We start from the raw sequence: 236,800 nt of genomic DNA, 5'->3' as shown, positions 1-236,800 counted from the left end.
AAAATCTTTTCATTTACTTTCTATCATTAGAATTGGGGGGGGGGGGTTAATTATTATTTTCTCTGAAGGCTGGACCTTGAATATAGCTTTGACCAAGAAATTTGGACCTTGACAAAAAAATAATTGACTACCCCTGCTTTAATGTGTTTATCCTCACAACACTCCTGTGGGGCAGGACCATGCTTTTCTCCCCATGTTACCGATGGGAAACTGAGGCACAGAGAAGCTAAGTGACTTGTGCAAGTGTAACGCTGACAGACCCCGGTCCTCGGTGGGCTGGATTGAACCTGGGGCTTCTGGAGCTTAGTGCATGAGCCTTTACCGCAAAAGCTAAAACTCAGCTGGCTGTTAGCTAAGGCTGTAGAGCAGACTCATTTTATCTCTCTCTCTAAGTGGTCTTGGTGCCACTAGATGGGACAGAACACTACACCCAGAAGGTGTGTGGGTTATACAAGGTCACACAGGGAGTCTGACATTCATAGAATCATAGAATATCAGGGTTGGAAGGGACCCCAGAAGGTCATCTAGTCCAACCCCCTGCTCAAAGCAGGACCAATTCCCAGTTAAATCCATTGCAGGGAATTGTCTTACCCAAGTCCTAGGTTAGTGTTCTAAGCACTGGACCATCCTTCCTCTTCCTTAAACTCCCTCAGGAGACCCAGTCCTGATAAATCTGAATGAGAAACAATACTGAACACAAGTAACAACTCCCTGCTCTGCCACACAAGGCCTCAGCCAGTCACTTTGCCTCTCTGTGCCTTGGTTCCCCATCTGTGCAATAGCAATAGTAGCCGTGCCCTGCCCTCTAGAGGCGTGAGCTGTTATCCAATAGACATCTCTGCACTCTGAGATCATTGCTGAGACCAAGCAATGCGGGAGGGAAGATTTGAAGATAGGGACAGACCTCTTAAGCCCACTTCGTTTTTGTCACCCAGTTACCTCTGTTCCGCACAGAGCCATTGTTCTCTCACCTTTAACACTGAATGTTATTTACACCAGTTCTTGGTTTTCGAGGATTGAGTGTAGCTGGACTCAATCCAGTTCTGGAAGGGCACAAGGCGCTTGATGTTCATGAAATTTGGGAGCTTTTCAAATCATATTATGTTTTCTGCAAGAACAGCTTCTGTGTCCCTCATTTTGGGTCTTTGTCACACATTAAACTCTGCATCTGGGCCTTCGCGGGTCGAGAGAGAGATGGACACATACTGTTTCTTTAAATCTGGAGCAGGGACCCAGGCAGAGGTGGGGCTGGGGAGTCCACATGAGAGAGAAGTGCCATCAGTGCACATACTGTAGGAAAAGTAAACTGGAACTTAGTCCTCATTGGATCACTTGATGATTACCAGTTCTGTTCATTCCCTCTGGGGCACCTGGCATTAGCCAGTCAGAAGACAAAAAGAAAAGGAGTACTTGTGGCACCTTAGAGACTAACCAATTTATTTGAGCATGAGCTTTCGTGAGCTACAGCTCACTTCATCGGATGCATACTGTGGAAACTGCAGAAGACATTATATACACAGAGACCATGAAACAATACCTCCTCCCACCCCACTCTCCTGCTGGTAATAGCTTATCTAAAGTGATCATCAAGTTGGAAATGGCCATTTATGATGATGATCACTTTAGATAAGCTATTACCAGCAGGAGAGTGGGGTGGGAGGAGGTATTGTTTCATGGTCTCTGTGTATATAATGTCTTCTGCAGTTTCCACAGTATGCATCCGATGAAGTGAGCTGTAGCTCACGAAAGCTCATGCTCAAATAAATTGGTTAGTCTCTAAGGTGCCACAAGTACTCCTTTTCTTTTTGCAAATACAGACTAACACGGCTGTTACTCTGAAACCTGTCAGAAGACAGGATACTGGGCTAGATGGACCTTTGGTCTGACCCAGTATGGCTGTTCTTATGCCCATGAGGGAATCCTACCTGGAGAGAAACCCTGTCAAACTGCTGCCATGGGGAAAAGCAACTCAACACTTAGGAAGAATCAGAGGCCACATGGAGGAGAAAGTGGAGATGCATTCCCATTTGGGGTCTAGTCCACACACAATAATAAAATGGGACGGAACAATGGTGGGGAATGGAGTTGGGTGCTGCGGGTAGTTATTGTTGAAGGACCAGGAAAAGATGAAAGTGAGGAGGAGGAGAGAGAGCAGGTTCATGGGGATCCCCAAGGGAATGGGTGTTGGGAACCAGAAAGGGAGGGAGGTAGGGAGTGGGGAATGACCAAGGGGATTATGACAGAATGTTACACTTGTGTTCACATCCTACACACTATTGTGATAATTTTTGTACAAAGTGTGCCTTGTGAGGTATCATTTGAAAACCCATAATCCGCTGATTATTATTGTCCTGGTGAAATGCATGGCAAGATTGTATGTAGAGTTATAAAATACCGCTGTATGGTGTTGTTAACACATTTTCCAAACCCCACAACGCTGCCCAAAATGAGGTTGGCAAACAAGTCTATCCTAAACAAAGGAACGAGTGCTCTGCTTAATTTGCATTTAAGCAGTAGACAGAATCATCAAGCAGGAAGGGAATCAAAGAAAGCTCAAACAGGTGAGAAAAAAGCAGCAGGGAAGATCCTTCCACACAGACTCTTTGTCCCCTAGTGCCTAGCTGGAAATGTTTTTCAAGAGAGGGACTGAAATTATAAAAAGGAGGAACAAACACATGACAGGACCCCCACTCCTGCCCATTGTATTCACTGCACCTGAAGTGACAAAAGAAGCATTCGCTGGACTCTGGGAAAGGGGTCCTGATCTATAGTTTGGCCAGTAAAACTGCTGAAACCATGTGATGAGAAATTTTGCTTGAATCTGATAGTTTGTTAAGTTAGATGTTAGTAAACCTCTTATCTTTATTTTTCGTAACCATTTCTGACTTTGATTCCTCATTGCTTGTACTCACTTAAAAGCTCTCTCTTTGTAGCTAAGCGGTTTGTTTTATTGTTTGATCTAATCCAGTGTGTTTAAATTGAAGTGTCTGGGAAAGTCCATTTGGGGTGGCAAGTTATATGCATTTTTTCTATTAAAGCAATAACTGACTTTATATAAACTTGTATTGTCTGGGAGAGGGCTGGGCAGTACAGGACGTATATTTCTGGGGGGAAATCTAAGACTGGGAGTGAGTTGGGGTCACTCTGCAGTATAACCAAGACTGGTAAGAGCACCCAGACATAGCTGGGAGAGACTTGCATGCTGGAGGCTGTTTGTGAGCAGTCCCGCCTGCAGGTTAAGCAGCAAAGCAGTGTAAAGGGCACCCCAGGCTGACACAGCTATTCATTGGTCTGGATTGTATTCCGGGTATGACACACCTCCACAGGAATAGGGGGAGGCATAGGGGGCATGCACAGCACTGACAGACACTGCAATTTGAAAGAACCTGATTTTGCATGCATGAGGCATGTGCACATGTACGGCGGGATCCACAGTGACAGTAACTGGAAGAAGCAGAGGCACTGTCAGGGGCCAGGGAGGAGGGGCAGTGGGAAGGAGCTGAGGACTCTGTGGAGACCAAGGATGCCAGGTGGTAGGAACCAGAGTGGGGAGCTGCGTCGTAGGTGGAACTGAAAGCATTGGAGCCTGGTCATGGGAGGGCACCAGGGATAGTTGTGGGGGAGCCAGAGTAGAAGGGACCTGCAGGCCAATAGCTTAGGGAGTCTGTGCAGATAAGCAGGGTGTAGGAGGCAGTGTGGCCTAGTGAACAGAGCACTGGACTGGTTCTATTCCCAGCTCTGCTACTGGCCTACTGGGTGACCTTAAGCAAGTCATTCCCCTGCTCTGTGCCTCAGCTTCCCTGTCTGTAAAACATGCAGTCTAAAGGCCAGAGAGCCATGCCAGCGTGGGCTGCACTTGTTCTCCCTCTGCTGTGAGCTCAGCTAAGCAGAGACAGACCTTCAGTGCAGCACTAGGGGGTGCTGTGTATGGGAGTTTCCATTTTGCAGCTATGGGACAATGCCTGAGATTCGTCTGTGCCATAAATAGAAAATTAGAAATGTGGATATGGAATCAAAAAGCAGGTGATTTCATTCCTCCTGATAAAGCAGTTTCCGCCCATTTCTTATGCAAAAAATATCAGCTGCCCATAGTAGGTGGCAGTCACTTCCACCCCAGCAATTAGACCATACATAGACACATGACCAAACGGTACCACTAGAAGATCTGGTTAAGAGGGTTGGTAGCAGCAGACACCTTGCAGGCAATAGATACAAATGGCTTAATTCTGTAATGTCTCGTAGTGACAGTGGCAGTGGGTAAGCCAAGATTGGGCAGGACATGAGCAATGTATCGAGTGCCGTAGCTCGATGAATTTATTGAGAACAAAATCTTTAACAGCTTTTGCAGAGCTTCGAAGGCTCCAGCTAAAGCAGGTTTCACTCAGCAGCCAAAATGCTGGGAAGGCCATCAGCTGGCAGAATTGTTTTCTGCCCCCTACTGGTGTGTTCTCTGCAAAGAGCTCTCCACTGTTCTGCTGCCCAGGTGCGCTCCTCCCCAGAAGTCTACTAGTGTTAGCATATGAATTAAACCTTTCACTGAAGCATACTAGTGTTAGCAGATGAATTAAACCTTTCACTGAACAGACGTGTCTGTGAGTAACCAGACATGGAATGCTCAGGGGGTGGAATTCTAACACTGCCCCCGAGAGATCCTGGATATGAAGCTTCCCAAATGGGCTGGGAGGCTCCCAGTTGTGGGCACCCACTCCCCCTGTTGCTTTCATTGACAGAGCAAGGGAATTATGCGGGGGAGGCAATCTAGGCTACAGCTCTAGGGTTAACTGATCCTTGGGAATAGGCCAAGACTTTAGCCACAGAGACCCTGCGTGCAGCATGGTCACTGTCAGAGAGGGGACGCTGGAGCAGATGAATAGGACCTAGGGACCCCTTGCTGCTGACTGGAAGAGGAGTGCATAGGGTTTTACAAGGATCGCCAGCCAAATATCAGATATCTGCCAATATCAGGTGGCACATGAGGTCTCTACAAGAGCCAGTGATCACCATAATAATTGTGATTAAGTTCTGATACTGTTTAAGGAGTTATGAATCTGTGCAGAAAATTGTGTTCTTAAGGGCTTGGAGTCCACAAGGGTACGTATCTTGGAAATGTTCCTATCTGGTAGGACATAGCTGACACTTATCTCCCTGTCTGGCCATGGGACTGTGTTGTCCGCCTATTGGCACACTGAGCCAGATACCAATTGAGAGACTGTGAAATCTACAAGAGAAACAAGCAGGGGGTGGGACGGTCCCGTTTATGAATAAAGACAAAGGCTTGGTCTGGTCTGTCTCGGCATGCAAAAGGATGAACTGAATCCTTCCCCGAGGAGGCAGACTGACAGCATGCATATCTCTTGGAGGGAGGGTCACAGGTGGAAAACACTGCAAGGATTTTGGGTGAGCAATATTTTATTAGGTATGAGATTTGCATGAGCAAGACTTCATTAGACATGATGCTATCTTATTAATCTAGGATCTAAAATGTGTGATGATTTAATGTCATATGCAGCCGTTTGTTTCCAATCTCTCTACTTGCTATGACCGGAGTCTCTGTGCTCTGTTTAATAAACTTAGACTTGTTTAGAGTGACATCAAAGTCTAAGTGCTGTGTGTTAAGCAGAGCGGTGATGTGGGGTGGAGTTGGTACACTGGAGAGTATAGTTTCTTTGGAAGCAGCTGATCAGTGAATACTGCGAGTGGCCAGTGGAGCAGGGGCTGGATGCTCCAGGGAGACAATGGGAGCTCTCGGGGGTTGGTCTATGGCTACTGCTAAGCAGAAGAGGGACAGTGGGGCCTGTGTAGGCCTAGAGGGGAGGGCTAATGGAGTTGGGGAACAGAGCTGACCCTGGCAGGCACAGACAAGGCTACTTTGTGTTAAGGGCAGGTGGTAGCGAGGTGCCCACAGCCCTGGATACCCCCAGGCAGCATCACAATGGGGCCTGGATCTGATTCTGCGTGGCTCCTCCCATCCCCAATTCTGAACCCAGCTGCATTTCCCTGGGGCTTTCCTGGTCACGAGGAAAAGTGGGAGCAGGCATCCCCCAGAAATTCATGCCCTCCCACCTGGAGTCACTCCCCAGCCCACGCCCCACAGCAGCAGGGCACGGGTCAGGGAGTCATGTTGGGCTCAGAGTCCTCAGCCCTGTGTAGGCAGCTGCTGCTCCTCTGCCCGCTCAGGACGTATTAACCCTTTGGGAGCCACAGCCAACCCCACTGCCGCATCCCCCTGTCTGGCAGTGTGGGAAGTGTCAGGATGGATTCAGCGCCACAGTGGAAGCTCCTTTCCTCTCAGTGCTGTCTCTGCTCCCACGCGGCAAGGACGTTCACTGTGAGGATCCCAGCCAGCAGGGTTCCCAGCACCCCCAGCACAAGGATCCCCTTGGCATGGCAGTAGGGCAGTGACATGGCCTGGGGCAGGGTGGGACCTGAAGGAATAAATCAGTGGTTAGCAGATTTCCTCAGTCTGGAAAACCCATATCCGCACCAGATGCTGGGAGCTCCAACTCCGAAGATCCTGGATGGGGATGGGATGGAGATGCCCAGCTGTTCCCGTTGGGCCGGATGCAGCACAATGCTCAGTACCCCCAGCCATAGATCTTCCTGCCTAGCACCAGGATGGGGTGTAGGAATTGGGGAGTAGCCCTTTAAAAAGCCTGCGAGCCCTCCAGTGGTGCTCACTGGGCCCTAGAACCCAGCCAGAGCAGCAGTGTGTATATATAAGAGCCAGCCCTGCACAGGCCGTTCCGTGCGGCATGCGCTCAAGAGGGAGGGATGGAGCGAGCGTCACCTTCACAGGCCGCCTTGGGGGAGGCGCTGGCTGAGCTGTTGCTAACGGGATTCATGGCTGTGCAGGTGACAGGCAAGTCCTCGTCTCCCAGTCTGTGCTGGACCAGCAGAGATTCCTCAATGGAGAAAACAGGGGCCCCTGCTGAGCGTGTCCAGATGTATTTGATGGTCTTGTTCCCCTCCCTGGCGCTGCAGGTGAAGGTCACATTGCAGGTGCTGTTCCCAGCCATCATAGACTAGATCCTGATCTCCGGCTCCGACAGTCGCTCTGGGGCCCAGGTTGGGGGTGGGAAATACAAAATAACATTGTACAGAGGCTGCTGTGGATAGAACTGACTGCAGGTCCCTCCCTGCGACAGCCAGAGGCTACAGTGGTGGGGAGTGCTGAAACCCGAGGGTTAATGGCCTCCCACTTAGAGACTGATTCCCACAGGTGAGAACAATGCCAGCCTCCCAGAGGTTACCTGAGCCCCCCTCCAGTGGCAGACCCTGATTCTGTAGGACTTTCAGTGTTAAAAAGTAAAAAAAAAAATCATTATCCGCCTGCGTTTTGAGGTGAGATTTTCATAATGCTCTGAAAGGTGCAAATAGCTGCCATGGGGGGCGTGTTTGATCTACAATCACAGATCCCCTTAAAACCAGTGGAGGCCAAACATCCTATTTCAGGCTCCACAGAAGGAGCCACCCAGTCCCTTTATATCAAAAACCTCTGCTACAAACAATAGAGGGAATGCCCAAGGAAGGTCAGAGCTAAGCTGTGTGGGCTGAGGGGTTTCTCTGCTTGTAGATGCAGGGACTAGGAGACTGGCAGCAGGTGGAGTGTGTTTTACGCACTATCTACTCAAGAAAGACTTTGCCACGAAGGCTATATCGGAAGAGGCACGCCAGCCAACTCTCCTAGCAGAGAAGTGGCTTATATCAGCAAGAGTTCCTTAGCTTATACTAGCTCACCCGATGACATAAACTATTCCAGCAACAGGACCTATTTGCTGGCATAAAAGCGTCAACACAAAACCTTTTGCCGGCAATGCTATGGCAGTTAGGAGAAGGATTTTTCACACTCATGACTGACACAAGTATGTCAGCAAATCTTTTAAGTGTAGCAGCCTGAGCTGCCCAAAGTGAGGAGGAGGAGTGAATGTGACAACTCTGAGAGGGAACAGAGATATGGGGCTTCTTGGGCACGGAGCCCACTGGAGGGGCAGATGTGGGGGTTCTGAGCTACCTGCTTTTCTGTATTTCTACTACAGCCAGGGAGATATGACTCTATGGACGTTCTTTGTAAATAAGCAAGATGGCACCAGAGTACCCCTCCCTTGGAGCGTTGATTTCTCCTCCTAGCAGAAAGAAAAGGAGTACTTGTGGCACCTTAGAGACTAACCAATTTATTTGAGCATAAGCTTTCGTGAAGTGAGCTGTAGCTCACGAAAGCTTATGCTCAAATAAATTGGTTAGTCTCTAAGGTGCCACAAGTACTCCTTTTCTTTTTGCGAATACAGACTAACACGGCTGTTACTCTGAAACCTCCTAGCAGAAACAGCCCTGGATGTTGGCAACCCGCTCAGGCCCAAGAGGCAACGCTCCATATGGCACCCAGTCATAATAACTCTCTGCTCTGTGAGGGCATTACAGAGCCTGGATTTGTAAGGATTTGTGGGACTAGAACCCAGCTCTGCAGAGCCCAGGACAGCTACATTGCCACTGGGAGACGGTAGAGAGTCATTTCCAAGGTGCACTAGGGACATCAAGCGCTGCAGGAAGTACCACCCGAAGGGACTAGAGTGACAGCACCCTGCAGCCTTCTGATTGGTGCAGGCTCACTATTTAAACTGAGGGTGGACTAGGAAGTTATCTGGGCACCTACATAAATTTCTGGCTTGCTGTGATGTCACACCTCGCCTTGCTTTCTGATCTCTGACCCTGGCCTGACCCGACTCGACCCTCACCTCCTGATTCAAGTTTGGTAACTGTCTCTGATCTCTACTCTCTGACCCTAGCCTGACTCTGACTCTTGCCTACCAAGCCCAGCTTCAGCATTTACTCTGATCCCTGCTTGCTGATTACCACTTCATGGATATCCTTGAACCTGTGGGCACTAGCCCAGCTGTGACCACTAGGTCAGACCACCTACACCCTGGTCCTTTGCACTGGGCCACTTTCTATAAGAGCTGACCTTGCTCTGCTGTACCCAAACTAAGTTTCTGGGGCCCAGTTGCCAACTCTTGTGACGTTATAGCAAGCCTTATGATTTTTAGTGTTTTTTTTTCATCCTCCTAGTGCAGGAGGATCTCAGCTTTCATTTAAAAAAGAAATAAGTCTGTAGCTTTCATAGCTGCAGGGCAAAGCTTGGTAGCCTGAAGCAAGTGAGACCCTAAAGGCCCCAAAGCCAGAAGGCAACTAACCCTCCACTCCAACATTTATTATTTTTAACATAATCTCATGATCTTGGGGTCCTGACTTTGATTTTTGAATATTTGGGCCTGGTGATACTGTCAGAAAATCACTGGCAATTTTTAAATCAAGATTGGATGTTTTCCTAAAAGATCTCCTCTGGTTAAAATGCAAATCCCTTTGGGGCAGGTTATCCAGGAGGTCAGACTAAAGGATCACAATGGCCCCTTCTGGTCTTGGAATCTATACAAATTTTATGCCACCTGCAAGCCCAGCCCAGCCCAGCCATCACTTTGATGCTGACCAGTGCTGAAACAGCATTACAAGGTTTCTGCAGAGCTGGGGTCTATTTTAAGCGCAAATCCCCCCTCCCCCTCCACACACTCACTGTGGATGTGCAGGTCATAGCTACAGAAGATATTGCTATCTGCACTTGCTGTCTCCCAGCTGTACATGACAACGTCTGCCAGCATCAGGTTGCTGATCTCCAGCGAATAGCTCTGGTTGTGGAGTCTTGCTCTCCCTCGATATCTCTCGTCCTCCATTGAAATGTGGGGCAGCACTCCAGGGGCCCCTGGGGTGATAACTGCTAAAGGCCTACGTGACGCATAGGCTTCAGCATTGGCAGGGGAGGGGCCGTGCCAGGTGATGCTTTTGAAGGCTCCAGGATTGAGGAAAGGGAAAACGACAGATTCTCCCAGAATTCCGTTCATTGACACTGGGAGACAAGATACTGTGAACGGACTCGCATCTAACACAGAAGACAAAGGAGACTTGAGGAAACTGATCAAGTTCTGTCCCCCCACTCCCTTCCAGCCCTGGTTTCCCAGCCCTGTCACTTGAAGGGGGCTTTCTGTACAATGGTAATAACCCCCAGCCCTTCTCTAGCGTGGCCCAGGCTGGAGTTTTTCACTCACAGGAGTGATTTGAGTCTCACAGCCCCACTGCGCAGCAGAGAATTACAATCCCAGCCCTTTACAATTCCCCCTCCTGTGCCCCCTGCACAGGGATTCATGGTATTCAGTGGCATTGAGTCACCACACTGGACAGCAGAAGCTCCAAAGAGCCAACCCCAAGCTTGTATCTCTGTTTAGCAGAGAAGGAAATGGAAGCCAGCGGGGAGGGGCACAATGAGTCACTGGCAAAGCCAGCAATAGGAGCAGCTGGATTCAGTGGCCATGAGTCCAGGCTGCAGGTTTCATGCTGCTTCGCACCTGCCCCATACTCCCTGCTGCCCGTGCAGGGGTGTCAGGGCTTCAGAGAGGCAGCACATCTCGCAGCACAGCCCTCCTGGCTGGCTCCCAGACCTGCGTTCTCTCCTTCTTCCCCTAGGCTTCATGAAATACGCTAACTGTGACCAGAGTCTTGTGTACCCAGCCATCTGAGCTGCAGCCTGTTCCTCTCTATGCCCAGCCATAGGAGACACACCCCATTTTCCCTCCAGCGCAGGCTGGATCTCAGGGATGGATCACTCGATGATTGCCTGTTCTGCTCATACCCTCTGAAGCCCCTGGCCGTTGCCACTGTCGGAAGACAGGATACTGGGCTAGATGGACCATTGGTCTGACTCAGTATGGCCATTCTTATGACCTCAGACCAGCTAACAATGGGAGCTTCTGTGCTTCTCTTTCTTGCTATTAACCAGAATTGACTTTGGAAATAATGTCCCCATCCCCTTGATGTAACTCCCCCAAGACTGATAGGCCCGGCAGGGTGGATATAGCCCTGCGCCACTTACCTCTGGGCTGGGAAACCATAAGCAAGAAGAGAAGGAAGGCACAGGAAGCTCCCGCCATTGGTGCAGGGTGGGCTGCAGAGCAGTGAGCAGTTGAAGGGCAGGTGCCCCAGCCAATCAGTCAGAGACTGAGGTGATCTGAGCGTCTGAGTTTGGATGACAGGGATTATGGGATCGCCCCGCTGAACAGTGAGGGCTGTGTGAGAATAAATCGAATGTCAGCAGCTTCAAAGCTTCCTTCCCGTCATATCTTGATTTAAGTAAGGCTCTTGACAGTCCAACATAACATTTGCATAAGCAAACTAGGGAAATATGGTCTAGATTAGATTACTAGAATGTGGGTGCACAACTGGTTGAAAAACCGTATTCAAAGAGTAGTTATCAATAGTTTGCCATCAAACAGGGAGGCAGTATTTAGTGCCTCACAGGGGTCAGTCCGTGGTCCAGGTACTATTCAATATTTTCATTAATTACTTGGGTAATGGAATGGAGAATATGCTTATAAAATTTGCAGATGACACCAAGCTGGGAACAGTTGCAAGCATTTTGTAGGACAGAATTAGAATTCAGAATGACCTTGACAAATTGGAGAACGGGTCTGAATTCAACAAGATGAAATTCAATAAAGACAAGTGCAAAGTACTTAATTTAGGAAGGAAAAATCAAATACACAACTACAAAAATGGGGAACAACTGGCTAGGTGGGATTACTGGTGAAAAGGCTCTAGCGATGATAGTGGATCAAAAATTGAATATAGAACAATAATGTGATGCAGTTGTGAAAAAGGCTAATATCACTCTGGGGTGTATGAAGAGTGCCATATGTAAGACACAGAAGGTAATTGTCCCACGCTACTTGGCACTGACGAGGCCTCAGCAGGAGTAGTGTGTCCTATTCTTGGCACCGCACTTTAGGAAAGAGCTGGACAAATTGCAGAGAGTCCAGAGGTGAGCAGCAAAAGCGATAAAGGTTTTGAAAACCTGACCTGTGAGGAAAGGTTAAAGAAACTGGGCATGTTCAGTCTTGAGAAAGGAAGACTGAGGGAGGACCTAGTAACAGTCTTCAAGTACATTAAGGGCTGTTATAAAGAGGATGGGGATCAATTGTCCTGCATGTCCACTAGAGGTAGGACAAGAAGTAATGCACTTCATCTGCACCAAGGGAGATTTAGGTTAGATATTAGGACTAACTCTAAGGGTAGTTAAGCTCTGGAAGAGCCTTCCAAGGGAGGCTGTGAAATCCCTGCCATTGGAGGTTTTTAAAAACAGGTTGGACAACCCCCTGGCAGGGGTGATTTAGGTTTACATGGTCCTGCCTCGCATAGGCAGCTGGACTAGGTTCCTTCCAGCCCAACATTACTGTGATTCTCTGTTCTCCCCTGCAGCAGGACACAGGTTATATGCCCGATCTCCCCATCCCTTCCTGCCTGCCACTCCCTGCAGCAGGTCTCCATGTGGCAATAAAGTCCTTTGGGATGGGGCTCTGACACCGCCCCTTGGGAGATGGTTTCCCCAGATGGTACATCAACCTACCAGGCCAGCTCCCCTGAGACTCAGCCTGGACATGCCCTTCCTTGGCACATTCCCATTGTTCCAGGGACTCTCAGTTGGTCATGCTAATAACGCCTTTCCCTCCATGGCGCTCAGGGCCTGTCAGATCTTTGCAGGCTCCCACGGTGTCCCTGTCTCAGTTGTCACATGAGCATTCCCTCCAGATTTAGCTCTTTTAATCTTTCCTCCCTCCAGCCCACTGACCCTCCCCATTGCTCTCCCCTGAATCAGCTCCAGATTGTCCATCTGCCTCCGGCCAGGGCACAGGGCCAAAGATTGAGGGGCAGACCCCAAGCGCACGCACTGGGCGTTGTAAACCAGGACAGATCTATTTACATGGGGATGGGATCTGCTGCTCCTGAGGAGCCTGCAACAGCCAGGGGTTTGGCTGAAAGCACTGGGGCTCCAGGCTGGGAGGCAAGGCTGAATGGACAGAACCCTGGATCAGCTAGTCTCTTGCCTGGAGTAATTATAAAGGAGAGGAGGTCAGCGGTAAAGGCATTAGATCAGTTTCACAGCCAGGGCTTCCCCCCCGAAGGAGTTTTCGGGCTCTACTCAAAGCAGAGCATCCGGGGATTGTCGTTTGCCAGCCCCTGAGGCCTTTAGTTTTCTGCCTTGAAGGGAGAGAATCCAGAAACCAGGTTTGTGCAAAGCTGCTGAAAGCTCAGCTGTGCTCCAGGGTCATCCCGTGGGAGCAGGGGCCGTAGGGAAGAGGAAGTGACCTCGGGAGTGCAGGAGAGGTTGGGGGTTGTCTCAGATTCACAGGGTCCGGGCTACGCCCCAGCCTTGAAGCAGTCTCCTAGAAGTCACCCCTTTCGTGGGCTGGACCCTATGGGCCCACGCTGCTCCACAAGGGTAGCCCTGCAGCCTCAACAGCTCCAGCGAGCCCTGGTTCTCTCTGGGGCTCCCTGCAGTGAGTCCTGCCAAAGTCAGACTCCTGAGACAGACTTTACATCTTTAAGGAGTGATGCAACTTCAGCGAGTATTTGCAGGGACGCCAGGCAGCCATGTCACAGCAAGGGGACATTTATTAGTCACCTGGAGTACAACATCTGGAAGTCTTTAGGTTAGCGGCAGAGAGGTAATTTTGAGAGAGAGCTCATATCAGAGAGAGCCACGTGGCCTGAAATCGATGTTCTGCTGAATACAAGTAGTCTCTTCTTGTCCCTTGTGTGTGTTCCCAATCCCAGCAGTAACCTTAACACTCCGCCACCTCTTAACTTTGTTCTGCAGCACAGGGCTTTTCGCTGTACTTCCCCGCAGAGAAGTGGGTAGGTGGGGGAAGTAGCTTACTCTAGGAGTTAACGTTCACTCAATGTGGCTCCCATTCAAAGGTGTTGATTTTAGCACAGACAGCCCTTGTGCCTTGGTATCTCAACCTTCTAGTCCTGATCTCCCGTGTCCCAGAGAGAACATGAATTCTTTCCCCACAAGGAGTAGCGATGCCGAGGGAGGTGGGTACAGGGCCACAAGAAAGTTCACAAAAATATTACCAATGATTCCTACATTTGTCACAGGAGGCCAACTGTCTTACAAGGCTGAACCTTAGACTTCCAAAGTACACTGTGGGTTGGAATTCCTTCCCACCCTTCCCCAGCACCGAGGGGGCACAGGAGGACGATCCCACGATAACCAGTAAGAAACATTATCACAGGAAGAGAGTCAACCTGTGCCGAGCACAGGAAACAAGATAACCAACTCCAGCTACACGGTGCCTGGGAACTTATCTTCCTCACCGGCAATGAAACCAGGGTGGATAAAAATCAATGATTTTTTTAATTTAAATCGGATTTTTGATAGGTTTTTTTCCTTAAAAAACATTTTATCTAAACATAGTTTTAATTAAGATACATTATAGCTTAAACATATCTCATCATGGAATAGTGATTATAAATTCTAATTCTATAGTATGAGACAATATATTCACGTAATGTTCAAGAAAAGTTTTGTAAATGAGTTCCAATAGTTCATGGATTAGGGACCCAATTTTATGGAGTTCCACAGGCTTCTGTACAGATTATTTAGGTTAATCTTTCTATCTACCCAATGGGACTCAGTGCTCAGTCTAGAAGATACCATCAGAGATGCTTAGTTTTGCAGTTCTCAAACTGTGGATTTGTGTCTCCAGAGGTAACATGCTTAACAGCAAAAAATGTTTTAAAATAAATAAATAATAGAGAGAGGTAAGAAATAACAAATCTCAACTCTATTGTCCCTCTGCAAATCTGTGTACATAGAGTCAATCCCTTACTTCTCTCTAAAAGTGCAAAGTTTCAAAAAGTTCAATAAATAGAAGATTTTTGGGGGTGGAATAGATCTGGACAAGGAGAAAAATTCTGGAGATAAATGTGAGAAGCAAAGGACATATGCTTGTTTTGTTAAAATATTATATGTTTGCTGTTGAAGAAAAGAATCCAGAATACTCAACGTTGTTGTTTTAGTTAAATAAAACAATTTAAGTGTCTGTCTGATGATGTTCTCCTCCTAATACAGCATGGCAAGAAAATCCTCCAAATATTAATCATTAACTTGTTGAACTGGAGATAGTTCACCTCCCAATGACTTCAAAAATATCTGCTTCAATTACCTTTGGTAAATGAAATAACCAAACAATCATTCATTTTCTGATATAGCTGTAAAACTAATCTGAAAAGTTTTCAAAATAAATCACTGTTTAAAAATGTATAGTGTGTACCTTCTAAAAATGAAACACATCTATCTCTGAGTTGTGAAGAATATGTATTAAGGTTATAACCAACAAGAATGCACTTTTATGTAGAAAACCATGATTAAATCGAGTCTTCCTGACTAGTGATTTAAATCACAAATCCACCCTGAATGAAACCATCACTGAATGCTGAGTTCAGCTCTGGTGTCCACACTTTAAAAAGGATGTTGACAGATTGGGAAGGGTTCAGCAAAGAGCTACAAGAATGACTTAAAGTCTAAAGAATCTCAATCTATTTAGTTTATCCAAGAAAAAGTTAAGGGGTGACTTAATCATGGTCTCTCGGTACCTAGATTTCAGACACTGGAGGGCTCATGGGTGGCACGTAATGGAGCCTGGGGAAGGCTAAGCCTCCCTAAACCTTGCAGGGTGGGAGGGGGCAATAGCAGATTACCTCACTGGCCCATGGGGACCATGCCCTGGGGTCCCAGCCAATTTGGGGCCCCTGGAAAAATCTCCCCCTGCCATGGTCCCAGACGGCAGGGGCACAGAGCTTTTCCAGTCTCAGGGCCACAGCGGGGCAGTGGTGGCCAGAGAGGAGCCAGTGGGGGTGGGTCTCATGGAGAAGAGGTGTAGTGGGAGCAGAATGGGGACAGGGCTGCAGTGGAAGGGATGGAATGAAGTAGGGCCATGGACTGGGTGGCAGCTATGGGGTGGCACTGTGGTCCCAGCTGGGCCAAGCTCTCAGCCTTGCCTCCCCCTCCCCCCCAGGCTCTCAGCCCTCCCCTCCAGCCAGGTCCACAGGGGAGGGGGCGCTGAGAGCAGCAATCGGAGGTGTGGCCTCGGCTGGGAGAGGCAGGGCCTCAGCCGGATGGGGTGGAGCAGGGGGCTAGCCTCCCAAGGGGAAGCTTCATCTGCCACCCATGAGAGGGCTCTTTAATCTAGCACGGGATTCTCAAACTTCATTGCACCATGACCCCCTTCTGACAACAAAAATTACTACATGACCCCAGGAGTGGGGATTGAAGGCTGAACCTGCCAGAGCCCCGCTGCCCTGGGGGGCCGGGGGGGCAAAGCCCGAGCTCTATCACACCGGGGCCGGGGGGGACGAGGAGGAGGGCAAAGCTGAATCCCAAGCGCTGCAGCATCCCCCATGCGATCTGCTCGGATATTTCTATGGCTGGCACGTAGTTGCACTTGCACAGACTGTTCTCTCCACAGGCACAGGAGATCCAATGCTTTTTGCCTGCTCTAGTACCTCTCTGTGTGCCTGGAGCCAGCATGGTTAGCTGCACGCAAACAAAGGTGAGCTGCTAGGTGTGCTCACCAAGGGGAGCAACCAGGAAAAGACATTTCAGAACCACGCAGGGTTTTTAAAGTGGAGGAGGCAGGCTTCCAGTCTCTGTGACCCCTGCGCAGAGGAGTTTAAAATTGTGAGCAGAGCAGTGACTGTCATGAGGACTGGGGCATTGTGGGGCAGCGACTGAAGGACCGTTAGGGTCAACACAGATCATGTAATGTCTACACTCGCATTGTGTTGACTAAAGTAGTTTGACCATGGCATGGCACCTTTCGGAAAGGTGGTTTTACTGCATTGCCAGTATGGGCCACTTACGTAGGCCAGAGACAAATTTAAGCATAAACACATGCACAAATAGGTCCATGCATGGCGTCGAACATCAACCTAACTGTAACGTACACCAAGCTGGAGTTAACTAACATGAGATACAATCCTAGTGAAGACAAGGCAGTTTTATGATTTTTGGACACGTAAGCCGTTTGGGTTAAAGCTATGGGGGAGCCTAGTATTCACCTTGACCTGCTAACTCATGGGAAATTAAGAACATCCATACTGGGTCAGACCACTAGTCCATCTAGCTCAGAAGCCTGTCTTCCAACAGTGGCCAGCGCCAGATGCTTCAGAGGGAATGAACAGAACAGGCAATTGTCGAGTGATCCATCCTGTTGTCCACTCTCAGCTTCTGGCAATCAGTGGCTATGGACTCCCAGAGCATGGGGTTGCATCCCCGTCCATCTTGGCTAATAGCTATTGATGGACCTATGCTCCATGAAGTTATCTAGTTCTTTTTTGAACGCAGTTATACTTTTGGCCTTCACAACATCCCCGGTAAGAAGTTGCACAGGTTGATTGTGTGTTGTGTGAAGTACTTTCTTATGTTTGTTTTAAACCTGCTGCCTATTAATTTCATTGAGCAACCCTTGGTTCTTGTGTTATGTGAAGGAGTAAATAAAACTTCTTTATTCACTTTCTCCACATCATTCACAATTTTATAGATCTCTACCACATCCCTCTTCACTCATCTCTTTTCCTAGCTGAAAAGTCCATGTCTTTTTAATCTCTACTCATGCAGAAGCTGTTCCATACTCCTAATGATTTTTGTCGCACTTCTCTATACCTTTTCCAATTTTAAAATATCTTTCTTGAGATGGGACGACCAGAACTCCATGTAATATTCAAAATATGGGTGTACCATGGATTTATAAAGTGGCATTATGATATTTTCTGTCTTATTATCTATCCCTTCCCTAATGGTTCCCAACATTCTGTTGGGATTTTTGCCTGCCACTTCACACTGAGCAGATGTTTTCAAAAAGCTATCCACAATGACTCCAAGATCTCTTTCTTGAGTGGTAACAGTTATTTTAGAGCCCATCATTTTGTATGCATAGTTGGGATTATGTTTTCCAATGTGCATTACTTTGCATTTATCAATATTGAATTTCATCTGCCATTTTCTTGCCCAGTCACACAGTTTTTCCTTTTGTAACTCTTTGTAGTCAGCTTTGGACTTAACTATCTTGAGTAATTTACTATTAATTGCAAACCTTGACATCTCATTATTTACTCCTTTTCTAGTTCATTTATGAATATATTAAGATGGTCCCAGTACAGATCCCTGGGGGACTTGCTATTTACCTCTCTTCATTGTGAAAACTGACCATTTATTCCTACCCTTTATTTCCTATCTTTTAACCAGTTACTGATCCATGAGAGGACCTTCCCTCTTATCTCATGACTGCTTACTTTTCTTAAGAGCCTTTAGTGTAGGACCTTGTCAAAGGCTTTCTGAAAGTCCAAGTACACTATATCCACTGGATCACCCTTGATCACGTTTGTTGACCCCCCCTCAAAGAATTCTCATAGATTGGTGAGGCATAATTTTTATTTTAAAAAGTCATGCTGACTCTTCTCTAACAAATCGTGTTCATCTATGTGTCTGATAATTCTGTTCTTTACTATAGTTTCTACCAATTTTTCTGGCACTGAAGTTAGGTTTACCAGCCTGTAATTGCCAGGATTGCCTCTGGAGCCTTTTTTAAAAATTGCGGTCACATTAGCTATCCTCCAGCCATGTGGTACAGATGCTGATTTAAACGATAGGTACATAACACAGTTAGTAGTTCTGCAATTTCATATTTGAGTTCCTTCCAAACTCTTGGGTGAATACCATCTGGTCCTGGTAACTCCTCACTGTTTTTCAATTTGTTCCAAAAAACACCTCTACTGACACCTCAATTTGGGACAGTTCCTCAGATTTATCATCTAAAAAAGAATGGCTCAGGTGTGGGAATCTCCCTCACATCCTCTGCAGTGAAGACCAATGCAAAGAATTAATTTAGCTTCTCTACAATGGCCTTATCTTCCTTGAGTGCTCCTTTAGCACTTGGATTATCCAGGAGCCCTACTGATTGTTTGGAGGGCTTCCTGCTTTTGAGATACTTACAAGTTTTTTTGCTGTTAGTTTTTGAGTCTTTGGCTAGTTGCTCTTCAAATTCTTTTTTGGCCTGCACTTTTGCACTTGATTTGCCAGAGTTTATGCTCCTTTCTATTTTCCTCAGTAGGATTTAACTTCCAATTTTTAAAGGATTTTTTTTGCTTCAAACTGCCTATTTTTACTTTATTATGCGTTTTTTTTTATTTTGAGTATACATTTAATTTGAAACTCTATTATGGTGTTTCTAAAAAGTTTCCATGCAGTGTGCAGGCATTTCACTTTTGGGGCTGTGCCTTTTAATTTCCATTTAACTAGCTTCCTCATTTTTGTGTTGTTCCCCTTTCTGAAGTTAAATGCTACTGTGGTGGGCTTCTTTGGTGTTTTTCGCCCCATAAGAATATGAAATGTAATTATATTATGGTCACTATTACCAAGTGGTTCAGCAATATTCACCTCTTGAACCAGATCCTATGCTCCATTTAGGACTAAAACAAGAATTGCCTCTTCCCTTGTGGGTTCCAGAACTAGCTGCTCCAAGAAGCAGTCATTTATCTGTGCATTCATCTCTGCATCCCCTCCTGAAGTGACATGTACCCAGTCAATACGCACATAGTTGTGAAATCCCCCATTATTATTGAGTGTTCTATTTCTATAGCCTCTCTAATCTCCCGAAGCATTTCACAATCACCATCACCATCCTCGTCAGGTCATCAGTGGAATATTCCTACTGCTATACTCTTATTATTCAAGCATGGAATTTCAATCCAGAGAGAGTCTATGGTACAATTTGATTCATTTACGATTTTTACTCTGTGCTTTGGCTTCACTAGGACTTCACCTCGAGTTCGCTAAAGTGAGTAAACACTATTTTCCCTACTGAAGACAAGACCTTTCTGTTTTCTTACACTTGCCTTAGGATGGGCTGTTTCTGGCTCCAACCCATGCAAAGTCCCCTAGCTCCAAGCCTAGTCCATGTGATCGCTAATAGCCCCACATCACTTCAGGGCCCACAACATAGTTCCTCCAGCTGGTTCCCTAGGCAGGTGTAATCATGGCTGTCCTCCAAGAACCTGTTTCCCGGGCCAAGAACTGTCTTCTTCGGTATCTGTCTGCACGGCACTTAGCACAGTGGGTTCCTGATCCTTAACTGGGGTCTCTTGGCACCACTAAAATAGATGAGTAAGAGCAACAAGAATCATTTCGGTCTTTTCTGGTTTCAGGCTGAAGGATTTTTCTGCGTGCCTCTACGTATGATTGTTCACTGTTGGTTTTTTTCAGGGAGTTGGGAGTCAAATCCATTTGGGGAGCGGCAGCCCCGATTATTGTGTGGGGCAACGGTAGGCATGCCACTCACCCCCTTTTACAAGTCACACCCTGGGATGAGGAAGGGCTGAACCGGGTCAGGTTGTTTCTGAGCTTGTGGCTTCTATAGGGTGGGTACTAAGATGGGAGGGGCACTTGTAAGGGACCTGCCAGGTGTGGGCACCTCAGAACTGAGGGCACCTGGGAAGGTACTTGTGGGGCTAGGCTGAGGGCACCTCTGGGGGTGTGGAAGGGGGGGCGAGCTGGGGACACTGACAGGGTGGATATGGGAGAGGGGGGCGCCCAACAGGGGACGCCCCAAACCCGTCGCCCCACACGCACCACCCGCCTCACATTCGTCCTTGGCGCCTAAAGCGTCCACCGAGCGCCCGGCCGGGACTACAACGAGGGCAGCCCCACCGCTCGCTCCTCTGCCTGGTATTAACTCCGTCATATCCCTCCGCCGGAAAAAAATAATCCTGGCGGGCGGGGGGTGGGGTTGCCCCCTCCCCAAGCCAGTGGATCGTTAATGATCGCTCGAGTTACCCCGCGCTGCAATTGCCGCCGCACTGGGCGGACCCGTGGAGGGGGGGGGCTAATTTTAGGGCCCGGGAGCTGGGGGCCCGTGGCGGAGGGATACAGCCGTGAATCGATAGTGCGATTTCCCCCCACACATTGTTACTGCCCCGTCTCCCTATAACGGTTTTTGCCCCCCCCCGCGGGGCCGTGTGACGGGAGCAGCTCCAGGCTTTGAGTGGCCTCTTCCCCCACTCAGTGTATCCCTCCGCCGCGGCACTGGGGGGAGGGGGGGCTCCTTCCACTTCCGGGTCCGCCATTTTGTCTCCCTCCCTCCCAAGCAGAGGGGGGGCCGTTAAAAGCAGCTAACCCCAGCGACCCCCCCCCTCGCCCGGGACGCCCACGCTGGCGCCGCCGGGGGCCGCCTCCGCCTCTCAAGGGTGAGTGGGGGGGGTCACTGTGGGGGAGGAGGCCCCTTGGGGTGGGGGTGCCCTGCCTGGAGGGGAGGCTGGGGGTTGAGGTCTTTGCTCCCCGAGGTTGGGGCTAAGGGAGGGAGCCTGAGGTGAGCCGCCGCTGGGGGGCTCCTCGCTCTGGGTTGAGAAGGGGGAATCCCCGTGGGGGTTGAGGGGCTGGCGGGGAGCGGGTGTTGCAGAGCCGTGGAGGTGGGGGCGGCTCCTCCCGGACCCGGGATCCGTGGAAACCCGCGCGGGGACTGAGTCGCGTCGCGTCGCCTCCCGGCTCGGAAGGTGAAAGCGACGCTTCTAGCCGGAGCGCTTCTCCAGACACCTGTGGCTGCTGGAGAGGAGGGGCGCCTCCGGCGTCACATGCGAGGGAGACCCCGACTAGGGTGGGGGGCTTGTGGGCACTGGCGGGACGCCGGGCTCCTGATGGGTGATGTTTGTCGTGACTCCGGAGTGAGGTTGAAGCGCGATGCGAGAAACGGCGAGTTTGGGAGTTTTTAAAATAAACTTAACCCCCCCCTCCCCCCAGCGTTAAGCCCCAGTCCCGCAAATGCTTCCACCCGTGATTAACGTTATGACTCAACCGAGCTGTTCGTAAGTGTAAAAGTGTTTTGCGGGATTGGGGCTTAGAAGACTGTTAAAGGAGCATTGGAAATAAAGGCTGTCCTACCAAGTATCAAGGTAAGTAAAGCTAAGGCCGAGATGATCCTGCTAACTCTTGCCTGTGTTTACACACGTGCATAATCTTCTCAGAGTCCATGCTTATGTACAGAAAGGCCCTGATCCTGTAGTGAGCTCTGCACGTGGGTGCCTGTGCTCACTGTAGGATTGGGCTAAAGTTAGACATATGGAAGCGTTTGTGGGTATGGGGTCGTACCTGCAAGGTTTAGTAACGAATACAGGATGCTTTAGCATGGTGCAGAGCTTATTTAAAGTGGCCCTTCTAAAATGTCATCATGCAAGCTGAATGAAGGACTAGATATAGAGCAGGGATTTTTTTTCTTCTTTCAAGTTTGTTTCTCTGAACATCAGGTCTTTATGACAGAGCTAAAAATTGTCACACTCCTGCCTTTTATGTTTAATACTTTGCCTATAATAATTGTCATTTAGGTTTAAAATAAAAAGAAAAGGAGTACTTGTGGCACCTTAGAGACTAACCAATTTATTAGAGCATAAGCTTTCGTGAGCTACAGCTCACTTCCTCAGATGGAAGTGAGCTGTAGCTCACGAAAGCTTATGCTCTAATAAATTGGTTAGTCTCTAAGGTGCCACAAGTACTCCTTTTCTTTTTGCGAATACAGACTAACACGGCTGTTACTCTGAAACCTAGGTTTAAAATACTGTCTTGTAAAATGGGACATTTTACATGGGGAAATTCTATATTGGCTATGTTACTTGAGGAGAATTAGGTTTTTTTAAAAAAATATTATTTTACTGACATTTACTTACTTGGGGTTATTTATGGTATATTTGGACACTTCTGTTGAATTGTTCAATGAAGTGGTATAACTTTTTTCATAAAGCTTTTCTCTCAATTAAAGACCTGATGGATTCACTGATTGACTATGCAGTTCAGTAGTGGTATGCATAGACATTCACTTGTAGCCATTTGAAGAGTCTGACACCTAAATTAATACTTAGGCTTGAAGTCAGTTCTTCATAGGAATGAAATGCCACTGTATCTGTGTCAGACAAGAACTTCAGATCCCCTGATTACCGTATTTATTATACCTTTAAAGTATAGCTTGAAAAACAGAGGCAGCGTTGCTTAGTAGACTTAGCACAGGACTAGAACCCAGGAGTTCCTATTTCCAGCTCTAAAATGGACTACCTTTATGAACGTGGACAAGTCACTTTATTTTTCAGTGACTGCCAGCTGTAAAACGAGGACAAGGATACCAGCCCCTTAGCTCATGGAGGTGGGGTGGTTGTGAAGATGAAGTAATTAATCTTTGTAAAATGCTGTATATACTAAGTGTTGTTGTTGCTATGGTAGACTTCAACTCAGGTCCATATTGAGCCTCTGAAGTAAACAGGGGTACATGTGAGCCATTGGTCTGTATCTGCTGATGCAGTTGCAGGATCAGGGTTGCATTTTGCATTCTTATCATGTTGCAAGTATTGAAGATTAAAAATATGTATATTTTCATAAACACTTAACTCATTAAGTAATTTAGTGGCCATATCCAGCATAGATTGATTTCCAGTGTGCATCTATGTCCTAGTCTAGCTGATGATATTTTAGTCACATTGCACATTTAAAGTGTGTTTTTTTTCCTGTTTTAAAATGCAGCTTTCTGAAAATATTTGTTCCCATGTATAAAGATGTCGTTAGTGGACCTCGGAAAGAGGTTGCTAGAAGCAGCTCGGAAAGGGCAAGATGATGAAGTTAGAACATTAATGGCAAATGGTGCCCCTTTCACCACTGACTGGGTATGTTTTTAATAGAAAAGGCTACTTTTTCCAAAAAGGTATTTACTCCAACTAAAATATAGAACAGATCCTTTGAGGGCAGCCTGAGCGGGGTAGGTGATAATCTTAGAATCCTAATTGAGCTCCTGGGCACCCTCTCTCTGTAACTGTGTGATGATGACCAGACTGATTAACTGTGATGTTTCATTGCTGGGAAATTCAAGCAACAGGCATTTCTAGTCATGCACTTTGGAAGTGTTTATGCAGACTTAGGCCTTGATCCTGAAAGCTGGTCAACGTTGGCTGACCCCTGTTATTCACAGGAGGCCTCCTGCAAGAACTTTACTATCATGGAGTAGCCCCATCGGAGTAAATGGGGCTAGTCATGGGTAGTAAGGTTAAGTATGGGTCTAAATAGTTACAGGATGGGGCCAACGCATGACATTCATGCTCCTGATAAGTTCCCAGTGTAGCCAGTTTGGGTGCTGCTGTTATAGAATGTTGAGCAATATTTTACCTGTTCTTGTGTATGCAGGTGTTTGATCACTCCTTTTGAGTCTTCTTTAAAGTGATCCTTAAATGTCAATGTTTTTCAAACTATATTAACTTGCTAAGTACATTTAAATACTGAATTTAAAGCTTCGAAGAGGGAATTAGAGCACTAAGACACCCCTACTGATTGGCAACTAACGCCTTTTTTGATTTTTGTGGATATGTTTTCAATGTTCCATTTAAAGTAATTGTATATCAGATCTCATTTGACAGAACTATAGTTCAGTGATCAGTTTATTTGTTAACATAACATTTGCCTCAGTGCATGTGATCACAATCTAATTTTGTTTGCTTTCTACACACAGACTGTAATCCCAACTATTCATTTATATAATTTGTGCTTGTTGCAGGGTCAGTTGCTGATTGGTTTGCCCCCTTCTGGCACCACAGCCATCCCTCTGCATTGGGTTCCCCCTGCCAGCAGTTGCTCTCAAGGCCCCATTGTGATCTATCCATTACACTCAGCCCTCTACCACTTCCTGACATTCAGCCCTCTGGCCAGGTTGCTCTTGGTTTTTCCCCTTGCCCCTGTGCATTTAGGGGTTTGTACCTCCCCTACTGTGGGGGATGTGATGGGGATGTAATTATAGTTCTTTAAAATTGTTGAACGCATTAATGGAGATAAATATGTGCTTCCACACCTACGCTGAACAGATAACTTCTTTAAAAACATTTTTTTAATATACAGCTTGGGACATCACCTCTTCACCTTGCGGCCCAGTATGGCCATTATTCAACAGCGGAAGTGCTGCTTCGAGCAGGTGTTAGCAGAGATGCTCGAACCAAAGTGGACAGGACACCACTGCATATGGCTGCAGCTGATGGACATACACATATTGTAGAATTGCTAATTAGGGTAAGTGAGATGTTGTGTATCAGTCTGCAGAATATAAATTACATTGTAATGTCCCTTATGGGGCATTTCTCTCTATGTGAAGAAGTTATTGGTAGATTAATGCCAATTAAATATTTTTATTGGTAGGATGAAATACAAAACTTCTTCCCCCTCTTAAGTATCATTTAAAAAACTTTTCTAAGGAAACCTCAGAATTGTTCAATGAAATCACTCCTTAATTTAGGACTTATCTACACTGGCAGTTAACAGCGCTGCAACTTGCTTGCTCAGGGATGTGAAAAAGCACCCCCCCACCCCAAGCGTGGCAAATGGCAACACTGTAAAGCACTAGTGTAAACAGTGCCCCAGTGGCGGGAGCTACACTGCTCATTGAGGTGGCTCTCTCCCAGCTCTGCGCCGCAGCCACCCAAGGCATGTTAAAGCGCTGCTGCAGCGGAGCTTTAAAGTTGCAAGTGAATCATAGAATTATAGACTGTCAGGGTGGGAAGGGACCTCAGGAGGTCACCTAGTCCAACCCCCTGCTCAAGCAGGACCAATCCCCAACTAAATTATCCCAGCCAGGGCTTTGTGAAGCCTGACCTTAAAAACCTCTAAGGAAGGAGATTCCACCACCTCCCTAGGTAACCCATTCCAGTGCTTCATAGAATATCAGGGTTGGAAGGGACCCCAGAAGGTCATCTAGTCCAACCCCCTGCTCAAAGCAGGACCAATTCCCAGTTAAATCATCCCAGCCAGGGCTTTGTCAAGCCTGACCTTAAAAACCTCTAAGGAAGGAGATTCTACCACCTCCCTAGGTAATGCATTCCAGTGTTTCACGACCCTCTTAGTGAAAAAGTTTTTCCTAATATCCAACCTAAACCTCTCCCACTGCAACTTGAGACCATTACTCCTTGTTCTGTCATCTGCTACCGCTGAGAACAGTCTAGAGCCATCCTCTTTGGAACCCCCTTTCAGGTAGTTGAAAGCAGCTATCAAATCCCCCCTCACTCTTCTCTTCTGCAGACTAAATAATCCCAGTTCATAGAATTCTAGAATATCAGGGTTGGAAAGGACCTCAGGAGGTCATCTAGTCCAACCCCCTGCTCAAAGCAGGACCAATCCCCAATTTTTGCCCCAGGTCCCAAATGGCCCCCTCAAGGATTGAACTCACAACCCTGGGTTTAGCAGGCCAATGCTCAAACCACTGAGCTATCTTTTCCCCCCCCCCCCTCAGTTCTCTCAGCCTCTCCTCATAAGTCATGCTCCAGCCCCCAATTTTTGTTGCCCTCTGCTGGACGCTTTCCAATTTTTCCACATTCTTCCTGTAGTGTGGGGCCCAAAACAGGACACAGTTCTCCAGATGAGGCCTCACCAATGCCGAATTGGTGGGATAGTTCAGTGGTTTGAGCATTGGAATGCTAAACCCAGGGTTTTGAGTTCAATCCTTGAGAGAGCCATTTAAGGATCTGGGGCAAAAATTGGGGATTGGTCCTGCTTTGAGCAGGGGGTTGGACTAGATGACCTCCTGAGGTCCCTTCCAACCCTAATATTCTATGATTCTATTCTATGAATAGAAGGGAATGATCACGTCCCTCGATCTATTGGCAATGCTCCTACTTATACAGCCCAAAATGCCGTTAGCCTTCTTGGCAACGAGTGCACACTGTTGACTCATATCCAGCTTCTCGTCCACTGTAACCCCTAGGTCCTTTTCTGCAGAACTGCTGCCTAGCCACTCGGTCCCTAGTCTGTAGCAGTGTATGGGATTCTTTTTTCCTAAATGCAGGACTCTGCACTTGTCCTTGTTGAACCGCATCAGATTTCTTTTGGCCCAATCCTCCAATTTATCTAGGTCCCTCTGTATCCTATCCCTACCCTCCAGCGTATCTACCTCTCCTCCCAGTTTAATGTCATCTGCAAACTTGCTGAGGGTGCAATCCACACCATCCTCCAGATCATTAATGAAGATATTGAACAAAACCGGCCTCAGGACCGACCCTTGGGGCACTCCGCTTGATACCGGCTGCCAACTAGACATGGAGCCATTGATCACTACCCGTTGAGCCCGACAATCTAGCCAGCTTTCTATCCACCTTATAGTCCATTCATCCAGCCCATACTACTTTAACTTGCTGGCAAGAATACTGTGGGAGACAGTCTCAAAAGCTTTGCTAAAGTCAAGGAATAACATGTCCACTACTCTCCCCTCATCCACAGAGCCAGTTATCTCATCAGAGAAGGCAATTAGGTTAGTCAGGCATAACTTGCCTTTGGTGAATCCATACTGACTGTTTCTGATCACTTTCCTCTCCTCAAAGTGCTTCAAAATTGATTCCTTGAGGACCTGCTCCATGATTTTTCCAGGGACTGAGGTGAGGCTGACTGGCCTGTAGTACCCTGGATCCTCCTCCTTCCCTTTTTGAAAGATGGGCACTACATTAGCCTTTTTCCAGTCATCCGGGACCTCGCCTGACCACCATGAGTTTTCAAAGATATTAGCCAATGGTTCTGCAATCACATCCACCAACTCCTTTAGCACCCTCGGATCCAGCGCATCCAGCCCCATGGACTTGTGCTCGTCCAGCTTTTCTAAATAGTCCCGAACTACTTCTTTCTCCACAGAGGGCTGGTCACCTCCTCCCGATGCTGTGCTGCCCAGTGCAGGAGTCTGGGAGCTGACCTTGTTCATGAAGACAGAGGCAAAAAGAGCAATGAGTACATTAGCTTTTTCTACATCCTCTGTCATTAGGTTGCCTCCCCCATTCAGTAAAGGGCCCACACTTTCCCTAACCACCTTCTTGTTGTTAACATGCCTGTAGAAACGCTTTTTTACTCTTAACATCCCTTGCCAGCTGCAACTCCAAGTGTGATTTGGCCTTCCTGATTTCACTCCTGCATGGCTGAGCAATATTTTTATACTCCTCCCTTGTCATTTGTCCAATCTTCCGCTTCTTGTAAGCTTCTTTTTTGTGTTGAAGATCAGCAAGGATTTCACTGTTAAGCCAAGCTGGTCGCCTGCCATATTTACTATTCTTTCTACACATTGGGATGGTTTGTTCCTGCGCCCTCAATAAGGATTCTTTAAAATACAGCCAGCTCTCCTGGACTCCTTTCCCCCTCCTGTTATTCTCCCAGGGGATCCTGCCCATCAGTTCCCTGAGGGAGTCAGTCTGCTCTCCTTTCTTCCTTGTGTGAGGATCCTGAACTCAACCATCTCATGGTCACTGCCTCCCAGGTTCCCATCCACTTTTGCTTCTCCTACTAATTCTTCCCGGTTTGTGAGCAGCAGGTCAAGAAGAGCTCTGCCCCTAGTTGGTTCCTCCAGAACTTGCACCAGGAAATTGTCCCCTACACTTTCCAAAAACTTCCTGGATTGTCTGTGCACTGCTGTATTGCTCTCCCAGCAGATACCGGGGTGATTGAAGTCTCACATGAGAACCAGGGCCTGTGATTTAGTTAATTCTGTTAGTTGTCTGAAGAGAGCCTCATCCCCCTGGTCTGGTGGTCTATAGCAGATTCCCACCATGACATCACCCTTGTTGCTCACACTTCTAAACTTAATCCAGAGACTCTTGGGTTTTTCTGCAGTTTCATACTGGAGCTCTGAGCAGTCATACTGCTCTTACATACAATGCAACTCCCCCACCTTTTCTGTCCTGCCTGTCCTTCCTGAACAGTTTATATCCATCCACGACAGTACTCCAGTAATGTGAGTTATCCCACCAAGTCTCTGTTATTCCAATCACGTCATAATTCCTTGACTGTGTCAGCACTTCCAGTTCTCCCTGCTTGTTTCCCAGGCTTCTTGCATTTGTGTATAGGCACTTAAGATAACTTGCTGATTGTCCTGCTTTCTCAGTATGAGGCAGGAGTCCTCCCCTCTTGCTCTCTCCTGCTCATGCTTCCTCCTGGTATCCCACTTCCCCACTTACCTCAGGGCTTTGGTCTCCTTCCTCCGGTGAACTTTTTTTAAAGCCCTCCTCACTAGGTTAGCCAGTCTGCTTGCGAAGATGCTCTTCCCTCTCTTTGTTTAGGTGGAGCCCATCTCTGCCTAGCAATCCTTCTTGGAATACCATCCCATCTCTAGTGTAGACTAGCCCTTAGTGATAAATATAGGAGATTTAAAACAGGGGTTCGTTTTTGTTGGTGCCCCGCCCCCCCTTGGAAATATTTCACGCTGTGACAACACCCCCAACCCCATATCATGCCACCTTTCCTTCTGTGGTGCTACTGATGGTGACGCTGCTTTCAAAGCTGGGCAGTCGGCCAGCAGCCAGCTCTCCAGCAGCTCAGCTCTGAAGGCAGCGCCGCTGCCAGCAGCAGCACAGAAGGAAGGGTGGCAATACCATGACCCGCTGACAATAGCCTTGCAACCCCCTCTTGGGTCGGGACCCCCACTTTGAGAAATGCTGATTTAAAACAGTGTGATGCCTGTGCAGGAGAACGTCAGGATGACGTTAAAGCAACACTGTTTGCTTAAAGAATCCTATTGTCTGAATTGTTTTACCCGTTGTAACAAATAATACCTAGGATGAGTATAATTGTAAGAGATTTGACAGCATGTTGGGTGGGATCCATGAAGGGACTTAAACATTGCAATGCTGAGCGTGATGGTGGCACTTAACTTTTAGGTGCCTAGACATTCACAGGAACAACACTGTGATCCACAAAGCTGGGCTAGGCGTTTATATTCCATACAATGAATGAGGGGAGATAGATGTGTTAGAATGCAATCCACAAAAGCCAGCATGGTAGGTAGCTCCACCCTAAGGTACCAGTGGGAGACGCTAATGAGGGGGGTGCACTATGCTCCGCTCTTCTATTGCCTGTTGATCACTTTAGATAAGCTATTACCAGCAGGACAGTGGGGTGGGAGGAGGTATTGTTTCATGATTTCTGTGTGTATATAAAGTCTGCTGCAGTTTCCACGGTAAACATCTGATGAAGTGAGCTGTAGCTCACGAAAGCTCATGCTCAAATAAATTGGTTAGTCTCTAAGGTGCCACAAGTACTCCTTTTCTATTGGAGATAGGTGCCTGACTCTGGGCTGCAGGGAGGCATCTGTCTATGAATGGGAACCTGCCACTTGGAGTCGTACCTCAAGCACTTCTGAGCATGCCTGCTGGATCAAGCCCTGCATGTGTCTTAGGCAGCTGAATGTCTGTCTTCTCCTTTGTTCGAACCATGTTCTTGCTGGGGCTTTGGTGGGAGGTAGGCATCCAGCTGCTCAGAGGGCTGTGCACATGCCCAGAGGCAGGAACGTAGGTGCCAAGGGAACTCTTACTCTGACAAAAGGAGGCACTGACTGAGTTTAGGCACCTGTAGGGTTTGGCAGGAGTTTTGTGGATTCCAGTGGAGCCAGAACTGGGACTTAGCTGCCTAAGTATGGGATTTAAGTGCCGAAGTACCTTTGTGTATCCCACTCTTTGTTTAGCCTGTTTCTCTTGAATCAGGGAGAGGCCATGCACTGAAAAAAACACGGTAGATGAAAGCAATTCTTTTTTTCTCTCAGAATGGTGCTGATGTAAATGCCAAGGACATGTTGAAGATGACTGCCTTGCACTGGGCAACAGAACACAACCATCACGATGTTGTAGAGTTGCTTATAAAGTATGGAGCTGATGTTCACGCTTTCAGCAAGTTTGATAAATCAGCCTTTGATATAGCCCTGGACAAGAACAATGCAGAGACTCTGGTAATGCTGCAGGTGGGTTAAGGAGGAAAAATGTTAGCTGATAATTACAGGGAAAGTACGTTATCTGCCTACAGAGTTTGCCAGTGCGATGAGAATGAACATTTCCTACAGAAACTTTCTATTTTACATGCCTGAATCAGAATTGTGGTAACTTGTATAAAATATTGAAATGTCAATTGATATTAGTTTCTTCATCACTGAGATAGTAGATTTGGAGAATAATGTCCCAAATTTCTGAGCTGCATTAGTTTTCTTTGCATGCACACAATTCGTCAGAAACTCTGCTTCTGAACTCATGGAATTGGCTTTTTTGTTGTTGGAATGTTTGTGGAAACATGCCTCTGGGAAATGGGAATGGAAGAAGCAGATTATTTTAATTTTATTACAAGGTTGATTAGTTAATGTTTGGAAAAGGCTATTTAGATAGTGGGCTTGATTCTCTGTTGCCCTGCAACTTGTGTATTGATTTACACTAGTGTAAAACTGATAGGTTTCAGAGTAACAGCCATGTTAGTCTCTACGTAAAAGAATAAATGGACACAAATCAGATGTCAAGAATTATTCATAAACCAGTCAGAGAACACTTCAATCTCTCTGGTCACGCGAGTACAGAGAAGAAAGTTGCGATATTAAAACAAAAAAACTTCAAATCCAGACTCCAGGGAGAGACTGAATTGGAATTCATTTGCAAATTGGATACAATTAACTTAGGCTTGAATAGAGACTGGGAGTGGCTAAGTCATTATGCAAGGTAACCTATTTCCCCTTGTCGTCCGTCCCCCCCCCCCCCCCCCCCCCCCCGACGTTCTTGTTATACCCTGGATTTGTGCTGGAAATGGCCCACCTTGATTATCATACACATTGTAAGGAGAGTGATCACTTTAGATAAGCTATTACTAGCAGGAGAGTGGGGTGGGGGGAGGTATTTTTCGTGCTTTGTGTGTATAAAAAGATCTTCTACACTTTCCACAGTATGCATCCGATGAAGTGAGCTGTAGCTCATGAAAGCTTATGCTCAAATAAATTGGTTAGTCTCTAAGGTGCCACAAGTACTCCTTTTCCTTTTACTAGTGTAAAATGCTGCCATTTCTGATTTGGTAGTATTTTATACCTACTTTTGCACCAGTGCAAAGCAAATACAATTATTTGACTACACAAGGTGCAGAGCAGCAGAGAATCAGGTATGGGTGCCAAGTATTAGTTCTCTTATTGGAGATGAGATAAAAATGTGTGCCTAATTGCATTTTCTTCTTAAGGAGGCAATGCAGAATCAGGTGAACATGAATCCAGAGAGATCAAATCCTGTCACAAATACAGTGACTGTTGCCTCACCATTTATCCTTGCATCAGGGGACGTTCTCAATCTTGCTAGTTTTGTTTCTTCAGCAAACACCAAAACAACCTCAGGTAAGATTCTGTGAACATGTAGGCGAAAAATATTTCTCCAAAATATTTCTTGTGTAAAGGTTTTTAGAAAGCTGCATCTCTCAATTCAGTCTTCTGAATTGTAGAAGGCAGATGTTCCAAGTTAGTAGAGAAAGATCTTTAAAACATATTGGAATGCACCAAAATACACACTTTATCTGTAAAAGATAATGGGCTAGAACTTCAGCTGGCATAAAAAGCCTTGTTCCATTGAGTCAGCAGAGAGCTTTGCTATTTTCACCAGTTGAGGATCTGGCTCAGTATGTATTATAAGCAATAAAATAGAACCTTCATAACTTGGAAAATGTTAAGGACTCAAACTACAACGCACTGAGAGTTTACATAAGAACAGTCCATACTGGGTCAGACCAAAAGTCCATCTAGCCCAGTAAGTATTCTGTCTTCCGACAGTGGCCAATGCCAGTTCCACTGGTAAAATTTGAGTAGGTAAGATATTCACCATTTAGTCCCTAATCCCTAAATTTGTCAAGGTTTCATTCAATACTCTGTTTTATTACTTATTAACTGGAAGAGCAGAGTGAGTCATCTTGTGTATTTGATTGTTAAATAAGGAAACAAATGAAAAATTATTGCAGAGAATGTATTTTGGGTGTACAGATTACTCAACTTATTTTTTCCTAGCCAATAGGTTAGAGATAATATACAAAAATGGGGAAGCTAGTTATTTCCGTAAATTTGTCTGAAAAATTCATTTAAGGCCGAATATAAATTCTTTTCCTTACGTGAGACTTTATAACGTGTTGTTTTTTGTTATTTGGGAAATCCAAACTACTGTTTCTTTTCAGTCTTAAGGAGGCTTCTAAATACAAGGTTTATGAAGCAAGTTGAGGGCCTGACCCTGCAAACACTTCTGCATGTGAGTAACTTTTGAAGCTAATGGGACTGTTCACATGCATGAGTGTTTGCCAGAGTTGATTGGAGCAATATTACAAATGTGGATGTTTCCTGTTTTCAGTTCTAAGGGCACAGAGCTGCAACTGGATTGGTACAAGTGGCACCCTAATCCTGTGTGGCCCCATTGACTTCAGTGAGACTCTGAACTTACTTTGAGTAGAAACTTCCCATGTGGTTTACTCCTTTAATAAATAGACAAATCCCATAATTAACACACCCCCCCAAAAAAAAAACAAAAAAAACCCCTGAGGATTAACAGTGCTTCACATGGATAATGTCACACCTTTCCCTAAAACAAGGACATTCCTGCAATATATGTACCCGGTTAATGTTAAAAATATGAAAAGGCCAATATATTTTTTTTCCCCATTTTGTTCTTTTTGAGTGCCACACTCTAAAACTTTACTCCTGTCAATAATAACTCCTGGTCTGTTGTGGGGATAAGGGTTTGCTGGCCCCATGTCCTTAGCTTTTCTCTTATTTGCCCACAGAGGGCACTAGAGACTGTACTTCAATCACAGCACGTAATAGTTTAACTTTTTTCACCAGTTAAGACACTTTTTGTACCACTTCTTGCTCGTAGGTGACTAAAAAGTTTATTTAAAACTATAAATTCCTTAATGAGGACAAATGTCTTTTACTTGCCTGAAGAAATTTTGTTCAGAAATAACAAAGTTAAACTTTCTGAAAATAGCTTATTGGATATACTAATTTTGGTCCCACTTAGATGTCTTTCTTCTGTTCAGTCAGTACTGTATCCAAGTGTAATGGGTTACTGTGCTCAGTTGAGGGAAGAAGCTTCTCGCACTGGAATTGGGATGATTTTTATTCCTTGCACAAAGCCAAATCTGCAGTCCAAGAACTTGATATGCTGACTGATAGTTCCTTTGTTGCATTTCAACTGACTGGCTTATTTTTTGAAGCTGGTTTTCAAACTGTATGTTGAAATTGTGAAGTGGTTATAATTGACTGATTTAGCTTTCAAGAAAAAACTCAGTTGATTTGTAACAAACAAAATGTGTGTTTTCTAAAAAGCAATGCTGAATGGAGCCAATACTTTATAGATTGGCAGAATCTCTCAGTAAAAGAATTTGGGTTGTATAATTAGCTTATGTCGACAGGTTTTTTAAAAAAAGTTTGGCATTTGCAATTCTGTAATTGAAATTAATGTGAGACTGCAAAGTCAGGTAAAATTAATTAAATGTATAGCAACCGCTTTTGCATAATGCTAATGTGTTCAGCCTGTGTAGTCAGACTGCGTCTAGTCTGTGCTGATGAGGCCCTGTATTTTGATCATGTGTGGCTTTTGAAAACATTGTTCACATCTGTTCAGAATGAAAGCTAAGTGTGGTGCCAAAATCTAGATTTTGATAGCCCAGTGGATTACCATCTGGCCACTTGTAGGTGATCTTTGTGACAATGCTGGAGTAAGTCACGTTAGCTTGCATCGATTTACTCAATTTAATTCCTTTGCATTGTTTCAAATGCATTTATTTTTAAATCCAGTGAAATGAATATTAAATATAAGGTAATTATTTCAACCATGTTCTAAGAACAGTATGTGGGACTGTTTCAGATCTTGAAGTTATGTATGCTAGGTATGAATTGTAGGCTGGAAAAACTGCCCCAGTAGAGCAGTAGGTTTTTTAGTAAAGTTTAATATTACAGTAGAATACTCAGACTGCAAATCTCCTTCACTTGCCTTCATTTCCTCAAAACAGGTGATTCCCGTGTCTCTACAGTACAGTTTTCAAACTCAACAACCTCTGTGCTTGCCACGCTTGCAGCCCTCGCTGAAGCATCTGCTCCCCTTTCCAATTCAAACAGATCTTCAAGTAAGTGGAATGAATCTGGTGTTGACATCAATATATTTAATCCCTAGTGCATCATTTGCAAGAAATCGTAAAGAAATTGGGTTACTTAAGTATAGCTTGTAAAAAGGATTTGAATTCATTCAGCATAACTTGAGAGTTGCAAAGTGATATAATATTTGGCAGCAGTTGCAAGGCTAATAGATTTATCTGTTATCATAGCTCATAGATATTTCTACAGACTATAGTTGCTCCTTTGAATGAAGCACCAAAGTTGTTTTTACTAACCATTCTTTCATTCTATCCTGTTTTGACCTGGATCCTGTTAGAATTGTTCTGTCCAGCTAAGTGTTATAAAAATAAATAGAACACAGCTTGTATCTCTGTCAGGTGCTCCTTACTACACAAATATGGACAGTGATATTTTTTCAAACTCCAGTTTTACAAAACAGATAGTTTGGAATGATTTTATCGCCACATCGATATTTTGTGTGTTCCCCCTATTTTACAGTGCCTCGATTTTATTTAGTTAGTTTATTTTTAAACAAGTGTTAGGATTTCTTGAGGACTTGGTAACATTTGGGTTCTTTTTATGCATACCATAGAGCCTCAATTTTATGAACATCACGAACAACCATTTACAGGAACCATTTTTCCTGACAGTGGGGGGGTGGGAAATAATAATGGTAAAAGTGATTTCGAGCGAGTTGTCACCCCTTTATGTTCCAATGCTATCAATGTATTGGAAATTGCTTTGCAGTGGTTTTGAAGGACAAGAAGAAAATAATTCATGGCATCAAATTGCAATTTATGCACTGTGCCTGCTGTAATTTTGAGATGTTCATAGAATTGAACTTTCTGATTTTATGAACTCCTTAGTCCCCAATTAGTTTGTAAAATGGGGTTCTACAGTACTTTATTCTAAAAATAATTTTGTGATGCTTAATGGCAGTGATTCTCAGCCTATTTACCATTGTGGGCCACATATGCAGCTCTCTGTTATGTGGGCTTTATCCACACAATATATATAGTACCTACATGGCCCTGAGGATGTCACGTGCCACAGCTGTGTACTGATTGGGTCGTGGGTTGAGAACCACTGGTTTATGATTATTTACAATGTGCAGTGTGTGAAAACCACCAGTTGACTTTAGAATTATCAAGTTGGCCATCTTTTTTAAAAACAAACCTTATGTAATAATCTTTAACATTTGAACCCATTTTTTTTTTCAGCGACTGAGTACTTTTTACTGTATTCATTGTATTTGTGAATCCTGGTGCTTTAAATTCATCTAGGTATCTGAAGAGAATTATTTTACCATTGAAAAGTTGCTGGGGTTGTATTGGTATTTTATTTTGTCCACTTTAGATTTTTAACATTTGCCGATTACTCCATACCAGATGCTTCAGTGTTTGGGGTTTTTGTGCAGTAAACATTGACTCATTTACTCTACGCTTTTTTTTAAAAAGAAAAAGCTAACTCGAGAGTTTTGCTCTGCTTTCTCCAGCTAACACAGAGGAAATAGTGGAAGCAAATTCTGTAGATTCTGCAATACAGCAGGTGGTTGGTAGTGGAGGTCAACGAGTCATTACGATAGTAACAGATGGCGTTCCACTGGGCAGTCTCCAAACCGCCATTCCTACTAGTGGTATCAGCCAGCCGTTTATAGTGACCATGCAAGATGGACAGCAAGGTAAGAGGCTGCTGAGTTTAGAAAACTGTAAGCCCGTTTTAGACTTTCCTGATGTTAAGGGGGGGGAAAAATAGCTATGGTAGATGCATAGACCTAGACTTAGGAAACTAGGGATGGCGCGGGAAAGGGAAGGAAAAATGATGAGGCCATTACATAGTTCAGCTTGCTCATAGTGTGCTGCTACAATTCATACCTTCCAAGTGAGTTCTCTAAAAGAATGGAGAGAAGAATTAAGGTTTATGACTGAGGCTAGTTACATAATCATTCTACTTTAACACAGATAAGCACAGTGCTACATTTTTATATGAATATTAATAGTTGAATTAAAATGAGTAAAACATGTATAATAGAATTTATTTATGGTAAATATTTATTAGGTTATCTGGTGCATTCCCACCAGCTAGGCTAGGATTGTTTCCTACTACATGATTGTATGTGTCCTCTCCAATCTGGATTTAAATAACTCAACCTATTGTGCTTCTACCAAGATCCATTGGGTGATTATTCCAGACTCTAAGTAGAACTTGGTTTAAAACATTTTTCTTGATTGTCAGGTTAAGAATACCTTTTCATCCCATTACTCTAATTGTATTGCCTTAGACCATCCTAATCTGTCAGTTTCACAAACCAACACACCTGTGTAAAGTTATAGGTAGTTTAGAGATGTGCAGACCAGTCATTAATGAATTACTTATTTTCATTTCACCTCTGTTTGCAAAATGTCCATGAATGGAAAGCAATTTTCTCAAATTTATTCAGAATTACTTGCCAAATGTCTACACGTAATTATTGATCTGTAGCTTGTCTGTCAATGTTCCTGATTGAACTCTTTTGATAAAACACAGTAGTTCATATCTGGAAAATTCACAAGTTTTATGTACCCTCTTAATTCAATTGGTATACTATTGAGAAGAACAGGATGATGAAAGAACTACAGTATTCCCTAAAATAGGGAGTGTTTTTAACAAAAACATTCACCTTTGCTGATTTAAGATTCTCCCAACTAGTTTCAGAGCCCATTCACCACCTTTCAATAAAAGAAATGATCCTGCAAGATGCAGAGTGCTTTGAGAATGCCCTCAGCACCTCTTAGAATTGGACCCACACTTTTTCCAGAGAGTGCTCCAGTTGTCATTTTCCACTTAATTGAAATGTAGAAGTAACAAGCTTTGTGAATCCTCTGCTGATGGACGTAGAGCTTCTGATCAAGTCATGGGTTCGGTTTCCTTGTTCAGATCTTGCATTAAGACATCCTATTTCCTACAGCAAGAAGAAAGGTGGTGAATGGGCTCTGAAACTAGCTGGGAGAATCTTAGGAATTGCTGATTAAGTTTCCCACCACTTCTATGCGGAGCAGCACCTCTCTCCTACATTAATTTCAAAGTAGTCTGTCTCTGGATTTATGTATAAAAGCATCTATAATCCGTTGTATATTCATTTCCTGCATTTAATATTCCTTGACTTGTAGTTCTAACTGTACCTGCTGGTCAGGTTGCAGAAGAGACGGTTATTGAAGAAGAAGATGATGATGATGTAGAAGAGGAAGAACATCCACCAGCAAAGAAGCAAAAAGTTGACCCAAATGTAAATGATTTGGAGGAAAACAAGGTAAAAGTTCCTGTTTATAACTTTCATAGAAAGTGGGTGCAGTCTAAAGTATCAGGAAAGGAAACTCCACTGAACTGAGAATGTGGAGTTTCAAGTATAGTTACAAAATAACACTCAATATAAATGATGTGGCCCAAGTTGATTTTAAATTTAGTCAATGATCATGCCTTTGCCATTTCTGAAAACTCTCACTATAATGTTTCCCATTCTTTTTGCTCCGTCTGTATGATCAGTTATTAATATGCAATACATGAATACCACCTAACTCTTATGTAGTGCTGTTCATTAGTAGATATCAGATGCTTTACAGAGAAGGTGAGTATCATTGTCCCCATTTAAGGGGAGGGAAACTGAGGCACAGAGAGGGGGAAGTGACTTGTATACTGTCACCCAGTGGCAGAGCAGGGAATAAGAACCCAAGTCTCCTGCATGGCAGTGAAGTGCTCTGTCCACTAGGCCATGGGGCAAGTAGTGTTAGCAATTGAGTCACTGGTGGTGGAAGGAAGATTCTCTTCCAAGTCGCTCTTTGTGTAATCTTGTCAGTTAGTTTTTGAGCCCAGGCTATTGAGTTGAAGCATTGTACTCTGCTGTATTATTTTGAACTCCCTCTAAAACTGCAGTGATAAGACCCAATGTGAGACTGACCTCTCTTCACATTCCAGTTGCAGTTTTAAAGAAAGTCAGATAACTTATCCAGCACCCTCCATTTGGAAGGATATGTACTTTTGCTGGCAGAACTTAACTTTTGATTTTGGGGGCCACTAGGTGTTCTTTTTTTGTTTAGTCTATTTTTCTATCCCTCTCCCCAGTTGCCAACACTGTTGCTTTTGCATGTGAATTATAATGAAATATGGAAACCCCACGAATCCATCCTTATGGGGTTACTTATACTAGAGAACTGTCCCTATCCTACCTTGCTGAAAAGACCAGCAGACAGATTCTGCCTTAACATATACCATGTGCAACTTGATTTCACTTTAACATAGGCCAGTAATCAGCCCTTAGGTGATAAATCGCAAACAGGGCTGGGTTGTACCAATGAGTAGAGGCAAAAGGCTTTGTATCCCTATGCCCTGAGACATCCATTATCTCTCTATGCACTTGGTCTGTCCTTTCTTACCTGTATCTAGGTATTGTGTATTAGTGCTTGCATCCCAGATACAGGCTCAAGCTGCTGACTCATCTGGGCACTAGTCAGAGGCTGTCTTGTTTTGTAGGACGATAACGAAAGGGAAATGTTACAGCAGCAGTTGCAAGAGGCAAACCGAAAGGCGCAAGAATATCGAAGCCAGCTAATGAAGAAAGAACAAGAAGCAGAGCAATACCGGCTAAAGCTTGAAGCCATGGCAAGACAGCAGCCCAATGGTGCTGAGCTTACAGTGGTTGAAGAGGTTGCTGAGGTGGATGCAGTTGTGGTATCATCGGAGGAAATGGAAGGGTCTGCAGCCACTGTGGTGGAAACAGAGCAGCCTACTGACATTGCTGTGGAAACTGTAACGGCGTAACCTGTGGGTTACCAACTCCGTTTTAAAAGGAAAAAAACATTATTTTAAAGGAGATGCTGTTGACAAGCAACATCATGAGCTAAGGGATCTATTGAAAACCCTCCATGCAACTGGAATATTGAAGAACTCAACTGCTTGTGTGGTCCCATTCAGAGGGATAAAATCTCTCCTGCAGCTCATAACATTAATTTGCTTTGAACACAAAGCCAAAGGTGCTTTTATAGTTTGATGTTGAGAGAGAGGTATTTTTAAAAGTACCCTAAAATTTAGCCAGCAAGTGACCAACAAGCCTATTTTGTGACATAGGTCTATAATGTGGGAGGGAAGGGGATGGGGGTGGGGGAGAAGAGAAGTACCTCATTGCCAAAGTAGCTGGTAATAGCGCTCAGCTGCCCTGAATTTACTGCACTGAAAACAAATGTTATGCAATGACATATTTGCACCCTTGTGTGTAGTTCTTATCCGATTGGAAACCACAATTTGGAGTCTCACAAAAACAGTCTGTTTGGGGGTATAAACTTTTCATTAAAAAGCTGGCTTTTATTGGAAAGCAAACGTCGTTGCTGAAATGAAAACACTATTGACATCTTTCAAAGCCCTTTGAGAGAAGGTGGAAAATGGATTGGTCTCTGTAGATGATAACGTTTGTTTCAAAAATGAATCCAAAATACAGTACTCCTACAAGAACAAAGCACAGGCTAAGTTTGCATGAGCTCTTTAGCATTTAAGCAATTTGAGATATCAGGGAATATTAAAACTGCCTTTTTTTGGTCTGTCTTTGAAAGAGCTATCTACATCTGAACCCTTGACTACCTAAAGGGATACCAGGTAAAAATTAGACCCTTCAGTTTTATGAAACTTGGTCAAGTTTTCTTTTTTAGCATTTTTGTGCTATACAATGGCACCAACTCTGTTTATGTATGCAAAATAAAATGTCTCTGAAGTTGTGTTCTAAGACAGTCTGGGAGGTTAATATGCTTCTGTTTGGAAGTGGGTAGGCATCTCACATCTTTACTAATCAAAATTGTCCATTTTAAATTTACTAAAATGTTTGGTTTTTTTAAACAAGTGACTGATCTTACTATTAAATGTTTATGGGTGTTTTTTCTTTACTATTTGCTTGCAGACCCATAGAGTAAAGAAGTTACCTATATCTGTTGCCAGTTGCAGGCATGGAGATTGTATTTTAAAGTGAGAGACGTGTATCAAATGCAGAACGGTCTGTCTTTTCTGGTACAGGACTGAAGCAAAATTATTGGAAGTGCTATGATTAACTATGGGAACTATTGTTTACGGTATGGTAGTCTTAATAAATGATCATGAGTAAAGCAATTTAAATTGAGGGAAAACTTCACAAGAATGTAGCCTGACCAGTTTGCTGCAGAGTTTAGAAAGTATTAAATCACTTCTATCTTGAAAAACTGACATGCCACAGAAACTGATACTGCTTTCTTGACAAGTTTTGAAAAATTGGTCTTCCCTTTCCATGGCAAGTATTGTTAAATTCATGGCTTCAGTTTGCATAATGCAGTCTCTCCTGCTTAAGTTCTGCTGTTTGTGAGGATTGGCAGTATTCATGGTGGTAATTCAATTTCATGGTTGCAAAGGTCTGTCTTGTATTGTTTTTTCCCTTATTTCCAGCAGTGTGTGTCCAGATAATGTGGCTTTGTGTTGATACAGATACCTCTTTCATTACATTTTTTTTGTAGCAGACATGCCCAAGTTAGGACATTTGAGATGAATGGTGCAGACTTTTTTTAGTCTACAAAGATACTAACTTCTGGAGTCCTGAACTGTAATCCTGGGCATGGTCATAAGTGAAAATGAATTGGCCTCTGTGTAGCAGAGACTGGTTCACATCAGAAAAGTATGGCTCAAGTTCATAGGATAGTGATTGCTCAAGAGTGCTTTCGACTTGATCGCAGTGACATTGCAGGTCATGTCTTGGGACGAGCTGTGGAGGCCTATTTGAATCAGGTTTTGCTCTGTGTAGTACTGTTAGTCTCTCGCATTAATGAGCATGAGATTGGCATATATTTAAAAAAATGTAACTTCAGCCTGTCTTTGCAGCTTGAATCCTATAACTATCTATTCTAAAGCAGTAGCATCCAAATATTTGATCCATTTCCTGTTCAAAATGAATTGCCTCTGCTCACTCGGGAAATGTGAGGTGCTTCAATCTTTCACATAAATTATTTTTGACCATGCATTTTGGCCTAAAAGTTCTCCATCTATATATATTATACCAAATTCTACCATTACACCCATGCACCCTCATTGTCTCCGCTTGGATTGAATGGTTGAAATAGAGCAGAATTTGGTGTATACGTCCACACTGCAGAGTAAATGTGTAAGTTGTATTTATTCTGTACATACGCTTACAGTGCAAAGCTTCTTTTAGATAGTGCAGATAGTACATTGTGCCTTTAGAAATGAAGGAAGAACTATCCATTGTAATGATGGATTAATATAAATCAAATAGTTTTAATTTGGTAGTCTTATTAGAAAAAGAATGACTACTTCTGAACAGAGATGTTTCCTGATTAGGAGATAAGCATTGTTTAGTTTTCATTTGAAAGAAAGAATTGTAGAAGCTAGGTCTCTTCCAACCCTGTTTGGTTACCAGTCCATATCCCTGTCAATACAGGGCTACTGTATTTTCTGAGGTTTTGCTCGGTCTCGTGTTAAATGGCACAAAACTGGGGTATCTGCCAGTTAGGCTTTGGAATAATTTCCTTGTTGATTTCACTGTTGGGAGTTTTTCTTATTGTCTGGATGGACTTCTTAGGAATGGTTTATTTTGTCGAGCTCCCCATCTTCCCCCAAAGTGATTGTTGGTTGCTGGAGTTATAAATCAGTAACTAAGGGATCTTACATAGTCACTCTGATCAAATCTTTGCCTCTGTGCAGTTTCAGTGGAAGCCATGAGAGGGACTTTGACTCCTTGTTGGTAGAAAATAGGAGAGTCAAACTCTTCTATTTAAATTTTTCCTCTATTTAGTTCTTGTGGATAGAAGGTAACAGTGAAGAGGCCCAGACTTTTAGAAACAAGCATACGGCTTTGGACAGCAACTTCAGAATGAGAAACAAAAAGAGCCAAATTTCTTTGCTAAAGCCAGTCACGGCTAAAATATCATTCTATGAATCTTGGTAGTGCCCAGATTCCTCAACTGGGATTGAGGACGTGTTGCAATAGGTGCTGTACAAACGCACAGAATGCAATACCTACCCCTAACTTTTAATCTAAGAAAGGACAAGCCAAGCAAAGGCTGGTCAGCGATATAAACCCAGTTAAAATAACCATTAAAAAGAATTTAAATGAAACAAGGTCCTTTTTGGAAAGTTGCATTTCACCAAATTCTGAAGTGTCTCCTTGGAGATGTGGTGGATGTAACAAGAATCAAAAAGCAAGATTCAGCAAAACATGCTGTCAGCCCTCTCACAGCTTGATTGGGGATAGGAAAGAAACTGGTTTATAAGATGGAGAGGGGGAAGGGGGGGAAATGTGAGCCAAAGTTATGAATAGTTTGTTGGAAACTTATGGACACTTGCTATTTGCAGAACATACAGGTAAGAGTGTAATCTGCCATCCTGCAGAAAGACATTATAGCAGCAGTGTCAATATTGTAACACAGCACACTGAGTTCAGTGCCATCTTGACTCACATTTTATATATCCATTCTAAGGCCATAACCTATAAGGAGGGTGGTTGCACCATTTATGCATATACCCAAAGTAGGAAGTGTGTCCAATATTCATCTTTCTTTTAACATAGTGGCCCAGAGTCACCCCTGCTATAAGCCCCCTAAAATCAATGGAGTTACCAAGATGAATTTGGCTGTTTTCTCCTCACTTATTGTAGTGCAATTAAAACTTTACAGTCCATAAATTTCAGAAACATTTCCTGGGTTTTTTTCTCTGAAATATTGTGCAATTTAAAGATATGCCCTGGCAGTCCAGTCCAAGCAGAAATTGTGTATGTGGTGTGGTTTTTCTTGTTTAAAACAGTTGGCTAAGTTTTAACAGTATTTTAGCGGTTGTTTTCACTAACCGCTTTAGGAAAGACTTATGAAACTACTTTCTTTGTATTGTAAAAACTACCATGGGACTTACTGGTTTTATGTATCAAAGTGCATTTATTTATAAGCAGTGTAACTATTTATAAAAGACTTTATATCTTTTTCCAAAAGATGTTTTGAGGAAGGCTTTAATAATGGATTTTTTAAATTAATGAAAGTTTAAAGAAACAGGACTCCTAATTATTTTACATTGTCACTATATATGTCAATACTATAAAACAGAACCAGTGTTTCCTCTGAATTGAAAAATACATTAATTTCCTTTGGTTTGTTTTCTGTACATGTTACAATTGTCTGAGCTGAAATTTTTTATTGTACACTGTGAAATTGAATCACAATGGTAATCCAGAGAGAATTTGGTTCAACAAAATGTTTACAGATTTAAAGGGACACTGTCAAGTTTAAAATTATATTTGCCTGAAAATTGTGCCTACTGTAGTTACTTGTAAGACCTAAGATTACAGTACCTGAAAAGCTGGCAAAAAAAAGTCTGCATTTGACAGCACTTTGTGTATAGTCATTTTAACTGTTTCCCCTGTGTTTCAATTTTGCTTAAAAGACCCTTCTACTGGGAAACAGAGCGCCTCCTCTCTCTCTCACACATGCACGCACTCTCGCTCTTTTTTTATTTTAAAAAAAAAATTCTGAATATACTGTTTGAGGGGGCTGGGATTTAAAAATGAGTCAATTTTTTTTAAAGAAAAAATCACAGTATTCTTTTAATGTTGTACGGTGTAAAAAATTCACCATTTTGTGTTTATATTTTAGAAGTTTTCACACACCATGTCTGAATTAAGACTGCAGCACATGATAGATGCCCAGCATTCAAAAACACAATTTCCAGCTTTTGTATGCCCTTATCCATGGCAATTATATGATGAACGCTGGCTTTTGAACAGAGAGGCAGTGCTATATTCTGGTTAACGCAAGCCTAGGTGAGGCTACATAGATATTTTATGGGTTGTTCTTAAATAAGGGACGGGGGAAAATGTAGAGATTTGTCTTACGTCCAGATCCTGCCAGCCCTTGTGCATATGAGTGATGTTATGCAGGTGAATAGTCCCACTGAAATTATGCCTGGGTGTTTGCAGGATCAAGGCCTGCATTAGCTCATCTCCTCCAAACCTCACAGATTTTTAATAGAGCGATAAAGGATTACAAAAAGTTTAAAAGCCTAAAATAAGCCCTTCATCTTAGCCTGTGTGCAGAAAGGGAGCTATCTGTACATAGCACTTAATTAAAAAAAAACATAATCCTCCCACACAACCTGCCTGAATTTCCAACTGAAGAGACCAATGTACAGGTTCTGTCTTATTTTTGGATTTGCATTTCTGAGTGGGAGAGGCAGGAGAAATTTGACTGGTTTCAAATGAACATGATTCAAAACTGCTATTTTTAACTTAATTGGTTTCTCCTTTTTTTATATTAAGATATTTTTAGGTGACTAAACGTTACCCTAAAGTAAAAGAATCCCAGAATGGAAACCCAACATTTAGCAATTCAATGGGTCTGCACACACAGTCCTTGCTCAGGTAAAACTCTTCGAAATCCATGAAATTTGCCTGAGTTCTGACAGTAGGGATTAGGTTTTCACCTGCAATCTAGTTTAATTCACATCCATTTAACATTCCTCATATGAGATGAACATGATCTGGTTGTAATTGGGATAGAAGTTGAGTTGTGCCCCGTGTCTGTTTCTACATCAGTGGTTCCATTATTCTAAACAGTGACTTAAACTTTGCAAAACTTCTCCAACGGAGAGGAAAAGAACATTAAGCAGGTTGTGTAAACTTTAACCAAGCTCTTAGATTCCTTTAGATTTTAAATAATAAATGCCCACCCAAAAAGCTCTTGTGTACTCAGATGGGAAATTTCCTATCGGGGAGTAACTAAAGCCGTTCTGGTATAACTTCCCTGTGTGGACACATTTTTATTGTAGAATAGCGTCCTCACAGGGAGTTACACCAGACCAGTTATTCCACTGCAGTTATGCTGGGAAACTTCCCCATGTAGACAAGGCCTTAGGTTACGTCTACACTGCAATAAAAGACCTGGTGCATGGCTGTGGCTGGCCCAGATCAGCTCTCTTGGGCTCAGGCTGCAGGGCTAAAAATTGCTGAGTATGTGGCATAGCTCCAGCCTGAACCTAAACATCTGTTGCAGTTTTTAGCCTTGCAGCAAATCCTGTTAGCCTGAGTCAGGTGACCTGGGCTCTGAGACTTTGGTGCTGTGGGGTTTTTACTGCAGTATAGACGTACCCTCAGATACTTAACAAAGACCTCTTGGAGTTTTCTTTTACTCTGCCACCTGCACAGCCTGACCAGTGTTCCCTGGCTTATCTTGAGGCTTGCAGTTCTCTAGAGAGAAATGCTCAGATTCTGCAACCTTACCTGTATCAGATCAGAATTTTTAACATCCTAGGGGTTGTGTGTATATTTATTATCAGTATGGCAGAATGCTATTTGCCACTTCATTGCAAAAACTCCATTACAAATCCAATTAGCACTGTGATTAAGCATTTAAGTGCCCAGAATTGTAAAATTCTTAATAGCTTTATGTACAGGATGCCTTTAGAAAGCTTAAGTATTCTTTTTATATTTAGAATGTTTTCAAATGTTAAATTTAAACGTGTGTGTATATATACATTTTTGTACCATGTTTCCTAATAAAATGCCAGTCATGTATATGCTTGCCTTTTTTCTTACATTCAGTATGGGTTACTATAACATTTGTATCTGCATTTGAGATTTTATTCAGCATTTTGGTACTGTGATTAAAAATCCCATAGGACTTTTTTCCCCTATGAGTGTATTTCTGAACTTTCAGTAGCAAACTGTTTAGTGTTGCTGTGAGCTGTTAAACGCTTTTCTGTTCCACCCCAGAGGTGGCTGTATTTTAGTAATGGGTAAAGCGATCCCAGATCTCCACATTCCTCTTGGACTCTTGAAGAGGAACAAAGTGATCAAAAATCTCTGCAGTATCTCTGCCATGCTGCCAGATTACCTCCCCAGTAGACAAAGGGGTCAGAACTAGTGCCCATATCTGATGCACAAAAGGGTTGTACTTTCACACTCCACTCAGCACTGGGAGAAGAGATTTATTCCATCTACCCTACCACAAAATACTCAGGCTACTACAGTCCTTTGAGAGTAGGAGTCAAGTTTTGATCCCTATTCCCTTCTCCCCCATGGATTTGATCAGTAAGTTTCGATGAGGTTTTTAGCTTTGTATAGAACTGGTATCTCTCACAGCTGTACCATGAGGCTTAATAATCTAATGTATTTATTTCTTCAAATGTTTAAAATCCTTAGCCCACGCTCTCCTCTACAGTCTTGACAAAGAACGGGGAAATGTGGCTTTTGCAGCAGGTCAACAAATCTGGGCTCTGGGAGACCAAAGCAGGAGAGGGGAATGAATTACAAAATCAAGGCTGCTTCGTGGAGAACGCCCTCTTGTTTATACCAAGAGTCTCTGCAGAGCTGAACTGTAGCAGTGTACCATGTGGAGAGAGGGAGTCTCTCGAGACAGTTTCTGTAGCACTTTTAGGCTGCAAATCAAAGTATATTAATATGTTTATTACATGTGGATTTCTGCATGATTATGGGTGATTTGATCTCCGTATTAGACTGAGGGCTGAATTCTGTTCTGTTACATAGGTGTCAAGCCACTGACTTTAGAGGAGATACTCCAGATTTACACCTGTGTAGCAATAGAGCAGGCTTGAGCCCTGGGCTTTTCTGCAACTGATAACTGCAGCAGCCACACAGCCTCCTTGCAAGGAAAGACTTCACAGAAAGACTATGTGGCAGCTAGTGTGTTTTGTTAAGAAATAGATTTCTGTGCCTCTCATTTTTCATACACTTCTAAATGTCTGTTGATTCCTAACAAATGGATCCAGGTTGCAGAAAATAAATCCTGTCCCTGATGTTTTAAATGATGGTTTTGATCTGATGGAGATGATTTGTTTTGCTCAGACGAGATTAAACCCTGGGGAGCCACCTGTAGTTAGAATGCCCCTAGTATTGGATTTGTCTGGTTTCAGAGAGGCTGTCTGCTCAATGAGAGAACAAGGAATAATCTTTAAAATTCCAGGTGTATTGCCTCTTTTGCAGTGAAGTATTGACTAACAACTCACATTTTATGGGTAGTTATGACCCATTTCGCTTCTGCTGCCACATTGATTTATAATAGCTTAGATGTTCAACTGAAAATAATTATTTTTCCTGAGAAACCACTGAAGAGTAGCAGCTTGCTGCCAGAAGATGAAAAGCGCAGGGTGGCTGATCTAGGCATTTCCTGTCCCTCCATCAGTACGTTAACAGGTTAGATTTCAGGGAAACCAGTGCTCGCTCAGAACACTAAAATAGCCAGGATTGGCCTCCAGCATAGGCAGCGTCAAGCAAAAAGGCTTTTGGCTTCCTGCTACGGTATGTCTGTAGACCTCTGCTGCCCAGCTGATTCATGCTGGAAAGGGAGGATAGGTAGGTCAGAGCCTCACCATTGTTTCATACCTTTTGTCAATAGGTGATAGAGAAACTCAAGAGAAGAAGCGCTACTGTAAAGCACCTGCCTTTGTCCCAGCGTGGTGCTGCGGCAGCCTGCATGACTCTTTATCTTGGCATTGAACCTCACCCCAGAAGTCCCAAATGGTAAGAGGTCCTACCCCAAATGCATGTGAAATGGTTCCTAATAGTTTGGTCTTAACCAGTCTTTCCTCTGCAGTCCAAACATCCATTCAACCAGAATCCAGGAGACCAGGCTGTAGGATCCAGCAGTGGAGGGGAACCAAGGTTAAGGGGCAGATCAGCTAGAACCTCAGGGCTGCTCCCCTGCAGTGGGAGCAGCGGGGTGGGTGGCAGAACTGAAGATGTAAGTCCTTTCCCACCTCACCATTGGAGTCAGGGCAGCTGCAGGAGGGGAAAGGGTTAAGAAGTCAACTTGCCCACCCGCCCAAGACCACCCCAACAGTGCACTGGCAGTTCGGTTTAAGGGGCAGGGAGTACTGCTGCAACTAGATCCACTCATATGCTCCTTGGCATGTATCTTGGAAAGGAGGGGTACCTATTTGCCCCAAAATTCTTGTGGGGTGTCCACACTGCCCCAAATCCCTCACCCCTTACAAGCCCCAATCATGGACTAAACATCTATGAATCAGGCTCTGCTGGAGCCACCCTTTGTCCCAGGGGACAAGAGAAACAATTATCCACTCTTCAAAAGAAGACCAGGTTCCACTGGACAGAGACATGGTGCCAGCATTTAATGCAGTCGACTATGCTTTTCCAAGAAGATTGATCTTGGCTAGCTCAGGCGACTGGTAATTTGATGGGGAACCTTTCGCCTCTAAGGCGTGGGTTTGTATCTAAACGGTGCAGCAGCATTTCCAACCCAAGCTTTCAAGAACCAGGAGTCAGGCCCTCCCAAGTAATCTGTCTGGCTTTAAAATAACGAGATTTTAAAATACACAGGGTGGGGGCTTTTTATTTGCCTTGTGGTTTTTGAGTAGTTATGGCTCATTTTTTTTTTTAGCATTTCTCTTGAATAAGGAGAGCTAGAAACTTCCCTTTTAAAATATATATGTAAAAAATTAAAGCTGATTTCCCACATAATCACCTGACTCCAGAAGCTGCGACTTTTAAGAAAAACCTCAACAATCATGAACGTTTAGCACCACAAAGAAATCCAGGTTGGACTGTGCTATTTTCTGTAGCTAAAGAGATGTTTGTTTTCCAGGGCCTACTAAGATTCACACTGTAAAAGGATTTCAAATGTTGCCCACCAATGTGCTAAAAAGCAGTTGGGGAAAATGATTGACTCAAGGGGAAGAAATCACACACAAATATTCAGACACTACTTCTCAGAGCTGAGTGGTTTCTGGAAATGCAATGCAAGCAAAAATATATTGCTACCAACCAATGATTCAGCTAGCCAGCAGAAGGCCCCAGCCCTGCAATTGGACCCCTGTACTCACACATGGATGTTAGCTGCTCCTGTATAACTGGGGGCACAAGTTATGAAAAACATATTTCCTTCTTTTACCCTCCAAGGTATATAATGTGTAAACCCAGAATTGGGATGTAGGAAATCTAGGTTCAAAGACCAGGGTGCTCTCTCAGCGCATGACCTTGGGCACATCACTTTCAATCTGTGTCTGTGCTTCCCCATCTGTGAAATAACACAACACTGTGGTAAAGCCCTTTGGAAAGCCTTGGCAGAAGGGAGCTGAAATGTGGTGTTTAGAAACCAAGAACTTGGGGCAGCTTTAGAACAACCAGGACTTTATTGATAAACCACTCCTTTCAGGGGGGTTTTAAGCATCTAGATTTGACTTTTGGTTTCAGATTTAAAAAAAAAGAAAAGAAAAACCATCAAAACAAAGAACAGCCATGTCAGATTTGTAACTGTAGTCAATAAACATAAAAAACTTGCCCCGACATTTCACCATGAATAGTTGGAAGAGCAAAGGTGACCACCCAAGAGTTTAACACGTGGCTGGGGAGGAAAACCAAGCCACAGCTACTCCTATCTGTGCAGCATACGTCCAACCTGTGGACAGAACAGAAGTTATCGCCTTTGATAGTACTTTGTGGACCACCTGGGAGTTAATTGTCAAGTTACAATGTGAAGACAAGTGTTGCTCATTAGTGAAGGGAGCTATTATCAGAGTTGCTCAGAGACTTGTGAGGAGATGTAAGTCCCTAGATCTCTAGACCTTGGTGACCTCAATAGGTACCAGGGTAATCAAATCTGGAAACTCCTGCCTGGTTTGACTTGTTGATTCTTATCCCATTTCATTGTCCCCATCCCTGTGATTCTTGCACAAAGACAGAGGTTGTAGGATAGAATGTGCCTTAATTGGATTAGGTTCAACACCACCAGCTGACTCCTCATGTGGGATGACTATGTGACTTCTTGCTAACTGGCCAACTCCCCCATCCAGATTTTCTCCCTTTCTAGATGCAGGAGTGTTGGCCAGTCTCAGGTCCCTCCCTAACCTTGCATGGGCCAGCGAGACTCTACAGGTGTACAGACTGCATCCCTCGGTCCACCTCAGAGCTGCGAGAACAAGTGCCGTCACAGCCGGCAATGGGAAGGAGAAGCCAAGGAGAGCATCGTGCCCGGTGTAACCCAGATGGGGGCTAGAGTTCAGGCACCATCTGTTGTCCTCACAGAAGGACAAAGCTTCCCTTTTTCCCTAGTGGGATTTGACTGGGGGTTGCATGAGCAGTCAGAGGGCTGATGGTCAGTGCCTGTGGTCACATCCTTCCAGCCAGTAGCACATGCCTAAGGGCTTGCTTTGACCTCAGGGCAACCGCCACCAGGGTATGTTCCTATGTGCAGGTAGCATGTTGCCTTGAAAGCGAGAGTCCTGGCAAGCTATGCAGGTCGGGCCTCCTGGGTCATGGGAATCCATCCTCTCCATTTGTTAAAAGAGCCCCCCTGCAGCCCCAGGCTCGTGCTCAGGGGAGCCAGTAATCGGAAGTGTCTTTCTCCATGTAGTCTGTCCAGATGGAGGAGGGCATGCTCCGGTATGGGTCCAGCAGGATCCGGAAGCAGCGGACAATCAAAAGACCCAGGAAGATGAAGAGAAAGAAGACAAAGATAAAGGCTGCCTTCTGCTCTAAGGTCAGGGACGGGGTCAGAATGGGCAGGACAGCTCCCGGCACGGACAGGGTGCTCCTGAGGACGTCCTCTGCCATGGTGAGGAGCGACGGGCCTGGGGGGTCGTCACTGGCTACTTACTGGGCCTGCAATCAGAAAGCACCTTCTCACTGATAGATCCCCAGGGCACTAAAAGCCCTATCCTCAGCCAGGGCAGTTTAGTCCCCCAGGGCTTTGCTCAGCGTGGTTTCAAGCATCCCAGGCAATGGGGCTCCCACCTTTTCCTCTGCCCTGTATAGGTGGGGAGTGGCCCTGTACCCAGCTCTAAGGATCGCTGCAGTGTAGGGAGCCATCATGGCCCTTCTGCTACCTCCAAGCCCAGCAGCTGGGGCAGAGGTGCAGCTGGTGGGAGGAAATGGGGCAGCGGTGGGGTTTCCTGGCTTCTTCCACCCCACTGGGGGTAACAGCTCATCATGGCCACTGCTGCTGGGTAACTTAGAGTTGCCTCCATACTCCCTCAATTATAATCCCCAGCTCTTATCTGGCACCTTTCAGCAGCAAAATGTTTTGCGTGGAGGGCCAGTATCATTAGCCCTATTTTGCAGATGGGGAAACTGGGGCACGGCACAGGGAAAGTGGCTTGCCCAAGATCACCCCCCACGACAGAGCTGGGAATAGAAACCAGGTCTCCTGATTCCTTGTTCTATCCACTAGGCCATGCAACCTCCTTTGTGGCAGCAGGAGACACTAAGGTCTCAGAGGAGTTCTTTGGCCCGCTGCTGTTAATTTTTAATCCATTTTGGAACAGCGGGGAAATTCCAGAAGACTGGGAGAGTGCTACTTGAAATGAGCTGGGTAGGCCAGTTGGTTAGCTTCGCTTCAGTCCTGGGCAAAATAATGGAAAAGTTGATACAGGATTCAGCTGATCCCCTGTTAGAGGATAGCAGCACAATTAATACTCTTCAGCATGGTTTTATGGAGAATAGGTCATGCCAAACAGACCTGATTTCATCTTTTGAGGAGCATACCTGTTTGGCTGCTACAGCTAACTGCATAGATGTAACAGACAGACTTTTGTAAGGTGTTTGACTTAGTACAGCACCGCATTCTGATTATGAAATGAGCCCCATGCAATCTAAATCAGGCAAAAGTTCAATGGATTAAGAACTGGGTAACTGACAGGTCTCCAAGTAGTTGTCAATGGGCAATCTTCATCGCCTGGAGGGGGTTCAGCAGGAATCTGCACTAGGCTATTCATCAATGATCTGGAAGTAAATATAAAATCACTGCTGTTAAAATTTGCACATGACACAAAGATTGATGGAGCGGTGGATACTAGTGCATCCAGAGCAGTCACACGGCGCAATCTGGATCGCTTGGTAAGCTGGGCTCTTTCCACCAAACTGTTTTAATACAGCCACATGCAAAGGTATCCACTGAGGATCAAGGAAGGCTGGCCATGCCTACAGAGTGGGAGGCAGTGTGCTGGAAAGCAGAGACTGTGAACAGGATCTAGGGGGCGCAGTGGACAAGCTCTGGCCACGTGCTCTTGGTGTCATGCTGGGGTAAAAGGCTGATGCGATCCTTGGGTGTATAAATGGGAGGAATGAGCGGAGGTAAGGAAAAAGAATGAGGAGTCCTTGTGGCACCTTAGAGACTAGCAAATTTATTTGGGCATAAGCTTTCATGGGTTACAGCCCACTTCATCAGATGTATGCAGTGGCAAATACAGTGGGGAGGTGATTTTACTTCGGTACATGGCCTTAAACTGTATATAAAAAAAAAAACACCCTGATATCTTCCAGGCATAAGCCATTATCCCCTGATATAGAACAATGCCCGTCTCCCACACCCAGACGCGCTCTCTGCACAGCTGTTGCACACAGGCGATACGTTAGCACACTCCTCCGAGACTGAGAGTAAAAGAGCTAAGGTAGTTAGGCACCCAACTTGAAGGGCAATTCAGGGGGTTTGAGGCACCTGTCTCCCTCAGCTTCCTTTGACAATAGTCTGTAGCTACATATTACAGACACCCACCCACACACCCCCTGGAGACAAGGGCTACATAGAAATGTAAGGTCCGTGGACATTTCCGAGTAACCGATTTCTAAAGGGGACTGAAAATTAGTAAGTAAAATGAGATCCAAAAGCGTCATGACCGAGCAGGCAATGGGGTTCTATCGTTCTTTGGTGCTATTTTGTTGGCGGGTGTAAAGCACTGTGGGGAGGCGGACGGGGGAGACAAGCAATTTAATACAGAGCCCTTGCTTGTGCTCTGCTGTTTATCTCAGCCTTTAGCATCAACTCGTCTTTCCACGTCGACAGCCTGGGCCGTGGGCTTGGTTTGGGCGTAGAAGGGTTGGGGAAAGGTTGTTTGGGGTGTGTTTAGAGCCAATCTCACCTAACCCCAGCGGGGATCCGTGGGGAAATGTCATTAGCTCTGTGCTCCATCCCGCCTGCCAGGGGAGTCTGTCAAGTGTTCTGAGGGTAAGAAGCTCCAGCAAAGTAGGAATGAAGCTAATAGGAGAGAAGCCAGTTATTGGGGGGTTAGGTGGCGGGAACAGGTGACTACTGGTGAGTGGAGTGGAAGAGGCGTTGACCGTCAGGATTCCTGGGTTCTGTTCCCACACCTCCACGCCTGTCCCAGAGATGGGAATAAGATCCTGACTCCCTCCCCTGCTGCTCTAACCACTAGGCATCCTCTCAGAGCTAGTAGTTTGTCGGGGGGCTTGGGAGGCAGGGCTCCTGGGTGCTCCCCACAGCTCGGGGAGGGGAGTCTAAGGGTTAGGAGTCAGGACTCTGGGGTTCCACCCTTGGCTCTGACATTATGTGCGCCCTATGGCCAAAGTCCCTACCCCACTTTTCCATGCCTCCCCAGCAGGCTGGTTACAGGATAGCACAAGCAAGTATCTGCCAGGCCCTGGACAGCCAGGCTGTCATGTGCTCTCCCGATAATGTCACAGCAAACCTGGTGGCTGAACTTTGTGACTTTGTCCTCACCCATAACTATTTCACATTTGGGGACAATGTATACCTTCAAATCAGCGGCACTGCTATGGGCACCTGCATGGCCCCACAATATGCCAGCATTTTTATGGCTGACTTAGAACAACGCTTCCTCAGCTCTCGTCCCCAGATGCCCCTACTCTACTTGCGCTACACTGATGACATCTTCATCATCTGGACCCATGGAAAAGAAGCCGTTGAGGAATTCCAGCATGATTTCAACAATTTCCATCCCACCATCAACCTCAGCCTGGACCAGTCCACACAAGAGATCCACTTCCTGGACACTACGGTGCTAATAAGCGATGGTCACATAAACACCACCCTATACCGGAAACCTACTGACCGCTATACTTACCTACATGCCTCCAGCTTTCATCCAGACCAAACCACACGATCCATTGTCTACAGCCACGCTCTACGATACAACCGCATTTGCTCCAACCCCTCAGACAGAGACAAACACCTACAAGATCTCTATCAAGCATTCTTACAACTACAGTACCCACCTGCTGAAGTGAAGAAACAGATTGACAGAGCCAAAAGAGTACCCAGAAGTCACCTACTACAGGACAGGCCCAACAAAGAAAATAACAGAACGCCACTAGCCATCACCTTCAGCCCCCAACTAAAACCTCTCCAACGCATCATCAAGGATCTACAACCTATCCTGAAGGACAACCCATCATTCTCACAGATCTTGGGAGACAGGCCAGTCCTCGCTTACAGACAGCTCCCCAACCTGAAGCAAATATTCACCAGCAACCACACACCACACAACAGAACCACTAATCCAGGAACCTATCCTTGGAACAAAGCCCGTTGCCAACTGTGTCCACATATCTATTCAGGGGACACCATCATAGGGCCTAATCACATCAGCCACACTATCAGAGGCTCATTCACCTGCACATCCACCAATGTGATATATGCCAGCAATGCCCCTCTGCCATGTCCATTGGCCAAACTGGACAGTGTCTACGTAAAAGAATAAATGGACACAAACCAGATGTCAAGAATTATAACATTCAAAAACCCGTCGGAGAACACTTCAACCTCCCTGGACACTCAGTTACGGACCTAAAAGTCACAATTCTTCAACAAAAAAACTTCAAAATCAGACTCCAAGGAGAGACTGCTGAACTGGAATTAATTTGCAAACTGGATACAATTAACTTAGGCTTGAATAAAGACTGGGAGTGGATGAGTTATTACACAAAGTAAAACTATTTCCCCATGTTTATTCCACCCCCACCATTCCTCAGACATTCTTGTCAACTGCTGGAAGCTCACCTTAAGTGATCAGTCTCGTTACAGTGTGTGGTAACACCCATTGTTTCATGTTCTCTGTGTATATAAATCTCTCCATTGTATTTTCCACTGAATGCATCCGATGAAGTGAGCTGTAGCTCACAAAAGCTTATGCTGAAATAAATTTGTTAGTCTCTAAGGTGCCACAAGTCCTCCTTTACTTTTTGCGGATACAGACTAACACGACTGCTACTCTGAAACCTGTTCCATCTCTGACTCTCTTGGTTAGAGAGGGCTGGTGTCAGTACCTATCCATAGCCCTGGCTGTGCTGACTACTGACCGATGCGCCTCCTGGGTTTAATCGTTACTCCCCTGCCCTGGGGAGGTGGAATTTGGCCCAGCATAGGTGGTATGTAGAGCAGGAAAAACATCTTTCAGCTATAACTTTTTCAGCAAAAGATGCAGGTTTGGTGACATCAGATTGTTTCGTGAGTTCATGGAGCTTTCATCAAATTGTTCATTAAAAACAAAACAAAATTACACCCCTCCCCCTGCAAAATGTTTCGATTTTTTTGGTTCAAAACACCTTTCTATTTGTCAATTTCTTTTAATTTTATTTTAAATTAAGAACATAAAAGTGCTTGAAACTGGGAGTTGAGCAATTTGTTTTGGGTCAAATTAAACATTGTGCTTGACCCAAAATAAGTTTTTGTGTGTGTGTGTTTTTTTTAACTTTATGATTTGCCAAAAATTTCAAAACATTTCCGTTTTCAGTCTGATCCGAAATGAAATGTTCCCCCAACTTTTCAAAACTGCCAAAAATTCAGGCATGTGTCCAGCTCTGATTGGAAGCTGTTTGGGACAGAGATTTTCCTTTTGTTAAGTTACAGAGCTAGTGCAAGGGGGCCCTGTTTCTTGACTGGGGTCTCCAGTTGGTACTGTCATACCCCCTAATAAAGAAATGACGACATCTGTGCAGCCCAGAACACCGCAAACAACTGCCTTCAGTGTAACAATGCACTGGTTGGGCCCCTCCCAAAGAGTTGTGTGGGCTTTACAAGGGTCTGATCCTTGCTAGAAGTCCACTGATGGTACCAAATATTGGCTCAAATCCTGCAGATTGCAAGATGCCTGAGGAAAGACTGCAGGATCAGGCCCTTAATTACAACCCCTACAAATGATTTTGTGTACAGTTAACAAACGCGAGCCAATGAGTCAATCCATCCTCAGCCAGAGATTAATGAGTCATGGATGCCTGCACAGAATGGTGCAGATTCCAGAGCAGCTCATCCCATCACCCTGAAAGCAAGGTTCTTAAAGATTTGATTGGTAATTTTCCCTATAGTTGCTAACTCTCCTAAAGCGCCTTAGCGAAAAGTGGGAGTTGAGTGGGCTTGGATCTAAAGTATGGCTGTAATCTCCAAGGCCTGTCTCTGCATGGGAGGCAGTGTAGGGTGCTAGCCCAGAACCATAGTTCCGAAACATTATTGAGAAGCCCCAGCCAGGATCAGGACCCCGTTGCGTCATGTGCAGAAAATGAGAGAGCCCCAAAGAGTTTGCAATGTAAGTTTCATTGGGTGTTTGTGCAACGCCTCGCTCCAGTGGGGTCTTGATCCAAGACTGGGAGTCCTAGGAGTGCTAAATGAACAAATGAGGGAGAGATGGCAAAGTAACTTAGAAAAAGTCACGCAGCAGCTCAGTGCTGGAGTCACAACTAGAGCCCGAATCTCTTGAGTCCCAGACTAGTGCCTTCCCCACTAGGCCATGCTGCCTCTCCATCAAGATTCTCTTCACAGCCCAGCTGCTAGCTGCTGCGAGCTCCGCTTGCTGGAAGGGATTAGAGACGAGCAAAGCGTTGCTGTGTCAGAGGAGAGGTCTCTGCCAGGCCAGAGCTTCTCCTGTTCCCAGCTGTCAGTGCAGGATGGTTTCCATGCAGTGTAACCATCTCTAGTGATGGAGTGCCTACTGCTTACCTAGGAAGTGTGCTCTAGTGAGTTGACCCCATGACTCGGGTCACCTGGCTCCGGTCATCTCTCTGTGCCTCGGTTTCCCCTCCCATCCCGTGTCTATTCGGGCTGTAAGCTCTTTGGGGCAGAGACTGTCTCTCACTGTGTCTCTGCAGCACCCACCCCAATGGGGCTCTGATCCCACTGGGGGGTCTCTAGTTGCTATAATATTGCATCTTAATACCTGTCCCTGTCAGGGAGTCTGGCCTGATTTTCAGTGTTCAGGTGTGATGTGATGAGCACCCTAGAGTTGGCCATAACAGTTGATAATCACCTTTTCCTTTCGCTAATTTCACGCCATTGATCTTGGTCTATCTTGGGGTTTAGCACCTTCAAATACATGTACCCCCCCTCCCCACTTCCCCTACCCCCCCCATTGCTTAGCAGTCAAACACCTCCTAGGTGGGCATGCCTAGATCTCCACCAGGTCTAAGTACGGCTGAGCCAACTCTTTTTAGCCTTTGGCTCCTAAGTCAGCCTGCTGGCTAGTCGCCCTGAGTACGATCCCATCCGAGACATTAGGTATATACTCAGACTGACAGCCGCCCCGCTGTTTGCACCACCTGGGCCTACACGGCTGTTTCAGCATGCTAGCTCAACCAGAGCTGGTGCACATACGTCTATCCAGCTGCTGTGTTGATGTACTGTAGGTCTCTTTGCCGCTGCCTTTGCTCTATCTTTGTAACATAAGAACGGCCATACTGGGTCAGCCAATGGTCCATCTAGCCCAGTCTCCTGTCTCTTGACTGTGCTTGGTGCCAGGGCTTCAGCAGGAATGAACAGAACAGGGCGATTATCGAGTGATCCATCGTCCAGTCCTAGCTTCTGGCACTCAAGAGTTTTAGGGACACCCAGAGCATAGGGTTGCGTCCCTGACCATCTTGGCTAGTAGCTATTAATTGATCTCTTCTCCATGAACTTACCTAATTCTTTTTAGAGCCCAGTTATACTTTTGACCTTCACACCAGCCTCTGGCAACAAATTCCCCAGGTTATGGCTGTGCACGGTGTGAAGAAGTATTTTCTTACATTTCTTTTAAACCTGCTGCCTATTAATTTCATAGGGTGAGCCCTTGTTCTTGTGTTATGAGAAGGAGTAAATAACACTGCCCTATTCACTTTCTCCACACCAGTCATGATTTTATAGACCGGTATCATATCCCTTCTTAGTTGTCTCTTTTCCCAGTCTTATTAATCTCTCCTCATGTGGAAGCCGTTCCATACCCCTCATCATTTTGGTTGCCCTTTTCTGAACCTGTTCCAATTCCAATATATCTTTTTTTGAGGTGGGGCGATCACATCTGCAGGCCGAATTCAAGATGTGGGCGAACCATGGATTTAAAAAGCAGTGCTTGAGAGTAGAACTGGTGGAAAATGTTTTGTCCAAACTTGTTTTAAGACCAAAAAATGCCTTGAAATGAGAAAGTGAATAGGGCAGTGTTATTTACTCCTTTTCATAACACAAGAACCAGGGCTCAGGATTGAGGGTCATCAGGAGAGCTGTGGGGGGAGCCCAGGGCTGGGATAGCAGGGGGCTGTGGGTCAGGATTGAGGGTCATTGGCATAGCTGTGGGGGGTGCCCAGGCCTGGGATAGCAGGCACTAGGGAAAGGGCATCAGGTTGGGAACTGAGGGTGATTGGCTGAGCCGTGGGGCAGGATGGGCAGGACTAGGCTAGCAGGGGGCACTGCAAGCCCGGACTGAGGAGCAGAGATTCCCCCCATTCACACCCCATAACCCCTCCCCCTCTGTTCTTTGAAAGCACATTTGAATGTGTGTCTCTCCCCACAAAGGGTTGGGGCTGCGTTTTCACTCATTTCATCATGGGCCAACCTCCCCAAGGCCCCTGCATCCATCCCACATAGGGTTAAATCCTGCACCCGGGGGCAGGAGGACCAGTCCTTATTCTAAGCACCAGCCTTATACAGGGCAATCCCTTGGTACCAGCCCACCGCAGGTCTGCTGCAGCGTGGTGTCATTAACAGGGCAGGCACCCTCGGGGAGTGGGGGAGCAGGTGTCACTGGGGGGAGTCAGCCGAGCAGAGTGTGTGTGTTTGTGTGTGTGTTCTGAATGTGTTTCCGTCTGCGTGTATTTGTGTGCACATAGCGTGTGTCTCCCTCTGTCCATGCCTCCATCTGCTTGGGTATGTGTGTTCTGCATGGGTCTCCGCCTCTGTGCGCGTCTGCATCTCTGTGGGTGTCTGCATGTGCCAGGCTGCCACCTCGGAAGTACGAAAAACATGGGACAGCCAGGATGACCCTGGCCAGCTGGGCTGTGTGCACCAAGCACCTGGCAGATTTCCCGGGTCAGTTATCTCATGAAAGGGATGATCCTGGGAAAACCTGAACAGAGGCCAAACCGGTCTCCTGCTGTGCGTACATATATATGTGTTAGCCAAGCCAGTGCCTCCCGCAGCAACCCCCGGGGCCCCCCGCTCTCACTCTCTCCCGCTGCACCCCCTCCATTTAAATGAGGACCAGGGCAATCTACAAGTACCCTCAAACTCCTAGACAGCAATGCTGCTGACATTGCCCAGTTGGGATGCTGCATCCAGACTCCAACCTGCACCCAGTTCCTGCAAATGATCAACCCCCGTGCCCCAAAAGGGCTGGCAATACCCACCCCCATTCAGGGCCAGACTGCGCTCTGTTTGCTGGGGCAAATCTGGGGCAGTACCAGTGACCCTTTTGGGGTCCCTGTGCGTTTATGCTGAGGGAAACAGAGCAGAATCTGTCCCCCTAAGCCCATTGGCTAGTGAGGAACCATCCGAGACCCAGCCGGACCCTGTGCCGCACAGAAACAGCTGCAGTGGAAGGACCTTACCAGGAGGGCAGGGAGGCAAGGGCAGCAGATCAGAAAGTACTGTAAATTCCTTGTGGGCCCGGCAGGGGGGCCAGCATGTAAGATAGAGCCAGCTGATAGCTGAGGGCTCGGTGTGTGACAAGGCGCCGTGAGGTGTGTGGGGAAGCTAAGGAGGGGCTCTGCATTCATCTGTGCTAGGGACCCAGGTCTCCCTGCCTCTCCCCATCAGTTCAGGATATAGACACACACACACACACACACACACACACACACAGCCTGGCCTGCCCCTGCAGACTTGTGTGTGTGTATACACACACAGAGAGCATGGCCCATCCTGCCCCGACAATTTGTGCATGCCTGTACACACACACACAACCCCCTCTCCCCATCAGTACTGGATATAGACACACACATAGCCTACACAAACACATACTTCTCCCCATTAATACAAGGTATGGACAAATAGCCTCTCTCTATATACAGTATATACCAGGGGTCTCAAACTCAAATGACAACAAGGGCCACATGAGGACTAGTACATTGGCCCGAGGGCCGCAACACTGACCCCCAACCCGCTGCCCTGGCCCTGCCCCCACTCCACCCCTTCCGTGAGGCCCCACCCCTGCTCCGCTTCTTCCCACCCCTTCCCTGAAATCCCCACCCTAACTCCGCACCCTCCCTGCCCCCAGGGGGTGCAGGAGGAGTGCAGGGTGTGGCAGGGGGCTCAGGGCAGGGGGTTCGGCTGCAGGAGGGTTTCGGAGGGTGGGTCCAGCCCAGCAAGCACGGGGGCAGGGCAGGCTCCCTGCCTGCCTGCCCTGCCCCCACGCCACTCCAGAAAGCGGCAGGGACCTGGGTGAGGGGGGGGACAGGGGTCTGTGTGTTGCCATGGCCGCGCCTCCAGGTACCCTGTGCCCCCACCCCCAGGTCCAGGCTGCTTTCTGGAGCGGCGCGGGGGCAGGGCAGGGAGGGAGCCTGCCCTGTCCCTGGTGCGCACCGGGCCGGAGCTGCTCTAGGTAAATGCTGGGGGGGAGCGGGGGGGCCGTGGGGAGCTGGCAGGCCGCAGAAAATAACCCCACGGGCCGCATGTTTGAGACCCCTGGTATATACACACGCACACACCCCTTCTCTATCATTACGCTATCTATATATGTATAGAGTGTGTGTGTGTATACATACATATACAGACAGACAAACACATTATACACAAAAAGCACCAGCAGGAGAGTGAATTTGTGTGGGGGGGTGGAGGGTGAGAAAACCTGGATTTGTGCTGGAAATGGCCCACCTGATGATCACTTTAGATAAGCTATTACCAGCTGGACAGTGGGGTGGGAGGAGGTATTTTTTCATATTCTCTGTGTATATATAAAGTCTGCTGCAGTTTCCACGGCATACATCTGATGAAGTGAGCTGTAGCTCACGAAAGCTCATGCTCAAATAAATTGGTTAGTCTCTAAGGTGCCACAAGTCCTCCTTTTCTTTTTGCGAATACAGACTAACACGGCTGTTACTCTGAAACCTGACATTATACACACTCATGTTACATGCAGACATGCACCTTTTCCCACCAGAACATTATATCTGAATCACACACCCCTCCCTCTATTCTAGAGCCACACGCACACGCTGTATGAGGGACACACAGCACACACAAGCTGTCCCCTGTACACACAGCACACCCTGGAAGCTGGGAGGATCGGTGGCTGTGTCCCACTCCAGAGCATCTCTCCGCATGAGCGTCTCCGAGATTAAGCATCCTGCCCCTCTCCATCCCGCCCCCTGCACACAAACCGAGTGGGGCCGGGGCGCAGGAGGGAGCCACACACCCCAGGAAGAACCAGTCGCGGGCACTGCTGGTACGTACCGCTGGTGCGCAGAACTCCATGTGTGGCGCAGTCCCTCGCCACCCCGGCCCGCGGCTCTGCATTGGCAGCAAGGCCCACGGGGATGCTGAGCAGCAGGGATGGCCTGCCAGGCAGTTCCCTCTCCAACTTGTTGGTGCCCGAGCCGCAGGGTGCTATACGGAGACGCCGCTGGCTGCCCAGCGTGGGACAGGTTCGGTTCATAGGGTCACGGATTCCAAGGCCAGAAGGAACCGCTGTGATCATCCAGTCCGATCTCCTGGATAACACAGGCCAGAGAAGGTCCCCAAAGTTTAACCCTACGCTTGGCCCACGTTGGACCCCGCGCCCCCTTGATCTCCCAGCCATGCCCCTCTGCCCATTTCTCAGAGACGGCAGCTTGATCACCTTCGATCTCACGTGCACAGCGATGCCTGGGATGCTTTGAAGCAGTTGCCCATGCCAACCAGTATCTATAGCGACGCCCGAGGTAACTCATTTGCTACTAATCCGGTGATGCCCGAGCCAGCGTCCCTGCCCACGCTCTGTGCCCAGGGGCCGGTGCTGCCCCTGGCGGTGCCCAGACCTGCCAACCCCCGGGCGGGTGGGTGCCAAGCGGCTGAACGTGCAGGGGGCTCCAGCAGGGAATGCCTTAGCTCTGCGCGGGGCTCAGGGCATCCCCGGCTCTGCCAGCTGCCGCGTAGGGTGACACGGAGTCCCCAGCAGCATCGTCTGGGCTGGGAATGCACGGAGAGGGGATTGGGGGAGTGGGCCTGTGGGCACAGGGGAGAACATCTGGGGTGGGGTATTTGCACAACAAACACAGAACCACAACCCCCGCACCCACTGACTGGCTAGCATGGACCCCATCGCAACCTCCCTTCGCCCCACACACACTGACCAACCCCCACACACACGCTGACACCCCCCTCACATACAGACCCCCCACCTCACACACACACTGACCAGCCCACCCACAGAACCCCCCCACCTCACACACACACTGACAACCCCCCCACAGACCCCCCCACCACACACACTGATCAATCCCCACACACATGGACCCCCCCACCTCACACACACAGTAAGCAACTCCCCCCCACAGGCCCCCTCACCTCACACACACACACACTGACATCCCACATATGCTCAGACCCCCATGCCTCACACCAACAAACCACACACACACACTGACCATCCCCCCGCACAGACCCTCCACCTCACACATACACTGACAAACCCCCACACCACCTCTCTCTCACGCTCTCTCTCTCTCTCACACACACACACACACACTGACCATCCTGCCCCCCACTGACAGACACACTGACCCCCCCATTTCACACACACACACACTGAACCCCCCCTCACTTTACACACACAAACAGACCTCTCACCATGCACACGGATCACGACACATACACAGACAGACCTACCCTCCCACCCCCCACAAAGAACACATGCATGGCTGCCCATACAGCCCCACGCCCCTCACGTATACCCGCCCCACATACACACAGAGAACACATATACAGACCCACACAACCACTGACCTCGCCTCTCACACCCACACAAGCCAGACATCTGCACACAAACACATACACCAGACACCCCATCACCCCTAAGCTCACATGCTACATGCTGACCAACACAAACGCACCTGCCAGACACACACACAGGCCAACACAAACATGCCCAGTCCCAGGCCCCGCAACACAAACACAGGCCCCTTCTCACACACTCCCACCCAGACCTCCGGCCTCTGGCACCACCACCCAGGTCCACTCACTGTGCGTCTACCTCTCGTACACACCCGGTGCCAGCCCTTGTGTTACCAGCACACGCAGCCGGTCGACGCTGAGCCAGTCTCCCACTGAATTCCCTACAGAGACAGTCTAAACAGATGAGGCAGGTAAAAAGTGGGAGGGGAAACTGAGGCACGGGACGTGACTTGCCCACGGTCACCCAGCAGGCTGGAACTGGCACCCTTTTGAGGTCCAGTCCAGTGCGCTGTCCACTACATGACACCAGCTGGCAATTCCACTGTCCCTCCCACACCGTGCTGGAGACTTTGGAGATGCAGGTGGCCTAGCCAGGCCTCATGGGGCTTTGATAACACTCTGCAGCGTGTGGTGCTGCTAACTGGCAGTGCTGAGCAACCCCTCAGGAATTCCCCAGCCTTTACTGCGTTCCTTCCCATGCCATCCCCAAGCACGACATTCAGCCATGTGGGCACCCGCTCCTGGAGCGAGCCACAGCACCGTGGCCCTGGCGGGGGCGGGAGGGGGGTGGATCAAACCCCTTGCGCCCAGGGGAAAGGGATTCTTGCAGGAGTGTAGACAGGGGAGGCTCTAGGTGCCTAGAGAAAGGGAGATGCAGCCTCTTCCCCTAGGAACTCCTGATCACGCACAAGGGCCCAATTCTTAGCCCTCCCGCAGGGACACATACGCGCCAGCTACTGCGATGCTCATCTGCAAAAGCCTCCTCTCCCAGGAGGCCCTTCCAGCAGCTGAGCAAAGCTGGAGTGCCTCTGCCCGGGCCATGCCCTCACCTCTGGGCCACTTGGGGAGCTCCCTGCACTGGGGGCTGGTTTAACAGGGCTTTGCAGCCAAGCGCTGTGGAGGGGGGTGGGGTGTGCTCTGAGCCCTCAGACCCCCTTGAGAGCTGCAGGATTCTGGGACCAGGCCCACCATGCTGGGGAAAGCAGCGGGTGACCGTAGTGCAGCCATCATCCATTCCAAGAGCGCAGGAGCCAGCCCCGGATTGGAGGGAGCCTGCAAGAGCCAGAGGGAACCACGGGGCCTGTCTGTATCCAGCAGCCTCTTCACTAAAGAAGCCCCCTTTGTGCTCATTGCAGCCCAGCCTGGTCCCTTCTCTCCCAAGGGAGCAGGGCTGGGGGCACCGGTGACTCTCCACCCACCCAGCTCACGGCCCATGTGGAATCACAGATTGCGCCGTAGCCCAGCGAGGGGGGAATCCAGAGACAGTGACGCCAGACACGGGAGTTTAGCCTGACATGGCCTGAAGTGGCTCCATGCCAGAAGAGTTTTATTCAATATCTTCATAAATGATCTGGAGGATGGTGTGGATTGCACTCTCAGCAAATTTGCGGATGATACTAAACTGGGAGGAGTGGTAGATACGCTGGAGGGGAGGGATAGGATACAGAAGGACCTAGACCAATTGGAAGATTGGGCCAAAAGGAATCTGATGAGGTTCAATAAGGATAAGTGCAGGGTCCTGCACTTAGGACGGAAGAACCCAATGCACAGCTACAGACTAGGGACCGAATGGCTAGGCAGCAGTTCTGCGGAAAAGGACCTAGGGGTGACAGTGGACGAGAAGCTGGATATGAGTCAGCAGTGTGCCCTTGTTGCCAAGAAGGCCAATGGCATTTTGGGATGTATAAGTAGGGGCATAGCGAGCAGATCGAGGGACGTGATCGTTCCCCTCTATTCGACATTGGTGAGGCCTCATCTGGAGTACTGTGTCCAGTTTTGGGCCCCACACTTCAAGAAGGATGTGGATAAATTGGAGAGAGTCCAGCGAAGGGCAACAAAAATGATTAGGGGACTGGAACACATGAGTTATGAGGAGAGGCTGAGGGAGCTGGGATTGTTTAGCCTGCAGAAGAGAAGAATGAGGGGGGATTTGATAGCTGCTTTCAACTACCTGAAAGGGGGTTCCAAAGAGGATGGCTCTAGACTGTTCTCAATGGTAGCAGATGACAGAACGAGGAGTAATGGTCTCAAGTTGCAGTGGGGGAGGTTTAGATTGGATATTAGGAAAAACTTTTTCACTAAGAGGGTCGTGAAACACTGGAATGCGTTACCTAGGGAGGTGGTAGAATCTCCTTCCTTAGAGGTTTTTAAGGTCAGGCTTGACAAAGCCCTGGCTGGGATGATTTAACTGGGAATTGGTCCTGCTTTGAGCAGGGGGTTGGACTAGATGACCTTCTGGGGTCCCTTCCAACCCTGATATTCTATGATTCTATGATTCTAAGAGACCAGTCCTGGAGCCAGGGACCTGCACTCCCACCAGCGGCTCTGGAGTTTATCACAGCAAATAAACTTTGGGGAGTAGGCAGTGGGATCTGAATGGTTCTGGTTCATTCCCCCCTCCGAGCATATTTAATCAGAATGAAACTGAATGAAGACCAGCTCCTTGCTGCCATGCTTGGCTGGGAACCTGCCAGCAGCCGGGAGCATGAGCTGGGTGGGTGTGTTGGGGGGTGTCCCAGCAACAGCAGCCTGCATGGGGTGGGGGTGGGGGTGGGGGGCAGTGCCTGGTGGTTCTCCTCCCGCTCACCCTGCATCCCTGTGTTGGCCCCGGTGCGAGCGAGAGTGGGAACCAGAGCCTCGGGATTCGAATCTACCCAGCCCTTTCTAGTGACACCTCCCCACCCATCACCCTGGCATCTGGGGACAAACCCCAGAGCCGTTAGTCACCTGGGCCGCACCAAATCCCCAGTGCATCATGGGAATAAAAATTGGAGCTGAGCAAGGATGGGAGGAGGGGGGAGTATCATTAATTAGCTCCTGGCTGCTGATCACACTTCCCCATCCCATGAGAGCGCAACTGTCCCACTTGGCTTCTCAACCCCGTCACCACCCCCAGCTGCCGTTCCCTCTCCCCCTTTCTGTGGGAGCCTCACTCCTCTCTTTTTCTTGTGTGGGGGGGATGGACTTTTTTCTGATGCGTATTGATTTCAAATGTTTCCCCTTTCTGCGCCCATTTCTCACGCGTTCACTGCGCTGGTGATGGCTGTTTAGATCCCAGCTGTGTTTGTTGTACCCTGGGGGCTCCTGATTTCCTTACCTTGCATGCCTGAAGCACTGTGACCTCATCTGTAAGTGCACCAGGTTCACACCAGGAGACTTTTCATCCCTAGAGCTCAAAGTTCTTGCTAAAGGATGGAGAAACTGAGGCACAGAGTGGGGAGAGCAACTTACCCAAGTTCACCCAGCAGCTCAGAGAAGTGGGAACTGAAGCCAGGTCTTTACCATCCTAGCACGCTGCCCTAACCACTAGGCCAGATGGGGTTAGCGCTCTTGATTGGCCCCAAGAGTGAATACAAGCCGCAAACGGCCAGGTACCCTGGTCCACAGAGGACCCCAATCCTTAGAGACGGGCTGGAATGAGTGGGCCTATCAGACTAGGTGCTAGCTGGGATGAACCTGTGACCACACCAGAGACACCTTATGGGGGCCGCGCCTGGCAAGCCCCGGTGGGAGACACTTGCGGGATCTCTGGTGAGCTGATTAGCTGTAAGTGTAAGTCCTTTTACGGGTTGTATTGTTTTCTCTGTAGTGCGTCTACCCTACGAATACCTGGGCTTGTACCGGAAGGGCTGGGTGGCACCTGCTCGCTGCAGCAATTACCCTGTCACTGTCTCTGAGCAGAAAGGCAAAGCAGGTTCGCTGAGACAGTCGGATTTGGCTGGTGAATCCACAGTATCATCAGGGAGCTGGGAAGCCCCGTCAGGAGGGAGAGAGACGTGGGTCTCTGCTAGGACAGGTGCCAGCCAGGGGAGCTGGAAGCTGCCTGGTGGCTGCCCGTGTTGGACTTTGGAAGGGGAACACAGGGGCAGTTGCCCTGAATTGTGATAATATTGGTCTATTGATGTGTGTTTATATTGTGAGCTTGTCAGGTCAAGGGGCTGGTCACCCATCTTCCTGGGAAGCAATTAGCATGCAGCTGGAACTAATCAGCATTAAAGACCAGGAGGATTTTCCATGGCACTCAGGGTTCATTACAGCATCCCACCCAAATGCCAGCCCCGCTCATCCATTCCATCCCCCAGCACCTCCCACGCCAGTCAGCTCCTTTTCACGTCCTGTCCCAAAAGGTCACTGTGCCCTGTGAAACGCCGGCCACATCCCACCACAGAGGTGGCCGCATTGCAGCAGAGACGGCCCAACGGCCCTGTAGTTAGCCTGTCAGCTCAGCAAGGCTGGATTTTCCAAGGGGCAATGGGATTTAGGCCCTTTTGGCAATCCCATCTTAAGGGCTTTGGGATCCTTTGATGACAAGCTACCCTCAAGAGCGCAGACATTCATCCCATCTCTTCCTTGCTTCCAGTGTGGAGCAGAGCCCTGAGCGCTGCACTCGTTTCGAATTTAGTAGCCTGTGGTGCCCTGCCCAGTACAGATTTCAGCTTCCTAATGGGGTTTCGCATCCGCCATTTATCCCAATTACTGTGAATGCTGCATCTATCACAATATGTGTGCCTAGGTGCGGAAGAGAACATTGATTTGCCCCTGGGTGAGAGGGGCGGTGTGCGGGGTGGGAAGAGCTTCAAATAATTCTTCCCTTTTAAACAACAAAATGACCCACTTTGGGGCATTTGAAAAAAAACGCACAGGCTGGCTACAATGGCTGGTCTGTGCTAAGTGAAACAAATGAAGGTTAGAGAGATCGGGGCAGGGGAGGGAAATTCACTAGGGCTGGGGCTGCAAAAATGGTTTCTGAACAGCCGCAGAGACCATGCGTTGAGCTCTTTGGGATGGGCAGTGTCTTTTGGTGCTGTGTTTGTACAGCGCCTGGCACACTGGGGTCTTGGGCCATGACTGGGGAAGGTGCTGCCCAAATACGGATGGTAAAAAATAGCAACAACACTCGTGCCAATGTATTCAAACTCAGGGTCTTCAGAGCTGAGTAAATGAACCTCTACTGCTTGAGCTAGAAGACTAGCGTTTGTAAGCCCTGGAAGCCCTGTCATTTGAGAATGGCCAGACTGGACTGGCCAGAACCCTAGGATATAAGTTGGGTGGAGCATCCCAATACATCCTGACTGGGGCTACCGGTTAAGTGGGACCTACAGGAATAGGCAGCATGGGCCACAGAGAGTCCACAGGCTGGAAGTCTATTCCTGGCTTTGCTGGTGACAAACCGGTTTCTCCTCACACCCTTTGTCCATTGAGCCTGGGAGCTTGTCAGGGCAGGGTCCGTCTCTCACTCTGTGTCTTCACAGCACAATGGGGTCCTGAATTGGCTTCGGGGCTATAGGGGCTACCTGGCTAGAATGAACAGACAACAGTGAGTCCAAGCACTGATGAGCATGTGCTGAGCTTGTCTGGCCACGAGGGGGGCCTGTTGGCCCATCAAATTCTCCCTAAACTGTAAATGGTGAATGTTGCGGGTCGTAGGCTGGGTTTGAAGGTTCCACCAATGTCATGAGAGCAGAGAATCCACCAGAGTCCTCCAGGGCTATGGAGAGCCCACACAGAACTACCAGGGAAGGACCAAGGCAACTACCAGGGAACAGGTTAGTGTTAATCAGACCCCAACAGCCTCCAGAGGCCCCAAAGTGCTAGGTGCTGTACATACATATGCACATTCCACACTAACAGATCATGCCTGCTCTAAAGGGCTCACAGCATAAAGAGACAAAGGACACGAGGGGAAACTAAGGCACAGAGAGGGGTAGTGACTCAGTAGCAGAGCCAGGATAAGAATCCAGGTGTCCTGGCTCCCAGTCTGCTGCCCTTTGGGCTAAAGCATGTTGACTGATTGTTTCCCTCACTCCTGTCTGAACCCCCAGTTCTGGTTTCTCTAAGACAATAATTAATCACTTATAATTGACACAGGGCTCACAGAACCCAACGTAGCACTGCAGGTCACAGTGATCTGCTGGTTTCCCTAATGGGATTAGACGATGGTTCGTATTTTAATCCTTCGGCAGCCTAAGACTTGGTTTGGTTGGTTGGACGGGACGGGGCAGAGGTTTACACTGGGCTGCCTGTAGTAGCACCCAGTCCTCCGACCTCCACAGCGCATTGAGAACCCATCACGGCACGTGCCTCACTCAGATGGTTCCTTCCGACCTCTATCACGGGCCGAAGCACTGTTTTGTTTGCCGTTGTGCTGCCTGGCTTGGTCAGGTCCCTCTGAAATGCCTCTAGCCGGGAGGAAGCCGAATTATTTGGCAGAATCTGCATGATTTGCCGCGTTGCTGCTCCCCCTCTGAGCTAGATCATCAAGGAACAGATGAGAGGCCAGCCCTGAGCCCACAGGGAGTCCCTGGGCTATTCCCACGCGTGGCCGCAAGGGGATGGACATGTCTGGTACTTCTGTGACAGGGTCTACAACATCCTATTTCGATCCGGGCCCTCCTCCCCGCACGCGCCGATCCTCTAGCAGAGTTGGGAGCCACCTTAATGCGTCCTCATGAAGTGTATTAAAGTAGCACCCAGGACCAGGCGCTACCATAACGCATCCCGTTGTTAGGATTAATTGTGTATTATGGTAGCACAGTCATGGAGCAGCACCCCATTGGGCTCGGCACTGTACAGACAGAGAACAGAGACAGTCACAGCCCCGGAGAGCTTGCAATAATTGTTACCAGATTTATGTGTGCACACAAACACACACATATAAATGCACACGCACAGGGACACACAAATGTGCACACACTCACAGGAATGTAATTGCACACACACGGAGAAATGGACCCATGCTCAAATGCATGTGCACACACAAATGCCAGTGCACACACCCATGCTCACATAAATGTGTGCACACACAAATGCACGCACGCACACACACACAAATGTAAATGCACCCCCCCACACACGTAATATGCACACACAGAAATGCACGCACACACGCGTGCACACACATACACGTGCCTCCCTCTCCTGGGATTCCCCCAAGCAACAGGCCACCAGCTCTGCCCTCCTTCCCAGGGTCGAGCCACCTGCCCCAGCTGGCGGTGGAATGGTTGAGGCGACACAGAAAGCAGACAGGAAACACGGGCAGAGAAACATTCCCAGTCGATGCAGAGAGAGGAACACGGTGCCTGATGGATAGATCAATAACTAAACCAGCGGGGGGTGACTGCAGAGCAAACTGCTCCATTCCCCCCAGGGATATTCCGCACGCAGAAAAAATCCATCCATCGGTGCTACGGTGCAATGAATCCACCGAGTTAGATGGGCGCGCATGTCCTAAGCCAGCTTTAGCCACTAGGGGAGGCTGTTGGAACAAGGACGTTGCTCCTTTCACGGCAAAACTACTTCCAAGGGCCCTGGCAGGCTCCCATTCAGAAGCTCCTGGCTGACTCCGGTTTAGCCCCAGTACCTGGTGCTGCCCCTGCTCGACCCAGAGCAGCGGCCTGGCTGTGCCCCGGGACGTGTGAAGCACGCATGTGCGACACGAAGGGTTTTGTGTGTTGTGGGGGGGGGGGGGCAGGTGTATATTTATGCGTGTGGGCGTGTGCATTTGTGTACAGGTATGGATCTGCCATTGTGCCCCAGGCCCTGCCCACGACACACGCCAGGGTCTCACGCATGTGGCACGGAAGGGATGGCTGGATCTCCCCGCAGGGAGCAGCGGATCCGGGGAGCAGACTCCTGCCTCGGGCCCAGTCTTCGTTTGGGGGTTGTGCAGGGCGCGGGGTGACGGAGAAGCACTGGCTGCCCGAGCTAAGCTCCGGCTGCCAGGTCAGGCGAGTCAGCCTCCAGCGGCCTGTCTCCCAGCACAGCCCGGCACGAGGCCGCCGGGGAAGCCACGTCGGCCAGGACGCGAGCCATCGTGTGATGTGGCTAAGGGCTGGCGTGGAGCCAATTGGAGCATGTAATACACAGGATTCACCAGCAGGGTGTGCTAGCAGGACACAAAGGTTTGGCCCAAAATCATTTACAAAATACGAGGGGGATTCGTTCTAGGAGTGGGACAAATAAAAGTTCCCAGAACCCAGGCCAGGCTGAAACCCGGGCTAGCCCCCACCCCCCCATACACACTGTGGCGTTAGTTCCCTACATCATCATTATGGTAGGAAGGCGCCAGACAAGACACAGTTAATTGGTGTGGTCTAGCCCAGGGGTAGGCAACCTACGGCCCGTGGGCCAAAGGTGGCATGCTAGCTTATTTTCAGTGGCAGTCACGCTGCCCGGGTCCTGGCCACTGGTCTGGGGGGCTCTGCTGCCGACCTGGGGTCCTGGCCACCGGTCCAGGGGGCTCTGCTGCCGCCCCCAGCTGTGGCCCACTGGCCCCAGCCTGGGACAGTGAGGGGGGCAGACAGGGACAGGTGGGGGAGCAGCTCAGCACCCCCACCTTAAAAACTGTTCCAGCACCACTGTACTGGGATATTTTTAAGTCCTGATTTGCTGCTTACCTCACTATCACGCCACGTGGAACAGCGCACTGCATTTGACGGTGAGATTGGAATGTACATGCAAGAACTGGAATCGAAATTCTCTGAGAGCTTTCAAGATTTCCAGCGGTTTGGCCCAATGCTTTCTTTTCTAATTAAACCTGAAAAGTTCAACGAAAGCGACTTGGATTTGTCTGTATTTCAGTGGATGGGTGTTGGAGATTTCGAAATGCAGCTCACTCAGTTAAAAAGCTCAGAATTGTGGACATCAAAGTTTGGAGATCTGTGGAGTGCACTTGAAGCTACCGAGAGAGATCCTGGGGCCTCTATTCTGACCTGCTGGATGTCCCTGCCAGTGAAATGTAACTGTTTGGAGAAAATTGCGTTTGCAATGCTTTCAGCATTTGGATCCACATACCTGTGTGAACAGGTATTTTCACACATTGAATCTGTCCTCTGTCCCTCTCGGAGCCGGTTAACAACTGATCACTCAGAAGCATCCGATGAAGTGAGCTGTAGCTCACGAAAGCTTATGGTCAAATAAATTGGTTAGTCTCTAAGGTGCCACAAGTCCTCCTTTTCTTTTTTCAGACGCCTGTGTGCAGCTTAAAGTATCCAAATACACGCCAGACATTGGAAAACTCAGCAAGGAAAAGCAAGCGCAAGGATCACACTAAACTGATAAGATCTGCCTTTTAATTTAATTTTAAATGAAGCTTCTTAAACATTTTAAAAACCTTATTTACTTTACATACAACAATAGCTTAGTGATATATTATAGACTTATAGAAAGAGACCTTCTAAAAACATTGAAATGTATTAGGTTTCAGAGGAGCAGCCGTGTTAGGCTGTATTCGCAAAAAGAAAAGGAGGACTTGTGGCACCTTAGAGACTAACCAATTTATTTGAGCATAAGCTTTCGTGAGCTACAGCTCACTTCACGAAAGCTTCTGCTCAAATACATTGGTTAGTCTCTAAGGTGCCACAAGTCCTCCTTTTCTTTTTTTGAAATGTATCACTGGTACACGAAACCTTAAATTAAAGTGAATAAAAACAGTTACAGAGAAGGGCTACTCGGATGATCTGAGGAATGGAAAACTTGTCTTATGAGACTCAAGGAGCTTGGCTTGTTTAGCCTAACCAAAAGAAGGTTGAGGGGAGATATGATTGCTCTCTATAAATATATCAGAGGGATAAATACTGGGGAGGGAGAGGAATTATTTAAGCTCAGTACCAATGTGGACACAAGAACAAATGGATATAAACTGGCCACCGGGAAGTTTAGACTTGAAATTAGACGAAGGTTTCTAACCATCAGGGGAGTGAAGTTTTGGAATAGCCTTCCAAGGGAAGCAGTGGAGGCAAAAGATCTATCTGGCTTTAAGATTAAACTCGATAAGTTTATGGAGGAGATGGTATGATGGGATAACATGGTTTTGGTAATTAAATATTCGTGGTAAATAGGCCCAATGGCCTGTGATGGGATATTAGATGGGGTGGGATCTGAGTTACCCAGGAAAGAATTTTCTGTAGTTTCTGGCTGGTGAATCTTGCCCATATGCTCAGGGTTTAGCTGATGGCCATATTTGGGGTCGGGAAGGAATTTTCCTCCAGGGCAGATTGGAAGAGGCCCTGGAGGTTTTTCGCCTTCCTCTGTAGCATGGGGCACGGGTCACTTGCTGGAGGATTCTCTGCTCCTTGAAGTCTTTAAACCATGATTTGAGGACTCCAATAGCTCAGACATAGGTGAGAGGTCTTTCTCAGGAGTGGTGGGTGAAATTCTGTGGCCTGCGTTGTGCAGGAGGTCAGACTAGATGATCATAATGGTCCCTTCTGACCTAAATATCTAATAATATCTATAAGACTCGGCACACCACTTCTGAAAGGTTGCCGACCCCTGGTCTAGGCAATAGGGCCCTAGGACCTGTGGGGGGCTGGGCTCTAATTCCTGGCTCTGGCCTGTTGGGTGTGTGACGGGTTGGATCACAGAAACCCCCTGAGAGCTGCCCCCTGATGTGCCAAGACTACTTCTGCCCCTGTTTTCCTGCCCTGTCAGCTTAGGACTTCAGCTCCCTGCCTGTTTTGAGCCAGGCCCGCTGGCCTGCTGCAAACCCAGACCCAGGTCCGAACCACGTCCCCTAACAGCTGTGGGCTTAACTGGAAGCAGCTTACAGAAGTTTGCCTGTCTTTAACACTCAGATGCCCAGCTCCCAATGGAGTCCAAACCCTAAATAAATCTGTTTTACCCTGTATAAAGCTTATACAGGGTAAACTCATAAATTGTTCGCCCTCTATAACACTGATAGAGAGATATGCTCAGCTGTTTGCCCCTCCTCAAGTATTAATACATACTCTGGATTAATTATTAAGTAAAAAGTGATTTTATTAAATACTGAAAGTAGGATTTAAGTGGCTCCAAGTAGTAACGGACAGAACAAAGTAAATTACCAAACAAAATAAAATAAAACACGCAACTCTAAACCTAATACAGTAATAAAACTGAATACAGATAAAATCTCACCCTTAGAGATGTTTCAATAAATTTCTTTCACAGACTGGATGCCTTTCTAGTCTGCGCACAATCCTTTCCCCTGGTACAGCCCTTGTTCCAGCTCAGGTGGTAGCTTGGGGATTTCTCATGATGGCTACCCCCCTTGTTCTGTTCCACCCACTTATATATCTTTTGCATAAGGCGGGAATCCTTTGTCCCTCTGGGTTCCCACCCCTCCTTCTCAGTGGAAAAGCACCAGGTTAAAGATGGATTCCAGTACCAGGTGACATGATCACATGTCCTGTGAGACCCCAAGCCTTCATTCCTGCCAGCTGACTCACAGGAAGGCCTGCCTGCAACCAGAGCCATCCACAGTCAATTGTCCTGGCTGATGGGAGCCACCTAGATTCCAAGCCACCGTTAATGGCCCACCCTTTGCATAACTACAACAGGCCCTCAGAGTTATATTTCATATTTGTAGTTTCAGATACAAGAGTGATACATTTATACAAATAGGATGACCACACTCAGTGGATTATAAGCTTTGTAATGATACTTTACAAGAGACCTTTTGCATGAAGCGTATTTTAGTGACATTATATTCACTCATCAGCATACCTTTATAAAATCATATCGAGTGCATTCCACGGTGACCTTGGGCAGGTCACGGCCCCGCTCTGTACCTCAGTTTGCCCATTTGTATGAGGATCCCCAGCTCCGTGGCCAAGCACTTTGAACTCTGTGGTGGTGCATAATCCTCCTTGTCCCTACCCAGGTAAGGGGTAGAAACAAGGAGGATTATGCTGCCTACAGCTAGGGTGACCAGATAGCAAGTGTGAAAAATCGGGACAGGGGATGGGGGGTAATAGGCGTCTATAGAAGAAAAAAGCCCCAAATATCGGGACTGTCCCAATAAAATCGGGACATCTTGTCACCCTACCTACATTCAAATGTGCCAGGCCTAGTCACACCGCTGCTCTGGCTGCTATTTGGCAGCTTCTAAAACACAGAACACAGCGAGTGCGGCTAGAAGGCTCACAGGCTATTTAAAGGGATACTACCCTATTCCTCTGCATGACAACCCTGCCCCTGGGCACAGTATTTGCCACTCCCTGGTATCGCTGGGGCAGCTATCGAACAGCTGTCAGGTTCTGCCCTAGAAGTGCAAAGTCCTGGTGCACCAGGCCCGACAGCGCTCTCCGTAGATCCACACCCAACACCACGCACCTGTCCATCCCGGCTCCACACACGCTCACACCCTTCCCGCCCCCGACACTTCCGCATCCACATCCCCTTCCTTTCAGAGCCACAAAACACCCAGCTCCGCACACACAAACCCCTCTGCTCCCGATGCCCACCCAACAGACACCCATAGCGACACACAGACAAACCCACCCACCCACACACAACAACAGGCTGGTCTCCACCCCAACGCATGGCTGAGCGAGCCCTCGGGTGCATTCAGTGCATGGGGCCAGGAGAGCTGCAGACGTGTGTAGCTGGGCACAGGCTCATGGGGAGCCCAGCAGGGCTGTACCGGGCTCCCCCCACTCCCCTGTTTCTCCCAGATCAGCTCTGACAATGGCTCCTAGCCTGGCTGCCCAGTGCCCGGGGCCCAGGCATTGTTCCCCGTGTGGATGCATTGTTTGGAGCAGTTCCTTCCCCTGCTGGGCGATGAATGGGCCGCAATAGCTGCATTCACAGCAGAGCTTCCTGCAGGCAGGTGGTGGCGGGGCAAGGGGTGTCACAGGATGCTGGGGAGGGGAGGTTGCACAATGGGGACTCAACGACACCCCATCCAGGCCAGGGAGTTAATTTGGCCTGGTCAAATTTCCCTGCAGCTGCATCTCCAGAGAGGGCTCTGCCGGCCCCAGGAAGTGTCTGCCCCACCCCCTGCCCTGCTGGACCCCCTTAATGAGGCCTGAGGGCAGCCAGCCTCTGCGTCCCATTGGATCCTTGGCCTCTCTGCTGGGGCTGTCCATGAGGGAGCCAGCTGGAGTGACGGCTGTGTGCCATTGGCCTGTGTGCACGAGGAACTGGGCTGAGACCCTGCAAACTCATGTCAGCAGCAGGCTGGTGAAGGGCCTGGTTCTCCCCTGCCCTGTGCAGTGCAGCATAGGCAGCCAGCCACTGGCTCGGGTGGCTTTCCCACCCACTGGGCTCTGGTGTAAATGAGTGCACAAGGGGCAGGGCGCAGGGAAATTGGGCCCTGCAGCAGAGACTCGGGTCTGATGACTTTGAATCAAATCCAAACCGGATTGGAAAACCAGTGGCAGAAAGCTCCACACCTCCTTCCCTGGGATCCCCAGGCCCTAGGAAACACTTGCGGTTTCTCCAGAGAAGTATTTCACTGCTGTCCATTCTTAAAAATACAAAGGAAATGTGTGTCACCAGCCCTCCGGAGAGAACAATTAGGTGTATTATGGTAACACTAACTGAGCTCAGACTTCCACCGTGCAGGGCTCTGCCCAGACACAGAGTGAGAGACAAAGCGCTTAGGCCCAGAGCCTCAAGGATGCATGGGAGTTAGGCGCCAAAATACCTTTGAGGATCTGGGCCTCACAGTGTAAATAAAAGGTGGCAGGGGAAACTGAGGCACAGAGCGGGTAAGTGCCCATGGTCACCCCGCAGGCCAGTGTCAGAGCCAGCTGGGACACTGGAAAAAATCCCCCAGCAAGATTTTCCCACTGGAAAACCCCAGTTTATCGTGGGACATCGGGAAAAGGAACATTTCACAATGGCAGTCCGCTAGGAAGGGACAAATTTTTGGTTTTGTTTTGGCTTTAAAATGTTTTATTTTGGGAAATCAAAAACGTCCACTTCCATTTTGGTTTGGGGCTTTGGGGTTTATACGCCCTTGTCTATTATTGCCACTGCAGAATGGTTGGGAGAAGTTATGAAAAGGAGAGAAAGTAGCTCCCAGTGGCCGTTTTACACTCTAGAATTATTTGGGGGCAGGTCTCTGGCTTGGGTTACATAGGAGGTCAGACGAGATGAGCACAGTGGTCCCTTCCGGCCTTGGCATCTTCTTCTTCTCGCTTTTTTCAGTTCAAAAAAAGTGTAAAAAATTGTTTCCTGTCCCGATTCTAACCTCCCTGCTCTTCCACTGGAAAAGGTGGATGAAAAGAATCTAAAACTCCCGCAAGTGCAATGGTTAAACCAATGGTTTGCCACGGCCAAAGAGCCAAATGAACGGCAGACGAAACCGTGCTGGGGCTGGCAATGTGGATTCAGCACGATGCTGTTCGGTTGAATTTGCCCTTCTCAGCAAATTGAAAATTTGAATGAAAATGGACAGTTGCGTGGGGCAGATCTAGTGGGAAACTGTAGCTCAGAACCCAGGTGTCCTGACTCCCAGTCCAGTGGCCTAGTCACCAGACTGGGTCACATTTGCCAAAGTGCCTAAGTCCCACTTTCAAAAGTACTAAGGCCAAGTTCCTCCAAGGTATTTAGGTGTCTAACTCCTGTGTATTTAGGAGCTTAACACCCAGCGAAATCAGTGGGAATAGGGAAACTACACACCTTGGAGTATCTTGGCCTTAGTTATTTTTGAAAATGGGGCTTGGGCACATTGGGACAATTTTTACCCTGCAATAAAGCCAGACTGAGCAGGAGACCCTACAATAACAAACCAGCATTTACCTAGGCCTAGCTACACTGATGGGGTGGTTTCTTGGTTTGAGGCTGTTCCTTTGCCAGTCCCTCTGAATCCCACACCAGGATTTGAATCCGTTTCGTTTATCTGAAGTGCCATTAAATACAGAATTATGCAAGGAGCACTTAAACTGCCTTTGGAAAAACTCTGCTTCAAATATTTAAGAAGGAGCAGTGAGTCCCGGATTATTTATGAACTCGGGACGCTCCCAGGCCAATCCTCCAGAGCCCACTCGTTCCACTTGCAGTCCTCAGCTGTGACAGCTGGGCCTCCCGCCGCAGAATATTAATCAGCCACGCTGTAAGAGGCGAAGGTGACGCATGGCGAGCCACCGCTCTCCTTTGAAACAGGACTCCGGCAAGGGAGCAGCAAAAATACCCCTGCTGGCCCTAGAGCGCATCCTCCCATAACGAGCCCCTGCAACACGGATGACCCTACAGTAACAAACCAGCATGCACGGCCCCTGCGCCGACTGACCCTACAGTAACAAACCAGCCCCATCACTGCTGCACAGCCCTATGAAAACAAACCGGCGTTCGTGGCCCCAGCACTCGCGAGTAGTCTGACGATAACAAGCCAGCGTGCACAGCCCTCGCACCGATGGCTGAGCCTACGAAAACAGACAGGCTCAGCCCCCGTGCTGAGGCGCAACCCTACAATAACAACCCACCCTGCGCAGTGTAGCTGTCCGTTTTGCCCTCGAAGGGCAGACGAGCCCCATTAGCCTGGACAGCTAAAGAACAACCAGCGCAAACACGTGCAAGAGGTTTTGGGCCAGATCTCAGCTGGTGTAAATCAGCAGGGCTCCTCAGCAGGGCTGCATTGATTTCCACCAGCTGAGGATCTAGCCCTCCGCTCTGGCCCTGGCCACAGGAAAGGAGAGGGGAAATTGGCGAGGCTCGCTCAGTTCCTGGCCTTATTTGGCTGCGATCCGTCCAGCGAGGGACACCTGCTTTCGATTGTCGTCGCCTGGCCACTAGCCAGCGAGTCGCACTGCTGTGTATATACATTCCTCTTATTATTTTAAACTAAGCCATTTAAAATCTAAGAGCATTCGGGCATAGTGGGAAGGGGGGGGGAGACTTTATAAATAGCACTTGTTAGCGGAGCTGCTAGGAAAATAACCCAAAGCAGATTGGAGCAGGGGGAGGCGGGGAGCTGCAGGGGGGGCTGGGAAGGAAAATACAACTTGCAGTCGTGTTTCACCCTCTGCTCCCCGGGCTGTCGATTCTTTGGGGCAGCACAAGGGGGCGATGTCAGTGAGGGGCTCTGGGTGCTCCCTCGAAATATGAGGCACGCAGGAAAAAGCCTGGATGATCAGCGGAGAAAAGTGTTTCACTTCCTTGCAACGTGGGACCCTTGTGCGTTTGTCTAGTTGGTTGCACCTGCATGATCAATTGTTTCCCCCAGTTCTCTGTGGATCTGTGCACGGAGAGGCTGCTTTTGTGGGCAAGGTGTGCACCTTTGTGTTGGGAGGTGTGACTATGGGGAGGTGGGATTGGGGTGTGATTAAGTGTCTGAATGTGTGTTTTGGGGGCGTGACTGTGGGTGAGAGTGATGATGTTTTGGGAGGTGTGTGATTGTGTATCCATTGTGATTATGTGGCGGGGTGTGTGGATTTTGTGTGTGTGTGTGTCTGTGATTGTATATCAGTTGTGACTATGGGTTGGGGTGTGTGGATTGTGTCTGTGTGTGTCTGTGATTGTATATCAGTTGTGACTATGTGTCGGGGTGTGTGGATTGTGTGTGTCTGTGTGTGTCTGTGATTGTATATCAGTTGTGACTATGGGTCGGGGTGTGTGGATTGTGTGTGTGTGTGTCTGTGATTGTATATCAGTTGTGACTATGGGTCGGGGTGTGTGGATTGTGTGTGTGTGTGTCTGTGATTGTGTATCAGTTGTGACTATGTGTCGGGGTGTGTGGATTGTGTGTGTGTGTGTCTGTGATTGTATATCAGTTGTGACTATGGGGCGGGGTGTGTGGATTGCGTGTGTAATTGTGTAGTGAGGAAGTTGAGTCACCCCTCACCTTTGACCATGTGGGGATGTGCAGTTCTATTGGCACTGGGTCAGGCACTGCTACTGTTATGCCCACCTGTCTGAGGCCATGGGAGGGGTGGGGGCCTGCAGATCAGAGCAGGAGACTGGAAGCAGGACCCCTGGGTTCTATTCCTGGCTCTGACTTGTCAGGTGAATTATTTACCCATGTTGTGCCTCAGTTTCCCCTTTCCAAAAACAGGGAGACTTCCCACTCCCAGCTTTGTATGGGTGGCCTGTATTATGCAGGGAGTCAGATTCCTGGCCTTAAAATCCATGAAACTATTTCCCAGAGCAGACTGGACTGATCAGATGAGTTCCACACCCAGTGGGGAGAAGAAAACAGGTTAGGAACATTTCTTCCTGACCTCCTGCTGGGGATCAGTTTATGCCCTGAAGCTTGAGGATGGATGACGAGAGGTTTGCATGTAATGCATTATTCAGCCACTAGAGGACTCTGTCTGCTGTAGAGGGTGTGAGCCCTGGTAAACAAAGGAGACAGTGTTGGAACTTGAGCTGCACAGAAGCCACTTTGTTTCTATAGTGTGTATAATAGACACAGCCTGTTCAGGGCAGCTGCAAATTCCCTAGCTCATGATTATGTGTCTCAGCCGAGCCAGCGTCACCGCTGTTTCTTTGGACCTGCCTCTCACTCCTTTCTTTTTAAATCTTGCTCAGTTCTTTGTTTATCATGTAACAGTGGGTTCCGCAGGTTATTTATGTGCTTCCCATAAGTAGAGCTAGCTGCCTTTCCAGGTGGTGGCTTGGGAAGCCCAAGTGCTTAGCCACATGTCTGGTATTTATGTTCATATTAACATAGCATCTAGTGGTCCCAGCTGAGATCAGGGACTCATTGCACAGACGCAGCATGAGAGACAGTCACTGCCCTTATGAGCTCACAGTCTAAGTAGACAAGGGTGGGAAGGGAAACTGAGGCACAGAGACTTGCCCAAGCTCACCAGCAGGGCTAGGAATAGACACCTTAGTGCCAAGCCCGGGCACTATCCATTATACCGCACTGCCTGTTTGCAGACCTGGGGCAATGTTCCCTGAGCTGACGTCCCAGACTCTGGGTGAGGGAGGGCTGCAGGCAGCTGCTGCATGGCCTGGGGTCTGGGGGGGGGGGCAGAGGGGGTGTGGTCTGACTGCATTATGTTCAGGCACAGCCGGGTTCAACAATGGGTCTGCCCTCCCCCACCAGCCCTCCTGCGACTGTCAGAGCAGGGCGGGCGGCTCCTCCCCTTCCCAAAGCAGCATGCACCCCTGCCCTGCTGCTCTGCCTCCAGCGAGGTCACCCTGCGAGCAGGGCCAGCTGCCCTCCACGCCATCGTCGCTCAGCTGACGGTTTGTTTGCCGTCGATTCCCACTGGTGGGCATGGACTGTGCCACATGGAGCGGCGGGATGGCCCACGAGCGGGGCACGAGCCCTGGGAGACCCGGGTGCAATTCGCTGCTCAGCTCTGGGCCCCCTGCGTGACCTGGGCATGTTGCTGTGGGTCTGTCTACACTTCCCTGTGGCTCCAGGTCTGTCAGACCCCGGCTGCGCGCTAGGGGCCTATTGCTGCACCCGGGTCTCCCAGCCTGAGCTAACGCGTCCACACCTGCACTACGCAGCCCTTCTGCGTCCGCACTGCGAAATGACAGGGCTCGGACCTGAGTCACAGCAGGACTGGGGCTCTGACCTGCTCCCAGCAGGATCCCGGGACCTGGGTGCGTGCTGACAACGGTCAGACTGAGCAGCGGGGCCAGGGCTCAGACCTGAGTGAGACCAGTGCCCAGTGCGGACGTAGCCTTAGCCTCTCTGTGCCTTAGTGTCCCCACCTGTCCCCTGGGGACAATAGCCCTGCCTCGGGGGTGGGGCTGGGGGCTGGGAGGCTGAATCCATTAAAGACTGCGAGGAGCTGGAATGGTTTTCTCGCTCCACAGCACAGAGCTGGGATTAGCTGCCTGCTCCGCAGCAGAGCAGGGCCTGTACCAGGCCTGTCAGCGCTGGCTGCAGAAGGGATCTCCCAGAATAATGCTGGCCAGACCGGAAAGCCAGAGGGGCCCTGCTCCTATGTCCTCCCCGGTGCACAGCTGCTGTTGGCTTCACCAGATGACTGTGGCCATCACAGGATCAGGCCCTGGAAGGAGGCTGCCCTGGGGCACGGAGAGACCCTGGGACAGCTCCTCAGCCGGGGTTAATTGCCGCGGTGGCTCTGCCAAAGTCAGTTGTGTTGAGGTTGTCTGGACAGGGCCGGCCTCTCCCCACGTGCCGTGATCTCAGCTGAGGCCTGTAGCCTCTGCTTTAACACAAAGAGTAAAGAGAAGGGACCTATGTGTAATGAGGCCCAGATGGGACTGGGGTGCAGGGCAGCACTCAGGCCTCCGCAGGGCCAGCTTGTGAACCTGGTCCCACTGATCTGGGAGCCAGCCGGAGCTGGGTTGAGGCCCGGAGTGTCCGCGCCTGGACTGCTGTGATGAGAGCAGAATTGCAACGTTTTTGGGTTTTTTAAATAGGTTTCCAGCCCTTGGGGATGCCAAGAAAATATGCCCGGAGTGTAACCGACGCCTGCCTGAGTCTGCAGCCAGCCTGAGCCGACAGCTCCAAAAGGTGTGAACCGCCCCATTTGTTATCTCTGAAACCTGCTGCTGTACTGCGCCCCCCTGGACCGGTGGGGCCATAGCCCGTGGGCATGGCTACAGAGGGGCACGCTGTGTGGGTGTATGGGACTGTGTTGCCTCCATTGGGCCTTCTCTATGGAAATCATCCCCATTAAATCGCTGGGGCAAATGTGGCTTGGTACGTCTGGCTGGCTGCCGCTGCAGTGTCTAATTCGCTGCCCGGACAAATCGCTCCCGCTCGGGCTCAGTAATTTTTGGCTAACTCGTAGAGCCAAGGCCAGCCAATCAGATACGCTGTGTCTCGCTCTCACACACATGCTTATTTTTAAAAAAACCTCTCTGCTCTTGGAAGGAATTTCAGGTAGGATCTCCGGAGTGCCAGCCTCCTTGGGCTAAGTGCCCTAATGGAGCTCATAATGGGACCGGCAAATCACCCAGAACCCACCGCTGGGGAGAGGATTTTCTGAAAACAGGGTGACAAAAGGATCCCAGCCAGACCTTGGGCTGGGAAGGTGTGATCACCGCTCTTTTCCTTCCCACACCCCATCCTGGGCAAAACCCATCGCTAAGGCAGGCTGGGGTCACATTGAGCAGCACTCACAGAGCTCTGCTCCGTGGGGCTTGAGCTACCACGGTCCCCACTCTTCAGAGCGGGAAACTGAGGCACAGAGTGCCTATGGTCACGTGCAGCCCACTCCCTACTGGCTGGGTTGGCAGATCTGGAGGTGCCTGTACCCCAAATACTTTGCTTGAGGGTGTATGGCTCGGATAGAAGCTGATTAGAATGGGGGGGATGATGGGGTATTACCCTAGGCATCCGTCTTCACACCCTATGCGCTCAGGGCCATCCTTAGGCATATGCAGTATACGTGGCTGCACAGGGCAACCGAAAATTTGGGGCACCACGGAGACGATAGGTTCCAACTTCTTGCCGGGGGGTGCTCGACCCCCCTGCTCTGCTCCAGGCCCTGGCCCCACTCCACCTCTTCCCCCAAGCTCCTGCCCCAACTCTTCCTGCCCCTCCTCCACCCCCACCCCGCCTCTTCCCTGCCTCCTTTCCCGAGTGCACCCCGACCCTGCTCCTCCCCTCCTTCCCGGAGCTCAAACACCGCGAATCAGCTGTTTGCTGCAAGCGCTGGGAGGGAGGGGGAGGAGTTAGTAAGGGTGGGGCCACCGATGCGCGAGAGGCACCTGGGGAAGGGGCAGACGTGGGGAGCTTGGTGCTGGTGGGTGCTCTGCACCCACTAAATTTTCCCTGTGGGTGCTCCAGCCCTGGAGCACCTACCCACGGAGTCCGCACCTACGACCAGGACAGCAGCTAAGAGCGGGTCAGCTCCCGCACATCCAGTGCACGCGGCAGTCTCCTTACTAGGCAGAAGGCAGGGGCCGTATTCCCAGAGCCGAATGCACCGGCATAGGGGCACCAGTATTCCCAGAGCCGAATGCACCAGTTGCGCGGGCGTAAGGGGAACCAGTTTAATGATGCTGCGTAGGGCCCCAGAAATCCTAAGGACGGCCCTGTACACGCTACTGCAAGGCTATTTGTACCAAATCTGCCTTGTGAGCTACCATGTGAAAACCGCTCACACACCGGTCAATGCTGTCATTGTAAAAATCTCTGTGACCGCGTTAGATAAAATTCTCTCCCTGTGATGTCATTGGAACGTGTTTAAAACCAGACGGCCGAGCCCTGGTCAAGGCAAAGAACAGGCTTGTCCTCGACAAAGGACTGTGGATTTGCTTGGCTGAGCAGCCTGGTGCTCAGGCTGACACAAGGATGGGGCACTGGTATAAAAGATAAACAAAGCCATCAAGCTAACGAGGGGAGGAGGTAACGATGCACCCACCACCAGCGGGGGTGGAGAGCATGAAATCTTCCCTGCCCAGGAGGAGAGAAGGGACTTCATCTGAGAACGCATGGCAGTGGTTAACTGGATGATAAAGACAGGGAGGCAGAATTGCAAATGACATGCAGGTCAATGAACTGATTGCAGTAGCTAGTCAGCTCTCTTATGAGTGCTAATGGTGATGAATATTGTAACATGTCTGTGTTAACACTAGGGGAGGAATTATGGCTCCTCACTGGTGTTACGCTGTAAGGTCTGGACCCAAAGGATTTCTCCCAGACAGGAGGGAAGGCAGCTGCTACCTGTCTCCAATGAAATTAACAAAAGTGAGACCAACCCCAATGCAAACCCCATTTATATACGAATCGGCAGGAGGCGGGAAGTCCCCAGGCAGGGGAGAACAGCAGGGGATCTGGGGACAAAACCGTGAGTGAAGCCATCCGGGCACCTGGACAGATGCAAGGGGTCAGAGCTCTTGCAAGCCCAGACAGATGGATCCTTCAAGCAAAGGGGGGTTGAAGTCCCCAGGCACTGACGAGAGGTGAGAAACCTGCTTAGGCAAAGACGGTTCACCTAGGAAGACAAGAGAAACCAGCCCATTCCACTTCTGTGCACGGGCCTGACGGAGAGGTCGGCCATGGCTGGGAGGAAAAGGATTAGGCTGGAAATCTGCCTCGACCCAAGGCTGTAGCTTATGACGTCTCAGCCACTTCGTCACTTTTATTTGCTTGTCACTGGTTTATCTTTATCCCTTGGACTGGGGCTCACTTCAAACCTCTAGCTTTTGTCACGAAATGTGTTGTAAATTTAATCCGACCCCTGCCAGTGCTGTGTGTGCGTTGACGGGCTCGTTACCTCCAGGGCCAGGAATAAGCTGTGCTTTTATCTTTATAAAGGAGGCACACGGACCTTAATGCTCAGTGTGCTCCAGGAGAGGGCTGGGCGCTTTGGGGCAGACAGTGGCGGGGGGGGGGGATTATGCAGGACGGGGGGGGGGCAGTGTTTTGGGGTCACCTAGGGTTGCCAGCTTTCTAATCGCACAAAACCGAACATCCCTGCCCCACCCCTTCCCCAAGGCCCAGCCTCTTCTGAGAGGCCCTGCCCCCACTCGCTCCATCCCCCCTCCCTCCGTCGCTCACCCTTCCCCACCCTCACTCACTTTCACTGGGCTGGGGTAGGGAATTGGGGTACTGGGGGGGTGAGGGCTCTGGCTGGGGGTGCGGGCTCTGGGGTGAGGCCGGGGATGAGGGGCTTGGGGTGCAGGAGGGGCTCAGGGCCGGGGCAGAGGGTACAGGGTGCAGGCTCCAGGAGAGAGTTTGGGTGCGGGAGAGGACTCCAGGCTGGGGCAGGGTGTGGGGGTGTGGGAGGGGCTGTGGTCCTGGCGGTGCTTACTGTGGCTCCCAGAAAGTGGCTGCTAGGTCCCTGCGGCTCCTAGGTGCAGGGGCAGCCAGGGAGACGCCACTCGCTGCCCTCGCGCCCATAGTCACCGCCCCGGCAGCTCCCGTTGGTCACGGTTCCCAGCCAATGGGAGCTGCAGAGCCAGCAATGGGGGCCGTGGCAGTGTGTGGAGCCTCCCTGTGGGACCTGAGCATGGAGCAGCATGGAGCCAGGGCAGGTAGGGAGCCTGCCTTAGCCCCGGGCCCCCCCCCGCGCCGCCAACCAGACTTTTAACGGCCCAGTTGTCAGTGCCGACCGGAGCCGCCAGGGTCCCTTTTCGACCGGGCGTTGTGGTCGGAAACGGGTCGCCTGGCAACCCTAGGGTCACGGTGCATTCATAACCCAGGCTGGTGGAAACCAGGGCGGGGCGGCCGTGTTGCAGGCAGGCTGGTCAGAGGGCTGACCCAGGGCTGCACAGGGGCACTGGCGGCTGGACTCCAGGCTGTGAGCCGCGGCAGCAGAGCGTCTAAGGCACCGAGGGTTGCACACACCCTCGCGCTGGGCTGGATCGCACCGCGGCACGTGACACGGGGCATGACACGCACTCAGAGCTGCTGAACTCGGAGCAGGCCAATCGACCCTCTAGCTTGGCGGCCTGGCCCCACCAGAGGCCAAGGCAGGTGCGCGTGTAATTTCTTTCTCACCTGGCCACCACTGCATGCCCTGCAGGTGAGGTCGATGGGCCCTGTACTGACCAGCTGACCAACCGCAGAGACTAGCCCTGAGGGGTGAGCCGGTACAGGGGGCTGGCAAAGCGTCCCGGGACTTGTAGTCCAGGAGGACTGGTGGGTGTTGTAGACTCAGCAGCAGTGCATGCTGGGAAGGAATGCCAAGGGAATATAAGCAGCAGCCTTCCCGGGGAACAGGGGCTTTCCCCCTCAGCATACCCCTTGGCAATCCCTGCCCCATTCTTTGCAGGCACCTGGCCATTAAAAACCAATGGCGCATTGCATCACCCTGCAATGAGTTATGTGGCACAAAACTGTAGTGAGACTGGGTCTTACCGGGTCCCCTAACGCAGGCAGGCTAAGCATTTAGCCCAGGTAGAGGGACCAGATGAGCTCCTGTCTGCCTTTGTACCTGGTTCCCCTGACTTAGTTATGGTGTAGACGGGACTGCCCCACATTCCCTTAACAGGGACAGACCCTTTGGGTCTCCTGCAGGTTCAGTTCTCTTTACACTCCAGCGGTGCACTGGGTTGGCATCGGGCGCCCTGTCCGGAAGACATGGCCTTTGCTTCACATCTGAGCATTCCAGCACGGCCCACTGGGAGTCACTCACCGGCATGGTTCCCCCTCCGCCCCCACGCGCTCTGCTTTAAAATCACTGGCTGGCTTCTGCGCTCCGCGTGAATCTGCCGTGACTCCACTGGGCTGAGACTCATTCGCGCTGGTTAACGCTCTCGAATTCAGTGGCGCTCCCCTGGGCCTGAAGAGCAGGCTAAACACCAGGAGCCTGCACCGGGCCAGTCAAGCTGGTTTCACTCTGATTCTGGGAAGAGGGGGGTTCATTTCTGTGTAAATTAACCCTGCTCCCAACTGACTTCAGCCAAAATCGGAGCGCGCCCATGGTTCAGGTTTCAGTTCCTACCTGTGATTGAAGCTGGGCCAAGCCGAGTGCTCCCATGGCCTGGTTCTTGCCAGCCCAGTACCTTGTGCAGGGCCAGATTTCCAAGAGTGCTCCGCTCCCATTGTTCTCGGTGCGGGCGTGGGGAGGATTCGCCATTGTTTTCTATGCCGAGTTAGCCGTTGTTCTCTACAGGCAGGGGGGAAGGATAAGCCATTGTTCTCAATAGTAGTGTGTGTGTGTGATACTCCATTGTTCTCAGTGCGGGTGGCTGGGTGCTGACACATCTGAAATTCTAGCTTTTGGGGCTGGATCCAAAGCAGGCTGGAGGTGATGGGAAGCGACCTGGGCTTTGGACCAGAGCCACATCCCTGTGCAGCTGGTGGTCAGATAGATCAGACCATATCGCAGGGTGGGTGTGTGTGTGAGATGGATCAGACCCGTACTCCAGTGTGGGGAGTGAGATGGATCAGACCTGTACCCCGGTGCAGTGGGGGGAGCAGGGAGTGAGATGAATCAGACCCATACCCCAGTGGGGGGAGTGAGATGGATCAGACCCACACCCCAGTGGGGGAAATGAGATGGATCAGACCCAGACCCGTGTGGGGGGAGTGAGATGGATTAGACCTGGACCCCAGTGGGGGCGGGAGTGAGATGGATCTGACCCAGAACCCTGTGGGCGGAGTGAGATGGACCAGACCCGGACCCCAATAGGGGGAGTGAGATGGATCAGACCCGGACTCCCGTGGGGGGAGTGAGATGGATCAGACCCGGACCCCCATTGAGACTCCCCACCACACATCCCCCCTGCACTTATCCGGCGGGTCAGACGCCAGCCTGAACCCTGGCGCTCTCTGGCGGGGCCAACTCCTGTTTTGGACGCTCTGGTACAAAGCACACTGGAGGGTAACTGACCCTGTCCACCCGCACCCAAAAAACCACCCAAGACTCAGGGCATGACGAGATGCTATAATTCAGGCATCAGCATGGGCTGTGTCTGTCCCGACACCGCATGTACATGGCTGCAGCACCATTGGCTTGTGCACAGTTCGCTCTCCTACACGGTAGGATAAATTTGACTTCTCTTATGTGAAGTTACCTTGAAAGATAGATATATATATTTATAGCTATGTACAGTGTTTATATATATATTCCACAAGGCTCGTAGGGCCATCTGGCTGAGGCTTCCCAGCCCCCTGCAACCCTGTCAAGTCGCTGTCCGGGTTGGGAGCTCTCTGAGCTCTCCCCCAATTGATTTTTGCCCCATGACGGGCTGAGGGCTCTGAAATCTGCCCGGCCGCAGTGATGGGACGCAGTCGGCCTCGCTGCAACGTTAACGCCGCCGGGTGTCAAACCACTGGCTCCAGCATGGGCTGATGCTACAACGGGGCCTGGGCGTTTAAATGAGTTTTGTCTAATAAATAAAACCAGCGAGCGGCAGGTTACCGGGGGCTTCATGGAGATGGGGCGCGGCAGGCTGGCCTGGCTTCCGTTCCCTCGGGCCCTGGCAAGCCGCAGGCGACGGCAAGGAGGCGCTCGTGTCTCTTGGGGCGCCACCAGCCCTGCCTCCCCGCAAATCGTAACAGGCCGAGCGGGAGAAGAGGCAGCTGGTTGACAGCGTCGCGCCCCCGGCAGCTTTTCATATGGGGTGGATGTGGTGGCAGGGGGCCCGGGGGACGTGTTCTCCGCCCGCCCCATGGTCTTGAAGCCCCTTTGCTCGGGCGTTAGGAGGGGACGTGTGCTGAATGCATGTTAAAAAAACATGCTCTTTTAGAGGCAAAACTACAAATCCAGGGGGCCGAAGGCAGGGCCATTTGCCCGGCCGCTGCTGATTGTTCTCCCGTCCCCCACCCTGGAGCGGACGGGGGCTCAGGGGGAGCCGGCAAGCAGTCCCCCCCCCCCCCCGGCTCATGCTGGCGGGGTCAGTAGTTGAACTGGGCGGCCGGCTTGATGGGGGACGAGGGCATGAAGAGCAGCTTGGGGGGCACGTCGGGCTTCATGGAGGCCGATCTCTTGATGCCGCCGGGCCTGGGCAGTGAGCTCTGGAAGAGGCCGGGCCCTTCGAGGGGCACCTGGGTGCCCGTGGAGTGCATGCGGGTCAGGAGTGCGGGGGGCGGGTGCTGCCGGACTGCCCGGCTCAGGCTTGGCTGCCGGGAGATCAGCCCCCCGCCCACCGCTAGGTTCATCAGCTTCTGCGCCGAGCACAGCGAGGGCCTCTGCTTCTCCAGGCAGGACTGCGGCGTGACGCCGGGGGGGACGTCCAACCTCCGGGGCAAGCTGTCCCTGGGGAGGGTGGAGGAGCTGTAATAGGGGGCGCTCTCGGTGTCCGGGATCTTGGGCTGCACCCTGTTGGCGAAGGACACGGCCGCGTGGGGGCTGATGGCCGGCTGGTGGCTCAGCAGCTTCTTCGGGGAGCCGCTCGCCTCGTGGAGGTGTGTCAGCAGGTCCTCCAACGTCGTCACCTCCACCCCTTTGGGCAGGTAGCACTGGGAGTGGCGCACCAGCACCCGGTCCGCGTTGGGGATCTTCTTTTCCTCTGGGGAGCCGGCCAGCGACGGGTTGTAGCCCTGGAGGTTGCTAGGCAGCACCATGGCGCCAGGGAACTGGAAGACCTGGGCACCAGAGACGGGGCCGGGGAACAGCTGGCCCTTGCCCTGCGACTCCTTGGCGTTGTTGCAGTTCTGGTTCTTCTCCCATTGGTTCCTGATGGCCTTCATGGGCAGCTCCGGGGTGGACTCGGGTGTGGGCAAACCAGACAGCTCTGGGTGCTCCTTCACGCCGGCCTTGCCTGTCCCGTTGTGCAGCTCCTTCTCACTGGGCAGCAGCGTGGTGTACAGTTTCGGAGAGGAGGCTTCCGTCAGCCCATCCTTGGACGGGTTGTCCAGCAGCCCGTTCATCTTAGCCAAGCTCCGCAGGGACAGGGGGCGCTGGATCGTGTTCTCGGGGTCCTTGCTGACGTGCTTGCTCTTCTGCAACACGTGGCTGCAGTAGCAGGAGACGAGCAAGCCGGAAAAGAAGGCCCCGAGGACGAATGCCACAAAGACGCAGCCGATGAGGAAGGTGAAATGGACGCTCTTGGAGCTATCTTTGTCTTCGGAGTCCTGCCGCACGCCTAGAAACACAACACACGCACACAAAGAGAGAGTTAGATGGGAGGTTAACCCATCGATCCAGCAACATCCTCAAGAGTCTCAGAAGAATTGGCTGGGGTGGGAATGTCCTTTTTGTGGGCTGGAGCTGAGTGAAATACCCTTCCCAGGTCGGGGCCCATTTTGGAGAGGATGGAGACTTTAGCTCACAGCGCCTTTCCTCTTTTGTTTTCTGTTCACAATGAAATAGGGACAAGCCAAGGAAATCGCCAAATTTGTGCTCCTGCTGAATAATCTCTGGGACTGCAGAAAGGGGCAATGACATGGGATGGGGAATGGAATCGGATGGCCAGCATGGAGTCAATGAAGGTGCAACATGGAAGATTCCCGCGGGAACTAACTCCTTTGATTTTGCCCAGGGATGAAATCTGGCCCAGTGGCTCCTGTCCCGCATGGAAAGCTATGCCAGCGCAGAGCCAGTGCGAAACTCCAAGGGTGCCCAGGGTGGGAGAGGGAGGGGGTTATTATTTCTAGTGATGGGCATGCCAAGAAGGCCACCTGAAGGCCTCATTTGGGAGCAACTTCTTTAAAGTCAATAGAGTCACAGTGATATAATGAAGAGGAGATTCAGGCGGTGGGTTCAGATGAGCATCTGAAGGTCATAGATTCAGAGGGGTTAAGAGCAGAAGGGAACATTCAATCATGCAGCTGGGCCTCCCGTATGGCCACAGGCCAGATACTATCACCCAGTTCCCCCTGGCTTCACCAAAACCTTGCACTCGACTCAAGTTTTGGATGTTGCTCCACATCTTGAATGTTGTTGCTTTGAACTTTGGGCTCACAAACAATATGGATGGAAATCTTGTGGGAACATGGGGGATGTAGGACAGTCCCTGCCTCTGGCGGGGGCAGAAATACTGCCAAGAGAAGATGAAAAACAGCAGCCGGGGGAGGCCTGAAGAACCCGAGTGGGTTCTGGTGGAGTCTGAGGTGATGGGCCCTCACCAGCTTCCCCAGTTGCTCCAGTTAGGGACGACAACGTGTCGGCTTCCTGTGGGAAAATCCCTTGAAATTCAATCATCCCGTTAGCTGGGCCGCTGCAGCTGTTTCTGCTCCTTTATTCTTTTCCTCCCCTTTGCAAGCCGCTGAGGATTTATTCTAATGGCACCGTACGGAGGGAGCTGATTAATTTCAAAGCTGCGTGCTCCAAACAGGGAATGGAGCCGCCGAGCCCAAGACAGCCAGGAGGCAGGCGGCTGTGGAGAGCAATGAGTGGCCTAAAGCACAGAGTGGCAGGGAAAGCAATCAGGCTGCCGGATGGCTAATTGTGAAAGCTGGCAGCAGAGAAAGAGAGAGAGAGAGAGACAAAGACCAGACAGAGGAATGGAAAACTAGCGAAAAGTGAGAGAAGGAAACATAGACACGGAGAGAGAGGGAAAGGACCCTCCCCCACCCTTCTCCCTCTGGCTATCAGGCCAACAAGGGGGACTGAGGAGGGGGCACCATTGGGCCCCAAGAAAGACATGGAGATAAGAGAAAAGAGATTAGCTAGAGGGGGTGTATGGGGTAGATAGATAGATAGATAGATAGATAGATAGATAGATAGATAGATAGATAGATAGATAGATAGATAGAGGGGGGTATGGGGATAGTTTGTCCATAATTTGTCCACTGGCTTCCAAGGCCTTTGGGTTGGGCCGCTTTGTGTAAACTGCCCAGAGCCCCAGGCTGGCTGTGTGGCCCCTGTGGGTCTTTGCTGGTTTAGCTCTTTCTGGGGGTGCCAGGTAGCAAAGGGAGAAGGCGAGTGGGGCAGCAGGGAGGGTCCTGCGGGCTTTGACTGGTGGAGCAGCCACGGGGCCCGTCCCATCCCTGCAGCCTGTGGAGAGACCCAAGTGGGTCCTGCTGGGAAGATGGGTTTAGGGAAGGGAGGGTTCAGGACTCAGAGGCAGGAGAAACCCTCAAGCTGGAGAGCATAATCCAGCCACCACTCGTGGGGTCAGGAGGGAGCATTCCCTGTGGGCAGGTTCTCCCATCGCTGCAGGATCCTGGCCGCTTCCTCTGATGCAGCTGGTACCAGCCACTGGGCAAGAGGAGACTGCGGCTAGACAGAGCCCTGTCCTGAGCCACTCTGGAGATTCCCCTGGGAAGGCAGTAGGGGAATAGAGCCCGGGGACCCAGCTGGGGCCATGGGGGTCAGCGGCAGGGCTGTGCTGTTTTGCAGTTATCCCAAAGAGCACGTGATGAGCATAGGTCTGTCCTGAAACGGCGCAAGACACCAAGGGCTCTGCGCAGGCCAGGCTGACGCCACGGGAGCAGCATGCTGCCCAGACACACGCACCCTCCCCAGCCCTCCCCAGCCCCGAGGGACTCATCACACTCCGTGCAGTTAGTAATTAAATGAGAAGCATTTGTGCCACTGGGGAATTGGAGCTGCAGGGGGAGCTGGTCAGCCGGCCGTGGCAGGAAAGCGTGTGCGGGTGACAGCGGCAAGTAACGCGTTCCATGCAGCAATGACGACTGTCCTGGGGGATGTTGCCCATGTGGAGGGGCTGGTGCATGACACAGGATCGGGGGGCCCTACCCCAAGTACTCACACTCACCCAACAGCTGGTCAGTCGACCAAGAGAACAAAGAGCCATGATCCATGTTTCTGTCTCCTAAAAATATCCTCTTTCCCTCCCTGGCTCTAATTGCCAGGCAACATACCCTCCAGAGCCACCAGTGGAACCCAGGAGTCCTGGATTCCAGACCCCCACACTAACGTCGAGGCCCCCTGCCCTCCCAAAGCCAGGCAAGGAACCCAGGCGTCCTGGCTTTTATTCCCTTGCTCTTACAACTAGAAAAACACTTCCTCTCAGTGCCATGAACAGAACTCCAGGGTCCCGACTGCCAGGCCCCTACTCCTTGAAGCCTGGAATAGAACCCAGGTGTCCTGACTCCTCCTCCCAAGCTCCGGCAGGGTTCAGATGAACTGTGGGGGGATCGCGATGCTAAGTCATGTGGTCGTGCGTGGTCTCCCACAGCTCGGCCAGACTAGAGGCATTTTATGTTACCACAGGAGTCAGGAAGAAAGGCACCGTCTTCCCAGTCATGCCTTGAATTTTTCACATATGGCGTGAGAAATGAAAGAGACGGGAGGGGGCTGATTATTGTGACCAGGTACAAAACGCTTTGAGTCAAGGGAAAAAATGATTTTTTCCATTAAAAAAAAAAGGGGGGGTAATAAAGTATCCATGGAAACGGACCATTTCTTTCTACTCGGGCCAGGAGAGTTGGACATCTGTCGTTCTTTTATCCAAGCAGCCGGGAGGGAAGGAGGACCGGAACTGGGTCCAGCCAGCATCTTCCAAAGGCAAACGTCTCCCCAGAGCAAAGCTATCAAAAGAGCTCCTTTGCACCCGAGCTTTTGGGAGTTAACACCCCCAACCCAGCCTCTGCTGAAATCAGCCTTTCCACTGGGCTGAGGCTGTAAATCTTAAAAATCCCTGAAGAGGGGGAAGGGGAGAAGGCTGGAAGAGAACTGGGTTTCTTTTCCTTTCTTCTTCATTTCTTTTTTTTTTTAGCTCCATCGAGCAGGAATTTGCTCCCTGGCTGGGAAAACACCAAAGCGCCACATCACAGGCTGGAACTGGTCCACAATCCATCCCACAGCCCCTTCGCCACGGACTTTTAACCCACTGGTACCTAGGAGCTCTGCAGCTCCAATGCCTTTCATTTGAGGGGATTGTACTTTATTGTTTGCTCTGTGCTCAAAGGGGGAGACACAAGGGGCACAGTTGTTAATTGAGCTGGGTCCCTGTGGGGCACACGCTAAGTGCTCTTACCACAGATGCAGCTCCCAGCTTATGATAGCCCCCCTCCACTGCCCTCCCTTCCCTCCCGCCCGCGTGCTGCTCACTTTACAAACGCCAGGCCACGCAAGGCCTTTAAAGAGAAGACAGTGTATCCCTTTAATCCGCTGCATTTCGTTGTGGGGAGCAAGGGGCAGGACTGCTGGACACAGGGACCCTCTTGACTTTGTTAAAAATGGGAGCTTGACTAACGACACAGGAAATCTGCATCTATGCAGAATCAATCTGTTACTCAGCCAAAGTTCAAGGGAATCTGTGCTTTCAAATTCCCTGGGGGTCTGAACCCCCTCCTTTGGCTGTTCAGGACTTCAGCCCCCCCAGCGGGGAGAGCACAATTTACGTGCGAAAGATGCTTTTTTATGAGTGTGGCAAGCGTCTCCCCAGCCTGCCAGCGACGAGCTGTAGGGGGCCGAGCTCGTCTCCCCGTGCCACAAGGGGCCAGTTCCTCAGCTGGTGTACATGGGCGTCACTCCATTGGAGCCAACCGTGCTACAGAAGCTGAGGATCTGGCCCACTGACTCCGATGGAGCAATGCCCATTCACACCAGCTGAGAATCTGACCCCAATGACATGGCCAGCCTCAGGGAGAGGTATAGGGATGGGCGCAGGGGGAATACTGTGGTTGCCTTAGGCACACTTGGCTATCCGAGGCTGCGGTATGGGGGGGCGGGGGGGGTGATACTGTGGTTGCCTTAGGCACACTTGGCTATCCGAGGCTGCGGTATGGGGCACCCTGGTCTGCCCTGGGACCTGCCATTTCCATCTCTGATTTATTTCCCAGGGCAGGCCCCTTTGCTCACGCGCAGGGGAGCGGGTGCCGTCCATCTGCGCCGCGGAGCCTGTCCCAGCACGGCTAACCGGGGAAGCCACGGGGGCTGCGTGGCTGGGCAGGGAAACGTAGCAAGCCGGTGGAACTGGTGCCTCAGACTGGACGTTACAGTCTGGGCATCAGGCTCATGTCTAAGCTCCCCCTTCCTTGACACCCCTCCCGATAAACTCCATGGGGCAGGCGAAGGGCTCTGGGGCGCCCGCGTTTAGCAGAAGGGTGATGGGGGAGCTCGGCTCCCGTCTCATTCCCTCATCCATTACGGCTCAAGGCAGAGCAATGAGTAACCCTGGAAGCAAGGCGGCAGAAGTGCTGCTGATGGAAAGTGGCTGGCTCATCTGGAGGGCAGGGGCTGGCATTGAGCTGCCTTGCGCTGTGGTCCTGGCTCCGCAGGGCTGGGGAGGTTGGAGCTTGGAGGAGAGACCCTCCCCTACCCCCGGCAAAGAGCCTGGTGGATACAAGGGGGGTGCTGACCCCAGTGTCCAGGGAGCTGCAGTATTTCAGGGGAGGCATAACCCTTTGTGGCTGGTGACGATCCTGAGGCACTTTCAGCTAGTGTCAGGGAGTTAAACCCCCTCTCCAGCCTGAACGCTAACCTGCGTAATTACTGTCTACCCTACCCCTGCACGTTCTCTTCTGTGTCCCAGTCTGGTCTGCGGGGCTGTTAAACAGCTGCTGTGTTCCCCCCCCCCCAGAGGTGGCTGCATGTTAGTGGTGAATGACTGGGTCCTTTATAAACAGCTGCTGTGTTCCACCCCAGAGGTGGCTGCATGTCAGAGGAGGCTGAAGTAAGAACTGTAGCAGTAAAGTCACTCTCAGAGGCTTTGAGAGATTTTGGTTATTAACAACCCTGGCCTCTGCTCAGTCTCCCTGGAATGGCACCAAACACCCTCCTCCTTTTGCTGCAGAAGGCCCTTGAGTTGGGGACAGGTTCCGCGCTGGGGAAGGCTCACCAGGAGCTGCTCTCTTCACCTGGCTCTGGGAACAGTGACAACAGATGGTCCTCGACTGACTCCTGGTTAGAAGGTCACGTGAGTGACAGTACACTGGGACACCCCCCTCAGGGCTCCCGCCCCACTGACTTAGCAGGGGTCAGATGCCGTGCCCATGCAGAACTGCTCACCCTGCTGCTCTGGCCCTGCCAGCCCCTGCTCACATGAATTCAGCCTCACGGGCGCCCTGCGAGGGACAGGCGTCCAGGGTCACAGTCAGATCTCTGCTCGGTCCCTGGCTTACACCCGGGACGGATGCGTCCCATTTCCCACCCTTGATGGCCGGGGAAGCGAAGGTGCAGAGGGAGGCAGAGACCAGGCCACACACGGAGTCAGGACTTGTTCACAGGGGAACGTTATCCCGGTGTCAGGACTCGTCCATTTGACGGACAGCTAGCACGGCCCAGCGATGCCGCTGTAGCACCATAGTGGGGACGCTTCCTGCAGTGGCAGACGGGGCTTCCCCGTTGCCGTACGAACACCACTTCCCTGAGCGGCGGTAGCTAGTTGACTGACGCATCCGTCCACCGACCTAGCCGCGTCTAGGCCGGGGGTTAGGCTGGCACAGCCTCGGAGCGGAGGACTGCGAATTTTTCACACCCCTGAGCGATGCAGCTATGTCGACCTGCATTTTATGTGTAGACCAGGTGTGAATTCAAACCATGCTAGCTATATATAACTGACGAGGGGACATTTTATCCCAATATGAGGGGCTTTTTTTTTTTTTTTTGGTTTGGCATAATCCCTGTCCAAAGTGATATATGCCAAGCCGAAAAGAAATAGAGCTTTCTCAGGGAGGTTATCCTGGTATCTCCCTAGTGGTTTAAATTCTCATCTTATCTCATATTGGTATAACTTTCCCATACAGACAAGCCCTTCGCAGCAGTCAGAAAGAGAATTCAGGTGTCTTGGCTCCCCGTCCCCTGCTCTAACCACTAGACCATACTCCTCTCCCAGAACCAAGACTAGAACCAAGGAGTCCCAACTCCCAGCCCCTTCTGCTCTAACCACTAGAGACCACTGCCTCCCTGTGAACAGACACCATGACTCGTGACTGCCATTTATCAGCTCTAACCACAAGTGAAGACTCCCCTCCCAGAGCCAATTGAACCCAGGAGTCCTGCATCCCAGTCCCGTGCTCTAACCATTAGACCACAGCCTCGCCACTGATTTTTCCAGGCAGTATATATAAGGGGCGTGTGTGATGAGCCGTTTTTTCTGGGAGATGGGGGAGGGTCCCCTGAAATCATCCCCTCTGATCCTCCAGTACCCTGCTGGGTCGGTGGCTCTATCTAGGGCTCGGAGCTGCCAGCAATCTGTGGTCCTTCCCCCTGCCCATCCTGGTGCCAGTGCTGACTGGATACGGCCAGACAAGCCTTTCATTTGCATCGGGCGGAGAAGATAATCTGGCTGCTTTTTGCGACCCATTTCCGCTCACTCCAGAGCCCTCTTCCGAGCGCTCGCTGCAATTTGACGGCTATTTTCTTGCCTTCCCTCCTGCCAGGAGCAGCAACGTCTCTCGCTGCTTGGCTTTGCTTTCATAGCTTGGCGTGTGTCTGGCTGTTTTTTTTTAAACAGACATTAGTCCTAATGCCCCAAATGGCTTGGCTTTTAAAAGCCATTTCGGCTCTGGCCCTTCAGCTGTCTCCCAGGCAAAGGGCATCTGTGCCTCCCCTCTCCAAAGGGTTGGACTCATTTTCTGGTTTTCGGCAGGTGAGTTCTGCGTGGGGCACGAGGGATGGACTGAGAGCCCTGGAGCCTGTCATACCACAAGCCTCAGGTGGGTGAAGACATCAGAGCTCCCCCGCCTTCGGGTCAGGACGCCTGGGTTCTGCTCTGGGTCCCTGCATTGGGTTAGTGGTTAGAGCAGACTCAGGACTCCTGGGTTCTGCTCTGGGTCCCTGTGTTCGGTTAGTGGTTAGAGCGGCAGGACTCCTGGGTTCTGCTTTGGGTCCCTGCATTGGGTTAGTGGTTAGAGCAGACTCAGGACTCCTGGGTTCTGCTCTGGGTCCCTGCGTTGGGTTAGTGGTTAGAGCGGTGTCAGGACTCCTGGGTTCTCTCCCAGGCTCTGGTGGGGGGAGGTGCAGCCCAATGCCTAGAGGGGGGTGAGGGACTGGACTTCAGAGGAGCTACCCCAGTCTTTACCAGCTGCGGATCTGTCTGTGCAGCACAACTCCCAGCCCCAGGACCCGAATCCTGATGGCTCCTTCCCTGTTGGCACTAAGAGAGCAGCGGCAAGTGCCAAGCGGTCGCTCTGATGGCAGAGGGCAGAACACTGGGGTAGCGGGGCCAAAGGGCCCACCGACGGCAGCATGGACACCGGGCCGTCTCCTGTTCTAACCACCTCCCACCCAGCACCTGGAACAGCACCCAGGAGTCCTGACTTGTGCTGGGGACAGGGTGTGGGACTGGTTCTGTTACTGATTCCCTCTGGGACCCTGGCCAAGTCCCGGCCCCTCTTTGTGCCTGTTTCCCCATCATGACACTGGCTCTGCTGCGTGTGGCCTGGGGGATCGAGGGGAGACGAGCTAAGGATGAGCCGCTCCGTGACACACACACGTACGCACCTCTCACCACACATGTGCACCCCTCCCACCGACACACACACACACACAGCACCCTGAGGGCACGCCCCCCCCAGCACCCTCTGCGCACGTCCCCCCAGCACCCTGTGCGCACGCCCCCCAGCACCCTCTGCGCACGCCCCCCCCACAGTACCCTGTGCACACGCCCCCCCAGCACCCTGTGCGCACGCCCCCCCAGCACCCTCTGCGCACGCCCCCCCCACAGTACCCTGCGCGCACGCCCCCCCCAGCACCCTGTGCGCACGCCCCCACACACAGTACCCTGTGCACACGCCCCCCCTGCACCCTGTGCGCATGCCCCCCCCCACACAGTACCCTGTGCGCATGCCCCCCCCAGCACCCTGTGCGCACGCCCCCCCACAGCACCCTCTGCGCACGCCCCCCCCAGCACCCTCTGTGCACGCCCCCCCACCACAGCACCCTGTGCACACGCCCCCCCAGCACCCTGTGCGCACGCCCCCCCAGCATCCTGCGCACATGCCCCCCCACACACAGTACCCTGCGCGCACGCCCCCCCAGCACCCTGTGCGCACGCCCCCCCCCACAGCACCCTGTGCACACGCCCCCCCAGCACCCTCTGCGCACGCCCCCCCAGCATCCTGCGCACATGCCCCCCCACACACAGTACCCTGCGCGCACGCCCCCCCCCACAGCACCCTGTGCACACGCCCCCCCCAGCACCCTGTGCGCACGCCCCCCCCACACAGTACCCTGCGCACACGCCCCCCCCTGCACCCTGCGCACACCCCCCCCGCACCCTGCGCACACGCCCCCCCCTGCACCCTGCGCACACAGCTCTCTCTCTCTTTCTCACACACAGAGCACTACAGCCAGGTGGGAACTCTCTCTCCTGGCCCTTGACAATGTTCAGGATTTCAGAACGACCCCTGCATGGCCTGGGACTAACCCCGCGCCCTTTTGCCATTCTTCACGAAAACCCAGCCAGCGAGAGCGGCTCCGCTCTTCCCCAGAACAGCCAGCAGCCCAGTGATCGGGGCTGTCGCCTGGGATGCAGGAGACCGAGGTTCAGAGCAGGGACTTGACCATAGGTCTCCCCGTGCCAGGTGACCGCGGTGGGCACTGGGCTATGGCTTCTCTCTCTCTCTCTGTATTTCTCTCTCCCACCTCGTGAAATCCCAGCCTGGCTCAGAGAACGTCCTGCGCGAACTTGCAAAAAGTTTCAGGGTCTGATGAAAACCCTGCTGCGTCACCTCACCCCTGTCCCGGTCCAGCAGCACCCCCTCCTGCGGTGGCGTTCACCGCCCCCCCTGCAGCATCCAGTGATGGGACACTGGGCTAGACGGGCCCTGAGTCTGGCCCCGCACCGCTCTCATATGCACACACCCCCTCGCCTCCCGATCCTGCCCCTCTCCTTGCACACCAGGGGTTAGGCGCTGAGGGAAGCTGCCCCCTCTGCCCGCCCCCCACCGAACGCCACTGAAAGGGAGAGAGCTGGTTATTCTCTGCTTGCAAACAGGTGCCATGCTCCCATGGGTTAATCCTCGCTCTGGGGAACCGCAGCCGGGGCTTGAGTTAATGGTGCCGGTGACAGCCCGTCGTGCAGCTCCATGCGGGCAAATCCCCTCTTACCCTGAGTGTTTACAGCCACGCGTAAGGTGGAGCGCGGGTCGCCGGCGCCAGGGGCGGGGTGGGCGTCTCGGGCCGTGCCCACCTGGGTACGGCCCGTGGGCGCCAGGAAGGGCGCAGCACTGGCGGTGGAGCTAGCGGGTCGGACTTGCCCTGCGTTGCCGACGACAAAGAAAAACGTCAGGGGGACACAGCAGGCTGGTGACGGCAGCATGAGCCCGCACGCCTGCGGGATCCGGGTAGGGGGTCCCCCTCCAACCTGCTGGAGGGCTGGACCACCCCCCTCCACCTATTGCATTATCACCAGTGACTCCAGGTGCCGGCACAAGGGGCCAGAGGCCCGCGGCAAAGCAGGTAGGCCAGCACCCCCTGCTGGATGGTAAAATACCCCCTCCCAGATCCATCCCACTGGAGGCTGCATCAGGAGCCCTACAGACCAACGCCGGCTCTGCACAGAGCATACGCAGAGAGAGCTTCCCCCACACCCTGCCCCCCTGCCCGGGCCCTGCCCTGGAGAGACCCCCACTTGAGGGAGCAGGAAGGAGGAGCTCACTCGCTGGGCTCCATTCAGTCTTGGCCCCATTGATCACTGCAGGGTGGGCCTAGGTGCAGAAGCCCAGCCTGTGTTACAGCCCCAGGAGAGCCCAGGGCCGGGATAGCAGGGGGCTGAGGGTCGGGATTGAGGGGCACCGGCAGAGCAGTGGGGAGACCCCAGGACTGGGATAGGAGGGGGCTGCGGGTTGGGATTGAGGGGCACCGGCAGAGCAGTGGGGAGACCCCAGGACTGGGATAGGAGGGGGCTGCGGGTTGGGATTGAGGGGCACCGGCAGAGCTGTGGGGGGAGCCCAGGGCCGGGATAGCAGGGGGCTGAGGGTCGGGATTGAGGGGCACTGGCAGAGGTGTGCGTGAGGTGGGGAAAAGCCCAGCACTGCCCAGGAGGAGCTTGCATGGCACCTGCCCATGCTGTGCCCAGCTCCGTGTACATAGCACCCGGCGTGAGCACCACGCTCAGAGCCTGGGCCCAGCACCTCACTTGCTATGGTGCTGCATGGCTGGCCCTGTGTCCTCAGCCCCAGTCCGGAGGGGTGAGAAGATGAGAGAGAGACACCAGCCCCGTGCTCTGCCCCCTGCCACGGCTCTTTGTGACGCTCCACAGGACAGATTCAGCCCCCATCCCATGCCAGGGGGCATCGCCTGCTGCAATCTAACCCCGCTCTTCAATAAACCCAGCTCCTATTTGTGCCCCTTCCTGGCTGCTTTCGAACAGTGACTATGCACGCAGCTGTCCGCCCCTGCTTTCTCCTCCAGACCTGGCCCTGGGGGAAGACAGGTCAGGTCTTGGCTGCCTGGGGTGTGCGAGGAATTCTGCTGCTGCCCACTGAACCAGGATCTGGCCCGCTGGATTCACAGCACGACCTTAGGGGTGAGGGCCGTCATGGCGGGGCCCGACTCGAGCCGTTGGGATCCCAACCTCTCGTCGGAGCCCTGACCGCGGCTCCGTCCCTGCCACAGCGGAGGGTGATGCGGGATGTTCTGAGTGATGACGAGCAGAGATGGCGGGTGGGGTGATGAGAGGTGACAGGGTTAGCGATGGTGGTTAGGGGACGCGGTTCGTGTCGGTGTGGATGGTGACAGACTAGTGATGCAACCCCCGGCACCCATGGTGGGCACCCTCTGGCCTCTCTCCATGAGCTCCGCTCAGGGCAGTGGCTGCTTACCTCCCCAGCACCCCAACTGCCCACTTGCCAAGCCTCACTGGCTGGGGAGCTCTTTGTCTGGACGTGGTCGGGCCTGGTGGGAGCCATCTTTGGACACCAGGCTTCAGCAGGCCCAGACTCCCAGAGGAGGAGACACCAGCCCTGGCCCTGAGGGAACTTGTCGCTGCCCCTGTAGGATGGTGAGGGGGATTCGTGGAGGGTGTTACCCTTACCCAACAGGAAGCAATGGTGGTACTGCAGACAGGGGCACAATGCTAATACTCTGGGGGGTCAGGGGATTCCCAACATGGCACCCTCATGGAGTAACCCAACATGGCGTCACCAAGCGGCATCGCAACATGGTGTCCCAACATGGCCTCCCCATGAGGTGTCTTAATGTAACGTCCCAACATGGCCTCCCCATGAGCTGTCTCAATGTAACGTCCCAACATGGCATCCCCATGAGGTGACCCAACATGGCATCCCCATGAGGTGTCTCAATGTAACGTCCCAACATGGCATCCCCATGAGGTGACCCAACATGGCGTTGCCAAGGGTTATCCCCATGAGATGCCCCAACGTGACATCCCAATATAGAGTCCTCATGGGGCAGCCCAATATGGCATCCCAACATGGCGTCTGCATGGGCTGTCCCACTGTCCTGTCCTCACAGGCTGTCTCAATATGGTGTCCCAGCATGGCGTGCTCATGGGACGTCCCGATGTTGGGGTCTCAGCGGAACTGGGACAAGCCCTCTGTGTTGTAACCCACCCTCAAACTCTTCCCGGCCCCAGGGTGGGGGGTGAGAGCAGAACCGCAATGAGTAGTAAACCACGTAGGGCCCGTCCCTTCCCAGAGCTTTGGGAGGAGACGTCACAGAGGGTTAGGGGTGAGGGATTTGGGGGGCAGCAGGGTTGGAGGGAGGGTGAAAGTGAGAGGGGGGAGACGGGGTCACTGACCATATGAGGAGTCACTGGCACTGTTGTGATTTCCCATGGAGGTCACGGCGTCTGCAGAAAGGAGAAGAGAGCGGTAGCTAGATATCAACAATGAACAAAGAGGGGAGGGGGGCAGGAATGGGGAGACTGCAGCAGAGCTGGGGGGAATGTCAGGGTGGGAAACTACAGGGCAAGGGACAGGTTCAGGGATTAATCCAGCACCTGGTCCACCCACTCCCTGCGTCTGAGCAGCATCCACTGGAGCGACACTGCTAAGGATCTGGGCGGCCCCGCGGGTCCCAGCACTCCCAGCCAGGGAGACCTGGAGCTTGGTTTGCAAACTGGGGCTCTTGTGGGTTCAGTTGTCACAGACTACATGGGGTTTTTAGCAAGAACAGCTAGGACAGCCACCCGGTCGGAACCAGAGCCCGGGAGGTGAAAGGCCTAGAAAGGCAAGTCCCCATAGCCCATTCCTAGCTCCCTTGAGCTAGCCAGTGCCCCGGCCAGGGTCCAGCTGGGTGCGAGCCTCCTAGCAGCGAAAGGCCTCATACCCCCTTCCCTGCCTCCCGGATCCCTCCACTGCCCCAGAATGGAAACACGAGGATTTCCCCCCTAGAATCCAGGTCCAAATTTTGCATCTCACCACTTTTGTTCTGCTTGGCCAGGGCTGTTTTATGGGCAGCCCGGGATGCTGACTCATCCCGTTTCTCCTCCGCGGAGACCCCCAGCGCTTCCTGCCCCTGCAGCTGCCACTGCGGGGGGGGGGGCGGCGGGGGGGCGGCCCTGGCCTCACTTACCTTGACAGCTCCCCGGCTGCTTGGCTGCGTTCTCAACATCTTGTTCGAATCCAGCCCTGGAAGGAAACCAAGGAAGACGGCGGTGAAGGAGCCTGTCGCCTCAATTAAACCCTCTGCTCGTTAATCGGGGCTCCAAAAAACCATACAGAGATAAAGCTAGAGGCACGGGAGCCCCTCCCCCAAAGCAGCTCTCCCCCCTGCCCCAAGCCCGAGCCATCTCTCTGCTTGGAGGAGCCTGACGTGCAGGGCTTTGTTGTAATGTCTTCCCTTGGCTGGTTAGTTGGGTTGATCTCGGATGCAATTCGCCGCATGGATGTTTAGAGTCTTAGTCTCATGCCAAAGGTAGGAGGGGGCAGAGGTGGGAAGCAGGGAAGGAGCTAGAGTGAAGAACCCAGGAGATCTAGAATTCAGGTGAGAGGCAGTTAGGAGAGGCCTCTTCTACCCTGCCCCCTACAACCTGGGCTCAGAGGCAAATGAGGCTCAATAAAAGGACCCCTCTCCCCACTGCTCTCATTCACACTATCACCCCCGCCTCCAACCCTTCTGGATGCAGGGTCACCACATGGCAGAGCTGGGCTGCTCTCAGATCCACACTCTCCCCGCCGGCATTAAGGCTTCCACTTGGCAAACAACGTCCAGCCTGTGGCTGCGATGGGCTAGTGGGGTCATGAGGACCCCATAAAACACTCTGTATGGAATAGACAGTGCCTCTGCGGAAGTGTGGTTTAGTGGTTAGAGCAGGGGGGACTTGGCATCAGGACACCTGGGTTCTGCTCCTGGTTTGGGGAGGGGAGTGGCGCCAAGTTACTAGAGAAAAGGGGAACCTGGAATCAAGACTCCTGCGTTTGATTCTCTCCATTCATTCCAGGCTCTCCATGCCTCAGTTTCCCCATCTGTGAGATGGGGGCACTTGCACAGACCTATCTCTTTAGGGGAAGGCTGTGGGGCTTACAGAACAGGCGAGATGGGGTGACCCATACGGAGAGATGTTCAGCTCAGGAGGCCCCACCCACATCATCTAGTTTGACCTCCTGGCTGACCGCCAGCCATTGGACTTCCCCCCACCCCCCAGGCGTCGACACTGAAGTGTTTCACCATAAACCATATCACACCCGCATGATTGCAGGCACTGACAAACCAGCAGCCTTGATTTCTGTCTTTCCCCCACTACCAAACCACTCAGACCCTTTCCAGAGCCGACCAGACAATCCCCTTTCGAGGCTCAGAAATGTATTGTCCTGCCTGGGACGGAAGCCAAGCCTCTCCGACCGTTTTTGCAAAAGAGAGGAGTTGAAATGTCCAAGGACGTGAGGCCAATGGCTGGGGATGGGGGAGTCCCTGCTTTGCCTGGGTCAAAGCTGAATTTTTTGACCCGGAGCAGAATCTGGCTCTTCCCCCAGGCTACAGAACACGACTCCCCCCGTCCCCCCTCCGCTCCAAAACCTGGTTCGTCACAGCCTGTCTCAAAACATTTCAGCTTCCGTGAAATTTCAGTTCATAAAAAATCTTCCAACCAGCTCCACCTTCCTCCTCTCCTCCCAGCCCCGCACAGGCTCGGTTTCAAGGGTTCCTTTCTGACACCCAGATCTGGCGGGACTCCCAAGGCTGGCTGAGGACCCAGGAGTCCGGGGGGCCGCAGGAGCTGCGGTAGCTGCTCTGCGGGTGAGCCCAGCCGCCCGTGTAGCCGGGGAGCGGGGTTTGTCCCGAGCTTTCTCAGGGATGGAGCCTTTTGTGCGTCCCCCCGCTAGGCGCCCTGTTCTGCAGCTTCAGAAGGCAACGTGCCGGGGAGCCCTCTGGCTAGTGCCGCTGTGTCTCCCTCTCCATGCGTGTTCCCAGGCCTAACCAAACCCAGAGCCCATTATTTCCCAGGCAGCTGCTCCCCAGCGCAAGATCCTAATCCGATGCAGCTGGGAGGCAGGGCTGTAATGCCACCAAGCTCCACCCACCCTAGGAGCCGGCAGTGGGGTTTACTTGTGCTGCAGCCCTAATGAGGCTAATTACAGGATTTGTGCCCTGTGGTTTTCTCATGGTCCTGGCACAGGCGTCTTCTCCAGCAGGGGGTGCTTCGGAGCACACGCCTAGTGGGTCCTGGCCAGCCGGGGGGATGGGGGAACCAGGAATTGAAGGGAGCGGCTGACACAGGGCAGGACCCGCTGCATGGACACAATGCTCCCGGATGGGCGCAGAGCCAGCTCTGCCGTGGCACAGCGGCACTCAGCTTGCTCCTGCATTACGCCGGCTTAGCGCATGCGACTCTGTCTCCCTCTAATGGTCAGCCTGGCAACTGCACCAGCTCACAGAGAAAGGAGCCACTACCCCCAGAGGGCTGGAGCGAGGCAGCTTTGGCATCGGGTGGTGCCCAGTGCCGTGTGCATTACACTTCCCAAGGGGACCCAGCTGCTGGGCATTCCAGGGAGGGCGGGGCTGGGGAAGGGGAGCTCTGCTAACCATCTTTGCCAGCACATGGGCAGGGGAACGAGGGGGCCTCGGGCCTGACTCTCCATAGCCAGGCATGGATAGCACAGGCGGGTACACAGAGCAGGGTGCTATCAGATGGCGCCGGCAGCCTGTCACACCCACTGTGCGCTGGGGAAAACGACTGTGCAATCAGGGAACAGGTGCACATCAGCTGTGACAACTGGATCACACTCGCCACAGCTGTGTGCGTGTGGGTGTTACACCCCCGCTGACGGGAAGGGGCTTGCCTCACGGCACCCTCGGGACTCAGCTTGGGGAGAGTTTTCAGTATTGCCGAGCTCCGTGGGGGTTTCCGGGATGGGAGCCGATTCAGACGGTGCAAGAGCGACTCGAACGGAGCCCGAGAGTTGGCAGTGACAGAGAGGCCGACCCTGCCCACCAGAGACGCAGAGGAGCGACACGGTGTGAAGGAGACCGGTGCAGAGGGGTGGGGAGAGGACAGGAGAATCTGAGCCGGGCTCCCTGCTGCCCTGAAGTGGGGGTGAAAGGCCACTGTCCTGATTTGACTGGTGCAAACGAGCGCACGCCGGGTGGGCAATGTGTAACAGGCTCAGAGATCGGTGGAGTCGGCCAAGGCAGGGCAGCTAGTCAGGGACATACAGTAAATTCTTCCATCCCCCAGCTGAGTTGTGTCAGGGCACATTTGAAACCCGCATCTGGTTTGCTTCAACAGCCGTCCCTTGTGTTGTGAGCAGACACTGACCCAGGACTGCAGACCCCTGGGAAATCCCCCGCCCCTCCCAATCTCTAACCAGAGCCACTCACCTGATTTCTTGTCCAAAACCCACACACGCTCCTGGCCTGAGCCAGACACAGTATGGATCGCGGGAGGCCAAGCAGCTCCTGTGATGGATTGGGAAGCAGATCAGACGCAGAATCACAGAAATGCAGGGGTGGACAGAACCTCGATAGGCCACCTGATCCAATCCCCTGCACCGAGGCAGGACTAAATATTATCTAGACCATCCCTGACTGGTGTTTGTTCAATCTGCTCTTAAAAACCTCCAACAACGAGATTCCCAAACTTCCCTAGGTAATTTGTTTGAGTGCTTAACCAGCCTTACGGTTAGGAAGTTTTTTCTAATGTCTGACCTAAATCTCCCTTGCTGCAATTTAAGCCCATTGCTTCTTGTCTATCCTCAGGGGTTAAGGAGAATAATTTATCACCCTCCTCTTTATCACACCCTGTTACCGACTTGAAGGCTGTTATCATGTCCCACACTCGGTCTTCTCTTCTCCAGACTAAACAAACCCAATTTTTTAAATCTTTCCTCACAGGCCAAGCTTTCTAGACCTTTAATCGTTTTTGTTGCTCTCCTCTGGACTTCCTCCAATTTGTCCACATCTTTCCCGGAGTGTGGCGCCCAGGACTGGACACAATACTCCAGGTGAGACCTTATCAGTGCCACGTAGAGCAGAAGAATTACTTCTCGCGTCTTGCTTATAACGCTCCTGCTAATCCAGCCCAGAAGGAGGTTCACTTTTTTTGCCATAGTATTACACTGTTGACTCATATTTAGTTTGTGATCCGTTATAACCCCCAGATCCTTTTCCGCAGTACTTCTTCCTAGGCAGTCATTTCCCATTTTGTATGTGTGCAACTGATTGTTCCTTCCTAAGTGGAGTACTTTGCATTTGTCCTTATTGAATTTCATCCTATTTAATTCAAACCATTTCTCCAGTTTGTCAAGATCATTTTGAATTTCTAATCCTGTCCCCGAAAGCGCTTGCAACCTCTCCCAGCTTGGCATGCCCACAGACTTCATAAGTGTACTCTCTAAGCCGTTATCCACATCCATTATGAGGATATTGACTAGAACCAGACCAAGGAGAGATCCCGGCGGGACCCCACTCGACACGTCCTTCCAGCTTGACTGCGAGCCATTGATAACTCCTTTCGGAGTACACTTTTCCAGCCAGTTGTGCACCCACCTTATAGTAGAGTCATCGCTAAGCTATTTCTCTAGTTCATTTACGAGACAGTCACGTGAGACAGTATAAAAAGCCTGACTGAGGTCGAGCTACACCGCACCTACCACTTCCCCCCATCCACAAGGCTTGTTACCCTGTCAGTGAAGGATGTTAGGTTGGTTTGACATGGTCTGTCTTGACAAATCCATTTTGACTGTTACTTATCATCTTATTTTCTTCTAGGTGTTTGCAACTCGGCTGTTTAATTATTTGCTCCATTATCTTTCCAGGTACCCCACAGTTAAGCTGACTGGTCTGTAATTCCCCGGATTGTCTTTAGTCCCCTTTTCACAGCTAGCTACTATGTTCGCCCTTTTCCAGCCCTCTGGGATCTCTCCCGTCCTCCATGAGTTCTCAAAGATAGTCACTAACGGCTCCCAGATCTCTTCAGCCATCTGCTTACGTAATATGAATGGTAGCAGCCTGGACAGGGGCAAGGGATAGCTCAGTGGTTTGAGCATTGGCCTGCTCAACCTAGGGATGTGAGTTCAATACTTGAGGGGGCCATCTGGGGCAAAAATTGGGGATTGGTCCTGCCCTGAGCAGGGGGTTGGACTAGATGATCTCCTGAGGTCCCTTCCAACCCTGATATTCTATGAGTCTATGACAGGGCTAGCCAGCATCAGATCATCCTCTGAGGGCCAGGAAATAATCCCCTACTCCTGGCCCCAGGGGTAGTTAACGCTCATATGGGAGGTGGGGTGGTTTACCTGCCTCCAAAATAACTGGCATGGGACACTGTCAGGAAACCAGTCAACGTGGATCACTGGTGCGTTCTGGGGCCTGATTCTGCCTTCACGTATGGCCCGATCCAAGGCCAGTGAAGTCAGTGGGGGGACGTCCCTAGGTGTCAGATCAGACCTTGGTTCGATGCCTGTGTCACTGATGGATTGATCCTAGGACACGTGGGCGTGAGAGCAGGGTCAGGATGTCCAGCGTGCTCCTTTAGCTCCTCCCACCAGAGGGTGAGGGGTGCTGCTGGGTCGGGCAGGCTGCACCGGGCGGGGGAACTACGAATGCAAGGCAGCAGGGAACTCCTGGGTTCTGCTCCCGGCCCCGCCATCTGCCCGACCCCTCTCTGTGCAATGAGGTGAACGGTACTGGGAGCTGCAGGGATGAGGCAGCTCAGAAGCGCTAAGGATTAGAGCGCCAAGCAGCAATGACTAGCCTGTGCAGAGATGATGCAGCTGGTAACACGTGCTGCAGAAACAAAACTCATCACCCCCCGCCCCCGAGCACCCCCCCAGAGGGCCAGTTTCAGCCACATAGAAAATGGGGCTCAGAGAGCAGAAATGACCTGTTCGAGATCACACAAATCACTGGCAGAGCTGGGAATAGAACCCAGGAGTCCTGGCTCCCTTCCCCCTCCTCCACTCCAACCACTAGACCCCAGTCTCCTCCCGGAGCTGGGAATAGAACCCAGGAGTCCTGACTCCCTTCCTCCTCCACAACCACTAGACAGGCCCCCATGCTTTTAATGCCAGCCCTGTTCTGCTCCGTGTGCTGTTATCCCTTCTTCTGATGACTTGGAGGGGGGTTGCTCAGGGCTTCGCTGGGGGCTTTTTATAGGTGGTCTTAATTGCCAGATAAAGGACATGGAAAGGTCAGAGAGAGATTGCAGGGGCTCTGGGTTTCTTGGAACTGGCTCGGGTCGGGCATTCACACCTGTCGGGGCTGGGACACGGGCCAGGCAGGGGCACTGGGAGAGCCAATGGCTGCTTATGGTCCAAACACACCCTACCCACACACACACACACACTCCCCCTCAACACACACACACATAGAATCATAGAATCATAGAATCTCAGGGTTGGAAGGGACCCCAGAAGGTCATCTAGTCCAACCCCCTGCTCGAAGCAGGACCAATTCCCAGTTAAATCATCCCAGCCAGGGCTTTGTCAAGCCTGACCTTAAAAACCTCTAAGGAAGGAGATTCTACCACCTCCCTAGGTAACGCATTCCAGTGTTTCACGACCCTCTTAGTGAAAAAGTTTTTCCTAATATCCAATCTAAACCTCCCCCATTGCAACTTGAGGCCATTACTCCTCGTTCTGTCATCTGCTACCATTGAGAACAGTCTAGAGCCATCCTCTTTGGAACCCCCTTTCAGGTAGTTGAAAGCAGCTATCAAATCCCCCCTCATTCTTCTCTTCTGCAGGCTAAACAATCCCAGCTCCCTCAGCCTCTCCTCATAACTCATGTGTTCCAGTCCCCTAATCATTTTTGTTGCCCTTCGCTGGACTCTCTCCAATTTATCCACATCCTTCTTGAAGTGTGGGGCCCAAAACTGGACACAGTACTCCAGATGAGGCCTCACCAATGTCGAATAGAGGGGAACGATCACGTCCCTCGATCTGCTCGCTATGCCCCTACTTATACATCCCAAAATGCCATTGGCCTTCTTGGCAACAAGGGCACACTGCTGACTCATATCCAGCTTCTCGTCCACTGTCACGCCTAGGTCCTTGTCCGCAGAACTGCTGCCTAGCCATTCGGTCCCTAGTCTGTAGCTGTGCATTGGGTTCTTCCGTCCTAAGTGCATTCTGTACACCCCCCCACCCTACACACACACACACGCACACACACACACACACTTCCCCATGACACACACACATGCTGTACACCCCCCCACCCTACCCACACACACACACTTCCTTAACACACACACCCTATTCACACACACACACGCTCCCCCTCGACACACATACACATGCTGTACACCCCCTGCCCTCGACACACACACACACACACTTCCCCTACACACACACTTCCCCTCGACACACCTACACATGCTGTACAACCCCCATGCCCTCCACACACACACACACACACACACACACTTCCCCAACACACCTACACATGCTGTACACCCCTCATGCCCTCCACACACACACGCAGACTTCCCCCAACACCCCCCCCACACGTGCACACTTCCCTGTCACTCAGATACACACACACACACGCTGTACACCCTGCGTGCACACCCCCCCACACACACTCCCACCTGGCACACACACAGTTCCCTTCCCTCTCACCCCCGCAGCACCCGCACTGTGTGAATGGAGCCCCGGCCCTGCCGGACCTTCGGGACCCTGCTGGGAAGGGTCCCTCCATGCCAGGAGGCAGCAGCCCAACCCACGGCCCATCCCCCACTCACTTCCGGCAGCTCCCATAGGCGTCACAGCGGCTGAGCGGCACACGCAGCACGCAGCTGGAGAAGGCCACGTACAGGGCCTGGTGGGCCGTGTCCAGCTCCAGGCCCACAATCCGCCTGTCCTCCCTCTTCACGTTGCACCTGGGGCCAAGCACAGAGAGCCAGAGTCAAAACCGAGCCCGCGCCCCCACGCCCCGCGCCCCTCCTTCCACGAGAGCACAGGTACAGCAGAATGGCTCTCCCTGTTTGACAGGTGGGGAAACTGAGGCATGGCAAGACTCCCAGGCTAAACAGCTAGTCAGTGGCACAGGGGAATAGAACGCAGGAATCCAGACTCCCAGGTCCCTTTGCTAATCACTCAGCCACATCCAGGAACAGAACCCTGAAGCCGAGATCCCCCTCCCCCTCGTTCTAACCACTAGACCCCATGTTCCCAAAACTGAGGCTAGAACCCAGGAGTCCTGCTCTAATCCACTCGACCCTGAGTCCCCAAAACTGAGGCTAGAACCCAGGAGTCCTGCTCTAATCCACTCGACCCTGCGTCCCCAAAACTGAGGCTAGAACCCAGGAGTCCTGCTCTAATCCACTCGACCCTGCGTCCCCAAAACTGAGGCTAGAACCCAGGAGTCCTGCTCTAATCCACTCGACCCTGCGTCCCCAAAACTGAGGCTAGAACCCAGGAGTCCTGCTCTAACCAGTAGGTCCCACTCTCTCTAGCGAGTGCTTTGCTTGCTCTCCATCTCTCGTTCCAGGCCGAGCGCATGGTGCCCCAGCTGCACTCACTGGGCCGGGCTGTAGACGCTGATCTCCTCCAGGAGCAGGGTCTCCACGCTGGAGTTCTCCTTAGTCCCCGTAAGAACCTTCAGCACCTTCCCGTCCTCCGAGCCGAGGAACAGCACCGTGTAGTTCCTGTGGGGGCCAGCGGCTGGGTCGACTGCCAGCTGGGTCAGCTTGTACCTGTGGGGGGTGGCAGGGCGCTAGCTCAGGGCACGAGCCTGGTGTGGCAGCCCAGGGGACTTGGAAGCCATTGGACACACAGACACATGAATATGCACGTGCACCCACAAGGCCACGTGTGTGCACTTCAACGCACGTCCCCGCACAAGCACTATTGCCCAGGGGAGACACATACAGACACACGCACGTACCTGTGCACACGTGATCACACCTGCAAACGCACGTGCACGATGGGCACGCACAGAACCCCATCTGGGCGTGGCGCACACACACACAAACGCACGCACACCATTGTGCACACACGTGACCCCACCAGGGCGAAGACGTACACATCGGCACACATCGGTACATGTGCAGAGGCCGGTCTGTTGCCAGGGCCCAGGTGGTTTATTCTCACTGATCACTGGTCAAAGACCGTTTGCTGGTAATAGTTTACTGGCCCCAAAGGATCCAGCCGCAAGAGACCGGGGTCGGTTGCCTCTGCCACTGATGGCTGCCCCTCAATCCCACTCAGAGCCTGGTGCACTTCCCCTTCGCTGACTCCTGTTAGGCAGGAGGATCAGGCTGCACGGGGCTGTTTAGGGTGAGCCAGCAGGGACTGGGGCGGATGGGCTGAAACTCGGGTGACCAGATGTCCCAATTTTATGGGGACAGTCCCGATTTTGGGATCTTTTCCTTATATAGGCTCCTATTACCCCCCCACCCCCTGTCCCGGTTTTTCACATTTGCTGTCTGGTCACCCTAGCTGAAACGGAGCCAGAGGACAATTTAGAAAGGAAAACGTCTGGACACCATCAGCTCCCAGGGGAAGGGCTGGGAGCCCCCTCCCCGTGGTCCTTTCGCCATAGGATGAGACAACGCCTTGGAAGGCAGAGGACGATCTTGATGGGGTAGATGGGAGTGAATCCGGCACAGGAGAACCCAGCCCTGGGCAATGGGTTAGGTGGGACCTGGCTCGGCTTGATGGTCCCCCACCTACTGGCTGCCCAGGAAGCATCGGCCCTTCCTCGGCTGCCCCTCCAGCCCCAGCGCCCTCGTGGTACCTGCTGGTGGTCTTGGTGAACCAGGGCCTTCCCGTGGCGGAGGGCACGGCCTCATCCAGCAGTGGGTAGGACTTGATGAAGGCCAGCGTCTCGTCGGGGAACTCGTTGGAGGTTCTGTAGCCGGCCGCTTGGCCAACGCTGGCGCAGCTGCCTGGCCTGTAGGGACAGAGAGAATCCAGCTGCAGGCGTGGGCGGCCCAGGGGCAGCACCTCAGCTGGCTGTGGGTAGGGGGCAGTGCCCCCCATCCTGCAGCTGCTCCACTTGCCTAGCTCCCAGTCCCACCCACAGGGTTGGATTGGGGAGCCCCCAAGGGAGCCGATGTTGTGTTAACCAAACCATGTGTCCATCTCTACATAATTAAGGTGCCAGGGTAGAACCCCCTAGACCCCCTCCCCCTCCGAAGAGGCTCCCGCCCATGCTCCAACCACTAGACCATACTCCCCTCCAAGAGCCGGGAGAAGAACGCAGGAGTCCTGGTTCCCAACCCTCTGCTCTGATGCCCAGGCCACTGTTCTAGCCCCTAGTCCCAGTGTTGGAAATAGAACCCAGGAGTCCTGGCTTCTGGCCCATTGCCTCAAAGGCCAGGCCAGGGGCTGTGCCCAGTAACAGCCCACACACGTCCTGCTCCGTTTCGAGGGGGCTGTTTACCTGGGTTTAGGCACCTTCTCCTCCGGCACTGCGGTCCAGGCAGAATCCGCGTTCTTCTGCTCCTTGAACTTCCCAGTGAACGCTCGCTCAATGTCGTCCAGGTAGAAGGCGCAGACAGCCGAGCCAGTGATGCTGTGGGGGTGGTAGAGATGAGGGGAGGCCTGAGTGGGGCTGCTGGTGGCTCCAACCTCCACTCAGCTGCTGCTGGGCCCAGCTTGGATTATTATTGTAGGGTCTCTGGGCTGTGCACACTGGTTTGTTATTGTAGGGTCTCTGGGCTGTGCACACTGGTTTGTTACTGTAGGGTCTCTGGGCTGTGCACACTGGTTTGTTATTGTAGGGTCTCTGGGCTATGCACACTGGTTTGTTATTGTAGGGTCTCTGGGCTGTGCACACCGGTTTGTTATTGTAGGGTCTCTGGGCTGCGCACACCGGTTTGTTATTGTAGGGTCTCTGGGCGTGCACACTGGTTTGTTATTGTAGGGTCTTTGGGCGTGCACACTGGTTTGTTATTGTAGGGTCTCTGGGCTGTGCACACTGGTTTGTTATTGTAGGGTCTCTGGGCTGCGCACACCGGTTTGTTATTGTAGGGTCTCTGGGCTGTGCACACTGGTTTGTTATTGTAGGGTCTCTGGGCTGTGCACACTGGTTTGTTATTGTAGGGTCTCTGGGCTATGCACACTGGTTTGTTATTGTAGGGTCTCTGGGCTGCGCACACCACTTGTTATCGCAGGGCCATTTATAAAGAATCCCAAAGGGCTTTGCAGGCAGGAAGTGACAGGGTGATGGGGGAGGCACAGCAGGGGGATTTATACATCCGGGCCCCCTCCCACAGTTCTGCGCCTGCCCTTTTCAGCCTTTTCTAGCAGGCTCCTCTGCTCCATATCGGAGCCCACCACTGGCAGGAATGGATTGATCCTCCCTCCCCCCGGGGAGGCAGAGACATTTCCTTATCCCCATTGTACTGAAGAGGAAACTGAGGCACAGTGCAATCAAGTGACTTATCCATGGTCACATGGGAAGCCAGCAGTAGAGCCAGCTCCCTCCTCCCCAGACTGGGGAGTGGATCCCAACTCATCCTCTCCTGTCAACACCTTCAGACTCCTCCCCCCCAGCCCCAGCACCCCCAGGAGGACCCTGAAGGCACACGGTGCCTTGCAGGCATATGGCATCCCAGCGCCATGCTCCAAGGCCTGGTACCCTGGGTGCTGCTGGGCCGTTAGCAGGAGGGCCCACGAGGTCCCGCCCCACTGAGCAAACTGGCAGGGTTGGAGGGGGGCTGCGGTACCTGTTGGACTGGGTGGTGAACACCCCGAAGACAGCGGGGCGCCCGTTGACCTGGAAGACGTCGGTGATGGCCTGCAGCACGTCGAAGTAGAAGAAGGCATCTCCGGGCACGGAGCAGTTGAGCCGGGCCTTGAGGAAGGAGGTCCAGTACTTCTCCAGCACGCGGGGCGAACCCCCCATGTCGTTCTTACACACCCGGCCCACGCGCGAGAAGATCACCTGCTGGGGCAGGGCACTGGTTACGGGGAGGGGCCGGCTGGCCTTGCCGGGGCTGCTGACACCCCGCTCCAGCCAGGCTGAGGTGCCCTGAGGCAGGCCCAGCCGGGGCCAGGCTTCGCCTTTGGGCTGAGTGTTTACGCTGCCTCGGATTAAGGGGGGTGGGGGAGCGTTCTCTTCCTGCTGTGGGGCTCAACTAAAGCAGGGCCTGGCCAGAGGCCACAGTGATGGGCACACAGTGGGCTCCAAGCCTAAGGGGTGGACTGTTCAAAGCTGCTCAGTACCCAGCAGCTCCCACTGAGAATGCCCCCTTGGAGAGCAATGGGGAATCCCTCCCATTCCCCATGGAGAGCAACGGGGAATCCCTCCCAACCCCTCATGGAGAGCAGCAGGGAATCCCTCCCATCCCCCCATCAAGAGCAATAAAAAATCCCTCCCATCCCCCATCGAGAGCAACAGGGAATCCTGTCCATCCCCCCATGGAGAGCCACGGGGCAGGGATTTAGAAATTGGCTTAAAGGGTTCAGGGATCCCCTCATCTTTTCTGTCTATGGGATTTAGATGCCCAGCTCCCTTTGATCCCATTGCAAAGCCCAGGCTGGGAGGTGCTGGGCATTGGCCCCTTTGGCCATCAGGGCGCTAACACATCCAGGGACCGGGGTATGCCCATACTGGGCTGTGGGTGCCACCAGGAGGCAGCCCCCGAGGGCACGGTGCCCCCGACCATCAGCATGCCAACCCCTACCCACCATGGTTGCACCCCACCCCTTGGGGCCTGGCTACGCTGAGTCCCCTCGGCCCCCGCTCGGCACTCACCCTGCCCAGTGTGGTGTATTCCATGGAGATCTCCCGGAAGAAGAAGTAGACGTAGTTCCCGTACTCCAGGGCATGGAGGAAGTGGGGCTCTGGGCGGAGGGGCAGAGACAGGGGGGTGAAGTCGGGAGGAGCCACATAAGGAGCTCAAAGCACTTTGCAGATATTAATTCAGCAAGCCTCAGAGCCCCGCCCCACCGAGGGCTGGGTCAATGTTATCCCCACTACACACGGGGGAAACTGAGGCAAAAGGTGGGGAAGGGGCTTGCCGGAGATAGTAGCAGAGCCAGGGATAGAATCCAGAAGTCCAGACTCACCTGCTCTAACCACTAGACCCCACTCCCCTCCCAGAACTGGGGAGAGAAACCAGCAGTCCTGACTGCCTGTCCGCTCTTCTAACCACTAGACCCCAATCCCCTCCCAGAGCTGGGAACAGAACCCAGGAGTCCTGGCGCCCAGCCCCCTGCTCTAACCACTAATCTATACTCCCTGCTAGAGCTAAGGTTCCTGCTAGTTCCCTTGATATGAGTCATTTGCTTCCCTGGGACAGCTCCAAGCAAATCCTGGCCTGGAGGCAAGGCTCCCAAATGCGATGTATTCCTGCTGCTCCCCTGCCCCCATCCAGGGCTTCCCCGCAGCTTCCGGCCCCCTCACCTCGCAGCCACTTGGAGTCGTACTTGATGGTGCGGAGCACGGGACTCCTCTCGCCCAGGCTGCGGTAAATCACCGCGTCACTGGCCTGGAAGTCTGCCACGGTGGCTGAGTACAGGTTCCCATCTGGAAGAGGGGAGGAAGAACAAGAGAGAGGAGAGGGAGGGAGGGAGAGTAAAGGGAAGATTAGATACATAGATAAATAAATAGAGGGAGTGTGTGGGGATGGATGGATGGATAGATAGATGGGGTGTATGGAGACAGATAGGTAGATAGAGGGGTTGACCAGGGATAGACAGACAGATAGATAGATAGATAGATAGATAGATAGATAGAGGGGGGTATGGGGATAGATAGACAGACCCCACACCCCCCAACGTCAGGGTGTCAGAATGCAAACCCCCATGTGGGTCAGAACTGTGCGCCCCCCCCCACAGCCCCAGAACGACCCCCAGGTCTGGACACCCCAGGGGAGAACAGGGGTCCGAACCCCAGAGAATAAGCAATTGACTCAGCTGAGGGTGCACGTTACAGGACTACGCTGCTCACTGACATTACGCTTTAAAGTCTGTGACCAAACAAAGGGAGAAGCGGCTTTTCCCCTGCACAGGGCGACCCCTCTGCCTGTGCAATTGCGTATTCAGTGGGGATCAGACCCCCTGTTCTCCCCATGGGGTGTCTGGACCCTGATTGTCACCCCCCCCATCCCGGCACGGCATCTGGAGGCTGGCTGCACCACTCAGCCTGTGTCCCACCACCCACCGAGGGCGTGGCAACGTACCTGCAAAGAGGGCAACGTTGGTCTGCTTGGCATCGAAGGGGCAGCGGGCCTGGCCGTTCAGCTCCTCCCCTTCCTGCTCCAGGCTGCTGATCTGGGAACCAAGGGCCAAGGTGAACTCATGAGCCATGCAAACACCACCCCAGGGCCCCACAGGAGAGCACGCCACAACGATGCATGGGGCCCCGTCAAGGGAGGGCTGGGCTGGCCTGACCCTCCCAGGTCCTGGGTGGCCTGAGTGCTGCCCACGTAGCTGATGGCCACCCATCAACTTTAATAGGGAGACGCGGCCCATGGGGCCTCCTGCTCCCAGCATGCATTGCCCCACTCTGACCCTGGGAGAATCGGACAAGGTGCGCTCGTACCTGACCTGGGGGAGACTCCAGTCTGTGGGACCCACTCACTCCTTGACCTCTCCGCTGAGGCTGCCCACAAGGGGGTGGTTTCTAAGTCCTGGACATCTGGGCTGAGCCCTAGCAAACTCATTTCACCCGGGGGTCACCCAGCAGCCGCCTGCCGGCCCAGCCTTTGAGCCCTGAGCCTGGATTGGAACCTAAGAGCCTGCTGAGCTGGGCCAGCCCCTGCAGCACGGTCGCTGGAAGTTCATTGGCGCCTAACAAGATTTGTCCAGCCATGTGGGCCACCAGGAACAGCCCTGAGTGTGTGCAGGGCGCAAAGTGAGAAAGGGATCCAGCCAGCAACCAGTGTCCATCCACCCCCCAAGCCCCACCACCTCAGCCCCTGCATGAGCTCAGCTTGGTCCCCATGGGGCTCTGTGATGCTGCAGACAGACCAGTGCAGGGGACGGGTGGCTGGTGTCCTCACCTTGTAGGTACGGCACATGGGATTGAAGGAATTCGTCCCGCAGGCGAAGAGGGTCTGATCATTCTTGGGCACCAGCACCTTGATGTAGTTATAGCATTCGTCCTGTGCGGGAGGTAGCCATGATCCAAATTAAAGGGGATTGGGGAAGGGGTGGGGGTCACCTGGCATCAGGGGGGGGAGGCATGGGTTTGCCTAGCACTGGGAAGGAGGGGTCTATGGAGTGGCTGTGGGCTTCCTGGAATAGGGGAAGTGTGATCAGGTGGCATGGAGGGGCAAAGAAGGCGGCGTGGTCAGCTGGCTCTGATGGGGATGAGGAGTGAGTCACCTGGGGTGGAACAGGTGTGTACATCACCCGGCACAGGAACCTGGGTTAAGTGATGAGTGAGAAGGAAAAGAGACTGGAACAAGGAGATATCACATTTCCCTAGCCCCTTCCAGCCTGGAGGATCTCAAAGCATTTTGGATGCTTGTGCCTAGAGCACCACTGGAATGCAGCCACCCCTGGGGTGGAGGGCAACATCTGAGGGGCACACGGGGCATGGCACAAAGCTGGGGGGTGGGGCCCCGAGCCAAACTTCCCTGAAGCTGTAGATGTCATGGGTTTTGGACTGAGCCCTTAGAGCGCATCTCCCAGGAAGGGGGGGATGAATCTCCCAGGTGCCCAGAGCTGCCCCCTGCTATAGGAGCTCAGACACCCATCGGGAATGGGTGATGGGATGGATCACTTGATGATCACCTGCTCTGTTCATTCCCTCTGGGGCACCTGGCACTGGCCACTGCCGGAAGACGGGATACTGGGCTAGATAGACCTTTGGTCTGACCCAGGATGGCCGTTCTTATGGGCGAGAGAGAGGCTCCAGGACTTGCACAGGGGCATTTTCAGACTCCAGCTCCCTCCTCTCCCTGGGGTGGCCTAGGAGGGAACATCTGTACAGGAACATCTGGAGGCAGAGCCACATTTCTTACCCGCAGCTTCCCACGCATGGCGCAGTTCTTCATGTCCTGGGTCTTCCAGGTGAGATGCTAGAGAAGGGGTGGGGGGCAAAGGAAGGGGGTTAGGAGGGGCACAAAGGTGTTCTTGGGGGGAGCATGGGACCACGCAGGCCTCTGGCTAAGGAAGGGCAGGGCAGGGCAGGATGGCAGCTGAGGTCACAGGCTGCTCTGTGGACAGCCTTGGCCAGCAGCTTTTAACTCTGAGCAGGGTGGGCCAAGAACGCCCAGGCCACTGTTCCCCTCGACCCAGAAGTGAAATAGAACCCAGGAGTCCTGGCTCCCAGCCCCCTGCTCTCACCGCAGAAGAACACTCTCTCTGCAGAGCTGACAAAAGAACCCAGGAGTCCTGGCTCCCAGCCCCCTGCTCTCACCGCAGAAGAACACTCTCTCTGCAGAGCTGACAAAAGAACCCAGGAGTCCTGGCTCCCAGCCCCCTGCTCTCACCGCAGAAGAACACTCTCTCTGCAAAAAGAAAAGGAGTACTTGTGGCACCTAGAGACTAACCAATTTATCTGAGCATGAGCTTTCATGAGCTACAGCTCACTTCATCGGATGCCTGTGGAAAGTGTAAAAGATCTTTTTATATACACACAAAGCATGTAAAAAGATCTTCTACACTTTCCACAGTATGCATCCGATGAAGTGAGCTGTAGCTCACGAAAGCTCATGCTCAAATAAATTGGTTAGTCTCTAAGGTGCCACAAGTCCTCCTTTTCTTTTTGCGAATACAGACTAACACGGCTGTTACTCTGAAACTCTCTCTGCAGAGCTGACAACAGAACCCAGGAGTCCTGGCTCCCAGCCCCCTGCTCTCACCGGCTCTTTGCAGAGCTGACAACAGAACCCAGGAGTCCTGGCTCCCAGCCCCCTGCTCTAACCACTGCACCCCATTCTGACATGAGGGAAGATTGCCAAACAGTCCCTCCCACCCACCCTCGTACCACGGCCGCGACTCCCCTTCCTCCTTACCCTCTCGGGATAGAACTCCTCTGGGGTCTGGCTGAGGTCAAAGGCATAAACGTGGTCCCTGTGGAGAGAGAGCAGGGAACGTGACCATCTCCTGAGCACGTGAGGAAGCACAAGGACCACGGCTGGGGGCAGAGGGGAGTTGTGATGGTCTCTGAGCATCGGTGTCATGCGCAAGGTGTGTGAGAGGGCTCTGGTTGTGTGAGGGGAGTGCAAGCTGTGTGCTGGGACCCTGCGTGGGATGGGAGAGGAGTGCGCTGTGGCTGGGGGGGGGGGGGGTGAGACCATGGGCACCCTGCGGTTGTGCGAGGGCTGGGTGAGGTGTGCGCTGTGGCTGGGGGGGCGTGTAGGAGGGGATGCACGCACTGTGGCTGGGCGAGGGGTGTGTGCACAACTGTGGTTGTGTGGGAGGCATGTGAGGCGTGTGCCGTGGCTGTGGGGTGTGGGGCGGGGATGTGCACACGCAGTTGTGCAACGGGCATGTGAGGCGTGTGCCGTGGCTGTGGGGTGTGGGGCGGGGTGTGCACACGCGGTTGTGCAAGGGGCGCGTGAGGCGTGTGCCATGGCTGGGGGCGTGTGGGAGGGCTGTGCTCGCGCTGTGGTTCTGCGAGGGCCAGGGGAGGTTTGTGCTGTAGTTGTGAGGGTGTAGGATGGGGTGTGCAGACTCCAGCTGGGCGAGGGGGCGTGCACACACAGCTGGGAGAGGGGTGTATGTACACACGGCTGATCGAGGGGCGTGTACACAGAACTGATCGAGGGGCGTGCACACACGGCTGATAGAGCGGCATGTGCACACACCTGATCGAGGGGCGTGTGCACACAGTTGATCGAGTGGTGTGTACACAGAACTGATCGAGGGGCGTGCACACGGCTGATCGAGGGGCATGCACACATGGCTGACCGAGGGGCGTGTGCACACAGTTGATCGAGGGGCATGTACACGGCTGATCGAGGAGCGTGCACACGTGGCTGATCGAGGGGCGTGTACACAGAACTGATCGAGGGGCGTGCACACACGGCTGATCGAGGGGCGTGTACACAGAACTGATCGAGGGGCGTGTACACAGAACTGATCGAGGGGCGTGCACACATGGCTGATCGAGGGGCGTGCACACAGAACTGATCGAGGGGCGTGTACACAGAGCTGATCGAGGGGCGTGCACACGGCTGATCGAGGGGCGTGCACATGGCTGGGCGAGGGGCCTGTGCACACCGGCGGCTGGGCGAGGAGTGCAGGGGCCCCGCATTGCACGTGAGATGCGCCGGTGCGATGCCCCATGGGGGCTCTCTCTCTCTCTCTCTCTCTCTCTCTCTCACTCACCGCGCGGCAATGAGGAACGTCTGGTTGAGCCGCAGCATCCTCTGGAAGTCCAGGCCGAGCTGGGCCGTGTCATTGTCGCCGGCGAGGCCTCGGAAGCAGGGGTAGGGGGATGTCGCTGGTGGCAGAGAGCAAGAGCGGCCATTATACACTTCCACCTCCCCTGGCACAGGGTTCCCGCCCCGGCACGATGGCCACCAGTGACATCCCAACACTGGGGGGGGGGGTGTAATTGGAGTGGGGACAGCGGCTGAGGGGAACCCCATAGTGCCCTTCATACATCACCCCCCCGATAGACCCTGTTCCGTTCCCAGGGGTTCATTCCAGACTTGGGGAGACACCCCAGCTGGACACCCCAGCCCAGGCAGGGAACATGCCATTTGCTCTCCCTCTGGCGTGGGGGGCGGGTCCCAGCCACAGGCCATGCGGTCTAGCGGCTGTGGCCACTACATGGCTCGCCCAGTGTCCCGTCCTGCAGGCGGCTGCCTCGGGCGACCCGAGCATGGCAGGTCTCAGCCCAGGCCTGTGGCTCGACAGCCGTGGGTTCCCTGCTCCGGGGGGCAGCGTGGAGGGAGCGACTGGGCTGGCTTACTCGGCAGGCCCACGGTGCTGAGGGGAGCGAGGTCCTTGGGAAAGGAGAGCGCGGACGGCAGCAGGCATCGGCCCAGCAGGAGGAGCAGAGCGGCCGCAGCAGGGCAGGAGGGGGGCATCCTCGTGGCCTTCCCAGCCGGAGAGCAGAGCGGAACCGGCTGGGCCTTAAGACTGGACCATTGCTCGCTCGCCCATCAGCAGGCCCTGCGGAGACGGGGGTGGGGGGGGCTGTCACTGTCACATCTGCCTCGGAGCCCACGGTGCTGGCTCCATTCAGCTCCTCTTCCTCTCCAGAAGACGGAGGCGCGCCCCCACCGTACCTCACAAGCCCTCGCTCCACCCCAGAGCCAGGGCGGGGTGGACAAAGGGGCTGTGCCGGGTGAGCTTCCCGCACACTCTGCCTCCCTGCCGACACGCTCCAGCCCTGCCTTCCAGGCACCCCCTCAACTTAAGCTAGCGCCCCCCTGAGGTTGCTGCTGGTTGATGCCTAGTGGGGCATGGCACAGGAACGATGGGGGTTAATCCTTCCAGGGAGATGGCTCTGAAAGGAGGGTGCTGTGCAGACAGAGAGGACCATCCGCTCCCTATGCCTGGGGTGCAGGACAGCTGGCACTGGTCGGTCCAACCGGGCACAGGGGGGAGGGAATGGGAAGCACACGGGTGCCGTGAGCCAGGCTGGGCAGGCTCCAGAAAAGCCGTAAGGCCAAATGGGAGCAAGGTGGTCAATCCGCACCCACAACCTCCGCCCCCCCACAACAAAAAATTCATGTAAGGGTCTATTGTAACAGCAGAGCCAAAAGGTCAATCGGAGGGAAAGGCAGACACAGGCGATTTGCCAGCATTGACTCACTAAAGCCCACAGCATCCCTGCGAAAGCATCACCTCCTTGTTATACATATGGGGAAACTGAGGCAGGTGGGAGGCGGGTGTGTGACTACCCCAGGCCATACAGCTGGTCAGCTGCAAATATTGGGAAAGAACCCATAACCACTAGATCACACTCCCCTTCCCTAGAGCCCAGAAGCCCTGACTCCTACATCCTTGCTCTAACCATTGGATTACACTCCCCTCCCAGAGCTGGAGAGAGAACCCAGGAGTCCCAGACCTTGTAGCCTGATTCTTATTTACATTAAGACTCCTTCATGCCCCTCTGGCAGCATAAAGGGTCCATAAAGGGAGCATCAGCTTAATTTACCCCTGCTTTAAGGCCTCTTCATTTTGCCCTGGCTTTCCCAGCCTACCCACAGCCCCGCTCTAACCACTAGACACCACGCCCAATGCCAAGGGGCCCTACAAGCAGCCACCTGGGATTTGGGGATGCTGAGGACTGCTGAAAACTCAGGCCTGTTCCAGGCAGGAGCACAGAAAGCCCTGCCCAGGGTGCACCCAGAATACCCGGTCGACACGGGTGCGCTGGGAGCGCGGGGTCAGCCCCAGCGGGGACAGGCAGGGGCGTGGACACTCCCCCCCACCCCCAACCCCCACTTTGTCCTGCGGGCTGGAGTTCTCCCCAGGCCAGGTTATAAAGCGGGTACCAGACCCTGACCCGGCCTGGCTCGCACATGCGGCTGGCAAGCATTAGGGACTAGCAGCTGGCGCAGGGGGTCAAGTTACAGTGGGAGCAGATCTGGGTTGTGAGGGGAGGAAGGGAGAGATCAGAGGGGGGAGAGCGTGCGGGGGGGAGGGAGGGAAGTAACCCCATTCTCCCCCTTCCATCCATGCCAGGTGACCCACACCTCTTCCCCGATCCCCTTTCCTTTGGATCATGGCTAACCCCCTGCAGGATGAATGCTAGGGTGCTGCGGCATGAAGTATTAACAACAGCCCAGATACAACAACCCCACTGGAAAACTTGTTCCAGCCCCACTGATACTGGGCCGCATGGAAGGTTAATTTAGGCTTAAATAGAGACTTGGAGTGGCTAAGTCATTATGCAAGGTAGCCTGTTTCCTCTTGTTTTTTCCTCCCCCCCCCCCCCAGATGTTCTGGTTTAACTTGGATTTTAACTTGGAGAGTGGTCAGTTTGGATGAGCTATTACCAGCAGGAGAGTGAGTTTGTGTGTGTATGGGGGTGGGGGGGATGTGAGAAAACCTGGATTTGTGCAGGAAATAGCCCAACTTGATTGTCATGCACATTGTGTAAAGAGTTGTCACTTTGGATGGGCTATCACCAGCAGGAGAGTGAATTTGTGTGGGGGGGTGGAGGGTGAGAAAACCTGGATTTGTGCTGGAAATGGCCCACCTGATGATCACTTTAGATAAGCTATTACCAGCAGGACAGTGGGGTGGGAGGAGGTATTGGTTCATATTCTCTGTGTATATATAAAGTCTGCTGCAGTTTCCACGGTATGCATCCGATGAAGTGAGCTGTAGCTCACGAAAGCTCATGCTCTAATAAATTGGTTAGTCTCTAAGGTGCCACAAGTACTCCTTTTCTTTTTGCGAATACAGACTAACACGGCTGTTACTCTGAAACCTGTGTGTGTGAGTGTATACCTGTGTGTGTGACTGCATGTGTAAGGGGTGTGTGCTATGTAGACCCCTGGGGGTGTGGGGGTGTGTAATGGTTGTGTATACCTGTGTGTGTGCGTGCCTGTGTGTGTGAACAGGTGTGGAAGGTGTGTAAGGGGGTGTAAAACGGTGTGTGTGAGAGGTGTATAAAGAGTGTGCATGTGTGTGTCTATGTTTATATGTGTGTAAGGGTTTATATGTGTGTAAAGATTGTGTGTGTAGACCTGTGGGCAGGTGTGTAAGGGGTGTGTGTGAGTCTATGTATAAGTGTGTGCGTACAGGCTGTGAGTGAGGGGTGTATAATGGTGTGTGTGTGAGAGGGAGTGTGGGATGTGTAAAGGGAGTTGTACAGGCGATGTATGTGAGGGGGTGTGGGAGTGTAAAGGGCTGTGTATGAGGGGATGTGAAGGTGTACAAGGGCTGTGTGTGAGAGGGGATGTGGGAGTGTATAAGGGCTGTGTGTGAGGGCATATAAGGGGAGGTGTATAAGGGGTGTGTGTTCAGACTGTGTGTGTGAGGGGATGTATGGCCTGTGTGTGGGGGAGGTGTGGGTGTCTATGAGGGTGTATAAGGGCTGTGTGTGTGAGGGGGTGTGTGTGAGGGGGCATAGATGGGCGGTGTGTGTGAGGGGTACGGGGGTGTACAAGGACTGTGTGTGAGAGGGGATGTGAGGGTGTATAAGGGCTGTGTGTGTGAGGGGGGGTGGGAGTATATAAGGGGGTGTACGGGCTGTGTGTGTGTTTGTGCGGGGTCTGGGGTGTAAAAGGGGTGTGTGTACAAGGGGGCGTGTGAGGGGTGTGAGGGTATACCTGGACTGTGTGTGAGAATGCATGTGAAGGTGTATAACGGCTGTGTGTGAGAGGGGGTGTATAAAGGGGGTGTATAGGCTCTGTGGAGGGGTGTACAAGGACTGCGTGTGTGGGGGAGGGTATACAAGGGCTGTGTGTGAGGGAATGTGAAGGTGTATAAGGGCTGTGTGTGAGAGGCAGTGTGGGAGTGTATAAGGGGGGTGTACGGCCTGTGGGGGGTGTACAAGGACTGTGTGTGTGAGGAGCATGAGGGTGTAAAAGTGGTGTGTGTACAAGGGGTGTGTGTGAGAGGTGTGGTGGTGACTCTCCCCAGCTACACACCCCAGGAGAGCCATCCTCTGGGCTGCTAATTAGCAGGCCCTGCCCACAGGGCCCCCCATGGGTGCCGCGGGCAGCCAATGCCCCGGAGCAGAGGCAGGTGTTGGCGTCAGCTCAGCGTGGCGCTGACGGGGGCTGACGTGGGTTGGGCCCTGCGGGAGCCTCAGGAAATCTCTCCGGTTATTCCAGGACGGAGCTCGGCGTCCCCGGAAAGTCACCGGGGTGAACCTGAGACAATTCCCCACCCTCCGGGAGGGAGGAGGCAGTTCCCACGCAGGCAGGATGTTGGCTCATCCCCCGGAGGGCTTCCCAGACCACAGGCAAGGGGGGATAGAGACTAGCCAACTGGGGGTGGGGGAGAGACATGGGGATGCTATTGCAAAGCCCAGCTCAGCAGCAGTTTGGAGCAGAGCCCCAGATGGATGGACAGACAGACTTGTTTTAAAAGGAAAAACATGAAAACAAATTCTTTTCCGGACGAGTGTTTCCAGCTCCCCCACCCCCCGCTCTGACCACTAGACCCAACTACCCGCCCTGAGCTCCTTCCCAGCACCAAAAATAGAACCCAGGAGTCCTGACACCCAGTCCCCTCTCCCTGCTCAAACCACGAGAAACCATTCCCTTCCTAGAGCTGGCCATAGGAACCCAGGAGTCCTGATTGCCAGTCACCTGCCCTAACCACTGCTCCATGCCACCTGCTATCTCGGCGCTGCGCCCTTTTCCCTTTGGGCCATGGGAGGAGTTGGAGACCTGCCCCGGGAGCGGGAAATTGCTGCCAAAGCCCAATTAATGCCCAACATGACGGCAGAAAACGACAGTTACAGTGAGGCTTGTGGGGTGAGCTGGGGGGGACCCGTTCCAGGGCGGTTTTCCAGCCGGGAGCCAAATGCCAGGCTTTATAAATAACCTGACGCGGTCAGGCCGGAGTGGTGAGCAGTGATTAGCCGTGATTATGCCGGAGTTACAGGGAGTGTCACCTGGGGGGCAGTGGGGCTGGGATCCTGGCTTGGTGCAGCGGGGGTTAGCCACGAGGGAGGAAGGAGAGAAAAGAGGAGAAGATGAGGCACTAAGGACAGAGAGATGGAGGGAGGCTGGGCTGAGCTTGAGAGAGAGGAGGAGAGGGGGGAGAGACAGAGCGTGCCAGGGACGGAGAGGGAGAGAAAGAGGGAGCGGAGCTGAGGGGGGAGAGCTCAGCCAGGAGGGGTGTGAGTATGGAAATGACTGGGAATGAGAGTGTGTGTGAGAACAAGAGTGTGCGTGGGTGTGTGTCAGTGAACGTAGGAATAGGAGCGTGTGTGTGTGTATATCCAGGCAGCAGGATGCATGGCGTGGGGTGTGTGTGAGTAGCTGTGGGCAGGGACAATGCATGGAGGGGATTACCTGGGACGGGGTGATGCGTGTATGTGTGTGTGTGTAGTCAGGCAGGGGCAATGCATGGTGTGTGTGTGTGCAGCTGCGGGGGCAATGCATGGGGGGGGTCTAGCTGGGGCGGTGAGGGATGAATGGAACACCATTTCAAGGACACAGCCCCATAGCCATGCGCGAGCTCCAGCTCTGGGTCCTGGCGCTCCAGCCCCTGTGCCCTCAGTGGCTGCTAGGGCGGCCGGGCTGGGATGGCGCCTGCAGTCTAGATGCCAGGCCCTGGCTGATCAGTCCTGGCGCGGTGCTGATGGGCCACCCGGGCTGTGGGCTCTGCAGTCCGACAGCAGCACCCGCTGAGTGGGAAGGGCTGGAGCCACTCACCTGCCTGGATCCTGGAGAAGAGCACCTGGGCTCCAACCCTGGCCTCCCTCTTGCTGTGAATCCCAGTGCGCCCCTGGGCACGGGCCCCAGACTGCCCCTGCCCTGCGAATCTGCCCCCACACAGAGCCCACTAGCAGCTGAGCAGCACAGCACCCACCACACCTGGGTGCCCGGGGTTTGGCCTAGGGTCAGCCCCCCACCCTCCTGTTGCTGTGCACCTCCTGGATGCAGGCAACATGTGTGGGAGTGCAGACAACAGCTGTCATTCCCAACACCTACTCGCCCCGGCCATGTATCCATCCATCCATCACCTACGCGCCCATCCATGTATCTATCCCCTCCATCCCCTACACACCCCTCCATGTATCCATCCATCTCTCCATCCCCTACACACCCCTCCATGTATCCATCCATCTCTCCATCCCCTACACTCCCCTCCATGTATCCATCCATCTCTCCATCCCCTACACACCCCTCCATGTATCCATCCATCTCTCCATCCCCTACACACCCCTCCATGTATCCATCCATCTCTCCATCCCCTACACTCCCCTCCATGTATCCATCCATCTCTCCATCCCCTACATGCCCCTCCATGTATCCATCCATCTCTCCATCCCCTACACGCCCCTCCATGTATCCATCCATCTCTCCATCCCCTACACACCCCTCCATGTATCCATCCATCTCTCCATCCCCTACACGCCCCTCCATGTATCCATCCATCTCTCCATCCCCTACACGCCCCTCCATGTATCCATCCATCTCTCCATCCCCTACACTCCCCTCCATGTATCCATCCATCTCTCCATCCCCTACACGCCCCTCCATGTATCCATCCATCTCTCCATCCCCTACACGCCCCTCCATGTATCCATCCATCTCTCCATCCCCTACACGCCCCTCCATGTATCCATCCATCTCTCCATCCCCTACACGCCCCTCCATGTATCCATCCATCTCTCCATCCCCTACACGCCCCTCCATGTATCCATCCATCTCTCCATCCCCTACACGCCCCTCCATGTATCCATCCATCTCTCCATCCCCTACACGCCCCTCCATGTATCCATCCATCTCTCCATCCCCTACACGCCCCTCCATGTATCCATCCATCTCTCCATCCCCTACACGCCCCTCCATGTATCCATCCATCTCTCCCTCCCCTACACACCCCTCCATGTATCCATCCATCTCTCCATCCCCTACACTCCCCTCCATGTATCCATCCATCTCTCCATCCCCTACACACCCCTCCATGTATCCATCCATCTCTCCATCCCCTACACTCCCCTCCATGTATCCATCCATCTCTCCCTCCCCTACACACCCCTCCATGTATCCATCCATCTCTCCATCCCCTACACTCCCCTCCATGTATCCATCCATCTCTCCATCCCCTACACACCCCTCCATGTATCCATTCCTCCATCACCTACATACCTGTCCATGTATCCATCCATCTCTCCATCCCCTACATGCCCCTCCATGTATCCATCCATCTCTCCATCCCCTACACTCCCCTCCATGTATCCATTCCTCCATCACCTACACACCCGTCCATGTATCCATCCATCCCCTCCATCACCTACACACCCCTCCATCCGTTCTTCCATCCATCTGTCCAATGGCATAATACCCTATATATATACACCTATTGTGACTCACAGCCTTCGCTTTCTCCCTTCAGTCCCGTGCCGCACACACATGCCCTCCTTCCCTCCATCCATCCTGTTCTGTACATACAGCTCCATTCCCTTCATCGCTGTCCATCCAGTGTCACATGTACCAATTCATCATGACACGTACCCCTCCCTCCATTCCCGTATGCACTCATCTAACCCACCTCTCAGGATACCTGCTTTTCTGTCTACCTATCCATCCATCCATCCATCCATCCAGTGCCATACGTGCGCCTCTCTCCATCCACCTATTATCCTACATGCTTCTCTACCAATGGGTTTTCCTGGAGAACCTGCAGGCAGCAGGATCTGGCCCCTGTGTCTTCACAGCAACCTAATTCTTGCTCAGATAGGTAGCTGGGGTGGGGTGTGCGTGGAGGGAGAGCAGGGGCTGGGAAGAGGGGAATGATTTGAGCTCGCCAGCAGGTTTGCTAGTCCCAGCACCCCATCCCCGCCCGTCAGCCCGAGCTCCCTGCTGCACTGCTAATTATGACGAGCTGCGCCATCCCAATCACCTGCTAATTGGAAGTTGGGACTGATTAGCTGGGAGCTGTAATTTGATTGTGATGAGGCACCAGGTTAGAACAAAGACAGGCTGCCAGGCGGCTCTGCAGGTCGCTTTCTTGGGCAGTAGCTGGGAGGGGCTGGTGGGGGAAGAACCTGGCCCCCGAAGACGCCCCCCAATGTTGGGCGCCATTCTCAGCCATGCCCCGCTACTCCTTGCCGTTTACTCAATGGATCCGACGCACAGTCCCCCATACTGGGGTGGGGGGACCAGGACTCTGGAGTGGAGGGAGGTACAGTCTGTTGGCTTGGACTCGTGAGCATGAAGAAAGCTGAACTGACGCACTGGGGCATGAAGCGCAGCCAGGAGCCCTTTGCCAACAGGGGAAACACCCAGGCCACATCAAAAAACTCCATTCACGCCCAGGTCCGGTTGCTCAATCACACTTATCACCCCCCACAGCCAACAAGAGGCCCCAGGCTCCCGATGGATGCAGGGGACCTGGGTTCTCATCCCCAGCTCAGTCACCTGCTGGATAACTTTGGGCTGGAGAACCCTTCCTCTCTCCGTGCCTCAGTTTCCCCTCCCCTGCATCTATTTAGCTCGGGAGGGCTTTGCGGCAGGGATTGTCTCTCACTCCACATCTGTCAAGTGCCCAGCATAATGGGGTCCCTACCCCTACCTCAGTTGCTACCGTAAGGTAACTAAGCCATTATAAAAGCCAGGAAATCCTGGTTTAAGTCACCCTTAAACCACCAGCTGCCATTTCTCCAGAACCTTGTTAATTGCCCTGCATCCAATGAAATGGAGCAGCTGCCGTCTCAGAGCCAGGAATAAGCAGCAGCAGCTGGGCAAGCCCTTGAGCCACACGGTTTCTCTGTTTGCATCTAAACTGCTCCCTGGTAATAGGGGGAGATGGCTGCAGCAAACCTCAGGCCCGGCTGGGAATCGGCCGTTTATTGGCGTTTTCCAGGAAGTCTCAGCAGGGTCCTGCGGGAGGCTCACTGCATTTTGCTTTTCTTGTCTCCCAGCGCTTGTTCCTGGTGATTGAGTTACAATGAAAATACACACGGCGCCGGGGTTGATCATATGTTTCACTCGTGAGTGACTGAGATGAGAATTTGCCCCCCCTCCCCCTCCGCCAAGCTCACTGCCTGTCAGCAGCCAGGACACCAGAGAACGCTGGTTATGAACCTCCAGACAGCACTGAATGAGGGGGGAGTCAAATCACTCCATTGACATGGCTTGCCAGCTTAGCCGTACGTCACTGCCTGGAGACAGCTGAGCGCCTAGGTTAACATCCTGCAGAAGCTTGGTACAGTTAGGACGGCTTTACTGTTAACCTTGAGCAGTGATGCCTAGTGGGTGGATCGCTACCCTGGGACTCAGGAGACCTGAGTTCTAGACCCACCTCTGCCACTAGCCTGCAGGGTGACCTTGGGCACCCGGTGCCTCAATTTCCCCATCTGTGAAATGGGGATAATCGTACTGACCTCTTTTGTAAAGTGCTTTGAGATCTGTGGAAAAGAGGGAGCTGTTAAAGGGCGTCAGAATGCACAGAGCTCCCCCTGGATCCGGTCTGATTTCTTTTACAAGAAGCTACGACAGTAGCGTGGAATGCCCCTAGCTGAGATGCGAGCCCCAATGTGCCAGGCATTGCACAGACAGAGCAGGGAGCATCCCTGCTCCAGAGGGCTCCCAGCCCAAACACATCAAGGGACGGGAAAGGCAGGAATTTTATCCTCATTTTACAAACAGGAGCTGAGGCCTGGGATGCCTCGGGTGTAACTGCAGCGTGTATGGACACCCCCAAGCTAGCTTTACTCTAGCGAAGCTGTGGCAGGATGGATTTCAGCGTGGGCTAGCTGCCCAAGTAATTCCCAGCGGGTGGGGGGACCTGCGCAGCTGCTGCCAGGGCTTCTCTGCTCCAGCACCTGAGCAAGCCCCAGGAAATCTAGCTGGGGTACGTCTACACATGATGCAATCACACCCTACGATTGCAGTGTCGCCATAGCCTTAGGATAAGACAAGAGACAGCAGGTGGAGACAGCCGGGGGAGAGCAAGGAAACCAGGAGACAACATTGGGCCAGCATGACGGGCAGTGAGATCTGCTTCTGCAGAGCTGGCCAGATCCCTTCCCTGGATCCCATTCCGATGAGGAGCCGATACTGATGGGAGGCTCCAAACCAGGTGCCGTGAAGCCAGCACGATATCTGAAAAGCTGGGAATTTCACGGCGGGAAACAGACCACAAAGCCACATTTTTAATATAGACTGAAAATTAATTTCTTCCACAAACTCCGTGCCTGGATCGGCACCATTCCCAGAATCCCAGCGGGGCACGCTCTGAGCTCTCGTTTGTCTCCTTTGATAAACTTGACGTTCCAGCTGATTTATAATTAGACTGATGGGGAAGGGGCCCTTTTATGTTTTCAACACCATTTAAAAATAGACAGTGAGTCATGTGGAGAGAAGGGTTCTTTTTACCCCAGGGCAGAGAGTAGCCAGCGCTCAGCTCTCCCGGCTGCGGCTTGCCCAGGCTGTGGGCTGCAGAGCGATACACGCCGGGGGATTGCAAAGGTGGGCGAGGATCATTTGTCACACTTGACAGATGGAGATAAATGAGACTGAGAGATGGGAAGTGACTTACCCAGACCCACGCGGCAAGGAAGCAGCAGCGCTGGGTGTCTTGAGCCACCAGCCCATGTGCTAACTACTAGATCACACTGCCTCCTATGGCTGGGAATAGAAGCCAGGAGTCCTGGCTCCCAGTATACCCTACTCTGACCACTAGATTCCGCTCCCCTCTCACAGGTGTGAAGAGACTAGCAGTCCTGATTCATGGCTCCTCCTGCTCTACCTACTAGGCCACACGCCCTTCCAGATCTAGGATTAGAACCCAGGAGTCCTGCTGGTCAGGCCTGCCTACTCAAACCCACTAGATCCCACAGCCAGGAGTTCTGGCTCCCAATCCCATCGTACCTCTAACCCACTACACCTCACTCCCCTCCCAGAGCAGGGAATAGAACCCAGGAGTCCTGGCTCCCTGTCCCTCCCTAGCCCTAACCCACTACACCTCACTCCCCTCCCAGAGCAGGGAATAGAACCCAGGAGTCCTGGCTCCCAGTCCTCTGCACTACAGCCTCCTGGGCAGCCTAAGGGTGTTGGACTCATGTCAGTCCTATCAGCTCCCTCAGAGAGTTTTGTGCCAGTCATCCCCAGTGTAACATTAACCCCCATTCCAGAAGCTGAGTAATGGGGGAGGAACCAGCCCCCCAAATGCCTCTGAGTTTAGAGCACACTGGACAGGCCTGCTGCTGGGGGGAGCCCCATTGCTTGGGGGGTGTACAACACTGGGCAGCACAAAGCGCTGGATAGACAGACATAACAATTCTGGGCCATATCCGTACCCTGGTGGGCCTGATCCGTGGCCAACGTCCCATTGCATTTCCCTTATTGCATTTCACGGGAGCAGCCCCGGCCCCTAGAGGGTCCATCAGGCTCCGCCGTCTCTGGTCTCTGTAACTCGCCAGTGGGTGAAATGAGTTGGGGGAGCGGGGACCTCGGGCCACAAATGCTCCCAGGGGATTCATCACTCTACCAGCCCCTGATTGGCTGCGTCAGCCGAGGGGCCATGGACTACATGGTCCAAGGCAGCCGAATGGTCTGGTCAGCCCGCAGGTCGACGTGTCCAAGACGAGAGGCCCTGGCGTGGGGTGGCGAGTGCAGAATCTTCCCCTTCTGCTGCTGCCCCTCCTCCCAGCCTCCAGCCCCTCTCCCCTTCCCAGTCCCTCCCTGCCCATCCAGCCAAACCTCTCCCCCACCAAAGGGATTTAAATAACAAGACTGAGCCCAAAGATCCCTGGCGTTACCATGGCATCTGCCCGCTCGCTCCGCATGCACGTTCAACCCCTTCCCTGCCCCCCTCGCCCGTGGCTGTCTTGTCTATTTCGTCTAGGGCAGGGGCTGTCTTGTCCGTACAGCGCCTGGCACAAGGAGGCCCTGTTCTCGGTTGGAAACCAGGCGCTCCCATCATAAACAAGCTCCCCCGTGGATGAACAGAGTTGTTAAGCTGGAACCTTTTGTAGCAATTTACCAGGCTGGCTCAGGGGTTTAATCTAGCCGGGAGCCTGCATCTGCCAGTGGCTGGCATCAGATGGAAAAGGCTGGCATAACAAGCCCTCCAGAAGGTAGGGTAACCTGCCCCCACAAGTCAGAACTGGAGACAGTTTTTCTCTCCTAAGCAAAGGCCTCTCTGCTTTGGCTCTTCCCCATGGTGCCCGGGGAGGAGCGTGGACCGATTTCAGTCTAGCTCTGCAGGGCGGGGGAGGTGTTCGTTTTTTTCCCCCCCGTTGTGCCATAAAAACGTGTCACAATTTTAAAGCCCAGCCGAAGGGAAGGGAAGGGCAGAGCGGGGAAAAGCACAAATGTGAAGGACGACCCGCCGATAGGCTGAGAAACTGTCGAAACGGCAGCGCCGTCATGCCATCTGTCTGGGAGAAAGACACCTGCCTGGGTGGCACTATAGATAGGCCAGGAATGAGCCTGGTGCAGGCACCAGCGAGCTGCTGTGATAAATGGGAGCGCTGCCAGACAGCGGCAGAGAGGGACAGGGTGGCTCCGGTGCATGGGGACACTCACGGGGCCTTTCACCTCCAAGGCTAGGGCTGGAGATTGCCCACTGGATCCTTGGGCTCCTCTGTCTGTCTGCATCTGCTGTCTCGTCTTAGATTGTGAGCTCTTTGGGGCAGGGACTGTCTGTTTGTTCTGGGTTTGTACAGCACCTAGCACCATGGGGTCTGGGCCATGACTGGGGCTTCTAGGCACTGCTGTAATACACCTAATAGATAATGTACAGCACCTGGTACCATGGGGTCTGGGCCATGACTGGGGCACCTAGGCGCTGCTGTAATACACCTAATAGGTAATGTACTGCGCCTAGCACCATGGGGTCTGATCCATGACTGGGGCTTCCTAGTGCTACCGTAATACATCTAATAGACATTAATAATAACCCAGTAGCCGGCAAACTTTATCTCTGGGTGGGTCATTGCCTTCCATGGAAATGATTAGATGGGGCACAGGCATCCTCTTCCATGGAGGCCCACCCTTGGCAGAGGAATCAGGGTGGCTGTGTGTATTGGTGGGTGGGGCACTAGGTTAGGCTGTGGGAGCTGTGAGTTCCAGACACAGCCCTGCAATCTTGGGCCACTCACTCCCCCACTCGGTGCCTCAGTTTCCTCTCCTGGCCTGTGTCTATTTTGACTACAAGCGAGGGCGAGGGCAGCCCCTGTGTTTGTACAGCGCCGGGCAAAATGAGTCCCCCCCACCCCCCAAAGATGCTACTGCAGTACCAATGACAAGGCCCTGCAGTACCAGTGACAACCCAGCTCTGACTGTGCCCCCCGGTGGGCAGGCGCCGCAGAGAGGCCAAGGATGGAATGGGCCACGGAGTGTGAGCTCCTCTCCCTGCATCACAGGGCAACCCGCTGGGGCAGAGCCAGGGCATTCAAAGGACCCACATACGGTTCCTAAGAGCTGCCTGACCAAATCACACCACCGGGCAGTAGTTTACCACCCATTCTCGTAAAGCGATCGGGTCTTTTCACCAGCCGGGCCTATATCGCAATATACCCCAGCCCAGCCAGATGAGCATCACCCCATCTCCCAGCACAGATCACCCAGCCCGAGCCGGAAACCAGAAAACCCCCAGGGCCAGGTTAGAGAGACGGGCCTGGAGCAACCCTTCCTGGGGAGTGAACTCCAAGGGCAGCCCGCCATACAGCAATGACAATAATGCTGGTCTTCGTTATCAGGGATATTTGCACAGCCCCGAAGCGTTATGCAGTGTCTGCCCGCACAATCCGCGACCCCTGTGGCAACAGAGATATTCACCCTCTCGGCCGACGTGCTGGGGATTTGAACCAGCGACCACCGAAGCGAAACGCATGAGCCGCTATGCTTGAGCGAAGGCTCCCGAGGCGAGGTGAGAAGAGACACAGCTGTGTCAGACCAGGCACAAAGGGGGGAAGCTGCAACACACACACACCCCCCTCAGGGGTTACACAGCCTTTGCATCCTGGCAGCGCATGGGAAGAGCCACAGGGGTGCAACAATCCCACCACACACTTGAGGTCTGAGCTCTTCCCTGCCCCCTGGGGGGCGCCGACGGGCCAGCCTTTCCACAGCGGGAGGGTTGGATTGGGCCCACCTGAGCTTGGCCACATTAATTCAGGGCGGACCAAGCCCTGCGTTACGCTGGCGGTCAGACAAGATGGTGCCAACGGTCCCTTCTGGCCTTGGAATTCAGGCCTCTGGTTAAACGGGGAAGGAGGGAGGGCCGGAGGCTGCGTGTGCATGTCGCAGGCGTGCCGGGGTGTGTCACAGGCGTGTTATAGGCACTGCGGGGTTGTAGACGGCTAGACACGACCTATAGCGATTGGTCACTCGGCTCTGTAGGGATTGATTAAACTTTCTGAGGACGATCATTTCTGAACCCTTTATAAAGAGAACCCGTTGGACAGGTTCCCCCATGTCCGATGGCGCCGCCAGGGCTGGCGTAAGCTGGCGAAGCTCCATTGCCATCCGCTGAGGATGCAGGTGCTGGCATGAGGCTCCTGAGGCTGTGCCCCCCCACCCCCAGAGTGGGTCCTGCTCCCCCCCACCAACCTGAGCTCTCTACAGCTGCCAGCTTGCCCGGTGCCGTCCTGTGATGCAGTCTTGCCTTCCAGGTGGTCCTGCGAGGGGCTCCAGGCAGCTGGCAGGGGGGCAGGGAAGGCATCAGAGCTGGAGGGAGGGAGGGTGCACAGACAGGTTGGGTTGGGGGTGCCACCGTGCGGCTGGCTTGGCTGCTCTGCCCCATTGAGGCCAAACAGGAGGCCACGGATCGAAATCCTCCAAGTGCTGAGGAGTCAGTAGCTCTGGCCTCACCCCAGCTCCAGTTATTGCTCGTTGCCGCTGCCCGGACGTAGCTGCTTTCCAGCAACTGGTGGCTGGGATCCCTAGGCCAGTGACTGTGTCGGAGCTGCGGAGAGAACCCAGGAGTCCGGGCCCACCCCGCCACGGCCGGTCTCGCCCTTCCCCACACCTCTCTCTCCCTCTGAATCCATCAGTTCTTTTTCCGCTCTATTATTTTTAAAGAAAGATCCCAGCGCTGATGTTGCTGCCACACGCGTCATTAGCGCGGTTAATTACACTGCGGCTGGAAAGCTGGGCTCAGCCTCCTCCCCCCGCCCCCCGGCTGCCCCCAGCCCCTCGCCGGCACGGCACAGCACGCCTGGAACTCACTGTGTGAGCATGGAGAGCAGGCTTTGGGCCGCTAGAGGTTATGGGATAGGGACTGGGGTCTATTCCCAGGCTCTGGCAGGGGACTGGGGACTAATGATTAGAGCGGGGCCCGGGGGAGGCAGGATTCCTGGGTTCTGTTCCCAGCTCTGGGAGGGGAATGGGGTCTAATGGTTAGAGGAAGGAGGTTGGGGGAGCCAGGATTCCTGGGTTCTGTTCCCAGCTCTGGAAGGGGAATGGGGTCTAATGGTTAGAGGAAGGAGGTTGGGGGAGCCAGGATTCCTGGGTTCTGTTCCCAGCTCTGGGAGGGGAATGGGGTCTAATGGTTAGAGGAAGGAGGCTGGGGGAGCCAGGATTCCTGGGTTCTGTTCCCAGCTCTGGGAGGGGAATGGGGTCTAATGGTTAGAGGAAGGAGGTTGGGGGAGCCAGGATTCCTGGGTTCTGTTCCCAGCTCTGGAAGGGGAATGGGGTCTAATGGTTAGAGGAAGGAGGTTGGGGGAGCCAGGATTCCTGGGTTCTGTTCCCAGCTCTGGGAGGGGAATGGGGTCTAATGGTTAGAGGAAGGAGGCTGGGGGAGCCAGGATTCCTGGGTTCTGTTCCCAGCTCTGGGAGGGGAATGGGGTCTAATGGTTAGAGGAAGGAGGTTGGGGGAGCCAGGATTCCTGGGTTCTGTTCCCAGCTCTGGGAGGGGAATGGGGTCTAATGGTTAGAGCCAGGCGGTAGGGGTGGGGGATAGTCAGGACTCCTGGGTCCTATTTCCTCACTCTGCCAGTGTGGCCCTAGGCGAGTTGCTTCCCTCTCTCTGTCCCGCCTCTCCCACCGAACAAAGGTTGTTGAGACACAAACACGCTCTCTAGGGTCCTTTCCCCACATTGCAACAGATCAGTCCCCAGGAGGGACTGACGCTTAGCAGGCACAAGGCTAATGGCCAACTACCCCACCTGTGGGTCTGGTCCCTGGTGTCTGTGACCACGGGGTAACAACCATGCACGGTGCTTGCACAGTAACGAAGATACCTCCGGGACCTGCTCCCACCTTCAAGCTGCCCCAGTCTCCCAAGGCAGCTTCTCCCATCCAACAGCATGGGAACACAGGGGGGACAAAGGGCATGGCCCTGCAGAGGGAAGATTCATCTCCTCTCCAGTGCTCAAATCCCCATGGCTCCCTTATCATCCCAGAGAGGGGAGATGGGAGCCTGGACTGCAGTTTCCAGGCCTGACTCTCAGAGGAGGTGTCCCATTCTTGCATGTGGGACAGGGACGGACGTGGGGATGGCAAGCTGCTCTGAGCCCCCTTTGAACACCTGTATCCAGGCAGCCCAGCCAGGGTATAAGTTAGAGCAGTCCCGAGGTGCCTCTAACTTACTCTCTACTTCCCATGATCCCTTTGGGGGCAGAGAATAGCCAGAGCGCAGTGTGCTCTGACCACACCCCCAATGCTGGGGGGCGGGAAGGGGCTGGGAGCAGGGACTAGTAGCAGGGCTGGTGCACAGAGAGGCTGTTTCCACCCACTCCAAGGTCCTTTTATGCTGCCAGGATGGGGCAAAGAGGCCAGAGAATTGCCCCCACACACACACACACATACCCTCATCTCTCATTCAGCAACATTTTGTGGTTTAATGCAAATTTAATGGCAGACAATTAAGCTCTGCATCAAAGAGGATCCAGCCAGTAACAACCGCTCCCGCAGGCCCGTTCAGTGGTAATTTGTGTCAGCCTCAAATTGGTGCTTTGCTGCAATTTAAATATCATCTCTAACTGCAGATGCGTCACCTGGGCTGGGAACTTGTAGAGAAATCACTGTGCCACAGGTAGAGAAATGGGCTGCATGTCTGGGTGGGGTGCTGAGCCCCAGCGCTACGGCAATAAACAAGTGGAGAGTTCTGGGATTTATCTGCCAAGGATTAGTCCCCATTTAACTGGTGGGGAAACTGAGGCACACCACAATTTAAAAAAAATATATATGTATTTGAAGGTGGGAATAGAAGTGGGTCTCCTGGGTCCCCGTTAAGTGTCCTGCCAACAAGGCTACCCCTTTCCTACTTTGGTTTACAGTGCAACTGAAAGCCCCCTGATCACACTAGGCAACAGGGCAACCAGCTCCTTACACACCTGTCTAAAATGTGTAGCAAAAAAACAAAAACAAGAACTGCATGATCATGGGAGATTTCAGTTTGAGTGACACAAACTGGAGGTCTCACGCTGCCAGCTGCGAAACATCCTCGGAATTTCTGAATATTATAGATTGCAATTTCCTAACTCAAAACATGTTGCAGCCAACACAGGGGAATTCTGTATGAGACCTTGTCTTGACAGATAAAGAGGGACAGATCACAGAACTAACAGTTAATGGTAACTGAGGTATAAGTGATCAAGACTTGATCACATTTATAATAGAATAGAATAGAACACAGAATAAAGTCCAGACCAGCAACAGATATACTTGGTGCTTTACAAGGGCCAGTTTCACAAAGTTGAAAACAATTATAAGCCAAATCAGCTGGGAGGAATAATTTAATCAGAAAAATGTGAACAATCATTGGGAATTGTTTAAGAATGCTTTAGTGGATGCCCAAGAAAACACAATTTCACAATCAAGGAAGAAGGCTGTATTAGTTAAAAAAAAGCCAACAGTCTGGTTTAGAGGGGAAGTGAAGACAGTTATAAAAATAAAAAAAATAATATATATAAAATGGAAAAGAGGGGAAGCTGATAGTAACAAAAATAAATCAGAAGCTAGGAACTGTAGAAAATTGATAAGGGAAGCAAAGGACACAAGGAGACTGCTATGTCCAGCAGAATTAAGGACCATAACGAGTTTTTTAGAGTATATAGGGAAAAAAAGAATCTTAACAATGATACTGGTCCATCAGTAGATTGAAATGGTAGAATTATCAAGAACAATCCAGAAAAGGCAGAAGTGTTCAATTAATATTTCTATTCTGTATTTAGGAGAAAAACAAAAGATAAGACTCTTTTATTTCCACTAGTATCTCAGGAGGATAAACAGCAGCTGCTAAAGTTAGAAATTTTTAAATCGGCAGGTCTGGATAACTTGCATCCAAGAGTTTTAACAGATCTGGCTCAGGAGCTCGCTGGACCATTAATATTGCTTTTCAATACATCCTGGAACACTGGGGAAGTTCCAGAAGACTAGAAGAAAGCTGCTGATGCGCCAATATTTAAAAATGGTAAATGGAATGACCGGGTAATTATAGGCCTGTCGGTCTGACACTGCCCCCTGCAAGACAATGCAGTGGCTGACATGGCACTCGATTAATAAAGAATTAAAGGAGGGTAATATAATTAATGCCAATCAACATGGGTTTATGGAAAATAAATCTGGTCTAACATGATCTTTTTTTGATGCGATTACAAGATTGATTGATAAAAGTAATAGCGTCGACGTAATAGACAAACTTCTGTACGGCATTTGACTTGGTACTGCACGGCATTTTGATTAAAAAAGTGGAAAGATATCAAACTAACATGGCACAGATGAAATGGATTAAAAGCTGGATAACTGATAGGTCTCCAGATGTAATTCAAACCATTGAGGGGGTGTGTTTCTAGTGGGGTCCCGCAGGGATCGGTTCTTGGCTTCACCCTATTGAACATTTTTATGAATGAAGAAAACAAAAAATCCTCACTGATGAAGCTTGCAGATGATGCAAAAATTGGGGAAGTGGTGATTAATGAAGAGGGCGGGTCACTAATACAGAGTGATCTGGATCGCTGGCTAAACTGAGGGCACACGCATACATCTAGGAACAAAGAACACAAACCGTACTTACAGGACGGGGACTCTGTCCTAGGAAGCAGGGACTCTGAACAAGATCGGGGGTGAGGGAAGGGGGGTCCTGGTGGATAATCAGCTGAACGTGAACTCCCAGTGCGATGCTGTGGCCAAATGGGCTAATACCCTGGGATGTACAAACAGGGGAATCAGGAGTAGGAGCAGAGAGGTGATTTGACCTCCGTATCTGGCGCTGGTGCGATCCTGGGTCCAGTTCTGGTGCCCACAGTTCAAGGATGTTGATAAATTGCAGAGGGGTCAGAGAAGACCCCCAAAGATGATTAAAAGGTTAGAAAACCTGCCTTAGAGTGACAGACTCCAGGAGGTGATTCTATTTAGCTTAACAAAGAGAACGCTGAGGGGTGACTTGATCACAGTCTATAAGTACCTAGATGGGGAACAAATATTTAATAACGGGCTCTTCCGTCTAGCTGAGAAAGGTCAAACACGATCCAATGGCTGGCAGCTGAAGCTAGACACATTCAGACTGGAAATAAGGTGCACGTTTTTAACAGGTGGGTAATTAACCATCAAAACAATTTCCCAAGGGTCGTGGTGGATTCGCCGTCACTGATCAAGACTGGCTGTTTCTCTAACAGCTCTGCGCTAGGAATTCCTTTGGGGTAGCTCTCTGGCCCGAGATGTCCAAGACGTCAGAGTAAATGATCACAATGGTCCCCTCTGGCCTTGGAATCTGTGACGATCCAGGCCCTAGGGCGCCAGGCGCTGGACAAGCATATAGTGAGAGACAGAGGATCCTCAGGGCGGGAAGGGAAATGGAGGCACCGAGAGGGAAAGTGCTTTGCTCAAGATCACAGAGCCGGTCGGTGGCAGAGGCGGGAAAAGAACCCAGGTGTCCTGCCTAGCACCCTGCCTGGTAGGCCGCATTGCCTTTTCTACGGGTTGGCCTTCCAAGACATCACAGCATTAGGCCAGCGAGGCCTCTGGGAGCGGAAATGACCAAAAAGCATCCAGGGGTCAGCTGAGGGGTGAGCTGAGAGGGTCTGAAGTTGGGCTGCCCAGTCCGGGTTATGGAGATGCCAGACCTGGGGAGATCCCACCTCTGGCTTAGCGTAGAGGCTGTGGGGCAGCCTATAGGGTAGAGGTGGGGGAGAGCAGGGGTTTAGCTGCAGTTTGAGCTAAAGCAATGGTCGTTCCACTCCGCAGACCTGGGTTTAAATCCTGCCCGAGGGTCACAACGGACGACCCATCAATGAACCAGCAGGGACCCCTGTGTCTGGGCTGGAGCTGGCAAGCACAGCAGCTCCCCCTGGCTCTAACCCTGCCCCATTGATCCCTGGTTCCCACGGCCCTTAGCATCTCCTCAGTGACAAAAAGAACAAGCCGGGACGCAGCCCCCTGGCCCAAGAGGCTGGGGCTGGGAAGACACGTATCACCCTGTGTTTTGCAGACCGCAGCAGCCTGTGGCCTCATCGGCTGCTCCCAGATGTGGCCAAGGAGCCTCTCAAACTGCCCTGCCAGGATTGGGGAGCGGGGGGGAGCCCTGGGCCAGGGGACTAAGCACCTCCCCCACCACCCACCACAGCTGTGCTGTGGTTTATTCTTCTGTCATCGCTATCCCCCCAGGGGAGGAAGACACAAGCCGCCCTCCCCGGCATGGAGTGAAGGTGGGACCGGCCTCCACTTCCCCCCAGCAGGCCGGTGGGTGCAGGCTGGTCTCGGCCAAGGGTTTGGCTTGGGAGCCCCATTTCTGAGCATCCTGCAAGCCCCTCCCCCATTCCCTCTATGGGGCTGTGTCCCCGGTGCTGCGATTCCTCCCACCCCCAGGCTCTCTCCGGATGACGGAAGAGAATCCTCAGGCCCAGTGGGCACCCGCACCCGCCATGTGCCGCTGGGCATTGCGATGAGCATCATGCACCCACCGGGCTGGGCAGCACTGATGCCTCCAAGGTGGGCACAGAGGGGTGCATGTGCCCAGCCTGCAGAGAGGCTGCTCAAGGCAAGGCTGCAATGTGCCACCCCTTCAGCTCTGAGCCAGTGGCCTGGTGACCTGGCACACGAGGTCACCGCGCCACTCAGGACGGCTGGGTGGCCGGGCTAAATCTGCCACCCTAGGCAGCAGCCCAGAAATCCGCAGCCCCGGGCAGCTGCCTAGCTTGCCTGTGGCTAGCACGGCCTCTGGGGCACTCTGGGCTGGGCACGGGGTGGGGCTGGGAACTCTGCCTTTGGGCCAAGGAGGGAGAGGGCTCCCCCGTGGTGGGAGGATTTCCGTGCCCAAGGGGATCCCAGCTGCCAGCCCTGGTGTCTCAGCCCAGCGGGGTGAGCACTAGGGAACCCGGTCTGGGTCTCTGTGCCAACCTAGAGCTGCCTCAGGGTGCCATCCTTCCCCCATCAGGCCACCCCACAGATCCCTCCCATTCCCCGCTCTCCAGCCTGTTGCCCGCCACCTCCTTCCCAGCTATTGCGCAGCAGCTGGGACCCAGCCAAGCCCTCCAGAGGCCGCTCGACTTCCCGGTGCCCAGGGCTTTTCCAGGAACGAACCGCCGTTCAGCACCGTGGCCTCATGCCGACCCAGCCGGGCGGGGCACAGCGCCAGGGGAGAGGGGCAAGGCGGGGCTGCCTAACGCTGCCAGCAGCCCACGGGGACACGCCAAGCAGCCTTGGGCCGGTGCCAGGTGCCGGGAGAGCAGGGGATGCCACGGCCTTGGTGTAGGTGGGGCTCAGCGTGAAGGGAGGGGTGTGGAGGAGGGGCATTTGATGGGCACCTGTCACTAGGGCATAAAAAGGGTCGAGAATGCAGGCCTGCTTCTCAGCAGCCTCTACCCTGGCTGGGAGGGGGGAGACTGCTGGGTGGGGCTGGGAGTCAGGCCTCCAGTTCTGTGGGGGGGGAGGGGGCATCTAGTTGCTGCAATGGGGACAGGCTGGGAGCCAGGACTCCTGGGTTCAATTCCCATCTCACTTTAACGCTGTGTGAAAAGAAGAAATAAAGCTTTTAAATGTTCCTATTTACAGATCAAGGCTCTGACGCTCGGCAGCTCAGTGTTGCAGGCTGGAGACAAGCGCAGGGAGCGAGGGGTCAGTGCCCCTCATGTCTGCGAGGCCGTTATCCCCAAAGCCCCTCTCACAAACAGCACTTGCCATTAAGCATGTTCCTGCTGGCAAAGGCAGTGAGAGTTCCCCCTCCCCACACACCCCCGCTGCAGCCGCCCTCCAGAGGCCAGGAGAACCAGGGCCGCTGGTCTCAGCTATGCTCTGGGCTGCAGCGCTAGGAAACAAAATCTGCTCAGACCCCAGGGCCAGAGAGAGGTGGAGGAGATGTAATGGGCACACCATCTCCCTCTGCTGGATGGAAACAGAACTGCTCGCCTGTGTGTCAGATTCCCGTCACTGCTAACGGGGATTCTCCTTCAACTCTAGCTGGGGGTTGGGGCTTTTGAACCCTAATTCTATCCTTCAGTCACCCTCAAGATGCTTAAAAAACACCCAGGGGTCAAGTCTAAATCCAATATGGAGTCAGGTATAAATAACCCTGTATCACAGAGGGGGAAACTGAGTCACAAGAGGGCAGAGACTTGGCTTAAGGATCACACAGCAAGTCAGTGACTGAGCTGCAAATAGAACCCAGGAGTCCTAGCTCCCAGATCTAAGCACTAGCCCACACTTGCCTCCCAAAGCAGGGGGCAGAACCCAGGAGTCCTAGCTCATTGCCTGATCTAACCACTAAACCACACTCCCTCTGAGATCTTTCTCTGCTCCAAGTTCTACCCATTCCAATGTCCCTTTCCTTTATTATTCATATCACAGCAGCACCAGCCCAAGATTAGGGCCCTGTTGCATCAGGCGCTGCACACACGCCTAGTGAGAGACACCCCCAGCCTTGAAGGGCTCCGTCGCAACACACCAGACAGACAAAAGGCAGGAGGGGAAACTGAGCCACAGAGGAATGAAGTGACTTGCCCACATTCGCCCAGCAGGCCAGTAACAGAGCAAGGAATCAAACCCAGCCATCCTGGCTCCCAGCCCAGTGCTCCATCCACTATGTCACAGAAAGTGGGATCTAGCTCCCACCCACTGCAGGCAGCTGCAATGCCCTGACCAATATGCCCCACTCACCAAGCAGGCACCAAGCAGTTAAAGGAGCAAATGCTGAGTTAATGGCACAGATTTAATGGCGCTCTATTGAGAAAGGTTATTACTATTGAAGACGCCGGGTGTCTGAAATAGACAATGTAATTAAATGAAATATTACGCCAATTAAAAGCCAGGACCCCACATGCCAATATAATTCTTACCTTGGGCCATTCGAAATGTAAATTTAATGTATGACGTCTCATCAGTCCCACATTATATTCTGCTGTCTCGGAGCAGTGGCTAATTTTAGACCGCGCTCCAGCTGGCTCTTCCGCTTCCTCCAGGCCAGCGACGCTGGGTTGAGGCAAGAGCTGGGCCTTGGCATCTAATAACCAGGTCCGTACAACGCAATAGTGACTCCTTCTCTCAGCTTTACTTCTGCTTCCAACCCCTGTTTCACATGAGGTGGGAATGGAACCCAAGAGTCCTGACCCCCGCCCCCCAGCCCGCACTCAGCCCTGCACCCTATGAGTCAAATGCATCCTCCCCGACGCATTAATACTGAGATCCTGGGGAGGGGCTTGGCTTAAAACTGCCCCCTCCCCCTGCACTGGGGCTGGATTCACCCTTTCCCTTCGCAGTAGGGGAGAGGGACAAATGAAGTTAAAAGGCAACTAATGCGCAGCATGAGGAAAGGAAACGTTTTCTAATGAGTGACTTGTGGAACTCTCTGCCCCATGATGTCCTTGAGGCCAAGGGCTGAACAGGGTCCACAGCCACTGTTGCATTAGAGAGAAGATGGGGTTTATAAAGGACTAGGGACCCTTCAGCTTTAGGGCCTGAGCCCACCACCAACTGAACAGGGTCAGGAGGGGATTTCCTCTGAATCAGTGACTGTGGGCAAGTCACTCCGCCACGCTGTGCCTCAGTTTCCCTTCCCACCCACTGTCTGTCTGGTCTGTTCAGCCTGTGAGCTCTTCAGGGGAGGGATTGTCTCTCACTCTGTAGCTGTGCAGTGCCCAGTGCAACAGGGCCCTGGGTTCGGGGGCGGGGAGGGGGGAACAGCTGGATCCAGTTGTAGCTTTTAGGAGAGCCCAGCCAGCCTGGTGCACTGTGCCCCCTCAGGAGCCCCGTGAGCTCCTGCAACCTACAGCTTCCCCATGGCCTGACTTGGCTGCCTCCCCCTCGCCTGCTTTGCTGCCTGGGATTGAACCCACAGCCTCTGGAGCTCAGACCCGCTAGCTGTGGGGCTAAGGAACCCTCTGCCAAACTGCTACACATGAACCAGCCACTGGAGGGAGACAGGGAGCCACTCCAGGGGAGTGGGGCTGTTCTGCACCAGTCCCTGTTGGAGAAGAGGAGGCAGGACACCGAGGTGCAACAGAGTGATGAGCTGACCAGGCGCGGCAGCCCCCACTATGTGATTTCAGCTTCCCCATCCCCCTACTTAGCCTGCCCCTCGCCCCTCCTTGTCTCCCAAACTGCTAAAGGAGAATCCCTGCCAGCTGCTGGCAGTGCAGGGGCTATGGTACACACCGCTGAGCAGGTGAGATCCTGGCCCGCTCCCCAGACTCGTCTGCCCTGTGCACCCCTCCATCCTTCCCCCGGGCCCTCGGCTGGCTGCATCGGAAATTAAAATATAAATAATTCAGTCCCCGTCGCCTTTATGAATAAGAATATGAACCTGACAGAAACCGATTGGGAGTAATTTATGCAGGGGGAGAAGTGACTCTGCTTTCGGATCCATTTGTGAGCAGCAGGGAGCTGGCTGCAGGGGGGGACACCGAACGGGGGGACCGGGAAGGGGAGTCAGGAGGGACTCGTTAGTTTCAATCCGGGCAGGGCTGTAATTGCTCTTGATTGACACACACACCACGTCTTTGGCAAGCGTCAAAGCCCTAGGCACTGCTGCCAGGAGCGCGGCGGGGACGTGTCCCCCTCCCACTGCCATGAGAACAGGAGGTGACAAAAGTGACCCTGGACCCAGATCCGCAGCAGGTGCAAAGAGGTTTAATGGAGCTGGTTTGCATCAGCAGAGGATCTGGGCCCCTGTCTCCAGCCACAGCTCCTGGGAAATGGAGGGACGTTTTGAAAGCCTGCAGGCGGTGTTGAGCCGGGACACCGCAGGACAGTGAGAACCTAAGAGATCCCAGAGGTCAGGACCTCGTTGTCACATCACAGTGCCAATATTAACACAGACAGGAGCGTGCACCCCTGGCCCAGCTGTGTACTAGACAGCTCTCACTCTGCTAGTGCGAATCACTGCACCCCCACAGCAAGCTGGGGCCAACAGCACCTGGGGCCAGTCACTCCACGCCTGGCATACACCTGCATGCCTTGGGCCAGTCTGCACTCAGCACCCCCCGTCCACACTGGGTATCCCTTCCCCTGGGCCAGACCTGGACCAGTCCATGCTGGGCACCACCCTGGTCCAGTCTGCACTGAGCACGAGCGGCCCCATTTCTGTTCCTGTAACTTTTATTCTGGAAACTGGAACGGGTTATGGTTACGAGCCCCAAACCCGTTGCCATCGACGGAGCCAGGGATGGGTGCGGGGGGGATCACTTTCATTTCTTCTAGAGAAAGGGGCAGGTGGAAACAACCAATCTGACTTGTTTAAAAAGCTGATGCCCGTTTCCTAAGGGCATCTCTGTGCTGCGTCTACTGGCGATGCTGCGTTCCGGCTGCGGAGTCCCTGCCCCCGCACACCAGCCTTGGCGGCATAAGTACAGCGATAGGCTGCCATCCGGCGGCTTCCAAGGCCACAGCAGACAGGGGAGTAGCGAAGGGAAGTTCCCCTGGGGAAGCTGCCTGATGTGCAGGAACAGATCAGTGGGTAAGAGACTGGGTGGAAGGTTGTTGGTTTCAGCCTCCCCCAGAAAGGATCATAGAATCATAGAATATCAGGGTTGGAAGAGACCTCAGGAGATCATCTAGTCCAACCCCCTGCTCAAAGCAGGACCAATCCCCAATTTTTGCCCCAGATCCCAAATGGCCCCCTCAAGGATTGAACTCACAAGCCTGGGTTTAGCAGGCCAATGCTCAAACCACTGAGCTATCCCTCCCCCCTTGAAAGGAAACAAAAGGAATGATCCCGTGTCAGACTGGAAAAGACCCTGCTGAGCTGCGTGGGGGGATCTGTTTTCCCATCCCACAAGGACTTGCATGATTTTGAATTTTTTTTCCATCCCAAATTGAGATGAAAAATCCCAATCGCAAAAGAACAGGAGGACTCGTGGCACCTTAGAGACTAACACATTTAGTTGAGCACAAGCTTTCATGGGCTACAGCTCACTTCATCGGATGCATTCAGTGGAAAACACAGTGGGAAGATTTATATACACAGAGAACGTGAAACAATGGGTGTCACCGCACACACAGATGAACTCGGCTGCTACTCTGACATCTCAAAAGTGTCCATGAACCAATTTTTTTCAGTCTGGGGCAATCGAAACCTTTTGTTTTCATCATTCTGAACCGTTTTCTTTGGCGTTTGACGTTTCCTTTCTGTGGAACCGGTTTTTTAAATGCCTACATTAAGGGACAAGTGGCAACAAAAGGGTGTTTCGAACAACAAAACAAAATATGAAACTCTTCCTTTTGAACAGACCAGAATGTCCCATTTCCACAGTTTCTAGCCTTTATTTCTTTTTTTTTTTTTTTCAAAAAAAATTTCTAGCTGGGAAATTTGCCACATCTGACCCTCTCCCCACAAACTATTTCAGTTCTGACAAATTGGCTTTTTTCAGCAAAAAAATTTTCATAAAAAATTTCTAGACTAACTTCAGTTCGGATCCCACCGCTGACACTCATTTATAGCTTGGCCATCAACAAGTCAATGAGGCCAACATTTTCCAAAGTGGCCTCTAATCTTGGTTGCCTGTGTTAAGAAGTTTTAGGGGCAGGATTGCCCACAGGACTCCGGATGTGGGGTCTGAGTATCCCAGCACACCAGGGATCTGTGGGGTGTTCGGAGCCATTGACAATCCGGCCCTTCTTTAGGTGCCCGAATCGGAGTGCCAGGTGAACTCTGTTCATACCAGAACCTGGCTGCCTCACATCCAGTACCCAAAGCAGTGGCCACATTCGAAATTAGTGGCCTGAGCGTCTCTGTGCCTCAGTTTACCCACCTGTAAAATGGGGACAACGATAACTTTGTAAAGTGCTTTGAGATCTCAGACCTTCGGTGCAGCGCGGTGTTTGCCAGTCATAAAATCACAGAATCATAGAATATTAGGGTTTGAAGAGACCTCAGGAGGTCATCTAGTCCAAGCCCCTGCTCAAAGCAGGACCAATCCCCAACTAAATCATCCCAGCCAGGGCTTTGTCAAACTGGGCCTTAAAAACCTATAAGGATGGAGATTCCACCACCTCCCTAGGTAACGCATTCCAGTGCTTCACCACCCTCCTCGTGAAATAGTTTTTCCTAATATCCAACCTAAACCTCCCCCACTGCAACTTCAGACCATTGCTCCTTGTTCTGTCATCTGCTACCGCTGAGAACAGCCTAGCTCCATCCTCTTTGGAACCCCCCTTCAGGTAGTTGAAGGCTGCTATCAAATCCCCCCTCATTCTTCTCTTCTGCAGACTAAACAAGCCCAGTTCCCTCAGCCTTTCCTCGTAAGTCATGTGCCCCAGCCCCCTGTTCATTTTCGTTGCCCTCCGCTCGACGCTCTCCAATTTGTCCACATCCTTTCTGTAGTGTGGGGCCCAAATCTGGACGCAGTACTCCAGATGTGGCCTCACCAGTGCCAAATAGAGGGGAATAATCACTTCCCTCGACCTGCTGGCAATGCTCCTACTAATGCAGCCCAATATGCCGCTAGCCTTCTTGGCAACAAGGGCCCACTGCTGACTCATATCCAGTTTCTCGTCCACTGTCACCCCTAGGTCCTTCTCTGCAGAACTGTCACTTAGCCAGTCAGTCCCCAGCCTGTAACAGTGCCTGGGATTCTTCCATCCTAAGTGCAGGACTCTGCACTTGTCCTTGTTGAACCTCATCAGATTTCTTTTGGCCCAATCCTCCAATTTGTCTAGGTCACTCTAGACCCTATCCCTACCCTCCAGCGTATCTACCACTCCCCCTAGCTTACTGTCAGCAGCCAGCGCCCTGTGGATCGACAGCACCACCCAGAGGGTCTGTTGGATCGCACGGCTCAGCCAGCTGGTTTGTTCTGGGCAGTTAGGAGCAGGGGGAAGGTGCCATGCTATTTCCAGCTCCCAGAGCCGCTCTCACGGGATGCTGCGCGAAGGCTGCATGGGGAAGGGTGACTTTCCCGGCTGGCTGCTGCAGAAGGGCGCGGGGCAGGGGAGGGCTGGGTGTCTCCAGCCTTCAAGTCCATGGGAGCTACCTTACTCTGCCTGTGAGTTACTACTCCATGCCAGTGCGGTGCTACCCCATGGCTGACTCAGGGCAAGGCAGACAACACAGCGCGAAAGCCCCAGTATCCAGCCAATCACTCCTTCCTCAGAAAGCAGGGAACAGCAGCTTCTGGACTCCAGCTCTTCCCTGGGCCTAACCGAGGCCCCAGTCTTACCCCATCCTTGGCCAAGGCAGGGGTGCGTGCAAGTGACAGGCCATGTTACCCAGGCGGGAGAGAGGGCTCCCACCGCATCACCATGATGGGATAAGAAGGGGCTCGGCCCAGGCAATCGGTGGGAGAGATCGGGGCTGAGAGACCCAGAAGCATGGAGTTGGCCAGAGGCCATGGGGGCAAAACCAAACTCCCTAGCTGCCCCAGAAGCCCTGCATCCAAGCCTCCTGCGCCCAAACTCCAAGACTGCGACAACCTGAACTGGGACCCCAAGATCACAGCTCTGTACCCCGTGAATAACTCGGAACTGCCACATCCCCTCTGCTTCAGCCTTGAACCACCAACCCTGTCCCGTTCCTGCGCCGTGCTCTGCATCATCCCAAGATCCTGGCTCGCTGGGTCCAAGACACCATGCCAGGAGGGGCATCAAACTGCAATGGAAATACCCCCGCCCCGCCCCTGAGGAGAGCTGCCAGAGGAAGCCATTGACACCAAACACACAATCCTCTGAGGTGCACAGATCCTGCAAGGAGCTGGGCTCCATACTCGGCAGGTGCCTGCAGCTGGCCCCTTATCTCCTAACTCTTGACCGATATACATGCCTAGAGCACTCCTGGGACACCACAGAGAGCGCCAGCCCCCCGCCCCTTTGCAGCCTGAATATTGTGGGGGGCAAAGAGACCCCCTGCTGCTCAGGAGGAGGCATTGCAAAGCACAAGGCGAGAATGCCCCCCCCGCGCCCCCACACCCTACTGCCGGCCGCGGCCTTACCTTAGCTTCCAGGGTCCGGGGGCAGCTATGCACGGCCGGGGCTGGCCAGGCACTTGGGCGACTCTGGGGGTCCAGCAAGGCTGAGGGGAGACACAATTCAAAGGGGAGGGAGGTGAGATACAAGGTCAGACAGGCAGCACGGGGGGGTATCGAGGACCTGTGTTCAGTCAGCTGCATGGGGATGGCACTGAACCAGGATCGTGGCACTGCCAGGGGCACAGTGCCCCAGCCCTGCCGTCTGCTCCACGGCCCAAGTAGCCCATTGGTCCCCAAGGTAATTAACCACTAACGAACCGAAGAATTCTAGTAAGAGAGACACAGGCCTGGCTAGGCCAAGTGGGGGGGGGGCAGTGCCTGCCGGACAGCATCTGGGCATCACAGGGCAGCGCTACTCCTCTTTGGCACTGGGCGAGACTCCCACTGGGCACGGGTCCCCCTGGATCAGGTGCCACCGATCAGAGAGGGCGAGGCTGGGAGCTTGTGGCTGACACGCGTGCCCCAGGCATGCACACGCATGGGCATACGCAACCCCCAAATACACAGACAGAGGAAGCAAAGTAGAGGTTAGCCACCCCCGCGTCTGCAGTCAGGGGACAGCCTGATCCAGAGGGGAACTCCCAGCTCCCCCGAAGCCCCAGAGCTAAACCTGGGAACTAGGCCTGGGCTGATGGGTCACAGCACAGGACTGGGTGCGGCCAGGGGTATGCACAGGGGCTGTGCTCAGGTTCACATAATTCACAGGCACCCCTGGGAGCCGCCTCCTCCCTGCCCCACAGGTTGGGCACACCCAACCTCATCTGCCACCCTTTCACCTCGTGCCGGCTGGTACCTCTGAGCCAGGCACTCTCAGCACTGTCCCCCGGCGCATACCCCCCTCCCCCCCCAAGCATGTGACCCTAGTCCCAGTGGGGACACGGCCCCAGGATGGAGCTCCCACCAGACGATCCCGGGGGGGAGTTATTTTTAGCCGGACGGCGACTCCGAAGGAAGCAAAGTCAGCAGCGTGACAGAAATAGCCCTGTTAGAGAGCCCTGCATCAATGGATATAGATCCCTATGGCGGACGGGGCAGGGGGGTCTCCAGATAGCCGGCCTCGGCGGAGGGTTGGGGGGCAGGAACGAGACCCTTGTGCTGCGAGCCCTGCAATCCGGCTGCAGATGTGCCGCTGAGCAAGGTTATACATATCCCCCCGTCAGACCCACCCACATGCTCTCCCTCCAGCAGGTGGCGACAGCCAGTGGGGCTTCCCCAGGTGGGTGCTGCGGGCGCTGACAAGGAGCTGGGGGGGGGGGGCACAGATTGCCCCATCACGCCCCCGCCTACCCCGAATGGATGGAGGGCTAATGGCAGGGCTGGGTGGGGAGGGTGCAGAGGAAACCGGCAGTGAAAGGGTTAGGGGGTTGAGAAGAACGGGTGAGAGGGGGCTGGAAACCGGCTCGGGGAGCACAGGAGGGTGTCCAGCCCTGACTGTGTAACCGAACCCCCAAGGTGCCCGGGCCAGCAGGACGGGGGAGGCAGGTGCCCAACGATGCCAGCCCAGCAAGACAAGCCGCTTGGTCTTCACAGTCAGGGTCAAGTGGCAGAGCCAGCATCCTAGCAGGAAAAGGGGGCTCCCCCAAATTGCTCTGCCTGGGGAAAGAACAGCGGAGGGACGGACGGAGGGACAGACAGGCAGGCAGGGTGGACGGTGACAGGCACACACAGGGACCCTCCCTGCCTCCAGGTGCCACTGAAATCTCAGCTGCCGCCCACCCGCGCCCGCAGAAAGGGGAGCCCCAACGACCAGCGCCACGAGTCGGATGCGGAGCCACGAGCTGCTTCCCCCACCGAGATTCGATCCGGGGCTCCCCGTGGGCCGCATCGTGCTACTCCAGCCTTCTAGGCAGGCAAGCGTGTGACCCAAAACCTGATCTACCCACGCCTGCCCCAGCTGCTCTCTCCCTACCTGGCTGCTCAGACCGAGGCCACAGGGTGTTACCAGGCTGCCTTCAGAGAGGCCTTGAGCAGCAGGGTGAGTCTGAGCCCCTGGCCATGCGACCCCTAAGGAGGCGCATTATCTGAGCCAGGGATCAGCCGACCCGCATGGGACAGCATCCCATGCAAGAGGCAATTTCGGGATGAATGGGGAGATTCAGTGCAGAGTCAGAGAGGCCTTTTGTTTCCCTGATTGAAGGCTGCCCGGGTGTCACAGGAGCTGTCCCGCTTCATTTGCATGGCACAGAGAAACTCCATGAAGTCTTCCCGCGGGCTGCGGTGCCCGACGGCAGATGCGCCAAGGCTTCCTGGTTAAACGCCAACAGCTGGATCTGGATTACGCCCACTTTAGGGAGGTTAGGAACAGCTTCCAAGCAGGTCAGGGAGCATGCTGGCTCAGCAGCCGTGGGCATGTGGCCCATGTGCCTGTGGGCAGCACCAGCCAGGGGGGGTACTGCCAGCCGTGAGGCAGGCAGGGGCAATGCAAGCTTCCCCTGGGCAGCTCTGCTGCCACGCTTTGCTCTGACCCTAGGGCACATGCCGCAGTTCCAATCTCGGGGCCCCGATCAAACTGTCAGTGCCCCTCTGTCCCAACCCACAACCCCCCGCCCCCCATGCTATCCCAGCCCTGCCAGATCCCATTGCTCCCAGCCCGGACCAAAGGGCTGGCTCTTGGGCAGTGCCCGGGGAGCATGGGGCCGGGGGGGGGACTCACGAGGCGCTCAGCGGCTCCCTGCGGGACGAATGAAGTTCTCCAGACACGGAGGCGGTACAACTGAAGCTTTGCAACCACAGCCTCTTTCCCAGTCAATTTCCCTCTCTCCGTCGCTCTGACATCTGAGTCCAGCTGCGCGGCCGCCACGCCTGCCCCCGGGGACCAGGGATATTCTCACCCCCCTCCCTGCCCACTGCAAACCCAAGATTGCCAGGCTCGCTGGGCTGCGTCGGAGGGAAACAAAAGCAGATCGGATCCGTGACGGAAACGTGGCGTTTTAATTGGGCTCAGTGAAGAGGAAATGAAATGCATGGGGGGGTGTCCCTAAGAGAAAGAGCAGGAGGGGGGCTATAACAGGGGTGTAATTGTTGCGCTTTCCACTCCAGCTCCCTCAGAAAGGTCTGATCGGCCTTGATTGCTAACACGTGTGGGAAATCCTGAGGAGGGAGCCGGTCTCTGTGCAGAGCAGGGAATTGAGGGCAGATTGCCCGCTGCCCACGCGGGGCCCTGCCAGCTCCTGGGGAAGCAGCCGCTGCAAGAGGATCCACGGCCCCATTGTGCCAGGCGCTGCACAGACCCCGGGCGAGACCAGGGCCCTGTTATGCCAGGTGCTGCCTGGGCGCTGGATAGACCCCAGCTGAGAGCAGGGCCCCGTTGTGTCAGGCGCTGCACAGACCCCGGGTGAGAGCAGGGCACCGTTGTGCCGGGCGCTGCACAGACCCCGACTGAGAGCAGGGCCCCGTTATGCTGGACACTGAGCTGATCTGAACTAAGGGAGAATCCCTGCCACAAAGAGCTTGGAGACCTGCCCCCCACCCTTTGTCTGCTCTGCTCATGCTGTGAGCTGTCTGGGGCCAGGACTGTCTCTCACCCTGCATCTGTGCAGCCCCCAGCACAAGGGGACCCTGATCTTGGTTGGTGCTACCACAGCATCCCAAACAACAGTCAGACGGTGCAACGGGACGGCACTGCTGTAAAACGTGGCGAGGGGGACGGGGGACTCCAGAGGTGCAGAGCACGGTGGGGAAACAGAGAGAGCCCAAGCTCGTGGCTCGTACGGGCTTTAGCTTGGAACCACAGGGCTGAATCACCCAGAGGCTTTCCAGGAAACATGCCCTGGCTGGAGAAACTCGTGCCTCACTCATGATCTACGTTCTGCACAGGAGCATCAAGAGTTTAAGCTGCCTGGGGGAGCGAAGGATGTCCAGGGCTCAGCGACCCAGCTAAGCTGCCTCCCCCTTCATGTTCTTCCCAGCTCCCTTGGCTGATCTCCCGGACGGTTCTCGGCAGAAGGTAATTGCCCCCCATAGAAGTTTGCTGTGTGGAGCGTGACACCATATGCGAGCGCCAAGACCAGCCCGTTGGAAGTCCCTGGGTGCTGGCCAGCCCAAGGCCAAGGAGCGTGGGGCCGATCTCCATCCAGCCTGCGGAACAGCCGCTGCAGTGAGATCCAGGGCCCTGGCTGTTGATATGTTTATTATGGTCATGCTGGCCAAGAGCAGGGCCCCGTTGTGCCGGGCGCTGCACAGACCCCGGGCCAGAGCAGGGCCCCGTTGTGCCGGGCGCTGCACGGACCCCGACCGAGAGCAGGGCCCCGATGTGCCGGGCGCTGCACAGACCCCGACCGAGATCAGGGCCCCGATGTGCCGGGCACTGCACAGACCCCGACCGAGAGCAGGGCCCCGTTGTGCCAGGCGCTGCACGGACCCCGACCGAGATCAGGGCCCCGTTGTGCCGGGCGCTGCACAGACCCCGACCGAGAGCAGGGCCCCGTTGTGACGGGCGCTGCACAGACCCCGACCGAGAGCAGGGCCCCGTTGTGCCGGGCGCTGCACAGACCCCGACCGAGAGCAGGGCCCCGATGTGCCGGGCGCTGCACAGACCCCGACCGAGAGCAGGGCTCCGATGTGCCGGGCGCTGCACAGACCCCGACCGAGATCAGGGCCCCGATGTGCCGGGCACTGCACAGACCCCGACCGAGAGCAGGGCCCCGATGTGCCGGGCGCTGCACAGACCCCGACCGAGATCAGGGCCCCGATGTGCCGGGCGCTGCACAGACCCCGACCGAGAGCAGGGCCCCGTTGTGACGGGCGCTGCACAGACCCCGACCGAGATCAGGGCTCCGATGTGCCGGGCGCTGCACAGACCCCGACCGAGAGCAGGGCCCCGTTGTGCCGGGCGCTGCACAGACCCCGACCGAGAGCAGGGCCCCGATGTGCCGGGCGCTGCACAGACCCCGACCGAGAGCAGGGCCCCGTTGTGCCGGGCGCTGCACGGACCCCAACCGAGAGCAGGGCCCCGATGTGCCGGGCGCTGCACAGACCCCGACCGAGATCAGGGCCCCGATGTGCCGGGCACTGCACAGACCCCGACCGAGAGCAGGGCCCCGTTGTGACGGGCGCTGCACAGACCCCGACCGAGATCAGGGCTCCGATGTGCCGGGCGCTGCACAGACCCCGACCGAGAGCAGGGCCCCGTTGTGCCAGGCGCTGCACGGACCCCGACCGAGAGCAGGGCCCCGTTGTGCCAGGCGCTGCACAGACCCCGACCGAGATCAGGGCCCCGTTGTGCCGGGCGCTGCACGGACCCCGACCGAGAGCAGGGCCCCGTTGTGCCAGGCGCTGCACAGACCCCGACCGAGATCAGGGCTCCGATGTGCCGGGCGCTGCACAGACCCCGACCGAGATCAGGGCCCCGATGTGCCGGGCACTGCACAGACCCCGACCGAGAGCAGGGCCCCGTTGTGACGGGCGCTGCACAGACCCCGACCGAGAGCAGGGCTCCGATGTGCCAGGCGCTGCACGGACCCCGACCGAGAGCAGGGCCCCGTTGTGCCGGGTGCTGCACGGACCCCGACCGAGAGCAGGGCTCCGATGTGCCGGGTGCTGCACGGACCCCGACCGAGAGCAGGGCCCCGATGTGCCGGGCGCTGCACGGACCCCGACCGAGAGCAGGGCCCCGATGTGCCGGGCGCTGCACAGACCCCAACCGAGAGCAGGGCCCCGATGTGCCGGGCGCTGCACAGACCCCGACCGAGAGCAGGGCCCCGTTGTGCCGGGCGCTGCACGGACCCCGACCGAGAGCAGGGCCCCGTTGTGCCGGGCGCTGCACAGACCCCGACCGAGAGCAGGGTCCCGTTGTGCCAGGCGCTGCACAGACCCCGACCGAGAGCAGGGCCCCGTTGTGCCGGGCGCTGCAGAGACACTGACTGAGAGCCTGTCGAGTGTGTTCAGTGCCTGGCACAACTGAGAGCAGGGCCCCCGCATGATACCAGGCTACTTGTTCTCATTGACAACTGAGCCAGCAGCCATCAGTGCAATGAGTGGGGTGTTCTTAGGGGCTCACTCTCTATGTGTTTTAATGGAAGGAAATACAGGAACTTCCGAACTGGATCAGACCAGGGTCCATCCACCCTTTTATCCTGCCTCCCACAGTGACCACAGTCACACAACAGGGCAGAGCAGAGCCAGAAATAGAACCCAGTAGTCCTGACATCAAGCCCAATGCTGGGAATGAAGCTCTGGGAGGGGAGTGGGGTCTAATGGTTAAAGTGGGGGGCTGGGAGCCAGGACTCCTGGGTTCTGTTCCGAGCTCTGGGAAGGGAGTGGGGTCCACTGGTCTCAGTGGAGTGGCTGGGAACCAGGAGTCCTGACTCCTGTCAAATACCCAGTGGCTGATTCCTGTGGTGGACAAGAGGAAACCACAGCAGCCCTTGTCCTGGTCTGGCTCCCCAGCCAAAGCCAACAGGCTGCTGCTGAGAGGAGACCTGGCCCGGTGAACTCTTTGGAGCCTGGTGTTTCCCAGCGCCGGGTGGGGGGCGTCGATACGAGTGCAGCCTGGCAGGGGAGACCCAACAGGAGGCAGTGCTGAGCCAAAGCCCTTGTGTAGTACTGGGGACAGGTGGGGAATAGCGCAGCTGCTGCCCCAGCAGAGGGCGCTCTTCTCTGAGCCAGTGCAGTGCCCCAGCAGGGGGTGCGGAGCTGTGGGGGGGGGGGGTTCAGTAGGACGTGCTCCTGCCTTTGAGCATTGCTGAGCCAGGGCACCTGGGTTCTCTTCCCAGCTCTAGGAACGGAGCGGGGCCTAGTGGTTAAAGCAGGGTGCGGGGTGGGAACCTGGAGTCCTGGGCTGTGATCCCAGCTCTGGGAGGGGAAAGGGCTCTAGTGGTTACAGCAAGGAGGAGCTGGAGAGTCAGGACTCCTGGGTTCCTCAAAGGAGCATGGTCTCTCGGCCAGGGGAGTCAGGACTCCTGGGTTCAAAGGCAATAAGTTCCGGGCACATCACAGATTTTAGTTAAAGGAGAACTACGGAGCTGCTATGCTGTGCCATCCCTGGGCGCGTGCCCCCCCCAGGTCAGACCCACTCCTGTCTTCTCCTGCTGGTGAGTGCCCCCCAGCTCAGACTCCTGCCCGCCCTCACCCCAACCGGGCGGTCAGTGTGCCTAGTGCCCAGAGCAGCCCGGAGGAGGCGGGGCGTTAAGCATCCATGCAATTGTATCGACTGGACCATTAATGAGGTCAGGACTCCTAAAGCCGCCTTTATTATTTGAAACGTAAATAATTAAATTCAAGACAATAAATCACTATTAATGCCAAGGGTCAGGGCAGGGAGTGGTGTGAGCGGGATGGGAGAGGGGAGTGCATCGGGCTGCATCATTAGGAGACCCTACAATAACAAGTCAGTGTCTGTGAAGGACCCTACAATAGCATCCATGAGAGACCCTACAAGGTGCTTTACAAACAATGGCTTATTGTGGTCACTGTCAGACCCATGTTACGGGTGGGGAAACTGAGGCATGGTGGGGCAACTCAATGTGCTTCAGGACACGTGGCAGGGAATTGACCCCAGGATTCACACTGGGCCCAGGAGTTCTGACTCTCAGCCCAGTGCTTTAATCACTAGTCCATGCTGCCCAATGACGGCCGGCCTCAAAGGGTTAACAAGGGCAGAGCTGGCTGGCTGGCAGCCCCATTTCCGTTGTGGCACCCGCCCCTGACAAAACGCCAGGCTGCCATGGCCAATGCCCATTCTGCACCAAACTGCAGCTGCCTTTAGCCGCTGTGAACGGCTGACACCGACACAGGATTCACACCGCTCAAGGCTGGCAAGGCCACCACTACAGGGGAGGAAGCCTGCTCGGCTTTGCACAATGTGGTGGAAGAAGGAGGGGTTGCTCCACAGGAGAGGAGGGCTTGTGTGTGCACGCACATATGTGTGCTTATTTGTGTGTGCAGGCGTGTTTGCACGTGTGTAGGCACGCGCACAGGTATGGCTGGGCACGTGCATCCGTGTGCATGCACACACGTGTGCTCGGGCGGGTGCATGTGCACGAGCGTGTATCTGGATGCCTGCACGTGTGTGCAGGTATGTACAAGAATGTGCGTGTGGATGCATGCACGTGGGCAGGTATATATGTGTGTGCATGTTTGTGTGCGCAGGAGTTTTGCACGCAGGTCTCTGTGTTTGTGTCTGTGGGCACATGACGGGGTGGGTGGCAGGCGGCACTTGGAAGCCATCGCTGAAGCGAATGAAGTCACGGCTTCTAAGGAGGCGAAGTAACAGCCCCAGTGTGAATCCTAGCGCAGGCGGGGAGCCATTTTAAGGGCTGCCAACTTTCTTCTTAATTATTAAAGAGCCCACAATGTATCACAGCTAACTACTGTTGGTGTGGGGAGAGTCAGCAACGGGGTAAGTTATGACTCGCCTCGGGCACGGGAACGACACCGGATTGCAGCCTGCGCCGTGGCCCAGACCTCACCGGCCCGACGCTCGTCGAAGCCAGTCCAGAGGTGCTCAGCTGCACTGATTACTGTGGTGCACACCCTCACACACACACACACAGAGCACTGATCTCTATGCACAAGCTAGGACGTGCATGGATACCTGCATGCTCATGCAGCTGCCCTCCCACCCCGAATCCTTCCCCTGAACTAGGCTCAGCGGGTCCAATGCCCTGTCGCCCTGTGGTCAGCCAGTCGTTTGCATCATGGCAAAGAGAGTCCCCCCTCCCACCCACACCCCTCCACTTTGCACTGGTGCAGGCAACTGCCCGGCGGCCGGGCCACGGTGCATCGGCCCCCCTACATTCGTTATTTGTATTCCACTAATGCCTAGAAGTCCCAACTGAGATGGGACCTGCCTGGTCACTGGGCCCTGAGCTCAGAGACACACCCAGGTGCTTTAAGCACATGCAGGTTTGATTTAATGGGCACGGCACAGAGCCAGATCGTTAGCGGACGCAAGCTAGCGCAGCTCCATTGACTTCACTGATTTAAACCGCGGGGGTTATGACCCCATTGACTCCAATGGAGTGACGCGCATTTACCCCGTGGGGGATCTGGCCATTGACTCCAACGGAGTGATGCCCATTTACACATGCTGGGGATCTGGCCCATGCTCCGTGGGGCTGAGCTGTGCAATGACAGTGGGGGTTTCCCAGGCTGGAGGATGCACTCCGCTGTGGCGGTTCGCAGGGGGGTGTCCCTGGGGCAGTCCCCACCCCTAGGTCTAACTGGCTGGAGCCCTGATCCTTCCTGAGCGCCTCTTGAAACTGACCAGCTGCTTTCCCTCTCCTTTTTGGGGAATTCAAGCATTCCCCCTCCCCTCCCCGACCCAAGGGGCAGTGACCAGCTCTGGGCGGCCCCAGGCTGGCTCCAGCCAAAAGCAGAGCCGACCACGCTGGCTCCTTGCCCGCCCCAGCCCAGAGAGGTGCAGACAAAGAGCAGAAGCCACAGGAGAGCCCAAGCTTTCCAACCTCCTCTGGGCTGTAACTAGCGGGGGACAGAAATGGGCCTGACTCCCATGAGGGCTCGGGGTCTGGAAGCCAAGTGTGCAGAGCCCCCAACAGGAGCCAGATCTTCAGAAGGGGCATGCAGAAATGTGCGTGTGCATTCACACACGTGTGTGGATGTGCGCATATGCATTTGTGCATGCGTGTGTGTGTGCACGACCGCGTATGGAGAGCAATGTGCATCCAACGTGCAATGCTCTTGTGAAAATTCTGGCTGAAGCCTGGGAGTTTAGCAGGGGAGAGGGCAATCAAAGCGGGCAGAGCTGCGGGAGACAGGATGGGTCAGTGGGCACAGCACAGGGCTAGCAGTCAGGACGCCTGAATTTCATATCTAGCCCAAGGAGGGGAGTGGGGTCTGGTGGTTAGAGCCAGGGGCTGGGAGTCAGGACTCCTGGGTTCTATTTCCCAGCTCTGGGAAGGGAGTGGGGTGTAATGATTAGAGCAGGGGATTTGGAGTCAGGACTAACACTCCCCCCCACACCCAATCATTCTCATATTTGGGGGTGAATTTAACACCATTTTCGGGGAAGGGCAGGGGCTGAAGATTGAAGTTCTCTGACGCTTTCCAGGGCAAGACCAGTCTGGATCCTAACAGCGGGTGCTCCCTGTTACCCCAGATTTAAGGGGTGTGTGTACCCCAGATTGTAATCAAACTAATTGCAACCATATTATGTGCATTCAGCCATCACAAATTAATCAAATAAAACACCACACAGTAGAGGGTTAATTGGAAAGCAAGCTTTTAGAGGCAAGGTCAAAACGAGCTGGCAGTTTCTGCTAATTAGAATGGAAAAAGGGGGAAAACAAGTGAACAAATAAAAGTAAAAATAAATTAAGTAAATAAAAATCCTTACGTCTGGGTGCCTTCAATATGAAACATTTATTACAAATTTTAAAATGTAATAATTTTCTAGGGGTGATTGTAACCTGTGTCTTTTATAAAAGCGAGTTATAAAAAACTAGCTAATATAGTGGACTTCAAAGCCGTCCTCTGAAGCCATTTTAAGGAATGTTTTTTCATAACACCGGTTTTTCCCCAGTGGGTGAGCAACTGGCCACTGCGAACCCGCTGTTAATTACCCAATATTGTTTCAGAATTAAGGTAAATATCTGGAGTGTCCTAAACCTGTTGCTTCTGCCTGTGTGTGCTTAAATCTAATAAACTGCATTTTAGATAGCGCACGGTTACTCGCATTAATCTTTTATCAGATGGAATTGCTGTGTTCCCACTGATTGATTTCCTGACGCTGCCTGAGTGAAACAGTGAAGTTGCCCTGCTGTGGGGTCTAAAAACCCTGGGTAACATGCCCCCATCCTGCAGCTATTCCTTTCGCCTCCAGCTCACCCTTCCTCCCGGCCCTGGTGCCCTGGGCCTCTGTCACCTCCAGGCTGGGTCCCCCTAACTCCACGACAGTGGAGACGATGGACAGCCTGGTACGGCACACGGCTGCCCACCCCCTGCGTGGCTCAGGCCACCGTGCGCCAGTCTCTGCACCAGCCCCACTCAGCATCCCCCGCCCGTTTGAGGCCCTGCTCCTAATTCTCCCAGCAACAAATGGCTCAGCAATTTCAGGGAGTGAATATCCATCGACACACGCCCGCGACAGCTGAGCGGAGCCGGGACAAGGCTGGCTGGGGCGCGGGAGAGCTGGGGATACGATCAAACCCCCCGAGGAGACCATGCGGATCCAGAGTCTGACCAGCTTTAGGAGGTGTCGCACCACCTTCTTCTGCCAGGGAGCCTTTCTGCCACAGGACAAACGCTCCTTTTACTCCCAACCCTACCAATCCCTTCCCATCCCGCACAAAACCTACCCTAAGCAGAGTTCCGGGCCCAGAAAGGGAGAAGAGCCAGAGACTCCATCAAGGCCATTAGGGGCTTTGCTATTGCTCCTGATTTTATGTGGAAGGTGCCCAGACACCTCAGTGGTGGGCAGCAGGATAACACCCTAAGGGGAAGCTAGTTAGCTAGAATTACCCCATGTGGCTGCCAGCAGGGGAGGGCTGTCCACATGGACTCTTCAGTCCTTGGTCTTATGATCCTGAGATCAGGACCTCGTTGCACCGGGCACTGCCCAGATGCACAGTGAGGGATACCCCTGCCCTTCGGAGCTAACAATCTAGACAGACAAGACGGACTAAGGATGGGAGGGGAAACTGAGGCAGAAGATCTGCCAGAGCCAGGCCTAGAACCCAGGTGCCCTAATGCCCAGTGCCTTAGCTGGTGACTCATCCAGCACTGCTATTCAGGCCTCAGCCACAAGGCCGCAGCAGCGCCCCCAAGTGCCACATTGGGGCGTTAGAACAACCACCTCCTCCAATGCCCCCCTTCCTGCAGATCCCGGTGCCAGACTCCACTGGCATCACCCAGCCGCTGAGCGCCCCTCAGTGGCTGGGTGGTAATTTGATTTGATTGGGGCTCTGAGTCACTGAACGGGTCACCGCCGCGCCACAGAAGGGAATTTGGAACAATTTCGTTACCACTTGGGTTCTTCCTCCTGCAGCCAGCGGGACCGTAAATGCCATATTGATTAATCCGTTCGCCCGCTTACTGATAAATAGCATCTAATTTGTTGCCTCTGGGCACGGCAGCCAATGCAGATGAACCGCGGGTGAGGGAGATTAATAGGTTGCTGGGTGGTAATTTGATTTGATTGGGGCTCTGAGTCACTCCGACTTCGGCAATTTAACCCCATCGCCTGCAATTCCGCTAGCACCTGGGACGTGGCTGCTCCTCCACGGGCCGGGTGGCAAGGGGGATTCCTCACGGCTAACTACCACAGGCTTTCGAGGGTTAAACCGCCCCAAGGAAATAAAATCCTTGCAGGCCAAGGCAGCAGCGTTACCTAGTGGCTTGGGAGACAGCATACCTGGGCTCTATTCCTACTGACCTTGAGTAAGCCCGTTCTTGCTCCGTGCCTCAGTTTCCCTGCCCACTCCTTGTCTATTTAGCCTGTGAGGCCCAGATCCTCAAAGGTATTCAGGTACCTGACTCCCATAGGCATCTAGGCCTACACCCTTGGGGTCAGGGACCGTGTCCCACTCTGTGTCTGTACAGTGCCCTGCCTAATGGGGCCCCGATCTCAGCTGGGTCATCTCGGCACTACCTTAATACACCTAATATTATCACCAGCTGGGGATGATGCCAAAGGACTTGTCTACGCAACAGTGCTATTTTAGGGGGAGCCTCGCCAATTTGGCCCCGCGGACGCACGCGTGTCTCATGCGTTATCAGGGCGAAATGGGAATTTTCCATAGTATTGCTCTGAAGCCCCTGTGCGCCTCAGTTTCCCCCACATTTTGCATTACTACTCAGCGGGCGCAAAGGGGTTAACAGTGCTCTTGCAGCAGAGCTGGAGACGGGGCATGGGCGGAATAGTCTCTCTGTCAGGGGCAGACCAAAGGGACCAAGAGAAAATCCGAAGAGGGACAATGCCCAGAACTTGCCCACAAGCAAACAGCAGCCCAGAGGAAGGCGATTTTCCCTGGGGAAGCTGAGCCGAGGTGGCGAAGTTAAATGGAGTCTGTGTGACAGCATGGCAGGCTGATCGCATTGGCTTAGCCAGCATGGCCCATGGCTCCACCTTTGTCTCTCTTTGCTGGCCTCAGGACTTTCAGATTCTGCAGCCAGGCGACGAACAAACCATCCTGGGAGAAGGCTGTCGGCTGTGGCTGCAGGTACCCACTGAGAGCACTGCGCCCCGCTGGAGTCTGGCTGGGCTGGATTCACTGCAGGGAGCCCTGGAGAGAGACCCGGCTCGCTGGTGCCCAATGGGCCAGTCTCAGCATCTTGCAAGCCCCGGGCCTGCCCCCGTGGAACTGAGGCCCCTGGGGTTCCAGCCTGCTAAAGGGGTCCCTCGCAAGGGACTGGTTACAGGTCAGAGCACGGGCCAGCCCTGTGGATCTGTGCCAGGAGGACCCTCTCTCTAACTTCCCTGGAAAGGGTTAATGGGAGCGGTGCCCAGTGCCCCCCTGGGGACGCGCCCGGGGTGGTTTGCATTCTGCTGCCTCCCTCGATTGCGTTTGGCAGGCGATAGATTTCATCGAACATCTTAATGATTAAATGCGGTGCACCTGCGGTTCTGCTGCAGCACCAACCACCCCCTGCCCTCCCCCCCCCCCCGGAAACCCAGCCCTGCGCGCGCCATCCCGGGAGGGAAATCAAACCCCACTCAACGGCCCCGGCTCTCAAATGAACTGAGCTGCGGAGGCCGGCCTCACCCCAGGGGCGGCTCCCCTGCTCCCTCCGCTTGTTAGAAAGGTGAGCTGGGGCAGCTGCTAGAAGGTTCCTAATGCAGTCCCCCGGGGAGGGGGAAATCGGAGCAGGTTCAGCTGGGGGAAGGCAGGTCGGAGCAGCGGGCAGAGTTCAGGGCTGGGAGTTGGGGCTGCGGGATTCTGTTTCCAGCTCTGGCAACGAGCAAGGTCTAATGGCTAGGGCAGAGAGCTGAGAGTCAGGACTCCTGGGTTCTATTGCCCAGCGCTGGGAAGGGAGTGGGGTGCAGTGGTTAGAGCCGGGGGGGGCATGGCTGGGAGTCAGGACGCCTGGGTTCTATTTCTCAGTGCTGGGAAAGGAGTGGGGTGCAGTGGTTAGAGCCGGGGGGGGGCGTGGCTGGGAGTCAGGACGCCTGGGTTCTATTTCTCAGTGCTGGGAAAGGAGTGGGGTGCAGTGGTTAGAGCCGGGGGGGGGGCGTGGCTGGGAGTCAGGACGCCTGGGTTCTATTTCTCAGTGCTGGGAAAGGAGTGGGGTGCAGTGGTTAGAGCCGGGGGGGGCATGGCTGGGAGTCAGAACTCCTGGGTTCTATTTCTCAGTGCTAGGAAGGGAGTGGGGTGCAGTGGTTAGAGCCGGGGGGCGTCGCTGGGAGTCAGGACTCCTGGGTTCTATTGCCCAATACTGGGAAGGGAGTGGGGTGCAGTGATTAGAGCTGGGGGGGCATGGCTGGGAGTCAGGACTCCTAGGTTCTATTTCTCAGTGCTGGGAAGGGAGTGGGGTGCAGTGGTTAGAGCCGGGGGGCATGGCTGGGAGTCAGGACTCCTGGGTTCTATTGCCCAGTGCTGGGAAGGGAGTGGGGTGCAGTGGTTTGAGATTGCTTTGAGGGATTGCTTGCCTGGGACTGAAATGCAGCCACCTCTGGGGTGGAGCGCTTCAGTGGTTTAGCAACCACCCCACAACGCTGCACAACCTTTTAGGGCACACAGGAAGACAAAGGCTGGATCAGGCTAGCAAATTAGCCCTTCGCACCTGGAACCCTGTCATGCCCAGCAAGTGGGATGAGTTTCTGGGATTTCAGCCCAGTTTCTGGGGGGGTGGGGGGTCATCAGTGCAGCATGAGGGAGTCAGCTCAGGCCACTGCTCCAGGCTGCAGCATGGCAGCGTCTGATTGCTCTGCCGGGCTTGGCTCTAAATCATCCCAGCGGATGCCAGGTACCATCGGCTCCCCTTCTCAGCCTCTGGCCCGGCTCTGATGAGGGAAGGGAGGGACCTGAGAGTGTCTGTGACAATATCAGGAAGCAAATAACGCTGTGAGACATCCTGATTCGAGCAATGCCGTGGCTCCAAGATCGGCAGCTCCGACCCATTGCATCAGAACCCTTCACCCCAGGGAGAAGAGCAGAGGGGTGGACGGGGCGGGAGACGGTCTGCCTGCCTGCCTGCCCGGGGGCGAATAGCAGACCCCTGACTCCCCCACAGCTCCAGCCTGGAGCTCTGCAACTCTTGTAAGCTGGCTGCTACCTGCTTGGATCCTCTGGTTTGTTACAAGGGCAAATGCCCCTCCCCACACTCCACTGCCCCTGCCCATCCCCCAGGGAGGCTGGCGTGGAGGGGAGGCGATTTCAGGCAGCTCTTCTGTTCACACAGTTGCTGGATTGAAGGCACGGGGGCTCCTGGCAGCTGCCCCCCTACTCTAATTAAAGTGAGCAGTTAGCATGAGGTAATCGCTGGCAGGAGACAGAGCCAAACCTAAGGACACCATGGCCATAAACAATGGGCTCGGGCCGGACTGCTCCCGGTGCCAAAGCACTGGTCTCTCCAGGCCGTCGGCCGACTGCCTACAAAGGAGGGGGCACAAATCAATCGCTCTGAATCCCCCCCACAGCACTCCCCATCTCTCCCAGCTAGAAATGGGGTGCAACAACCAACGTTAGAATTCTTATCAGTATTAGAGGCTCTAGCCGAGATCAGGGGCCGTCATGCCAGGTGCTACACGGACACATAATAACAGAGATCGGGGCCCCGTTGTGCCAGGTGCTGCCCAGACAGAGTAACTGAGATCAGGGCCCCATTGTGGGGGCGCTGCCCAGACACAGAGTAACCGAGATCAGGGCCCCCCCATGCCGGGTGCTGCATGGACACAGAGTGACCAAGATCGGGGCTCTGTCATGCCAGACGCTGCCCAGACACGAAGTAACCGAGATCAGGGCCCCCTGGTGCCAGGTGCTGCCCAGACACAGAGTGACCGAGATCAGGGCCCTGTCGAGCAGGTCGCTGCCCGGGGAGAGTGAGAGCCAGTTACCGCCCTGAAGAGCTCCCGGTCTCTACAGACACAGGAAGTGCCCTTGTCCCACAGGTGGGGCCTGGAGAGATGGAGCGATTCCTCCAAGGTCACAATTAGAGTCAGCAGCAGAAGCCGGAACGGGCCCCGGATCTGTCCACAAGCCCTTTGTCTGGGCACTAGCCCAAAGCAGCAAGTGACAGTGACCATGCAGGCCCAGGGCCTCGGAGCAGAGGAGCGTGTCAGGGCACCATCCCCACCATGGCTGAGACACCCCTCCCTGCTATCCCCCATCAGCCACAGACGGAGCCCGATTCCCTCACGCCCCCCACCCCCGGGCACACCCCACTGCAAAGCAGGCCTGAAACACCAGCAGAGCAGAGCAGCAGGGCCATCATCTCTGGGGACAAGCCAGGCTCAGCAGGGAGGCTGGAGCCTCAGGGCTGCAAGGTTAGGGAAGGGTGGGGGCTCTGATCAGACCTCACCCACATGGCTGAGTCTCCTCCATGCAGGATGCGGGGGGGGCCTTTCCCCCCTCACCCATCCAGCTCCTCCATCCACCCGTCCCTGTGCCCCAGCCCTCGGCAAAAGCAAGTTCCAGGTTTGTTACAATTGCCCTCTCACCACCCCTTGTCCTCTGTAATGTTGCAGACTTCTGGGTTCTACCCCCAACTCTGGGAAAGGAGTGGGGTCTAGTAGTTAGAGCAAGGGGGGGCTGGGAATCAGGACTCCTGGGTTCTATCCCCGGCTCTGGTAGAGAAGTGGGGTCTAGTGGTTAGAGCAAGGGAGACTGGGAGTCAAGCCTCCTGGGTTCTATTCCCAGCTCTGGGAGGAGAGTGGGGTCTAGTGGTTAAAGCAGATGAACCTGTCCATCAGGACTCCTGGGTTCTCATCTCTATGATTTCCTGTGTGACAGGGAACAAGTTCTTTCCCCTCTGTAAAAGCAGCCAACCCTGCCCGCCGTGGCTGTTTCGCAAGGTGCCAGATAAGCAAAGCCCAGCTGATACCCGCATGACGGGATGCAGTGCTCAAGGCCACACTGGTGCGACTCCACCGTGCCTGTTGTCAGCCTGGCCCGCTCACTCTGCCCCCACACGCAGCCCAAAGGGCCACCAACGCCAACTGCGTGGCTTTCACAGCAGGGCCAGCCCTGGCAACAGGGGTCTGATCACACTGGATACGTCTACACTGCAATTACAGACCCACAGTGCCCATCTCAGGGTTATGAGACCCTCCCACTTTGCGGGGTCTCGGAACCTAGGCTCAGATGTCTCCTTTGCTACCGTTAGCCCCATGAGCCTGAGTCAATTGACCCAGGCTCGGAGACCTGCTGCCGCGGGCTTTTCGTTGCAGTGTAGCCAAAGCCACAGAGACAGGGCCCACAGTGAACCACCGCAGCCCTCACCAGGGCTGGACCGGGGACAACGACCGGAGTGTCTGACTGTAAGAAAACACCTGGCAACTGCAATCCAAATTAGTGCCCTTGGGTTCGATCACCCCACCTCCTCCGGAACCCGCAGCAGGCATCCAAACTCCCCAGGTGCCTCGGGTGTAGCTTAGGTTAAGTAGAAATTAGCCCAACTCGAGCAGTGTGGGAAATTGAGGTCGGTAGTGTGAGAAAGTTAAAAATGAGCTGGAGACAAGGACAAGACCCGAGGGTAAGCTGTGGGTCTGTTTTGGTTATAACTGGTCTCTGCAGGGCTTTTAACGAGTGTTTTTAAGAACTGTGAATGTTTTATTAAACCGCTATCTATAGTGATAGTATGGGAAGGAGACTGGTGCAGATGGACGAGCTGGGGGAGGGAATATCTTTTACTGGACCAATTTCTGTTGGTGAGAGAGACAAGCTTTCAAGCTACACAGGCTCTTCTCCGGGGCTGGAAACGTACTCAGAGAGTCCCAGCGAAATATAAGACGGAACAGATGGTTTAGCGTAAGTAGTGAACACATATTTCTGGAAAAAATGTACCATGAAACCAATGATACACCTGAGACACATGGATGATATTTTCCATGATACGTCCCACAACTTCAACAACCCCCACCCGTCCATTAAACTCTCTCAGGAACACTCCCACACCAGCATCCACTTCCTGGACATCGCAACCAGCTTCCGTAATGGATAGGCTGACCACCTTTCTAATGGCTGGTAACTGGGCCGCCGAGACCCCACCCCTGCCCAGCCTCTTCCCCCAAGACCCCACCCCTGCCCACCTCTTCCCCCAAGGCCTCGCCCCTGCTCCACCCCTTCCCCAGGCCCCACCCCATGCTCCGCCTCTACCCCAACAGCCCCGCCCCTGCACGGCACACCACCGCGAGCCACACCTACCTTCATAGATCCAGTAACCACCCCAAACACACCAAGAAATCTGTTACCTACAGCCAGGGCCTCAGTACCACAGAATATGCTCCAAGGAGAAAGTCTGGGATACACACCTTAACACACGCAAAACCACCTTCACCAAACAAGGACCCTGCACCAGATCGCACCATGGAACGGGGCCACAGTTTGGGCATCAGTGCCCCCCTCACACACTTTTAGGGAGCGTCTGTTGCCCCGTCTGTGACCCACTGACAACCCCACCCAGCTGCTTTCCTCCCCCCTAGGCCTTCAGGGGTGTTAAGGGGCCACTTTACCTCGAATGGCCCCTTGAAACCCAATCTGCCCCACCTTGTATTTAGCTGTGACCCTCAGGACGTTTCCCAGCCCTGAAGAAGAGCTCTGGGGAAGCTCGAGAGCTCATCTCTGTCACCAACAGAAGCTGGTCCAATAAAATATATGCCCTCTCCCACCGTGTCTCTCTGATATCCTGGGCCCCGCACGGCTACAACAGCGCTGCCCACAACGGGTGCAGATGCTATTTCAAATAACGTGTCCCGTAAAGCCCCAATCAGGAGGTGGCGGAAAGGGGACTAGGATGCGGGGCAGTTTGATGTTCATTAGTGGGATGATGGCTTATCACAGGAGTAGTTTTGTTAAAATAGAGGCGCGCTCCAATTAACACGCCAAGGGGGTTACCAGGTGTCCTTCACTCTGTTGTCAGCGGACCGAGCGCCCACCGACCCACTATCTCCTCGGTGGGTGTGAGAATAATTGTTAGTGTGAGCGGGATGCAAACACAGGGGCAGTGTTGTGGAAGCGGTAACTGCCCGGCCTGTTTGCTGACCACCTCATTCTTCTTTGGAACAATGATTGGTTTTCTCATTTAAAGTGTCGGCCTGGCCTCCTCCACTAAATACATCTTCTGTAACCCACCCAGAGGCTCCAACCTGACCTCCGTGTGGGGTTTTATTGCGCCTTTATCTTTAAGGGATTAATACTAATCGGGAATGTTTCAACATCAAGGGCCTGATCCTGCAGCGTGTCGCAGGATCTGATTGCCCCAGTGTCCAATCCCCCTGGAGCTTCAAGGCCTGATCTCTGCCAGTGCCCCCAGCATCTCAAGGATGATCCCCATGCCCCACCTCCTCGTGTGTGTGATCCACGTCTCTTCTACTTGGGCAGCATTTTGCACAGGCAAAAACGATTCCACGAGACGCAGGCCTGCAAAGGGGCCGGATCCCTGGCTGGTGTGAAGCAGCATTGCTCCCTCTGGCCCTGGTTTCTGAAGCCAGGCGCCCTCTCGCCACACTGGATTGCGGACGCAGCCCAGACGCTCCCACAATGGCTCAGTTCCCACCAGCGAAAGCCACCCCCGGCAGCAAGTTCTGCTGGCCATTTCCCGGGGGGGGGGGGGGGGGAAGGGACACGGCAGGGGCTGGGAAAGCGTGAGATTGGGAAAGATTTCCCCCTTCTCCTGCAGTCGGCCCAGCTCTTCCCATGACTCTTAACACAAACATCCCGTCCCTAGCGTGATCGGAGTGTTACAATCATTCATTCCCCGCCCCCATCCCCGGCTTTGCATGGGGAAGCTGGGAACTGAAAGCTGTTATTTCCGTCACACACACGGTAGGCTTGCGCATGTACCTCATTGTTGTGGTAGGGTTGTGAGCACACACTGCAGTTTGTTATTGGAGGGTTGCACACATACCCGGCTGTTATGGTAGGGTTGTGCACAGTGATTTGTTACTGTACCATCACACACAAGCACACACACCCCTTGTTATGGTAGAGTTGTGTACACACAGCAGTTTGTTATTGTAGGGCTACGTACGTGCCAGTCTGCTATTTGCAGGGTTATGCCCATGCAAGCTGGTTACAGAAGCGAAGCCGGTGCCAGGTTGTCATTGTAAATGTAGCAAGTCCTTGTTATTTGAGGGTGTGTGCATGCCAGTTTGTTATTGTAGGGTCGCACACTTGCCCATTTGTTATGGTCCCCTTCTCTCGCCACTGGACCACAACTCTTTCCATACATAGCAACAGGGTCCAAGAGTCTTGATCCCCTGCCCACCAGCTCTAACCCTTAGACCCCACGCCCCTCCCGGAGCCGGCAACAAAAGGAGTCCTGATGGCCCATCTCCCACTGATCTCAGGAGAAGGTTTGGGTGGGGAAAGGGTAAAGCAGGGGTGTTTCCTGTCAAATAGCAAAGCAACCCTGCCATGGGGGCAGGGAATGGGTTCTCAGTCCCCACCCAGTAGAATCCTGGCCCCCACATCTCACCCAAGCTGCTCACCGAGGACAAATATTTAGATGCACATTTGCTTATTTACATTTCCCGCAGCTTGGGGCTGGATCCTGGAAAGCCAAGCACCCCATTCATCTCCACGCCCACCCCAGAGCAGGGAGTGCAGACTGCCAGCGGGCGGTGCCAGGGCTCCCCCCTGCACTGCCCCTCTGGCTGTGGGGGAGCAGAGTGCATGGGGCTGCAGGGTGTCCCTATGGCAGGGGAGCAGGCTCCGCACCCCAAGTCACTCCTGTCTTTCGCTGCCCGTGGGGGGTTGCAGAGGGGTCCTGGGCCGCTCCCCTAGATCCCTGCCTCTGCACACGCACTGCCCCTTCCCCCCACCACCCTGGCCGCTCCTCTGTTCCATTCCTACCCTATAACCGTGCACTAGGATTAACCGGCCCCATTACAATGCAAAATATTTGTATTCACTCCCAGTGCAAAGCCCAGGGGGCAGGGGGGAGGGGGAAATCAATGGGGTGAGGTTGCCCCCTACCCATCTGCAGAGGCCGCTGCCCGAGAGCACATTTGTATTGCATCTAGCACTCTGCCATCTCCCTGAAAGGTCACCCTGATAAGGCTGGAAGGGGGAGCATAATTGTAACCCATGAAGCCGGACTAGAGATCTTTATTTATACGCTGTTTGTGAAAGCCGAAGCGGCAGCATTAGTAGGAGCGATTCCAGCCGCTGCAGCCGGTAATCAGGGCTGGGGGAAATAATCAATTCACTTATTTTAATTTGGGGTTGGTTTTAAAGGCTTGTAAATACCAGAAATGGAGCAAAGCAACGACTTGGCAAGCAACGGAGAGCAGGGTAGGGGCTCATCAGAGGCAACTTTTGTTCATTTAAAAGCTTAAACATGCCAAGACAATTCTGGTCCTTTATTTTTTGCAAGCCAGGATCATGCTGGTCATAACATCCCAGTCTGCAGGTGGTGCCTGAGTGCAGCAGGGCAATAGCTCAGTGGGGTTGGGCCACGCTGCCCCCTGCACGACGTGCAGCTCCTGACACTGCTGCGAAGCGGGTGTGCGGTGGGTAGCGACCCTACCATAACAAAGCAGCATCATAGCCCCACGGCCCACGAGAGGCCCTACAATAACAAACGGGCACCACAGCCCCAGGCCCACGCGAGTACCCTACCGTGTCAAGGCAGCATGCGCAGAGCTTGGCAGTAATGTTGCAGTAGAGCTACCTGCACACGGTGCGAGGCACCAGACCCACATAGCCCAAATGTTGCTCCATTTCCCCCTGCGTTTCTCTGCCCCACAGCTCAGGGACGTAGTGGCAAAGAGCAGCTGCCCCAGCGCTCGTCACAGGGCTGGAGATGCGAAAACCGAGCCAAACGCCAAGGGCGTTCTTCAGGCAAACCTCCCAGCGACCGGATTTGCCCCGAGCGCACCGAAGACCCTACAATAACGAACAACTGGCTGCAGGACAAGACACAGTGCATGCGGGCCAGCATTCCCCAGCCCCCCCTGCACTAACAAACCAGCGCCTCAGGGTCAAACGATAACTCTTGGTTGCCCCAGCCAGCATTTGCAAGAGGCCCTACAATAATAAAGCCAGCGGGTGCTGCAGAGTGCTAGAGAGACCCTGCAACAATAAAGAAGGAGGCGCAGCCCGGCGCCTCGGAGTCACCCAACAACTGTTATAGAGAGCTCCAGCCGCTCAGTGCAGATCTCAACTGGAGGCTCTTTGGAGCAAGGACTATCTCTTTGTTCTGTGTGTGTACAGCACCTAGCGCCACAAGGTTCTGGTCCAGGACTGGGGCGCCTATGAGCTACTGTAATACTCCATATAAATAATGTACAGCGCCTAGCACACTGGGATACGGGTCCAGGACAGTAGCTCCTAGACATTATCATAATACATCTAATAGCAATAAAAAGGAGAGTGTCCAGTGGTCCTGGGAGTGCCTGGGAGCTACCATAATACACCTAATTTCAATACAAATGTACAGCACCTAGCACAATAGGGTCCTGGTCCCTGACTGGGGCTCCTAATTGCTACCATAATACATCTAATAAATAAGAATAATAATAGTTATAAAGCTGGTGTGTACAGCAAAGCAGTCACCGGCGACCCCACAGAATCAAAGCAACACAGAGAGTCCAGCGTTACCAGCGCCACTCCATGCTAAAATTCTCAAGCATGCGGCCCAGCAGTCACCTGAGACCCTACAATAACAAACCAGCACGTAAACAAAAGACAGAGAGGAGGAATCATGTCAGGGTGCTCTGTTTGCAGCCTGAGGCACGCGGGCTATAATTAACAGCCGAAGGAAATATATTATATATATATATATATATATATATATATATATATATATATATATATATTAGAAATAAAAATAGATGATGGATCTTGTGCCAGGGCCCCAAGCGGAGGAACCAACCCATAGTTTTCCAGAGGAACAAGAGAGGGCGCCTCTTGTGAATGGAAATCTCTGCTCGGCTCTTTCCATCCTTGAGCTCCAAGCGGGGCATGGGATTTGATCTCACAATGGACGCCCTGGGGGAGGAAAGGCCAAGCCCGGTTATTGACCAAAGCTCTGTCACCTGGTGAATGTGGGAGGACAGTGGGTCGATCTCTCCTGTGTCTCCTTGGGCTAGGAGCTGCAGTTATCTCGGGGCCGGGAGGAGGGGGAGAGACAAACACCCCGACCTCCGCAGGAGAGTGAGGACCTGGGTTTGTGGCGTCCCAGCACACCTCGCTGTTTTGTTAGCATGCTGGTAATCGGCACTCATAAGAGACCCTACAATAACAAACCAGCATGCATGGCCCGATGGCCCAGGAGCAACCCGATCATTACAAACCAGCATACACAGAGAATTACCAGGTGGGATCACATTTAGTATAGCCCAGTATAGCCAGTGACCACAATCAGCTGCGTCAAAGCAAGAAACCCTGCAGCTGATTCCGGTCACTGGCTATACTGGGCCAGGTGGATCTGCAACAGCTGCAAGAAACCCTGCAGCCATGGGATAGCCTGTCCCCAGGGAAAGGCCCCTTGTGGCGCACCCAAAAACAAGCACACCCGACAAAAACAAACCAGCACACGCAGCCCCAGCCCCACGGGGGCCCGACAATGACAGGGCAGCATACGGCCCCACCTGTACAATGAGCAGTGTTTCATAAAACTGCTCACAGTCCAGGAGTCAGTTCCTCTCTCACTGATGCGCAGCCACTTCTGGGGTGGAGCACCACCACTGCTTAACCCTTAAAACACCCACAGTGCTAACAGCTCTCAGGGGGGACATTTTTCATCCTTCCAGCCATCTCTAAATGCTTTACATGGGCGGGTAAGTATCATTATGTTCTTTTCACAGGTGGGGAAACTGAGGCATGGGGAATGACTTCCCTGGGGTCACTAGGCTGGTCAAGACCAGGAACAGAACCGAGGAGTCCAGTGCCTCAGCTGCTGCACTGCATCACATCCCCCTTTCCTCCCCCAGATCTGTCCCAATGGTTCCTCGCCTGCCCATTTGGGACAGGAAGTGAAGAAAAATGCTGTTTCTAATGGAAACCACAAAGGGGTGGAGGAGGGGGATTTGCACAGGAGAACTGAATTCCCTTCCCTGGAGCAGGAAGGGCTCAGAGCTTATGCCAAAGGCTCCTATACACTAAGCCAGGGAGCGTTCGGCTGTACAAAGGGCTCTGGGATGCAGGCTAAGGAGATGGCCCCAGGGCCCGTGCTGCTGTTTGTGATCCTGGTGAAGAGGCAATCACGGGACCAGAGCGCTGGGGAAATCAGTCGTTACCAGGCATGTCCATCCACACATGGCTGTGTCACCCCATCCTGCCAGGGTGCAGGCCCCAAATGCGGCAGAGAGATTCTGCCCCAGGGGCCAGGGAGAACTGGCTGGCCTGAGCGTGGGAGATGCAGCGTCCCTCAGCCTCCAAGAGAGGGCGCTGTTCTGCACCCCTCTGCGTGAAACGAGTTTGCTGGGTCTCAGTCCCAGGCCCAATGAGCCGCGTGGCCAGGCGGATGGCAACTGACGCCACCCTGCTTGGCATTCACTGGTCTCCTTGGTGAAAGGCCCAGGGCAGAATGGGTCACGATCACAAGCCTGACTCCCCTCTAGAGAGTTGGTGCCTTCAGGGCAGGGCAAAGAGAGTGGGAGAGAGATGCTTCCTCAGCTGTCCCTGATTGGTGGAGTGAGAGTCTCCAGGGCTGCCAAACCGGCAGTCACCCCAACTTCAGAGATGGGGGGAGGGCTGTTAAACCAGCTTGTTCTAGTCTAATAACAGCTGATTTCCACAGCTCTAATTGCCAATCAAGAGATTGAACAGCCCCCCTAACAGGAAGATGGGGCTGGCAAGACAGAGTGAGTCTCAGGGGGTCTCTCAGCCAATCCCCACGTCCGGTTGTAATCCCTGACGGGCTCAGGGGGCAGGGAGGGGATATTTCCAGCTCCCCACCCCTGGCCTGAATACACCAGGAGCTGTGATCTTAGAGGGCCGGAGGGGGGAGAATCCCTGCCCCCCATACACTGGCTGGCTCTGATCAGGGCTGGAAGGGCACCCCCAGCCCCTCACCTGCTCCTCCAGAGCCTCTTCCCATCTTTTATTGTTCATAATAACTAAAGGGAGGTTGGGGGAGGGGCGGGAGCGGCTCCACGTCCTGAATTTCCAGTGTGAGAGAGAGATCCCTGCAGAGAGCCACAATGCAAGAGCCGGAATCCGGGGCTGCGTCCCTAGGACTCAGCCGGCTCTCATCCTGCCAACGCCGCGCCAACCCATGCTGCACCTCCCAGCCCTTCAGCAACAGAGGGCAGGGGGGCAGCATGGTGCCTACACTACAGCAGGAATTAGGCGTCACCCTGGCCAGGGATCCGCAGCCCCACGGCAGGTCTGTGCTGGGATCCGTCTGCGTCCGGGCAGGGGGCAGGGTAGGGGGTGGAATGTGTGGGGCATAGGAAGCAGATCTCCTCCCCACTCTTGCCCACCTGGATGGGGAGGGATCACATATACATACACGCACGCACCCGGGGCGCCATGATTTCCCAGCCCCTTATGCCCCACCACCAGCGGTAACTCCACAAAGTTACTGCAGCCTCAGAGCTTTGCCACAGAAGGGAGCGACTTCTCCCTCCCCACACCTCACCCCCTAAGTTGTTCCTTGGGCTCCCAACAGATCAAGATCTAGAGGGTCCTGACACTCAAGCTAAGCTCCCACTGATGCTCCATAGCAGCTCTAACGTGAGCAGTACAGGGCCAATGACACACAGTCGAGGCATTCCCATTCTATCCAGCAGAGGGCAGTCTCTCCACCAGTTCATAACAAGACATAATGCTCCTCTCTCTGGTGTCTCCTAGAATACATTTCATACCTCCACAGGCTAATGGGATTTGGGATCCATGTAATATGATTCGCAGTCACAGCATAACCTGCTTCCTACTGACATGGTGCAAAACACCTCAGAGTCACTCTAACTTTCCATTAGGAATAATATGGGCTATTACATGTAAGAGAGCAGTGCTTAGACACCCAAACTGAAAGTAGGGCCCCATTGTGTCTGGTGCTGCACAGACATAGGGGCAGAGACAGTCCCTGCCCCCAAAGAGCTCACAGTCTGAAGAGATAAAGAGCAGGGGGAGAAACTGAGGCACAGAAATGGGACACAACTGATCTAAAATCATCCAGCAGGCTAGTGGTAAAGCCAGGCTTAAAACCCAGGCATCCTGAGTTCCAGCTTGCATCCTACCCACTATATTCCATTGGAAGATTTGGAACAAAAAACCCCTTTCAGCATCTCACGCCTTCGTGAAAGGGAATGCCCACCCCCGCAGAGCTCTAGCCATGAATTTCTGCCCTCTCTGAGCTCGCAACCTGTCCCGGGTTGCTCTTCGTCAGCAAATCACTTTGGACAAATTGGTTTTGGCCGCCAGCCTTGCTTTCAGATGGTTCCCTTCTGCCATCTGAGGTGTGCAGTTGGGCACCTCTGAATCACATGGTGTCGCAGCTCCCCCTGATTGGAAGACTGAATGCTTGAGGAGCTGCTAATTGGTGGCTCTAAAAACCATGGAACTCGGACTGCGTGAACTTTTTTCACACCTTTCCAGTTGCTGAGCAAATGTCTGTACAGTCTCTGGGACAATGGGGATCCGGTCCCTATCTGGGGCTCCTAAATGATACCATAATCCACCTAATAGCAATAAAAATGTACAGCGCCTGGCACAGCAGAGTCCTGGTCCATGTCTGCAGGCTCTCACACGCTACCATAATCCAGATAGCAAATAACCACAATTACAGCCTCGTGCATCACAGTGAAACCTACACAATGCTTTTGTTTACACCTCACGGGCCAAACCTGGGGCGTAGCATGAGGGACTGGAGAAGAGAGTGTGACACCCGGGGCTCAGGAGCTCAAGGAGCCTGATTCAGTCTGACTGCCCCATCGGAAGCAGCCCCATGATGGGAGCTTCCGCTTTCCTTCTCGCGTTAGAGCCCATTCCTCTTAAACAGGAGTAACCGAGGCTGGATGCGCACGGCGCTGTACAAATGCAGTCCCAAGGAATCTCGCTCCCTCAAGCCAGTGCCACCCCCCTCGGTGTGCCAGGCATGGCATTATCGGCGGAGAACAGCTTCCGAATCCGACACTGCAACCTGCCGCCACCAAGTTATTAAGGAAACGAGTGAGGATCTGTTCCAGCCCTCGCCTCTGACACAACACGCAGGGCCCTTCGTGCAAAGAGTTGACTCCTTTCCAGGCCTCACAGGCAATGTCACAGGTGTCGTCCTCCCCGACGCCCAGCTGCCAACACTAGTGTGGCAGCAGGCGGGAGGGGAAGGAGCGGTTGGAAAGGGTTAAAAAAACCAGAAGAGATTGTTTTTGTTTTTCCAGGACGGATTTCCACATGCACCATTCAGAGGATCTGAAATTAAATCTGAGCCTGCGGAGAGAGGAGTTTTATTGTGCCACTGGGTTGCAATCTGGGAGCAAATCCATGATCCTGGCATTTAGCGGGAGGGAAAGAGTCAGTTCCACCGTTGATTTCAGGATCCCCCAAAATACCATCTCCCCGCCCCCCCATTCCCCTCCCCGATTGAGACCAATGAGAACAGGGCACTAAAGGAATTTCTCCTTCCAAGGTTTCCAAAGCAGCCATCGGACCCCGAATGAATTTCACTGAGCCCCCTGCCCCTTCCAGCAGCAGCCACCCTGCAATCCCCGGGGTGCCAGATCCCCGGTTTGGGGGGGGGGGAGAACACGGACACCCAGATGGCTCTGTCCACTGCAGCAGCCTGGCTCGCAGACCACGCCGAGCCTCGCTAGCTGCCCAAACGGGCAGGGGTCCGAGCCAGGGCAGCGGATTAAAATAAACTTGCGCTTGCAAAACAGGAGGGGGATTGAATTCCCCTCACCCCTCCGCCCCATATCAGGGGGCCCCCGGGGCTCTTTTCGCCCCCACGCTACCGTGCTGAACGGCAACACCCGGGGCATAAAAATAATGAATAAACTGCAAACTTTCCAGCCAGCCTCCCTGCCTGCGAGCCGGGCTTCTGCACACGCGGCTCGCCGCCGCTCCTGGTGCTGGGGAAACGTGCCGTCACCACAATTCACCAGGGTTGTCTGTATTTGTGTCGGGAAGGGATGGGGGGGGGCAGCCCTGGGCGAAGCGGGGTACCCCTGACAGCTTGTTTGGGGGGGAGGGAGTCTGTCCCCTATAAACGCACCGTCTCCTACAACAGCCCCCCTAGCGCTGGCTTTAGTCCTTGGTGATGCAAAGTGCCGGGTCCCCTTTGCCCGGCCGGTGGGCTCGCCAACTCCCGTGGGACCCCCGGGATCACGGACCCGCACGCCCGGCGTCGCCTAAGCATCCTGGGGGGAAAGAGGGGTGCACCCTGCCGACCCAGCCAGCGCTCCGGCACCACCACCCCCGGCACCCCCCGCTCTAGGAGCAGGTGAGAAGCCACCTCCAGCAGGGGGCAGATTTCCAGGCCAGCAGCAGCCGCTCAATCTCCCCCCCTGCCGCCCCCCCAAGAGCTCGGCTCAGAGACAGCCTCCCAGCTGTGTGAGCCTTGGCTGCAACCCACTGGTTTCCAAACAAGACTTCTTGGACACAGGATGCGAGCCGCTTGCCAAGCAATCCCCCCTCCCCCATGCAATTACTCCCCCCTCCCGTGTCCTCGCCCCCCCATTGCTGCCCCCCACCCCCAAGACAAACAGGGGCTTCCGTTTGCAGTGTCAACGCGCGCACCTCCCCGCCCAGGTGGGTTGCCTCCCCCCATTTGCAGAACAGAGACACACAAACACACATCCAGGCTGAACCCCCCCGGCTCCGATCGCCGCCCCCCCACCCCCGCCTTTGGGAGAAGTTTCACGCCACGGAGCAAGTCAAATCGCTAACTCCGGACACCCCCCCGCCCCGGGCAGGGCAGGCTCCGCTCAGCCCCGGGCACAGGCAGCCGGGGCTGGCTCCTTGCACGACCCCAGCCCCCGACTCCCGATCCTGGCAGGGAAGCAGCCCCCCGCCGCCGCTCTTACCTCCGATCCCTGCAGCCCCGGCTGAGGCCGCCCCGTCCGGGGCCCGATCCCCTGGCGTGCGGGGAGCTGGCGCCCCGCAGCCGAGTTATAATCCGGCCCTGCGCCCCGACGGCCGAGGCGGGGGATAACAAAGCCCTGCCTGCCACGGGCTCGCCGCTCAACGCCCAGCCGGCCCTCCCCCGGCAGCCAGCGCCAATCTCCGCGCAGCCCTTGCCGCTCCCCTCCCCCGGCCCAGCCCAGAGTCCTCCCCCTGCTCCCGGCCTTGGCAGCAGCCAGCGCCGCTCCCCGGCAGCCGGCGGGGAGAGGAAGGGGGAAGCCAGGGGGAGCGAGCCCGGGCTGTAGGCCCGTCCCCAGGGTGGTGCCCATGGCCCCGAGGGAGAGGGGGAGGAAAGGGAGGAGAAGGGATCAAGGAGAAGGAGGAAAAGACCCGAGGAGAAGAAGGGAGGAGAGGAAAGACGGGCCAGGGAGGATGGAAAGGGGGCCAGGAGGTGTTGGCCTTCGGTGCAGCCCCGTGAAAAGTTCTCCCTCGCCCCAGAAGCGCCACGTTTCTGCTCCCCGGCAATATTCCACCGTTTCGGAATTTCCTCTTGTCCCCAGTGCGAGAGAAAGGGGGACGTTTCCCCTCCAACGGGGCGTCGGAGCCGTCGAACTGCCCATCCAGGCCGAGGGCCCGAGGGAAGCGAAACCCCCTTTCCGTCGGTTTTGCGGGCGAGATTGCCCCGTTCCCGCCAGCCCTTCTGTGCGGGGTTGTCCCCCAGCGGTGCTGAGCCCCCGGGGAGTGGCTGGGACTCCTGGAGCCGCTCAGCGATGGCCCAGCTGCGTCAGGGTCAATGCCAGTCCACAAACATGTGTGAAATGCATTCTCCCCGGGTGCCCTAGGCTATTGACCCAGGTTTTGAAAAGCTTTTATCCCAGGGCCTTGTCTTCACTGGGAAACAGGGTGTTTGGACCCATGTTAAAACCCAAGTGTAGACAGGGCAGTGTGTATTTTAACATGTCTTAAGCCACTTGGAGCCAGCCCTAGAGGGGAGCCTACAGTGTAGCACGACCAGCTAACTTGTTAAAGCTCCGGCTTGTCTTCTCTGCCCTGGGGCTAAAATCCTGGCTCCAATGAGTACAGGTGAGGTTTGCCATTGACTTCGGTGGGGTTAGGATTGTAACATGCGTTGGCTAATATATGTCAGCTAACATGTGAGTTAATACAGACCAGCTAACACATGTTAGTAAATACATGCCAGCTGACATGTGTTAGCTAATACATCCCAGCTACCGTGTGTTAATTAATACGTGCCAGCTGACATGTGTTAGCTAATACATCCCAGCTACCGTGTGTTAATTAATACGTGCCAGCTACCGTGTGTTAATTAATACGTGCCAGCTGACATATGTTAGTTCATGCATGTCAGATCACATGTTAATATACGTCCGCTAATGTGTTAATTAATACACGCCAGTTAACGTTAGTTAATGCATGTCAGATAATGTTAATACATGCCAGCTAACATGCTAGTTAATACATGCCAGGTAATGTGTGTTAGATAATACATGCCAGCTAACACATGCTAATGAACACAGATCAGCTGCCACATTAGTTAATTCATGTTTGCTAACATGTGTTAGTTAATACACACCAACTAACACGTTAAAACCACACCTGCTTCCTAGTGTAAACATGGTTGTAGTGAAGACACACTCTCTCTCTCTCTCCCTGATGCGTGTGCAAACACCCACACCCACACTTTCTACCCCAAGTTAGACTTGAGGCTGTGCTAGCCAGAAAACAACTTGTGGGAGGACTCATTATCTCCGCAGAGAAATGGGCAAGCAGCAGAGAGTGTGTGGAAACCCAGCCCCCCCCCCCGCCCTCCCCCACGCTGCTTTAAAAGGACAAGACTGCAAAGCTGGCTTGGGCTGGCTTGGCAAGATGTTGGCACTGCCCAAGCTCTTCTGCAGAGAGACACCTGCCCAGGTAGCAAGGAAATGCATGGCTAGAACGTGTTCTTCTAGCACAGCTCTTCCTGGTGCACAGAGGAGTCCCGGTTTAGTGCCACACGACGGGAGGCCACAAATGGTGCACTTGAGGGTGTGGGGAATAAACACACAACAAATCTTGTGCTAAGTAAAACATCTGTCACTCCAAGAAGCATTTGGGTGCTAATTAGCCAATTATTTCTCTCTCTATCTCTTTTTTTTTTAAAGTGTAGCATCAGTAACGGGGGCGGGTGGGGGGAGGAATTGAATAAATAAAAATATGTGACGCTCCTGCCCCCGATAAACAGGGGCCTGCACAAAGGGGGGGGCCAAGCAGGGGCCTGGGCCCCCCCAAGAATCAGCGGGGGCCCAGAACTCCTCCAGCCCTGGGGCCATGGTGGCGAGAGCGGGCTCCTCCAGCCCCTGGGGCTGCGGCAGGGCACAGAACATACCCCTCTAAAAGCAATCAAATTTAAATTCCTGTGCATGCCCCTGCCAATAAATAAATCTAGGAAGAAATTATTTTCATTCAGAAGATCTTAAACCATGCCACCGTTTTCCTGATCTCTCTTAAAATCAGAAAGCACGAAGATGATGAATACATTTGGATTTTGTGTGTGAGTGTGTTTATAGTTGTGTGTTTTTATTGCTCCGTTTGCCTGGGTAGAAAGTGCCGGTGTAATTAGCAACACAGCAGCCTAAGATGCTGGGATTTTGAAGTGAGAAGAAAGTTTAAAAAAGATCAGCCATTTTTTATGATTGTGTGGTTGTCGCTGCGACTTTAAAGGCCTGCTGCTGCCATGTGTGCGTACTCATCTGCAAGGATAGATAGATCTGAACCTGTGCAGCACCCGACACAATGGGCCCTGATCTCGGCTATTCTCTGTCTGTGCAGCACCCGGCACAATGGGCCCTGATCTCGGCTATTCTCTGTCTGTGCAGCACCCGGCACAATGGGCCCTGATCTCGGCTATTCTCTGTCTGTGCAGCACCCGACACAATGGGCCCTGATCTCGACTATTCTCTGTCTGTGCAGCACCCGACACAGTGGGGCCCTGATCTCGATTATTCTGTGTCTGTGCAGCACCCGAGACAGTGTGGCCCTACTGTAACAAACCTAAGAACACTAATAATGTAAGAGGGAGAAAAGTGCCAAGATAAAAATAGTCTATCCCACATTTCCTATAACCGATCACTCTGGGGTTGTTCAGACAGACTCTGAACTGGCCGATTTCCTTCCCGCTTGTGGGTTCACTTTTTGCACTCCCCTCAGCCGGCACCGGTTCTCTGTTCACTTTCTGTTTCAGTCTGTTTTGCTTTCTAGCTCTAGGGTCTGATCCAAACCCTACTAAAGTCCAGGCCAGTCTATCCCATTGACTGTGGTGGGCTTTGAATCAGGCCCCTAATGATTTACACTCAAATTAGGGCGGTTAGTGGATAGTGCACTGGACTGGGAATCAGGAGACCTGGATGCTAGTCTCGGGTCTGCCACTGGGTGGCCTTGGGCAAGTCGCTTCCCTGCTTTGTGCCTCAGTTTCCCCATCTATACAATGGCTGAAAACCACCCTGCTTTGTAAAATGCTGTGAGATCTGCGGGTTGAGGGGTGATATTAATATCACTGGGGGTTTACATGCTTTATAGCATCTGTTGGCTGAGCTCACTGCATTCACAGGGGGCCCCCTGCATCTCTCCATCTCCTGTGTGTGCCATCCTCTACAGCAGGTTCTCTGTACCTCCCCATACCAGCATCTCCCATTCTCTTCCCCCCACGCGGGTGCCAGGGGTTCTGTGCCCCCCACATCATAATTATTTGTGTCTTTCTGTCCAGGAGAGCAGAGAAAGGGCACCAAGCTGGGAGCTAAGCCCTGGTAAGCCCACCTACTAACCCGTAGCCGCAGCCTGATGATTTACACCCAACAATTTTGGTTTGGAAGAAATAAAACAAGTTTTATTGATCGAAATACTAACCAGGCCTCGCTGGCACGAGTGGCCGGCGTCAGGGAGCGGGGATGCTGGGTTACCCCACTTCCAAGCAAAGTCAGTGGGAGCTGCAGGGACTCGGGCCCAGGGCTCCTAACAGGGGCACATCCGATGCTGAGTGCCCGTGAGAATATGGCCTCAAGCATCCCACTGAGCGCTGCAGGCCCTTGGGGGTCCCCAGTTGGGTGCCCCAAAACGGAGGCCCTAGCAATTAGAGACTGCTTTTGGACATAGGAATGGGTAGACTGCAGTCAGGATGCCTGGATTGTATCCTCCAGCTCTGGGGGGAGAGACAGAGTTAGAGCCACTGGGATTGGGAGTCAGGACTCCTGGGTTCCATCCCCAGCCTGGCCTCTAATTTACAGTGGCACCTTGGGCAAAACACGCTCCTCCCGTGCCTCAGTTTCCCCACCCATTAAGTGGCCTCAGTAAGACACCAACCACACAGCCAGGCACTGTAAATCAATGCTCACTGTGCTTTGAGATCCCTGACTGAAAGGAGCTGTAGCTGGTTGCTCAATAACTTGGTTCCCACCACAAGGCCACCCCTCTCCAGAGCAGCTCTGCACCAGGAGGAGCCTGCAGGAAGAGCATGGCATTCTGGGTAGTGAGATGCAAATGAGCACCCCCAGGCTCATCTGTTAAAGGACAGAAAGGCCTCCTAAATGAAGCTGCTGTTCCCTGCAACCTCCCAGGCAAAGGGCTCCTCTAATTCCAGCAATTAGCTTTTGCTTGTTAGTTCGGCAAAACGGTGATTCGAGAACGGGGCTGCTGCAGAGATGGTGACCCTCTCACCCCCTTCCCTCACACCCCTGTTGCCTCTGCTCCAGGATCTGAGACACCCCCGTCTTCTCCCTCCCCTGCCCATGGGCGCTCCCTGCTGGCGGGGATGAGATCAGAAGTAGCTGCAGCGGCTGGTGGCACTGGACCGGGTAACGTAACGCTCGGCCTGCAGGCTTACACATGCCAATCGATGGCGCTCCGCCAGCCCCAGGAGGTCAGTGTTTTACCAAACACTCCTTTTACCAAACTCCTTTTACCAAAGGGGAGCCGAAGCCTGGAGAAGGGGAGAGGTTTGCCCAGTGAGTCAGGGCCGGCCGGACATGGCCATAGAACCCAAGCGTCTGGGCTTCCTGCTCCTTGCTCTGACAGCTAGACCACACTGCCTGCCCAGAGCTGCGGATAGAACCCAGGAGTCCTGGCTCCCAATCCCACCACCCTCTCTAATTACTAGGCTGCACTGCCTACCCAGAGTCAGGAGTCCTGGCTCTCTGTCCCCTCCTATAACAGCTAAATCACACTCCACTTGCATAGCTGAGGACAGAACCCAGGAGGAGTCCTGACTCCACCGCTCCACCCCCCAGTCACTACACCCCACTCCCTACCAGAGCTTGGGACTGAACCCAGGCATCCTGACTCCCAGCCCCTCTGCTCTAACCACTAGATCCCACCCCCAAAGTCTTTCTGGTGAATCTTTCCCAGCTAGTAGCTTCTCAATCCCTGCCATGGGGGAGCACCAGGCCCATGCTCATGTAATGACCAGACACTATGATGATGGGCCCATCAGAAAGAGATGAATCCCAGTCAGCCACGTTCCAGACCCACAGAGATGGGGAAGATCACTGGAGTTGGGGTGTGGGAAGCCCCCATGATCTCTGAAGACCCCATCTCTGAGGGCAGCTCACCTGGATTGCAGCTGGCAGAAGGGATCCTTGTCCTTCTGACCCCCGCCCTTGGGCCCCACCTCCTGCCTGAGGCAAGGGGAGGAACCCCAGAGCCCAGGACTGAGCAACCCCCTCTCGGATCTGGAACAGGCTGAGGGGGAGGGAGGTATGTGACCCTGCCCTGCCTGGGGGGCTGGTGGGAGAGAGTCAAGAGCTCACATAATAGGGCAAAGGGATTGGATAGGCCTGACACTCCTCCCCCCAGCTGCTCAGACCCCACCCCCAACTCCCTACCATGCTCCTCTTCCAGCTGCTCAGACCTCCCAACTCCCTATCATGACCCCCCAGCCACTCAGATCCCCCCAGTTCCCCACCATCACCCCCAGCTGCTCAGACCCCCCAACTCCCCACCATGCTCCCACTGCCTGATTCCCCACCACGCCCCCCCTCTCCAGCAGCTCAGACTCCCCTGCCCCCGGGCCTGCCTGCATCATAATCCGCCTGTCTTATTTATTTATTGACTCAGAAAAACTTTGTGTTGATTAGGATGCGGGGGTCCCGGTGGGATCCAACGCCTGCCACACATGATTTCCCTGGCCCGCTAATTACCAGCAGTGCTAATGGAAGCGCCAGCTGGAACTAATGAGCTCAAAGCGGGATGGGATGGGGGGGTGGGCGCCAAGCTGGGCTTTGGGGACTACTCCGTGGATGTTGATTTCCTTGATCTTCTCCCCTCCTCCCACTCTCTGCAAACAAATTCTCCAGCCCCCTTAAGGACATGTGGATGGGGAGCTCTGGGAAGACAAGGTCCCACCTCCGATCTTGGGGTCAACATAGGAATAAGAGCTTGGGAAGGTCTCTTTGAACAACTGGTACTTCCCTCCGCTGCAATGTGGGATGACATCTGGAGTGACGGGGGGCTGCCACAGCCGCCCCTCGGCTGGCAATGCTGAGATCTCCCCACCGGGCAGCTCCCCCTGCCCTTCGGCCTTGGTTTTCCTTGGCCCCGTGCCCCTGTAGAGGAGCTGGATGGGCCCGCTGGGGAAAGGAGGGAGGGTCTTGATGCTGGACGGTGACTCAGAACAGCTGGGCCCAGTTCCTGCTACAGCCCAGTCCTGGGCCCCCATTGGGCTGGGCACTGTGCCAACACAGACCAAACACAGCCCCTGCCTCAAAGAGCTTCCAAAGGCTAAGACAAGAGACGCCAGGCGAGCCTCGGAGCTTAAACTCACAATGGCGCTGGCCACTAAAAAATCCTGGCCTGGGCAGAGTCACATCTCAGTCCAACAATCTGTAACCCACTGACCCGAACCATGATTTGAGGACTTCAGTTTTGAGCTCAGACATAGGTGAGAGGTTTTTCGCAGGAGTGGGCGGGTGAGATTCTGTGGCCTGCGTTGTGCAGGAGGTCAGACTAGATGATCATGGTGGTCCCTTCTGACCTTGATATCTATGAATCTATGACCCTCCTTTGGCCTACCATGGCAGAGATGTCAATTGCACACGGCCCCTTGATGGGTCTCTTGCAACATGTGTTAACTGCTTACGCTTAACACTCTGTTCCACCTTGTACTTAGCTCCGACACGCTGAGTACCTCTCCCAACCCTGAAGAAGAGTCTGTAGAGCCTGAAAGCTTTTCTCTCTCACCAACAGAAGTTGGTCCAATAAAAGCTGTCACCTACCCAACCTTGATGGCCCACCTTGATTATCATGCACATTGTAGGGAGAGTGGTCACTTTGGATGAGCTATTACCAGCAGGATAGTGAGTTTGTGTGTGTGGTTTTTGGGAGGGGGGTGAGGGGGTGAGAGAACCTGGATTTGTGCAGGAAATGGCCCAACTTGATTATCATGCACATTGTGTAAAGAGTTGTCACTTTGGATGGGCTATCACCAGCAGGAGAGTGAATTTGTGTGGGGGGGTGGAGGGTGAGAAAACCTGGATTTGTGCTGGAAATGGCCCACCTGATGATCACTTTAGATAAGCTATTACCAGCAGGACAGTGGGGTGGGAGGAGGTATTGTTTCATATTCTCTGTGTGTATATAAAGTCTGCTGCAGTTTCCACGGTATGCATCCGATGAAGTGAGCTGTAGCTCACGAAAGCTCATGCTCAAATAAATGGGTTAGTCTCTAAGGTGCCACAAGTACTCCTTTTCTTTCTACCCAACCTTGTCTCTCTCAGACCCTGGGACCAACCTAGCTACAGTAACACTGCAAACAGATAGACAAGGGAGCTGAAGGAGACAACAAAGCTACAGATTCCCAGCCTGACATCGGGCAAATTATTTAGGGCCAGACTTTCTGCAGAGCTCAGCTGCTGTATTCATAGGGTCATAGATTTGAATGCCAGAAGGGACTGCTGTGATCATAAGAACATAAGAATGGCCATATTGGGACAGACCAAAGTCCATCTAACCCAGTATCCTGTCTCCCGACAGTGACCAATGTCAGGTGCCCCAGAGGGAATGAACTGAACAGGTAATAACCAAGTGATCCATTCCCAGCTTCTGGCAAACAGAGGCTAGGGACACCATCCCTGCCCATCCTGGCTAACCTATTCCCTATGAATTTATCTTGTTCTTTCTTGAACCCTGATATAGTCTCAACTTTCAAAACATCCCCTGGCAAGGAGTTCCACAGATTAACTCATCTGTCCTCCTGGATAACAGAGAACTGCCCCCAAGTAGTTCCTGGAGCAGACCTTTTAGCAAAACATCCAATTACATAGGCATCGCTGTAAATGACCTGCTGTTCAGAGGAACGCAGGATGTCTGGGGTTGGGTTCTTCACATCACAGCTGTCCCTACAGTAGCTGCTGGGCACTATGGAAAATCTGGCCCCACTAGGGGCTGTTAAGCCTTGAAGGTCTGGCCCTGAGATCCTTTGGAAATCTAATGCTCACGTCTCTGTGCTCCATTCACTGAATCTCAGGCCTGGTTCCCTTTTGCTTGCATCTTGCTTGGGTTCCCTATTGCGCAGTGGGGGTGAAATGCTGCCAATCAGAAGGGCAACACGTTCCATGGGTGCAAACAGCTGTGCAAAGCTCAGGGCTGTGGCAAGGTGACAGGTCTGTGCCTCAGTTTCCCCCACTGTAAAAGGGATGTAAAACGACCCTCCCAGGGAGCACTGAGAGGATAGTTTGCCCAGCGCATGCTTTGATCCCCGTGCGGGAGGGGCCGCCGAGATACAACGGTGATGGGGGGGGCCATATAAGAACCGAGCTAGGAAGTCTTAATTAAAAAAACATCCTCAGTCACCCAATGAGGGAGCAGAAACAAAACCACATGACTCAGGTGACCAATCACAGGCCCCATCGGTGGACACTTTGTCCCCACAAATAAATTAGTTTAAAAACCCCGCATGTGCAGAGGGTCTAGCCCTGTCTGCTGCGTAGGGCGCTGGGGCTTCCATCCTGGATGAAGAGTTGTCTCCAGACCGGACCCGATTCCTCTGTCATCCTGGGAAAAATTGGGAGCATCTCCATGGGGCGTGGCTGGCGGACTAGCCAGAGCTGTGAAATGAGCCAGTCTGCCTTTGATTATTATTTGTATTGTGGTGGCACCCAGAAGCCACAGTCACAGAGCTGGACTCCATTGTGCCAGGCGCTGTACATAAGTTAGGAGGTGTATTACGGCAGTGCCTCAGACCTTCAGTCATGGACCGGAGCCCATTGTGCCAGGCGCTGTACATTAGTTAGGAGGTGTATTACGGCAGTGCCTCAGACCTTCAGTCATGGACCAGAGCCCATTGTGCCAGGCGCTGTACATTAGTTAGGAGGTGTATTACGGCAGTGCCTCAGACCTTCAGTCATGGACCAAAGCCCATTCTGCCAGGCGCTGTATATTAGTTATTAGGTGTATTACGGTAGCATCTGGGCGCTCCGGCTGCACGCCTGGCCCCCATTGTGTCAGGTGCTGTACATTATTTATTAGGTGTATTACAGTAGTGCCTAGGAGCTTCAGTCATGGACCATTGTTCCAGACCCAGTATAAATGCGGGCCAACAAGACAGTGCAGTGTTTACAATGTGAGGAGTATTTGTCAACCCCCAGCCGCTCACCCCTTCTGCAGCAGAGAATGAGACAACAAGCGACGCATGATGGAGGCGCAGTGTTGGGGCTTAATGCTCAGATACCACGGTATAAAAACCTGCACCAAACAGAACAGCAAGCCGGCTTAGCCAGCAGCCCGAGTGAGCAATCCGGCCTCATTTCCTTAGGGATTCTGAGCCATCCCACCCCGTTCTGCCAGGCTGCGGCTAGCAGATTGCTGTTATTCTGCCCTCCCAGCCCCTGGGCCCTTGTAATTATTACACATTTCTGTGTCAACAAATTGAGCAAGCAGGGTTAGGCAGAGGGCGGGCAGGGGTGAGTCGGGGGGTGGATGTATCATTCCCAAGCCTGGGCTTGCTCAAGACAGCCCTGCCCCAGAAAAAACTCCCAGCTCTCCCAATCCATGGCAGGTAGCTGCGGGCAGGCACGGTTGCTTAACTGCAAGGGAGGGGGTGACACTGCAGGATCTAGCAACGCGTGTGTGTTAAGGGCTCTTGATATTAGCCACTTCCCTTCAATTCCCGAGGCCTTGAGAACAACAGAGACACTTGAACGTTGCTGCTGCCAGGGAACTCCATGGCCAGCTCTTTGCCCTCAGCAGCCTGGCTCAGCATTGCCAAGTCTCGTGATCTGCAGTGTGTTTCTGAAGCCCCCAGTACCCAGAGGCAGGTGGGAACCCCAGCTTTCCTTTGCAGCTTTACCATGGTGACCAGGGCCAGTCTAATGATAATCCCTCATTTTTACCTAGTGCATTTCACCAGTTGAACACAAAGCACTTTATAAAGGAAGTTAGTATCATTGGCTCCACGCGTCAGATGGGGAAACTGAGGCATGGGGTGAGACGCTAAAATTGTTTTTTAAAAATCCAAGTCTCCAGCTCTTGTGGTGGCAGAGAAGATCTTGAAAACATGCCTTGGGTATGACCAGAAGGCTCAGAAAAGAGAAGGCAAATAAAAAATAACCCAATATTTATATGTGTGCAGTGTTGCTGTAGCCGTATTGGTCCCGGGATATGAGAGAGCGACAAGGTAGGTGAGGTTGGTCCAATAAAAGATAGTATCTTACCTATATTGTCTCTCCAGTGTTTCTATATATTTATATATATAAAGAATCTCACGATTTCTGAGCCAATCTCATGATTTGGGGATCCTGATTCGCGAATCTGGCAATCCCAGACTCTCTTTCAGTCTCAAAGGAAGGAACAACTAAGCCCCTTTGGGCACGTCTACACTGGAGGTCTGATGTGGGCACTGAGATGGGTTTAAGCCCACCCCGCCCTTCACACAAAAAGCCCTCAGGCACTTTCCTGTGTGTCCTCAGACCACACATTGCTGGCTCGGCCCAGTGCCTCGGTACAGACTTCTTCCCTGTTGTAGTGTGTCTCCATCCACACGCTTCGCCGTGAGAATGTAGATAAACCCCGGGGAGCCAGGCTCACGTTTGACTAGGTTGCCAATGATGGGTAGCAGCAAGAGCTCCACACAATGGAGACAGCCCCCCAAGGGACATGGTAGGTCAGAGCTGAGCCCTGTGGGCTGAAGGGTTTCTCTGGGTCTAGAGGCCAGGGGTGAGGAGGTGGGACACAGCCTGTGTGTGTTGGTTGCTATAAACCAGGGGAAGCAGTTGTGTGACCTTGAGAGGAAGCAGACAGGCGGGGTTTCTTGGGCACAGAGCTGCCAGAGGAGCAGACCTGAGGACTTCAGAACAAGGAGACTCCCTGCTGTTGTTCGTTTCTCCTGTGTTCAGGGGGACAGGATTCTGTGCCCACCCTCTGTAAATAATCCAGATTGCACCAAAGACTATCTCTGCTCACAGCCTCCAATTCTCCTCCTACTGGAAACAGCCCAGCCAGACTCCAGATATTGGCAAACTGCTGGGATCAAAGGGGCAACATCCCTCCCCGCTGCCGATAAGGGGAGGTAGCCGCACCAATGGCATCTGTGACTTGAATGCCAACTGGCTAGGATCTGGGCCGAGAACCCACAAACTCATTGCACGGGGGCTACCCAAAGAGCTGCTTTCAGGCCTTGCCTGAGCGGAGGGTTTGCCCTGGATTGCAGAGAGGGGAATCGGCTAACAGGAACCGTGCCTTCTACGCTGCCACTGCTCTCCCGGGCTGCCGCCAACCTGGTGACCTGCACTTGCCATCAGCGGCGTCTTGGCCTCTCACAGGCAGACTCCGGGCTTTGGCTCTGTGCCCTTCCCCGTGCCATGGCCGGCTGTGGTGGCAGCCTGAGCTTTACGCCAGGCGATTCCAAGGAGAGGCACGTTTCCCTTCAAACTTGATTTACAGCTCGGGCTGGACATCAGTGGCGAGCGGCCTGGCTGGGAGAACCCGGCAGCCACGGCGAAAGGCTTTGCAGCTGGCATTTAAAAGCGGCAAGGAGGGAGCTGGCGTGCCAGGCAGGTGGCACTTACCTGCGTCGGTGCGCGGGGTGGTGGTGGGGCGCCGGCAGCTTGGAATCGTCAATAAACACGGCAGTGGAAATGTTCATCTCCATCCAGCAGGAAAATCCCCTCGTCTCAAGAACTAAGGCCGATGGAGTGAGCCGGGCTGTGCGGCGGGACAGGAAAGGGTCCAAGGCAGCTGCCCTCACATTGCTCTTGTAGCATCATGGGCACCCTGGTGCTGTTTCTAGGACTCTGTTGCTCTCTTGCCCACGATGCTGCGTACTGGCAGCGAGCTTTCCCCCTGCGCCAGACTGCTCCGAACTCGCCAAGCCTCACCGCTCCCCGGAGACACCAAGTGCCACTGTGCTCATTGGACCGGGGAGGGAAACTGAGGCCCAGAGGGGGCAGAGACTTGCCCAAGGTCAGATGGTTTATCACAGGCAGAGCAAGGAATAGAAGCCAGATCTCCGGAGTCACAGCTCCCTCTGCTCTGACCAGTAGACCCCACTCCCCTCCCACAGCTGAGAATAGAACCCAGGAGTCCTGACTCCCAGGCCACCTGCAACCCTGCTTTACTCACGAGATGCCATTCCTCTCCTGAACTGGGGATAGAGCCCAGTAGTCCCGGCTGCCAGAACCCTTGCTCTAACCTCTAATGCCACAGCTGAGAATAGGACCCAGGAGTCCTGGCTGCCAGCCCCTTGCTCTACAAAAGCTAGGATGGGAGCTCAGCACTCCCTGTGGTCTCTCTCGTTGAGCTGTTTGAGGTCTGCTGTGTAATCTGCTACAGACGGGGCTCCCCACAAGCCACGCACTCAGAGCCCCTGCCATGGGACATGATGTAACCCCCTGGATTCCATTAACAGAGACCCTGGGCAGGCGGGCGGTTCCCCTGACCCAGGCGAAGAGAGACGTTCTGCATCACCCCCTTCCAGCCCAGGAACAGGGGTGTCATTATTCCGTGTGTTACTGCAGCCGATGGGATGGTGGGGGGCTAGCCCCATCGTGCCGGCTGCCCCACACCCACAGAGCGAGGGGCAGCAGTTCACAGGGGGACTAGACCATGCGCCCTGTTTTACACAGCCCAGGGAGATGGAGTGACTCACTCATGGGGCTGACAATTGAGCACCGGTCTCGTGGGTCCCGACCCAGTGCCTTAACCACCGCCCCCTCCTTCCTCTCCCACACAGAGGCTGCATACGGGCCTGTGGGGGGGAGCCTTGGTGTGCTCCAGCAATCCTGACTCAGCATGAGCGGCTGCCACAGATGGACGTCATGTACATTTGACCCCCCCGTCCCCCGCCCCTGGGGAAGGTTTGAACCCAATTATCTCCGTCCCAGACTCGGAGAGGAGCCCTGATCTGTTGGGGAAACACGGCTGCTCTCCCACGCTCAGGCTGCACCGTGACCTTCCATCGCGGTGACCTCAAATGAATTAAACTGTCAGATCAATACCCAGCCCACATCCATCTGTTAGCGCCACGTTATTACCTCGCCATTCATTCGCTACCTCTCCACCTAGCCAGCCCCCCCCACCCATTATCTCTCTGTCCATTATCTCTCTATCTAGTCATTATTTGCCTCCCCCACCAAAGGCTGATCTCTCTCATCCCTCCACCATTATCTCACTCCGGTTCTGTCTTCCCTTGTCTGTCCAGTATGGATCTTGGCCACGCTGGGAATACAAATTCAATTCCTTTAAGCGGATTATATAACTGCTTTTCTTAAAGCACCGACAGATTTTTGGCTTGGGGGGAGGGTTCCTTGCAGACTTGAAGCACCCGAGATGTTTCTGTCCCCACCCAGCGACGTAGGCAGGGCTAGATCCTTTTGACTTCAGTGTCACATGCATCAATCTGGTCCGTTGACTCTGATAGAGCGGTGCCCATTCACACCGGCTGGACATCTGGCCCATTGACTCTGACAGAGCGGTGCCCATTCACACCGGCTGGGCATCTGGCCCGTTGACTCTAATAGAGCGGTGCCCATTCACACCGGCTGGGCATCTGGCCCGTTGACTCTGATAGAGCGGTGCCCATTCACACCGGCTGGGCATCTGGCCCGTTGACTCTGATAGAGCGGTGCCCATTCACACCGGCTGGGGATCTGGCCCGTTGACTCTGATAGAGCGGTGCCCATTCACACCGGCTGGGGATCTGGCCCGTTGACTCTGATAGAGCGGTGCCCATTCACACCGGCTGGGCATCTGGCCTGTTGACTCTGATAGAGCGGTGCCCATTCACACCGGCTGGGCATCTGGCCCGTTGACTCTGATAGAGCGGTGCCCATTCACACTGGCTTGGGATCTGGCCCGTTGACTCTGATAGAGCGGTGCCCATTCACACCGGCTGGGCATCAGGCCCGTTGACTCTGATAGAGCGGTGCCCATTCACACCAGCTGGGGATTGGGTCCTTTGACCTCAAGGGTGCCTGGCCCATTGGCACTGGCTGGGGAGCTGCTCCGTATCCCCTGCCAAGAACTGATTTGGGGGCCTCTGTCTTTGAAGCTCGCTGCTTGCGGCTAGCCTAACGAAGGAGGGTTTGTACAGGCTCTTGATCACTAATCGGCCTTTTGTTAGTGTGGCCGTGCTCCTCACCCCCCTCATCCCCCCGCTCGGTGGTTTGTGGCTGGATTGGCGCATGAGTGGCCCCCAGCTGGGTCCCTGGGCTGACACCACGGGGACCGGCTGATTGGGACTGTCAGAGGGGCTAATTGATCTGGACAACACACGTCTGCTTATGGAGCAGGGGAATGAATTCAATGAGCTCATTTACATCCGAAGCAGCAAGCGTGGAGGGGGCTCTGTGGCATTTGGGAGCAGCCTCCATTCAGTGGGCTGGGAGCTGATGGAGTAAACTGGCTTTCCCCCTGCTCTGGATCAGCTCAATTGGTGCAGACACCAGTGTCCTTGGGATCCACGCGGGTGGCATTCTGCTAGCAGGGTAGTCTGGTCTAGTGGTTAAAGCACAGGGCTGTCGTTTGCGAGACATGAGTTCAAACTGGGGCTCTGCCACAAATGCTCTGTGTGACATGGGGCACATCATTAACCGGCTCTGGGCCTCAGTTTCCCACCTGTAAAAGGCAGTTGATAGTTCTTCTCGCTTGTATTGCAAACTCTGTGGGCCCAGAGGCTCTCTGTCACCAGGGCTTTGCCTAGACAAGGATTAAAGGGCTGTTACCAATGTGTTTTAACCGTCCAGTGGAGCCAAGCCACATTGCTTGTAATATAGGTAGGGCCCTACCACATTCACGGCCGTGAAAAACATGTCACGGACCATGAAATCAGACCTTCCCCTATGAAATCTAGCTATCGGAGGGGTGGGGGGAGGGGCAGAGCTGGGGCACCCCCGCCAGGAGCCCCTACCGTTCACCAGGCCCCAGCTGCTAGTCTGCTGGGCTGGAGAGGGACTGGATTTCCTCTTCCTCTGTGTGGCCAACACTGCGGGGAGATCAGACCCACCTCCAGGTACCTCCCCAGCTGCAGGAAGCTCTTTGGCTGCACTGCCTTCGGACTCCAGAAGTGAGGGTGGCAATCCCGCAAACACCCTACATCAGCTTTGTGACCCCCCCCCCCCACACACACACACACTCAATTCCCTTTTCGGTTGGGACCCCCCTGGTTACAACACCATGAAATTTCAGATGTAAACATGGGAAACCGTGAAATTGACCAATTTTAAAACCCTCTGGCTGTGAAATTGATCAAAATGAACCGTGAACTTGGTAGGGCCCAAAACATAGGCTAAGCTAGGCTCTCCCCTTTAGCTCTACCTTTAGACTTTAGCTCTACCATTTTAATAATCCCAGCTCTTTCATCAGCAGATCTCAAAGCACTTTACAGAGGTGGTCAGTGCCTTTATCACCAGTTGACAGATGGGGAAATTGAGGCACAGAAAGAGACTTGCTCCAGGTCACCCAGCAGGCCAGGTGGCAGAGCCAGGAATAGAACCCATGGCCCCGGACTCCCACTGCAGTACTCCAGCCACTGGGGAAAGGCTGCCTAGCACGCATTAAATCCAGCGTCAACACGTCTACACTTGACTTTTAAACCCTGTTAGTTAACCTTTAAATCCTAGCCTGGAACACATGGATGTGTCCCTGCAGCGCTTTGCAGCCCTGGCTCTTGAGTGGGGCCTCGAGATGCTACCGTAATATGCATAATACTAACCCCTTCCAAAGGCAGACTCAGGGCCGTTCCTGGGAGCCACATGCCCAGACTGCAGGCTGAGCACACCGAAGCTGGATTGTGGAGAGCTGTTTTGTTTTTTTTTAATTAAACCCACTTCCTGCCCCTTTGCTCTGGTTTCCTGTCCCCTTGGGATTCTGGAGCCGGAGTTTTTTCGTATTGCTGCGGCCTGCGAGTGGCAGGGAGTTGAGCCAGTCATGTCGGCTCACCCAGCTGGTGTCACCGCACTCAAGGGGGTTTGTCCACACTCATCAGAGGGGGATTACACTGGTGTGAATCTGGAGGGGCCGCTGTGACATCAATGAGGTTACTGTGTTTTCCACTACTGGGACGGAAAGTCTATGCTCTCGCTAATGCAGAAGGGCCAGCGTGACCTCAGTTACACCGTTGTAAATGGGGAGTCAGTGGAGTCCAGATTACTTTGGATTTACACCAGAGAGCAGAAGCTGATCACGTAGTGCGTTCAACCCACTGGTCGTTCTGAGATACGTGTTACGTGGTCCCTGCTGCCGGATTCCCCTGTCACTGCTGGTGGGTTGAGAGCGGCTGGCACCTTAGCTCAAGCCCTGAGCGTTTGGCTCTGTTTCTGGCTCAAGCCCCAGGCTGCTGGCTGGCTTAGTGGCTTCCATGTGTGATGGATGGGGGCATTCACAGGGCTCTTCTTCCCTGTTGTAAAGCAGCACCAGCAAGGTCTGGCATTTAACTCAGTAAGATGGGAAGGGAAAAGATCATTTGGCCCCTGTAGCTCTTTGCATTTCTAAAGCAGCTTTGACTGGGGGACCCCCACTGTGCTTTGCAGTCCATGGCTCATTAACTGTGAAGACCCCCTTGCAAGGCAGGCATGTCAGCATTGGAGGAAGCTGAGGCACAGAGAGGGGAAAGGGGCTTGTTTAAGATCAGCTGCTGGCAGAAGAACCCAGGAGTCCTGGCTCCAAGCCCATTGATTTAACCACTAGTGCATGCTGCCTGACAGCCTCAGCCTGCTCAGCGTTAACCAGGGAAGACCTGCCCGTCCAACTGTCCTATTTCTCCCGTGGGCTGCTGTAAAATTCCCTGCCCCTTTTGGTAACCAGCAGACAAACGCTGGCTGTTTAACACCGACGCACTTATAAAGAGCGGCATCCCATATTGGACAGTAGCAGCCAGCATTCCAGGGTCCCATTCCTAGCTCTGCGCTCAATGGGCTGCGTGATCTTGGGCCAGTCACTATTCCGTGCCTCAGTTTCCTCCCCAATCTGCAAAAGAAGGCTAATGACACCTACAGCACTTGTCGACTTCCCCGGAGTGTGCGAGGATTAGCTGAAGGTGGTAAAGTACTTTGAAGATGAAAAGATGCTCTCACCTCCCTCCCATGGGCGTTGGGAGCATTAATTAGTTGATGTTTGTGCAGAGCTTTGAACGCGTAAAGCACCATAAGTGCTGAGCGTCCTTATTACTGGTCAGAGGCACTCGGTCTTATTGTTGCAGGTGGGGACCAGGAGTTGGGACACCTGGGTTCTATTCCCGGATCCCGGGTCCCTTCTCGGTCCAGAGTCCCACTGATTTGTGTGTGGAGGGGGAGCAAAAGCCCTCAGGGGGCTGGCTCCCAGCGTGAGAGAAACAGAACAGGGAGGCTTGTGCTCCCGCCTTGCACTGGCATAACTAACTGCGCGAGGGGCAGGGGAACAAGCAACCAGGCGTTAAAATGGGACCAGCAGTGACACTGACAAGGGCGATATTAACATCTCCAGGCCCCCTGCGTAACAAGCAAAGACCCCGGCTCATGTGGGCTTCACCAGGACCAGCCACCCCAGAGGTAGCTGTGACAAAATCATAGCACCTGTGGATCGGGCCTCGGTGGGGGGGGGGCAGGGGGGCTAACACACACTGGTCTGCACTGGCCACTGCTAGCACCTGCTGCTCTGCACCTGCTGACGATTTGCCCTGCAAAGAACAATCCCTGGCCTCGCCCCAGCTGCCCGATTGCCTCCTACAGGGCCCAGCTCCTGGGCTGGTGACGCCTGGCCTAGCTCCGTTGACATCAATGGAAACGACACAGGTTAGCCAAGGGGCGATTTGCTCCTGCGCGTCTGCCTGGCCAAGCAGCTCCATCTGCCAGGGCTCACGAGGGGGCAGCGACTGAAGTGGCCTGGGGCCCATATTGCTGCAGTGCAGACGGCTGACAGGAGGATCTGGCAAGCAGGGACTGGTGGCTTTCCAGGCCTCTCGCTTCTAATCTGGAGCTGACGGGAAACGTGCGTTTCTGGACATGTCTGCAAGCCGCCCTCCTCCCTGCTGCCAAAGCCCATCCATCGACCGCCCGCACACGGCAGGCTGCCCATCATTAGAACCTCGCTGGTGATGGACGGGTCTCGGGATCTGGGCAGACTCTGTGCAGAGACGCTCCGGAGTCACTGGGAGCTGGTGGGACATACCCAAGACCTTGCGGGTTTGAAAGATCCTCGGGCTTTTCCCTGGCAAGAGCTGGGGGGGGCTCCCAGTCAGGGTGGAAAAGCTGATTTGCCGCCATCCCATGCTTTGCACAGCGGCGCAGGTAGCGTTTCACACCCACTTTGCACGGGGGCAGATGGCTGTACACGGGGTAGGTGGAGGGTGAATCAGGCCCAAAATCCAGGGCAGTGGAGAACAGAGCTGCCTTGGTGGGAATATTTCTAATCTCAGCCAGTGGGCACAGAGAGGGTCAGGATTTCCCAGAGGCTCTGGCTCCTGTCATAGAATATCACGGTTGGAAGGGACCTCAGGAGGTCATCTAGTCCAACCCCCTGCTCAAAGCAGGACCAATCCCCAATTTTTGCCCCAGATCCCTAAATGGCCCCCTCAAGGATTGAACTCACAACCCTGGGTTTTGCAGGCCAATGCTCAAACCACTGAGCTATCCTTCCCCACACCATATTCCCCCCGCCTCCCAGTCTCTAATTAGTCATTTGTGTTTTCCGAGTGCTCCATTGTGCTGATCCTAGAGGCTCCGAGGGCAGGAAACAGCTCCCTGCCCTGAGGAGTTTACAGCGAGGCCAGACAGGACGGGAGAGACAGGTGCTGACTGCCTGACTCGAGTGCGGTCTCTCCTCATAGGTGTACAATCCCAGTGAAATGATGCAATATCCATGTCTGGTTGGTTCAGGTTATGTTTAGCGTTAAAAGCTTGGGGAAGCGGGGAAGCCTGGCAGGGGGCATCAGAGCTGATTATTAGAGGGGGAGCAGGTATTTAGGTCAATACTCCTGTATTTAGGTTGTCTAACTTGTCCCATTCTAAAAGCTTTCGGGAACCTCCATCATTCCTTTGAGGGCTGGCTTTGGGAACACCCTGGGGCTCAGGAAGTGCCTTTTCTTTGTCGCATTGCAATTTCCTTCTCAGCTTTTGCTGAGATCTAAAGGGTCAGAAATCACCGATGCCCTTCCGTGCTTGCCTCCCCCAGGGGACCCGTTGGCAGCCTGACAAAATAAAGACCCTTTCTAAGGCCAGGTTGGCGTCGACACCAAAGCAGCAGCCGCCGCTGCACTGAGAACAGATAGGAAGAGCTGTAGCAGGGCAGGTGTGGGGAGAGACAGCTCTGGCATCTGGCCCCAGTGGGGATAATAGCTTTCTCCTGCTGCTAGCTGCCGGACGTGCTGGGGCTCAGGTGGTAGCAGCCTGTGGGGAAAGCTCAGGGTTCAAACCCTCCAGATCAGTGTTTCTCGTGGCCTGGCCCTGGTCCCTGAGATCTCCCTGACACAGGTTCGGAAGGCAGCGCCAGCAGACCAGGCCCTGGCATCGAAAAGGCGGAGAAACACTGCTCCCGCTGACACAGGGCGTGGGGGGAGGGGCGCTCGCCCTTGCACACGGGAACGTTTGTTTTTTCCCTGAATAAAAAAAGCCTGTCCAGAAAAGGTCCGTTATTTATGTGGCAAAGCCAAGTACTTGAAAGCCAGGGGATGCCAGATTTACGATTGCTGAAGCACCTCTGGTGCGTTTGCATCACCGGGCAGTATTTCACGGCAGCATCTGTGCTGGGTTTTTTGCACCTGGCCCATGCCTCATTTGAAGCTCAGGGTGGCCACGCAAGGGGGCCGAAGCGGTGCCCAGACAAACCTAACACTGACCTTTCCTACCTCTCAAGGGCTTGGCCATCTAAATAACCTTCTAACGTCTTTTGTTTTCGGATGCAGTTTCGTCACAAGGTTGGCTATTTCTCCAGGATGACCTTGTCATTAAGGCATTGGACTCAGAAGCTCTGGGTGCCGTTCCTGGTTTTGCCACAGACTACTGGATGACCTCGGGTAAGTCACGGTGTTTTTCTGTGCCTCAGTTTCCCCACCTGCAACATGGGGATAATCCTCCTTTCCTTGCCTTGTCTGTTTGGACTGTGAGCTCTTGGAGGCAGGGACAGTCTCTCACCCTGTGTCTGTCAACACCTGGCACAACAGGTTGGGGCCTGTGCAGTGCCTGGCACAATGGGCCCTGTTTTCAGTCGGGGTCTGTGCAGTGCCTGGCACAATGGGGCCCTGATCTTGGTTGTGGTCTCTTCTGCACCCAGTAAAATGGGGCCCTGATCTTGGCTCGATGCTACTGGAAGTAAATAATAACAACACAAAGGGCGGAGGGATGCGAGGCGGGGCCAGAGTCTCCTCGGCTGCTGTAAACCAGTTCAGCTCCAGGCTAGCGATGTCAGATAAGCAGACTCTGGCCCTGTGGGTTTTTCCAGCCTGCCTGGATGAAGATCGAACATGAAACTTGAGGGGGAGGAAATCAGCTGCTCCCCAGACGTGCTGGAACACTTTGCCCCGATGGCGTCAGAGAGGATTCCGGCTGGGCCCCCGCAGGCATGGAGGATACACAGGGGCACTGGCTTGTGACGGGAATCCACTGGCCTGTGGTTGGGGCTTCATCGTTCTCCGCTGCTGAGCCAGCAGCAATCCAGCCATGCAGAGTGAGCAGCTTGCCATGGGACGAACCCAGCCTGTCTCGGTGACGGCTGGATCTGGGCTGGGCGCACCCGATGGAAGCATGAATAGGGGATGAGTGTTCAATCTCCAACAGTGCAGAGACCTGTGGGCCGCTGCTCCAGCAACATGCCTTTCACGTCCCAATATACTTTGCTGGAGGCAGGAGCGTCCCAGAGGAGGGAGCACAGGTGAGCTGGGCAGAGTGAGCCACAGACGTGTGCCAGCAGCTGCGGGACTCTGAACAGAAGCCAGCGCTTACTCCTGGCTGGGGCACGTGCATCGCCACTGCCCTCTGCTGGAGGGAACCATAATTTCTCCTCTGTGGGTCATAGACCCCCAATACTGTCATAGACCTCAATACTGGGCAGCATAGCATGGGGAGGAGGTGACCAGCCCTCTGTGGAGAAAGAAGTGGTTCAGGACTATTTAGAAAAGCTGGACGAGCACAAATCCATGGGGCCGGATGTGCTGCATCCGAGAGTGCTAAAGGAGCTGGCGGATGTGATTGCAGAGCCATTGGCCATTATCTTTGAAAACTCATGGCGATCGGGGGAGGTCCCGGACGACTGGAAAAAGGCTAATGTAGTGCCCATCTTTAAAAAAGGGAAGAAGGAGGATCCAGGACCCAGCCTTATCTCAGTCCCTGGAAAAATCATGGAGCAGGTCCTCAAGGACTCGATTCTGAAGCACTTAGAGGAGAGGAAAGTGATCAGGAACAGTCAGCATAGATTCAGCAAGGGCAAGTCATGCTTGACTAATCTAATTGCCTTCTATGACGAGATAACTGGCTCTGTGGATGAGGGGAAAGCAGTGGACATGTTGTTCCTTGAATTTAGCAAAGCTTTTGACACGGTCTCCCACAGTATTCTTGCCATCAAGTTAAAGAAGTATGGGCTGGATAAATGGACTATAAGGTGGACAGAGAGCTAGCTAGATTGTTGGGCTCAACGGGTGGCGATCAATGGCTCCATGTCTAGTTGGCAGCCAGTATCAAGCGGAGTGCCCCAAGGGTCGGTCCTGGGGCCGGTTTTGTTCAATATCTTCATTAATGATCTGGAGGATGGCATGGACTGCACCCTCAGCAAGTCTGCGGATGACACTGAACTGGGAGGAGAGGTAGATATACTGGAGGGTAGGGATAGGATACAGAGAGACTTAGAGGATTGGGCCAAAAGAAATCTGATGAGGTTCAACAAGGACAAGTGCAGAGTCCTGCACTTAGGACGGAAGAATCCCATGCACCGCTACAGACTAGGGACGGAATGGCTCGGCAGCAGTTCTGTAGAAAAGGACCTAGGGGTGACAGTGGACAAGAAGCTGGATATGAGTCAACAGTGTGCCCTTGTTGCCAAGAAGGCCAATGGCATTTTGGGCTGTATAAGTAGGGGCATTGCCAGCAGATCAAGGGACATGATCGTTCCCCTCTATTCAACATTGGTGAGGCCTCATCTGGAGTACTGTGTCCAGTTTTGCGCCCCACACTACAAGAAGGATTTGCAAAAATTGGAAAGCGTCCAGCAGAGGGCAACAAAAATTATTAGGGGACTGGAACACATGACTTATGAGGAGAGGCTGAGGGAGCTGGGATTGTTTAGTCTGAGGAAGAGAAGAATGAGTGGGGATTTGATAGCGGCTTTCAACTACCTGAAAGGGGGTTCCAAAGAGGATGGATCTAGACTGTTCTCAGTGGTGGCAGATGACAGAACGAGGAGTAAAGGTCTCAAGTTGCAGTGGGGGAGGTTTAGGAAAATCTTTTTCACTAGGAGGGTGGTGAAACACTGGAATGCGTTACCTAGGGAGGTGGTGGAATCTCCTTCCTTAGAAGTTTTTAAGGTCAGGCTTGACAAAGCCCTGGCTGTGATGATTTAGTTGGGGATTGGTCCTGCTTTGAGCAGGGGGTTGGACTAGATGACCTCCTGAGATCCCTTCCAACCCTGATAGTCTATGATTCTATGATTCTACTGCTCATGGAGATTCCTCTTCAGCTCAAGGAGCTCGGAGCTGCCTGGCTCGCTGAGGGTGCGGTCCACTGGGGAGAGTGCCTACAGCCTGGAGTCCAGGACCTTCCCTCTAGGAATTCTTAAGTCACAAGCTGCCCCTGTCGAGCTTCCTTCATTCTGAGATCTCAAGCTCTTGGAGGGAGGAATTTATCAACCCATTATTTCAGAGGGGGAAACTGAGGCACCAAGTGGGGACGTTACTTGCTCAAGACCATATAGTGAAACAGTTGCAGAGCTGAGTATAGAACTTGTAAGTAGTTCCCTGCTCTAACCACTAGCCCACGCAGAGTTGGGACTGGGAACCCAGAAATCCTAGCTCCAGTCTGTTCTCCACCCAGACCTGAGACTAGGGACCCAGAAGTCCTGGCTCTCAATCCACACTCCCACATAGAGTTCATACGCAGAACCCAGGAGTCCTGGCTCCCCATCCGTGCTCCGTCTGGAGCTGAGGATAGGAACCCAGGAGTCCTGGATCCCAGTCCACTACTTCCACACCAACCCCAAGGCTTGTTAAACAGGCACGTTCCAGTGAAGCTTAAGCCACACAAAGGGGGTGTCACGGACTCACAGGTCCTGCCCACTGTTGGCCCCATGCGGTCCGTGGGGGGAGCCCCCTTCAGTGAGACAGCCCTTCTCGGTGGTCCACTCTCTCTTGGGGGTTAAGCCCCTTCGCCTCCTGGAGCCACACCTCTCTGACTCTTAGCACACCTGTTTCTTGACGTGGGCCCCCTCAGGGAATCCACTTGCTCTGGACCCCCGGGGCCTGCACTCCCAAAGGGAATAATGCAACCCTGATCTCTAGACTGGAGTGACACTCACCCAGCGTAACACAGGGGGGTTTATTGAGCATCTGAACGCAGCATAGGAAACCCTCAGGGCCCTCAGGCCTGGCCTCCCTCAGCACAGCACATCCCAGTCTCCCCTGCATCCAGGTGGGTTCAGCCTGCTCCCTCTCTCCAGCCCCGAGCCCCCCTGCTTCCCAGCTGGGCATCTGATATCACTGGCCCCAAGCCCCGCCTCTGTCCATTGTCTTCTCTCCAGGTAAACAGGGTCGCTGGGGCCTCCTCTCCTCTCTTCTGTCCTCTGGCCCCCTCTGGCTGGAACCGGCTGGTCAGGTCACCGGGGTCCTCTCTCCGCAGCCCATTGTCCTCCCACTGGCCAGAACCGGCTGCGACTCCTGAACTGGGCCTCTGGGTCACCAGGTCGCCAGTTGCTGGGGTGTCCATTCTCCAGGTCATTGGCTGGGGTCCCTGGGTCACCAGGTCGCCAGTTGCTGTGGTGTCCATTCTCCAGGTCATTGGCTGGGGTCCCAAGTTCCCTCACCGGTCCTCTGTGACAACAAACTCCCTCTCCCATCACTTCCTTAAACCAGTAACACCCAGGGAAATTGAGTTCCACCCCCTCTGCATGCAAACCATTGAAAAAAACAAGAAAAAAACAAGAAAATCCCCCACATCTCACAGAGGGACACACAAAAGGGTGCAAAGTCAGCCTTAGATGCTACAGCATTTGACGCAACCAACCCAGGGCGCCTTTAAGACCCGGCAGGATATTAACTTCTGAAGATGCTGATGGGCAGATTTACCCCCTCCCTCCCCCATCATTTTTTGACTCAGACATTTCATGGCAAAGGTGAAAATACTCTGATCCCAGCTGAAGGCAAATGAGCCCTGCTGGCTAGTAAGTAACGGCAGCGCTGTTTGTTTACAAGGGTATCTCTTTGATGTAGATAATTAAATGTTGGCCCCCTTCCCATAGGAATTAATCATCCCCGAGGAAGGTACTTGCATGGGGAAATGGAAGCAGCGGCAGGGGGTTCCAGACAAAATATATTCCCTTTAATTTTTGTCGATGAAGCTCCAGGCCAGTGGAGATGTGTAAATAAGTCCAATATTGCAGATTAATGGGCGTTTAGCCTTGTGAAATTAACAACACTCCAGCAAATCTACAAAATACTGTCCTTGGCTGGTACAACTCAGTAATTCTGCATATTTCACCTCTCCTGCAGCATGGAGTGGTTTTTAAGCAAGGTGATAATAGCAGGGCCTTGCTCTTAGCGAGGGCTTTTCAGTGGTAAATTGCCACGCTTGTTACAAAGGCGTTCACAGATGGAGAAACTGAGGCTCAGAAAGGGAAGCCCCAGGTCAGCTAGCTGCAGAGCCAGGAATAGAAAGCAGGTCTCTTAAGTGCCTATTTAGTGTTCTGTCCGCTAGGCCGCAATGCCAGCATTGTGCAGGGTGGCAGGCATGCCCTTCCAGGAGCTCCAGGGTCTGCTTCTCCGGCGTGCAGCGGTTTGGCACCCGTGCAAACGCGGGTGCGAGATGCTCCGGTCGTGTGTTAGCTCCCACTTGGCACGGGTAGAAATGGGAGCTGGCGGGTTGGGGAATTGGGAAAGCCCCCTCCATCCTCCTTGTCGGATTGAAGTGACACCTGCCAGGCATCAGGCGGGGCACTATTTACCAACACAGTCGAGCCTTAATGATAGCTCTGGCCTGCAGCTGCACGAGGCGAGGAGGGGAGAGGGGGAGTAAAAAAACCCAACTGTGTCCCTTTAAATAGACCAGAGAGGGAAGCCCAGATTCCAGAGAGTTGTGAGAGGGAATCTGTCATGCGAAGTGGGGTAGAAGGCTGCCGGCCAGTGTCTAGGGCATTAGTAGGGCCCTACCAAATTTAGGGTCCATTTTCGTCAATTTCATGGTCATAGGATTTTTAAAATCATGAATTTCATGATTTCCGCTATTTAAATCTGAAACTTCACAGCGTTGTAATTGCAGGGGTCCTGACCTAAAAAGGAATTGGGGGGGTCTCACGGTTCTTGTAGGGGGGTTGCGGTACTGCAACCCTCCCTTCTGCCCTGCTGCTGGCAGCGGCGCTGCCTTCAGAGCTGGGCAGCCGGAGAGCGGTGGCTGCTGGCCAGGAGCCCAGCTCTGAAGGCCAAGTGGCCGCCAGCAGCAGGGCAGAAGGAAGGATGGCGGGGCATGGGATTGCCACCCTGACTTCTGCGCTGCTGCCTGCAGAGCCGGGCCCTCAGTCAGCAGCCACCGCTCTCCGGCCACCCAGCTCTGAAGGCAGCAACGCAGAAGTCAGGGTGGCAATCCCACAACCCCCCTGAAATAAACTTGTGACTTTCTGCAACCCCCTTTTGGGTCAGGACCCGCAATTTGAGAAACACTGGTCTCCCCGGTGACATCTGTACAGTAGAGGGTAAAAGCCCACCACGGACCAGATTTCATGGGGAGGAGACCAGAGTTCACGGTCCATGATGCATTTTTCATGGCCGCGAATTTTGTAGGGCCCTAGGCATTAGACGTGTTCAATTCCCTGTGTGACTCTGAGCGAGTCACTTAGAGACGAATTTTTGACATCAACAGGAGCTAGGGGGCTAAATACCTGTAACAGTCTTGCCCGTCGTTGCTCCTTGCCTCAGTTTCCTTAGCTGTGCAATGGGGATAATGGCCTGCCTGACCTCACAGGGGCGCTGTGAGGATAATTACTTTAAAGACGAGGAGGTGCTCTGGTATTACAATGATGGAGGCCAGAGTAAGGACAACATGGACCCTGCCTCAGGCCCTCAAAGGTATTTCAGTGCTTAACTCCCATAGATATCAAAATCTGGCCCATAGTGAGTCCCGCAAGGTCACACAGGGAGTCTGCATGAGCAGTGTATTGCATTGCATCCAGATCGCCCACATCCCAGGAGAACAGATTTCAAGCTGGAGTGAGGTGCCAAAATCTCTCTGACTCCGGCTGTGGGTCCAGAGCCCTTGCAGTAGACTGGGGAGGGGAGGGCTGAGAGAGTTGGCCGGGGAGGGATCACACCTCCCGAGATGGCCCGTGTCCCTTTAAATGGAGCTGGAGCCCAAGGCCCAGCAAGCAATCACTCAGCAAACAATCAGATCAGCAGCCGCCTTGCACAGCCCTACCAGCAGGCTCCTCAATTGCCTCCATTTGTCCACCTGTCAAGACCCTGTTCCGCGCTGACGAGCTGCCACCCCCGATGAAAAATCCCCCGACAATGATTGTTTCACGGGCATCGTGTCTGAGCGGGCGGGCTGGTGGCGGGGGCTGGGGGGGCGGGGACGACGAGTAAAGCAAGCCAGGCAGCACAGTTTGCAGGTTGGGGGTCATAGCGATGAAGGGGTCCCAGCTGCCAGGGCTGGCGACGCCTGCTTGGGGCTCCCCCGGGGGCCTGGCAAACGAGCGGAAGGAAGCCGGGGTGGGCTGGGGAGGACGGCCTTGGCAGAGCTCATCTAGCTCCGCGGCCGTTCAGATTTGCTCCCCTTGGGGGGTTAGGAGAGCAAACGGTTAAAGAATGAGCAGGGGGGCAATCGAGTGTGGGGAGGGGATCAGGCTACAGTGGGCTGGACGGGTGTGAATATTGGAGAGGGGCTGTGTCCTCATTCACCTAAAGCGATGGCAGCCCAAGGAGCGGGGTAAGGATGGGGGCGTGGGAGATCTAGGTTTAAGTCCCAACTCTTGCTACTGAGTCTGTGGGTGACCTCGGCCGTGCTGCGTCATCTCTCTGGGCCTCAGTTTCCCCCATCTGTAGATGCGGGGTAAGGATCCTGTTTAGACTGGCAGCTCTCTGGGGACAGGGAGCTCTCTGAGTCTGGGCAGCAGTGGGGCCTCTGGGTGCTACCGTCATGCCCATAATAACGGGGCCCTCAAATTCAGCTTCTCTCTGATCTTGCCTCCTGCTGGCTCACGTGTTCCCCAATGCCAGCGCAGGATGAGAAAACACGCGGGGCGAGTGGATCTGGTTGGAAAAGGCTCATCAGGAGCGGGCTGTCCCCGTGGAGTGGGGCAGGGGCTGGGCAGTCTCTGCAGGGGCTTTGAATCGGGCTGGTACAGGACAGGAGGCTCATGGAGGAGGTGCCTCGTGCTGGCCTCTCCCATCCCTAGCCACCTCTCTCTGCCCCTGTCTCTTCTTGTCCCTGGAATTCTCCTTCCCGCTGCCTCCCCCGGAGACATGCCGGAGACGCTGTCTGCCAGGGCAACGCTCCACCACGGGACCCCTGGAGCTGCAGCACATTCTCCACAAAAGGGGGGCAAAGTCTGCGTTCCCGCTCTCGCTGGGACCCGGGGGGGCAAGTTTCATCAGAAGCCGCAGCCGAGGCCAGCCGACCCCCTCAGCTCTGAGGCCAAGGCTGCTGTCCTTTCGGAGCTGCAGTTCCCCATCCACCCTGTGCCAGCTCTGGGGCCCCCTCCGGGCAAACGGTGGTGCGGCAGATCCTTCCATTTTTCCCAGTGCCTTTTGGAACAAGGGCATCCTCCTGGCAAAGGCCAAAGGAACAAGCCCTGGTGGGCTAGAGCAATAGGAGCTGGCAGTCAGGACTCCTGGGTTCCCTTCCTGACTCTGCCACTGACTCAAGCTGTGACCTTGGGCAGGTCCTTCCCATCTCCCTGTGCCTCAGTTTCCCCCTCTAGGCTAATGGGATAAGAGTACATACCCTCCTTCATAAGGTGCTCTGAGAACAAAGCATGAAAGCAAAAAGCCCTAATGAGTCGATTGTCCCTTAGAGCTGGACCAGAGCCAGCGGCCCAGATGCTTCTGAATTCTGGGTCCAGAGAACCGCTCCTAGCCCTGCAACGCTCCAAACCCCATCATAGCTGGATACTCCCAAAACAGAGGGGCTGGGATCACACTCTGCAGCTCTGGGCCTTCCTCTGCTATGGGGACAGACCCTGGGCTGGTCAGTAAACGGTCAGGACACTGCTTTCTTGAGGGGCGGGAATCTTTGGGGCTGGTTCTCTCCTGAGCCCGGTGTAAATCTGGAATAACTCCATTGGCACCTGGGGGCGGGGGGGGGGCCCTTGGCATCCCCAGCAAGTGAATCTGAAATTTGGCCCACGTCTCCAGAGGGGCGCAGACAGCTGCTTTGCCCCTTGGTCAGAGCCTGACTGACCTGCCGTCCTCTCCTCCACCCCTGAGGCTGGGTAGCCAAGGGCCATGTCTCTGTCTGCTAGTCCCCCAGCTCCACCTAGCAGCCACCGTGGAGGATTTAGGCAGAGGGGAGCCGTGGAGACGGAGGGTGCATTACGGGAGTTCATTAGCATCTTGGGAAGATACATGGATCATAAACAGCCTGGCCCCGAGTGATTTACGAGCTTCCTCCGACGATGCAATAATTCCGCCGTCTCTGCAGTGACACTGTAATTGACCTAGATGGGGAACAATTTTAAAGGGGACAAATATATATGTAAATAAAACATCTGCCCATGCGTGCACCTTGCACACAAAAGCTACGTGCGCGGAGCGTTGCCATGGCAAAATCAAGCCCCCAAATGTTCGGAAACAGCAGCATTAAGGTTGCCCGTAACTCTCTGGGGAGGGCACAAGGATGGAGACTAGGATGGATTTCGCTCCCAAACTCTTCCTGTGTCTGCACTGAGCATGTGCAAACTGAGATTTCCTTGGGGTACATTTTCATAGGGAGAGCAAAAGGCACATCCCAGGCCCCAGGGTGACCCCCTGCAAAGCGCAGGTGGGCAAGGGGTTGAAGCGTCTCAATGAAACATGTAAGATGGGCCAAAACAATGTATTCTTTTTGCTAGTCTCGTTCTGGGAAACGGCTAAACCATTTTAGCTGAAACATTCCCCAAAAATTTACCCTGCAGTGGACGCCCAGCGTGGGAAACCTCCAGCCAGACAGTTGACGTTTGGCAAAGTTATAAGCCACTTCAACCAAGGCCTTATAATGGGTCATGTCGGGCAACCTTAACTAGAGGCCTTGCAGGAGCGGTGCCTAGAATACACACACACAGTGCAGCTCCAGGAGCCGGGCTGGCAGGACACAAAGGAAACCTGGCAGCCGGCACCGTCAGCGCTGGAGCAGAGGGGACGGCAATGAGATTAAGGCGGAATGGGCTTGGGGGTAGAATTGAATTACCAGCCCCGGCTAATCTTGTTTCCAGGAACCTAATTATATTGTTTAAACTCTCCGCGGGAGCAAAGGAAAGACCAGCTGTATTAATCTCCCAGCTAAGTGGACTCCACTTTGCCACCTGGCACACTGGACGGCTTCGGGGCAGGGCTGGGGGCTTAGCCATTTCAGTTGCGGGAGGGGTTGCTCTGTTTCCATTAGCGGTATAGGGCTTATGACACATGCTGGAGCAGCTCTGCTCCCAGCAGGGGGCAGCGTTGAAGGCGGTGGAAGGAGGAGGAGCTGTATCATCACCATTTCCAGCTCCGTCCTGGCATTTGACTTAACTCACTGGCTCGTAGCCCTTTTCTGTACCGTGACCCCTGATCTCCCTCTGCCACTGAGCCCAGGCGTAGCTGGGAAACTCCCACCCATTCAGCGATATGGGAAAGGCTGGGTGGCTTCATTGCCCCCCAACCCTTTAATTCCTTCTAGCCACTGCGGGCGAGGGTGCCTGGCCAGAGCCGCCAGCTATGCTGGGACATGGCTGTTTGGTTCCTGTGCCACCCCTTCAATCCTGCACCCCCTGCCCTTAAACACATGCACACATGTCCCCACATGCACCCGCCCCCATGAACACACCCGCACACTCGCCCATGCACTGCACTGATGCACTTCAACACACATGTCCCCACACGTACCTGCACCCATGCACACATGTATCACCCCATGTACTTACACGCAGGCACACCCATGCACACATGCATACGTGTCCCCCCCACACCCACGTAGCACCCTCTGCACATACACTCATGCACCACCCTACGCACACACACTTGCTCATCCACACCTGGCCTCCTTGCCAACCCAAGGGACTCAGCCTCTAGGGCCCCGCTCGGCCCTTGGGGCCCTGCTTGAGGCACTAACAAGGCCAATTGCCGTGGTGGCTTTTGCAATGTGGACACCGGGCAGAGCCCCTCCAAACTCAGCTCACGCCAGGGCCAGCAAACACACGCTCTGGCTGGTGCCAGCCAGTGCTGGCTCCAAGCCGGGCTCTGGCTCCCATTCCCAGCCCCCAGCATCCCGACCAAGCGGGATCCACTGGGGGAAAGGGGCAGGAAACCGGCAACTTCAGCCTGGAAACACGGTTTCCTTTTTGCCAGCGCCGCCAAGAACAAAACCACACCGGGCCCTCCTGCTCCGGGTGTCGTTATCCCCATCCATCACGCGAAAACAATTAAATGCAGAGGCAATTAGCGCTCCGGCAATAAACAGCTGCAGCGCTATGTATGGCTCGGCTATATTACGCTCATCTATTAATATTACGCTGCCGAGACACTTACAGTAACCAGAGAGAAAACAGGCTGCACAGGGGCCCCTTAGAAAGGGAGGTGGGGAAAAAATCAAGATGCATTAAATATGCATCGTGAGAGGGCAGCTGAAAGTCACCTGCGGGCATGGACGGGGGGTGGGGGAGATGGATGGGCAGAGCCTTGGCAAAGGGGGGATGGGAGACACACCACCTCGGGGGGAGGGTACCCCAGGGCAGCTGCCTCAGGAGGGACCAGGATCAGTCAAGATCCATCCATACTCGGCGCCCCTTCACCGATGTCAGCAGATGGCCTGGGGGGATCAGGGTCCCCCTCCCCCAGCGATCCCCTTCCTTGCACCATCCAGCCCTGGGAGCTGCTCCGCCAACTACCCGACCCTGCACCCAAAGCCCAGCGCCTTGTCCTGGAAACGGCCTTTTATGCGGAGAGGAGGCGGGGCTCTGTGTTCTGGGTGGGGCCAGGCCCCTTTGCTCCACCCTCCTCCCCTCCCTGTATAAAAGGGTCTGTGCTAAGCCGCAGGTGGCCCAGGGTTCCTGGATTTCCCTCTGCAGTGCCCCCCCCCACCACCAGTGGGGCTTCCGGGAGGCTCCATCTGGGAGCCATGGAGCGGCTCTGCCCCAGGCCACTGTGCTCCAAGCAAGCAGACAGGCTGGCGCAGTGGCCCATAGTGCCCCCGGCCAGCTGGCCGTCCGCATCCCGCCGCTCTGCCAACGCACCTGAGTCCTGCCTTGAAGTGCCCTTATATTGTATCCTTCCAGTGCTGGGACCCCAATGCCCATCACAGCTCTGCCAGTGCCCCGCAATCCCCACCCGCAGCCCCTTGTTATCCCAGCCCTGGGCTCCCCCTCCCCCAGCTCTGCCAGTGGCCCTCAATCCCGACCCACAGCCCCCTGCTATCCCAGCCCTGGAGTTGGAACAAGTGTCTCTGCACAGGGGGCATTGTGTAATGGGGGGTCTGTATGTTACCAGCCTAGGGCCGGCTGCACTGGGGGGCAGCGTATGTCTGTGGATTGAGCTGCATCCTGCAGGTCTGCATCAGGGGCGGGGGGAGGCGATCCCCTGCTGTTGGTGTTTGCGGGGGCGGGTTCCGTGTGTTGCTGGGGCACTGATGGGGGTGCACGCAAAAGCCTGCATATTGCTCTGTGTGCGTGTGTGTGTCCCTGTGTGTGTGCACACGGGGCGGGGGCCCTGGTGAGCTGGTGTGCGAGCGCTGGGGCCTGTCGAGGAGGGAGCGGGGGGGGGGGGCAGCATGTCCGCGCGCAGCAGCCTGTGTCCCGGCTAAGTGGGATCATCTCTTTACTGGGGCTTAAGTTCTATCTATAGGGAAGAAATGGCCAAAGCAGCACAAGGTGCTGTCCTGTCCCCAGGGGAGTGTGCTGCCCCCCCCCGCCCCCTCCTCAGGGGAACCCGCTGCTCCTCTATCCTCTCCCCAGGGGAAACCACTGCCCCTTTCCTGGGGACCTGCCTCCCCCTTGCTCAGTGGAGGGGGCGGATGTCCAGAGCCCTCTGATAATTTGAAGAAAGGCTTGAGCAGGGGAGGGGGGCAGGTTAGTGACCCCTTCCCTTGCTGCATTCACGTGGCTCCCTGCCCCTCCAGGTCAGGCCCCATGCAACACAGACAGGGTGGGGTGGGGAGCTGAGATAATACAGAGAACACCCCCCCACGCACACAGACACGCTCTCCCTTTCAGCTCGGGAGCTGCTGATCCTAATGTGCTCGCTGAGCCCCAGCCTGGGGTCCAATCTGCAAGGGGAGGGCACTATGGAGCACTTGGGGTGGGCAGGATTCCCCAGCATCATCTGCCTCCTCCTGGCCCCCGCAGCGGTCGGAGTGCAGGCCCCGCTCCCTCCCCTCCGGCTGGCTTGGCTGGCAGCGCTAACGAGGGACCATATGGGAGGCTTGCATCAGCCCGCTGGGGCCGCTCGCCTCTCTGCTCCATAAACCTTTAAACCCCCAAATCCCTTCAATCTCCCTGTCATAAGCTCCCCGAAGCTCAGACACGTGCTCCATTAGCCAGACCCACAGCCTGGCCGGACTGGGCCCAGGACTCCTGGGTTCTATTCCCAGCTCTGGGGGGGGGAGGGGAAGGGAGGGGAAGGGGGTCTCGTGGTTCGAGTGGTGGGGTTGGGATCCAGGACTCCTGGGTTCTATTTCCAATTCTGTGAGGGGCATGGGGTCTAGTGGTTACAGCGGGGGTGGGGTTTGAGAATCAGGATTCCTGGGTTCCATTCCCAGCTCTGCCACTGACTTGCTGCACTGCCGCCCCGTGCCTCAGTTTCCCCACCTGAAGAGTGGGGCTAATGGTACCAACGCAGCTCCAGGGCAGGGGGTGGGGTTAATCCATTGGGATGGAAGGGGCTGGAGAAGCCCAGGCTGGTTTCTCCCAGAGCCCCTAGATCCGGGGGCAGGCGTCACTGTGTGTAACATACCACTTCCCCCTCCCCTCCATGTCTGCAGCGCTTGTTTCTTCTAATGCACCCAGCTGTGTGGGGAGGGGGGACCCCAAGCTGGTGGGGGGGCAAGCAGGGCCCCAAGGGTGGCACTCACAGATCACACACCCATCAGCTCCTTCTCCAGCCCCAGTTCCCCTCCCGCCAAGCCGGGGGCCAGGGGCGCTTTGGGACATTGGCTTTGCAGAACAAGAACCAGGACTATTCACCCCCACCCCTCCCTGTATCCTGCCTGGCCCTGCGCCTTCCAGGGGACGGGGGCACACGCTGTGCCCAACAGGGGGTGAGGGTGCCTTCTGCATTGTACCCTCCGGCCGGCTCAGCACATGGCTGTCCCTTTATCCCCACTGTATAAACTCCCTGTCCGTTGCCACCTCGTGGCTCCTGTCTTATGCTGAGATTGGAAGCTGGCTGGGGCAGGGACCATCCCTTCGTTCTGTGTTTGTACAGGATCTAGTGCCGGAGGGTGCTGGGCCGTGGCTAGGCTCCTAGTCCTTGCTGCAGATGAAGCCCATTACTTCTTGTCCTACCTTCAATGGATCTGGAGAACAACTGATCTTTAAAACAGCCCTTAACATCTCTGAAGACTGTTCTCAGGTCCCCCCCTCCATCTTCCTTTCTCCCTCCACCCGGCCCCGACTTCTGCAGGAGCTTCGTCTTCCTGTGCCCCCGACGATTATTGGGTGGTCCGTGCCCCTGCTTGCCCCCCCTTTGCGCATGCCCCCGACTGCATCATATCATTGGCTCACATTCAATTTGTGATCCACCACTACCCCCAGATCCTTTTGAGCCGTCTGACAGCCGAGCCAGGTATTCCCCATTTTGCAGTGGTGCTTTTGATTTTTATAGCCTAAGTGTCTCTCTTTGCACTTGTCCTGGACCTGGAGAATTCATGAGAAGAAAGACTAAGACCCCCTCTATGAAATAGTTTTAAAAGTCCCGGAAACCTTTTACTGACTTCTCAGAACAAGAATAAAAGGAGCAGAAATGGCACCACTCTCTCTCCTTTTCTCTCTCTCTCTCCTGTACTAACAAATATTCAAGTGTAATTGAATTGTTATTGCAAGCAGCTCAGTGTTATGGTTTAATTTGACTAAGAAAATTGTTCGCAAAACATACGTTTGTGGAATTTTTCATCTCTGTCATACTTTAAAGCACTGAAACATTATCCGACGATGTTCCACAACCCTCCTGGAAAAAAAAAACCTTATGAAAATGAATGTTCCAAATAGGATATTTGTAAGGGGTAATAATAAACGTTTGCTCTCAGGCAGTGCTTTTCATCGGAGGATTTCAAAGCACTCCACAATCACTTAAAGATCAGAGCGTTCCTGGGAGCGAGGTGTCATTAAACCCACTTTACAGGCTGGGTTAAAGAGGTTCCCAGTGACTTGCCCAAAGCCAGGCTGTGTGCCAAGTGAAGGAATAGAACCCAGAAATCCTGATTTGCAGCCCTCCTGCTCTAACCCAACCCGTCCCCTCTGCTCTAACCACTAGACCCCACTCCCCTCTTAACGCCAGCAACAGAACGCAGGAGACCTGACTCCCAGTCCCCACTGCTCTAACCACTAGATCTCCTAGCCTGTTTGTCTCCTGCCCTATAGCTGCTTCATTTACGCATTGTCTCATCCCAGCCTGACCTCAGCTTCCCCCTGATTTGCACGTTGGGATCATTCATTTTTATTATTAATTAGATTGGTTTTTAGCGCCTTCCATCCTCACGGAGTCCTTGCGGCACAGAGCCCATCCCCTCCCACCCAACCTGCCGGAGCAGCAGCAAAGAATCATTCTTCCATACGTCTGTTGCTTCCACTGCATTGATTCCTCGCCTCTGCTCTGCTTCGCGAAGGCATCCATCTCCCTGGGCGTTAGGGATGCTAATGAATTCAGGGCCATGCGTGCGGCTCAGACACACTGGCAGGCAACCCACAGCCCTGAGCGCAACGCACCTGCCCACCCCAAACTTCTTCCCCCTCTGTGCATTCGAGCTGACCTTTTCCTGACCCATCATTTGCACCAGAAAAGCATGTAAGGGCCAGGCTGATAAAGGTATTTAGGCACCTAGCTCCCATTGGCATTAAGCCTTTGAGGATCTGGTCCTAGATGCCTCTCTGCGGCTTTAGGTGCCTAAATACTTTGTCAACCTGGCCATGTCTCTTTAAAGCAGGGGCTGTCTCTTTGTTCTGGGTCTGGACAACGACTAGCACAATGGGATCCTGGTCTGTGACTGGGGCGGCCACACCGATCAATAATGATGATCCTAATTCATTAATGCCAAAGGGAGAACGGGGGCTTCTGTTTTTGTCTCGCAACAGGACAAGGGGGTGGTGGATGAAAGGTGCCCTGCTGAGCTGGTCAGAGAGGAGCCTTTTTCACACCCGGAGGATTAGCCAGCGGAACTCACCACCACAGGACAGCGCTGAGGCCCCAAAGTCAGCATGATTCAGAGCGGGGTTGGATGTTTCTGTGGCTGACAAGACGAGCTGGGATTAGCCTGGATAATGCCGACTAAAAGACCATCGGTGAGGAGAATTTCTTCTTTCTGGGGTTAAGCCGGTCTCTGATTATGGAGGTCAGGATGTGATGCGGGGAGATAGGACTGTGGGGCTCTGACACCTTCCTCTGAAGCATCTGGTGCTGTCAGAGCCTGGGCAAAATGGGCCTGGGGTCTGCTGAGCTCTGCCGATTCCTGCGTCCCTTTACCCGGGCCGACGTGACCGGAGGAGCTGTCATTTTGGGATGCAGCCGCCGCGTCTCGGAGAACTGCCTCCCCCGGGCCCGGCTGGGGGCGGAGTGCTGAGTCGCTGACAAGATTTCAGCGGCAGCTGAAGCCAAAAGGGCCTGGTAGCCAAAACACAGATGGCGCTTGGCTGCCTCTCCCTGTGCAGGCCTCGAGATGGATCCATGCCACAGCCTGTGGGTCCCTGCGAAGGACAGGGTGGGGAGATAGGCCAGGAGGCTGATCTGGCCCAGTATAAAGACAAGGGCTGGTTGTACTGCTGGGATCTGGGCTTTTGGGATTGAATTAATCAGCAAGGGATTCTTTGTGTGACAGCTGCTGCCCCAGCCAGGGCTCCTCAGGCCCCGCCGTGGGGCTAGGCACCTACCAGAGGCATTGTGCCCCCCACAAGGAGCTAGGCGGCAGATATGTGGGGGAGGGATTTTTCCACCTGTTGCCATCATATTACTGGCAGAGCTTTGTGATTCGTAACGATCACCCATGCGCCGATGGCGCCCGTCATCTCGGCCTTGTTAGCCAATGGGTGGCCAGTCTGCGGCCACCCAGCATGTGATTGGCAGAGCCAGCACAACACTCAGGTGTCCTCCCTGGCTCTAACCACTAGGATCCAAGCCACTGTTGGAAATAGAACCCCGGAGTCCTGGTTTCCAGGACCTACCTCTGACTATTAGAACACACTCTCTTCCCAGAGGTCAGGAGAGAGCCCAGGTACGCCGGCTGTCAGACCACCCACCTCCCCATCTAACCGCTAGACCACACGCTCCTTCCACAGCCAGAACGGGACCCAGGCATCCTGACTCCCACCTGCCCCCACTGCTCTAAGCACTGGATCACACTGCCTCCCTATAGCCAAAAATAGAACCCAGGCATCCTGACTCCCTCCCAGCCCATGCTGCTCTAACCACTAGACCACACTGCCTCCCTATAGCCAGAAATAGAACCCAGGCATCCTGACTCCCTCCCGCCCCACTGCTCTAACCACTAGACCACACTGTCTGCCTGTAGCCAGAACCAGAACTCAGGAGTCCTGCTTCCCGGTTAAATCTGGGTGAATCCCATGGGTTTCTGCCTGCAGGTGGCCGGGCCGGAGTTACTTATTTCGGTTCCTGCCCCCATCCCCCGCCGAGCCAGCCGCGGCTGCAGGAAGCGGGTTTCCGAGAGGGAAGCAAGCGGCACCAAGGGGAGGTGGCTCTTGTTTTGCGATGGAGAAACAAAGGAACCAAGTAAGCAGCTCAGCCTGAGGCGCTGTATCACCCCAGTCTCCCCCACGCAGAGCCATGCGTGGGGCGAGGGGTTGGCTTCCAGAGACCCCAAAGGGGGTCACCCCACCACCACGAGCCTGCAATCCCACCAGTACGGCCCTCACCATTCAATAATGATCTGGAGCATGCCCTCAAGCTTTCCCTTTGGAAGCACTATATTTATCCCCTGCCCCTCCTTTTACAGATGGGGAAACTGAGGCACAGACAGGGCCGGTGGCTACCCAGTAAGGGAGCAGCAGAGCTGGGAAGCAAACCCAGAAGCTCCTGGCTGTTCCTTTTGTGCTCATGCCCGCTAACCCCTGTTGCAAACCCTGAGAGAGCAGGGGCAGCACAGACAAGCCCCAGCCACCAGGGGGCGCCTGTCAGCACCATGTCACGCAATGCCACGAGAACATCTCTGGCGCCTGCCAGACACCCCCCTCCTCCGTCCCCCAATTCACGCTGGGCAGGGAAATTGCTCTTGTGTGGAAACTTCCCACCCGTGACACCCCTGCTGCCCCGTCACCCTGCTCCAAACACTCTCTTTCTTCTGGTTAGCTACATTCCCGCAGCACCAGGAGAGGCCAGGTGCGAGCCGGGCTCCGTGGTGCCCAGGCGCTGCCCAGACAATCCCTGCCCCAGAGAGCTCACAGGCCAACCGGGCAAGGAGAGGCTCACTAGCCCCATTTTACACCTGGGAAAACGGAGGCACAGATTAAGTGACTCCCCCAAGAAGTCTGTGGCAGAGCCAGGATCAGAGCCCAGATCTGTGCCTGCTGCATTCGCCACCCGCCTGTCCGTCCTCTCGGAGCCGGGCTGCTCCAGGGTGTCACAAAGCGTCACTTCCCCTCCGCCGTCTCTTTGCTCCCCTTCAGCCTCCGGTTGTTTCCGCTGCGCCTGGGGCTCCCCACCTCTGCAGCCAGCTGTGGAGAGGCTGGCTGCTCCCCCAGACACAGGGCCTGCCCCCCAGCTTACCCCAGCCTGGCCCACCAGGCTGTGGCAGAATCATAGAATATCCGGGTTGGAAAGGACCCCAGAAGGTCATCTAGTCCAACCCCCTGCTCGAAGCAGGACCAATTCCCAGTTAAATCATCCCAGCCAGGGCTTTGTCAAGCCTGACCTTAAAAACTTCTAAGGAAGGAGATTCAACCACCTCCCTAGGTAACGCATTCCAGTGTTTCACCACCCTCCTAGTGAAAAAGTTTTTCCTAATATCCAATCTAAACCTCCCCCACTGCAACTTGAGACCATTACTCCTCATTCTGTCATCTGCTACCATTGAGAACAGTCTAGAGCCATCCTCTTTGGAACCCCCTTTCAGGTAGTTGAAAGCCGCTATCAAATCCCCCCTCATTCTTCTCTTCTGCAGGCTAAACAATCCCAGCTCCCTCAGCCTCTCCTCATAAGTCATGTGTTCCAGACCCCTAATCATTTTTGTTGCCTACCGCTGGTTAGGGGCTGTGCTCGGGTTAGCTCTGAAATGGTGACACTCCTCGTCTGCAAAATAATGATACTGACCTCTTTTCCTTCAGATTATGGGTATTATTTGTTGTTAGCTGGATCGGAACAGCTCCTAATCATGGAGTAAGACCCCATTGTGCCAGGCGCTGAACGTTCTTTATTAGGTGTGTTACAGTAGCATCTAGATACTCCATTCATGGACCAGGACCCCATTGGGTGATGTGCTGCACAGACACAGAACAGACAGTCCCTGCCGCAAGGTGCTGACAGGCCAAGGAGAAGACCAGAGACGGGTACAGGCACTTTACAAAGGAGGCCGGTATCGTTAGTCCCATTTTACAGGTGGGGAAACTGAGGCACAGCGAGGGGAAATGATTTGCCCAAGGTCACCCAATCGAGTGACAGAGCTGGGAAGAGACCTCCCACATCCCAGGACAGTGCTATAGCCGGTAGGCTCCAGAAAAGCAGCCGCCCTGGTGCCCGGGGCAGGCTGTGAGGATGAATAAATTAAGGACTGGGAGGTGCTCAGCTATGCAGTAATGGGTGCCAGAAAAGTACCAGAGCTAATGTTGACGAGACTCCTGCTTTTTTGTAAAGCCCCAGCTCCCGGAGTCATGGGAATTCAGGAGAGGCTCGGCTTCCAATAAAATATAAAGGGGGAGTTTTCTAGCCCATGTGATGGTGGAAAACCTGACCCCAAACATCTCAAAGACCAGGCACTGGCGAAACAGAACCCAGCATTTGTTTTTAAATTTTTTTTTAATTCATGATTTTTCAGACGGTCTCATGATCTTGAGGGGGATCGTCAGATGGCCCCACCCAGCCTGAGGTGGGGCTAGGCTGACTCTAGTGATGAAAGACTCCTGCCCCCTATTTTGGCCCCACCTCCAGGTTAGCTGCTCAGGTTTAAACCGGACATTTTCCAAGATTTTGTTCAAATTAGGGCATTCAAAATCCATTTGGGTCCAGGGGGGTTCCCCCCTCTGGAAGGGGGAGGAGAGCAAAGCCCTGGGAGCCGGGCCTCCTGGGTTCTATCCCCCGCTCTGGGAGGGCGGCAGGGCCGAGTGGTTAGAGCAAGGGGTGCAGGGAGTCAGGACTCCTGGGTTATATCCCAGCTCTAGGAGGGGAGTACCTAGCAGTCAGAGGACCAGGAGGCTGGCCCCGGCTAGTTGGGCTTGGCAGAGACTCCTGGAAGCACGGCTCTCACAGATCAGCAACAAACTCAGCCATTGTCTGGAGTGTCATGTGTCATGTCATGTCTGGTTAAAGTGCCCTGGGAATCTCATGGGGGGGGCTTAGGGATCCGTGAGGGCAGAGCTCCCAAGATTCCCATCCTTCCCACCACTGTCACTGTCTCCCTGGCAGGCCCTGCTCCCCCGCTCCCCCACGGCCATGCAGATTAAAGCCCCTTTAATTAAAACCAGCCACTGAGCTGCAAAGACAGATGAGGCCTCAGCTCCCAGAGATTAACGGCTTCTTGGCACAGGCAGCACTGGGGGGTACCCCCCCCCAACAGATTCACACGGCAGGGCCTGGGAACCCAGCTGGGTGCAATTAATGAAAGTGCTACATGCCCGTCACCCCTGGGGGCTCTTGGGTTGACAACCCCCCCGGGATCATTGTTGGGGGGCAGGGGAATGTCAACCCCCCCCCGAGGAAGCAGGGATCCCCTTTTTTAGATCAGCACAATGCTGCCCCATTGATCCCCTGAGGCATCCAGCAGCCCCTCCCTCCGCCCCCAACCAACAGGGTCAAAGGCATTTCCCCCCAACCCCAACCAAGGCTGAGCTGCCCACCCCTCTCGCTGCCCCAGCACCAGCCTTCCCTGCCCCCTGACAGCACGAGAACCTCCCACTCTGTGGCATCTACGCCTGGGATCCCTCCAAGGGCCAGGGGTCCCCCTGTGATAGGCAGCAGGTCACCACCCCATACCACCGGGGCTCCTGGCCAGGCTGCCCCCAGGAGCGCCAGGGCATCCACCTCCCCAAAGCCACCCGTCCTTGCCAGGCCTGAGGGGGTCCTGGAGCCTAGGAGGTGCAGGGGAGGGGAGTGTGGGGAGAGCTAATGCCCCCCTGCCCCGCAGAGGGTGGGTGCTCGGCTTCCCCTGCCTGACTCAGCCCAAACGGGCTATGGGCTCCCCATTAGCTGCCCTCGCCGTGAGGCTGAGCTGGGGAGCTCTAAGCTGGTACCAGCGGGGCTGAACGCCGGGGCCTGTCCCCACGGACCCATCACACGGGCACAAAGCTAGCTGGGCCCTGGCACCCCACTGGCTCCACGGGACTTGGGGGGCCTCACTCTAGTCCTTAAGCCAGGATCCCCCCATTCTGGAGGTACCCCTCCAGCTGGCCCAGAATCCCACCGCACCCCGCAGTGAGAGAGCCCTAAACCCTTGACAGGCTGGGCTGTGGGTTGGGATGCTGGGGGAGGCCGGAGTCAGAATAGCAGGGTCCTGTGGGTCAGGATTGAGGGGCACTGGCAGAGCGGGGGGCAGGGCTGAGCTAGCAGGGGGCTGTGGGTCAGGAATGAGGGGCAACGGCAGAACTGGGAGCGGGCAGGGCTGGGCTAGCCGGGGGCTGTGGGTTGGGATTGAGGGGCACTGGCAGAGCGGGTGGGGGACAGGGCTGTGCTAGCAGGGGGCTGCGGGTCGGGGTTGAGAGGCAGCGACAGAGCTGGGGGTGGGGTCACGGGATCATTTGCTGGGGGTCCGTGGGGGAGTTGGCTGAGGCTGGCATGGCGGTGGAAGGCAGAGGGATACCACTGGTTTGCTGCAGCGTCTGGACCATTACCAGAGCCCGGGGCCCCTCTGTGCCCGGGCAGGGCAGGTGGCTCGATGGCGGGAGGGGGGGATCCAAGCTCACTAGGACTCAGCACCGGAGCCAGCAGGCTGGGTGCAAGTGAGGGCGGGGCCCAGCTGGGCTCTGGCTGACCCCGCCTGCGGGAATGCAGCGGGGGTGCTGCGGAATGAAGGGCAGGCATGCGGCTGGCCGGGGCCACGCACACGCGGGCAGGAATGCGGCTGGGGGAGCAGGCTGGGGGGGGGCCAGGCCTGGAGCTGTGGGCGAAGCCGTCGTTGCTGTTTGCAGGGTTTCACGCTAGGAAGAGAGCTCAGGTGTCCTGGCGCCCAGTCCTCTGCTCTAACCACTAGATATTACTCCCCTCCCAGCGCTGGGTGGAACCCAGGAGTCCTGACTCCCAGTCTCCCCCGAGCCTCCCTCCCACTCTTCGCAGGCTCTGTGGACGCACACCGGGAGAGAACAATCAGCCGGCGAGCACGGCTGGTCGCTCCCCAGGGGCATTTTGGCACTGGCAGCCCCGTGATTCTGTTGCTGGCAAAGCAACCGCGACTCCTGACAGCTCAATCATTGGTGTTACAAATTTGCCGTTCTCTGCTGGGTACCGTAGGCTTCTGCGGTGTCTGGCAAGGCCCCCTAGGCCTGGTCGGGTGAATGATCCAGCACCAGCCCTGGGAGGGAAGCGGACGACGCCCCCCCCCAACCCCAGCTCCAGGGTGAGGTGGACAGTCAAGGCCAGCTGGGGCTGGGAGCTGAGCCCCCAGGGTTCAGATCCCTCCAGCCCAGTGGGGCTGGTTCCACTCTGACCCCCTCTGCCTGGAGGCCCCTGTGGGGGCTGAGTTGGGGGGGTCTCATCCTAGTTCCTAGGGCACAGGCACCTGCCCCACAGTAGCCACTGACTGCCCCCCACCCTGCTCTGGAGCCAGGATTTGGCCTCTGCCTACAAAGGAGGACCTTTGGCACAAGCCAGACCCTGGAACACGGTGAGGGGAGGCACCCCCCTTCCCTGAGCTGGGCTCCCAAGGCATGCCTGGGTGCTAGCAAACCTGCCCCTCCTTCCCCCATCAGCACATGAGGGATCTCACCCCCCACACCTGCTCCCCAGGGTCCAGATTCTTCTGGGACGGAGCTGCAGGGGCCAGCGAGTGCGGGGCTGGGGTCCCATGTTCCTCAGGGCCAGGCTAGCACCAGGAGGCAGGACCCCCATGGCTCTTTTCCTGCTGACAGGAGCCCGGTGCCCCAGCGTGGGCTGGTGATCACAGAGGCGCCATTCTTCCCCACGGGGGCTGGGATTCTTTCTGGGGTGGGATCGGCTGGATTCCTCCCCCCAGCCCCGGCCGGATTCCTGCACGACTGTCCCAGCCAGGACCCTTCCCACAACCACAGCGGGAGGTGGGGCAGAGACTGGGTCACTGGTGCTAGGGGGCGGGCCGCTGGGCTTGTACGCAGATCAGATGTGTAGCCACAAGCCTCCTGCAAGGGCCTTGGCCCTGGCCTGCCTTGTAGGGACGCGCCCCCCCTCACCCCCCGTTGAGGGGCAATCAGGGGTCTCAGGCCCCATGGCCCATTCAGTGGGGCATGGCTATGCTGAGACCCCCAGAAACTCCTTGCACTTGTGACCTCTCCTCCCCACAAGCTCAGCTTCCCAGGGCTGCCGCATGGACACCCCGCCATACGTCCCTGCCTTCTGGGGTGGCGTAGAGCAAATGGACCCCCCTTCCTTCATCTCCCCCCCACCCCCGACTGCCAGACTAGATGCTGGCTCACGTGCTCCCTCCCCCTCCCCCCCATGGGCGCTTATCTCTCCTTTCTTCCCACTCCAGGCCCTTCATCTCTGTGCCAAGCCCGAGGGCCAGCAGGGAGTCTGCTGGCACAGTGATGGGCTGGGGGCTGCATCACTGCCAGCCAAGGAGAGGGTCCAATCTCCTGCCCTGCTTCAGCTCCCTCCCGCAGCCTCTCACCCTGCCGCACTTCTGGGTCCTGCAGTGAAAGATGCTCACCCATCACTGGGCACTGGGGGCACTCAGAATCGGGACCGTGCCCTCGCCGGTGATCAGTGACATTGAAGGGCACAGGCTCAGGGCCGTGGGTCTGTGGAGTCTCCCACTGAAACAGGCCAGGGAAATCAGTGCTGGCTGGGGAGATGGGCATGGGCATGGCCCCTGCAGCCCTAAATCACCCTCCTGCTGCTCCAGCTCTAAGCCCCCACCCCTCTCCCCGGCTGAGCCCCCCACAGCCCCCAGGATCTCTGGGACCCCCGGTTCAGTGCCCAGAATGGCCCCCAGCTCCTGGTCCCCAAGGCCCTTGCTTCAGACAGGGAGTTAATCCCGCTAATGGGCTAACTGAATATGCAACAGCATTAATGGGGGTTTGGAAGGGGGGAGGGGACCTGAAAGCCGCCCCCAACCAGTGGGACTGCCTGCCCCAATGCGCTGGGGTGCCCGGCAAAGGGGCAGGCCTGGCGCGCATGGGGTTAAAGCAAAGGCCGGGGCCACCCAAAGGGACCTGCATGGTGCTTCCCCGCCCCCCACCCCCATGACCCCCATCTCCATGCTGCATCAGCCAGTGCAATGAACAAACTGGTTTCCTGCTTGATGGGTCCCAGGGCAGGGCTGAGCTTTCACACCCAGAGGAAGGGTGGGGGGGAGCTGGGCATGGGAAGGAGGGGGTTTATAGAGATCCATGTCAGCTAATGAGCCCCCCCTCCAAACCTCCACAGGGTGCCCCACCTGGCTGGGGGGGGGGGTGTCCCACAACTACAATGGCCGGGGGGTATCAATCACACCCGCTGTTCTGGGCTGTAGCTACTAGGGGGTGGGAGATGTGCCAGCAGGGGGCTGAAGGGCCCAATGAGGGGCGGGGTGTCTGGGCCAGGTGGCATTTAGCCTGCAGGGCACAGGGGGGTTAATAAAGCCAGGGAAGCAGCGTGGTGAGGTACTGCCCCAGGGGCTGGGGGTTCAGGGAGGGGGTTCTTCTCTTTCAGCCAGATACCAGAAAATATCATATTGCCTCTCTCTAAATCCCCGGTACGCCCACATCTGGAATACTGCATGCAGATGCCGTCGCCCCATCTCAAAAAAGATACATTGGAATTGGAAAGGTTCAGAAAAGGGCAACCAAAATGATGAGGGGTATGGAACAGTTGCCGTTTGAGGAGAGATTAATAAGACTGGGACTTTTCAGCTTGGAAAAGAGACGACTAAGGGGGGATATGATAGAGGTCTATAAAATCATGACTGGTTTGGAGAAAGTAAATAAGAAAGTATTATTTACTCCTTCCCATAACACAAGAACTAGGGGTCACCAAATGTAATTAACAGGCAGCAGGTTTAAAACAAAGAAAAGGAAGTATTTCTTCACACAATGCACAGTCAACCTGTGGAACTCCTTGCCAGAGGATGTTGTGAAGGCCAAGACTATAATAGGGTTCAAAAAAGAACTAGATAAGTTCATGGAGGACAGGTCCATCAATGGCTATTAGCCAGGATGGGCAGGGATGGTGTCCCTAGCCTCTGTTTGCTGGGAGCTGGGAATGGGCAACAGAGGATGGATCACTGGATGATTACCTGTGCTGTTCATTCCCTCTGGGGCACCTGCCATTGGCCACTGTCAGAAGATGGGATACTGGGCTAGATGGACCTTTGGTCTCACCCAATATGGCCATTCTTATGTTCTTATGTACCAGTTCAGAGCCCAGCACTGCCATAAAACTGAGCTCCTTGGCACGCTGCCCAGCTGCCAGGCTGTGAACCCTGCGATCCGAGCCAAATCCCAGCCCAGGGGATTAACCTCTGCCTTTCCCAGTGTGAGGGTAGCGCCCGCAGGCCTAGCCATGCCAGTCACTGCGCCAGCAGGGTGAGAGACAGGCCCTGCCTGCCAGCTCACCAGCACAGGGTGGGAGAGGAAACCGAGGCACTGAGCGGGGGCGTGACTTGCTGAAGGTCTGTGACGGAGCTGGGGGTAGGACCGAGGACTCCCCTTGCTGGGGGCCGATGCTGCTCAAGAGCCGCCCCGGAGCTGGGTGCAGCATGTGGTGCCTCAGCCCCCCCCCGGGATCCACGCAGGCTGTGCAGCTCCAGGCACCCTTCATGGCCGGCTAGCGCAGCCGCTGCCGGGGTGCCCGTTAGTGCCTTTCCCCGGGGACTGGGCTGGCGAGGCGAGGACAGTGTGCCCGGGAATGGGGCACCACCCAAAAGCAGCTTCCAGTGCGGGTCAGGAACCAAGAGCTCAGCCCCTGGATTTTTGTTCCCAATCTTCCCCGCTCCCCATGCATCCCTGAGGGGAGAGCAGCCCTCCAACCCATCTCCCCCCAGCCCAGGGCCAGGAAGACTCTGCCCTGGGGCACCAGGCTCCTGACTGCGGCGGGCCAGCCGGCCTGCTACGAAACCGCACCTCCCCTGCCTGCCCGTGCCTGAGAGATGCTTCCCTGCGAGGGGCCCTGCTCTGCTGCCCCCGGGAGGGGGCTGGTATCAGGGGGTCTGGGGGAGTGATCCCAGTCCCAGCGGGTGGTAGGACTCAGACGAAGCTGCTTTGTCTTACGCCTGGAGAGCTGGGGGGACCCACCCCAGCCCCCCTCTGTCTCCTGCAGCTGTCTAATTGGGTGGATGAATACACGCCCCAGCCCCAGCTGTTTGCTGCTTCACCCAACCAGCCCCCGACAGCTCTCCACGTCACAGGGGCTGCTGGGGTGAAAGCGACTGCAGCTTAGAAAACCTGGGGAAGGCCTGGGTTTTTCTTAGTGTCAGGGATGCATGTGGTGTTTTGTGGGGGTGGGGGGAGAGATGCTTCAGCCAGTGCTGAAATGCAGCCAGCTCTGGGGTGCGACACACCAGCTGTTGGAACAGCCATGCGACACAACAGTGCAAGGCAGGAAGTGAAGGGGAATCCTGAACGCAGGTGAAAGAAGGTGTGTGTGGGGGGGAAATTGAAGAGTTCAGGGAGGCACAAAGGACACAGCTGACTGGGCCATCATCCACCAGGCTACCCGTCCCCAGTGATGGGACACCAGCTCCATACAGGGCCCCCTGGTGACTCCTCCCCACTACAGCCCCTAGCTGCTCCACTGAGGTCTCCCGTCCCTGCACCCGTCGGTTAAAGGGATAACGGGGGGAGGGCCATTAGCGGGGAGACCGTCCCCGCCCGACAGCGCCCTGTCACCGCTATCGCTGGGCTCCCGTCGCCGGCCAGGGGTTTTTTGCTCAGTGGCTCTCACCCACGCACGTGCTAATGGCACATAAATTTCTGGCATGGCCCCGGTGCCCACGGGGATGGATGAGCCTGTTCCTATCGCGCCAGGCCCTTGTAGCTCTCCCCAGTTAGGTGCCCGTGCTGGGGCGGTGAGGAGGGTCGGGGGGCTGCTTAGCGGACAAATCGGGTGCTGAGCGGGGAGGGAGGCCAGGTTAAGGCGGACATGGAAGGGGAGATTGTGCCAGGGATGGCTGGCAGTGGGCACAGGGCAGCCACTACCTCGCATGATGGAGTCATGATGAGGGGAGCAGCTTTTTTGTGGGGAGGGATGAGTAGGGATATTACAGTAGTAGCCCTAGCGAAGCCAAGGCTGCTGAAGTTTTAACTCATCCACGGGTGGAGGCAGGGCGGCCTAGTGGACAGAGCACAGGACTGCGACCCAGGAGACCCAGGTCCTTTTCCCAGCCCTGCTGGGGCAGCATCCCCCCTGTGTGTGACATGGGGCTAATGACACTCATGTGCTTTGAGATCACCGGAGCTCCTGCGTCCTTGTGGGCCTTGACTTCCAAGGGGTCCTTCCCAGAGCCTCCAAGGTGGGGTCCCGTTGTCTGACCTTGGTGCCGCAGTCTGGCCAGGAAGGGGCCCCACGATGGAGGGAGGAGAGCGCTCTGGCAAAGCCCCGCGCCGAGGACCAGCGCTGTCCCCGGGATGCCGCAGGCATCCATCCCTGAGCAAGGTGAATGTGATGAGCAGCCCCGGCATCAGCGCTCGGCTCCTTGCAGAGAGACACCCCGAATCCCGGCGGGAGTGCTGGAGTCCTGGCCGGGAGAGATAATTGCAGCCTTTCATGTTGCTCCCCAGCCATCGGGTGGAGGGAGATGTGGCTAGGAGATTGCATGGCAGAGGCGTGCAAGAGAGAGATCAGGTCTGTCTGCGCCATGTCTGGGCCGTGTTCAAGGTCATGGTGCTGGGGAAGACAAAGCAGCAAAGAAACCCACCCCACCATGCTCCCACCTGCCCTGAGAAAACTGCATCTCCTCCAGTGGCTTCCATCCCTTAGGCAAGGAACTGCTTACCCATCCCCAACCAGGCGATGCCTCCCGCCCTGTTTCCTGCAGCACAGACCCTCCTAGCACTGCACTGGGGCACTGCCAGCCCTGACCGCAAGGGAAGAGAGCCCCCACCCTGCTCCCTGCAGCACAGCGCCTCCTAGCGATGCACTGGGGTGCAGCTAGCTCTGGGGTGGAGCGTGATGCTCCAAACAGCTGTGGACAGCACTGGGGGAGTCTGAGGGAGGCAGGAGGATGTGATGGCCCAAATAGGGATATGAGCTGGATCCCAGGGCTAACCGCCCCCTCACCCCGCCCAGCGGTGATGGGCGAAAGAGGGCACTGTTTGCAGGACAGCCCAGGGATATTTGGGTCAGGGTCAACACAACATGGGACTCCAGAGCCATGGGGGCAATTCCCTCTGCTCTGCTACTGACTTCCTGTGTGACCCTGAGCTAGTCACTTAAGCCCAGATCCACACAAGGGTTGATTTCAATAGATGTTAGAGGCCTGTGCGGATCTGGTCTCTTTGGGCCTCAGTTGCCCATGTATATGGGGTGTGTGCGTGGGGGGGGAACAGCACTGCCCAGCTGTCTGGGGATGTGACGAAGCGGACTGTTCTTAATGTTTCCTCTGAATAGTGTGGGGGTGCCTCAGTTTCCCCTAGGCAGTTCTTAAGTATCTAGGTGGTGGGATAAGGGTGTATGATCCTTGCAGAGCCCTAGAGGGCAGGTGTGTGCAGTGGTCTGGACACGAGAATGGCCGACACCCTGTTTCCTGGCAACTGATGGCCTGGGCCTTCCCACCCCCCCACCCCCCAGGTGAGAGCTAAAGGGTTGGAGAACAAAGGAATCTGGTGACCTCCTGGCCCCAGAAACGGACAAAGCCCAGAGGAGGAGGGGCTGGAGGGGGAGTCAGTTTGGGCTGACTGGGGATGTGGAGTGAAGTGCAGACGTGGTTGTCTGGCTCACTGCTCCTCAAAATGGACACAGCTCAGGGGTCCTGTTCTCTGGACCTACAAGCTCTGTGTTCGACCATGTTCCTGTCGTCTAATAAACCTTCTGGCTGAGAGTCACGTCTGACTGGGGAGTTGGGGGGCAGGACCCTCTGGCTTCCCCAGGAGACTGCCTGGGTGGACTCGCTGGGGGAAGCTCAAGGAGGGGCAGAGGATGCCGAATGCTCCGAGGTCAGACCCAGGAAGGTGGAGCCGGGTGAGCTGTGTGTCCTGCAGACAGTCTGCTCCCAGAGAGGAGACTTCCCCAGAGTCCTGCCTGGCTTCGTGGGGAGCAGTTCCCGAGCAGCGCCCGGGGACTCCGTGACGGGGGGTTGCCAGGAGAAGGACATTAACGCTGGCGCGGTGCATGACTGGGGTGATGGCGGCATGGCACAGCCATCGGTGTAGTGCCCTAGAAGCGGGCAGTTCAAAGCCAGCCCCAGGATTTAGCCAGCCCTGTGGAGCAGGGGGCAGAGCCCCTGGAGGCATGGAGGGAGGCTGCCAGCTGGCTCAGGGCTGTCTAGCCGCCCACCTCTCTGCAGCAATATGGCCCCACTGTGTCCTAGGGGCCAGGGACAGTGAGGTCAAGTGAGAGGCCACCAGCCCCAGGCCGCCATGGCGAGGGCTGGAGAAAAGGTCAGGGGGGTGCAAACAGCTGGGAGGACACATGATGCTCACGGCAGCCTCTCACCAACGCGGGTCAGCCCATTTGTACCAGGGGCTCCCAGGTCAGCTCCATCACTGACCCCAGCACGAATCACCAGCCAGGAGCTTGCACTCACCTGGACCCGGCTGGCCGAGGGACGTAACCCCACAGCAGAAGGCGCTAGAGACGCAGCAGCAAAGCTCCCTCTGTTCTTATTCAGCCCTGCGCACGGACCCAAACCCAGCTCTCCCGCAATCAGCGCCTCCGTCGAGGGGGGGACGGCAGCGAGGAAACGAACCGGGCTGCCGGCAGGGCCATCGGTCACCTTCGCCCTGGAGATCTCGAGACGGGGACGCAGCGAGGAGCGAGAGGAACGTGCCCGGCACGGCTGCGATTCTCGTACGTTCCACCCCATCCGGCCCAGGCACGACTGCTCCCTACATGCACACGCAAACACGGGCGTGCACGTGCGCACACACTCACTTGCACTAGTAACCAGGAGACCCAGCCTCAAATCGGCCAGAAGATGAATAACTAGCACGTGGCTTGGCCGTGTAAGCTAAGGGTAAAACTCCATCATTGGTTCCTTGCCAGAAGCAAACCTGTGCGGGGGGGATGCCTGGATTTAGTATTTACAAAGCTGTTAATTGGCAAATAATTATCTCGAGTTCCAAGAAGGCCACCAGGAAGTTTAGACTTGAAATTAGCCAAAGGTTTCTAATCATCAGAGGAGTGAAGTTTTGGAATAGCCTTCCAAGGGAAGCAGTGGGGGCAAAAGATCTATCTGGCTTTAAGATTAAACTCGACAAGTTTATGGAAGAGATGGTATGATGGGCTCAAAGGGTAGTGATCAATGGCTCCATGTCTAGTTGGCAGCCGGTATCAAGTGGAGTGCCCCAGGGGTCGGTCCTGGGGCCGGTTTTATTCAATATCTTCATAAATGATCTGGAGGATGGTGTGGATTGCACTCTCAGCAAATTTGCGGATGATACTAAACTGGGAGGAGTGGTAGATACGCTGGAGGGGAGGGATAGGATACAGAAGGACCTAGACCAATTGGAAGATTGGGCCAAAAGGAATCTGATGAGGTTCAATAAGGATAAGTGCAGGGTCCTGCACTTAGGACGGAAGAACCCAATGCACAGCTACAGACTAGGGACCGAATGGCTAGGCAGCAGTTCTGCGGAAAAGGACCTAGGGGTGACAGTGGACGAGAAGCTGGATATGAGTCAGCAGTGTGCCCTTGTTGCCAAGAAGGCCAATGGCATTTTGGGATGTATAAGTAGGGGCATAGCGAGCAGATCGAGGGACGTGATCGTTCCCCTCTATTCGACATTGGTGAGGCCTCATCTGGAGTACTGTGTCCAGTTTTGGGCCCCACACTTCAAGAAGGATGTGGATAAATTGGAGAGAGTCCAGCGAAGGGCAACAAAAATGATTAGGGGACTGGAACACATGAGTTATGAGGAGAGGCTGAGGGAGCTGGGATTGTTTAGCCTGCAGAAGAGAAGAATGAGGGGGGATTTTATAGCTGCTTTCAACTACCTGAAAGGGGGTTCCAAAGAGGATGGCTCTAGACTGTTCTCAATGGTAGCAGATGACAGAACGAGGAGTAATGGTCTCAAGTTGCAGTGGGGGAGGTTTAGATTGGATATTAGGAAAAACTTTTTCACTAAGAGGGTGGTGAAACACTGGAATGCGTTACCTAGGGAGGTGGTAGAATCTCCTTCCTTAGAGGTTTTTAAGGTCAGGCTTGACAAAGCCCTGGCTGGGATGATTTAACTGGGAATTGGTCCTGCTTTGAGCAGGGGGTTGGACTAGATGACCTTCTGGGGTCCCTTCCAACCCTGATATTCTATGATTCTATGATTCTATGATGGGTTAACATGGGTTTGGTAATTAAATATTCATGGTAAATAGGCCCAATGGCCTGTGATGGGATATTAGATGGGGTAGGATCTGAGTTACCCAGGAAAGAATTTTCTGTAGTTATCTGGCTGGTGAATCTTGACCATATGTGCAGGGTTTAGTTGATTGCCATATTTGGGGCCAGGAAGGAATTTTCCTCCAGGGCAGATTGGAAGAGGCCCTGAAGGTTTTTCACCTTCCTCTGCAGCATGGGGCACAGGTCACTTGCTGGAGGATTCTCTGCTCCTTGAAGTCTTTAAACCACGATTTGAGGACTTCAATAGCTCAGACATAGGTGAGAGGTTTTTCGCAGGAGTGGGTGGGTGAGATTCTGTGGCCTGCATTGTGCAGGTCGGACTAGATGATCATAATGGTCCCTTCTGACCTTAGTATCTATGAATCTATAAGAGTCTGGGGCTGTGGTTTCCCCCACAATACCTAGGGCCTAGGCACCTTTTAAGCCCTGTTTGTGGGATGCCAGCCCCTCTGCCCGAGGTTTGGCTGCCCCGTAAGAGTAAAGCACCAGAGAGGAGGGGGTAGGGTGCTGCCCTGGGATCAAGGCCCTGCTCTGACACAGCCATCTTGCAACTGACAGAAGCGGGACTCGAACCTGAGCCCAGCCTCAGTCGGCTACGGAGACACCCGCTTTGCCTCAGTTCCCCATCTGTACCATGGCGATAACAGTAGTCAAGAGCCTAAATACCTTGGAGGACGTGGTCCAGTGGCATGGCCTGGCCTCGCCATGAGGCTAAATGCATTAGAGGCGGTGAGGTGCTCGGATACTTCGGTCAATGGGTCCAGATCCGGCCCTTGGAGAGGCAGAATTTCCCAGGCATAAGCGTCCCAGAGGTGGGGAGAGACCGACAGTGCCGTTTGGTTTAACGAAGCGGGGATTAGCCAGCTGCTGCTGAGGACGTGCATGTAATTCCCTGAACCACATGTCTGCCTGGTACCCACTCCCCGGGACACCCACAAGCCGAGTGTGTCTGCACCATGCAACTGTCACGACACACTGCGGGGGAACGTGAGGACATCACAAAACCCGTCGTGGCCAAAGTGTGCAGAGAATTTCTGCTGCATCCATTGCCAGAACATCTGAGGTAACTGGAACGGGGAATTCTGGAGCTCCATCCAGGCTGAAGCACAGAGCCTTTTACCAATGTGACCCCCACCCTGTAAGGGGAGGGGGGAGTGTAGCCCCCTTTGCAGATGGGGAAACCAAGGCACAGAAAAAGAAATTGAAGGAAGTCTGGCAGAGTCAGGCATGGAACCCAGGAGTCCTGGTTTCTAGCCCCACCCCCGCTCCACTTTAACAGCTGACAATAGAACCCAGGAGTCCTGGCTCCCACCCCTCAACCCCAAGTGCTAGCAAAGGCTACTTGCATTTGATGGCAATTAGCGCAAAACCTCAAACAGTGGCATTAGGGTTGCCAGATGTGGGCCCTGGCAAAGCGCCCCTGGGAAGGGTGCCAAAGCTCAGCCCCCACTCACCAACCACCAGAGCGTCCAGCCAATTCGCACGGCGCTGGCGGGAGGCTGCTGCACAGACCCATCCCCCCACACCTTTAGCCAAGGATCAGCAGCACCGGACAAATATTAACAGAGGCCCTGGGCCGCCGGTGGTCTCTCCCTTCTGACAATGGGAGAAACAGAGGCAGGGCCAGAGCTGGGAAGAGAACCCAGGAGTCCTGGCATCTAGTGCTCCCAACGACCCCCTAGACCCCAATTCTCTCCCAGAGCTGGGAAGAGAACCCAGGAGTCCTGATTCCTACTCTCCCACTCCAATTACTAGCTAATCAGTCTAACCAAAGCTGACTCAATCCTTCCAGAGCCAGGAAAAGAACCCAGGCATCCTGGCGGCCATTCCCTTGATCTGACTACTAGGCAAACCGCCCACATCCCTCCCACCCTCCAGGTGGATATGCCTGCCCCACTCTCCCTAACCCTATTCAGCCCTCTGAGACCCCAGGGTGTTTCTCTAGGCACAGGTGGGTCCCGCTCCCCCCGACTCTGGCTGGCGCTGCCCGGATATTAAAAGCCTCCTCTCCAATGTGTTCACAGCTCCAGTTAATCAGCCTCAGGGGCCGCCCTGCTCTGTGTCGCTCCCCCAGGAGAGAGATCTCGGGTTTCCTTCCATCCAGAGAGCTGTGACTATTCCGAGAGTCAAAGCGCAACTCTGAGGCAGGGTGTCCTTCCACCTGGGGGTGGGCACACAGGAAATAGTCCTGCCCGAAAAGACAAGGAATGCCAGGTCTGATGCTAGCGGCCAGGGCAAGCAGTGGATGCCCCTCCATGGGCAGCATTTGCCAACATGGGTATGGGAGGTAACCGAGCTTCTCAGCAGTGCTCCCCACGGTGCTGTCTGGGGATCTCTCCTGATACCATTAGTTTAGCCCCATCTACAAGTGGGGAATCTGAGGCACTGAGCTGGGCGAGGACTCACCCACCCTCATACAGCAACAGAGCCAGGAAGAGAACCTCTAGCCCAACAGTGACCAACCTCTAGACAGGCCACAGTGCATCTGGCCAGCTGTGCAGCATGATCAATGGGGGGCGGGGGGTCCTGTGACCTATTTAGGCCCCACCCCTGTTTTCCTTATGCGGAAGGGGGAGTCGTCGATTTGGGGGTCACCTTGCACAGTTAGCCTGTGGAACTCATTGCCACAGGATTTCACTGGGAGCATGAGCATAGACAATTCTATGGCTAAAGGGGGGACTGTGGAGTCAAAGCAGTGGGCATCGACAGCATGGACTGTCTCCTCCCCCCGTCCTACCCACAATCCCTCAGTCCCAGCTCCTGTCTCACCAGCAATGGTGTTTTCGCCCCTGCCCCAGGGGAGTCTATCCTGCCCCCCACCATCACCCAGCACCGTCTCCCAATGGCTGTGAAGCAGGGGCCATAATAGAAAATGGAGCCATAAATCAGCCCTGAAGGGAATGGCTGCCAGTGGAAACCCTGTGGCACCAGGCCAGGCACCAGGGTATCCTGGGAACCGTGGGTCAAGGTGGCAGAGTGACAAGGGCAAGGGTTGGGCTGGGGGGCACAGAGCAAAGGAGGCAGGAGACAGACAGGGTGGGGGCTGGGCTGGGGGGCACAGAGCAAAGAGAGCAGGCAGACAGACAGACAGACAGTCACATGCCTCTCCCTGCCCTGGCATAACCACCTGGCCTCCATTTAATCTCGTCTGTAATTAATAGTCATTGTTAATTACCCGGCCAGCAGCTGGATGGCACGGAGAGCCATAAATAACCACTGACGCCTTTTCCCCCTGAAGGATCCCGTGCCCAGGGGTGGCCTGGAGGGACACTGAGAGCACAGAGAAAGTAGGAAAGAAAACAGACAGGCACTAGCCAGGAGGGGAAGAGGGTCGGGGAGCCCCATGAGCACCCACAGAGCCAGAGCTGCTGCAGAGGGCAGGTGCTGCTGGGTCCTTGGGGGGGGGCGCTGCTGTCCCAGACAGACTGAGCGGTTCCCAGGGATCCACCCGGCCCATGGGGGGCGGATCCGGCCTCGTTTTCTCTATGGCTGTGATGGCTGTGGCCACTTTCCCTGTAGCTCCCTTCCCCTGTCCCCCCTTGCCAGTTCCCCCTGGGCTGCCCGGAGCCATCCCCCGTTGAAGAGCAAGGACATCGAGTGTGAAATTTGTTCCCCATGGTGGGCTAGCAGCTGTGGGGCGGGGGGGGGAGGCAGGCTGGGACTGGCTCTGCCCCAGGACCCACTGTGAGGGTGCAAAGGGCTGCAGGCTGGGCACGTCGGGCTTCCACAGAGGATCCCACTCTCCCCTCGCATCCTGCTAGATTCACCCTTTCTTAGGCCTCCCCAAAGCATTATCTGCCTCCCTCCCCGCACAACCTCCCTGTGTGACACCCCAGGAATCAGGTCAGCCCGTAGGATCCAGCCCCAGGGTCATGTCACAAACCAGAGCCTTGGGCCAGGGCAGGTCAAAACGGG

At 53.8% G+C, this 236,800-nt stretch overlaps 2 protein-coding genes and 1 pseudogene across 18 annotated transcripts; 1 reads left to right on the top strand and 2 right to left on the bottom strand.

The window, feature by feature from the left end:
* Window positions 1–5,462: 5,462 nt before the first annotated feature.
* Window positions 5,463–10,973, bottom strand: LOC140902828 (SLAM family member 9-like; annotated as a pseudogene).
* A 9,965-nt stretch (window positions 10,974–20,938) lies between these two features.
* Window positions 20,939–56,522, top strand: GABPB2 (GA binding protein transcription factor subunit beta 2). 13 transcript variants are annotated; one of them, XR_013635003.1, is made up of 11 exons: window positions 20,940–21,126; window positions 23,441–23,580; window positions 24,800–24,967; window positions 30,459–30,653; window positions 31,898–32,048; window positions 34,703–34,816; window positions 36,301–36,486; window positions 37,955–38,094; window positions 48,203–48,327; window positions 51,176–51,376; window positions 54,401–56,522. XR_013635003.1 is itself a non-coding variant. In XM_078850554.1 (10 exons), the coding sequence occupies exons 2-10, from the start codon at window positions 23,473–23,475 to the stop codon at window positions 51,258–51,260; spliced, it is 1,272 nt and encodes a 423-aa protein (XP_078706680.1). In that variant the 5' UTR covers window positions 20,940–21,126; window positions 23,441–23,472; the 3' UTR covers window positions 51,261–56,522. The 13 variants fall into 13 exon arrangements, 8 of the variants coding, with proteins under 8 accessions (XP_078706681.1, XP_078706680.1, XP_078706683.1 ...); XR_013635002.1 differs by having other exon boundaries at window positions 54,156–56,522; XM_078850554.1 differs by having other exon boundaries at window positions 51,176–56,522.
* Window positions 56,523–88,873: 32,351 nt separating this feature from the next.
* SEMA6C (semaphorin 6C) lies at window positions 88,874–181,148 on the bottom strand. 5 transcript variants are annotated; one of them, XM_073323013.1, is made up of 20 exons: window positions 181,016–181,148; window positions 151,951–152,030; window positions 122,968–123,170; window positions 122,379–122,493; window positions 121,061–121,118; window positions 120,065–120,121; window positions 119,099–119,200; window positions 118,277–118,367; window positions 117,499–117,621; window positions 116,848–116,936; window positions 115,817–116,034; window positions 114,529–114,660; window positions 113,881–114,036; window positions 112,664–112,837; window positions 111,884–112,021; window positions 107,521–107,598; window positions 104,278–104,333; window positions 103,502–103,552; window positions 100,849–100,998; window positions 88,874–91,027 (listed from the first exon to the last, which is right to left on the bottom strand). In XM_073323013.1, the coding sequence occupies exons 3-20, from the start codon at window positions 123,083–123,085 to the stop codon at window positions 89,838–89,840; spliced, it is 3,096 nt and encodes a 1,031-aa protein (XP_073179114.1). In that variant the 5' UTR covers window positions 123,086–123,170; window positions 151,951–152,030; window positions 181,016–181,148; the 3' UTR covers window positions 88,874–89,837. The 5 variants fall into 5 exon arrangements, with proteins under 5 accessions (XP_073179114.1, XP_073179115.1, XP_073179117.1 ...); XM_073323014.2 differs by lacking the exon at window positions 181,016–181,148 and adding an exon at window positions 154,640–154,711; XM_073323016.1 differs by lacking the exon at window positions 100,849–100,998.
* Between the last annotated feature and the right edge of the window lie 55,652 nt (window positions 181,149–236,800).

The sequence above is a fragment of the Lepidochelys kempii genome, chromosome 24, assembly GCF_965140285.1.
Source record: "Lepidochelys kempii isolate rLepKem1 chromosome 24, rLepKem1.hap1, whole genome shotgun sequence".
In the NCBI taxonomy this organism is placed as follows: domain Eukaryota; kingdom Metazoa; phylum Chordata; order Testudines; family Cheloniidae; genus Lepidochelys; species Lepidochelys kempii.
The sequence above is the reverse complement of the archived record's forward strand: the minus strand, read 5'-3'. Positions and strand labels throughout refer to the sequence as shown.

What these genes read in the sequence shown, in the direction of transcription:
- GABPB2 (XM_078850553.1), top strand. Translation starts at nt 23,473, where the DNA reads ATGTCGTTAGTGGACCTCGGAAAGAGGTTGCTAGAAGCAGCTCGGAAA. An exon ending in TTGTAGAATTGCTAATTAGG is followed by an intron (nt 24,968 to 30,458) that starts GTAAGTGAGATG and finishes TTTTTCTCTCAG; the next exon opens with AATGGTGCTGATGTAAATGC. An exon ending in CAATTCAAACAGATCTTCAA is followed by an intron (nt 34,817 to 36,300) that starts GTAAGTGGAATG and finishes TGCTTTCTCCAG; the next exon opens with CTAACACAGAGGAAATAGTG.
- SEMA6C (XM_073323013.1), bottom strand. Translation starts at nt 123,085, where the DNA reads ATGCCCCCCTCCTGCCCTGCTGCGGCCGCTCTGCTCCTCCTGCTGGGC. An exon ending in AGGAGTTCTATCCCGAGAGG is followed by an intron (nt 120,122 to 121,060) that starts GTAAGGAGGAAG and finishes CCCCTTCTCTAG; the next exon opens with CATCTCACCTGGAAGACCCA. An exon ending in AGCGTCTACAGCCCGGCCCA is followed by an intron (nt 112,022 to 112,663) that starts GTGAGTGCAGCT and finishes GCTTGGCCCCAG; the next exon opens with GTGCAACGTGAAGAGGGAGG.